This window comes from Leptidea sinapis, chromosome 15, assembly GCF_905404315.1.
Source record: "Leptidea sinapis chromosome 15, ilLepSina1.1, whole genome shotgun sequence".
In the NCBI taxonomy this organism is placed as follows: Eukaryota; Metazoa; Arthropoda; class Insecta; order Lepidoptera; family Pieridae; genus Leptidea; species Leptidea sinapis.
In genome coordinates, this window is record NC_066279.1 from 12,750,692 (window position 1) to 13,037,436 (window position 286,745).

A 286,745-nucleotide genomic window follows, 5' to 3' on the forward strand; every position below is an offset into this window, starting at 1 on the left:
TGTAGTTGATTGAAAAGGCGCCGCTATCCATACGTTTCTATACTACATGTAGATAAGATATGTCTCAATAAAGACCCTTTAATGAAAAGTTGTTTTAGCTATTCAAAATATGCAAGTAGTATATTATGTAGTAGTAGTAGACTGCCTGGTTCTAAAGTATCCTAAAACATGAGAAAGTTGTGGTTTTACACGAAGAAAACTGCTGTTGCTAGTTGAGCAGTGGGTAGCATTTAACAGACTTCAAAAAAGGTTTTTTTTTATGGAATAGGAGGACAAACGAGCGTACGGTTCACCTGGTGTTAAGTGATCACCGCCGCCCACATTCTCTTGCAACACCAGAAGAATCACAAGAGCATTGCCGGCCTTTAAAGAAGGTGTACGCGTGTTTTTTGTAGGTACCCATACCGTATCGTCCCGGAAACATCGCACAAGGCAGCTTCTCAATTCGACGCGTATATATATTTTGGTTCAGTTATGTTTCTTGCTTTTTTATCTGACCGTTTATTTATACATATACATATGTATATTAGAATGATTTTGTTTCAATTATTTGTATAGGTCTAAAAGTCAAACAAACGGGGTCGTAACATAACCCCAAAACTTCTTAAAATAACAAACTAGTAATAGTAGTGTGACCGATGCGCTTCCCTTCAGTAAACAAATGCAAAGAAGCAAAATTTAAAATTAACATTATTAACAGTGTTAATTACCAAATTTGCAGAAGCTCATTAATTACAATGGTTATCTTCTTGTTATTTCGTTCTAATGCTTAATTGGTTTCTAAATTTCTTAACATCTCTCACTTGCTACCAACTGGCGCAAATTCTCTTTCATTATCTCGTGTACGGGAAAGCTGAAAAAAAGTTAGCTTTTACATACTTGCGATGTAAATAACTATCAATTATCACTAGGTAACGATACTTTCGTGATAACGTGTAAATAGCACTAGTATGTAATTGTTTACGTTAATGTAAGCTGTTCACATTACACAAAATACAATATTGCTAATCATTGTTCTCTAGGCCTTTAAAAAATTTTAACAAAAAAACAACTGACTTCAAAAACACTATTCCAAAACAATTAATATAATATGCCACTATATTATTACTGTCTCCATACAAAATTTATATAAACCTGCCGCTGATACATTTTGACGTGACAGGAGAAACAAGCATACTACCACATTTTATAATATTAAGATTGAATGTGTGGATAGGGGAAAAGTCCTCAATTACTTGTGTAACTCTAAATAATACAAAAGATACACTTAAATTTTTAATATCAAATTTTAATTATAACCACTTATTTACATGCTACAGATTACACATTTTACATTTAAATTATATTATACACTGTTTAACAATCACTTAAAACTTTTATTACAAAAATAATTTAAACACGGCTTAGTGTCTAAGCCGTGTTTCAATTGTTTTGTTACACAGTGACCTAACAATAACGACATCTAAAATGGAGTTTATCTTTTTCTATAACAAAAGTGTTTATCTTGCGTTTAACTAAAACGTCGTCAAGCACACCATAAACTGAAGTGTACAGGACCAATTAATAGAGGAACGGAACGCAATTTTTGTCAACTGTCATCCTATAATCTAAATCATACTTAAGAAAATGATCTATCCTGTAGACAGACCTTAGGCAAGCTTCTAATCGTGTTTAAATTTAAGCCATGTCTAAAGATTGTTGAACGCTGAATAACAGAAAGACACAAACAGATTTGTAATAGAACTTATTGAAACAAGTGTTGAACACATGTTTAACTTTTGTAATAATACAGTAACTGCCTTATTAATAAACACAGTGTAAAGTTAGGTACTCAAAGTTTAAAACTTTTTGTCTTTATCTTACCTTTGTCACTACAGAACTACATGACAGGGAGAAGTACTTTTAAGCTTGTTGTAACTTTACACTGCGTTTATTAATAAGGGCGTAAGATCGTTAACCTTTAGATGAAACCCGTAGAAGAAAATAATTGAAGGATTATTGCTAAAGAGAAGATTCCATCTGCTCATGAAACAAACGAAGTCAGGGAGAAACGCTTATCTCAACAAAGGTAATTTACCACTTTGAGCCCAAAAATTGATGGAGCGGTTGAGTAAAATACAGCAACGAACGTAAGCGCATTGAGATTTCATTACAAACAGTAAGAAATTCTGCCACAGATAACCTTACTGTAAGCCGTTAAGGAGTTCCATTGATCATCTTATTCGACTACGACAATTACTTGAGCATAAAGACGTTACGGTAGGTGACTCAAATATCCGGATAGCATATATAAGATTCGGCCCAGTATCGTTAATTTCCTCCTAAGAATTGAAGAGTTCCGTTATTTTGTCATAAATCCCATAATCAGAACCTAAACAAGCTCATTAAAATACCCTTGAAGCACATCCTTTCCGATAAAAAAGACCCATCGATATCGCTTGGCGTGATATTGAGTTATTCGTCCATTTGTCGCGCACATACTCAGTGCAAATTTAGGACTTATATTTTTTCGTTTTTGGTTGTTTTCTGATTTTCTCAAGGATATCGGTGTCAGTACTGGACGAAATTTCTGACGAAGAGAGCTTACAAATAAAAAAGAATGATCAAAATCGATTCACCCAGTCGAGTTATGAGGTAACAAACATAAAAATAAAACTGCCGAATTGAGAACCTCCTTTTTGAAGTTGGTTAAAAAGGAGATACTTCCCTTGCACCGTTTTGATAGACGCGCTTGCTTTTTTTTCGCTCAAATGAGCGAGGCTCCTGCTCGCTACTTTCTAATGCCATTCTCGTTACATTGTCTCATTGATAAGTTCAAGATATAATATATAAATAAATAATTACAAATAAGTTACTGGCTATTATTTTGACTTTCCCTTTAAGGACAAGTCTCAAAGTTTTTCTTTTATATATATTTAGGTACAACAATGACGTTCTATATATACATATGGACATATCATTCGCAGTCTGATAGATGAAAACACACTTTTCTCCTTAGTCGTATGTCAACTGCGTGCCAATCACCAAGCCTGTGTGTGGTATAATAGAAAAGTGCTAAAATAATATGCATTAACAAATATACAGGGTGTCCCGTAATCAGTGGACCAACGGGATACCCGTGATAGGGGTGGTCATCATCTCTCGAAAACACCAAATTTTACTGTTCTAGGGCCAGTAGTTCAAAAGATATGATTTTTTAAGCATTATTTTGAAAATTCTACCCTTATCAACACAAAAGTTGAAAAAAAATATTTTTTATTTTTATTTTGCCCTGTTTCTTAACTTAAGGTGGCTGAGGAAACATGTGTCTTCACAATTAAATCCATTTTTGTGAATAAATATTGCCAAATTAAAAATTAAAAACCAAAACATGCGCAAATATCAAATAACTAAATTTGCAACGTGATGTTTGAAGCAAGCTAGTGCAAAAAAAATGTATGACAGCCTTGCGGACCATTATTTAAAAAACATCTGCAGTTCATACTGATTCCAAAAAGGTATAACAATATTACATTTTACAAAAAAAATAACTTAATAACCAATTTTAGACTCCAATTGCGAGAAACATTTAAGCGCTATCTATTCTGAGAATTATTTTGTTATCGAGAGAGAGATAACACAATATGCTATCTCTTTCTCGCTCAGGTACCTTTTTCGTTTACGGGGTCCTATTGGCCGACGCCTATGATCCCCACACCCTAATTTTTCAAATTATTCTTAGTTTCATCAGAGACTTGCTCATAGCTCGTAGCTGCACACGTGTTTTTTACTTCGCTACCATTACGACTCTTTTTTTTGGTGACTGACGCTTGAATTGGACCTTGTTTGTCTTTGTGATTTGGATACTGTTTGCCCGGATTTTATAAAATGCCTAATACCTATACTCCTCGTGAATATGCTGAGATGTATTTTATTTACGGTCTGTGTAATGCAAACGCTCGGCAAGCAGCCCGTACGTATCGTGAGCGCTATCCTAATCGCGACCGCTATCCGGATCATCGAATTTTTCTCCGTGTAAATAACGCGTATTTAGAAGGCAGAATTCCCGGAGCTGCAAACAACGTGGGAAGACCTAGAAGAGTCGATGAACTTCAAATACTGGCCGAAGTGACAGAAGAACCTTCTACGAGTGTTCGTCGTATTTCAAGACGTACTGGTATAGCAAAAACAACAGTACATCGCATTTTAAAAAGAAACAGTTTATACCCTTATCATATTCAACGAGTGCAGGCACTATTACCTGCTGATTATCAACGGAGGATAGATTTTTGTGCAGAGATGCTTCGCCGATGCCGACAAGATCCACTATTTTTCAATTCAATATTATGGAGCGATGAATCGTGTTTTAAAAGAGTTGGAGTGTTTAACATTCATAATTTACATGAATGGGCTGTTGTGAATCCACGTATTGTACGAGAAGATAGATTCCAGCACCAGTTTGGAGTCAATTTGTGGGCTGGAATCTTAGATGGTAAACTTATTGGTCCATTTGAGCTCCCACCGAGGCTTAATGGTGCTCGGTACTTGCAATTTTTAAGAAATGACTTAAGTAATTTATTAGCAAATGTACCACAGGAGGTATGTGAGAGGATGTGGTTACAGCATGATGGCGCACCCGCTCATTATTGCAGACAAGTGAGGGAATATTTAAACGAGTCTTACCCAAGTAGGTGGATTGGACGAGGAGGTACAATCCCATGGCCAGCTCGATCACCTGATCTTAATCCATTGGATTATTTTTTATGGGGATATTTTAAAGAATCCGTATATGAAACCGTTAACGATAACGAAAGACAGCTAAGACAAAAACTGAATGTGGTGAGTGAAAAAGTCAAAAATAATGAAAGGGCGTTAAAAAGTTTAAAAAGAAATTTTATAAGAAGATGCCGGCTATGCCTTAGAGTAAGAGGAAGACATTTCGAACATTTATTATAAGAAATAAATAAAAAAATTCTAACTATTTACTTTTGTTTTATTGTAAATTCCGCCAAGAAATTGCTATCTAATGTTGATTTAAAATAATTATTGTCTTTTATTGTTTCACAATAATGATTAATTATACCTTTTTGGAATCAGTATGAACTGCAGATGTTTTTTAAATAATGGTCCGCAAGGCTGTCATACATTTTTTTTGCACTAGCTTGCTTCAAACATCACGTTGCAAATTTAGTTATTTGATATTTGCGCATGTTTTGGTTTTTAATTTTTAATTTGGCAATATTTATTCACAAAAATGGATTTAATTGTGAAGACACATGTTTCCTCAGCCACCTTAAGTTAAGAAACAGGGCAAAATAAAAATAAAAAATATTTTTTTTCAACTTTTGTGTTGATAAGGGTAGAATTTTCAAAATAATGCTTAAAAAATCATATCTTTTGAACTACTGGCCCTAGAACAGTAAAATTTGGTGTTTTCGATAGATGATGACCACCCCTATCACGGGTATCCCGTTGGTCCACTGATTACGGGACACCCTGTATATAATTTTTCATTAAATATGGTATAATTATTCACATCCCTTTCTCAACCGCTTGTCAGAAAGAGGCAGATGAAAGGAAGCGGCCAGCACACAGTCAGAAATTAAAACTATAGAGTCGCTCTTTTTTAAAAGACCCAGAGCACAATGATTAGCAATTATTGTATTTTGTACACAAAAAGTCATTACCGGTGATTGTGAGCGGCTTACAAGATCGCGAACAGTTACAATCTAGTGCAATTTACAGGTATTACAGTATACAGACGTATCGTTTGATACTTGTTTTACACCGCAAATCTGTAGAAGGTAATCTTTTTCAGCTTTCCCGTGTACTACCTAGATAGTGAAAGAGAATTAGCGCCAGTTCGTAGCAAAAGAGAGGATGTGAGAACTTTACAAACCAAATAAGTGGAGTATCATTTGCTCGAATCATTTCCACGAGGCTGATTTATATTTCACCACTAAAGTTTTTTAAGAGTTTAAAAATTCATGTTCAAAAAGTATGATAAAACTTTGTTTTACATTAACAGTAGTTATTGAAATCTCTATCGAATGTTGATATATAGGTGTCACCGAAATCATACATAAAATTCATTAATTATATTTTTTCAAAAAAATCATAGCGGTAACTCTATTTAATTTGAATGAGTTTGCCTATGGTTTTGTAGCCAGTGCAATAAATAAAAAAAAACGAGTCATTTCTTATTAATTCATCATTCAATGGACAGTGACAGCAACATTACAATTTTGGCAAAGACGGAATACCATAAACAAAATACACTTTCTTTCGAACTGATAAACAATAATTTACTTAGCGATCAATCATGGGATATTACTTTGTATACCAACCGAACTTCGTTATTGTTAGATTAGTAAATTCCACTTGTCCAGCGTCCCAGGCGACACTATAAGGTCCTCTGATACCATGAAATAAAATATTACACAATTACAGGTTCTCACTGGTAGGTTTTGAATTATGTGGTACTAAATCAACGACCTGATTACAACTGTTACCACTTTCACTACCAGAATATTGTTTTTCAGTACTATGTAGTCTGCCATGTATCTTCAAATTACTAGATCGATTGAAGCTCTTATGACATATTTTACATGAATATGGTTTTTCACCAGTATGAATTATATTGTGTGTCTTCAAATCATTAGATCTATTGAAACTCTTACCACATATATTACACGAATACGGGTATTTACCAGTATGCTTATTATTATGTGTTTTCAAATCACCAGATTGATTGAAGCTCTTGCCACAGATTTTACAAACATACGGCTTCTCGCCGGTATGTATTCTACTGTGTATCTTCAAATTACCTACTTGAATGAAGCTCTTACCACAGACGCTACACGAATAGGGCTTTTCACCGCTATGTATTCTATAATGAATCTTCAAATTTTCAGATTGACGGAAACTCTTATCACAGACGTTACACGAATACGGCTTTTCGCCGGTATGTATTTTACTATGTTCGTTCAACTTATTAGATCGTTTAAAGCTCTTACCACAGACGTTACACGAAAATGGCTTTTCGCTGGTATGTATTTTATTATGTTTCTTCAAATGACAAGATCGACTGAAACTCATACCACATACATTACACGAATATGACTTTTTGCTGCTATGTATTCTACTTACGTGTATCTTCAAATTATCAGATCTATGGAAGCTTTTACCACAGATGTTACACGAATGCGGTTTTTCGCCGGTATGTATTTTACTGTGTCCCTTCAAATGATGAGATCGATTAAAGCTCTTACCACATACGTGACAGGAATACGGCTTTTCGCCGGTATGTATTCTAATGTGTGACTTCAAATGACAAAACTGATTGAAGCTCTTACCGCAGATGTTACAAGAATGTGTCTTTTCACCGCTATGTATTCTATTGTGTTTCTTTAAAGAATCAAATTCATCGAAACTCATACCACAGATGTTACATGAATGCGTCTTTTCACCTTCACCACTATGTATTGTATAATGTTTCTGCAAATTCACAGATCGAATGAAACTCTTATCACACACATTACACGAATAAGGCTTTTCAACTACAGTACGCGAATACGGCTTTTCAGCTGCATGTATTCTTTTGAGTGTATACAAAGTATTTATATTAGTTATTAATTTATGAGCTGGCACAGTCTGCTCTTTCATGGACATTTTTTTTATATTGTGTTTGCTGCATGCTTTTTTGCTATTGCCGATTGTATTGTTTTGTTCAATTTCATTCCATTCTTTAGTTTTTCTTTCCGGAATTGCTATAACTGTAAAAAATATATTAATGTTATTTTCAAAAACATATTTCAATTAATTTAATTTCAATTCAATTATTTTATCGAATTGGAGGAGAGACATGCAGATAAGCTCTTATGAAACGAAAAGTACTAACAGAGGCTTGAAATAATAAGGGCTGGCGCGCTGTCTTAAGGTTGTCAGAAAAATCTACTCCAACTTAAACGCGTTACGTTGGAGTAGATTTTTCTGATATTACAAAGGCCCGTGAAGCGAGCTACCGTTTTGCCTTATTTGTTCTCAGTGATGAGCGGTACAGTATCTTTCCTTGTATACGATAGGCAGCAGGAACAAGTCCGTCCGGGAAAGGATTTTCCTACTCTGGTTTTTTTCCTGGATAAAATTTCCCGCGTGGAAATTGTCTTTGCAGAATATGTTTTATTTATAAGAAATCTGTTTATTTGATTGAAGATTATTAAGTCCTTTCTATTAACATTCTGTTAATTCATAGACATTATTAAAAATAGTAGCCTTGAAATTATGTTGTATTAAAATTACAAGATTCAAAATTATCAAATTTCTTAACAGGTTATTCGGGTTCATTGGAATAATAATCATTTATTCAATGAATGACTGAATAGTTACAAATTTATCCTAATAGCAATATTCTATGCAATTTTTTTACTTCGTATCAACACAACATAACAGCATAATCTTACCATTATTATCATAATTGACATTATCCAAGTTCACTCCACGGTGGTTGTCTGATACATTGCTGTCCGATTTTCCTTGTGCCACTTTAACTATCCGCCAGTCAGATAGTCCTTCAAATTAAGATTATCAATGAATAACTGAAGACTTATTCATAATAGTCTGCTAACTTAAAGCATTGCTAATTCTCAAATTTCAAATTCAAATATATTTATTCAAAATAGGATGTGACATCACTTATTGAAAGTCAAAAAACTACCACCCATTCCAAAATGAATGCCTCAGACCTGAGAAGAATGGGCGCAACAAACTCAGCGGGCTTTTTTTTTCATCGAATAAATATGTTAACAAAGTAATATTGTACAATTAAACTTAATATTTAATAGCCTGAGGGCGGTTACTCCATTCCCAATCTGTGGTATTATTAAGAAAGTCATTTATGTTATAGTAACCTTTACCACACAAACGTTTTTTAACAATTCTTTTGAATAACGTAATACTTTTCTTTTGAACATTTTCTGGGATCTTGTTGTAAAAGCATATACATCGCCCCACAAAAGACTTACTAACTCGACTTAGCCGAGTAGTAGGCATCATAAGTTTATTTCTTTTCCTGGTGTTAACATTATGGTTATGACAGTTTCTGGCAAAGTCACTTATGTGCCTATGAACATACATTACATTATCAAGAATATATTGAGAAGCAACAGTCAAGATGTTAATTTCTTTGAATTTTGCTCTAAATGATTCTTTAGGACCTAGGTTATAAATAGCGCGAATAGCCCTCTTCTGCAGCACAAATATTGTATTAATATCGGCAGCGTTACCCCATAGCAATATACCATAGGACATAATACTATGGAAATAACTAAAGTATACTAGTCGCGCCGTATCTATGTCAGTTAACCGTCTAATTTTCTTAAACGCATATGCTGCAGAACTCTGTCTGTTCACCAATCCTTCAATATGGGTGCCCCATACTAATTTGGAATCTAGAGTTATACCAAGAAATATAGCAGATTCCACCGGTTCAATCACCTCTCCGTTTAACAAAACATTTGCATTTACATTTTGGACATTTGGTACGGTAAACTTAATGTATTTAGTTTTCTTGCTATTTAACAATAGGTTGTTAGCGCTAAACCAGTACACGATGTCAGATAAAATATCGTTCACTTCGTCATACATAGCTTAGTTTCTTTTCACTTTGAAAATCAGTGAAGTGTCGTTCGCAAACAATACTACCTTATGTTTTTTCTCTATAAGATTAGGAAGATCATTTATATAGATAAGGAAGAGGAACGGTCCAAGAATAGACCCTTATGGTACCCCCATACTGAGAGGAGTCCCAGGAGATCTCCTGCCATTCACGTCGACCCTCTGAATTCTATTGTTTAGATATGAAGTCAGAGGATCGAGCGCAGTTCCTTTTATGCCATAGTGGTATAGCTTCCTGACCAGTGTTGAATGTTGAACACAATCAAAAGCCTTAGATAAATCACAGAAGATGCCAAGTGCATTCTGCGATTCCTCCCAGGCATCAAAAATATTCTTGATTAGCTTAACACCTGCATCCGTTGTTGAATGTCCCCTAGTAAAGCCAAATTGTTTCAAATGAAGTAACTTATGAGAGTTAAAGTAAGTAAGCATTTGGCTTAAAATTATTTTTTCAAAAATTTTACTAAGGGTCGGCACAGGACCGGATGATAGTTATTCGGGTCAGAAGAGCATCACTCTGTCTTCTTCTATTGACCTACGTCAGAATGAGAAAAAACACTCCTTAGCGGCTGTTTTAAGTTAGCGGACCATCAAAAATATTAAAATGCCATATTACTAGAATAACAATAGTGAGAGTGGCCTAGTCTTTCTGAATAGGGCAAGCATAGATACAAGTCTGAAGTCAGTATACATACAATTGCACAAACGAAACAACAACTAAAGAATTTCTATATTTAATAATGAAATATATTTGGTGGATTTGGAATAAGCCGATTGGTTCACTTGCTTAGTGAAAGAAAAAAAATTTTATTAAAAAATAGTAATTATAAAAATCTACGAAACAATCCAAAAAAAAAAGTTGTTACAGAATTAAATTTAGTCAAGGTGTAACTTTCTATATTTAATTTTATTACACGAAATGGTATTTTAAATTAAAAAGAGATAAATAAAATGCACCCATACAACATAATTAAATACAATATATATGTACTATACTTCAAATTCTCAATCTTTCTTAAGGAATGTGTTTATTACGTCAGATTAAAATATTAGTGAAGTATTAACAATTGCTTTTTCCGAACAATATAAACTAATCTTGCTGTTTCACGTATACAATTGTATTGTCATTACCTGGTAACATATGCTCTACCACATCTGTGTACTCTTGTTTAATGAACAAACAATGTTGCATGTTGGCTGACTCCATATTTCTTTGGGATTCTGAAATTTAAGTCAGTAAATTATTTTCATAATAATGTTTACAATGCATTTTTCATAACTACAGAGGAAGTCAGAAAGTGTAAAAAATATTTGAGAAAATATTACATAATTGACTCAATGGATTTCTCGCATCTACCATTTTTTTTGCAAAAAACATTATGGATTTCGTCATAATTTTAATACTCTTGCAGCAACAATTGACTTAACGTAACAAAAATTAAACTTGGCATTGATCAAAAGAAAAGGTCATAAGAATATTTATTGACTTAAGAAAAGCGTTTGACACAGTAAGTCACGAAATCATTCTATCAAAATTAAAAAAAAAACATTTAAAATATTCAAATAGTATGTACATTTACGTCCACTGGTTTGTCATATCAGCAAAAATTTTAAAACACAAATATAATTTCAATTCAATGCATATTTTTAATGAAAATAAGGGAAGAGACGAGCAGGAACTTAATTTTTTTCTATTGTTATCATTAACTATGCCATATTACTATTACGCCAATAGTGAGAATATAGAATTGTACAAACAAAATTTATTAATAAATTAATGAAATTCATATTTTCAGTGGATATGGAATAAGCCGATGGGTTTTAACTTGCTTGGTGAAAGAAACAATAATTAAATAAATAAAAAAATAGTAATTACAACAACCTACGTTACACAAAACGAAAGTTAGAAAAGCGTTAATTTCATTCAAGGTGTAACTTTCTATGTTTAATTTTACTCAGGGGCTGTTTCACTATTATGTACAAGTAAAGTTACGAATAGGCTACTTGCTACTCATCTATCGAGTAAAGACATAATTTGCGTTTCACAATGTTTAATTAGTGTTATCTAGAAGATAAGCGCCATAGAAATTATAGGATGGATCTAGTAGCAAATATCATAGTTATCTGCCAGATACTGGATAGTAGCCTGACAGAGTGGCAACGACAATTATTTGACAAAATTATGTAAATTAATTTAATAGCCTACCATTGCGCCACTTGAGGCTCTCCTTAATAAGGTTGTGAAGGTTAGATGCTAAATAAAAGTTTATATATACCATTTCACTGGTGAGGGCAGCGTGTCATTCATATAAGTTCCTGTAGCCCCTAGCTAGGGCAGAGGGCATCCACAGGTTTTAAAAATTGTAAAAAGCAGTCACCCAGAAATACTCAAGCGCTTCAGATATTAACAGTGTATGCACCCACGTGTTACTGATAATGGAAAAATAGGAAAAACATAATCTTTTATGATGTTAAGTGAATCCTATTGTAGCTAGTCAAAGACTGACGATTTGGAAGTGACAAAAAGTTATGGCCGATTTTTGAAAATGCAAAAAAAACGTGAGACGTGAAATACTCAAGTGCGTCAGATTATTATAGAGACGGTTCATCTTAACGTCCTTGTCAGTCTGACCCATAATCTGACAATTATGTGGAGGAATTACCTTAACTAACTTTAAAACTCTGTGAGTTTCCCATTTCCTTGTCACACTCAAAATGTCAGATTATTGAAATGCACACTTTTGTGTATGTAATCAACTTACCTTCTGTCAATCTGACGCTCTTGAGTTTCTCCAACGATCGTTTTTTTGTTCTAATTTGATCGGCTGCGCTAGACGTTCGACCCTATATACAGGGCTCAGGTATGGTAAAGGTACTGCACAAGGTCCAAGTTTGCCCCTCTTATGTTATTCTGATGCGGTCGAATAAATCCCAAAATCCCCGCTTGAGCTGCCCTACTATGTTTGATAAATGTTACGACTGGACACTTATGAAAGGCTCATGACAATTGATTCGTTGACATTCCAAATTTCATTACACGACACTTTCGTCAAAACAATTATGTGATGATTGATTTCATTGTAAAAACAGTGGTGGAAGTGCTATTAAGCGATATACAAGAAACATTGTAAAATATGAAATAAAAATTGGAATTAAAAGCCAATAAGCTTGTGTTAAGTTTTTTTTACAAAACAGTTATTTTTTTAACATTTTCATTTCGCAAACGAAATTATTGAGTGCGAGGTTGCCAAACCGACCTGCTTATAAATCACTTAGTAAATAAACAAAGCAATGAAGTGATTGTGGAACGCAATCTGTTGTATTCGGAACTTTTATCAAGCCATTAATTTATCTAGCCTCTGAGAATTTGCTACTTTACTTGGACATTGTGAAAAAGCTCCTAAAATAAATAAGAATTTAAATTAACTAGAGATAAATTAAATGCACCAACACAACATAACTAAATACAATATATATGCTATACTTCAAATTCTAAATCTCTCTTAAGGAATGTGTTTATTACATCAGAGTTAAATGTTAGTGAAGTACTAAAAATTGCCTTTTCTGAACAATTATTATCTTATTAAACTAGTCTTGCTATTACCTGGTAACTCATGCTCTACCTCTTCGTATTCTTGTTTAATGAACGGGCCGAGTTGCGTGTTTTCTGCGTTCACATTACTTTGCGATTCTGAAAAAAAAAGCCAGTAAAAAATAATATTAATTTACATTTTTCATTATTGGATTCATTTTAGTTTTATAGAAACAATTCATAAAATTTTAATCTTGAATAATAAAGCAAAATAAATCTAATTTTAGTCCAACAATCGTTTGTTTTTGTATATTGTATTTATATATTGGAGTACTTCTAACTTGTAGTAATTGACGTAAATGACCAATAAGAATGATATCTATACCACCAAAGTTAATATTAGAACTTCCTGTTATCTGTTTTAAACGAGAATCGATTTGAGAAAGAAGTTCAGCACCAATCATACTGATTTCAACGACGATAAAAACTTTATTCTATCTAAACAATGCTCTGTATTGATGAGCTACTTCAACACTTAAAGTAGGAAGTTATTTTGACAGATATATTTTTAAAGCAGTATGTACAATTGTTCCATATTCAAGCACAAGCAATAGGAGAGTTATTTTCCCCTTTTAGTATTTGTCGCTTATTTTCATAAAAAAAAGAGTTACAATAACCATCGTTATCAGAAAATCGGTTATAAATTTCCATGCGTAGTTTTATAACAAAAGTTATACCGTATCCCTCTGGACCAGTAAAAATATTTGAAATGGATCGCGATTTGGAGTTAAACGATTTCAAACAACATGTAGTAGAGATTCTCTTTGCTTCTTGTTTGCCATTCTCATTAACTCACAAAATTCATGAGTAGGCATTAAATTTTCTCGTTTCTTAGCAATAGGACCAAGTTTTTTGAGCCATGTAAGCGAAGATCACTGTCGGAAATAGGATCGTCATATAAATCTTGAAATGGATAAGAATCCGGGATAATATTAGCAACATCTTGTATTTTATTATCTTCTTCTAACTGATAGGTAACTGATGATTTCTCTATCGTGCTCGTGATCGCATTTCGATCGAATTTACTCCATCTCGGAATATTTTCTGGAGGTCTACTCGCAAAATCGATAACGATACATTCGGAACGCTACGATAATACTCCGAATATATCGCAACTACCCTACTCTAACAAATTTTCGAATTCCTTATCGTTTATCGTTACCATAGACTAATATTTTGATTGTTTTACGATGTCAGTGTGAATGAAATATGTTTAAACCTAAACATTATCTGTGCTACGCCGCTGTTAACTGTCAAAAGTCAAAACATAGTTTAGGCGCTAAGGACCATGCCAGACTCTGCACCACCAATTTGGTATCATTAACACATAATGTAAATGTTAAAAAAAATATGTAATGAATATAATATGACCATTTAAAATTGAATAAATAATACAAAACTCGCGGATAATAAAATGTAAAAAAAAAGTAACTCAACCCTTCTCGTCGACTTCCTATTTCTCAGGCGGCCATTTGCTTTATTTCTACGCATAAACGATCAACAAAATGACTTAAATGACTTAGTAGTAAAAAAATCCTGTTGAATAGTAAATCACATATAATTATTTCAATAATATTTATTAAGTATGTATATTGTATGGCAAATATATCTATACAACTTGAAACGATATTAGCATCGACTGCCTAGAAGGTGTCCTTGAGATTATCGTAAAAGTGACGTTTGATTATTTGTGAAATTCGAATATTCGTCTCTGACATTTTCAACTAAGAGTAGGGTTAGGACCGATAATATCGAATAATGTTTCGTTCGTTCAATCATCGTTTCGACATTGAATACGATGTAACTAAGAGTAGGATTCGACACGACTAATGCCACGATTAATCGAATATCGATATTAGGAGTAGGCCCCCTGGTGTTAAAGTTTAAACGATGATCGTACTCCACATCTCACTTCAGACTAATTAATGCAGTGTAATAATATTTTTAGAAATAATAAACAGATACTTTATTTTATTTTTACAATAATTTAATATTATTTTCTTATGTAAAAGTATCACAGTTGTACAGTAAGTTTAATATGAGTAGTATTGTGGATTTCATTTTATAAATAATAGAGACATTTAGGTTAATAACGGACATCTGTAGTGTGGTTTAATTCGTATAAAATAACTAGCTGACCCAGCAAACGTTGTATTGCCGATATTAAAATCGCGATACAAAAGTAACTGTTGATCGTAGATGGGTGAAAATTTGATTTTGTATGTATTTTTTAATGCTGACTCATAATCAAACAAATTAAAAAAAAAAGGCAAAAAAATTAAAAAAAAAACCCTTAACATTTAGGGGGATGAAAAATAGATGTTGTCCGATTCTCAGAGCTACCCAATATGCACTCAAAATTTCATGAGAATCGGTCAAGCCGTTTCGGAGGAGTTCGGTCCCGCACACCGTGACACGAGAATTTTATATATTAGATTACCTTACGTGAAGAACATTTTATTGATGTGACCGGTAGTTGGTACTTGATCTGAACTACAAAAGTGTGGGGAAGTATTTTCAAGTATTGTGAACGTTATTTAACTAAATTATGAGGTATAATAAATAATATTTTGATTAATTGTATTTAATAACTTCTTTATTTCAATACTGTTCTTTCTACGAACGTAAAACAACATGAGGAATAATTTTGTTTTAAAGATATTTTATTTGTACCTCCAAAGATGTATAACTTCTTGTGTGTGTACATAAGTAGTACACAACTTTTTTGGTCTATTTGAGAGGATGAAACTCAACCAAATAGAAATGAATGAAAAACATAATCAAACCACCTAACACTATTATTAGTGTGGTATTGTTGGAGTGATATTTCAAATTATTTAAAAAATATATTAATATATTAACCCTCCGTGTATATACTATATTTTCCGAGAGACAGTGAGCACACTGGGTCTATTATGAACTATTATTAATTAACCAATGAAATTTGATTGAAATAGTGACCTGTAGTAAAACAAAAATGTTTCAAATTATTACTGAGATAAGAGAATAAATATTTACCGGAAGTAACTAGCTGAGGCGATGGTCCAGACGTCATTTGCGTATTAGAAGTTGATGGAGTGTAAGAAAGTTCAATCGCAGATAATTTACTTCCTTGAGCAAGTTGTTTTTTCCGCAACCTATACATCCGAGACCTTTCTGCGGAAGTTTTTGGAGTTGGTTTTATTTTTAGAGCTGCATCTCTTTTTCGCTTGCGATAATTTCTACATTTCTCTGCATTGTTTAAAGGCATCTTGGAGACTGAAAAATGTAATCGTTTTCTTTTAATTATTTTTCGCTCCGATTTCTGCGATTATTCGTTTAAGTTTATTCATGTATTCCAAATGTTTATTCAAATTTATTTTGATACTACAGTCATCTACTTTGTATGGGTCTACCTGACGATATTTTTTTTATTTAAAATTTTAAGATTACTTTAAGAAGGAAACATTTAAACATTTAATTTTGTTTAATATTTGGAAATAATTTAATTCTGACTTCAATAATTATTATTTGTATCTATTATTAACTTATTTGTACACTTATTACATATTAACACTTTGTGTACAGGGTAAGCCGATTGTTTTAATTTTTTTAACACGCACGAAATACCGAGTAAGACGATTGACTTAACGACGAAATCCACACGTTTTTATTTGGATTTTACTTTTTAGTTGCATAATATTTATAATATAATTATAATAGTATGATATATTTACACTATATATTGATATAAATTCGACTGAAATAGCGTCCATTCAAATTGAATTACGACTAATAATTAAGGACTTTGAAGAGTCGTTTCCCATGTCTGTTTTATATATAATATATATAAAAGCTTATCCTAATTCAAAATTTAAAATACTAGTAGCGCCCTCTTGTAACTTCTTTCTGAATTAGAACAAATTCAATAACAATGAATGTAGTTATAAAAGATTTTTGCCAAGTGATCTTTGAGTTTGCAGTGCCCAGAGAGAAAGCCTGTGAGGGTTTGTAATTGACTCCTGGTTAGGTCTATGCAAGGATTTACCTGCCTCCGATGTTTCTTAATTCTTCAATACGGATTAGGTATTATCCGACACCGCAGAAGGGTTTCTACTTTCTTGACTCGCTAATCAGTTATCTTATTACCCTTCATGTCATTATGTCGCGGTACCCACAACAGAGTGACTTTGTTACATTCGGATAATTTTACCCTGCACTCCACAACAGATTTGAAGTAATTGTGGAGGATACTTTGAAGGTAATTGTGCTTTAAGTGCCGCTTGACTATCTGATATTATTGCAATGTTCAATTGTAGGCACATGTCAATGGCATATAGCTCCGATTGAAATATGGTGGCGTCTTTGCCTAAAGCTTAATAGTGTTTGACTTTAGGTCCAAACACTCCAGCTCCGGTACCAGTTGGTTGTACAGAAATATTTCTTGGTGCATGTGATCAGTTCTGCTTTCCGATCCAAACAGAATTTTGGAAGGATTCTATCCTGTATTAGAAACAAGATATGCGAAGCCGAGTCCAAACTAACCAAGTCTTACCGGCTTGCACTAGCACTAATTTTGATACCGCTTTTCTTTACTCTTATTATCCTAGATATCTTTCCTTGCTGCTGACGCGCCTTTCCTTGCGCCTTCCATTCTAGCAGTATTTCGACAGTTATGGGCTTGAAGTTTAGTTTTTAATACGCTTTTATTTGCTTAGTATGTTAGTATGTAACAGAATCTTTGAATATGATTTTGACCCACTTCAAAACGTCAGATTAATTTGGCATACTTATTAAGGACCGATGACAATTCAATAAAAAAAATAAGTTTAAAAAAACTAAAAAAAAATACGCTTTTATAGAAAATATTATTATAAGATATTTGAGATAAAATATTGATATAAGAATGAATGATTTTATTGTAAAAAAAGGGTGGGGTGCTTTTCAGGATATGATCAAAATAACCCTTCTACTCATATCTGTTCATAAAATATTTATAACTATTGATACCATGCACCCCGCGCTTTTTTTTAAAATATAATATTTTTTTCTCACATCTCACATGTACGCCGGGACTTCCGGCTACAGTAGATATAGAGTTCACATTGTTTGCTAGTGTTTCTTTGTACATTCAAACTTATTATTCTGTGGTCTGACAGAGGGTTTGGGGGATACCATCCACCTTGTGATGTATTTGCAAAGGGTGGGAAATTCAAGGGTTAACTTTGTATATTTTAGGTTTAAATACATTTTTTTTTTATTATATACTATACTTCAAATTCCCTATCTTAAGGAATCTGTTTATTACGTCAGAGTAAAATGTTAGTGAATTACTAACAATTGCTTTTTCCGAACAATATAAACTAAACAATATGTAATGTTTTGAAAGTGATAGCCCTCTGACCTAACCGCTTTGCTGAGAGTTGAACAAAAAGCAAACAAAAAAAATCGTTCACAAAATTTTGTTTATCAAATTTTATTTGTGTATTAATCCTAGAAGTGAGGGTTATCTCTTTAAAAACATAACATATTGTTTAGATTTATAAGAGCGACATCTCAAGTCAATTTCCTAACATGCAAATATTGGGGTTGAGCAGGTTATCAACTGTAAAGTAGATCCTGTAGATGAAGCCACAACCTGAGAGTTGAACAAAAAGCAAACAGAATTTTATAACGAGGCGGAACTGGAACGGTTAGCTCAGTTGGTTAGAGCACCGGCACGGAACGCCGGAAGTCGTGGGTTCGAATCCCGCATCCTTCATAAAAATTTTGTTGCTCAAATTTTATTTGTGCAATATAAACTAGTCTTGCGGTATCAAGTACATAATTGTCAAGTAAATATTGTCATTACCTGGTAACTCATGCTCTACCACATCAATCTCCTCTTTGTATTCTTGTTTAATGAACGGCCCTAGTTGCATGTTGTCTGCCTCCACATTAGTTTGGGATTCTGAAATTTAAAATCCAGTAAATTATATTTTACTTAACACTTTATTGGATTCATTTTTGTGTCATAGTAAAATTTACGATGCATTTTTCATATCTACGGTGGAAGTGAGAAAATGTGAAAAATATTTGAGAAAATATTACACAATCGACAATTGTGTCTTTCTATTGTGTATTTCTCACATCTACCAATTTTCTTTGTAAAAAAAATAATATGGATTTCTTCGTACTTCTAGAACTCTTGCAGCATCAATCTACTTTGTAACAAAAAATAAACGTGATATTTATCAAAAGAATATATCATTTGGAATATTTATTGACATTTACATCCATTGGTGTGTCATCTCATCAATTCCATTAAAAGACAAATATAATTTCTCATTAATGCACTTTTTCTTATTGTTATCATTAGTTTTTCAGAAAAGGGAAGCTGAAATATTAATCTAAAGTTACTAACAATTGCTTGTTCATTGTAAATCAAAACAATAATTAAAGAATTTCATATCTTGCGTGGATTTGGAATAAGTCGATTGGTTCCACTTGCTTAGTGAAAGAAACAATAATTAAATTACAAAATAGTAATTACAACAAACTATGCAAAACTTCAAAATAAAAAGTTAGGGCAGATTTAATTTCATTCAAGGTGAAAGTTTCTATATTTTATTTTACTAAAGGAAATAATAATTTGAGTTAAAAAGAGAGATATTAAATGCACCCACACAACATACTTCTAATTCTCTATCTTTCTTAAGGAAAAATATTAGTGAATAAAGTGTTAGTGAAATACCTACTAACAATCGTTTTCTGTGAACAATATAAACTACTATTGCTGTATCACGTACATAAATAATTGTACTGTCAGTACCTGGTATTTCTCTCTTTTATGAAAATAAGGGACGTTCAGCTGATGGTAATTGATACGACAATGCAGGGCCGCTCAGGATTCTTGAAAAACCCAAAAATTCTAAGCGGCACTACAATAATTGCGCTCGTCACCTTGAGACATAAGATGTTAAGTCTCATTTGCCCAGTAATTTCACTAGCTACGGCGCCCTTCAGACCGAAACACAGTAATGTTTACACATTACTGCTTGAAGGAAGAAATAGGCGCCGTTGTGGTACCCATAATCTAACCGGCTTCCTGTGCAAAGGAGCCTCCCTTAATATATATTACATGGGGCACACTAAAAGTTTTGCACTTCTACTTAATCGGAAATATTTGAATGTCGAATGTTATATTTTTTGAAACGTTGCAACCTCCTTAGTAATAAAAAAACAAGTGGCGGGAAATCATTTGTCAATTGTTTTTATCACACATCAAAGTTCTATATGCACGCAACGAAAATGGAATTAAGTCGAAAAGATTTTAGAGCGATGATTTTTTATGATTTTAAAAGTTCTCTGTCTCTACGCAAGACTGTGCCGCTCTTCTTCAAAATGCTTTTGGGAGAAAAGCACCTTGCTTGAGCACCGTGAGGCGATGGTTTGCTGAATTTGGGAGGTCGAGTTTCTTTACATGGCGAATTTCGTGGAGGGCGGCCTTCAACTGACATCAACGAAAAACATGTGACTAAGCTGATAAGCGGCTAATTGAAGAAAACCCGCGGAGACAATTAGAGGACTATTGGGGATTGGTATGAGCCAAATTCAGAAAATTTTACATGAAGAATTGAAAGTTCGGAAACTTTGTTGTCGTTGGATCCCTCATGAACTGACAACGGAGCAGAATCGGGCTCGCGTGGAATGATGCACACAGATGCTAATGAAGTACGACCACGGATATTCTAATGCTGTTTATGACATTTTCACAGGAGGCTAAACATGGATTTATTGTTTTGAACCCGAAAAAAACACCAATCTTGTGAATGGGTGTTTGAAAATGAGAACAGGCCAACAAAAGTGAGGCAGGTGAGAAACGTTGGTAAAAAAATTATCGCATTTTTTTCTCCGCTACGGGTCCCATCTGTACAATTCCACTTGAAGATCAAAAGAGTGTTTTAAGCCGAGTGGTATTCTACGATTTGTTTACCCAGGGTGTTAAAGTTCGCGAAAGACGACCAACAAGCCGCGTTCTCCTGCATCATGACAACGCTTCTTCACACACGGCGAATAAAACTATAGACGGAAATGTAATTCGAGATCGAAAATGTAAACAAAGAAATGTCACTGTCAGAATGACAATTATCAAAATTTCTCTAGGTAGTCTAATCAAAAATGTAATTTCATTCAGAATACATAACACATAAATGTATTTTTTTTATTAATAATGCTCCAACTACAAAACCATCCTCACTGCCTATATGAGATATTATAAGACGCTTTCCTTTTAAAATTAAATTTGAAAACAAAAATTAGGAACGATGTGCGACTGTGTGACCTGTTTCGTGCGAGCGCTCTTCCACTGAGCCAACAGTTCGAATGACGTAAAGTTCATAAATTTCTTGTCTGTTCATAAATGTCTTTATTCAACTCTTATGTTGTGCCTTCATCTACAGGATCTACTTTACAGTTGATAACTTCCTTGCAATCTCTTAAAGACCAATACTCACGTTTAGGCCAGATTTTTTAGATATGCTTATTCATATCATAACCTTTTCAGACACAGGAATAGGAGCGCGTTGTCTCTTTTTCGGCGGTGACAGCATGTCCTGTTTGGTCGACGAACCCGGATCAGTATTCATGATTGGTTTTGATAAGACAACAACGAAAAAGAACAAAATAAGGAAAACTTAACAAAAAACAAAAACCTAACAACTACAACGGGAAAGCAAGAAGGAGTACATTCAATCACGACACTCGTCAGAAACCGAATGAACAAAAAAATATGGCGAGCAGTCATACCTGCCACTACGACCAAGATTTTTTGTAACATTATTTACGTTTTTCTTGTGTAGACGAGCCAAATGTTTAAAGCTTCTATCTTATTGCCAGTCTCAAGGCAAAGTTTGCACAAAAAAATAACATTTTAATTTTTGGGATATATTTTATGCTCTATTACAAAGAGAAAACGTTGTGCAATTAGCTTCATACGTATGTTAGTATGTAACGGAATCTTTGAACATGATTTTGACCCCCTTCAAAACGTCGGATTAACTCGAAGTTTGGCATTCTTATTAAGGACCGATGACAATTCAATATAACAAGAAAAAAAAATGAAAAATAAATAATTGTTTAAAAAAAACTAAAAAATACACTTTTATAGAAAATCCCACTAAAAAATAGAAAATAAATCTTAATAAATTGGAATTTAAAATAGTGCTTTTCAGGATATTATCAAAATAACCCTTCTACTCATATCTGTTCATAAAATATTTATAATTACTATTGATACCATGCACCTCGCGCCTTTTTTACAATAAAATAATTTTATCTTACACTATTTTTAATTCAAATTTATTTAGATTTATTTTCTATTTTTTAGTGGGATTTTCTATAAAAGCGTATTTTTTAGTTTTTTTTTAAACTATTTTTTTATGTATACTATACTTAAGTCATTTTTAGCTTCCGAAAAAGTACAACTCGTCACCCATCCTGCCCATAGACCCGACTTTTCCCTAAAATCAAAGATTTGATGAGAGGTTTCACTTTTACCAATTCCGAAGAGGCAGTGATAGCGTTCAATCAGCACTTAGAAAACATGCCTTCAAATCTGTGGTCCTCCTGTTTTAAAAAATGGTTCGATCGCATGAAACAATATTTAAAATGTAAAGGAGGGTATTTTGAAAAGCAATAAACATCATATTTTGGTTATAACATGTTGTTTTTAAAGTTACGCAAAACTTTTAGTATGACCTACGCATACTTCTTTCTTTGGAAAAATATTAAATCAATTGATAGTACTTCACTAACATCTCATATGTTAGTGAAGAACTAACAATTTATTTCTATGAACAATATAAACTAGTATTGTTGTTTCATGTACATAATTGTACTGTCAGTACCTGATAACTCATGCTCTACCACATCTATCTCCTCTTTGATTTCTAGTTTAATGAATAGGCCTCGTTGCATGTTGTGTGCCTCCACATTACTTTGGGATTCTGAAAGTTAAAAGTCAGTAAATTAATATTTTACTTTACACTTTATTGGATTCATTTTTGTTTCATAGTAAAATTTACAATTCATTTTTCATATCTATGGTGGAAGTGAGAAAGTGTGAAAAATATTTGAGAAAATCTTACATAATCGACACACTGTATTTCTCACATCTACCAATTTTCTTTGTAAAAAAAATAATATGGATTTCTTCGTACTTCTAAAACTCATGCAGCATCAATCTACTTAGAAACAAAAATTAAACTTGGCATTGATCAAAAGAAGTGCCCCGGGGCGTAAAAAGAATAGGGGAGTCCCAGGCCCATGGGTATAGTAAGAGCCGACTAAGGGCTTTTTAGAAGTGGGAGAGTCACGCTGCCGTCTTATGACGTCAGCACAATCGGGCCAGACTCGTCCGGGTTAATTACCACACTCGCACAGAATACTGTACAGTTTCCCATAGGTTAGTCCGGAGTCCATTACCGACGTAAACCACCACCTTCAAACGGCGCAGCCGGCCTTGTTTTTCCTTACGGAGACGCAGATATCTCGACCTAGCGATACGTCATATTTAACGTACCCCGGGTACAAAATTGAGCACAATTTTTTTGCCTCATGCCGGGGTATGTGTGTACGTTCGGGAGGATATCTGCTGTCGCCGTCTCGGCAAATTTGAGGGTAGGGACCTGTCTACTCTCTGGCTCCGCGTAGATTTAGAGGACCGAGTCCGCATCTATGCGTGTGTCTACAGGTCCCACAGTGGTAACGCAGAAACCGATCATCTCATGGGCTGCGTTCAAGCGGCAATTGACGGCATGCTTGCACAGATCCCCTCCACTGAAATCGTAGTCTTGGGTGATTTAAACGGGCACAATGCCGAATGGCTTGGATCACGTACCACAGACTACGCAGGGCGATCTGTCCATAATTTTGCATTGGTGTATGGTCTATCCCAATTGGTTGAGTCGTCAACGCGGCTCCCGGATGTGGATAGCCACATGCCGTACTAACTGGAATAATCTTCCATCTCCTATGTAAGTCACGATTCTTGGAACGACAAAAACTAGATCAGCTTTGGGAGCATTGGTGGTGAAAATATAGGTGTTCTCCAGTATTATAGATATATGTTTGTTGATATAGGTTTCTTTTAATAGTAGTATTAGTAATAGTAGTGTGAGTGTTTTGTGAAATAAATGTTTTTCTTTCTTTCTTCTTTCTTTCTAATTAGATCTTCTGCTGACTACACATCCGTCGGGATGGGTAACCATCGGGTTACCAGGTCTTTGTTACGAACTTGGGTTGCGGCGCTGGGCACAGAGGATCCGAACTGCAAAGTTCTTAAGAGGAAATATAACCGTGCCTCCAGATTTTTTAAGCGGAAAATCGCCCGTGCAAAATCGAAGCACGTCGTCAAAATTGGCGAGCAGTCCAGTTACCCGACCGGAACACGCAAGTTCTGGTCGTTGTCGAAAGCTGCTCTTGGTAACTTCAACCGTCCGTCCATGTCGCCGTTGCACATGAGGTTTGACACCCTGGCCCTTACGGCAACAGACAAAGCCGATCTTCTGTGCGCTTTTTTTGCCTCCAGCTCGACTCTTGACGACAACGGAAAAACAGCGCCGACCATCCCTCGGTGTCAGAGCTCTATGCCTGAAGTACAGTTCAGACATAAAACTGTTAGGCGAGCTCTGTTTTCGTTGGACGTCAGGAATTTCTCCAATCGTGCTTAGAACGTGTGCCCCTGATTTGACGCCGGAGCTAACGCGTTTATTCCGGCACTCTTATTCAAAGGGCGTAGTCCCTGACTCATGGAAGTCAGCCCTTGTCCATCCAATCCAAAAAAAAGGAGACAGTTCGGATCCGGCAAACTACAGGCCTATTGGTTTTACCTCTCTGCTCTCCAAAATAATGGAGAGCATAATCAACCGCCAGCTCTTGGTATGCCTAGAGGGTCACCAGTTGATCAACGACCGACAGTACGGCTTTCGCCATGGTCGGTCGGCAGGTGATCTTCTGGTATACCTAACACATAGATAGACGGCTATTGAATGCAAGGGAGAAGGCCTGGCAGTTAGCCTGGATATAGCGAAGGCCTTTGATCGTGTATGGCACAAGGCCTTCCACTCAAAACTTCCATCATTTGGGCCTTCCGAGAGCTTGTGCAAGTAGACCTCCAGCTTCCTCACTGGGTGTAGCATACAGGTCGTTGTAGACGGATATCGCTCGAACCCGAAGCCCGTGAATGCTGGAGTGCCCCAAGGCTGTGTGCTATCTCCCACGCTGTTTCTTCTGCATATCAATGATATGTTGGACAACTCCAACATACATTGCTATGATAGGAAATATATATAGGAAATAATAATTTGAATTAAAAAGAGATGTATTAAATGAACCCACACAACATACTTAAAATACTCTATCTTTCTTTAGGAAAAATTGAACTTTTACAAGAATTATCTAAGACTATTGTTAAATGCAACTTCACATATTCACTTGAACTATTATTATAATATATAATAACACCAATAACAATAGAACTATTCTAGTTTCTAGCTTATTATTACTAATAACTAGCCTGCTGCCTCAATAACAAAAACAATATTAATTACAGTCACAATATCTAAACAAATACTTAAGGCGCGTGTTAAGTACATATATTCTGGTACTAGCGCCATCTATTGGCAAACAATGTAGACATTCATAGTGCAGATATTGATTCTGCGCAATCTATCTCGAACAAAAATATTAGTGAATAAAATGTTAGTGAAGTAATTGATTTCTATGAACAATATGTCAGTACCTGGTAACTCATGCTCTACCACATCTATCTCCTCTTTGCATTCTTGTTTAATGAACGGGCCTTGTTGCATGTTGTCTGCCTCCACATTACTTTGGGATTCTGAAATTTAAAAGCCAGTAAATTATTATTTTTAACCGACTTCAAAAAGGAGGAGGTTATCAATTTGATCGATATTTTTTTTATGTATGTACACTGATTACTTTGAGATTTATGATCCGATTTACGAAAATCTGGCACGAGACTAATTTTGGCGAGACAACACGTCATGAGGATGCCTCATGTAGAGGCGAAACACATGTCGAATTGTTTTAAAAACAAATATTGGCGGAATTAACACTAAAGAAAACTTAAAACATTTGTATAATTATGGATTTCAGCAAAGTAACGCCTAATTCAATCAATTTTGAATAAATTGTCTTCTTAATTAATCAAAGGGAGAAAAGTTCCTGCGCACTAAGCAGTAAAGTGTCAAAAAGATCAACAAAAAAGAACATAACTTGAAATGTCATTATCACAAAGGATATGATAATATAGACGGACATATTGGTTGTCCAATGTCATTTATTATAGTTAGGTTCAGAAATTTAATTTGTGACAAAACTTAAGATTTATCAATCTACAGTAAAAATAATCTGCAGTTAATCTACCAACTATAGTTAGCTAAAATTAAGTTTATTTTTTACCTCCTGAGAAAGTTAGAATACTATAAAAATTCTAATTAGTTGTTCATTTTAAACTATTTTTCAATTTGATTTCTGAATGGCAGGGGACATATCAAAGGAAAAAGAAAATTGTTGTTTATATTTAATTCCGAGCATCTTCATATTTATTCACCTTTTAAACCTTCCCTGGAATTCCACAAATAATTCGACAAATCAATCAATCAATTAGGCAAATTGGTCCAGCCGGTCTCGAGTTTTAGAGACTAACGAACAGCAATTCATTTTTATATTTATAGATTAACCATCTGTACGTACGTGCATTTCCCTGACGTCGAGCATCAGCTTGCGCAGAAATTTCTCCAGCTCTGACTTCTGCCTGACGTGCTGCTTGCTGTCTAGCAATTCTTAAAGCTCTAGCTTTTCGAGTGCGTGGTGAAAGATCGGTTACGCGTTTGCGAGGCATACTTAATATTTACACTAAAATTATTAACAACTTACAACAAAATTAATTTAAACTAACTACGCTTTATGATAAATATAATAAACAAAGAAGTATGAAACTAAAGTACTAAACACAAAAATAATAATAACAAAACTTATAAATTAATTATTAAAGATTCACTTAGGAAGAGTCACAAAAAACTAAAAAATTAAGAAGTGAGATACTTCTAAATTACTAAAACAAATATTATTAGTAACCTATTTATTATTATACTCACTGATAGTAACAAAATGATAAACAATAATAATTTGTTATAGATCACAAAAGCCACAATGCGAACGAAGTTGTTGAGAAGTAGGTACCTAAGATAACAGTTTCAGTTTTAATAAAAACGTTCTCTGTGGTCAACAGTCAATACAGGCGGAGAATTCTGGCTAACATTTACCAAGCACCGGTTGCCTGATGTAAAGTGATCACAACCGAACGTACACTGCTGATGTGAGTCTGGTTTTTATGTTGCGTCCCGTTTCACCAATGTAGCTTTTGCCGCACTCGCATGGAATTCAGGAGTGTGAAGACACTCACCCGCAACAACCAGGAATCACACGAGAGTTGCAGGCCTTTAAGGAAGGTGTCCACATTTTTCTTGAATGTTTTTCATGTAGGATACTAGTTAAGTTCTGAATAAATTTAACAAGACTAAATTATTTATTAATACTCGTATAGCTTTACTCATGTTTAGACTAGTTTCGGACCATTCGGAGGTCCTTCATCAGGGTGAGTGTGGTGGGATCGCGATAACGTCCCACCTCTTACTGCGGACTTGGGCTCGTAGTGCGCGGCTGGACAGAGCAGGGGCGCGAGGTGCGCCAGTGGTGTTGACGAACACGGTATCGCTGACACTGTGTTGGTATCACTGACACTATTGGTCTCCACGGTAGTTGGTGGCAGAGGCTACCCCTTTTTTCTATTAAAATTATGTCACACATGAGACACAAAGTTTTTATTGCGAGCCAATACTTTCACCCTATCGAAGCTAATATAATGTGACGTGACGGAGCTTAGGGCGTGCTCTGCCACTGCCGAGGCGTTGCTGTCTAACTTACGTACACTGCTGATGTGAGTCTGGTTTTTATGTTGCGTCCCGTTTCACCAATGTAGCTTTTGCCACACTCGCATGGAATTTCGTAGGCGCCAGGGCTCTGCCGAGGGTCCCGATCTATAGGAGATCGTAGAAGACTACCAAACTGCGTCAGGAGGCGGAAAATTGTCCTAATCATACATATATCTAAAGCGTAATAGCTATCCAATTTGATCCGTTACCCCTCTCATGCATGGTAGATATGCCGGTACCCGCTCTACATGTTGAGGCCGCTGTTCGATGGTCGTGTTTGCCAGTCCATAACTGTGTCGTCAGTTGTAGCCATTGCCCTCCAACACTTGCCCTGTCCAGCTGCACACGAACCCAAGTCCGCATGGGCCTCCGAATGGTCCGAATATAATCGGTCTCGACACCGACAAAACGTGAGTAAAGCCGTATTAATAAATAATTTAATAATTACTCACGAAAATTTTAATAATTTAACTACCAAAACTAATAAAAATTCATTGACCTGTTTCCTTCTCTTCCATAGAGAATGGCCTCTTTTGGGTGATAGTTGCTTTCCTTTTGAATGCACAACACTACAGATTTCTATATGATAGCCATCTTGAACTCAATTAATATATCATTCCTGTGTGTTCAGCTCCCATATACATGCATGGTTTTAACAAGAAATTAATGAAGTGAGTACCATTGGTACATAAAAACACCATTAAATAATAATAATAATAATATCATTTATTTCAGGCTATTTGTGGCCAATATAATGTTACTAAAAATCTTATTCTAGGATTAGTTACTTTTAATTACTTTTATTTGTAGACTTTAATGTTTGAGGCCAATGTCTATTCATTATATTATCCAAGCTATTCACTGGTAAATAACATTTAAAACAATATTGGAACTTTCACTTATGCGGTCTCTATTGGAAAAAATCTTTTTTCTTATTACTGCATAAAAAACATTAACCCTGTACAGTGTAAACATTAAGGAAGCGCTACAGTAACGCGGCAGGTCCATAAACATTCTAAATGCGTTGTTATATTGAACTCTTAAGGTGTTCATGTCCTTGCGCTTATAATCAACCCAGAGAATGCTTGAATAAAAAGACTGACAGTATGAGGTAAACAGAAGCTTTTTAACATTTTTACTGCACTGCTTAAATCTTCTTATTCAATTTCGATCCGTTCAAATAAATAGGCGGGATATTATAACCTAGCGAAATACCATGTATTTCGCTCGGGAAAGGGCCCGAATTACTCATTTAGTTGTACAGTAACCCGTGTTCACCAGCAAATTTTTGACAGATATTTACCAGTCCTCTAAGACCCTAGATCGAGGGACTAAGAAGCACCATGTCATCTGCGTAACTAATTATGTTATTGACATTAAATCCACCAATATGACATCCATCATGGCCTGAAGTTCCTCTATCAATGCGTCGACGCACAGATTGAATAGGATTGGAGAAATCAGTCCGCCCTGCCTAACAGTTCAATGTGTATGTATTAGACTTTTGCCACTTAACAATATTCTTTTGGTGCTGATACCAATACTTTAAGACCCGAACAATACTGTGAGCTACACCTGTTCTATACAATGTGTCCCATAACTTACTATACACCACTCTATCATATGCTTTACTTAAATCTAGGAAACAAGCATACACTGACGTTTTTCTAGATTTGTTATAGCTAACACAACTCTTTAAAGCAAATATCGCAAGATCCGTGGACAACTTTTTCCTAAAACCCTCTTATGTAAATATTCTTTATTAAAGCTTTTCAAGAGTTGAAATCATGTGTTTAGGCCTTACAGAGTCTTTTTGGCACACGTGGGTGGGAGGGCACACACTTCAGAATCTTTGATTGTTTTGTGTTATCACAAACTCTATCCATGGGATAGAGTTTGTTCTAATTGCCTTAGAAGATTTTTTATTGTAATTTTGTAATAAAGAAGTTTTATTAATTTCATTTCATTTTATTTTTAACCGATTTCAAAAAAGAGGAGGTTCTCAATTCGATTGGTATTTTTTTTGTATGTACACTAATTACTCTGAGATTAATGGCATTATAAAATTTTTTACATAGTTTGGCCCAGTAGTATTCATTTTATAAACATTTTTTATGAATTTTTTTGTGTACATTGATGACGAGCACGGCAGTGTAATGGAGGTCCATGTGTTTCAATATGTTCCACGTTAATTTTAGGCGATAATCATCGTAGTTAATCTCGTGGTACCGGGGAATTCGGCGAGAATCGCGTGGTACGGGGCCTGTATATCGATACTTCGTACTGTGGGTAAGGTCGTTTAAGTTACTGGCGCGTTGATTTTAAGATTTGTGACGGCATCAATCAATCTTCGATTTTTTTAATCTACGATGAGTTGATGGTGGCTGAGAATATCGGCACCTAATATTGGCTTCGTAACGTCAGCTACAATAAACTTCCACTTGTATGGTCGGCGGAGGTTGATATCGAATTCTAATGTTGTCTCACCATATTATGTTGATATTGTTGTGTTGTTTACAGCGTATAATTAAATGGAAGGGGCGTTGCTTTCGGGCCTTGTTTTCCTAACAAAGCGCTAGTTTGATTAAAAACAAAAGCGTCGCCGTTCGTTTTTATAAACAAACCCAAACACTTCAAAAGCAATAAATTATGTTGTAACCCGAGCCCGTTGCGTCATGCGGTGACCTTGGCGTCGCTTGACACGATAGGCGCGACGCGCAACGCGCGGTGTGGCAGCTCGGCACTTCGGCTGTTAATAAGGGTATTGTGTATGATCTACCTGATTTGACGTCGGTGATTCTGGAACTGGTGCTGGTGTTGGTGGCTGGCTGGAGACGGCTGCTACCTCCTGGATTTGGTCCATTATCATGTCAGCAAGCAACGTTAGTTCTTCCAGGGTGAACTTCGCGCTGAATGAGGCGCTGACGGCGAGCACGGAGCGGACGTCGCCTGGCAGCAGCTTACTCCATATCATGCGGAGAATGGAGTCGGTTACCTTGTCCCTCACAAGGTTACGCATGCGTCGCAGTAGCTGTGAAGGCTTCTGGTCTCCAAGGTCCATCTCGGCGAGTAGCTTCTGGAACTTGCGGCTGTCGGATTCTACATACATCGATATGAGACGTTCCTTGATGGTTGAATATTGTTTGTCTCTCGGTATGTTAAATAGGTTGTCGGAGATTGGTTCGATGTCAGCCTTTTCTAATTGGACGGGCACCATCTGTGTCAGCTGGGCTGGGCTCCTCTTGAGGTCATCTGTGGTGGCTTCAAAGTAATAGAGGCATCAGCGATAAGTGAAGCTTTCTCTTGTGTAAAGTCAAAGTCACAGAATTTATTTGCATACACATCTTAAATATTATTCAGAAAGTAAATGTTGCAGGCATATTTCCATTTATCTTTGATGAGGATGAATTGAATACATGAATATAAGGTCGAAACATACCTGTTTAATGAGAATCTGTAATGTATCAGCTGTGACATAATTTCCTGACATGTAATATGCTAAAGGCCTCTTAATTTATTTTCTAATGGATGAAATCATACAACCATTTTCTACTTGTGAATCTTAATCAGCTTCCTCCCAACGATCCTGAGAACTTTTAATAAAATGATATCTAGAGATCATATATTTCTCGCAATTATATATTGTTAGCACCTTAGCTTAGAACGTAAGTAGGCCCAAGCGAAATGAAGCAGTTTCAATGTGGTCGTTTATGACCACATACGTTTCCTGCCGCGTCAGTGTCGGGAAATTTAATTGAAAAATCACTTATTGTGCAGTGAAAGGGTTTCACAAAGCGTCTTATAATAAAAAATTATAGAAAATCACATTTCACGCCTAAATAAATTTTACGCCCATTTCACAACTTTTAATTTAAGCTAATACATTCGTCAAAACAGCAAAATATTTTGTAAACAAAACAGACCCCATTAAAAAATATGTTGCCAGCTATGAATGTACTCGGGGTATATCCCCGAGTTCCTCCGCTGGAATAGTTTATTGTGTTTATTTGTAGATATTGATAGGATGGCTATAATGAACGACGCCACATGATGTAAGAAGTATTCTAAGTCAAATTCAAATAATCTTAATTGAATTAGGCTTAAACTAAGCGCTTTGAATAGTCACTATATAAATTTGTTTTAAATTACTGAATTTACCATATGTTTTGAAAAAGTTGAGCTCCTGAGAACATTAACGGCCACACTTTTGAACCGACTTCAAAAAAGGAGGAGGTTCTCAATACGTCGGTATGTTTTTGAAGTGAATCTTCTTTATCGGCGTATGAGAGAAACTTTATAGCAAATCGTCACGATTTTCAGTTACGCGCCATTTTTTTTATGGATGGATATTATAGATGGCCGCGCGCAAAATTATGATTTCAACAATATGGGTATCGAATCCGAGGTTCTCGAGGCAGAGAACGAAATTGGGGATCATTTTTGAAATACAAGATGGCCGCCGCGCAAATTTATGATGTCAGCAATATGGATATTGCGACACCATCCGTTTGATATTTTAAAAATTAATACAAAAAAAATTGGTAGGGTAACACAATTAAAAAAAGTCGTGGTAGGTTCTATCGGATTCTGCTATAGTTGGTATTCTCCTGCGAGATCCCGATCAGTCACGCTCGGTGATCTGGATGCGGTGATCTTCCAGCGCCAGGATGATAGGAATCGTTCGATGTGGAGCGACGTCCTCAGAACCACAAGCATCAAGGCAGGTTCAACGTCAGTGGTAACTTAGGACCTGGAATTGTAAACCAGTGATTGGCGGTCCATTCTTTTTTTTTACATTTCATTCCTTCTTTCGCGAGAATACGGAACTCGCAAGCATAACATAGCAATCGCAAAAATCGACAACTCGATGATTGTGTAGGTGACCTACCAATGATATTTAAAAGTATAGATAGGTTACCTAGACTAAATTCGATGATAAAAAATGAGTCACTTACGCACACATTAATCATTTAACATTTCAATAGCACACTACATTACGATTATATCTGAAAGAAGCATAGCATGATACAATTATCGCAAGGGAGAAAGAGATAAATCTAACTTGCTGATTGCGTCTTCGTTTAAGTTGAAACAACATAGAGTAATAATTTATCAGATATGACTTTTAACCCACTTTTACTTTCACCCGTACACAATGATTTATGTCTAAAATACGATTCACTCATGAGTTAATGTAATTAAAGCTATAAAGTAGTAAAACTCCATTGAACTTAGGTTAATTAGATAATGTGTCATTGATTTTATAGAAAAATTATTTCATATTGATTATAATATATAGCCACATTCATGATATCAATTATTTATACATAAAATAATAAATACAGAGACCAAAACAAATCCGAAAGGTACCTAGAGTAAGGGTCCCATTTTTATAATTTTACTAACTACGGCTCCCAAAAAGTTTTAAGTTTACAATTATTATTTTCTGTATCTTATATTATTGATGATTGTCTTTTTGTTGAGGATTTATTACAATAAGATAATAGGAGAAGAATAAAAGAAGTTTGATAGTTCAGCTACCTATATACGCACTTGTTTATTATTTCATTTCGTATTACATTTACTGCAACAACGCTTTTTTTTACATCATTTCCTAAAATATTCCAACTCGATCATCCCGAAACAGACAGCATCAATATTTCGCCATTTCTGTACGTTAATCTATGTCCGCACTCGAGACTCGAGTCACGTTGCGGCATTCGGCTTGACTCGGCTTGGCGGCGATTCTGTCAACAACAAACGCGTGCGTACCGTTTTCGTATCGAGTGAGTGACTACGACCCCATGCGCCAATTGACTAAATTTAGGCGATTGATTTTTGGCGCACTAGTGACATATCTACCTCTTTTAATATTATAGTATCATTGGTACCTACTTGGTGCATAGCGGCGAGATTGTCGACATGGCAAAGCAGAACGAAGTTTACATATTATTTTTAATGAAAAGCAAGCACTTTATTGCGATAATAAATTAAAACATTACTAATCTTCTTATTTAACAAAAACCTTGAGGTCAATAATAAGTTTACTTAGAAAACTGTAATTTAAGCGATTTCCTTTTTTATTTCTCAAACAATAAACAATGTTTATCGAATGTTCTACAGCTAAGTTACACTAAAATAAGACTTATGTGCTATTCCATACTCACCCTAGAGCGGGATTCATCCAACACACACTGTATAATTATTACGTAACTGTTAATTTTAGTAATTATTTATATTGAGCAACGCGTTAAAATCTATTTAAATCAATTTATGTCGACCGTTCGCGGAAACAGCTGTTAGCCTCTCTCACAGAGTACATTATTTATTATACGTGCCGCTTGCGCAGCCCAGACCCTAACACCGCGTCATATGCGTGCCTGCTCACTCATGAACCGTCTCGCTCTCACCGATTATTGATAAAACACCACTACCATATGCTGTAGTAACGTTCCGTTAAATATCGAATCCAAGGGAGGTGCAACTTCCCTACATTGATACATGAAAAAAAATTGCATTGAAAGTGCTGCCACCTATTCTATTAGGAACGCTTCATGCAAAACTTCACCACGCTGGCGATAATTTCACATACATGATAGATGGATAGATGGAGCTAGTGATAGCAAAAAACTCACTTAACTTACTTATTAAAGACTTGACTATCGTGTTATAATCAATGAATTGCTTTCCTTATTTAAAGGTGACTGCAGAACTTAATAAACGAATAATAATTTTTACCCACACAAAACAAACATCAATATGCATTCAATACGGTTTACAACAATAGTAAAAAGTAAAAACTATAAACATAATTAGCGCCATCTAGCGACGGTACGTGGGCGCCATGCAAAATTATCCCCTGTAAGTAAGCTGTTTATATTAAGTTTTATTTTGTTTAGTGCTTGTCAGTTGCTCGTTATAGTAAAAGTGTTCTGTTGTCAGTTGTCACCAGGGGGGTGCAACTTCCCTACATTGGCACATGATATAATTTTGCATTGAAAGTGCTGCCATCTATTCTATTAGGTACGCTGCAAATTCATCACGATTGCGATTATTTTACATACGTGATAAATGAATAGATGGAGTAAGTGTTAGCAAAAACACACTTAAGTTACTTATTAAAACAAGACTTGTCCATCATGTGGTAATCGAAGTAATAAACACCTTTCAGATTCCACAATCTCAAATAAAGAACATACTACAATGTTAATTGATATCTCAATACGCAATCAATACGGTCTACAACAAGGCTCATCAAACTTAGCCCCCCAAAAAAAAAAATTTTTTTCTATTTTTGAATTTTCAATATCGCATATCGTTAGTTCGTAGTTTGTTCTTAATTGTTCGCTATAAATAATTATTTGTTCTTTTGTTGTTTATTTAAAAACAATTAATTTAAAATGGGGGGAAACGCCTACTATTTGGTTCTGGCACTCGCCGGCCGCTGCCGCGGCACTTTACGCTCGGCTCGTGCGTTGTTTAAACTGTTCTAACATAACCTAACCTACCCAATTTTAATGAATTGCAATTTAAAAAAAAAATCGAGAACAAACAAATGTTTATAGAGAACAATCAAGAACAAATAGCGAACTAACGATGTAATAAAAAAAAAATAAAAAATAAAAAAAATCTGGGGGGCTAACTTTCTTGAGCTCTACAACAATAGAAAAAGTATAAACATAATGAGCGTTATCTAGCGACGGTAGTCGGTACCCGGTACCCTACGGGCGTAATAAAAATAAACGCCATCTCTTGGCCTGGGTACACACTACACTGATTTTTACTTAATAAAAATATCAGTGGCATATCTATCTCTGGTATTATCTATGGTTGTCACTGACTTAAAGCCCGGTACACACGCAACGACTTTAATCGACGGTGACTAGCTAGCGACTTATGATTTTTGTGTGTCTATTATAGCGATTTATCAGTATTCGTTTCGCAGTAGAAGGCAGTAGACGCAAAGAGTATAATAATATATAGGGGAAAGTAGATGTGTATACCGGTGTCTGTTATTAACTTTTTTTATTTGTGAACGTTTCTTTGTAATGTCCGAAGAAAGGCGTCGAATGTTACTAGCGCTAGCAGCCGTTTGCATATATGACATAGAGAGAGAAAAGAAAAATAGAAGATGACCAAGACCAAGATATTCGCATATAAATTTAATGGCCGAGCTAGCACTACAAGAACCGAATGATTTTAGAAACTATTTACGAATGGACTCTTGTACATATCAACAGTTGTTGTCTTTGTTGGAGCCAATGCTAACAAAACAAGATACGTGCATGAGAAAAGCGATAACAGCTCACGAACGATTATCAGCTACATTGCGATTTCTAGCAACCGGACAATCTTATGAGGATTTACAATACAGCGTTGCAATATCTAAGCAATCTCTAAGCAAGATAATTCCAGAAACATGTGATGCGATCATAGCTACATTGCAAGAAGAATATTTAAAGGTAGGTTTAAAGGTGCTTTTTAGTAAAACTAAACTTTTCTGTTACGTATTTACTATGTGCTAACAGTTATACATTATGGTTGAAAATTATTAAAATACATCGTAAGCTTTTGAGATGTTTTAGAATTGAGCAATTGGGTTTCTGCAATTTCTAGTGACTGATTGTTCGTCTCCTGAGGAACATGAACTAATTGACCACTCACAGGATCTATCAAAAGGCTTTGTGAATAAGTATCATCAGTTGAATTATGAGCACTTTGAACATTTTCATTTTGAGAAAGCAATTGTATATTAACATTATGATTTACATCAATACGACTTTGACGAGAGAGGGAATTCATTCGTGCTTCAAACAAAACGTCGTTAATTAATTTCTCCGCAAAAATTTGTTGATCATTTGGTAAACTCTTTAAAATACCATGCCCATGATTTTGCTGTATGTTCCCAGGGGTCTGTTGGAATAGGTTCGCTGAGATGAGCATTGATTTAACTAAGAATATCTTCTCTTGGTCTCTTCTTTTTATTATTATCACGAGATGCCGTAGTAGACACTGTTGAGGGTGCTGGTGATTGCGTTGACTCCGAAAATATATCAGAATCTACATCTTCATTTCTATTTATTACTAATTCCTCATCGACAGGTCCCTGAAATAAAATATAAATATAAATACCTATTTTTGTTCTAGTTTCCTGAAACTGAAGAAGAATGGTTAGACATAGCAAAAACATTTGAAGAAAGGTGGCAGTTTCCTCATTGCTCAGGAGCTATAGACGGGAAACATGTAAAAATTGTGCCACCAGCAAATAGTGGATCATACTACTTTAACTATAAAAAGGATTTCATCGTTGTATTAATTAAGTATTGTAATTACGAATTTATAATGGTAGATATAGGAATTAATGGCCGAATATCTGATGGTGGAGTTATTAATAGAAGTATATTTTATGAGAAACTAAACAAAGGATCCTTAAATATTCCTAGGGCAGCAAGGATAATGAATAGTGAAACTGTTTTGCCATACGTCTTCGTGGGGGATGATGCATTTTCTTTACGCCCAGATTTGATGAAACCTTACCCAGGTCCATACTTAAGTCCTCAACAAAGAATATTCAATTATAGACTATCAAGAGCCCGTCGCATTATTGAAAACGTTTTTGGTATTTTAGTCAATCGATTTCGAATATTCAAAACTTCAATCAATTTAGATGTGAAAACCATTGACAAAATAGTAATGGCAGCATGTATATTGCACAACTTTTTACGTCGAAATTGTAATCAATATATCCGAGTGGGTGTGGATACTGAAAATTTAGAAGATGGCAACATAAGCACAGGTTACAGAGCCAACAACGAATTGTTAGATTTACAAATAACGAATCAAGGTCAAAGTCAAACCATGGCTAGATATGTTCGAGATCAATATATGCAATATTTCAATAACGAGGGCAGTGTTTTGTGGCAAAACCGTTTCACTAATTTAAATAACTTTACATAATATTATTTGATAACAATATGAATAAATAAGTATAGTATACGAGTCCTAAAGCATAAATTGTATTTTTATTTCGCATCTTACCCGGTCTTTGTTTCCTATTTTAATGTTACTTAGTTATTGAACTTCTAGTCGTCTCTTGATCTTTCAAGAAGTTGAGTAAATCATAATACCATAATGATGGAGTAGGAATATCTTCCACGCCAAACATCCCTCATATTTTTAATTTTTTTTTATCACAAAATCTCGATCAGCGTTTGGCTCCACCTCCTTAAATTTTTCCACTAATATCTCATAGCTTTGTGACTTTAAATCTCTGTTTGAGTAATCTCTACTCTTAACCATCCATAATGAAGGTAATTCCCGGTATAATTCTATAAATTCAGTTACAAAAGCCCGAGAATATTTACGTAGGTCCGGCATTTTAAAATCGCTCACGTACGGCGTACACGTCCACACAGCAACGATGTCGCTGGCGACTGTTTGGCGACTGTCAACTTTTCAGATTTACAGCGATTCTATCACAGTACCGTTACAGTTCCGTATCCGTGCTACAGTGGTGCGTCAGTGCTTCAATTCACACATATCAGGCAAAGTACAGTTCTCTGCGGGTCTTCGTGCACGACGTTCCCTTCAGACTAGCGTTGACGTCGATTGTTTTGATGGCACTCTTCAATAACACAGAATTAGCTATCTATCATTGCTTTAGACGAAGAAGAAGAAGAAAATCGAGGAAAAAAAGAAAATGGGTACATGAATCATGGAAGTTAAGAGAATTTGAAGGAGAATTCGTGATATTATTAAAGCATTAATTAAAGACGAAAGAAAGTATTTTGAATATTTTAAAATGTCGGAAAGCTGTTTTAATATTCTTCTTCAGAAGCTGGGAAATAAATTAGTAAAGAAAGATACTCGTGAAGGAAGGCTATATCTCCTAGATAGCGGCTAGCAATTTGTCTAAGGTAGATAAACCAGATTTTATTAACTTTATTTTTAACTTTTTGGAGGTAGGCACAGTCGACAACATATCAGTGAACACATTTTTTGCAGTGCAGATGTATCCATCCACAGACAGGTATATTAAGGATAACTTTTTAATTAAAATTCTGAAAATATGTATTTAAATCAGTTTTATTACTTTGTATGTGGCACATAAACACATTATACTTTTAACACTTTGTTAAGTTCTAGAGCATTATCATTCGTTAACTGTATAGTTCATAACAAATTGCTGCACATCACTATGTTGAAGGTATGATTTTGTGGGATCTACTATATTAGCCAATCCAGTAGAGTCAAGAATAGATTGCGATGTGAGATTTGTATTTGTTGGTTCAGTTGCAATATCTCTTGGATATGATGGTACATTTTGCTCTGTCATCATCTTCATCTCATATTTTTGCACAGTAGTAAATATTTCAGTCTTAGCCAAATTTAAGTAATATTGATTCAAATTATTCAGTGGGGGTGCAATACCATTTAAAAAAGCATCAACTGGGTGCTCGACGCGTTCAGCTTTTTCTTGATTTTTTTGAAGAACATATTCCATTAATGAAGATGCTGAGGATGGTTTTGGTGTGCATTTTGTCGAACCTTTTCTCTTTCTTAAAGTAGATGGAGACGATAGTGATGGTGGTGATGGAGTGGATACATGGCTTGGTGATGGTGTGAGAGTGCGGACGCACTGTGGTGATGGAGTGGATACATGGCTTGGTGATGGTGTGGGAGTGCGGACGCACTGTGGTGATGGAGTGGATACGTAGCTTGATGATGGAATGGATGCTTCGTGACTAGCGACAATGGGTATATCAGGTGAAATGGATACGGTATTTCGAGTCTCGTTGGTTTCGGAGTCAGAATTTTCTTTTTCTGGTTCTACACTTTGTACTGTCGGTCGTTCATTGAAATATTTTTTCAAAAAATGTAATTGTTCATAGTACTTGTATAATTTAACATTGGTCTTCTTTTGTCCACTTTTAGTTTCCGTTTTCTTCAACGATTTTCGATAGTTGTCTTTTATGTTATTCCACCGTGTTTTGCATGTTGAACCTGCAATGAAAATAATATTATACATAGATTTATTTGTTCCAGGTATCTAACAACAGGGGATTCTCTGAAGACAATTACATTTAGTAACCGCTTCGGCCACAGCACAGCATATTCCATAGTTATGGAAACATGCAAGATAATTAAAGAAACTCTGATGAGTGAAATGCTACCTTTGCCTACAGAAGATAAATGGAAAATTATTGCCAATGACTTTAAATTGTTGTGGAATTTCCCTAACTGTGTCGGAGCACTGGATGGTAAGCACATAACAATTCAGGCTCCCTCGAACAGTGGATCTCTATATTTTAATTACAAGAAAACATTTTCAATTGTTTTGATGGCCCTTGTGGACGCGAACTGTAACTTTATTGCCGTTGATGTTGGGTCTTATGGCAAAAACAGTGATGGTGGCATTTTTGCAAATTCCAACCTAGGAAAAAGACTACAGCAAGGAACTTTAGGTATATCTGGAAATTCTCAGTTGCCAGGAACATCAATAGAAACACCACACGTGATTGTGGGAGATGAAGCATTTCCTCTCAAAACATATTTAATGCGACCTTATCCAGGGCAAAATTTGAATGACGACAAGCGCATTTTTAATTATCGTTTATCAAGAGCAAGAAGAATTGTTGAAAATACTTTCGGTATATTAACACAAAAGTTTAGAATATACAATAGACGGATCCAAGCTAACCCAGAAAATGTAGATAATATAGTACTCGCTACTTGTATTTTACATAACTTCATCAAATATTTCAATCCAACAACACATGCATCAGATTATGATGGTAATCAACCTCATACAAGCAGTTTACTGGAAACTGTGCAACCTCAAGGCGGAAATGCCACAGCGGGCGCATTTCACGTTAGAGAAGTATTCAAAAATTATTTTATTTCTGAGGCAGGATCAGTACCCTGGCAAGAAGATAAAATATGATTTGTACTTTGTCTATTAAACTTACTTACACTGTATTATTTTATTTTAAAACTAGCGGCGCATCTCGACTTCTCACATGCTGTATTTCAAATGCAACAACAATTTAATCTTTTTGCGTCGGATTACTATAAAATCCTATCTTTTAAAATCGGTCTAGTAGTTTGTAGGTTCAAACACATAGACAAAAATCTAATCTTTCCTCTTTAGAATAGCACTGTAGATAAGTAAATTTTGACTTACCGTCTACATTCATTTGTGTTCCTATTTTGTTCTACAAATTGTCTTTGTATTTTGTATCCATATACTTTGCAATTCGATCAACACCTCGTCCTCCATTTTGTTTTCGATACAGCGGCGTCAGTGATCCGTGATAAAATATCGTCGTCGCCGATCACGTCCGTGATGAGCTCAAGAAAGTTAGCCCCCCAGATTTTATTTTTATTGTTTATTTTTTTTTATTACATCGTTAGTTCGCCATTTGTTCTTGATTGTTCTCTATAAACATTTGTTTGTTTTCTCGATTTTTTTTTTTAAATTGCAATTCATTAAAATTGGGTAGGTTAGGTTATGTTAGAACAGTTTAAACAACGCACGAGCCGAGCGTAGCGTGCCGCGGCAGCGGACGGCGAGTGCCAGAACCAAATAGTAGGCGTTTCCCCCCATTTTTAATTAATTGTTTTTAAATAAACAACAATAGAACAAACAATTATTTATAGCGAACAATTAAGAACAAACTACGAACTAACGATATGCGATATTGAAAATTCAAAAATAGAAAAAAATTTTTTTTTGGGGGCCTAAGTTTGATGAGCCTCCGTGATGGCCGGTGCCGGCACTGACACTGACGGTGCTGAGACGACACTGACACTGACAAGTGTGAATACATCCATAGAGAATGTTTGAATGAATAATTATCACTGATGCGGTACTGTGCCGGAACTGTGGGTTCACTTATATGTGTGAATCGACCTTAAATCGCTGCTAATATTCACGTCCACACACAGATTTTGACATCGCCAGCGAGTCGCTATCGATTATAACTTAAAACCTATCAAGTAGCACATAATACTTATTAAAGTATTTTATTAATATTAAAGGTTTGCAGAGGTGTATTATATTAAATTTTTATTTATTGGATACATTACAGTTTTTGAAGTCGTTTTTTTATACGTAGTTTTTTTTATTATCATCAATTATAGTTATTAGTTAAAAAATCATAATTGAAGTAAGAGTAAGTATTTATTTTTAGTATAATTTGGAATATATTACAGTATAGATATACATAATCATGTAAATGATAACTGCTACCATAGTCGTGTTATCATCTTCTGAAATACTTTTCAATTTTAGGTTGCTCTTAGACAAAACCGAGATTTTTGTCTTAGTAGTTGGTTGTATCTGATCAAATTCAAAATGGACAGTCAACAGATTATTGAACTGGATATTAAGAAGGAAGCTGAAACAACAGATCATGAATTACCAGGTACAACATCACACACTATATTTAGCATAATTATTTCTATTTGTAACACTTTAAAAACTTATTTGAATTCTTTTATCAGAGGAGGTTAACAATCAAGTGGCATACCTTAAGGCAAGTGAAAATTGCCACCAGATATGTAATTGCTTGAAATTTCGAGACACAGTTGTCTTAAAGTATTGGATTGCCAATTAACCATATGTGTGGATTGATGCATCTACTATACTCAATAACTCTTGTGTTTTTACTTATTAATTTACTTTTTGTTTTACTTACTCATCTAAGGCATTTAGTATTTGATAAGATAAGATCATTTATTTGTAGTCATGGGTATACATAGATGTTTCAAATCACAGTAAAAGTTCTCCATTCCTTGCCCACATGCTGTGGCGTACAAATAGTAATTAATAACAAGTCAAACAAATATATATATACACAATGACAGTTAATTGATATACATATCAATAATTGAATATTTTGAAATTACATATAACAAGTGAAATTGGTAAAAAGAAATTAAATTAAGTAAAATGATATTTAAAAAAATGTTAATTGAGTGTTGTATCTGAGAAGAAGTCTTTTATGGAAATGTACGATTTTGTCACTAGCACATTAAATAGTTTCTTTTTAAAACACGTCAACTTAAGTTCTGTGATATGTGTAGGTATCTTGTTAAAGATTCTCGGCGCCATTTCAAGAACACTATTGTACATCGAAGCTGTGTTGCTGCTATGTAAATGTAATCTATTCTTGCTTCTCAAATTTATATTGTGGATTTCAGATGTTCTGACAAATGTGTCAGGGTTAGTTTTTACAAATAATGCTATTTCATATATAGTGAGGTCAAAGTAAGAATTTTAAGTTGGTTAAAGAATGGTTTACAACTATCCCTTATTTTAAGACTACACATTGACCGAATGCAGATCTTTTGGGCTTTAAAAATTATATCTTTTTCCCATGAGCTTCCCCAGAAAATTATGCCGTAACGTAAGTTGGATACAACAAATCTATGATACACTGTCAGAACAGTTTGTCTATTAGCAACATTTTGAAAGCTCATGAAGTGCGTACGAGAATTTACTTATCTTCTTACTATGTTCTATTGCATGTGCCTTCCAATTTAATTTACTGTCAATGTTAAGTCCTAAAAATTTTATTGTTTCGACACTTTCTATAACACAGTCAGTGATGTTTGAGTATTTTCGTTGTGTTACTTTGCATATACTATAATTGAAATTATTTGTAAACTGAATTGATAGGTATTAGAATTATTTTCATAAGAACTTGTAATCTGTTCTGAAAAGAGCAAGTAGCAGCCTTACATGACATATGTCAATTGTAATTAACCTATAATTTTTTTTTGATTTGTCTTGATGAATGATTTGCCTGTGATACAAACGAACCCACTTCCTACGTATGGGCCCGCCCATAATCTAAGTATAGTAGCGTTATAGACAAACCCTGTGTGAGAGTGAGATAACTATCTTTACACAAAAACCTAGGGGAATGAGACAGAATAGATGGACCATGAAACTGTTTTGAAATAATTTAGTGTCCATTAGTCTTCTGTCGAATTAGACCACATTTTAATTTTTTTATAGTAATTGTTGTGTGTTTTAACGGATAGTAAAAATATAATGATGTCATGTTTTGTGTTAGATTCTGTCGTTATCTACAACTACAATCTAAATACAGAAACATTTCACAGGTAAATACTGATTCTTCTAAACTGCTTTCATGGTGCTTATTTTTGTAGAACATATTAACTAAAATATTTTGTATTACTTTGTATATATACATAGTAAACACTTATTTTCTAAGATATTATCAATTAAGAAATTATGTTTAAGAAAATAAAATATTGTATTCATTAATATAACACCGTTTATCAATATTTGTCTTAGGGTCTCTTTTAGACAATTAAAAGCAAAATACACATCTCACTAACACATCTGTAAAACTAGTGCACATGAACTTTTAAATTTAGTCTTGCCGTAATGAGGAGAGTGTTTGTATATTAAGGTAGTATACTTAGTTTATTGGCCGGCCACACTATGCTCCTTGCGCTACACATGTCGCTTTTTTCTGCCCTACTCTACACGCGCATTTAATTGCCACGCTACGCACTTGTTCCGTTGACAAAATGGCACGGCGAGTATTGACGCCACACTATGTCTCTACCTCCATTCATCTCTACTTCCCATGCCACTCGTTGAGTGTATTGCAGGCCCAGTAGATATATAACATGCATAGTGAATAAAAGCGGCCAAGTGGGAGGCGGACTCGCCCATGAAGGATTCCGTAGAAGCAAATAACATAATATAAAAGTTCTTGTAGTTTGTTGTAACTTTATTCGATGTTTTAATAATAGTGTTTGTTTTTTTAAGTTTTAAGTTATTTAGAATTAAAATAAAAGCTACTTACTAGATCTCGTTACAAACCATCATATATTTTTTTTGTTTTATCATTCTCTTATTTTAGAAGTAACAAGGGGAAACACATTTTACCACTTTGGAAGTGTCTCTCGCGCAATGGTATGGGTTTGATGAAAAAAAAAATTAGAGTTTCAGTTCTAAGTATGGGGGACCCCCAAAATTTATTGTTTTTTTTTTCTATTTTGTATAAAAATCTTAAGGTGGTTTACAGAATACATCTGCTTACCAAGTTTCAAAAGTTTAGTTCTTATAGTTTCGGAAAAAAGTGCCAATGACATCCGGACCGACAGAAAGACATGACGAATCTATGAGGGTTCCGTTTTTTGCCATTTGGCTACGGAACTTTAAAAATGAGTCGAATAGAGATAAATGTACAATAATATTATATTTTACTGACTTTTAAATTTTAGAATCGAATGTGAATGCAGGCAACATGCAACATGGTCCGTTCATTAAACAAGAATACAAAGAGATGGGTGTCATAGAGCATGAGTTATCAGGTACTGACAATAAAATTATGTATGTGGCAAGACTAGTTTATATTGTTCAGAAAAAGCAATTTTTTGCATTTCATTAAAATTTGACTCTTATGTAATAAACACATTCCTTAAACAATAAATTCCTCCTCCTTTTTGAAGTCGGTTAAAAAGGATTTTAATTAGAAATAATAAAACACAAAAATAACATGTTTACCTTGTTGAATGAACAAACAAATTTGGTCCCTTCACCATTGTTACGTATCTCTTCCGCGGGTAATAGGTCACAACAGCCTACCAATCACAGCGCGTCATTTCATGGGACGAGGGTATAAAATAGCGGAGCTTCCGGCTCATTTGATTCAGTTTCGTGCCAGATTTTGGCGAGACAACACATCCTGAGGATGCCTCGTGTAGAGGCGAAACATGTGTCGAATTGTTTAAAGACAAATATTGGCGGAATTAAAACTAAAGAAAACTCAAATCATTTGGATGATTATGGATTTCCGCAAAGTAACGCCTACTTCAATAAATTTTCTTAAATCGGCAGGTATAGCCGAACAGGCGAAATTATACATCAAGTCGACCAAGCTTAAGTGTCTGGTAGTCCATAACGTTTGGTTCAATCAAGAGTGTAAACATCTAAAAGTCATCCCTAATTACATCAACATCCGATCTAATACACATTCACGCGCAAGCACTATAGCCGTAAATAAATGTAAACAAATATGGTTAAACGAAGAATGCCGATATTGGTTTTCAGTTCGAGACAATCTCAAGCTTCACTTGAGAGTGTTATACTCCGAATTGACATTCAAATAACATAATATCGAGTTTGACATTTTAGACAATAAAGCGCGGGAATTAGCCAATAGACTAGTACAAGAAAAATATCAAATACAGTCTAGGAAATTGGCACAGCTATTACGGGATAGTCAAAATAATAACTCCTATCACGATGACAAATCATGATCAAAAATCTTCAGTCAATCAAAAATTGGAGACGTCAAATACTTGATGATATTACGGACGTCGAAATACCTTAGTTGGCTTTTACGACGCCTCGGTAAGAATGAGGGAGGTCTATTCTACTCTGCCGGATACCCCACGGCGTTGATAATTTTAAGTTGCCATGTTAAGTTTTTAACTGCCACTCAGCAGATAGGTCTGCTGCAATTCTTCTTGTGTCACTGTAACTATGTTGTTACAGTGGCATAAGAAGAATTGGCGCTCCTGCCCTAATTAGTTCAGGTCGCTGTTAGTACTTTTAGTGTCACTAGACCTTATCGGCATGTCTTTCCTCCAATTCCATAAAATAATTGTGGACTGAAATATGTCTTTGAAAATAACAGTAATATATTTTTTACAGTGAATGCAAATCCGGAAAGAAGAACTAATGAATGGAATGAAATTGAACATAACAATACAATCAACAATAGCAAAGAAGCATGCAACAAAAACAATATAAAAACAATGTGCACGAAAGAGCATTTAGTTCATAAAACAATAACTAACAGGAAGAAAAAAGAGAAAACCAGTATAGTTTATTCTTGTTCTGTCTGCACTAAAACTTTTAGGTTCCAATCTGTATTACTGACCCATAAAAAAGTACATACTTGTGAAAATACTTTGGATACACACAATAGAATACATACAGACAAAAAGCCTTATTCATGTAACATCTGTAGTAAGAGCTTCATTCGATCTGTGAATTTGGAGAAACATTATAAAATACATGGCGTTGAAGGTGAAAACCGACTTTCATGTAAAATCTGTGGTAAGAGTTTCAGTGAATTTGGTTATTTAAAGCAACACAATAGAATACATAGCGGTGAAAAGCCACATTCGTGTAAAATCTGTGGTAAGAGTTTCGGTGAATTTCGTTATTTAAAAAGACACACTAAAATACATAGCGGTGAGAAGCCACATTCGTGTAACACCTGTGGTAAGAGTTTCAGTGAATTTGGTCATTTAAACAGACACACTAGAATACATACCGGCGAAAAGCCGTATTCGTGTCATGTTTGTGGTAAGAGCTTCAATAATATTTGTGATGTGAAGAGACACATTAGAATACATACCGGCGAAAAGCCGTATTCGTGTAACATCTGTGGTAAAAGCTTTCTTCTTTCTGAAAATTTGAGGAAACACAGTATAGTACATACAAATGAAAAGTCGTATTCGTGTAAAGTGTGTGGTAAAAGCTTCAATCGACCTTCTTATTTGAAGGAACATAATAGAATACATACCAACGAAAAGCGGCATTCGTGTTACGTCTGCGATAAGAGCTTCAATCGATTTATTCATTTGAAGGAACACAATAAAGTACATACCGGCGAAAAGCTGTATTCTTGCAATGTCTGTGATAAGACTTTTTATCGATCTGTTGATATGAAGAAACACATTAAAACACATACCGGTGAAAAGCCGCATTCGTGTAGCGTCTGTGGTAGGAGATTCAAACAATCTGGTAATTTGAATATACACAGTAGAATACATTCAGATGAGAGGCCGTATTCGTGTAACATCTGTGGTAAGAGTTTTAGAAGATCTAGTGATTTGAAGAAACACACCTTAATTCATACCGGTGAAAAACCGTATTCATGTAATATATGTCATAAGAGATTTAATCAATCGTATAAATTGAAGATACACGGTAGATTACATAGAACTGAAAAACAATATTCTGGTAGTGAAAGTGGTAACAGTGATCAAGTCGGTGATTTAGCACCAGATAATTCAAAACCTGTAATTGTGTGATATTTTATTTCATGATATTGGAGGACACTATTATAGTGTACGTAGTTCACACTTAAAGTTTTGCGTAACCTAAAAAAACAACATGTTATAACCAAAATATTATGTTTATTGCTTTTCTAAATACTTTCATTTACATTTCAAACATTTTTTCATGCGATCGAACTATTTTTTAAAACAGGAGGACCACAGATCTGAAGACCTCTTTGGAATTGATAAAAGTGAAACTTTTCATCTAATCCTTAATTTTGGGGAAAATACAGAAATCACAGGGTGTTAGTTCGGGTCTATGTGCAGGAGGGGTGACGAGTTGTACCTTTTTGGAACCTAAAAATGACTTAGTTTTGTTGGACGTGTGTGAAGAAGCGTTGTCATGATGTAAGAGAACGCGGCTTTTTGGTCGTCTTTTGCGAACTTTTTCTAACACCTTGGGTAAACAAATAGTAGGATACCACTAGGCATTATCACTCTTTTTTTATCTTCAAGTGGAATTGTGCTGATGGGACCCGTAGCTGAGAAAAAAATGCGGTCATTTTTACCAACGTTCGCCTGCCCCACTTTTGTTAACTTGATCTCATTTTCAAACATCCATTCACAATATTGCTGTTTTTTTTCGGGCTGAAAACAATAAATCCACGTTTCGTGTCCTATGACAATGTAATAAACAGCATTAAAAATGTCAGTGGTCCACGCGAGCCCGCTTCTGCTCCGCTGTCAGTTCATGAGGGATCCAACGGCAACAAAGTTTCCGATCTTTCAATTCTTCGTGTAAAATTTTCTGAATTTGGCTCATACTAATCCCGAATAGTCCTCTAATTGTCTCCGCGGGTTTTCTTCAATTAGCCACTTATCAGCTTAGCCACATTTTTTTCGTTGAAGTCAGTTGAAGGTCGCCCACGATATTCGCCATGTAAAGAAACCAGACCTCTCTCAAATTCCGCAAACCATCGCCTCACGGTGCTCAAGCAACATGCTTCTCCCCCAAAACCATTTTGAAGACGAGCGGCACAGTCTTGCGGAGATAGAACTTATAAAATCATAAAAAATCATCGCTCTAAAATCTTTTCAACTTAATTCCATTTTCGTTGCGTACATAGAACTTTGGTGTGTGATAAAAAACAATTGACAAATGATTGCCTATTGCTTTTTTTTATTTTTAAGAACGATGCAACATTTCAAAAAACATAACAGAAGTGCAAAACTTTTAGTGTGACCCATGTACCAATCACCTGGGACACTTGACAAGTGGCATTCACAATACGTGAAAGCGGTCACTAATAAATAAGGTCGGATTTTTCAACCCCTAAAAAAGTTTTCGCCTATCTACGTGCACCAAAAGGCAGGATTCCATTACCAGTGCCCTGAGTTCTATAAAGTTGACTGCTGCAGCCGAAATTCATATGTTGGACAAATGAAAAGAGCTATTTCTCAACCTATTAAGAAACACATCAGTGCAAAATAACGATAGTTAAAAATCTGCGATAGTTGAACACTTGCTGAAAGCCGGTACAAAATGGATCTGGATCGAGTTTCATAACCCATTGGTGATTCCTGCTGAATGTTTAAGACTAGCACGAGCATGGAATTTAGTGTCACTCTGCTGTACAAAATATACAATAAAAAGACCGGAATGAATGGATGTCGTTAGAACTTCTTCGCGTTCCGGGCTCTCTAAATCTTGAATGTCCCTTGAATACTGGGTGGTTAGCGCGCGATTATTTGGGTGCGATAGTGAATCTATGCGTATCGTATAGTTAAGGGATTTCAGTGAATTTATCTGAAAGTTATTGCAATAATCTATTAAAATAAGTACAAATTGTTTGATTTGTGGTTTTATTTTTACTCCAACCTTCCTTCCAAAAAAGTTTAAAAGCAGTTATATTATATAAACAAAAGTTTAAAAGCAGTTATATTTTAGAATAAACGAGGACTTTCAATGAAAACAATTAGTTTTATTTATAACTGCTTATGGTTTTATAATCAACTTTATATTATGTTCTTTCTTTTCACGAAACTAGAATTATTATGTTTTCCTCTTAGGTATTCATGCAGAAAGATACCGAAGTTCACAATGAACAGAAATTGCGTGTCTTAGTGACCGAACTTTCATATCCCTTTTATGAATAGATATTAATATCTAGATTTTATATCTATATACTGAACGATAGGAAATTTAATCTAGTGCACATTAAATAATAATACTTTAGCAATCTTTTAAAATCATATATCTTATGAAGCAAAATAACTTAATATTATTAATAACTTACTGTAATGTACGACGACGTCTGCCCACTCTAGACGAAGCTATCCCGCTCAACCTTACGTGTGGCGCGTGTAGGTTCCTTACATTTGGCTTGGCACCGACATCAAACGTATCAATAAATCATCAACAAGTAATAGTATTTTATTAATATTAAAGGTATTCATAAGAGGTGTATTCAATTAAATTTTTATTAATTTATTTTATACTTTTTAGTTTTTGATATCGGTCTTTTTAAACGTAGTTCTTTAACTGTAGTAGGTTTTTGTCTCGATTACATAAGGTAAACTATAATAATATTTCGTTGCTTTATTTTGTCATATATTAAATAGTCATTTTTTTAAGTAATAATTTGAGATATTCATGCAGAAAACACCGACGAAATTGACAATGAACTGAAATTGCCTGCGTTAGTGACCGAACTTTCATAACCTTTGTATGAATGGTTGTTTAGTATCTTGATTTTATATTTATACCTAGTCTTGCCATAAATACTGAAACAAAAAAAAAAAATATATTGCATATAACATTTATTACTTTTACAGTGTGTTAGTTTAATACATAAATATAAAACAATTTAAAATACAAAAAGCTTATTCGAAGTGGTCCCCATTGGATGCAATGCAGTCCTTTAAGTTGAGGCCACGCACTCTTTCCACGTAAAAATTCTTCACTGCCAATCTTAGGGATTGTTTTAGGGACTTCAAATTATCGTGGCGCTTAGAGCAAGCCGTACTCTCCAAAACTGACCATAAATCATAATCCAGCGGATTAAGATCGGGACTAGACGACGGCCAGTCTTCAGCTCTGATGAAGTCCGAAACGTTTGTTTCCAACCAAGACTGCGTGAACGAGCTTTATGACCCAGCGCCGAGTCTTGCTGGAAGGACCATTCTTGGTTATTGAACATGGTGTTTTTAAGGGACTTCACTGCCTTCTCAAGAATGGTATCTTGATATACTTGTGGCGATGTTTTAATAACTTTTTCACAAAAGTATAGCTCAGTAACTCCTTCATATCTAATACCCTACCAAACCATCACTGAAGTCGGATGGTGCCCACGTTGCACTCTGTCTGCTAATTGGGAAGCTTCCTTAGAGCTTTGAGCACAAATACGGTCATTTTGTTTGTTAAAATGTTGCTCAATTGCAAAAAAAAAATCTCATCCGTAAACAATGTTTTTCTCGCAAACAGAGAAGGGTCTCATGATACCTATTAATACTGGGCAGTACACAAACATTTTACTAATACCAAGCAATGGAGAATTTTTAAAATTGCATTTGGCTCCATACCAACTTTGAGTAATGCAATAACAGCGATTCAGTTCTGTTTATTTTCACTCCATTTTAAAATCGCAAAATACACACATCAAAAAAGTCTAAGCAACATGTACTAATTTAAATTTGGTTGGATGGTTTTTCACATTATAACGTTGTAGTTTATTTTTAAAATAATATTTTTAGGGCCTTAGTTATGTTGTAAAAATAACAGCTTTTGTCTTTATAAGTTCTTTTAATAACAGAAATTAACAATATTAGAATATACTAGATAGAAACTAAGGTACATATTAAGCAACTAAAAATTTTTTTAACAAAATGAAATTTCTAAACAAAATGAATTTATTGTGAAAGAATAGGATAATTTAATACAAAGTATGGCCTCTGCTATTCAGATCTTGTCGGCGACGATTATTCATTAATAATAAATAATAATCATTTATTCAACTAATAATATGTGGTACAAAATGTTTTTGTGCCCTACCCTCTGCGATAGGATGCGATAGGACCCTGAGTTGCAGAGGCTAGGTCCTTCCGAAAGGCTTATACATTATTAAACTATAAATTAGCAAACTCACTAAAAAGAGGTATGTGTGTGTGCGTATATGTGTATGTGAGCGTGTGTGTGTGTGTGATTTTTTTTCTTTAAGTCTTTGTTAGTATGTCAAACTGTGCACAAGATTAAATAAATGTTAGTAATTGAATATTAAGTTTTAATTTTAAGAACATTTTCTGTATCTTCGTATTGTAATACTACTAGCCATGATTTTAAAGATTTTGTTAACGAGAATTTATTTATTTTACTTATATTTTATTATATTTACTGAAGTAGTTGTAAGCGTATGCCGAATTAAATTCATATTGTGACTGAGCAAAGCCTGTTTTAGTGATTGGGGTACGAAATGTGTTTATTCTGTTATTATCATTAGAATTTATATTACTTTTTACATGAAATCTTGAAATTATTCCATAAATATATTGCTGACGGACACTAAGAAGTTAACTCTCTACATGTAATTGGTTGGTTGGGTACCTAAACGGCTTATTGAAAATTGTTTTTAGTAGAGTTCTGTGCGCTCGTTCTAACTGAAGCATAAACGTTTTGCCAGCTCCACCCCATGCACAAATGCAACAGGTCATGATTGGAACACAGAGAGATTTATACACCATCATAGTTGTCTCGACTGGGGCCACGTCTCTTAGGTTTTTAAATAATGGAATGAGACGTTTTATTTTATTTTTTGTATTATAAATGTGGGCCGTCCAATTAAGGTGTTCGTCTAGCGTAACACCAAGGTATTTTATGGTGTCCTCTTTGGCTAGGATGTTACATTTACAATAAGATCGATTGTTTTTCCGCTTACAAGGATATGTGTGTATTGGGAGAGTAAATTGTCCGTCAGGATTATTTCTGTTGGATATATTGAAGCACATATATTTAGTCTTATCGGTATTGACAGCTAACGATTTCACGTCATCCCACTGATTTCCATGAAATAAAACCACAGTATCATGGGCAAAGCAAACGATACGTCCTGACGTGGGAGAAATCTTACAAAGAGGGTTGATGTAAGCTAGGAATAGTGTAGGGCCCAAAACACTTCCCTGGGCAACTCCATAGTCAATGGTGATAAGATCACTAGTAAGATCGCCTATCTTAACACACTGCTGTCTTACATTAAGATAATTTTTGAACCAGTCCAAAGCTATTCCTCTAATTCCCAAATTGGAAAGTCTGTTGAGTAAGATAGGAATTGAGACTGTATCGAATGCTTTTTGCAGATCTAGGAAAACGCCTATGCATTTATTGCTACTATTTAGGGTACTAGTGATATATTTAGTAACCTCAAGTACTGCATCCAGAGTAGATTGATTTGACCGAAAACCAAATTGGTTTTGCGCAAGTAGCTTGTATTTTTCAAGAAACTTGGTTAATCTGATATTAACTAATTTTTCCAAGATCTTACTAAAAACACTCAGCAATGATATGGGTCTATAGTTTGAAGCAACTTTTCTGTCACCACTCTTATGAACCGGAATTACAACTGCCTGTTTGGATGGAGCTGGAGCACTTGCTGATTTAAGTTTGAGGATAATACATTTCACTTCGACAATATCAGTAGGGTATAGCATAAGAGATCCGAGAGGATTATTTGAGGCCATATCAGAGCAATCAATTTTGTGTTCGCCTAGTTTACTAATTATTGATGAGGCAAGGTTGTTACCAATATTAGTAAAGTATTTATTTACTTCTGCTAATGATTCTCTTGGGGTAGACTTAGTATTCAATAATTCAGTAGGGAGATCATTAGTAGTAGGTAAATTACAAATTTCTTTAATAGTATCCCAAGTACCTTTAGAGTTACCCGTGTTTTGTTCTAATTTTCCTCGTAAGTATTGCCGCTTAAGTGATTTCAACAGTGAGTTACAAATATTTCTATACCTAGTATAAGTTATCCTATTTAGATCGGATGGCGATTTTTTAGATACTTTGTACAGGCGATCTCTTTTCCTCGTACACTTGAGAATACTATACGTAATCCATGGTTTGATAGGTTTAAATTTCTTAGAGACAATTGATATTAGCGTATTATTCGAAATTAATTTTTGAAAATTTTTTACGAGATAGTTTGCAGTATAATAAGTATCGTTTGATTTATAAAAGCTTTCCAGGTCTAGTTTTCTTAAGCCTTCCTGCATGGCATCGTAGTCATATGTGTATTTAGTTTTGTATTTTAGCGAGTTATTAATTATTTTGTTGTTAAATTTAAGGTTTAATAGAATAGGAGCATGATCTGTAATAGTGGGTTCAAAGACAAATGTATGGGAATGTGTTATGTTCTTTATAGCAAAATGATCCAGGCAACGCATTTCTCTCGTAGGGCAATTGATTGCTGGTACGAGGGCGTTGAGAGCAAGAATATTTTGGTGTTCCTGGCTAAGTGCAGAGACTATCCGGAAGAAGGTCTAGATTCAGGTCACCCGTTAAAATAATTCGTTTATATTTAGCACTTTCTAAGAACATACTAAAATAATCTAAGAACGTCCATGGATTTTTGAAGGCCGCGGGGTCTATATATTGCTATAATATGAATATCATTGTATGAAATAACAAGACAGTTAGCCTCCGAAATTGAAGTCTCAAAAGATGCAAAGTTCAAGTAAGTGGCTATGTAAACAATAACTCCATCATTTTGATTATAGTTATTTTGTGTATGAGCACTTGAGTAGTCCGCGATAAGTGGGGGATTAATTACATGTTTTATCCAGCATTCTGTCAAAATAATAATAGTAATTGAATTAATGAGACTGTTTACTGTTGTCATCTTGCGGTATTCCCTCCCAATGGAATTGTAGCAAATCCTTCAGCTGTTGGGTTGTTGTCACTCCGTCCAAGTCCTTCAAAACACGTCTCTGGAGCAGCCGAGCAGGTCCCATGCGTGCTCGATGGGAGTTGAGGTCTGGCGATTGTGCAGGCCAGGGCAATACACGGTTGTTCTCCGTTGCCAAGTATTGGCTGGTTCGCCAAGCTGTATGTGAACGCGCATTGTCATGCATTAACGTAAAATCGGAGACAAAGGCTTGTGCAAATGGAAGGACATAAGGTCTGAAGAATATCCTCAACGTAATTTTCAGCGTTCATGTTTCCATTTACAAAAACGATCTCAGTTCGCTTGTTCTTCATAATACCCGCCCATACCATAACTGTTGAGCCGCCGCGCTGTATGGTTGAACTTCCTGAATGCACCTGGGCCTTTCAGTAATTCCGGGCCGACGGTACACTAGCACTCTTCTTGTATCAGGCCTAAACCCGAATCGCGACTCATCGGAAAACATAATTTTATCCCATTGTTCCTGGGTCCATGTTTTGCGTTCTCTACACCATTCATTTCGACGTGCGTGATTACCGTGACGTATCGGTGGGCACCTAATTGGGCGTCGAGCTCGTAGGTCGTACTCATGCAGTCGATTTCGCACAGTTTGGGGACTGACATCAACACCACTTGAATTTTGTAGCCTCAAACTTATCTCTCGAGCGGTTAACATCGGCTGGCGTCTTGCAGTCAGTTGTATGTACCGGTCTTGCCGAGTGGTTGTACTCCTTTTACGGCCTGAATGCTGTTCAGCGGGTTGCCTTGTATTATTGTAGCGCTGCCAAAGACGACAAATAACACTTGCCAAAATGCCGAGATACCTGAGATTGATTACTTCCCGCTTGCAACATCCCTACAGCTCTTTGCATTTCATTTGCCGTCGAATGACGTCGCTCCACGACGTCAAGAATATCTAACAATTCAATTTAGTCGCTAACTTTATTTAAATGGTTGGTAAAATTATAAAATCCAGACTAGCAATAAAAACGCACTTAAATTCAAATCATTTCCCTTTTATTAAATTTTATTAAAAAACTAAACATAATCGTATTTTTTTTTACAACCAGCGATTGGTCGACGATAACAAAAAAGTTTACATACCTATGCACTTTGAGTAAATAAATACTTAGAAATTAATTAATATAAATGGTAAATTTGTAATATCATGCATGTTGAATAGACTTTTTTGATGTGTGTATTGTACAATGTATTGGCGCCAAAGTGAGAAATCAGAAAACTCAATGAACATCATCAATCATATAAAAATGGCAGATTCCAAATTCATATGTAATATTTTGTTTATTTTTTATTGTTACAGTATTTATGGCCAGACTCACACCCATATTCTAAGTCGTAACCTCGAAAGTCCCTCGACTCGAACTCAGTCGAGGAGGCCTCAAGGAATGACATTCATAGCTGTCAGTTTGAGGAATTCATGAGGATCCTCGATCTGTGTGAGTCGAGGTAAAACTCATTAGTTACGTCATCGTTTCGAGGAATGCTAACCTTTGACGACGAATTGACGATTTTTTATCTGTGGCTTTCAACTTCTTGTGTCAAGTGATTAGTGAAGTGTCAAATGAAAGCGAACACATAAATAAACAAACTTTAACGCATTTTTTACGTAAATCGAATTCCTTAAATCCACTTGAAAACAAAACCCATGTTTTGCGCAAAAAATACTGTGATATTTGTGAAGTGGGTGGCTTGGAGAAGAAAATATTTTGTTCGCTTCGCAGTATATAAGTGAATTCAATCGTGTGTTGTTCTTATTGAGAAATTACTGGTTTAAAATGGCTGCAACTGGAAGACAGCTTTTCAATGAAGCCGAAAAGATTTGTCTGCAGGAGTTAGTATTCAAATACAAATTAAATTCCATAGCCACAACTATGGTGAGCGCAGTGGCTAAAAAAAATGCCTGGCTTCGCCTAACAGAGGAGTACAATGCCTTCTATGGCATTGTACTCCTACGAATTCAAAAGTAAGTACTTACTGTAGTTGAAAATATATTTTATTCCATTATATTCACTTAAGGCAAACTTTACGAAACACTTGAGCATTTATTTCTTTATCACTTTATTTTTAGAGGACTGAAGCTCAACTTAAAAAATGTTGGGACAATTTGAAAACCAGGCGTAAAAGTATGTTGGCCCTAGAGAAAAGGGAAAGGATGAGGACAGAGACAGATGTGGAGTTGGCAGATGTAATTGACAGTGATAACATACCTTGTAGTGCAGGTAAATAGCATTAAAGTACTTCTGGTACTTACTGCTTAAAGTTTATTGCCATTTGTGATTTTTTATGACTGTTTTTTTTGTTTGTCAGAAATCCAAATTGATGATGTGATGTTGTTAGATACATCATCTCAAGTACCAGCAGTTAGTGTTGAGGTTGAACATTTGTCAGAAAAAGGTAAAATAACCAACCTTTTTAAAATTATAAAAAATAATATTATGTTATTATATATTATCTATTGCAATGTCCGATTAATTACAGCTGGCAGGTAGCGAAACATCCTATGACGCGATTAAGATTATCCGATGGCGAGCGCGAGATTAATCATTATTAAAAGCGATATAATTACATAACGACTCCACCTATGGCTATATAAAAAATACATTCACATAGTGAAAAGTATAGAAAATCAATGTGTAAAATCATAAATTATGTTTTTGAACCCAAGTTATATATAAATAAAAGGTTAAAGCTCGAGATTATAGGTAGAAATGTTATAACATTTTCATTATATTAAGTTTTTATGTAAAATATTAGCGCACACATTAATACAACTTGATTATTATTGAAATAGACTATATAACCTATTTTTTGATATTAATATGTCATTACTTCGACTTACGGGATTGTTGCATTAAACTAAAATAAAGCACCCATTCTTAGTATATACCTACAATTTATCTGCGGAATGCACAAGTAAAACGTGAAATACTTTGTTGTCTCAATACATCCAGATTGTTGAATATTATAAACATTATATTTATGATATTTTGTCCCTATTACAAGCTTTTACATTATATTAATGATTTACTGTTAATTAATTGAATTACAATAAAAATTTGATATTTAAACCAAATCAAAAAAGTAGTATCGATCATACTATTATAACTTGTCGATTTAATGTCGTAAGAAGAATTTTATATGTAATTTGTAGATAAAATCGGAAACTAGATATCATGAGGATTAATTTCATATATAAAACAAATATAATACGTAATTAAAATATTACACTTACATGATACACAAAACAATAACAAAACACTTGACACTACAAAAACAAACAAAGACAAATCCCCCCGCAAAGCGATTTTCAATAAATTATTTCTTTTAATTTTTGCTTGGATACTTGATATTTAAAGATAAGCCTAAGTCTTAAAAAATCGTATTTGACAAGCTAATTCACTCATAATACAGATAATAGCACAAAATAAATACGCAAGTCGACTGGGCCACTCTGGTTGCCTGGACGTTTGACTGTCTAAAGAAAAAAGCCGCTCTAGTTGCCCGGACGTTTCAGTAGTTATGTTTATTGTTAAGTATTAATGTTACACATAATTTTACAGAAAACATTATAAACACTCCTCCACATTTGACAGAGTCCCGGGTGACTGATTATAGTGCAGCTCCATCACAAGGTAATTATAAAAATATTTTTTCAAAGTTTAAAATGAATGTACACTCAATTAAATTAAAAAAACGTTATACCTGAACACATTATAATAGGCAAAATAGTTGCCATAATCAACTGCTTAATTAATGTCTGACTGTTCATCACTGCTGTCTTTTCTTATTATTAGATGATGGGGATATAGACCCTCGACTTGCCATGCTGCTTAGATAACTTATTGCAACTCTTTACATTTATTATCAGTTGTTAGTGGTAGTGACTGGGTCGACAGTTTAACATGTTCTCTATTGATGGTATGGTCTAGAGAGACGGAGACCACAGGCCTATTGTTATTATTTAAAAAAAATGAAATAAATGTCTGAAATTGTTGTTTTACATTTACAATATAGGTCTTATTATATGATTTACATTTCAGGGTCAAGAAATATATGGACCAGAGTGATTCCAGAAGAATTTCATATGTTAGTATTAGGTTGTAAGTATATGTTTATTTGTGTAATAAAAAACTTTATTGCTAAGTATTTATTTATTTATACATCATCCATAAATTTAGTTGTAAACAGTATTTAACAAACTTATAAATAGAACAATAATAGTAAAGATTAATATTTAAATTTTCCTTAAAGTAATGTACAAAAAAATTAAGTAACATATAAAAAAAGTAAAGTATAAAAACATAATAAGATGTAGGTGTTAACTAAAATGTCTTGCTATAAATGCAGCCATTATAACACTACCTCGTGCTGTATCACCAGTGAGAGGGACTGGAACTACAGCAAGATTGGTTAAGGGTTCAATCATTTCTTGATTGGTCTCAATACTAATATTATGCAGCACAGCACATGCCACTATAATATTACATGTATTTGACAGATTATTTTGCAGTTTTCTATTCAAACATGCAAATTTTCTTTTCCATACACCATTAAACCTTTCTGTAATATTTCTAGTACTGATATGGGCCCTATTATATCTGAATTCAGGTTGTGATTGTGGATTATGGACTGGTGTATACATGTATGATGCCTGGGCATAACCACTATCACCAATCAGTAAACCTGCCATTTCCCCTTCTTCAAATCTCATATAACACCTGCTATTAGTAAATATTCTAGAGTCATGGACAGATCCAGGCCAGCGTGCTACGATATCATATATTTCCATCCGAGGGCCACATACTATTTGCACATTAATTGAAAACCAACCTTTACGATTGCGAAATACTTCGCCATTTTGTCGGTTTGGATTTATTATTGGAATATGGGTACAATCAATGCATCCAATAACCCCAGGAAATCCAGCAACATGATGAAATTGAATCTTCACATTAGCTCGCTCAGGGACGTCAGGAAATTTAATAAAGCGCCTTATTTTAAAAGCTAAAGTTTTCGATACATTGGCCACAATCCTTGAAACAACTGATTGACTTATTTGGTGCAAGTCGCCGCAAACAATCTGTGTAAATACCGATTAAAGTTAAAATGTATACCAACAAAGCTTTGTATTGCAAATTGCAATCTTATGAATGTAGACAAGTTATAAGAATACTTACTTGAAAGTTTCCAGTTGCGTAAAATCGTAAGGCTGCTAGCATTTGGATCACGGGTGGAATCGGCAATCCACGATTGCTGTCTCCGGTATTTTGGAACAGCAGGGGTAACAAAAAGCTTGCCACAATATTTTTGGTGAAGCGGAATCTTATTCGAAATTCATTTTCATCATAAATTTCCATCGGATTTTCTGCATCTCGTAAATATCGTCGCGATAAGTAGTCGTAAGGACTATCGTACATATATTCAATAAAACTTTCGAAAGACATTATAAAAAATTAATGAAATAAAATTTGTAACTAACAATCAGTTATAAACTTCCTCAAGGTAGATGGCGATCAACCTTACATTTGACAGTTGGTTCCTCGACTCAAACTCACCTCGAGTGAAGGTGTTTGAGGTAAGGACAAAAATGACAACTGTGAATATGAAAACTCCTCAGTGAGGTTGAGTCGAGTCGAGGAAATCATGAGTTTACGACTTAGAATATGGGTGTAAGTACCTATACTGAACGATAGGAAATTTAATCTTGTGTTTATGAAATAATAATACTTTAGAATTTAGATCATTTATAAACCCTATGAAGCAAAATGATGATTTTTATTCTTCATATTATTTTGTCGTGATGTTTCCTGTTTTAAAAATAATTCCTTAGAAATGGCAATGATAATTTTCTCAGTAATGTAATAATAATACTTGTATCTACATCAGAGAACAAAAACCTATAATTTATTTTAATACGCTTTTATTAGCTTTATACGTATGTTAGTCGCAAAATCTTTGAACATGATTTTAACCCCTTTCAAAATGTCGGATTAACTCGAAATTTGGCATAAGTACTTGGACTTATAAATATTTTATAAACCACCCCACGCTTTTTTTTACAATAAAATCATTTTTTCTTACATTACTTACTATTTATTTTCTATTTTTTTGTGAGATTTTCTATATAAGCTTAGCATTATTTATTTTTTGAATACTAATTGTACCGGCAGAAATCCTCGACCTTTAAGTGCGAGATCGCTTTGTGTTTGATATAAAATGTAACTAGGTATGCTATATTCGGACAAAAAACTACTTACTGAAATATATATTAACGCTAATTTTTCAAGAAAAGTTTACATATTTCAACATATTCCATAGTAAATTAATAAAGAATGTCCTGTCGACCTTAACGTCCCGTTCACACATGGTAGTCCGTTTTACTGGTACGTTTTTAACGGATAAATAACGTCATAAATTTGTGCCCTGGTCACACTTAGGCACCGTATAACGTTCAACGGATCCGTCATTACTGGATGCGATGTGTGAACAGAAAACTCGCAGTATACCGCCGCTATTCTACAAGGACGGAAGCTGTCGTGTTGTATTGGTACTACATAGGTCGCACTAAAAGTATCGGGAATGGAATATTTCCACTGTTCCTGTCATACTAAAATCTTTTTAATTGAAAACACCTTGGTTTTAAATATCGAATACTATTTATTTATTTGAAAAAAAAATCTCGGTCTAGTCACAAGGTCTTTTCAAACTTGTTTAGTCGTTGAGAAAATGGAATTGATTCGAGAAAATTCTAGAACGATGATTTATTATGACTTTCGAAGTGGTTTAACACAAAAACAGTGTGTTCACCGGATGATTTCTGCATGTGGTGATGAAGCCCCATCCAAAACCACAATTTATCGCTGGTTTGCTGAATTTCAACGTGGACGTGTCAAGCTCAGTGATGATCCCTGACAAGGTCGTCCAAAAACTGCAGTCACCAAAGTATGCGATCAAAAAGGAGGTTTGAATTTCTTTCAACAATTAGATAGCTTTTGTCGGAATCTTAGTAACATAGTTGATTGTAATTTATCACAGAAATTTCTTGTTGTTGGAGACTTCAACATGAGTGACATTTTATGGCTTCAGTCTGACGTTGGTTATGTACCTTCTATTCCTACGAATCCCCGAAAGCAAGAATTTGTTAATCACATGAACCATTGCAGCCTTAGGCAATATAATTTTCATAAAAATAATATAGGTGGCATTTTGGATTTAGTTTTCTGTAATGACTTCGTTTTGGTTGCGCCTTGCTCCGCCTGAGGATGCCCTGCACCCAAGCCTAATTATTCAACCCTTATTTATCGAACTATGTGCACTTGACACACCAAAACGCACTGCTTATTCTTACATACGAGGTGACTACGACAAAATATGTTTACATTTATCGCAAATTGACTGGGACAATAGCCTTGTTTTGGTAGTGTTGACGATGCGGTTAATTACTTTTATTCAATCCTTTATAAACTTAGAGAACAATTTATTCCGATGCGTACTACAAAGATAGGCCAGTATCCGTCATGGTATAATACTCCATTAATAAAAATGATAAAAGAAAAATTTAAGTACCTCAAGAAATTCAAAATTTATGGTAATAAATCAAACGAACACAACTTTAGACTACTTAGAAATAGAGTTAAAGCAGCTGAAGATAATTGCTATAAAGAGTACATACCAAAATGGAAAATAACATTGCTGCCAACCCTACGAAGTTTTGGTCTTATATGAAGAGTAAAAGGGTTAGTAGTGTATATCCTGCAACAATGACTTATTCTGGTACTAGCAGTGACACTGGTCCAGGAATCTGCGATCTATTCTCTTCATACTTTCGATCGACTTTTTTGGCTCCTGACACTCAACCTGACAATGTTTCGTCTTTTCCAAATTTACAAAATACGTCTTGCAGTATTTCCTCTATTGAAGTGTCTGCAGAGGAGGTTCGACGATTCTTGAATCATCTAGATCTCAGTAAGTCAGCTGGTCCCGACACCATACCAGCACTACTTCTAGTTAATTGCGCCAACGAACTGTTTAAGCCAGTGACAATACTCTTTCGTCGTTCCGTTACTGAGGGAATTATGCCAGCTATATGGAAATCAGCATTAATATCACCGATTCACAAGAAAGGTTCTAAGAATCAAATAGAAAACTACAGACCTATTAGTAAGTTATGTTTGTTAGCAAAAATCTTAGAGCGTATTGTGTACAACCAGCTATACAATAACATTAAATCAACGTTTATCCCTCAACAGCACGGTTTCTTGAGAGGAAGGTCAACTGTGACAAATCTAATTACTTTTAATGATCACTCAACATTTCATATGGATAAAGGTTCTCAGGTTGACACTGTCTATACTGACTACAGCAAGGCTTTTGACCGTTATGACCATAGTATACTACTGTCAAAATTATATTCTCTAGGCATCCATGGTGATTTGTATAGATGGTTTTCTTCCTACGTTTTAAATAGGTCTCAAGCGGTTGTTCTGAATGGTTATACGTCGACGTGGGTTAATATTCCGTCAGGCGTTCCTCAGGGATAATTGTTGGGACCCCTGCTATTTGTTATATTTATTAACGATATCAGCTCATGCTTTACGAATTCAGAGTTTTTATTATTTGCTGACGACATGAAAATCTTCAAGACTGTTAACAATCTTCATGATGCTTTACTTCTCCAAGATGACTTGAACAGGCTGGATAACTATTGTACACTCAACAAGTTAGATTTGAATGTCTCTAAATGCTTTTTTATAAACTTTTCTCGTAAACGAAACGTTTTTGAATATAACTATAAGATGAAAAATCAAAATTTAGCTGTTATAAAAAACATTAAAGATCTAGTTGTAAATTCATGACAATAAATTAATGTTCGATGACCATGTTAATGCTGTAGTAAATAGAGCCTATCAGGCTCTTGGATTTATAATCCGTGCTTCACAGAATTTTAAAAGAATGAAAACTATAAAAATTATCTATTTCGCCTACGTACGTAGTCATCTAGAGTACGGGTCTCAAATTTGGAATCCCTGTTATAAAATTTACTCAGACAACATCGAGAGAATCCAAAGGAAATTCACGCGTTACCTGTCATATAAATTTAATATACCAATGTCTGAATATCCACAGCGAAGCCTGATGTTCCATCTAGTTCCATTACATCAGAGGCGAAACATATCTGACATCGCGTTCTTACTGAAATTAGCCCAAAATAACATTGATAGTCCGGAGCTTCTTAGCAAAATTAATCTTAATGTTCCTACTCGTAGTCTTAGGAAACCGGCTTTGTTTGGCATCGATTCCAGCCACACTAACTACCGGAAAAATAGCTTTTTTCCTCGTTGCATGCGGCAGTTCAACAAGCTTAACCATGATGACCGTTTTGACCTCTTTACTTGTAGTCCTCGTGTAGCTAAGAATGTGCTTACCAAAGACAGTGTCGATGTAAGTCTAACATAAAAAAAAGAAAGCACTTAATCTCATATGTTAGAACCTATTTTGTGTTACAGTATTGTTTGTGTTATATATTAATCTGAGCTTAAGCAATTTAAAAACATATGTGGAAGCTTGTAATTAGCATTTATTAATCTATTTGTTGTGTAAAATTTGTAAAAATGGCTGTAAGTTTCCCAAATAAAAAAAAATAAATACATTTCGGAGTTGTGTCCTTTAGTAAGGAACGGAATAATATTCTTTAAAATGTAACAATATACCTTTTTTTTATATGAGAGGGGGCAAGAGGCTCACGGGATAGGGAGAGGTGAGGCAACCGCCCATGGACATCCGCAACAACAGGTGTGTCAAGAAATGCGTTGAGGGCCTTTAAGGTGAGAGTATGCTTTTTTCTTGAAGGTCCCTAAGTCGTATCTGTTCGGGAAGACCGCTGCCGGTAGTTGATTCCACAAAGTGGCTGTGCGAGGCAAGAAATTTCGAACAAAACGCGCGGTTTTGGAAAGCCAGACGTCTACGTGATGCGGATGGTACTTTGCACGTAATATCCGATGGTGTAATTCGGCCGCTGGAATCAACCCGAACAGCTCCTCTGAGCACTCCCCGTGATAAATGCGGTAGAAGATGCAGAGAGAACCCACATCTCTACGCAATGCTAGAGAATCAAGTCGATCGGAGATGACTTGATCGTCGATGATTCGAGCCGCTCTTCGTTGTATGCGGTTATAAAGTTGCAGGCGGTGGCTTTTAGTGCAGTACTGTCTCGCCTTACTGAGTACACCAAGCTCTTTAGAGGCCAGTTTGGCCTTCTCTTCCAAGTGACCACGGAACTGAACGTCGCTCGATATATTGACGCCAAGTATGCCAGTACAGGCTGTGGCAGTTAGAGGAGTGATCTCGAATCGACGGGATACGACAAAGGGAGACTTTTTAGTGGTGAACGCACAAACTTGTGTCTTCTTGGGGTTGAATTTGGAATTTTGTCGGCCCCATTCCGAGACTATACAAGGCATAGTCTCGATTTCAGACACAAGTTTGATCCGGTTCTCGTCGACGCTTTCCCGGGATATGTTGGCACGGCCGGTGGAGGAAGCATACTCTGTGCTGTCGTCTGCATAGCAATGAATATTGCTGATTTGCAGCATATCATTGATATGCAGAAGAAACAGCGTAGGGGATAGCACACAGCCTTGCGGGACACCAGCGTTTATGGGTTTTAAACTCACCGCCAACGCCTCTCCCTTCGACTCAACCGCTTGCGCCCATTTATGGGTGAGGTACGCAAGAAGATCACCAGCTGAGCGACCCTGACAGAAACCGTACTGGCAGTAGCTGATCAGCTAGTGCCCCTCTAGGTATCCCAAGAGCTGGCGGTTGATGATCGACTCCATTACTTTGGAGAAAATGGAGGTAATGGCAATGGGGGGGGGGGGGGGGCGGGGGTAGTTGGACGGATCTGAGCGTACACCTTTCTTAGGGATCGGTTGCCCTAAAGCCGCCTTCCATAATTTCGGGACTACGCCTGATGAGTAGGAAAAGGTAGAGCCGGAAAAGACGGGTAAGGACCGGCGCCAGTTCCGGAGCACATGTCCGCAGCACTATCGGGGGAATGCCATCGGGCCCGCTCGATTTGTGAATGTCCAAGGTGAGAAGCGCCTTAAGCACGGCACCATGCCGGATTTTTACCTCCGGCATATAAGAATCGCACCGCGGAATATGCGGTGGTGGTGCACCTTGGTCATCCATAGTCGAGTTGGATGCGAAGAGGGAGCCCAGGAGATCAGCTTTCTCTTTCGCGTCATGGGCCAGCGAGTCATCATCCCTGTGCAGTGGCGGTATGGCTGGCTGGCAGAAGTTTCCTTGGACAGCCTTGGCGAGCGACCAGAACGCACGAGTTCCCGAGGGAAAGCGTGCAAGTCTCTCGCCAATTCTGCCAATGTGCTTCGACTTCGCGTCAGCAATAACTCTTTTGAAGGACCTGGAGGCATGATTGAAGTGTTTTTTAAGTTCGCTGGAATTCGCATCATTAGATACCACCGCATTGACCCAAGCCTGATAGCACTCCTGCTTTCGGCGAGAGGCCATTTTGCAGGAGCGGTCAAACCATGGTTGGGACCTGCCACCGATAGGCACAGAGGAGGATGGAATGAAGAGTTCCATACCTTGCAGTACCACATCCTCCACGGGTAGGATGCAAAAAAGCACCGCATCTCGTCCCACTCTGCCACACGCGGCGACAGCCTAAGAAGCGGGGCCGTGATCGGCACGGTGTTCCGGATCAGGCAGTGGTCCAACGATCCCAGAGGAGGGTCAACGGAAACTGGGTAGACGTCCGGATGTGAGGTCAACAGAAAGTCCAACAGTGAAGGTGTATGATCTTGCACATCTGGGATTCGCGTTGGCGCAATAACCAGTTGCGTCAGACCAAATGCTAAGGCGAAGTCGTGAACAGATCTCCCTGCATGATCGGTGGTACGTGAGCCTAGCCATTCGGCGTGGTGGGCGTTAAAATCGCCAAGAAACACGATCTCTGCAGTGGGGATCTGCTCCAACACGGAATCTGTAGCCATTTGGATGTGTTCGAGGAGCCGGTCAGTCTCTGCGTTACCGCTATGGGACCTATACAGGCATGCGTAGATTCGCGGATGGTCATCGCAGTCTACACGCAGCCAGATGATGGATAGGTCCTGTCCTTCAAGAAAACTCAGGCGTCGAGAACAGACATCCTTCCTGACGTAAACGAACACGCCAGCCCGTGGTATAAAGGAGTGTTCCAAATTATACCCCGGGTAGGAAAGGTAAGATGAATCAGCCAGGGAGGATATCTATAATAATAATAATAATAAACTTTATTGGCAACATAATTACACTGCTAAAATTAGTCATAGTTTATAATATAATAACTTTAACAAACAAGTAATTTTAACTTAAAATATTAGATTAAAATTATAAGTTAACAAAATTATGAACTTAAACTATAAAAACCACTAAAAAATAATTAAAACAGACCTAGTAAAATTAAAATAAATAAAACAATTAGATTGAGGAGCAGTCCAATCACTTTAGTATTGCCAATCGGAGGCCCACTCAGTATTAGAGATGGAGAACACATTATATATTACAATATATTTTTACAACAGTATAACACATTATAAAATTTGCCACTAGACTGTTATAATATAAATTATTTCTATAGTGTTATAATTCGTTTGAAATTTAATTACAGCGCCATCTATGCACACGAGCGGAAAGTGGTGCGTTTCTTTAATGAAATTAAAATTTTGTAAATTTAATATTTTTAATAGATGGCACTTTTTCGTATTCGCCTTAGTAAGTGCTTAGTCTTCAAAGTAATGTGAACACTTCGTATATCACAATAAAAACTATTTTTACTTGCGACGAACAAATATAAAATTATAACACTGTTGTTTTAGATTGAAAAGTATTGTAAACACTCTCGCTATAAACATTAGAGCTATTTTTACTTGCGATGAGACGAAGATAAATAACATTTTGGATAAAACAACACTTTCATTCATTATATTTCCAATGAGAATCATTATTTGCGAGTTTTTAAATTGACAAACTGCTAGTTGTGTTTCGAAAATTATTATTATCACTTTTAAAGTAAAATGTTTGTAAAAACTATAGTATGAATTGTAAATTAAATGGATATGTGTATTATATAATACGTCTTCAGTTGTTTTTATTTTTTTATGTAAATAGACAAGTGTTAGTGTAAAAATAAAATTTGTGAATAGTGTAAATATACGTTTAGTTAATAGTTTCTTTAACTCATTAGTCGACAAGATTGTTCTGTGTAGGTACACAGGTAAAAAAAAGCTTTCTAAAAAGCACAACAAAAAATACCATCTACCTAGTACCTACTTAGTGTTAAAGAAATTATTCCTCTTCAAATATGTTATATTATAACACTAAATAACATCAAACCGCGACAACAACTATCATGGTAAATAATTTCGATAAAAATTTATAATATCTAATATATATTATAACAGTTTACAACAACAGTTAGAAAAATATAACACAACAGTATAATTCATTGAAAAATTATAACAGTTTAGCCCACCTCTGCTCAGTATACGTCGAGCCTTCAGAGACTCGACACTGATTTTCAGTAGGCACCGTGTTACGCAGCACGGACAGCGACTGCGGTATACAAATATTTCCTACATCTTAATTACAATTTAAATACATATTTCTACACTGAAAGCAAAATTTTATAACTATATTAGCAAAATAAATAATAAATTTTTATAACACAACTACAGTCATAGTTTATTATTGAAAAATTTAAAAATTCGCGGACACAGGTTATAAAGAGAATAGGTAAGAAGAAAGAAAAAATAAAAAATAAATTGGCAATAGACACGTTATTTGGCCATAACAAAAAGGTAATATTAATTTATTTTATTTTCAGAATAATTTTAAATAATAATAGTTGGTTTGTACAATATGTTTGCATGGGAAAAAATATTATAATATCAATTTGTAAAGATCCAGGGTGTTTCAAGTAATGCTACTTTATGTATTATAAATTGAAGTTACTGTTTTTCTAATACTTATGGGTTATTGATTGCTTAATTGTTTCTGAAATAAAAGAGTCTTATATTTTAATTTGAAACTCGAAGTTGTTTTCAGGTCACAGAGAGGAGGTGGCAAGTCATTCCAACATTTAGTGGCTGTAAACTTGAAACTACCCCGAAAAGCTGCACTCCTGTGTAACGGCATTTGTAATCTATACTTAGATGCTCTTGTGACGTATTCACTAGTATTATCTTTCAACCAATGTAATTTACTATAAAGATATAGCGGCACTTTATACTTTATTATATTGAAAAGAAGCGAAACAAAGTGTAAATGCATACGATAATCCATTTTTAAAATTCTATTTTTATTTAAATAAGGTGTTACGTGAGCACGCCGTGGAATGTCGAAGCAGTAGCGTGCACATGCGTTTTGCACACGTTGTATTAAATTCTTAGTATGTGCAAGTAAGCGTGGCCCTACTACTGTATCAGCATAATTAAACTTGGATAAGACCAGGGCTTCGCATAGCTTGATGCGCACTACCGGTAAAATAAAATCTCTTATGCGATAAAGAATCTTTAAACGATAAAAGCAATTCTGAGAAATATTTAGAACGTGTTTTTCGAAACGAAGCCTTTTATCCATTATGGGTTATAATAAATAAAAAAGATTGCGCGCCTCGGTAACTCGTTGTATACGCTCTCCCTTTATTTGTATGTCAGGGTCGTAGTGTGATATTGCCTTTATTTGTCGTTCGGTACCAAGTATCATGAATTTTGTTTTACTCGAATTTAAGAGTAGGCAATTCGATTCTGACCATCGTACGATACGTTCTAAGTCGTTATTTAGTTCTACCATAGCTGAACGTGTATTTTCTGGCTTAAATTAAATATATAATTGTATATCATCTGCGTATATATGATAATTGCAGTGTTTTATTTCCTTTATGATATCCGCAGTGTAAATAATAAATAAGATAGGGCCTAATATAGATCCTTGCGGAATACCTTTTTTAACCTCACTACACTCTGACCGATCGACGTTGCCGTTCTCATGTCTTACGTCTACTACTTGAGTGCGATCTTTCATATAACTTTCCAACCATAATAATGTTGCTGTAGAAAAACCATAATATGATAGCTTGGACAGAAGCAACGATACATTTAAACAGTCGAATTCCCTAGTATAGTCTAGAAGCACTAACATAGAACCCTCTCCTTTGTCCTGAGCAGTCAAAATATCATCAACTACGTTAATGAGAGCAGTCGCGGTACCTCTCTGTTTCCTAAACCCGGACTGCAGATCTGGTAAGATGTTATTTAATTCCAGATAAGTTCTCAGTTGTTCAGAAACGACTTTTTCTAATATTTTAGACAGGCATGGTAATATGCTGATAGGCCGTATGTCCTTAAGGTTATTCGGGTTATTTGTTTTTGGGATAGGCTTGATGATGGCCTGACGCCACTTGCTTGGAAAAGTACTAGTTAAAATTGACGTGTTCACTATTTTGGTTATTATTTGCAAGGTGTAATCTAGTGTAGCTAAGACCATTTCAAGTGAGATACCATCATGTCCAGTTGCGTTTGAGGTTAGTGATTTAATGTGCTTATGGATATCAAGCTCTGTGACAGTTTTCAAGCTGAAGGTGGAGTTCCTAAATTTGTGATTCTTGTAAAAGTTTATATATTTTTCAGTAACATTTTTATTACCAGGCACTTTAAGAAAATGGTTATTTATTAAATTTGGGTATTTTAAGTTATAAGGCAATATGAAATCACTCTTTTTACTATTAATGTTTAAATTATTTTTTATGTGTTGCCAAAGGAATTGAGGATTACGTATGTTTTTGTTCATATGTGTGTTATAGTATGCCTTTTTTTCATTTTTTATAGCAGTGTAAACCGTGTTTCGGAGACTTTTATAATAAGCTAAGTGGGCTTCAATGTTGGTCTTTTGGGCTCTAATAAATGCTTTATCTCGGAGTTTCATCATTAATTTTATATTATAAGTTATCCAAGGAAAACGTCTTTCTTTAATGCATACAGGTTTAAGTGGGGCCAATTTATCAAAAATGCGCAGTAATTCACTGTCAAATATATTGACCATATCATTTAAGTTTTCTCTTTGGTACATATATTCCCAGTTATACATATCTAAGGTTTTTCTTAATTCAGCTGGTTCAATATTTTTGATATTTCGGATATATATGTTTTTTGGGTGTATATTTACTTTATCGACATGTAATATACAAGACAAAAACGCATGATTACTTAAGTTACTGATATAATCTACTGATATACTATGAATGTTGGTATCTGTGCAGATTAAATCTAAAAGAGTTTGACTATGGCTCGTAAAATGAGTCGGCTCGCTTACAAATAGCTTCAATTTATACGATGTCAAAAAATCAGATAGCATATTAGTACTATTATTATTAATGTCTAACATATTAATATTAAAATCGCCAATTAGGATATAATAATCACACCAAGAGAATTCAGCCAGTGAAGCACATAAAGCGTCCAGAAAACATTGCACGTTCAGCCATGGGGGTCTGTAGGCTGTGCCTATTACTATTTTGTATTTCTTGGCTTTTATATACAGCCACATTTGCTCAACAATTGGGGAATAGGGATGCTTGCAGGCAATCCGTGCTTAATGTAGAAACCTACACCACCACCTCTTTCCCTTACCTCCCTTGGCCGCGGAATATGGCGTAATGAATATCCAGAGATATTTGGGGCGCGGCCTTCCTCCCCTGGTCTTAGCCAAGTTTCATTCATATCTAATATATCTATGCAATGTCTTTCAACTGCAACGATAAGTTCTTCATGGTTTGTGCCAAGTGATCCTGGATTTATAAAACCAATTTTTAAATGACGTCTTTGAGTAGCCATTTAAAAAAGATATGAACTTATACTTATATATATTAAAATCGTATATTTTAAAATAGCAATAATCAAATTTATATTTGTTAATTTTACTCTTAATACGTAATCTATGATCCTTGACACGAATTTAAACTGATGTTTTATCCAAACATTAATATTACCGCATTTATAATTTGTAGTTTGATGTTTAGGTAGATAAAAAACAACATAAATATAATAATAATAAGGCGCGTCACAATACACTAAATTTAAAACAATCTTGTTGCAATGGGAATACCTATTTACAGTGATACTATATAATATAAAATAAAGAAAAATATTTAAAATAGTGTTTTTACATATTAAAAACAAATTTATAACTAGCCAAAAACCCTGTGAAAATCGGTTTCATCTTTCAACCTGTACACCACTGAGTCTGTCCCTTTCCGGGCATAGATCTTCCCTTCCCGGGTCCAGACATATCTCCAATTGTGACGCCTTCCTTCTTCTCTGGCCTTAAAAATAGCTGTGTATTAGTTCTCGTCAGCCTTTCATTTATAAAAACGAGTTGACTCAACTTGTAGGTCAAGGCCAGAGGTATCGACACCTCGGTGCGTACGCGCTGCCCTCAGTAGTTCATCGCGAGGTGCGCGACGCGCCAGACGCACTATAATTGATCGAGGCTTCGCTCTTTCCCCGGTTGCAGTATTCAAAACCCTCGGACCCGCACGTTCTATATGTACTACATCGCGATCCTCGAGTGTTACACCGATCTTTGTGGCAATCACGCTTGCAATGTGACGGACGCTTTCGCCATTTCGTTCCGGTATCCCAGTGATCTCAATGTCGTTTAACAAGTTAGACTGTTCGCGATCTGTGTCTCGGTTAAAAAGAGCAGGGCCGGCTTCGCCGTCTCCAGGTGAAAGTGGACGGCATTTAAATTTGAGCGAAGCCCCCTGATGTTGCAAAAGTCCACAGCGAGTGTGGAGGAGGGTGGTTTGAGCCTCCTGCTCTGTTTGCCCCGAGTCACCGCAGATTTGCCCCCTCCAGAATACGCGGGGCAGCCTGGGCAACCACTGTTAGGTACAGGCCCTAATTGTGGACGCCCAGGGACGGATTCTCCAGGGCTGCATAGCCTGGTACCGTCCTGGAGTAGTCTCTTTTTAGTCTGTGCTGCCATTTGTATTTGAGAGAGGGGGGGTGTAGGCCTCCGGATACCCCACTCACCGGACGAAACACAGCAGGATAGCCGCTATTTCACGCCGGTTTCGAGTGGGGGAGTGGTATTTCTCCGGGCGTGCCGGCCCAATTCGGTTGTGTCCGTGAGGACCCAACATGGCACTACCACTCCTGCTATGGGTTCTGGGCTCTATACAATTTCTTGGCAACGGAGGGTTTTTTGTTTCTTTAATTACATACTTTTGTACCTCTACCACCAGAATAATCAATAAAAAATTTCAAATTCTTTATTTTGAAAAAGGAACACGTAAGTATTTTAAAAACTTATTTCGATTTTGCGCCGATTCACATATTTTTTCGTGTTCATTATCAAATTACAATACAACAGTTAGCCTGGATATAGAGAAGGCCTTTGATCGTGATATGGCACAAGGCGCTCCTCTCAAAACTTCCATCATTTGGGCTTCCCGAGGGCTTATGCAAGTGGATCTCCAGCTTCCTCACTTGGGCGCAGCATACAGGTCGTTGTCGACGGTTATTGCTCGAACCCAAAGCCCGTAAACGCTGGACTGCCCCAAGGCTGTGTGCTATCTCCCACGCTGTTGCTTCTGCATTTCAATGATATGTTGGACACCTCCAACATACATTGCTGTGCAGACGACAGCGCTGGTGATGCGGTATACACGGGCCATGCAGGTCTCTCTCGGGAAATCGTCGACCAGTGCCGGGAGAAACTTGTGTCTTCTATCGTGAAGTTCGCGGAATGGGGTAAATTGAACCTCGTCTAATTTAAGCCCCAGAAGACTCAAGTTTGTGCGTTTACCACTAAAAAACCCCATTTGTCGTATCACCGCTCTTCGACAACACTTCCCTTAAAGCCTCGCCTCGTATTGGAATACTGGGTCTCGAAATCTCGAGCGATTGCCAATCCCGTGGCCATCTGGAGGGCAAAGCTAAATTGGCTTCGAAAAAGCTGGGCGTCATTAATAGAGCACGGCAATACTTCAAGCCGGCCCACATTCTAGCACTCTAAAAAGCGCAGGTCCGGCCACACATGGAGTATTGGTGTCATCTCTGGTCTGGCGCACACCAGTATCAGCTCGATCCGTTTGACCGCGTGCAACGCAGAGCAGCTCGAATTGCGGGGACCCAGTGCTCTGTGAACGGCTGGATCACTTGGTGTTGCGTAGAGACGTCGCTTCATTGTGTGTCTTCTACCGCATTTATCACGGGGAGTGTTCCGAAGAGCTGTTTAACCTGATTCCTGCCGCCGAATTCTACCTTCGAACGACACGCCACAATTCAGGATATCCTCCCCACCATCTGGATATGTGGCGGTCCTCCACAGTCCGGTTTTCAAGCTTCCGAGTTTTCTTCAACGTACTACAAAGCTGTGGAATGAGTTTCCTTGTTGTTTCCGGGACGATACGACATGGGTACTTTCAAAAAAAGCGCGCACATTATTTATTTCATTAGCACAGATAATTTATGAATTTGCGCAATCTGCCATTTTAGTACGCCCTCTTGGGCGTAGTATTAGTTTCCGCACTTTGGGACTACGCCTGCGTATCTAGTTGGAGTACAGCGGAGATATTTATCTCCCCGCAACTAAGCGAAACAAGGAAAAAAAATAAATTGCACATTAATTTAGGTATATAAATTTTATTATATATATTATAATGTTTTATTAAATAACAATAAACAATTTTAATTATAATTATATTGCAAAATATTTAACGTTAGAATTTTGCTATAATTCATTACACATATTCTTAAGGTGTTATTGAAACTCATTTGCAAAATAACGGGCGGTTTTAATTTTTTCCGTCCCTTTAGAAAATACAATACCAAAAGAGGTTTTCATCATTTGAGAATTTTACTGGCACATATTTTATGAAGAGTTGTTGTGCATAAAAAATTTATTCCAAATTCAAATTTACGACATAGTCAAACTTTAACAAAAATTGCATTGCGTATCGTGGTGGAAATCGTTAATAGTTTGTATTAACTCTAAATCATTTTTAAATTAGTATTGTCGAATTGTCTTATTTCCTTGATATTTAAAGTCTTGATACTATTATTTAGTGGTCTCTTAATGATAACAGCGAGCAAAATTATAGCGTTACTTGAGGAAGGGTGTACTCAATGTTATGTGCCCCAGAGGCTAACTGTAAGTCGTTCGACTTTCCAGACGACTTGGCAAGAGACTGGTCCCGTCAGTAGAAGTCCTGGGTCTGGAAGAAAACCATGCCCAGAAGCTCGAGATGACTGCTTCCTGATAAACCAGGCATTGAGAAATTGCAAATCTTGTAGTCGACCTCAAAAAGACTAGAAGAAATGTGTGCAAAGCAGCTTATGAACTGTCAGGAACATCTGTTCCTGACAGCTAGTTACTACTACTACTAGTTACAGCTAGATAGCTGTTTAGACTCTTGGATCATTTTTTATTAATTCCATCGATCCAAAAGACTTTATTATACTATAATAGTACATTATTCTAATAGCAACTCGGCTAATGCTAGACCACATGTTACAATTTCTTTTAAAAATAGTACTAAATAGCATGTATACATAACCTATGCTAAATCATCTTAAATTGTCCTTCCGTAACAATTGTTTGAACTTGGCCTATAGTTAAACTATGTTTTTGTCAATCAATTGTAAATAACAATTTAGTGCTGCAAGTTCATTTGTAAGAATAAAAAAACGTGTCCATCTCGGGACGCCCAAAAGAATTGATACTTAACTCAAACTAATCTAAGTTGAACTATTTAATATTTAAGTTGTTTAAATTGAGAAAAGCTTAGGTAATTACTAAAATATTATGTATGATTATGTAAAGAAAGGTTATTTATTAATAAAATCTTTTATTGATAATAAAATATATTTCATTCTTAGTTACAATTCTTGAATATGTACATTAGAATTTTGTACATTATTAATTAATCCTATTAAAGTAAAAATTGGTTAGAGTGAGAGAGGAGGAGCCTGCCTACCGCCGCCGTATGCCTGAGAGAAAGGGAAGCCAAACAGACTGGCGCCGTAACGCGTTACGTTACGAAGCGGTTTACCCACCCATAAGAAGTTATTACAGCCTGTATTTAATTTATTTCAATCTTATTGGACGGACATCTCACCACATAGCTAGAATTTAGTTACTTATTAAAGTTCGTCTCCTTCTAGAGATATTTCATAACTTCAAAATTTTGTAAACAAAATTTATCTTACATCACTTAGCTATGTTGTTTTAAACTATAGTCGGAAATGTAATTCGAGATCAAAAATGTAAAGAAAGAAATGTCATTGTCAAAATGACAGTTCAGAGATTATCAACATTTTTCTAGGGTAGTTTAATAATAAATTTACACACATCAAAAAAGTCTAAGCAACATGTATTCATTTAAATTTTAGGATGGTTTTTCACATTATAACGTTGTATTTTATTTTTAAAATGATATTTTTAGGGTCCTATGATGTAAAAATAATAGCTGTTGTCTTTCAAATTCTTTTAATAAGAGAAATTAACAATATTAGAATATACTGCAGAACGATTTAAAAAAATTTATTGAATTAGGCGTTACTTTGCAGAAATCCATAATTATACAAATGATTTAAGTTTTCTTTAGTGTTAATTCCGCCAATATTTGTTTTTAAAACAATTCGACACGTGTTTCGCCTCTACACGAGGCATCCTCAGGACGTGTTGTCTCGCCAAAATCTGGCACGAGACTAATGCTGCAGAAACTAAGGTACATAAGCAACTAAACATTTTTTTAATAGAATGAAACTTCTAAAGAAAATGAATTTATTGTAAAAGAATAGGATAATTTAATACAAAGTATGGCCTCCTCTGCTATTCAGAACTTGTCGGCAACGATTATTCATTGAATTAATGAGACTGTTTATGTCATTTTGCGGTATTCGCTCCCAATGAAATTGTAGCAAATCCTTCAGCTGTTAGGTTGTTGTCACTCCGTCCAAGTCCACAAAACACGTCTCTGGAGCTGCTCGATGGGATTGAGGTCTGGCGATTGTGCAGGCTAGGGCAATACGGACGTTCTCCGTTGCCAAGTATTGAATGGTTCGCCGAGTTGTATGTGAACGCGCATTGTCATGCATTAACGTAAAATCGGAGCCAATGGTTTGTGCAAATGGATGGACATAAGATCTGAGAATATCCTCAACGAAATTTTCAGCGTTCATGTTTCCATTTACAAAAATGAGCTAAGTTCGCCTGTTCTTCATAATACCCGCCAATACCATAACTGTTGAGCCGCTGTATTCATGAACTTCCTGAATGCACCTGAGCCTTTCAGTAATTCTGGGCCGACGGTACACTCCCACTCTTCTTGTATCAGGCTTAAACCCGAATCGCGACTCATCGGCAAACATAATTTTACGATTTAAGAACTTTATTTCTCAGAAGAATATTACAATATTCACTTATAGAGAAAATATATTCTAATTACTATATAATATAATATAATATGCGAGCCGTGAGAATATAACAATATCTAAAATATATCGATTATTTTTTTCTTCTTTAACTATATATATTAACAGAGTAAGTAAAGTGGAAAAAAAAACAGTAAACACACACTAGATGAAACACTTAAAAAGAAATAACTACAAATTATAATCTAAAGAACATTCATAAATAAGTTACCTACACTACACTAATGAATATCAACTCAAGACACAATTCTGAATACAATAATACAAGAACTTTAGTGAATTACGCGATCGAGCGGCGCGATGCGCATGCGCAGACCGTCATTCGCAATTTGTAAATATTATAAAGCTTTGACTACACTGCAGCAACAATTATTCATCTACTTATTTTTAAACTGTAACAATTTTTTATTTATATTTTTAAATATTATATTTTTAAATGTTTTCTTTTAATATTTTTTTAAAAGTATTTAAGCTTTTGATTTCTTTAATGTCTTTGGGGAGGCTGTTGTAAAGTTTCGCCCCTTCAAACATGATATTCTTTTTTCCGTAATTAGTTCTAGGTGTTTTTATATAAATATTATTTGCTTGTCGAGTTATCCTTTTTTGTATTTGGAATGTTTTTGTAAATGTCACTTGGGAATGTATCTCTTTAGATAGAATTTTCCTAATAAGAACGCACGTTTTATACTTATAAGAGTTGAGAAATATTCATGATTTCGGTATCTTGGTAAATTTTTGCGGATGGTGTTAAGAAATTATATCGGAACAGTGATTTAATAATTTTATTTTGTGCAATCTGTAGCGGTTGTAAATTAGTCTTTGACGCAGTTCCCCAAACTTTAATTAAATAATCTAAGTGAGACTTGACCATAGAATTATAAATAGTGAAGTGCACTTGCCTTGGGAAGCATCGTGCAATGCTACGTACTGCACCAGTAAGTGATGTTAACTTTTTACGGATATATTCTATATGCGGTTTCCATGTGAGTTTGCTATCAAGTATCAGACCGAGATATTTTTCTTTATTTATTTTGTTTATTATTTCACCATTGATGGTTAAGTTATTATGGCTTCCAATTTTTTTGTTTTTTGCTGTGAATAATATGTAGTTTGTTTTAGATGTATTTAAAGTAAGTAAATTACATTGTAGCCAGGTGTGTAGTAGATCCAAATCATGTTGTGCTTGTTCTATTATTGTTGTTATAGTATTTCCAAAGTAAAATAGACTTGTATCATCAGCATACAGCGTGATATCTCCATTTAGGCCGATTTTATGTATGTCATTTATATAGACTAGAAATAATAATGGGCCGAGAATAGAGCCCTGAGGAACGCCACATGTGATGAGTTGGGGTAAACTCTCAACTCTATTAATTTTAACTATTTGATATCGGTTTGTCAGATATGATTTGAACATTTTAAATGCAGAACCAGAAACACCAATGTTTTTTAATTTTGTTAGCATGATTTCGTGGCTTACTGTGTCAAATGCTTTTTTTAAGTCAATGAATATTCCTAATGATATTTTCTTTTGATCAATGCCAAGTTTAATTTTTGTTACTAAGTCAATTGTTGCTGCAAGAGTATTAGAATTACAACGAAATCCATATTGTTTTTTGAAAAGAAAATTTGTAGATGTAAGAAATCCATTGAGTCGATTATGTAATATTTTCTCAAATATTTTTGATAAGATAGGAAGCACAGATATTGGACGGTAATTACTGGGATCCATTTTATCACCGGACTTGTAAATAGGAATCACTTTTGCTATTTTAAGGGAATCTGGAAATTTCCCTTCATTTAAGCATCTATTGATGCAGTGAGTTAGTTTTTCAGCTATAACGTCTTTGACACATTTAATCACTTTTGTACTCATGCCATCTATGCCAGTGCTAGTGTTTGTATCAAGGTTGTCAATAATTTTGACCACTTCTTCTGTAGTGGCAGGATTCAGATAAGATAGTCTAATTTTATATTCTTGTGCATTGTTTAGACTTTTTGTTGACTGTTTGACTCGATCAGTTTTCTGTTGATCCAATCTTTGCTCAGGGGATTCATGACTTTGGTCTTTATTTGTTTGTTTTCAGTAATAGCTTGCAACAGGATGGTTTCCAATAAAGAATATTCATTACTTAAGTTGGTGGTGATATTGGTCTTAACAGTTTTGTATAAGTTAGTAAAATCAATTGCTTCGTACTTTGTCCGTGAAGGCCGCTCAGGTGTGATTCTTTTTACCTCTAAATATATCTGCTTATGATCTGACATAGAGCTTTCTATGAGAGCCATATGGAAGGTGTTTTCTTTAAGACTTGTACATACGTGATCTAGTATAGTCTTGGAAGTTTTCGTAATTCGGGTACTGTGCTCTTTATCTGTTTTGTTAAGTATCCTCAAGGCATTCTCTTTTAGGACATGCTTATACTCTTTGATCATTTTTTCTTTGCTGAGCAAGTCTAAATTAAAATCTCCGAATACAATGATACGTTTTTTTTGGATAAATGGCTTGCGTATGTCTCTAGAAATTTTTGCACGTTTGATGCTGGTTGCTTATAAATAGCTCCTATGTCCATTGATAGTTTTTCTAGATGTATCCATAGGTAATGATTGCCACCTTCACACTGGCTATCCAAAAATTCATGTTTAAGATTTTTGTGGACATATATTGAAACTCCACCACCTCTTGACGATGTCCTGTAATTATAATGATGGGTGTAATTTGGTAGACTTAATCTTACTGCTTCATTCTCATCTTTAATCCATGTTTCTGTCAATGCATCTTAACTCATCAAGTTTGCCGTGTTTCGCAATACTTCGAATATTAGCATAAAGAATCGATATTGATTTTGTTGTAGTTGTAATATCTTTATAGTTATTTATTAGTTCATGTGTTATTTTAGTAGTACTATTTAATGTATTTTCTCTATAATTTAGTTTTTTGCCTTCTGTTCTATTATTTTCGGGGACCCTTTAATATACTTTATAATCAGGTTTTCTTCGCCTTTTTCTTGTCTATTTTTCAATTCTAATACAAGGTTTTTCATTTCTTTCTGTTGTTGTATAGTCTGGTCAGAGTAAATTCGAACACCATCTATTTTAATATTATTTTTATTACGCAATATAGCTATTGCTGTTTCTGATGTGGAAAAACATATTTTTAAAGGGCGTGCTTTAGTGGCATTATATTTTCCAAGCCTCTGTACTCTGACAGCTTTTGGGCAACCTGGGTATATGGTTTTTGTGATTTTTTCTATCTCCCGCCTATCATTTTCACGTCTTTCTTCAACATTTTCAAAAATTTTCCCAGGAATGCCTACTATAACAACATTTTTTTTCCTTTCAATGCGTTCATTAAGTTCGTACATTAAGTTATCATAAGTAGCTTGCGATGGAAATGTAGACGTTGATGATAAGTTAGTATTCATTTTAAGCTGGGCGAGGTCATTTTGGAGAGATTTAATGCTCCCTTTATTTATTGTTACAGTGTCTGATAACGCTACAATCTGTTCCTTAATATTTTTATTCTCAGCCATTAGTAAGTCCATTGTAGTGTTTACTTCTTGTAGTTTTTCTTTCATGGAAGATATATTCTCACTTATAGTGTTTATGGTTTCAGCCTGGTTTCTGCTGGATTCCAATAGTAGTTCCATGATATCGTTTTTAAATTGATCAAGTTGGTATGTAAAATCTCTTTCTGGTGTTTTCCTTTTTCGTGAGGAGACGCTGTCCGTGTCTGATTCCAATTCGCTAACGTTCGAGAGATCTGGTTGGGAATTACTGCTCCTTCCAGCTGATAAATTTTTTGTCTTAGTTGACTTTTTAGCAGGAGAACGGATGATATTCATTTTTGTTATGTAATCTTAAAAGACAGATTGTAATAATATGTATCGTCGGTATGTACGCACCCTTATACTTCACCAAGAAAACAGGTTTCGACTTCGAGTCACGCGTGCGCAACACACAAAACTGAGTTAACACTTCGAGTAATTAAAAATGCACTGTTTGTGAATAGTAGTTAGGTTTAAAGTTGGAAATAAGTAAAAAATAAATCTATGACTATATCGTTAAACACGTCCGTCCGCTCCGCTTGTTCGGCTCGATTCTCCCATGGGCATGTACTGTTCTGCGTTCTCTACTTTTACGTTTTCTATTTTAATTTTTGGCTGTATTTTACGCTATATTACAAAGAGAAAAAGTTGTGCAATATTTAATTATATGTATTTAGACTACACTTATAATTTTAAAATGATATTTTAACACGCACAATGGAAAAGGTTATTATTTGTTGCTGGCAACATCATTGTTTACATTTTTGATCTCGAATTATAATTCCGAGTATAGATGATGCATTTTTGAAGTCAATATAACTAAAGTATTTTATGTGCAACAATTATAGAAACATAACACTTAAAACATTATCATCGCCTTTCAGAATCTGTCATTTTTATATGATTGTTCATTGAGTTTTCTCGTTCTGGCGCCAATACATTGTACAATATTTTCCGATATTAAAATGGAGTGGGGATAGAAAAGAGAACCGAATCGCTGTGATTGATTAAACAAGTAGGTATGGAACCAAATGCAGTCTTTAAAACCCTCCATACGCTTGGTATTAGTAAAATGTTTGTGTACCAGGCTATTAATCGGTACAATGAGACCTCCTCTGTTTGTGACAGAAATGGACCTGGCTCTCCACATATTGTTCGTACGAAAACGATGGTCAAAGCAGTAAGGGAAAGAATTCGAAGAAATCCTGTCCGAAAGCAAAAGATTTTATCTCAGTAGATGAAGATAGCACCTAGAAACATGTCACGTATTTTAAAAGATGACTTAGGACTTGCAGCCTATAAGAGACATACTGGTCATTTCTTAGCTGATAATTTAAAATAGGAATAGGGTGGTAAAATCGAAACAACTACTGAAGGGGTCCACAAAGGGAGATCACAGAAAAAAATTATTTACGGATGAGGTTTTTTTTATTAATGATTTGATTCAGCAACATTTTAGCAAACAAAATGGCCGTATTTATTCTCAAAGCCTAGGGAAGCTTCCCAATTAGGCGACAGAGTGCAACGTGAGCACTATCCGAAGCTCGGTCTACGCAGTCTTCCCGATCTAAATCCGCTGGATTATGACTTATGGTCAGTTTTAGAGAGTACGGCTTGCTTTATACGCCATGATAATTTGGAGTCCCTAAAACAGTTCTTACGAATGGCAGTGGACAATAGAGTGCGTGATTCTAGTGCTTCTGGCCTCAGCAGTTATACTGTATTGTAGCCAATGGAGACCACTTCGAATAAGCTTTTTATATTTAAAATTGTTTTATATTTATGTATTAAACTAACACACTGTAAAAGTAATAAATGTTATTTGAAATATATATTTTTTCCTTTGTTTCAGTATTTATGGCAAGACTAGGTATATCTAAAACATAATCGCATGAACATATAATTATTTTTAGGTGTTTCTGCTTGGATGAAATGTTCGCAAACATATACAGATCACTATAAAAATATTATCAACCCTAGAAGGATTCTTCTAAAGTTAAACTTAACGATTAAGTACACTCTCTATTCCTCTTAATTAAAATACTACACGACTACGAATTTTCTCTGGTAGGTTCTGAACTATCTGGTACTAAATCGCAGACCTGATTACAACTGTTACCACTTTCACTATCAGAATATTGTTTTTCACTACTATGTATTTTACTGTGCATCTTTAAATTACCAGATCGATTGAAGCTCTTATGACATATATTACATGAATACGGCTTTTCACCGGTATGAATTATACTGTGTCTCTTCAAATCACCAGATCGTCTGAAACGCTTATCACAAGTATTACATGAATACGGCTTTTCACCGGTATGCTTATTATTGTGTTCTTTCAAATCACCAGATCGATTGAAGCTCTTACCACAGATTTCACACGAATATGGTTTATTTCCGGTATGAATTCTACTGTGTGTCTTCAAATTACCCGATTGATTGAAGCTCTTACCACAGACGTCACACGAATATGGCATTTCACCGCTATGTATTATATTGTGTTTCTTCAAATTACCAAATACATTGAAACTTTTACCACATACACTACATGAATATGGTTTTTCACCGCTATGTATTCTATTATGTTTCTTCAAATCTAGAGTTCGAGTGAAGGTTTTTTCACAGACGTTACATGAATATGGCCTGACACCAGTATGTACTTTATCATGTTCCTTCAAATGACTAGATTTTTTGAAGCTCTTACCACAGACGTTACATTTATGCGGTTTTCCGTTGGTATGTATATTATTGTGTTCTTTTAAGTGACTAGATCGATTGAAGCTTTTGCCACAGACGTCGCATGAATACATTTTTTCGTTGAAATGTATATTACTGCAATGTGCCTTCAAATCACCATGTCGATTGAACCTATTGCCACAGATTTTACACGAATACGGCTTTTCACCGGTATGTATTCTAATGTGTGTATTCAAATTACCTAATTGATTGAAGCTCTTACCACAGAAGTTACACGGATATGGCCTTTCACGTGTATGTACTCTATGATGTCTAAGTAATGCAGATTTACATACAAAAGTTTTATTACAGGCAGAACAAGATAAAGGTATATTTTTGCCGGTCTTCTTCTCAATATCACTCAGTTGCAATTCTTCAGTATTATTTACTACGCTATTATTGTCATCTTTAGCCAAAACCATGTTGTATTCTTTTTTTCCTAGTTGGGAAATTTGTTTGGTTTGTTCAATTTTAATCCACTCTTTATTTCTTTCCGTTTCCGGTTTTGTTTCGGCTGAAAAAAAAAAACTCAAATAAAAACTGTTTAAATTCATAATTTATTATGGAATAGGTGGAAAGACAAGCGAACGGGTAATAGTAGACAAGACATGTAGCGGGTAAGAGATCATTGTAACACCAGAGCTAATGACGGTGGTCAGCAAAAAGGCAAGTAGCATCATCTCAAGGTGATGGTGAACGTTTCTTGACAGTAAATACAGGATATGTTAGTTCTACATCCTAAAATGAAGGGTTGCAATCAGACCAAGATTGTGGATATATAAAAAAGATATGTATTAAACTTGTGATAGCTTGTATGAATAATATTAGCAGCTTAATATTATATTAAATTTATAAGGTAAATGTTATGCTATAATAATTGGTGCCAGAAATTCACAGCAAAAGTAAAAAATACAATAAACACTTTTCAAAAAGTGTACTGAATAGACGAAAAGTAGAAAATTATGATACATCAGAATAAGGCGCATAACCAAAGCAACTGATGCCTTGTGCTGTGCACAAAAAGTACAATGGAAATGTGCTGGCCATGTTGCAAGAATCCAAGGTCAAAGTTGAACTGAGAAAATCACAAATGGGGCGGTCCGCCATTTGTAATTTGATTGAAACGAAAAAGAGGCAGACTTATGAAAATATGGGAGGGCGAAATAAAGAAAATAGCCGGACCTTTTTGGATACAAAAAGCTCAGGATAGAGACATTTGGAGTTCTTTGAAGGAGGCCTTCACCCACTTAGGGGTTACTAACAAAAAATTATGTTAATTTAAATCGGCAGGACCTAAAAGGCTCTTTATTATAATTTTTTTTAATAATTAGTATATATGAGGTGTAATAGCAATAATGAATAAAAACTTAGACATAAACTCTAACGGCCGTTCTCAATATTCTATCACAGTAATTAGCTGTCAATAATCTGAAGCTGTCCCAATAGTCCTGATAAGTCATTCTTATCGCCTAATATATTGGGACGCGTGAATTGAAATTTCCATACAAACTTCTATCGCTGGTAAGCTATACGTCGTCCCATTGATAGACAGCGTGTACGGATACGGTGAGTTACCGTCGATAAGTTTATTGGGACAGAAAAGTCAACGATAGTTACGATTTTTATCTCAAGTAAGAGATAGAACATTGCATTGGGAACGGCCGTAAGACTATTAGTAGGAGAGTTCTTTTGGTATACCGGTTAGATGTGTAAGTATGGGTAGTCTGCAAGCGCTATTTCTGTTAAGGTTTGACGGCTACTGAGACTCAACATTTTATGACTCAAGGTGAAGAGTTATTAATGTGTTTATTATCATGTATATATTATCTGGTGATATATAAAAAATTCCAAATATGCAATTGATTGATGAGAATGAGCAGCCGCTCGGACGGAACCACAGAGGCGCAGGTTCGAGTCCCGCATCGCTCATAGATTTTGGGTACAAATTTAAGGTGATATATAATATAATGATAATGAAAATAGACAGGTATTTAACAATATATAAGCGCCCCTCAGTTGAAATGGGAAATAGTACATAAGATGTTCGCTAATTCGTCTAAATAAATGTTTGGTAATCCTCTAGCATCTTTTAATTATTAATAACGAAAGAGTAAAAAGTTTTAATTTTAATAAGTTATTACTATTAAGTTAGTGACCCTGCCTACTAAGCTACAGGTCCCGGGTTCGAATCACGAGAGGTAATATTATTTATATGATGGATATGAATGTTTGTTTCTGAGTCAAGTATATTCTATTAAATATATCGTTGTCTTGTGCCCATAGTACAGGCTATGCCTAGTTTGGGGCAAGATAATTTGTGTAACAGTGTGTCAATATTATTACCAGTGGGAGGCGCCTTTGCACAGGATTCCGGCTAAATTACTAATTTAGTAATGTGTAAGCATTATTGTGTTTCAGTCGGAACGGCGCCGTAGTTAGTAAAATTACTGGGCAAATGAGACATAACATGTTATGTCTCAAGCTGACGAGCGCAATTGTAGTGCCGCCGAATTTTTAGGGTTTTTCAGGATCCTGCATGCCACTGCATTGTAATGGGCAGGGCGTATCAATTACCATCAGCTGACTGTCCTGCTCGTCTCGTCCCTTATTTTCATTAAAAAAATATTATTATTACTACGAGGGGCACACTGAAATGATCGGGAATAGAATATTTTTGATTGAGTTACAATAAAACCTTTTTTAGAATATGAATACTGGCCTCTTAGAACCTTAATGAAATTCATACAATTAAAAAAAAGTTCAAAAACAAAAACTATGTTGGTTTAAAGTTGACACGTCTTTGACAGAAATGGAGCTCACGCGTGAACATTTTCGTGCCATAATTTATCACAATTTTCGTCGCGGCTTATCTCAAGATAAATGTCTCAGTGAAGTTGTTTCGATTTATGATGTTGAGGCACCGAGTCAAACGACAATATACCGCTGGTATGCCGAGTACCGACCCGCGGTCGTGTGTCGCTCAGCACTGTTTCTTCTGCAGGTCGACCAAGAACAGCGGTCACGCCTGAAAACATCGCAGCTGTGCGAACTATTGTATTAGTTGACCGTCATGTGACATACGAACAGATTCAGGCTGTTATCAGTATCAGAATGAATGCAATTCAGTCGATATTACATAATGAACTTTGTGTAAGAAAGCTAGTTTCCCGATGGGTACCCCACAATTTGTCCTAAGAGCAAAAGGCGGCTCGTGTAGATTGGTGGCGGAATACTCTGCAACGCTTCAGCGGAGGGAAGTCAAATGCCGTTTATAATATCGTCTCAAATGACGAATCATGGATTTATTCATACGAACCTGAAAGAAAACATCAGTCAGAAGATTGGGTCTTCGAAGACGAGGTCTAACCAACGAAAGTGGTTCGCTCCCGCAGCGTGTCAAAGAAAATTGTCGCTACGTTTGTCTCGAAAAAGGGGCATGTTGCTACAATTCCTTTACAGAATCGCAGAACGGTTACCGCTGAGTGGTATATCACGGTTTGTTTGTCAGTAATGATAGCCAAACTCCGAAAAAATAACCCGAAACGTCGCATCATCTTACATCACGAAAATGCGAGCTCCCATACGGCTCGGAATACAAATGATTTTTTGAAGCTGGAAAACGTTGAGCTGATGGGCCATCCTCCGTACAGTCCTGACCTGAGCCCAAACGATTTCTTTAGATTCGCTAGAATGAAAGATTTATTACGCGGTCAACGGTTTAAAGACCCCGAAGCAGCTGTGGAAGCGTACAAATCAGCCATTTTGTCAATGTCAACTTCAGACTGGAATTACTGTTTTAATGATTGGTTTGCACGAATGGAAAAGTGCATTAAGTTGAACGGAGAATACTTCAAAAAATAATAAAATACAAATTACCTATACTGTGCATGTGGTTTTTCTAATTCCCGATCATTTCAGTGTGCCCCTCGTAACAATAGTTTTATTTTGAATAAATTTGACTAGTGTAACTTGTTAAGTTGTACAAATGATTTAAGATTGTTTTTAAAACAATTCGACACGTGTTTCGCCTGTCTGAGTCTCGTGCCAGATTTTGGCAAGAGAACACGTCCTGAGGATGCCTCGTGTAGAGGCGAAACACGTGTCGAATTGTTTTAAAAACAAATATTGGCGGAATTAACACTAAAGAAAACTTAAATCATTTGTATAATTATGAATTTCCGCAAAGTAACGCCTAATTCAATAAATTTTGTTAAGTTGTATCATATACAAAATCGTATTGTAAGTACCTGGTAACTCATGCTCTACCACATCTATCTCCTCTTTGCATTCTTGTTTAATGAACTGGCCGTGTTGCATGTTGTCTGCCTCCAGATGTTGGTTTACATTACTTTGATCCTCTGCCGGAAAGAAGGATTGTTTAATTTAACTACAAGTAAAATACAATACAAAAATATAGGTCTACTAGCCGCCCCGACATACGTTGTTCTGCAGATAATAAAAAAAAATACTGTTTGATAGGAATTTGCCAATAATATTTCAAAACATCAAGAATTATTTCGTAAAAAATGCTCCCTCTTGCTATAATGAAATTGTCTCACAGCGGAACTGTCAAACAGTGCGTCACTAAATTCCCTCATAGAAAATATGTCCATACAAAACAAATATTGGAATTAAAAATAATTATGGGTCTCAAAATGAAATAAAAACTATCCTATCTCTCAAGTTGGACCAAACTGCACTCCATGAAGTGCTCCCCATTAAAATCCGTTCAATGGTTTAGGAGTCCATCGCGGACAAACAACATGTCACGTAATTTATATACCTATATTAAGATTGTGAAGCCCGGGCGGGCTTAGAACAAGGTGGTAAGTCTTTTTACTTCAAACCCGTTTTTAGTAACATGTGAAAAAATTTCTATAATTATAACTTAGGGATCAGCGCTTCTTTGGCAGTTTTAATTTGCTATCAGCGGTGGTATTAACGTAATTTTAAAATTGTTGACGTTAAGTTCCGAGTTCCTTTTTTTTTATGGAATAGGAGGACAAACGAGCGTACGGGTCACCTGGTGTTAAGTGATCACCGCCGCCCACATTCTCTTGCAACACCAGAGGAATCACAAGAGCGTTGCCGGCCTTTAAGGAAGGTGTACGCTCTTTTTTTGAAGGTACCGATGTCGTATCGTCCTGGAAACACCGCACAAGGAAGTTCATTCCACAGCTTAGTAGTACGTGGAAGAAAGCTTCTTGAAAACCGCACTGTGGAGAACCGCCACACATCCAGATGGTGGGGATGATATCCTAATTTGAAGCGTGTTGTGCGAAGGTGGAATTCGGGGGGCAGGAATTAGGTTAAACAGCTTTTCGGAACACTCCCCGTGATAAATGCGGTAGAAGACACACAATGAAGCGACGTCTCTACGCAATGCCAAGTGATCCAGCCACAGCCACAGCCACCAGCACTGGGTGCTTTGTGAAAGGAAACCCCGACAATTCGAGCTGCTGTGCGTTCCTATCCACATTTAGCTCTAGATTCGTACTCTACTATTATTACAAGATCCCACTGCTCAATTATGCAGGTTTTTTTTTGGTAAAAATAATTTTATATGAACACTCGCTGACCCAGCAAACGTCGTATTGACATATAACATATTAAAAAGAATCAATTATTAAAATTTTGACGTAATCGATTCTCAGACCTACCAAATATATCGTACTACAATTATTGTATTCGATTGCCATCTTGCAACCCTATATCGGTTTGGTGGATGGAACAGAATAATATAAAAATCGTGATACAAAAATAGTTGTATATCGTAGAAAGGCGAAAATTTAAATTTGTATGTTTTTATCAATGCTGTATCATAATAAAATAAAAAACAGGTCAAAGAATAAAAAAAAAATTGGGGTGGACAACATTTAGGGGGATTAAAAATAGATAGTAGCCGATTCTCAGACCTAATGAATATGCATTTAAAATTTGGTAAAAATCAGTAAAGCCGTTTCGGAGGATAAGGTAACTAACATTGTGGCACGAGAATTTTATATATAACATTGAACGAGTATGTAATGTATTAGCGATAGGTTGCCATTATAAAATTGGCTGCAATTACTTGCAATTTATTTAAGTATAATTACTTTTCTGATATAAATTGCAACTACATGTTTTAAAATAATAGATTTTTCGTCATTTTAAAGGATATAATGTAAAGAATTAAAAAAAAATGCTTGCCAGTTCTCAGTCAGTCGCAACATTAAAGTTGCCAGGTGGAAACAGGTACATAATAGGTGTTTATTTATATTAATCTGATTTTTTTTTAATTTTAATTGAAAATTGAAGCTTTATAGAATCATTTATGGATGTCATGGCAACCTCCACTTGCAGCCATTTTTTTTTAGCCAGAACTGGCAACCATGGATTATCGTAAACAGTTAATACTCGTACTAGTTCAATTGTTCCATTTTTTTAAACAAATTGTGTTTCATAATTGGGACGTAGTTTCTGAAAAACTTTCCAAGCCATGTGTGTATTCCATACATGTGGGTTGGGCTACTAAGTCATGATGTCATTTAAAGAGTGATCACGTGACCAGTTTTGTGTTCTTAACTCAATTTCGGCATAATTGTGGTTTGGAAGGTTTTTCTGGAATTACGTCCAATTATTGTATTGGGGCAAGCAAGGCTTTTGAACTTATTTCACTGCCACTGCTGCATATCAAAGTATTCTGATCAATGAACAAAGCAAACTAGTCTAGTTGTATCTCATGCATAATTGGACGTAATTCCAGAAAAACGTTCCAAACCACAATCATGTCGAAATTGAGTTATGAACAAAAAACTGGTCACGTGATTCATATTAACGGACTGACAAAAAGTTGCAGTTACAGTGACAGAAGCACTGTTTAAATGATATCATGATTTAGTCAAGCCACATGTATGCAATACACTAATATTTATTAAACTTTAAACACGAATTCCTTTAAATGTGATGTTTGTAGCTTGGAACGTTTTTTAGCAACTACATCGAATTGTTTAGTCATTATAACACTAGAAATAAGGGATTGCTTGTAACTAACTCTAGTAGGCTTCATAAGATACATAATAGCTTTAAGGGTAAATGTATACACTTCTATAATAAAGTCCCAGCCACTGTTCAGGCATTATTTATAAATAAATTTAAATGTTTTATAAAAAATGGCTCTGTCGTAAATCCTATTACTCCACTGCTGAATATCTAAATGATTGGGCAGCCTGGGACTAGATTGTGATTATTTTATAGCGATAGAAATGATGGTACAATATTGTATATTTTTATTGAAAAGAGCACAAAAAAAGAATGCTGTGAGAGTTTCTTGCGCCGCTTCTTATCTCTCAGAGCGCCATTTGTTTCCGAAGCGGTAGTAGTATCTAGTAGTTATTAGAAATGACATCAAAAAGAATTCTAAAGGAATCAATTTTGAGAAAATAAAAGCCTTGTATGCCTTTATTACCCGGTAGCTCATGCTCTAACTCATCTATCTCCTCTTTGTATTCTTGTTTGATGAACAGACAATTTTGCATGTTGTCTGCCTTCCCATGCTGGTTCACATTACTTTGATTCTCTGGCAGATTGAATGATTCTGCAATTAAAATTCAAGTTAAATATAATTTTACACTTATCCATATTGGATTCATGTTGTCATGATCTTCGTTGTATAGCCGAGTGGTTAGCAATCCTACCTACTAAGCTGGAGGTCCCGGGTTCGAATCCCGGTAGGTGCAAGCATTTATATGATGAATTTTGATGTTTGTTTCCAAGTCATGGATGTTTATATGTATGTTATGTGTATGTATATATGTATTTATGTATGTTTAAGTAAGTATATTGTATTAAATATATTGTTGTCTTGTAACCCATAACACAGGCTATATGCTTAATTTGGGGCAAGATAATTTGTGTAAAGGTATGTCAATAATATTATTATAAAAATCATTATATGATTTTTAGGAGGTATGGCGGAACGGAATAGAATACCTGTTCCTATGTGGTCTCATTATAATTAGAATAATACTTCAGTAACTATCCAAAAAAGCTTTTGTTAGGATAAAACAACTCTTCAATGCTAGGATACTTACCTATTATATTGAAGATATCAGAAATAATAATGATTCCAAGTTATCTTGAGTCTTCCTATAGAAAAATAAACCTACATACCTATTACCTGCCCTATCGAAATAGTTCAATCCTACCATATCCCTCCATATCAAATTGGATTCAGTACTGGCCATTCAACCATTGAATAATAAACATGCATTCCATAAAGTTCATCATCTAAGCATTAAATAAAAAGACAATTTCCAACTATAATTCCTATTCAACCTGGAAAATATAAAAACCTATAAAAGCTGGAATACCCAAATGCTCTGTAATGTGTTTCACATTCTTTCCTATCTATATAAAACAAAGTCATGTTAGTTACACCATTTACAATTCAAGAATGGCTTGACCAATTTTCATCATGCTTGATTATTTAGATTCCTATTAGTCCGGAATAGGATAATAAGTATTCAAATATCGAATAAAATATAATTAGTTACAGCAGGTATACCAGAGGCAAGCAACATTTTTTTTGTGCCACATTCAGTGATAAGACCCCCATATTTTACAGTGATGAAAACTCTTATACTGCTTCCCTGAACCTACAAAACTGGGAAGCTTCAAAACTAACAATGGTGCATAAGGGATAGTGCCAATATGAATAAAGAATAGGAATAATTAATTTAAATTGATTTTTATACATATGCATTGTCACTTAACTTTAAAAATCTTGAATTGCTACACTAGTTGGAGACTGTATCATGGGATCAAATAAAGAATGATATTTGATATTGATGATTGCCAATACTACTTTGAGATACTCTAAAAATAACATACAGTTTCTAATTTTACCTGGTATTTCCTGATCAGTTTCTTCAGGTTCCCTTTTAATTTCCACATAAATATACTGATTGTCCATCTTGAATATGATTATATCAATTTAGATACAATGTATTTACTGTTTATCAGGAGCCTTGAAATGGAAATGATAAAAAGTTGATGACAGAACTATGGTAGATTTTTTATGTATATACAATATACAGATTACAGATATTCCTCATTATAAATCCAAAGTAAACTTTAACAAATTACATCATTCATAATATTAACAATATTATTATTAAAACGAGTATATATCAACTATCAATGTATTATGATAATATTAAGTTTGGGAGTCCCTGTCCTAAGGACAAAGGTTTAAAAAAATATATAGTTTTTACAACTCTAGAAACAGAATCTGTGCAGTGGCAATATGGAACACTTACACTATCTCAATAGAGTAAGTGTTCTGTGAACACTATACACTTGAAATCTCGTTACTTTAGAGTAATATAGTGTTATGTGCTAAAATGATCCTGGAGAGATGGGTATCGTATCGTGCAAGTAGGTACTTACTTACTTATTCAGGAGTTCAATTTAAACTTTAAATGACTAAAAAAAATAAGAATATTCACAAAATACGTATTATAATATGTACGGCACAGAACACTATTATCTGGGACTTGGGAGTTTATCAGATAACTGTATAGTGTTTCTATTTACTTGTTTAGCAAAGAGGATGTAAGTCCTACTTAATAAGAGGCGGGATTTGTAACAATAATTGAAATTGAAAATTAGGGGGCATTGAGATGGCGCAGATGGGGCGTGGGTAGATTTAAAAATATAGTCTAAAAAGGCAAAAAAATACACGAAAATACCCTAGAAAAAAACATATTCTCAAAGTGGGCGGTGAGTAAAATAAGTTTGAGAAACTATGGCCTAGTGGATCTCTGTTTTTTTTTTACAAGATTATAGCCGTCATCTGTCAATCTATCAAATACTGTGCGTTTCATACAATCGAGTGAATCGCTTTTTTCTTAGAGAGTTGCGCTAGGCTGCTGTTTAGTAACTAGTCAATGAGAGGGTAAAATGTAGGGTAAAAGTAAGAGGCGGGACTCGATAGAGTAATTCCATCACTTCTGTGGGCTATGGCTAAGTAAAAATTGAAACTTAATTTGGTATTAATTATTTATTATTATTAATTTGACGTAATTTTGAAATAATAATTAATGCGAAGTAATATGCCGGCGAAGTATAATCCAGCTAAGTTTTAAAGCGAACAGTTGCATAAAATGTAGTAGATTTCGGTTATCTCCGTCTTTAACAGGATTATTGCCGTAATCTGTCAATCTATCAATGACTGCACGCTTCATACAATCGAGTGAATCACTTTTTTCATAGAGAGTTTCACTAGGCTGAAACCAACTACTAAATTTCAGTAGCACCAGGGCCTCACTCCCCGTGGAGGTAGGTAGGGTGTAGTTACCGAAATCGTAAGTAAGTGCGGCGGCAGAGTAATCAGTAAGGTAAAAGTGTTGTGTCAGTAAGCAACTGCCGGTGCCAATAATAGTGGTCACGATAGATGATTGATGTAAAATGTTAAGATACCAGGCCATAAACTTCAAAAAAAAAAATGACGTAAAATATTTTGCGAATTGCGATTTGCGAGTGACGTTTACAATAACACTACGATACGAGGTTATATTTTGCGGATGTAATTTATTATTTTTTTCGGTAAATACATACTTTATAGTGAATAAAAATGAAGATTTTCACTAACGATAACAATACGGCTACTCTTAAATTGCTCGTTGCAGCAAATCTAGCTGATAAAAAGATAGAACTAAAGAAAGCTTCTTTCGAAGGTAAGTTAAATGAAGAAATGCTCACAAAAACATCTCTTTCGTTAAATTTTAATAAATTTTTAAGTTTTTTATGTTGCAGTTGGAAATTGGTTTATTTCTTAATTTTAATATTTATATTGCATCATTATAATTTATAACCAATTTTTTTTATACATTTCAAAGCAACAACATTAATTAACACTCCAGAATTTTGAATAAAAATATTTAAATATAAATTCAGTAGCCTGAAAGGATTTAATAAGATATAATAAGTTGATCAAAGTTAAGGTACAGAAAAAAAGGTTTTTACAGATTTTAACTTTGTAGGTACTTAGATTTTTACACAGAATTTGTGTATACATTACTTATCGCTATCTAATTATTTTTTTATAGAAAAGAAGGACCAACAAACGTACAAACACCTGGTGTTGATTGATCACTGCCACCCACATTCTTAGTTAGATATTAGACATAAAAAGGCATAAAAGGCATTTATTTTCTCAAAATTGATTCCTTTAGAATTCTTTTTGATGTCATTTCTTATACTACTAGATACTACTACCGCTTCGGAAACAAATGGCGCTCTGAGAGAGAAGAAGCGGCGCAAGAAACTCTCCCAGCATTCTTTTTTCTGCGCTCTTTTCAATAAAAATATACAATATTGTACAGTCGCTATAAAATAATCACAATCTAGTCCCAGGCTGTCCGATCATTTAGATATTCAGCAGTGGAGTAATAGGATTTACGACAGAGCCATTTCTTTATAAAACATTTAAATTTATTTATAGATAATGCCTGAACAGTGGCTGGGACTTTATTGTAGAAGTGTATACATTTACCCTTAAAGCTATTATGTATCTTATGAAGCCTACTAGAATTAGTTACAAGCAATCCCTTATTTCTAGTGTTACAATAATGAAAATCACTATTAAGAGCAAAAAGGTGACGATTTTTGTGAACATATATTAAATTTTCATAAATGTACTGACAATAAACAGTCATAATATTTATTTCTTTAAATTTTTCTTTGAGAGACTGTCTATAAACAGTAGAACAGCTCTCTTTTGCAGTGCAAACACTATATCAATGTCAGCAGCATGACCCCATAGTAATATACCGTACGTCATGATGCTGTGAAAATAACTAAAGTACACTAATCTAGCAACATTCGTGTACTCTCTAATCTTTCTAACTGCATATGCCGCAGAGCTGAGTCTATCTGCTAGATGGGTAATATGTGGACCCCACTGAAGCTTTTTATCTAACGTGATACCCAAGAAGACCGTGGTGTCCACAAGTTCCAATCTCTGGTCATTTATAAGTACGTTGGTTTGTACCTCCGCTGTGTTTGGTGTAATGAACCGTAAACACTTTGTTTTTTTACTGTTTAAGTGCAGATTATTCGTCTCAAACCAACATACTATCTTTGAGAGTGCATTGCTTACCTCGTCATCAATATCCGCACGTCGCTTTACTTTAAAAATAAGTGAAGTATCATCAGCAAACAATACAATCTCATGGCTATCATCTACCACAAACGGTAGATCGTTTATATATATATAAGAAACAAGAAAGGACCGAGAATAGAACCCTGTGGAACACCTATTCCCACAGGTTTACCCGAAGACCATTTGCCATTTACATCGACTATCTGAACTCTTTCGCTTAAATATGATTTTAACAGATTTAGGGCTCTATTTTTCACTCCATAATGCTTTAGTTTTAGGAGTCAAGTTTCATGGTGGACGCAGTCAAATGCTTTTGACAAATCACAAAAAATGCCCAATGCATCCTGTGACTCTTCCCAGGCGTCAAAGATGTGCTCAATGAGTCTAGTACCCGCATTAATTGTTGATAAGCCCCTAGTGAAACCAAACTGATTTTTGTTCATTAATTTACAACAATGCATTTGTAGCTGTTGAAGCAAAAGTTTTTCAAAAATTTTACTAAAAACAGGCAGCACTGAAATAGGTCTGAAATTAGCAGGGTCAAAAGAACTGCCCGATTTAAACAAAGGTATAACTTTGCTGTATTTCATGAGGTCAGGGAACACACCCTCATCTATGCATTCATTAAATATTATTGCTAATTCAGGTGCTATAATGTCAAGTATGTATTTAACAATATTAGTCGAATGGCCCCATAGGTCTTTTGTATTTTGTATTTTGACAATTTTGCTGATTTGCGCTTTAACAGTATATCAGATCCAGAATATCTGAGTTTGAAGCATAGTTAAAGTTCATTGTATATCATTTTCGAACTGGTGCTCTCTGCCTCAAAATATCAGGGTAAAATCAATTTGATTTAGGGGCTTATTTCTCAGAAGAATTAACATTTAACTTACTGTGAAAAATTATCTTAATAGTAAAAAGTAAGTATTTTATGTATAAAGCAAACAAGTAGGAAAAGTAACAATAAAGTTCAGTAATATCTAATAGGTGGGCATTTCCTAATACTAACTCCTTTCCAACACAATAATAATATGGGAAAAAGTGCGTAGTCTCAACTAGTCACAAACCACTAGAACAATAAAGAAGACATCAGAGCAGAAAGAATGTTAACAGAACCAGATAGCGAGTCACAGACTGAATAAAGATATCTCTTTTATGCTTGAGTAAATATACTTTTAGTCTTGGATACACAGTTCTCATTGAGAATTTTAGAAGATTTCAATTCAGTTACCATATTCTCTGCTCCCTTTTAGACAATTTAATTCAGTTGATGAGGCTGTAAAACAACTTCTGTTAATCTGGTGTCAGGTAAAGGAATGGTTTTGTTAATGCAATTGCTTTGGCAGAAGTGAACCATGTTGGGGACCTAGGGTTCATCATCAACCACTAGTTATGTTTAACTCCCATATTAATGCAATTTTGTGTTACACAACTCCATTAAATTATTATGTGGAGAACTTTGGAATACTGAATGGTTGTTTGGAGACTTTTCAGAAGAGGTTTCTCTGGCATTTATCATAAAGCTGTAATCTATTAAAAATAATCTCTTATGAAAATGTTTTGTTTGACAGTATGTTTCTCTTCAAATTAGTAAATAATCTTAGTGATTCTTCTCATTTGCTATACAAACTTTTACACTTCCCGACCTCAGAATGCCTCTTGTTTTTTCATCTATTTTGCCTTTCATCTTTGTTATATTTTCTTCCTTTTCCAATGGATTTTATCCTACTGTATTTTTTTTTATTTAAAAAATTATTGTGTCTAGTGTATGTCCCAATTTGCTAACTAGTAGTGCCAAACACGGGAGTTCCGCCTAACTCGTCTCTTACCTACTAATTCCAACTCTCTGGTGGTAGGTGACATGGGCGTCTAATAGGCTATATATTCCTGACTAGATAATTTTTGACTTCCTAAGAGTTCTGTTGCCGAAGAGCTGGTAATTATTTGGATGTGTACAAAGCAAAAGATCCAGTTAGGATATCGAGTCAAGTCAGGGAAACTGTTATGTGAAACAAACAAATGGGACAGATAATATTTGCCGATTGAACGCCATGAACGGAAGGCAATGAGACACCTCTACATTATCACTATAGTAGACAAAAGTCTGAAAAGGAAGGATGTGTTCTAGGAAGATAGTTGAGACACTGGTCTCTTCGTCTTAACGTCATACTCACCCAACTCATCCACTTATCTTGAGACTGATTTCAGATCAAACTAAAAAAAATGTTCGTACCAGGGGTATATTAACTATGCTGTGTGACTAGATCTAGACACCTGCGTATCTGTATGTAATAACTAAATTTTTGTTGTGAAATAAGTTTAAGTTGGAATGGATTCCCCAGCGATAAGCATTACTGTGCCCTTCCTAGTATTTGACAGGTGGCCCGAGCGAGAATGCTCAGAGAGAGATTCTTAGAATCTAGCAGAGCTGTTACCCTGTTGGGGTAAAATGTTTTAAGGATCTCTGTCATATTGTGGTGATGGGCCCAGAACTTGTATGAGAACTGTAGTCTTGGCAATGTGACTCTCCAGCTTCGAAAAGCTGTAACTCGCCTCTTACAACACTATTGGGCTTGGGACTTCCATATTATTTTTACGATCCGGGTAAGCATAGGGCTATTATAGTATATGTATAATCCAATTATTGTTACTTACAGACAATTTTGCAGCACCAAAATCGCTTCCCATCCTGCAAGTTGATGAATTGACATTCTTCTCAAGTAATGCGGCTACACAGTACTTATTTCCTGTAGTTGGGTTGAGTGAGACTCGACAATGGTAATTATGCTGTTATTATTGATTATAGTAAAATGTATGTTTGTAATGATCATCCTTTTTCACCTAATCATAGGAGTAGGACACTCAGCATCTATTTACGCCTCAATCTGTTTTCCCACACAATAATACAACTATCAATTAAGTATGAGAAGTGGAAATACTTATCTGATGGTGAGTGATACACACTACAATGCAATCGGATATATGATAGGTATATAACTTTTTTATGGAAGAGGAAAAATCAGAGATAAGGTCACCTAATGGCTAGTGCCTCCATTTTTAAATATATTATTACATTGCCATACATGGACACCGAAAAGAACAATGATAAATGAACGGAATTTGTTTTAGAAACCGGTAGCAATATGGTAAAAAAGTCGAGTATTCAAAGTTAGTCGGTGCAGACATAATATTCTGATCAAGCTTTAGAGATGTACAAAAAAAATAAATACATCCCTGAAAACAAATACGGATACCCATTACAATGCTTTTGCTGACTATAGCAAGTCATTTGATTCCTTAGCCCATATGTGACATTTGGCACGGCATAAAAACCATGGCGTCGAAAAGTCAAAGTCAAAAAATCTTTATTCACTATAAAACTTTATAAGTTATTTAGTGCAAGTCAGGATGAAGTACAAAAGTTACAATAGCATTCAAATGAGTATAACAATATTCATTAACAAAATTTAGAACATTAATTCCAGCTGTCTTTATCATTCAAATAATCTTTCACATTATAATAGGCCTTAGATGTTAATTTATTTTTTACGATACATTTAAATTTTTTAATAGGTAATATTTTAAGTAATTTCATATGGGAGTTTATTATAAAATATAACACAATCCACTTTAAAAGATTTAGCAATTTTACGGAGCCTAGTAGATGGAATTGCAAGTTTATGTTTGTTTCGAGTATAGACACTGTGGACATCACTATTCTTTTTAAATTGGCTTATATTTTTATGAGCGTGTAAGAGGTTCTCGTATATGTACTGGCAGTGTACTGTCATAATATTTATTTCACTAAACTTTTCTCTCAATGAATCCCTTGAACGCATTTTATAGACTGCTCGAATTGAAAAAACTGCTCGACTGACTGACTGCTCGAATCGAAAACATTACATATGATTATTAAGAAAGGTATACAGCAACAGCTTAGCTAAGTTAAATTAAATTAGAATTATTGAAACTATAATTCGCAGTCCGGAGAGGTGTCCGCCAGGGTAACCACTGGCCCCAAATCTTTTCACATTGCACTGGAGGATTTGTTCTAGAAACTGGACTGGAATTACCTAGGGGTCACTATAGACGGTGAAAGGCTTCGCTACTTGAGATTCTCGTATGATTTAATGTTCACAGCAAACTACAACAAAATAATGACAAATAGGACAAAAATACCTATTCCAGTCGAAGGTATTTGTATTGTTCTTATGACTTATTACTAGCTCTGCGCAGTCCACAGACATACTGTAACTATTTTATCATTGATATTTGATGTGCTGGATTTATTAAATATAAATAATAAGCAATTTTAATAAATTGCGATTTTGTATTAATTTGCGAAATATGTAATTTTCAGTCTGCAAATACAGGAATGGGAAGCAACAAGGTTGCAACCTACTATAGCAAATGTGTTGTCGAGTAAAACTGTACCGGTCGACTTAAAGCAAGTCTTGCAGACGTTACTACAAACGATTGATTCAATGTTGGCTAAGCATAAATATATTTTAGGGGTAAGTGTTATTTTTACGTCTAAAGATCTGTGTCTATGTTTAATATAAGAGTGCCTAGATGCCCACGTAAACCTGTGAACTTATTTGAAAAACCTTCTCGCAGAACTATTTTGGGGATCAATTCACCTGTGTCGCGATTATGCAAAATTATAAACGATTATAAATGCTTAGACCCATTCAGTGATTCGTTGCCAAGGTTTCGCAAAAACGTAAATAATTTATGAGTATTCTTGATTTGTTTAATATGTTTATCTTGACTTGTTTAGTAGATTTTGTTAATTACTTAATTTCATTAGAATAGAATGGTTGTTTTATAACTTATACTTATTTTATGTAACTATTTCACACATAATTTAGCATGCGGTATTCACCTTAAAAGGTGGTCCATTAAGTAATAAGACCCTTGTAAATTAGCATAATAATTATAAATGTATTATTGTAATTACCACTGGTGAATCTAAATAAATAAATAAAAAAATAAAAATAAAAAATGAACATTTTAATGGCATATTTCTTACATTAGGGGCAAATAGGCTAGTGGCGTTCAGGAAATGTGTCTTGTGTCTTGAAGTTACTTAAGTTGTACTATTTTCTTTAACGCGAGTCTTACACATTCAATTATATTACAATTTAAAGAATTAAAACTCTTGCACTTATATACAGCTATATTTGATATATTTTTTTTTCGTAAAAGTTACTTATTTTTACTATTCCGAGGCTGTAACCTTTACGCAAAAAACCTAATGTAATAATACAGTTACAATTATTCTACAAGTTGGAGACTCCTTTGCACAGGAAGCCAGCTAGATTTGGGTACCACAACGGCGCCTATTTCTGCCGTGAAGCAGTAATGTGTAAACATTACTGTGTTTCGGTCTGAAGAGCGCCGTAGCCAGTGAAATTACTGGCAAATGAGACTTAACATCTTATGTCTCAAGGTGAAGAGCGCAATTGTAGTGCATCTCAGAATTTATGGGTTTTTCAAGAATCCTGAGCGGCACTGCATTGTAATGTCTCGTCCTTTATTTTCATAAAAAAAAAACTCGGACAGCGACCAGTCTCGGCCGGCGTACGGCGTGGCAATCAATAGTTTTGCCTCCCCAAGATTCTCTAGTATGTAGTTAAAGTACTGTTCTATTACTGTATTGTGCCAGAGGTTCCTTGAGACTTTCTTTTTCTATGAAAAAAATTCCAAAATACATTTATCAAAATATTTTTTTTACTACAGGATAAGCTTTCAGCTGCAGATATTTCAATATGGAGCACATTATATCCATTGAATTATAATGAAGAGCTGAGGAACAGTTACATGTCTGAATATTTGAATATAAAACGATGGACTGGTGAATTAAATAATGCCAAAGCTTTTACAGTAAGTGAAATGTGTCAACCCTATTTTTTATATACTTCTCAAAAGTAAACGAGTGCTGGTGGTACGGTATTGAACGCATTTTTGTTTCAATATTAACACGAGGAACAAACATAAACATGTTTTGCCTACTATTCGGTTTAATCGAGTTAGTAAGTCTTTTAATGGGCGACGTATATGCTTTTACAACATGATTCCAGAAAATGTACAAAACAATTGTGTTACAAAATTTAAATGAATTGTTAAAAATGTTTGTGTGAAAGGTTTTCTTAATGATACCACAGACTGGGAATGGAGCGAACTCCCTCAGGTTATTTAATAATAAATTTTATTGTATGATACTCCATATTACATTATATTGTTATTAAATTTAAAAAAATAAGCCCGCTAAGTTTCTTTCGCCCGTTCTACTCAGGTATGAGCAGGTGGTAGTTTTTTTGATGTTCAATAAGTTAAAAGATATGTTAGGGTTTAAAAATAAATTAATGAATAATTGTTGCAGCAGTGTACTCACGGCTTTATAATACTTACAAATTGCGAGTGACGGTCTGCGCATGCGCATTGCGCCGCTCGATCGCGTAATTCACTAAAGTTCTTGTATTATTGTATTCAATAGATTGTTTCTTTAGTTGATATTCATTAGTGTAGTGTAGGTAACGTAGTTATTTATGAATGTTCTTTAGATTATAATTTGTATAGTTATTTCTTTTTAAGTGTTTCATCTAGTGTTTGTTTACTGTTTTTTTCCACATTACTTTGTTAATATTTATAGTGAAACAAGAAAAGTAATCGATATATTATGGATATTTTTATATTCTCACGGCTCACATATTATATAGTAATTAGAATATATTATTTTCTTTATAAGTGAATATAGTAATATTCTTCTGAGAAATAAAGTTCTTAAATCGTAAAACACTTGAATTTGAATCAATTAGGATCACTCACAACTGCTGGTTGACTGTATATTTTTTTTTCAGGAAGCATTGAAACAGTGGCCTGGCTCTCAAAATGGTCCATTTGCGCAACTCTCAGCTCTTGGTATACCACAGATAAGCAGTATACCATCACCTGTTGGGTAAGTGATATTAGAAATAGAAATATATTTATTAATCATAGGAGTTAACATAACACATTGCAACAACACTTGGTAAACCTCATGAAGCTACATCAGTTCGTAAAGGGGCTGTCACATGGGGAGAAGAACTGATAAGAAACTCACAGCCCATGTTTTAAATCATATAACAGTTTAGCCTATTTAATATAATATAATAATAATAATATATTTTATTTGACACACACATGAAACATTACATTGCTACAAAAATAAGAATAAGAAAAAAAGAAAAATTATAACTAAAACTAACCTAGAACATATTTTACAAAGAATAAATAAATAACTTTACAAAGATATTACAATATTGCAGCTGTGTGGCAGTGTGTATTAAACGGGATGCTACTCAGGTTACCTGTGACAATTGTGGTGTCACAGCACTGATTTTCAGTAGCTCCCGTTTGACGCTTCACGTCGCGGTGCTGAGTAATAAATTATAAATATTTATCACAACATAATATTATATAATAAAAAAACAAAGAAAAGTCCAACCTAGTACTGTTAATGCCTATTATTTTTGACCAACCAGAGCTGAATCAATCTGACTCGCCATTACGTATTTCTTTATTTTTACTCGAAAGTTTGAAATTGTAGTGAGGTCACGTAATGGTGGAGGCAGGTTGTTCCAGCAGTACGCGCTATAACGAAAGCTACCTCTGAAGGCAGCTGTATGGTGTTTAGGCACGTCTAGCATCCAGTGTGATGCTCTGGTACTATAGGCCCTGTATTTATCTCCTAGCCAAGACAGTTTTTTATATAGGTAAGGAGGCATATGATATTTTACAACTCCAAAGAGTAAAACTGCAAAATGCGTGCGCCTACGACTTTCCATATTGGGAACTTTGGGCATCGTTTAGATATGGTGTTATGTGGGATCGTGATGGAATATTCCAGCAATAGCGAGCACACGCGTTTTGAATGCGCTGAATAGAATTTTGTGTACGAACAAGTATGCGATCGCCATAAACCGTATCAATTTTAGGTAGCCTGCGCAGGACACGACCAGAACCATGCACCATTATCCTCTATATTATAATCTACTATGCTATAGTAAACCTTCTTTGTCAAAATGAATTATTATTATTGTTAAATTGAATTACAAGATCTATGAGCTCTTAAGTATTAAATGGCACATACAGTTTATCCTTTCTTCCTGAATTGAATTAATTCAAATCTCAATTTTTTTTAATCATATTGTTATTATGTAAGCTCATTGTTTTTGCATCTACATATATAAAATATTTTAGCTAACGAACCGTTTTGTCCCTTTCTGTTAGGTTTATTTATTCACACATAAAGCTGGAATTGTTACGAATGTAAACGTTATTATTAATAACCCAATAAAATTAATTGTAAAGTATACACCAGATATGTATAAATCACTCGTTATTCTTTATTATTGGAGATACGTCCGGACACTTCGGCCGTGGAACCAATAATGACTCACCAGCGTTAGCAACTTGAAGTGGACTGACTATCGTACCAGGGGAGTAAAAATTATCGTGCATGGATCGAAATTATCGTATTTTTTAGGATAATGTCTATTATAGATAAATAAATCATATAAATTGTAATATTGATATTCATGCAAGTACTTCTTTCTTCACTTAATTTGAATAATTCCGTTTGTCAGAGCGAATACAGGCATATAATCATAATAATATAACGAAATAACTGCCAACTTATCTACACAAAAATATACGATACATATGAAGTGTGAACATAATCGAAATATCGAACTTATATTCTCTTGTTCGCATTGGTAGATGCTATACTAACCAATAAGAAAGCGTGTACAGCAGGCGCTGGATAAAGCTACAGTATCGGCAGTGGTGAAACTTAATAGAGCGGATCGTAAGGACCAATAGGAATAGAGAACTTGTATTTCCCGGTATTTTCCCAAGATTTTATTGGACAAAATAAAATCATGCTACTGCGATTTAGACTATCAACGCATGAGTGAAATAATATAAATTCTCAAATTTTGCATCATGATAGAAATTATCGTACAATCTGCGTACGATAATAATATGCTATCGTACATCGTACGTAGGCACAAAATTATCGTATGTGTACGATAATTATCGTACGGTTCCGAACGCTGTGACTCACTCAATATGGCCGCCCCTCGCTCTGCCAATTCTCCCCTCTACATATTTTGCAGTGATGACAGTCATGACGTTTCCGTTCAAAATAAATTACTTTCAACATTACAAATGGACAATGTTGACAATAGAAAAGTTAAATGAGATAATTGAGACCTTTCACGAATAAGAAGGTTAGTATTGTTTGTCTTCCCACTCAAAGATGTTGTGACAAGGATGTTTTAAATCAAAACGAAATTTATTTTTTCTTCTTCATAGTTGTATCCATCATGACGGTTGATCATGGTTGTTGGTTGGTAATCCAATCACGAATGCACGCCTTCCGTCATGTTCCTCACCTAGTGATCTCATGCCTTCAGTATTTCAAACATTGATTAACCTCTCCATAATTTCGTCTCCATTCCTCGTTATATACCTAATAAAAATTGTGTACAATCGTATCTTTAATTTGAGCTCCGAAGGTATTGACTGATTGGTGCGCCTTGCTGTCCATAGTATTATCTGTGTAGCTAGCACCACGTTTTACTGTTTAATTCTGCTTTTGATGGTCTTGTTTCGGCTCCATAGGTTAGACAAGGGCTCGCAAACGGCTCGTTTTTTGAAATTTCGGGAAATTCCATGGTTACGCATCTTCGTACACAGTTGCCAGTTATCATTGCGTTACAGCCCAGATATATTAATGTCTTGTGCGCTAACTTCATAACTGTGTACTACAGGGTGGTCTCATGTCATTGCCATATGGCAACGTGAGCAAACAGGAAGTTAAGACATCCACAGTGTCTATATTCTGAATTGTTAGAGCATCTGTTAGAACGCCGGCGCGATCCACAATCGCTAGCTATGTCTTGCTTTGATTGGTTCCAGTAAGAGTGTAAGACTAATACTAATACGGTCTAGACTAATACGGTATACACTAATACGGTCATGGTGCCTACTTGGCGGGTAACACAGCGACGCCTTTTTCTGTTGTGAACATTACAATGTATGCATTAGATTATTAGTGTTATGCTTAGATAGTGAGACTAAGCTAATGAGAATTACCTTTCTTATATCTCAAAGTGACTAGCCCAAATTGCGATAAGCCTCAAAATTGTTGGTCAATTAAGAATCTTGAGCGTCAATGCTTTGTAGTTATCAGGATGTATCGGAGTTATCATTAAGTATTTATAAAAAATACTATTCAAGTAAAGAACCCTAAAATTGTTGCATCAACGTATTGAAAATGTTTTTGAAGTTATACTTCTTTTGGCACGTTATGAAAAAAATATGAGAGTGAAATTTTTAAATGCGCGCGCATCACTGTAACACTGTGAAGTTGGTTCCTAAAAATTTCTGACGTTTGCGACATTCGTTATTTTTTTTGGTTTCTTCGTCCATTATTAGGACAGGCAAAGGGTGCAAGCCCATACAGCCGTATTCGTTATCTAAAAATTAATTGTCAAAGCCATCTTTGCAAGATTTTTACGATATAGCTCTTTCTACAAACGTAGAATAGCAGGACGAATAAATAATAATTTTAAGGATTTTTGCTTTGTTACGCCAAAGAAGTATAACTTCTTGCGTGCATACATAATTTTTTTTATATTTCAGAACCCCAGATGAAACTCAAGCGGTTGTAACTCAGGATGAGATTGAGTCGGCCAAACAGAACTGGATTAATGGTGTCGAGAATTTACAAAAACCGTTGAAACAGGAGAAAGTAGTGTAAGTATAAAGTGAAGTATGTGACGCAATATTGCTTCACTTTCTACAAATTTAAGTGAAAATATTTTAAGGGTCAATGACACAAGTGAAAAAGTTCTATACACAAATGTTAACCAACATATTTATAATTTTAATTCATATAAAATTACATATTTGGTTGTTATTATTTTATTTGCATGATTTATTTAATAATCTTATTGTTAAATTGTAATAATCTATTAAAATGTAAAATAGACTGTCAACACCAATGTGACATTGTCAGTTGAACACGAATACAGGCATTCAAGTTGTCGCACAGGGGTGGGACAGACGCCTTAGAGTGACGTTTTCAGAAGACTGTAGTGCCATCTGTTAGTTGGCCCGAAAATGAAAGCTTTGTCAGCTGTCACACGCCTTGAAACCTTTCAACTTCTTTCTTCTTTGTGTTACTTCCCACTGGTCATAAAATGGCAGCTATGTGTGTCTTGCGTTAGCGCATGTATGTAGCTCTCGTGTTCCATTTTGCATATTTACACTACTAAAACTATCCTTTATGATCTATGTTGTGACAAAATTAGATAAATAACTCCACGCGCAATTTCGACATGGTAAAAAATTGCTATACCTACATTAAAAAGTAGAGTTAGTTATTTAATTGCGTCACAACAAAATGAATTTTATAATTTGGAGCTTATATATAGTTATTTTCGGGGCCAATCTCCAGATGGCGCTAGTTTTCAAATAGACAGCTCATAGTGCGTAGAGAGGGCTCTCTTTTCCCTATATATTATTATACTCTTTGTTGTAGCACCAGTACGGGGTGGTGGATTAAAATTTTGTAATTTTTTTTATTACAATAATTTGTTACTAAATATTATCTTTAAAATACGAACTTTAATAATATTGTAAGGTTTGATCTAAAAACAGTGAACAGTGCTAATACATATAAGGACATAATATCAGCGATCCGATAGCGGAACGACATAAGTGTGCTTAGGGACAATATAAACACACTTTTCTCCTTACTCGTGTGTCAACCGTCGCTCTCCAAATGAAATCTGAACTGAATAAATGTTTTACATTGCTGCTCATTGACCAAGAATATTTTAAGCGACTCGAGTAAATGCGGCAATGTATGTGTAATTTGTGGCGTGCTCCATATATCAGTTTTGTTTGATACGACGTAATCCTATTATCCTATTAATATTATAAATGTGAAAGTTTGTATGACTGGATGTATGTTTGAACTTCTTTAACGCAAAAACTACTGAATGGGTTTTGATGAAACTTTACAATAATATAGCTTACACACCAGAATAGCACATAGGCTATTATTTGTAAAACTATCGCGTGAATTATACTTTATATGGCAAAACAATATTTGCCGGGTCAGCTAGTTTGTCTATATGTATAGAACGTCATTACTTATGTTAGCTTATATCACAGATGTCATGATACAAGTAACTCAAATGAATAAAACATTTTGTTAATAGCCCGGAAATCAGCACTTGTTTCCAAATTTATAACCATCCCAACACTTACATAAGTTTTTTCTTCTAGATTACCAATAAAAGGGCAAAAGAATATATTGATAACATCAGCACTACCGTACGTAAATAATATACCACATCTTGGGAACATTATTGGCTGTGTCCTCTCCGCTGACATATTCGCTCGGTAAGCTTATTTCAATATATATATTATGTCGGAGAATTAGAATATAAAAGTAATATGGCCTGTATGATTATATTCTACTCTGCGTATTGGGCTGAACTGATGGCGAACGTCATCTTTCAAAGTGTGTTTGAAGTTGTCACTGTGTACGTCACTGTCGGTGACGTGATTGAAGTTAGTTATTATTGTCCATCAGTAGAGCGCTCATGTAGAAGTCGCATTCGTCTTCAAGATAGCGCCCGCGCCGGTTGTGCGCACTGATCGACTTAAAACAAGATGGAGGATACCAACACCGTGACGCCCGATTTTAAATCCAAATAAATATCCGAGATATATATTTCAATTTATATACAGGGTGGTTTTTTTGAGAAGGGTGGTGATGGCCAAGACGGAAATTACGAGACTTAGAGAAAAGTCGTGAAAGGAGTCAGGCCCTCGATTTATAGGAAAACAATAACTGGACTTGGCGGTGATGGCCAAGTCGGAAACCCTTCTCAAACATCCACCCTGTATATATAAATTGATTGTCATTGCTAATAAAGTTTTCACATCTGCCGCGGTCTTAAGCACACACTCTATTTTTTTTATGATAACAAGTGTCAAAACGCCCAGCCCCAGTGTAGTGTCATTTGTGTATTAAATGCACATGTTTGATCTTCTACTCTTTTGCTTTGCCGCTTAATACGTGCAACTATGCCTCTCGCCGTCTAGTCGCTAAAAATGCTAGGGTTGTCACAAAAACTTGCTTTAAAATATTGAACTTTTTTTTAAGACAATATGAGATGAGCAGGACTTTCAGCTGATGGTAATTGATACGCAATGCTCACTGCAATGCAGTGCCGCTCAGGATTCTTGAAAAACCCGAAAATTCTGAGCGGTACCACAATTGCGCTCGTCACCTAGAGGAATAGGATGTTCAGTCTCATTTGCTCAGTAATTTAACTAGCTACGGCGCTCTTCAGACCGAAATACAATAATGCTTACAAATTTTTGCATCACGGCATTAAAAGGCGCCGTTGGGGCACTATCTATCTATATCTAATCTAGCCGGCATTCTGTGCAAAGGAGCCTCCCACTAGTAAATGCCCTAAGTAGTCTTTTAGGACACCCTTGGGCCTGGGACTTCCCTATTCTTTTTATGTCCAGGTAAAGCACCGGGCAAATGTTCTATTCTATTCTTAAATTGCAGGTACTGTCGTATGTGTGACTATAATACCTTGTATGTGTGCGGAACGGATGAGTACGGAACTGCTACGGAGACAAAAGTGAGTACATGCAGCTTTTCTCTTTATTTTTTTTATGACAGTAAGGGACGAGACGAGCAGGACGTTCAGCTCATGGTAATTTATATACGTCTTGTCCATTACAATGCAGAGCCGCTAGGGATTCTTGAAAAACCCAAAAGTTCTGAGCGGCACTACAATTGCGCTCGTCACCTTGAGACATAAGATGTTAAGTCTCATTTGCCCAGTAATTTCACTAGCTACGCCGCCCTTCAGACCGAAACATAATAATGCTTACAGATTACTACTTCACGGCAGGTATAGGTGACGTTGTGGTACCCATAATCTAGCGGGCATCCTGTGCAAAGGAGCCTCCTACTGGTATTTTTGTTTTAGTGTGCATGCGTATGCATGCTTATGCGTTGTTCAAAATGGAGGCTAATAGTGGATTGCTATTTTTTTCGACGTGTTTATAGCTGTCACAGTCTATCTTGATGTAGAAATTATCTAAGAAAATAGGCTTACATAACCCCTCGACTAGATTTTGCATGTCCTACAATAACTTAAACCCAATATACAGTAAACCATACTATATGTCCAATATTTGCTGACTCTCAAATGCATAAAGTTTATTGTTAACATCAACTAATAAATTAATCTACTGATATTTTTTATTGTATTCGATTCTAACATTCAACGTTTTGCATATTCTTGGTTAATTCTCAGGTATAACTTATGCCAATTTTAAATGTAAAGTGGTTTCAAGGACCTTTCTTCCGCGAACAACAAAGCTGTGGAATAAGCTTCCTTGTAAGGTGTTTCCGGAACGATACGACATGGGTCGATGGAATTACCTTCAAAAAATGTGCGTATACCTTCCTTAAAGGCCGGCAATGCTACTGCGATTCCTCTGGTGTTGCAAGAGAATGTGAGCGGCGGTGATTACTTACTATCAGATGACCCGTATGCACGTTTGTTCTCCTCTTCCATAAAAAATATGAAATGGCTGTAATATACATCACAAATTAGTTTGTAAATTTGCATACAATATTTTAAATATCAAATAATTCATAAAAAGTAAGAAAGAATACACTGTATAAATATTAATTATCCCATCTCCTTCTATAAACACCGACCATAATATAAAAGTCATAAAAGGCACTGAACACTTAATCATTGCGTGGCGTTGCATTCAAAGCGCGGTCTAGACACACCTGATCGAATACTCTGTCTAATAGACACGTAAGCAGAGTTTTGCTTCAATTTGACAATTTTTGAGCGTGATTGTGAGTCTAGTTTGTTTATTGTACGTCACTGAGAATATTTTACAAAGCAAGCTATTTATGAATACTCAAATGATTTTAGGCGTTAGAAGAAGGCTTGACCCCGCGGCAGATATGTGACAAATATTACGAGATCCACAACTCGGTGTATCGCTGGTTTAATATCGGTTTCGACTATTTTGGTCGCACCAGCACCCCAGAGCAGACACAGTGAGTAATCCAGACTTTTGCGTATTATAATATTGATTTTAATCCTAGAATTGACGAAAATTGAGAAAAAAATGACATTGATTTGACATGAAATAAGGTTAGGCTGTGGTGCCCACCTGACCGCTATCTGGTAAAAAGAAGCCTTCCAGTGGTAAAATCTGGACTCGTACTAATGCAGTAGCAATGGCTATAAATCCAAATTGTGTTCTGAGTTTTCTTAAGTGTAAATTCCTCTCAAATATGTCCTTGAGGCATCCTCAAGAGATGTTGACTCGCCAACTCGTGTGCCAAAAAACACATACCTGTATATTCAAGCAGTGGGATCTTAGGATATCAGTATCGAGTATTTAATTGAAACATTTGACAGGTCGCTATTTAGCTATTTAACATTTACTATAGCTTTAAATAGCGGACATTGGACGATTACGTTTAACAGTTAAAGTTATGACGTCTTCTATTGTCAAATAGCGCAACGTGTTTGTTATTGCTAATGTTAATTGATGCAACCCAGCCTTAATACATTATATGACAACACATTTAGTCCAGTGGTTAGTGACCCTGCTTACTGTCCCGGGTTCGAATCCCGGTAAATAACAGTTATATGGTGAAAATGGAATCATGGATGTTTAAGTAAGTATATCCTACTAGCTGACCCGACAGACGTTGTTCTGTTCATATTAAAAAAAACTCTTGCGAGTGGAATTTCGTAAAATCAGTTCTTAGCTGACCTCTACTCGGCGAAAGGAATATTCCTACCAAATTTCAAGACTCTACGCCTAATGGTTCCAGAGATATCGTGACGAGTGACTATATAAGTGGAAATCTCTTATATATACATAGATTTATAATTAAATAAAAAAAAAGTAAATGCGGCATTAGATATACATATAGATAAAGCAGTCGAAGTATTATGATGTGATTTGTGGCATGTTTCATATTTCGGCTTTGATTTTATACGACGTGATTGGATTTAAATATAAAGCGTAATTAATCTATTAATTAATTTTCCAGAATAGTACAAGAGCTATTTATGAAGTTGCACGACAATGGCTTCATAAGTCCGCAGTCCGTAGAGCAGCTGTTCTGTGAGAACTGCCAGAGGTTTCTGGCCGACAGGTTAGTTACTTTACAAAATTACTCATACAATCAACAGCGTCGAAAAAAACTCGGCGTGTACTTAAAACACTACATCACAAAAGTGAAAACAAGTGTTGTACAAGGCGAGTATTATAAATTAATAAAATTTACAACATATAAAGTTATAGTGGACTGTAATATTACTCTGATTAATTTTGCCCTTACAGTTCAAGATTTGCGATTTCCGGCCCTTCTGAAGAAGTCTTCACATGAAGTAATATTGAGGACTTCTTCTGGAGCTCTGCTCGGTGCGAAAATTGGAATAGCGCGTTTTCCCAGAATTGAGATAGAGATAGCCCCTTAAACGTAGTAAATTTTATTTAAGCCATTTCCGAGATAGTTAAAATATTATAGTTGATTGTCGGATACCCAGTTCTCTGTGAATGGCTAGATTGCTTAGCGTTGTGAAGAGACGTCGCTTCATAGTATTTCTAATGTTCCGAAGAGCTGTTTGACCTGATTCCGGCCGACGAATCTCAACTTCGGACGACACATCACGAATTAGGATATCATCCCCATTATCTGGATGTGTGGCGTTCCTCCTCAGTACGGAATATTCTTCCACGTAGGTACAACTATACAATGAGTTTCCCTGTGCGGTGTTTCCAGGACGATACGACATGTGTACCTCCAATAAAAGCGCGTACACCTTCCTTAAAGGCCAGCAACGCTCTTGTGATTCCTCTGCAGCAAGAGAATATGGGCGGCGGTGATCACTTAACACCAGGTGACCCGTACCCTAGTTTATCCTCCTCTTCCATAAAACAATCACAAGTATAACTCACACACACACACACACACACTCATGTCTTTTTTCCGTCGGGGTAGGCAGAAACAACAGAACGCCACTTGCTTCTATCCTTACCAAGCTCACGTGCTTCATCTCCTTTTTTTATTTATAATTTTTAATGAAAAAAAAAAGGGACGAGACGATCAGGACGTTCAGCTGATGGTTATTGATACGCCCTACCCATTACAATGGTTCAGGATTCTTGAAAAAACCCAATAATTCTGAGCGGCACTACAATTGCGCTCGTCACCTTGAGACAGAAGATGTTAAGTCTCATTAGCCCAATAATTTCACTAGCTACGGCGCCCTTCAGGCCGAAACACAGTAATGTTTACACATTTCTGCTTCACGGCAGAAATAGACGCCGTTGTGGTACCCAGAATCTAGCTGGCATCCTGTGCAAAGGAATCTCCCACTGGTATTACTCTATTCATACATGCTTCCAGGTGCTTCGGACCATTCCTTCTTTCAATACGTCCACAAATTGGTCGTCGAATGTTTACGAGATCTCCCGCGTCCGACCTATCGACACACACTTGCCTTATATATTTTAGTCATCCCTTAGTATAACCATAACACGTATAACTCGTTAAAGATTATTTATACTCTTTTCAGGTTTGTGGAAGGCACTTGTCCGTTTCCCACGTGTCGTTACGACAATGCACGCGGTGACCAATGTGACCAGTGCGGGAAGCTGATCAATGCGATCGAGCTGCTCGAGCCCCGGTGCAAAGTGTGCTCGCACAGACCCACTGTCCGGCCGTCTGAACAGCTCTTCATAGAGTTGGACCAGGTGAGAAAATATATATAATAAATAGAACAGTACCTTATCTTCATACTGGAGCGACCGAAACTAAGTTACTGACATAGTCCAAATAAAGGGGTAGTAAAGTCCTCGAATGGCGACCACGTACCGGAAGACGCAGTGTTGGTAGGCCCCCCACATGATGGACCGACGATCTGGTCAAGATCGCCCGTTATACGTTGGATGAGGGCAGCGACGGACCGATCGTCGTGAAAATCTTTGGGGGAGGCCTTTGTCCAGAACTGGACGTGTTCCGGCTGATGATGATGACTATGTCGAGATCGTAGAAATCTAAATATGGAGTGTATACTTTCTTTTAACAAAAAACGAATAATTATCAAGAAATCGTCCTGGAACCACTGGGAAGTTAGTCTATTCGACAGTTATTATTTCTGCCCTGTATGTGCTTCCCGGGGCATAAAAATAATAGGGAAATCGTAGGTTGGGCTGTAGTTGGACCGGTGGAAGGCTTCTTAGCAAGGATGCCATGATGATAGGTACCACAACGGGGCCTTTTTCTGCCGTGAAGCAGTTATGTCTAAGCATTATTGTGTTTCGCTCTGAAGGGCGTAGCTAGTGAAATTACTGGCCAAATGAGACTTTTCATCTTATGTCTCAAGGTGACGAGCGCAATTGTAGTGCCGCTCCGAAATTTTGGATTTTTCAGGAATCCTGAGCGGCACTGCATTGTAATGGGCAGAGCGTATCAATTACCATCAGCTGAACTTCCTGCTCGTCTAGTCCCTTATTGTCATAACAAAAATTCAATTTAAAGCTGATCTTTCTAGTGCTTTCCGTACCAGGTCGCGGCCTAGCTCCATAGTATACTGGAACAATTTTACTGGATGGGGATGCGCGGTAGCATCCACACTGCAGTTACTTTTTGTAGATCAACGTTTCCAAGTGTTACTCAGCAACATCCGACAGTTAAAAGTTATCTATTGTTAATATATGTTGCCGTGTTAGTATATGTTAAACAGACAACATTATCTAGCAATCGATAACTTTGTTAGATAATGTTAGTTGGAGAACATATGTCGTGCTACTTGAATGTTGCCGAAATGTTTGTGGCGGTACGGACGCGATGAATAACGATCAACAAATAGTGACAAGTACCCTCATTAGTTACAGATAGTTACCTAAATTAAATTTGAGATTTCGTTCCGTGCGAGTGCTCTTCCACTGAGCCAACCGTACGAGTGACGTATCGTTGATAAATCTTGTATGTCTTATTCAACTCTCATGTTGTGGCTTCATTTACAGGATCTACTTTACAGTTGATAACCTGCTCAACCTCAATGTTTACATATTAGGAGATTGACTTGAGATATCGCTCTTCCTACTAATAACTAATACTAACCATAATATAGTGGGAGGCTTTGCACAGATTGATTGCACCGGCTAGATTATGGGTACCACAACGGCTATTTATTCCGTGAAGCAGTAATGTGTAAATATTACTCTGTTTCGGTCTGAAGGGCGCCGTAGCTAGTAAAATTACTGGGCAAATGAGCCTTAACATCTTATGTCTCAAGGTGACGAGCGCAATTGTAGTGCCGTTCAGAATGTTTGGGCTTTTCAAGAATCCCGCGGCACTGCATTGTAATGGGCAGGGCGTATCAATAACCATCAGCTGAACGTCCTGCTCGTCTCGTCTCGAATTTTAATTAAAAAAAATATCTTCCCATTCTTGGCGTGCGTCCGTGCAGAATGGGATGTCGCTATGACAACTTCGTCGATGGATTGTGATCGTAATTGAATTAGCAGACGCCTCTGTTTATGACATATTATTCTCATATTATTCCGAATGCAACGGGCAACTACTAGTTCAAATCTAAAAAAAATAACAAATTGTTACAGATATTGTTACTGTGCTCCACAATAGTGACCTCCGGTGTGGATTCACGGTTAGAATACAATATTTTGTGATACATTTCAGTTGGAAGGGTCTGTTCGGACGTGGCTCCAAGGGGTGGAGGCTGGTTGGTCAGGAGGTGCACGAGCTGTCAGCCGGGCTTGGCTGAGAGATCGGCTCCGACCACGAGCTGTCACCAGGGACCTGCACTGGGGCGTGCCGGTGCCCTTGGAGAAGTACACCAAGAAGGTAGGAGGCTAACGGGACACCCACTTGATTCCACCTTCGCAGACACGCCACAAGTTAGGATATCATCCCCACCATCTGGATGTGTGGCGGTCCTCCACAGTGCGGTTTTCAAGGAGCTTTCTCCCTCGTACTACGAAGCTGTGGAATGAACTTCTTTGTGCGGTGTTTCCGGGACGATACGACATGGGTACCTTCAAAAAAAGCGCGTACACCTTCCTTAAAGGCCGACAACGCTCTTGTGATTCCTCTGGTGTTGCAAGATAATGTGGGCGGCGGTGATCACTTAACACCAGGTGACCCGTACGCTCGTTTGTCCTCCTATTCCTTAAAAAGAAAGACATTTTATCATATCATAGAGTTATAATCACTGACCTCTACTATATACCACTGGACTGGCATCTGTCAAAGTGCTTTTGTGCCTGTTTGATATTCGCCATTTTGGCGCTTTTGGCCATGTAGCGAGAGTCTGCGGTACTAAAACTAGTGATTTCAACCTAGTGGACAACATAGATGGTGGAAAACTTTATTTCTTCTTTTTATTACTTTATTTTGCAGTATAAATAACACGAAAAACGAACGGAATTAATTCAAAATGTAAAAATACTTCAGAGTATTGTACGTTCCTCTACAGCCAATTGTATTATAACGTCAAAATTTGCTGTCAAACATATGGAACAGCCTGTCCAGTGGTATTTATACGGGTCGGTGGTTATAATACATTCGCGAATTGACAAAGCTTGCGAATGTTCTCCAACGAATGGATATATAGAAAAGTAAAGCGAATACCTTGTTGCTGTAGCTAATTTGAGCCTTGTCGTGCAGGGCGCCAGATGGCGGAGAAGGTCGCCCATGGGATGAACCGACCAAATTAAGTCTGCTGTGGTTGGACCATCGCAACTAACATAACAACGATTTGCAGGTATTCTACGTGTGGTTCGATGCTCCGTTTGGCTACGTCAGCATAACGCAGTGCGCCACCAAGAACTACGAGAAGTGGTGGAAGCCGGATAAGGAGGTCGATGTGAGTAGCCAATACACTTTTAAAAAGATTAAAACGGGTGTTATTGTAACCGTTTTTAACATTCGATTTTTAAAAAATTCTATTATTATTATTTTTTTATTTCACAAAAAAATTAACTTTTACGCATGAACTTATGTTAAAATATTGTTGACAGTGACAGGTGGACAGAGTGGAGACGTCTCCCTAGCGTCGACATTTTTCCGCTCCGATATATATAAGAGATTTCCACGTATATAGTCACTCATTACGATATCTCTGGAACCATAAGGCGTAGAGACTTGAAATTTGGTAGAAATATTCCTTTCGCCGAGTAGAGATCAGCTAAGAACGGATTTAGACAAATTCCATCCGCAAGAGTTTTTTTTATAACAGAACAACGGCTGTCGGCTTCGCTAGTTTAATTCAAAAGTTAATTATTTAGAAGTTAGCTTGTTTTTGAATTTTTTTCGGGGGTATTAAAATTTGTCAATTGTTATAAAAAACCCGTTTTGATCTTGTTTCCTAGAATATTCTTACAATTACACGCGTTTTAAATATTTAAAAAGTGTTTTATTTTATATGTAACAATCGCTCTAATCAAAGTAAATATGTAAATGTTTGAAAAGAAATGGTAAAGATAAAATCAAGCCAAGACTTCTAAACTCATATATAGGTGTTCATATTATTGATTTTGGTTTTTCATAATTACGACGTTGTTTCTATTGGTTCCAGGTGAAACTGTATCAATTCATGGCGAAGGACAACGTTCCGTTCCACGCGATAATGTTTCCAGCGAGTGCGATCGGCATCAACGAAAATATCAAACTTGTCGACCACATATTTGCAACTGGTGTGTATAGTAATTAAATATATTGATTGGAGTTTAATATGTATGTTATATATACATATATGAATTATCATATACCTACACATTTTTTATGATAAGTAGAGACGAACGAGCAGGCCTTTCAGCTGATGGTAATTCATACGCCCTGCCCATTACAATGCAATGCCGCTCAGGATTCTTGAAAAACCCAAAAATTCTGATCGGTACTACAATTGCGCTTGTCACTTTGAGACATATATTTAGATATTTTAAGCCTCATTTGCTCAGTAATTTAGTGAAATTAAGTTAATTAAATTAATTAAGTAGCTAGTGCGCTACGGCGCCTTTCAGTCCGATACACAGAAATGCTTACACATTACTGCTTCACGGCAGTAATAGGCGTCGTTGTGGTGCCCATAATCTAGCCGGCATCCTCCGGAGCCTCTGTAGCATACCATTTGAGAAAAATTAAAAAAAATGTATTAAAACTAAAAAAAAGCATGAAAGCGGTACAATAGATCCGATATATGTAGAAGTGCAAGTGGTTTAAATATCAATTTACTAAAATTTACCATTTTGTTTGCAGAATACCTCAATTACGAAGACAGTAAATTTTCTAAGTCACGTGGCGTTGGTGTTTTTGGTACTGATGCGCAGGTAAATGTTTAATTATTACTATAATTACTTACATACTTGATTTGCAATGATAATAGATTTTTTCCTCGCTGTCTTACCGATTCAAGGTAAGCTGGAGCAATTCAGTGATCCTCTAACTAAATTGCTTTTCAATTCCATTGTTTGAAATTCCCATTAAACAACTCTTATGCACGGACTAGTAAAAAAAGAAGGACTCCGCGCCGTGATATTAACAAGTGAAGCACCTTTATGCTAGTGTGTGTGCGGTTACGGGGTATACCAGTTACACAAATTTTTTCTCCCTTAAATAATCATATATCTACAAATACTTTTATATTATTGTTTTTACACTTTTTCACAACGCACGACGGCATTTTTAAAATATTTTATTGCGACGCAAACTGATCTGTCACAGACGATAGCGAATCTCATAATGACGGCCGATCGGCTTGTATTAGTGTAAGTGTATGCGTGGGGCTATGTATTTGCACGTTTACCGGCTTGTTTTGGTGCCTCAATGTTATGTAAGGTGACACGGAGTCTAATCTTTTTACTCGTCCGTGGTCTTATATTATAAAAGGTAGATCTTAGATCATTTATATGTCTAGATAGACTATGACAGCTCGGAAAACCTCGAACAATTGGGGTTAACAGTTAACCTCTATTTTGAGCAATGTACGAACACTAACACAAAGAGACATACAAATCGCGAGTGTAAGACGTAGCATGTGACGCACACTAAATTAATAAACCTGGCCTGTTTTCATCGGTTGTCTTGCAGCAAGAAGCGTGTCGCGTATAGCGCGTAGACATAAACAGATAATGTAGCGACGTTGCTAGGTAACGCGAAGCCCCCACAATTCGAACAGTTCTGCATTTCTAAGGGTATTTGCTTCGACCTGATATTGGGGTGCACCAGAGATGTGACGAAGTGAAGTAAAGTTATTCAAAATTTAAAACTTTTTCGTCCTTACAAATAAACTTGGTATAAAGTTATAACTGATGATAAACAAAGAAAATGCAAAATGTTTACAATATCGTTGACAACACTGTCAATACAATTATAATTCTGAAGTTTTCCTAATGACAAGCTGCCATGCAAATAAACGCGGGAAACGTTATACGTCCGAACAAACCATTCGTAAGCAAAATGTCTATTTGTAAACATTTTACATATTCTTGGTTTATGCTTAGTTATAACTCTATGCCAATTTTATTTGTAAGGCTGTTTGTCTTTATCTTACCTTTGTGACTACAGAATTACATGACAGGGTGAAGTAATTCTAAACTTGGACTTTGGAGTAACTTTACTGCGTTTATTAATAAGGCAGCATATATGGCCGGCACTACGTCGTGTAGATCTCTAGAACGGGCGCCGGCTTTTAGAATTGCCTTGCTTTATGCAGCAATTATTATTTTAGTGCAGCAATGAGGTGAAAACAACACTATTTAAAACTTATTGCCTGTGTATGTACACCTGCCAACTGTGGTGTAATTATTCAAACAAGACCTTAAGTTCACTAAGGCCCAGAACACACGGTGAAACGCAAATGCAACGAAACTGCAACTACTAGTTACTTTTGAGTTTCTGCCATAGATTCCGTTGAGAGACCACACATGACGCGACCAGTTTGAAACGCGTTGTAAATCAGTCGCATTGAAACCGGCGTGCAGGAAACTCGCGTTGCGTTTCATTCATTTTAGGTCTTGGCGTCTTTTTTACAAAATGGCTGACGACGAACAAAACAACATTAAACTTGTGTTAGAAGTGCAAAAATATCCTTGCTTGCACACTATGAAGCTACTCTCGCAAGACTGAGACTGATAAAGCATTCTATCAGATTCTTGTAATTCTTTGGCAGCGACAAACATACGACAGTTGATATTCTTCTCAATGTAGGGATGTATCCACATAGTTCTTCTTTTGCGCCTTCTTCTTGTCGAAGATACAAATAAATAACCACAATTTCTTCGTCACTTGAAGAACTCATTATGCACACGTATTTCTCAACGAAAACCGAAATGATTGTGGTTGCAGCGTGTGTGGAAAATGGTTGAAACTGGTTTCAAATCAATAATTTCAAAAGGGTTTTGTTGCATTTGCGTTTCACCGTGTGTTCTGGGCCTAAGAGTGCAATATAATGATTCCTATCGATCTCTTATGAAACTTCCAAGTGCTGCAAGTATGTTTGCGAGAGCGAGAGTGCCCGACTCGCAATAATTCGCACAAGAATTGCTTCTTTTTGGGATCGAATGAGACGCTCCACCAACGGAATTCTGATGACTGTCTCTAACAATGTATATAATAACGATATTTTCAAAAGATGGATGGACATCCATCTTAATAAAAATAGAAAATAAGTTATTTAATATAAGTAATTTGTAATTTATTTAATTTAATCTTTTTGTATGGTTAGTTAATTGGATTTAGTTGTAATTTTGATTTTAATTTGTATTTTCTATGGGTTATGCCTGAAATAAATGATTATTATTATTTATTTACGACCCCCAGTTTCATCAAAACCATCGAGTGCCTTCTACCACATTTATCACTTTTATATTTAAGTTATAAAATTATTGTTTTCTCGAAAAGTGAATTTGTAAATTCTTATGAGAAAACACAACGGCGCCTATTTCTGCCGTGAAGCAGTAATGTGTTAACATTAGTGTCTTTCTGTCTGAAGGGCGCCGTAGTTAGTGAAATTACTGGGCAAATAAGACTTAACATCTTATGTCTCAAGGTGACGAGCGCAATTGTAGTGCCGCTCAGAATTTTTGGGTTTTGCTAGAATCCTGAGCGGCACTGCATTGTAGTGGGTAGGGTGTATAAATTATCATCAGCTGAACGTCCTGCTCGTCTCGTCCCTTTTTTTCATATAAAAATTGTTTAAACGTATTAAGTAATTAAATTTTAACTTTAACAGGAGACGGGAATACCCTCAGACGTATGGCGGTTCTACCTGGCGAGTATTCGACCGGAGACTTCAGATTCTAGTTTCAATTGGACTGAACTTTGTACAAGGTAATTGAACCATTACTTTATGTAACTTTTCAGCTCCTATACTTCATATACAGCCATGATCACTTATATAAGTTTATAGTTGAGTTATTGAAAAAGATTATTATACTCTATGGCCTAAACAAGCATTGTTTACCGTACCATAAAGTCGCCAAAAAAGCACAGTTATTTTAGTGCCACAGACAACTAAATTTAGTTTAGATATGGTAGGTTCATAGAAATATTAGCTAATACTCAGTTACTATACTCATATTATTAGATTAAACATTTTAATGACAACTTATTAAAAAAAACTTGTTAATATAATTTGCCAAGATGCTGCAAGGTATATTCTGTAATTTTGACATTCCCGCGTTGGCTTTATGGATTTTGCTTTGCCATTTCTTGAAGTAAAAATAAAACCCTCAACGGATAAGGACCTATGTATTTAGTTCATTTCCCGCCTTTTTAAGCGCCAACTCGAGCCGTCACCCGAGCCTGTTGCCCCTGTACCCCGTCTTATATGAAAAAATTGTAAAATAAATTTACAAAATTGGACGCAAACAATTGTTTTAATGATATTCACAGCAATTAAATAGCAATCATCGCGAGAGATGCTTTGCCGACCGTTAATTCGGTTAATTCGGTTCGGAGAAACAGCATCCGGTGATTGGTTCCATAAAGTGGCTATGCGAGGCAAGAAGCTACTCGCGAAACACACACACCTCATTGTCTTCTGAATGGTAACTTAAGTGTGTAAATAAGTATTTGTATGCTTTTTATGTCGTGGTCGCTAACTATGCGCCCGATGAGAAAGCTCATGGTCGATTGCAATGGAGTGAATTTACCAGTGGGAGGCTCCTTTGCACAGGAAGCCGGCTAGATTATGGGTACCACAACGGCCTCTTTTTCTGCCGTGAAGCAGTAATATGTAAGCATAACTGTGTTTCGGTCTGAAGGGCGCCGTAGCTAGTGAAATTACTGGGCAAATGAGGCTTAACATCTTATGTCTCAATGTGACGAGCGCAATTGTAGTGCCGCTCAGAATTTTTGGGTTTTTTGAGAATCCTGAGCGGCACTGCATTGTAATGGGCATGGCGTATCAAATACCATCAGCTAATGTCCTGCTCGTCTCGTCCCTTATTATCATAAAAAAAAAATGGAGAGGGCTATGCTCGGAGTTTCCCTGCGAGATCGAATTAGAAATGAGGTGATCCGTAAGAGATTCAAAGTCACCGTCATAGCCCAAAGATTTCCCAACCAAAGTAGCCGCGGGCAGGGTACATAGTTTGACGGACAGATGGCCGCTGGGGCAGAAAAGTCGCCGAATTGCGACCACGTACTGGAAGACGTAGTGTTGGTAGGCCTTCACAAGATAGACCGACGATCTGGTCAAGATCGCCGGAGTACTTTGGATGAGGGCAGCGCAGGACGGATCGTCATGGCGATCTTAGGGGGAGGCCTTTGTCCAGCCATGGATGTCTTGCAGCTGAAATGATGATGAAATAATTTTTATATTTTTTTCTGTTTTTATACTGCCTTTCCGTACTTCAGTGACGTATTCGGATTCACAGTAATAATATTATGTATATTACAGGAATAACTCTGAGCTGCTGAACAATCTGGGTAACTTCTGTCATCGCTCGCTGAGTTTCTGTGCCAACACGTTCAAGGGGAAACTGCCCGAGGCGACCCTCACCCACAACGATTATGAACTGATCTCGCTCGTCAACAGAGAAGTTGTTGGTGAGTTTGTACAGTGAGCAAATAAAGTGTCTTATATTTTTCGTGCAAATTTTATGTTGGGAACACTTTTATTTTGCGGGTTTTCAATGAAATTGTACTGATGACCCGTTAGAGTAAGTATCGCTCGATTTTTTTTGGCACCAAGAGAATGTGAACCGCGGTCATTGAAGAAAATCTGCGGAAGGCAACGCCAAATTGGCTTTGAAGAAGCTGTGTGTCCTTAATAGAGCACGGCAATACTTCAAGCCGGCCCACATTCTAGCGCTCTACAAAGCGCAGGTCCGGCCACACATGGACTATTGCTGTCATCTCTGGTCTGGCGCACCCCAGTATCAGCTCGATCCATTTGACCGCGTGCAACGCAGAGCTGCTCGAATTGTTGGGGACCCAGTGAATGGCTATATAAGTTGGTGTTTCGTAGAGACGTCGCCTCACTGTGTGTCTTCTACCGCATTTATCACGGGGAGTGTTCCAAAAAGCCACCTGACTCCTGCCGCCGACTTCCACCTTCGCACGACACGCCACAAATTAGGATATCATCTCTACGATCTGGATCTGTGGCGGTTCTGCTCAGTGCGGTTTTCAAGGAGCTTTCTTCCACGTACAACAAAGCTGTGGAATTAGCGTCCATGTACGGTGTTTCCAAAACGATATGACACAGGTACCTTCAAAAAAAAGCGCGTACACTTATCTAAAAGGCCGGCAACGCTCCTGTGATTCCTCTGATGTTACAAGAGAATGTGGGCGGGCAGTGATCACTTAACATCACATGACCAGTACTAGTTTGTCCTCGTCTTATATAAAAAAAATATTATCTTAAGAACACCTTTTTTTAATTTGGTCGTTTTTTGGATTTTTATGCGGATCGCCAAATTGTCATGGGAGTATCATTTCAAGTGTCGGAAGAAAAAAATCTGAGCAGCGGAAAATAGTCCAATTTAATAAAATATTTTCTCACACTCAAAGCGAGCTTCTGCAAAGTATCTGAATCACAATCCATACTCATTTACACATACAATAAGTGTTATATCATTGGCTCTCATTACAGTTAAATTACAATGTCACCAAAACCAGTCCGTTAAATTGTAAGAACTTAAGTCGATTGACAATCTAGGGTTTTGTTTATAATATCACTAGTGAAATTGTAATGTCACGGCTTTGACAATATACCTACGACTTATATACCAGGCAGTTATTCCGTAACTATAACAAATATAAAAAAACTTTAAAGTAATATGCGTTACCTAATCAGTAAAATATAATTAGTAACTTTTTAAAAATCAAACGAGTACTATTCAAAATTTTGATATTAAACACTTCCCATACATGTAGTGTAGGATTAGTAGAACGGTCATTGTATCGCACAACAAGGGTGTAGCTTCGAATACAAAATTTTGTGTTTACTATGATATAAAAATTTATCAAATTAAATATAGTTTTATTACTTTGTTAGTTTAATAAACAGTAGTTTACCAGTAGGTTACTTTGCACAGGATGCCGGCTAGATGTAATGTGTAAGCATTCTTTGTTTCGGTCTGAAGGGCACCGTAGCTAGTGAAATTACTGGGCAAACGAGACTTAACATCTTATGTCTCAAGGTGAAAGCGCAGTTGTAGTGCCGATCAGATTTTTTGGGTCTTTCAAGAATCCTGAGCGGCACTGCATTGTAACGGGCAGGGCGTATCAATTACCATCAGCTGAACGGCCGGCTCGTCTCGTCCCTTATTTTCATAAAAAAAAAACAATTGTGAGCTAAAATAACATTTTAAAACAAGGAAACTAAAACCTTTCTACAAAGCTCATACTTAATGTATGGGAGTATGTTTTATCAAAATTTTCGATACTTCTTGTTTGATTTAAAAAAAAATGTATTGATGTCATTTTTTTTTGATATCTGTAATAAATAGTTAGGGAATAACTTAACGATTATAGTCTGTATAGATGAAATTTTAACATGAACTATTTTGGGTCTAAGGTTATCAGTAACCAGTTGATCTCTCACATCCGCTTACAGCCTACGTTCAGCATATGGAGAAGGGTCGTCTCCGAGAAGCGCTACGTCACGTGCTCAGCGTATCCCGACTGGGAAACCAACACATGCAGACTGAGCAGCCCTGGGTGCTTCTCAAAGGCTCCGACGGGGACAAGTGAGACAAGACTTTTATTTTGAATTTATTTGTCATAATATTACAATTTCAGTATATACAAAACTAGGCCACATCCGAAAAACCACATAGGGTACAATTATTGTTAATGATTAGTTAAGTATACGTCACACAACTATTTGTGATATTTTTATAGTGATATCACTTCTGGGATTAATTACACAAATAAAATTTGAAATTTTATGAACGATGCGGGACTCGAACCCGTCAAGAAACTCGAAGCCACAACCTGAGAGTTGAACAAAGCATACAAGATTTTATCAACCATACGTCACTCGGACGATTGGCTCAGTTGGAAGAGCACTTTCAAATTCAAATATTTTTATTCAAAATAGGATTTAAAATCACTCATTGAACGTCAAAATCTACCACCCATTCAAAAGAGACTGCCTCAGACTTGAGAAGAATGGGCGCAAGAAACTCAGCGGGCTTTTTTTTTTAATATAAAATATGGATTACAATGTAATATCGTACAATAAACATTTATAGTTAAAGAGCCTGAGGGTGTTCGCTAGTCCGTGGTGTCATTAAGAAAATCGTTTATGCTATAATAACCTTTCCCACACAAACGTTTTTTAACAATTCTTTTAAATTTCGTAACACATTTGTTTTGTACATTTTCTGGGATCATATTGTAGAAGCATATACATCGCCCAACAAAAGACTTACTAACTCGACCCAACCGAGTAGTAGGCACAACAAGTTTATGTTTGTTCCTCGTGTTAACATTATGAATGTCACAGTTTCTAGAAAATTCCTCAATGTGCTTATGAACATACAAAACATTATCAAAAATGTATTGAGAAGCAACAGTCAAAATGTTTATTTCTTTAAATTTTTCTCTCAATGATTCTTTAGGACCTAGGTTATAAATCGCGCGAATAGCCCTCTTCTGCAGCACAAATATAGTATTAATATCGGCCGCACTGCCCCATAACAATATACCATAGGACATAATACTATGAAAATAACTAAAGTATACTAATCTCGCCGTATCTATGTCAGTTAACCGTCTAATTTTCTTAACCGCATATGCTGCAGAACTAAGCCTATTCGCCAATCCTTCAATATGGGGGCCCCACTGCAATTTGTAATCAAGAGTAATGCCAAGAAATATAGCAGATTCCACTGGTTTTACCACCTCTCCATTTAATAAAATATTCGCATCTACATTTTTGACATTTGGCGCGGTGAATTTAATATATTTGGTTTTATGATTATTTAACAATAAGTTATTGGCGCTAAACTCGCACGCAACGCAGGAGGTCGCGGGTTCGAGTCCCGCATCGTTCATAAAATTTTGATTTCAAATTTTATTTGTGTAATACGTCACAACTTAACATATTAACTAAGTTAAAAACAGTGAAACTTTGTTAGTCTTAAAAAGAATAAGAACTTAGTAGGTACATTAATATATGTCACAGTAGCTGCTATAGTTTTTTTTTAAATAGGTAATCCTTTATAATCTATCATTATCTAATGTTTAGAGTTATCAGATTTTGCCGCTCAATGAAGGGCAGCTCATTTAGCAAGCGAGGTATTAGGTAATCGGTGGTTCATTCGCCGTACATGATGCAAGCTTGGAGAATCGACAACCGGTTCCGAGTTTTCCTTAACCGATGTTAACATTATATGACTCGTACGCCAGTTTATGGAAGAGGAGATCTTCCATAAAAATTTTTGGCAGTTTGTAAAGTCGGCTTACATTTTTATACGATCGTGTATATGAGGCATAATAATTTTTATTTCCTCCTGAGCTTTAAATCCTCTATTAAAGATTCTTAAACAGTAGATTATTGCCAACATTAAAACACCCAATGTCCTAATAACCATTACATCAATACAAACCAGTGTTGTAATGAAATTCAGTACAACATTATATCATCCATTTTCATAATAACGCTCCTTTGGATGATATTATGGTTAGTAGGACTGGCTTTTTTAATGTTAGCAGTAAGCCAACTGTTTCAGAATCTATACTATAATATTATAAAGCTGCAGTGTTTGTTTGTTTGTTTGAACGCGCTAATCTCTGGTACTACTGGTCCGATTTGAATGATTCTTTCAGTGTAGTAGTTGTAGTAGTTGTAACATAACCTATTATTACTGTACTCGCCGAGAGATGCTACTTTGTTTTATTAATCAAAGAACAAGATGCGTCACAAGCCGAACACTAAGGCCAATCATGCCTTTTCTATCGCTTGTTCCAAGCTCGGCTCAAGCCGAACGTGACGCTTTTTCGTGCGTGCAGCCGGTGTTCATTGACTTATAAGACGGTATCATTTTCTAACTGCTGTAGTAGTACTGTAGCAAGTCTACTAAACTACAGTTTAACTTCAATTATTGGCGTTATTTATTAGTAAAAAGGTTAAAAAAGGTCGAGCAAACGTCGAACCTGAAGTTCACAGACTTTACACCAAATAAGACTTCGATGGTTTGTTATTGTGAAAATCGATTTTAATTTTTTTTATAAAAACTTTAGTAAATATCCATATATATAGTCTATGACGCTGTGAATGCCATAGAATATATTACCCCGTGGCTTTCTACTGGTAACAGAAATTTCAAATCGGTTCAGTAGATGCAGAGATTACAACCTCACAAACTTTCTTTATAATAATATTAGTATACAAATAAAATTTGAATAGGTTACTGTATTAGTATAGGTTACTGTAAAAACATTAACTCAACAAATGATATTTATACGAAATTTACGATGGTAATAAATCTACTACAAAATGAGTAATAGAGAAAAAATAAACAACAGTTTTGAAGGTAGGTTCCATTGACGTTACTATAAACAAATAGACTCATAATCGGCTGATAAAATGTCGTCAAGAATGTCTAGGCCGGCGTTGAAATTAACGACAGACAACATTAAAACATTTGTACAAATTAAAACCTTATTTCGTGGCAGTAATGTTCAAATTATATTGTATACGCTCGGAAAAAAGCTCATTGATGGTGGTGCGAAATGTTTCATTTCGTAGGCGATGTATTTTATTTTCGCAAAATGAAAACGTCAAGTTGTTACACAATTTTGTTAATTTAAAAAGACACTTACATGAAAAATGAAACTCCGTCGTTTTATAAGTTGGGACATGCTGTTATTTGGACAGTTTCTCACCGAACACTTTTTCATTGCGTGGCGTTGTATTCAAAGCGCGGTCAAAACCCAACTGAACAAAAACACTGCCTTATAGACGCGTAGACAGAGTTTTGCTTCAGACAATTTTTGAGCGTGATTGTGAGTCTAGTTGTTTATTGTACTTCATTGATAGACCCCTGAGTATAGAGTTTTTGTGTCACAGGATTCGCGGCGCTACGGCCATAAGTTTGTGCTGTCAATTAGCAGCGTTATTGTGTGCGCTGATATCACCGTACATGCCCGACACGAGCCGGAAATTGAAAGAACAACTCAACTTGAAGCAAGATCTGAGGATAAATCCTATGTAAGTTAAGTAAGGGTATTTACCGCAAATCAACGTCTAGAATGATCCTATTTTGCCTATTTCTATATCGCACTCATGATTATCTCGCCCGCGTTAGCGCGACAGTATGTTGTTTTAGAATTCTTAAATCTGAAATGTTACAATATTATTAGTTTTTTATTCTGTTTTTATTTACCCCAAGAGCACCGAATTAACTTACATATTATGAATACGAAACTCCAAAACTGTATTATATGGTAAACGTTTAATTCAGTTGATATTTCCCAGTAATCCGTCGCTCATACAGTACATCCCTGCTGGACACGTGATCGGAAAACCGGAGCCGCTGTTCGCCAAGATAGAGCCGGAACTGGCGGACAAGATGAGAGCCAAGTTCGCTGGCACGCAGAGCGAGAGAGAGATAAGGGTGAGTGCATATTATATAAATGTAAATTATAAACTTGCTGCTTTAAATTAAGGCGTTTAATTGATAAAGCAATTTAAAAAAGAGAGCAGTGTTCATATCAAATGTCTCATTGAATTTGCGCTCCTTGAAAAGTGTTCTACCGCCATCTTGCAAAAAAAAATTGTACAGATGGCAAAATTTAGAGTGAGTAATGACTATAAATCTAATTTTATTATTCATTTCTGTCTTATCTGAAATATTAAATTCCCTATATCTCTTTTATTTGATTGTTGAATTAGTTTAGTCTGTATCGAAAAATCTCTGCATAAGTAGCCTTAACTAATCATACATGACTTACAGAACGCTAACGATTCGAAGACAAAGTCACCGGGCGTCGCTGAAATTGAAAAGGCAATCGCCGAACAAGTAAGTTTAATTAAAATTAAAACATTTTGCTAAACATACAATTCATTTAAGTTAAGGCGTAAAATTTATCGTATCTGAGTTTCAGGCTATATTGGTTATATTTGTATAGTGCCGGACGGGGCACACACTTCGGGATGTAGGCAAATGGAGTAAATACATCACAGACTATATAAGAAATCTATTCAGAAAACGGGGAGAAGGCAAGATATAGGTTTTTTGTGACAGTAAGGGACGAGACGACATTACAATGCAGTGCCCCTCAGGATTCTTGAAAAACCCGAAAACTTTAAGCGGAACTACAATTGCGCTCGTCACCTTGAGACATAAGATGTTAAGTCTCATTTGCCCAGTAATTTCACTAGCTACGGCGCCCTTCAGACCGAAATACAATAATGCTTACACATTACTGTTTCACGACAGAAATAGGCGCCGTTGTGGTACCCATAATCTAGCCGGCATCCTGTGCAAAGGAGGATAGCTAAAGATAGGGTGAAAGAAGTTGAAAGATGCCTTTGATCTTCTAGTTAAATATTTAACCAATACACCCTCTTTCTATTTAAGGGTGAAAAAGTGCGACAACTAAAGGCGTCGACTAAGGACAAGTCGGTCTGGCAACCGGAAGTGAACAAACTGTTGGAGCTTAAGAAGCAACTGGCGGGTGCGCAGGCGCAGACCGGAAGTGTAGGTGACGTCACCGCTCTGGAAAAAGCGATTGCTGAACAGGTCAGCATAGGGTTGTTAATAAAATAAAAGTAACCTTTATTCTGCATATTCAAATATTTTTATTCAAAATAGGCTTTAAAATCACTAAATTTACACTTATCTAACCTACCTTTTTCTGTGGTTAGTAGGCATCTTTGGCAAATATTTTTTCTAAATAAATTATATGAAACGCCGTGGGTTTCTTAAAGTTTTACTAGGTATATAGCGTAAGCTAAAATTTGGTTATAGGACAACGAAACAAAATTAACTTGAACTCTAGGTATATATTGATTTAGTTTTTTAAGGTAGGCATTGCCTAATTGACTATATGGAATGCAGGCCCTGGTAATATCATAAAATAAAATTTATTAAAATAGCTTGAGCGGGAATTGAGCCTCCGCTCAATTCCCAGTCTTTAGTATCATTGAGAAAGTCATTTATGTTATAGTAACCTTTACCACACACATATTTTTAACTATTCTTTTGAATTTCGTAACACAATTGTATTGAACATTTTCTGGGCAAGATAAACTAATACTAATTAAAGGCCTCCCTCAACTCCTTCCAATGAGTCCTGTCCCATGTTACTCGTCGCCAGTAGGGTCCCGTTGTATTCTTTATTTTGTCTTCACGCCTATAAACTTGTCTACCTCTACTTCTCGTTTATCAGTTTGTAACCATTTTGCTCCACTTTTCATCCTTATTTCTTATCATATGACCTGGTTATTTCCATTTGAATTGGTCTTTTCTTTTAGCATATCAATGCTGATCAAATGTGTTTTGATACAAGATTCTAGACACCTCCTGAATTGTCCATAACTACTGGCTTGTCCATTGTTGTTCCAAGACTTAATTCTAGAAAGGGTACATAACCTTGGGGCTTCAATTGCTTGCTGCCGCGGCTATAGACATATTTTATAGCAGTATAAGTAAATATCTTAGATATTCTATACGTGGATATATTTCACTTGACACATATCTTTTATCACTACCACCTAATTTCAACTTTCCACCCTACGCCACAAAGTTAATTATATAATTCCCACCATCTGGATGTGTGGCGTTCCCCCACAGTGCGACGTACAACCAAACTGTACCATCTTTTATATAAAATTCTCGTGTGACAATGTTAGTTACCTTACTCCTCCGAAACGGCTTTACTGATTTTTACCAAATTTTATATGCATATTCAGTAGGTCTGAGAATCGACTACTATGTATTTTCATCCCCCAAAATGTTAAGGGTAGTCCAACCCATTTTTTTTTAATTTTTTGACTTTTTTTTAATTTTATCTTATGATTCAGCAGTGAAAAATACATACATTTTAAATTTTCGCCCTTCTATGATCTACAACTATTTTTGTATCACGATTTTTATATTATTCTGTTCCATCCACCAAACCGATATAGGGTTGCACGATGGCAATCGAATACAATAATTGTAGTACGATATATTTGGTAGGTCTGAGAAACGGGTGCATCAAAATTTTAATAATTGTTTTTTTTAATATGTTATAGGGCAATACGACGTTTGCTGGGTTAGCTAGTTAAATCTATAATTTATTTTAAGGGTGGGAAAGTGCGTCAACTAAAGGCGTCGACTAAGGACAAGGCGGTCTGGCAACCGGAAGTGAACAAACTGTTGGAGCTTAAGAAGCAACTGGCGGGTGCGCAGGCGCAGACCGGAAGTGCTGTCAAACCTCCAACCGCAAATAATGTGAAACAGGAGACGAGAAACGCGGACGTTATAGAGGACCTTACGAAAGCAATCGCGGAACAAGTAAGACGGCTATATTGTGATTTGATTATTAGTGTATCTATGTTTATTTATGTACGATGCGGGACTCGAAGCCGTGCCTCTTGGGTTCCGTCCGAGCGCTGTAACCAACTGAGCCAACCGTCCGAGTGATGCATTGGTCGTAAATCTTGGCATGTCTTGTTCAAATCTCAGGTTGTGTTAATCATACAAATTTAATTTTTGTGTTTATTTATTTGCTAGTGGACCCGACGCGACTTTTTGCTGTGGATTTGCAAATGAACTTGGAAGCGAGAATACCGCAAGACGTTGCTTATCACGCATACTAAAATAATAATCTGCCTGTTTTTATCCGTTGCCGAGACTATCTAGACGTACAAAAAAATCTAAGTCTTGCAACCCATAGCACAGGCTTTGCCTAGTTTAGGGCAAGATAATTTGTGTAAAAATGCATTAATATTATTTTATTCTTATTTACGTTTAACAATTTTTTTTTAATTTAGAAATTTATTGAATTAAGTGTTATTTTGCGGAAATCCATAATTATCAATAATTCGAGACGATTAAATAAAAATATAAGCGGTATTTACACTCGAGATAACTCAAAAAATCTGGATCTTTTGAATTTCTTTTGTGGTTTTTCTGGGGTTTCGTAATGTTGTGAAGAGTGGAATGGTTCCAAAAACAAAAACTGCATGCGCCAAAATGTTTTTAACAACGCATTTTCCACTAACTGATGTGTCCGAATTGATTTCTTTTTAGGGTGAAAAAGTTCGTAAGCTGAAAGCGTCGACGAAAGACAAGTCAGTTTGGCAACCGGAAGTGGACAAGTTGTTAGATCTCAAAAAGATAATGGCTACGGCGCAACTGGCAACACCGGCGCCGAGCGATAGCGTTGCCAGTCTTGAAAAAGCTGTCGCTGAACAGGTAATGTTAATATCCACTCTGTTTGTGGCATCACTCCGCCATTTCAAAACATTGTTTAACATTTTATGTGAGAACGTTATTGACGTACAACAATAAACAACTAGACTCACAGTCTCGCTCAAAAATTGTCTGAAGTAGAACTGCCAAATCAGTTGTGTTTCGACCGCGCTTTGAATTCAACGCCACGCAATGACAAAGTGTTCACTGAAAAACCGTCCAAATGACAGCATATCCAAACTTAAAAAGAATGGAGTGTCGTATTTCTGGTAAGTGCTGCTTTAAATTAACAATATTATGTAACTAACTTGACGTTTTTAATAATTTTGCAAAATAATTACATTTCAATTGCTAAAACAAAATGTTTTTGTCTCGTGTTCGCGGCCGATCTTCTTAAGAGCGTATACAATAATAGACTGAAGATTACTGCCACGAAATCAGCTAATTTGAATGAATGATTTAATGTTATCTGTATATGTTAATGTATACATATATACAACGCCGCTCGGACATTTTGACGACCTTTTAATAGGCGATTAGAAGCCTAGTTGTTTATAGTACGTCAATGGACAACGTGGGTAGTTAGTAACGTTCATAATTTATAACGCTATTCCAGAGAAAAAATTACGGAAGTCTACTAATAACTACTAAGTATAACTATTATTATACAACAATATAAATTAATTTTTGAAGTGAAACCTTCTTTAGCATCGTTGTGATTTGAAAGTATGAAACGAAAAAGCGCGACAGTATTTAGACAGACACAAAAATGAGATTTAACGTGGGAGAAAATGAGATAGGAAGCATTATATAGTCTTTTGGTACCAGGTGATCATAGTTGAAAAAGAGATTGTCTTAAGTGAGTAATTCTCACGTCATGCGCACGACGTATTACTACATGGACACCAGGAGAACATAAATATGGTAGCGATGATAGTAATGTCGTTCATAGCTGTTGAAATCATGTATCATCCTAGCAACATGTACCAGGAATTCATGTGAAGTTTAGAGGTGCATGCACAATGCAGGTTTCACTTCTGACATGTGTACTTTGTACGGACACAATTCTTTTTTATTTAAAAACTTGCAAGCAGTACCTAAGTAACAGAACGACTAGTATTGTAAAGAAGTTCTTATTTTGACTGTGTGGCTAGTTTTGTATGAACGTAATGTTTTAATATTTTCGCAGGGCGAGAAAGTCCGACAGTTAAAGGCTTCTACGAAAGACAAATCAGTGTGGCAACCGGAAGTAAATGTATTACTCGATCTCAAGAAACGTCTCGCCCAAGCTCAAGCTAATAAGTAATTCAATGCGTCCATAGCTGGCTAAAACTGGTTCTAGAAAAATCGCTGATAAATATTTAATAGCAAATTAAATTTGTAACCTACATTTATGATCGAAGCGGGGCTCAAACCCGCGCCTTTCGGATTCCGTCCGAGTGCTCTTAATAACTGTGCCAACCGTCGGAATGACGCATCGATCGTAAACCTTGGTATGTTTTGTTCAAGTCTCAATTGTTTGGATTTGAAAGAGCGACATCTTAAGTCAATTTTCTAATAGGCAATTATTGGGGATGAGCAGGTATCAAAGTAGATCCTGTAGATGGAGCCACAACCGGTGAGTTGAACAAGACATACCAAGATATACAATCCATGCGTCACTCGAACGGTTGGCTCAGTTGGTAAGAGCGCTCAGACGGAACCCGGAGAGGTCGTGGTTTCAAGTCCCGCATAGCTCAAAAATATTGGTTACAAATTTAATTAGTATAATTAATCTTAGAATTGAGGGATGTCATTTTATAAATCGCAAATTGTTTGTTTTTAAAAGCAAGTTCTCTCGAAAACAATTTCAAATATTTGAACAATTAAATGTTCATCCTATGACATGCATGCAGGACATGCAAAACACGCTGCATTTGCTGCTACATTTTGCTTGGCTATTTCTCAATGTATGTAGTTCAAAAAATTGTAAACATTCTTTGTGCAATGAATTTGAACTGTATCAAGTATTTCTATAAATGTGTTCATATAATATTATTATTTATTCTAAGGACAAGGTATCAATAAATAGTTTTGTAAATCTGTACTTTATTTACTAACCTCATCCATTTACGGCCGTTCCCAATATACTATCTACAGATAGAGACAAATTACTACCTTCTACTGTAAATAATCTGAAGCTGTCCCAATATACCCGGTAAGTCATTCTTATATTGGGACGCGTGAATTGCAATTTCCATACAAACTTCTATCGCTGGTAAGCTATACGTCGTCACATTGACAGACAATGTGTATGGATAAGATGTGTTACCGTCGATAAGTTTATTGGGACAGAAAAGTCAACGATAGTTACGATTTTTATCTCAAGTAAGAGATAGACTGAATATTGGGAACGGCCGATAAAATGTGAAAATCGTTATCCATTCTATCATAGACTTACGGCCGTTCCCAATATTCAGTCTATCTCTTACTTGAGATAAAAATCGTAACTATCGTTGACTTTTATTTTTTATTTTTTTACGGAATAGCAGGACAAACGAGCGTACGGGTCACCTGGTGTTAAGTGATCACCGCCGCCCACATTCTCTTGCAACACCAGAGGAATCACAAGAGCGTTGCCGGCCTTTAAGGAAGGTGTACGCGCTTTTTTTGAAAGTACCCATGTCCTATCGTCCCGGAAATACCGCACAAGGAAGCTCATTCCACAGCTTCGTAGTACGAGACAGAAAGCTACTTGAAAACCGCACTGTGGAGGACCGCCACACATCCAGATGGTGGGGATGATAACCTAACTTGTGGCGTGTCGTGCGAAGGTGGAATTCGGCGGCAGGAATCAGGTTGAACAGCTCTTCGGTACACTCCCCGTGATAAATGCGGTAGAAGACACACAATGAAGCGACGTCTCTACGCAACGCCAAGTGATCCAGCCGTTCACACAGTACTGGGTCCCCGACAATTCGAGCTGCTCTGCGTTGCACGCGGTCAAATGGATCGAGCTGATACTGGGGTGCGCCAGACCAGATATGACAGCAATACTCCATGTGTGGCCGGACCTGCGCTTTGTAGAGCGCTAGAATGTGGGCCGGCTTGAAGTATTGCCGTGCTCTATTGATGACGCCCAGCTTCTTCGAAGCCAATTTGGCTTTGCTCTCCAGATGGCCACGGAATTGGCAATCGCTCGAGATTTCGAGACCCAGTATTCCGATACTACTTTTTTTTTATGGGATAGGAGGACAAACGAGCGTACGGGTCACCTGGTGTTAAGTGATCACCGCCGCCCACACTCTCCTGCAACACCAGAGGAATCACAAGAGCGTTGCCGGCCTTTAAGGAAGGTGTACGCGCTTTTCTTGAAGGTACCCATGTCGTATCGTCCCGGAAACACCGCACAAGGAAGCTCATTCCACAGCTTCGTGGTACGAGGAAGAAAGCTCCTTGAAAACCGCACTGTGGAGGACCGCCACACATCCAGATGGTGGGGATGATATCGTAACTTGTGGCGTGTCGCGCGAATGTGAAATTCGGCAGCAGGAATCAGGTTGAACAGCTCTTCGGAACACTCCCCGTGATAAATGCGGTAGAAGACACACAATGATGCGACGTCTCTACGCAACGCCAAGTGATCCAGCCGTTCACACAGTACTGGGTCCCCGACAATTCGAGCTGCTCTGCGTTGCACGCGGTCAAATGGATCGAGCTGATACTGGGGTGCGCCAGACCAGAGATGACAGCAATACTCCATGTGAGGCCGGACCTGCGCTTTGTAGAGAGCTAGAATGTGGGCCGGCTTGAAGTATTGCCGTGCTCTATTTATGACGCCCAGTTTCTTTGAAGCCAGTTTGGCTTTGCTCTCCAGAAGACCACGGAATTGGCATTTGCTCGAGATTTCGAGACCCAGTATTCCGATACTAGGCGAGGCTTTAAGGGAAGTGTTCTCGAAGAGCGGTGATACGGCAAATGGGGTTTTTTTAGTGGTAAACGCGCAAACTTGAGTCTTCTGGGGGTTAAATTGGACAAGGTTCAATTTACCCCATTCCGCGACCTTCTCGAGAGATGACTCGATAGAAGACACAAGTATCTCCCGGCACTGGTCGACGTTTTCCCGAGAGAGACCTGCATGGCCCGTGTATATGGCATCACCAGTGCTGTCGTCTGCATAGCAATGTATGTTGGAGGTGTCCAACATATCATTGATATGCAGAAGAAACAAACAAATTTCTGTTCCAATAAACTTATCAATGATAACTCACCTTGAAAAGAAATACAAAAAACAAATGAAAAAATCCTCCTAATTGCGAATTTGACTATAGAAAAGTTAATTCATCTTCTTGTACCCCCTAGTGCTAATAATAATGTTTAGTCTGTTATTATTTATATCTCTGTGATACAGATAGACAACGTAAAGTGATACTATTAAAAAAATACGGGAGAATCTGGGCGGTTCTAATCATCTTGATGATAGTGAACTGAATACATCTACAACCTTTGTCTGTACTATTGACTCTATACTCTTTTCTTACGGCATAAGATGTCAGTTGTCAAACTGAATGACACAATACCGAATGTCATTTGTGAATTTGTGTTGTGAATTTATAAATATGAAGCTAACGAAGTTAATGGGAATTGAGATCTTGATAAAGTATGTAAATAATAAATAATAATAAGAATTGAGATATGACCTGACATTTGATAAGTGTTTACTATTTATAATCTGCGGAATTTTAAATGAAGTAGTAACGTTTGTGAGACATTTAAGTTAATAATTAAAATAATACTATGTGGGGTCGTACTGCAGAAATTATTTATTATACTATAAACAAATAGTAATTAGCGTGTTTTCATTATGAATGCAGCACACGAAGCTCTAGCCTATCCTGAAAACTTCTGCAGGATCTGCCTTTGCATTGCGCCCAAACAAATATCTTTATTTGCAGAGATAGATGGTGAAACAAATTTATGCGACATATTATCAACTTTAGTCGATTCTAACGTTACTTTATCACATAATTACCCACAGCAAATTTGCAGTGAATGCCATATAACATTGTGTAAAGCTTTTGAATTAAAGCAGAAATATGTTTGGTCTGAAAAACAATTACAGGACGCATTAGATAATTTAGAATCTGAAGATAAAGCTGCAAATTCTGTATTGTATGAATGTAATTACAAAGATAAGGACTTTATAGTGCCAAATATTTTAGAATCTAAATTAGAATGTAATAAAGAACAAAAGACTGATATAACTCACTTAATTAAATTTGAAGCCGAAAATGATCGCAGCGAGTCTTGTCATTCAGATGGTGAGTATTCAAATGACAAATCGCAGTATGAACATAACATAAATTTGGAAAATAAGGACATATGTAAAAGTAATGTACCAGCAGAAGTTAAAAATGAAGCTGTTTCAAAAATTGTGTGTCCTAAATGTGAAATAGAATTGCCTTCACTACAGTCACTCTCAATACATATGAAACAGCACATAGAAAACACAAGTAAAAGTAAGTTAGAAAAATTTACATTTCAGTGTTCAATGTGTATGAGAAGGTTCACAAACAAATTGTCACTCCTACGACACATAAAGAAACATGAAGAGACTTCCCAAGTCAAATTTCTGTGTGACACATGCAAACGTGAGTTTCAGCATCAAGCTCATCTGGACAATCATATATTAAAAGTCCATACCGGAGATAAGGGATACAATTGTAATTTTTGTGAGAAAAAGTTCAGAACTCTAAAAGCATTGAATGTTCATGAAGATGGTCATAAAATTGAAAAGAAATACCAATGCCATATGTGTAATAAGTCTTTTATAATGTTGTCATCTCTTAACGACCATATAAGAACCCACACAGGTGAAAAGCCTCATCTGTGTTTTACTTGCGGCAAAGGATTCTCTCAGAAAAATAATTTAGATCAACATATAAGGAGGCATCTTGGCATGAAACCGTTCAAATGTGAAAATTGTGATAAAAGGTATGTAGTAATAATGGTCTGAGGCCTTCCATACTTCTTTCGCTTCCTCCTAATCCTTTATTTTCTGATACATACTCACCGATTATAGTGATCTTCTAATCTCTAAGCAAATTCTTGTTATCTGAGCCGTAGTAACCCAAATGTGAGCCCAGGTTCTATAAAACTAGGGGTTAAAGTAAATCCGTACTCACAGTGATCAATGTCAGCCCAATTCTCTATATCAGCTTAAAGAGAATGGTTGGGATGTAGAGAGCATTTGCGACCACCATTTTTCATGTAAAAGGGATGGGATTAGAGGATGGCGTGCTAATGATTATTTACATAAAGGTATGACAAGTGCTCTTTTTAGCTTCTTTTTTCCTCAAAGTAGGGATTTTCTTCAGATTATTTGTTAGTATTATTGTAATATCATTGAATACATAATAATAATTGTAAGGGCAAATGTGTACACCTTTATTTTTATAAAGGTTCCAGTGTATAGTCATACATAAATTAATTATATACTTGTACTTATAGACATTGGTATTCCATACTACATCTCTAAATAAAATTCTGCAGTAAATATACTTTAGTTTGTACCAAAATTGTCGGGATTCGAAACGTGCCTCTCATGGCTGATAACAAATTGTTCAGGTTTGAAAGAGCAATAAGAATAATAATAATAATATCGAGGCATAAAATACAAATTCAGTAGAACTCTCCAAATATCAGCTTTTTTGTACAAATTTTACCTGAACTTTGGCCGTTCATAATGTAACTCATAAATTGTAAAAGTAAAGAAAATGCGATAGAAACCTCACGCAGAAGTGGAGATTCTTTATGAAAAAATATTTATTTCACAAATTTTTAATGATTACTCAAAAACACGTATTTTCTAAAAGAAGTTTTATGTAATTTCTGCATCTGATATCGGTTTCGCTGTTGCCAATAGGCGGTATGCGTTGGATAAAACATCATGTTCTTTTAAAATGTTAAAGGCAAATTTTTGTCTAATTTGAAAATTTGTTACAGTTTTGTATCTAAAGGCGAATTAGTTGCCCATAACCGCAAACACAGCGGGGCACATCCGTTTATATGCGACGACTGTGGCAGCGGGTTTACTACCTCGAGCTCTCTGGTGAAACATCGACGAATTCATACCGGAGAACGGCCTTACAGCTGTGATATGTGCCCGATGAAATTCGCCACTTCCGGCACTTTGAAGAACCACCGCAGAACTCATACAGGAGAGAAACCTTTCCAGTGTTCGTACTGTGAAAAAGCATTTGTGCAACGGCAAGATTTAGTGTCTCATATCAGATGTCATACAGGAGAGAGACCGTTTGTTTGTACTCAGTGTGGACAGGCCTTTAGAAAGGGTTCGGCATTGAAAGTGCATTTGAAATTACACGGGAAAGACGCTTTACGTATAAATCAGTATTAATTTGTATTAAAATCAGTATAATTAATTAATTATTTTTTATTAAGTCAAGTTTATTTGATATTATTATACAAAATATAATGATTTGCAATTGTACTTTAGTTTTTATTATTATCGCACTGTTTTCTCGCGATCGAGAGTACTTGATGTGGCAACAAGGCAACACAAGTTTCATCACGCGTTTCTTTCGGCAGATCAGTCAAATCATGAGGCACCCATTTTTAATTTTTTTTTTCATTTGACGCACATGAGTCAATATTGTTGGTAAGGTAACGTTAAACCATGCCGCCAATAATTCCTGGGTAGTTTGGCTTGAATCGGCTTCCACCATCTCTTTCAGTTCATTGTTATTCTCCTGTGTGACGAACCACGTGGAAGACGGCCCGTCTTCCACGTGGTTCGTTCTTCAAATCAAAAATTCCATCACGAAAGCGTTTAACCCAAAATCGTTGTGCGTTCCTTAGCAGTCCGCTCTTCAAACGCAACATTGATATTGCGAGCTGTTTCTGCCGCGTTCGTTTCGCGTCGGAACTCGTATTCATAAATTACTCGAGTTTTCGAAGTATCTGTGAAATCCTGAAAGTGAATAATCGAATGTTGCACATTTTTTAAAAGAAGAACTACATAGGTACCGTGTGAAAAAGGTTTCACTCAAAAATCTCAAACCATGAAGGTTCTATGTATATGTAAAAAAAATACTCCAAGCTCTTTAAGGTAGTTTGTCATGAAACGAAGACACGTTTCAGATCAAATTAAAAACAGTACCTAATAATAACATGCAAACGAATTTGATAAATTCTTCTCCGAAATCTTAACTATCACGATCAAAGACCTCTTCATCAAAAGCAGCAGGATATGCTTATATTGCACATACCAGTATGTTCCACTGATTGAAATTTAAGTAAGTTAAAGGTAGCGATACGTACTAAAAATAGAGGAATACATACTAAAAATCTAAAATCTTCAAGTCAATTAACCTATAGGGCAATTCTACTTATATGTAAAAAACATACTTGCCATTCTACCACCTGAATTAGTAATAATATGTGTTCCTTACTCACCCCCATCTTTGCATGCGTTAAATATCATGACCTTATGAAATTCAGCAAAGATATACCTTTGTTTAAATCGGGCATTCCTTTTGACCCTGCTAATTTGAGGCCTTTTCAGTGCTGCCTGTTTTAGTAACATATTTCTTTTGCTTCAGCAGCTGCAAATATATTTTTGTAAATTATTAAACAATAATCAATTCACTAGGGGCGTTTCCTGGAAAGAGTCACAGGATGCATTAGGCATTTTTATGAGTTGTCAAAAGCATTAGACTGAGTCCATTGTCGATATGCACACCTGGGAAGAGTCAAAGGAGTACTTAGGCATTTTGTGTGATTTGTCCAAAGAATTTGACTGCGTCCACCATGAAACTTTACTCCTAATAACTATTATGGTGTATAAAATACAGCCCTAATTCTGTTAAAATCATATTTAAGCGAAATAGTTCAGGTAGTCGATGTAAAGGCAAACGGTCTTCGGGTAAACATGTAGGAAAAGGTGTTACGCAGGGTTCTATTCTCGGTCCTTTCTTGTTTCTTTTAAATACATATAAAGAATTAACTTCTATTTAGATAACAATGACTGTTTACAATATTATATATTTTATTAAAAAGAGTTTTAAGTGACATCAAAGAGGATACTAAATGAATATATTTTGACAAAATAAATTCCTTTTTATGCCTTTTATGAAGCGACGTATCTTCGCAACATAAAACTGAAAGAGAAGCGTGGAAGCAAAACAAAGAGAATTGTCCCCCTCCTTACCTATTCTGTGGAGGGCAATCTTTTGCATAATATACACGAACTTCTTACTCAACTTTAGGGTTTGGGGGCTTTAGCAAAGAATTAGCAGCAAGATTAGTTGACAATGCGCGAGAGACTCTTCACTGAAAAAGCCTGTCGAAGACAACATGGTGTTGTGTATTTGACTTGATACTAACATATTCAGTCAGCACATTCGATCATTGTTGAAAGACAAATTTCTAAGAACCATATTTAAAGAAAGAAAAAAGTTTTTGTCACTGCCTACTGACCATAGCCGCGTGACGTCACATCATGGGCGAACCGTAAATAATACAAATCGGAACAGAAAAAATAAATTCTTTATTCAATATCAATAAAAATCCAATTTAATCAGATTAACATAAAACGAACGTTTGATAATAATAAAATATTATATAATTATTATTATGACAGTAATTTTTCACCTTCTATTGAGATCTTATAAAAATACATCACAAGTTATATTGCCAGATATTGGTCAAAAACAACTTAAAATGTCACTGTTTATTTGAGTATTATATACCGATAGCGTTGTAAAATAATCGTAAAAATATATTATTAACTGGCAACATTCGACAAGAAAAACCGGTGAATTCTCCATATAAAAATTTTTCTAAAAAACTTTAAAATCTACTAATTACTACTATTTACAATACACTGTTCACATGAGGTATAATCGATTCAAATTTTGTACTTTTAAATTTCTGATACACTTTAGTTATTTTTTATGTGCTTAAAAAATTCAAATATAAAATGATAATTGTCTAAATTTACGTATTTTAATTAACCAATGAAGTTGAAAAATCCAACAACAACTTTGAATTTTTCATTTAACCGCATTTTTTAATTATTTACACTACGATATATATATATATATATATATATATATATATATATATATATTAAATATTTAAATAACTATTAACAAAATTATAACGATTGGCACAATGTCAGTTGTTGAACATTTAACAAATTAGTCAAAGTATTGAAAATAACACATGTGCTATAAATTGCGTTACGAACTTATATCTATGGATATATAAATCAAACGCAGATGTACTATCCAGATACAATTTAAAAATTTTAACCAGATTTTTCATAAATGTAAGCAAAAACACATACTTGGTCTTTTAAAAATGGTTCAATATTTTAACTATTTCGATAAAAGCTCAAAATCTTTGACTAGGTATATTTTTCCGAAATGTTTTCCGTCAAAATAGCATTGACCTAGGCTAAAGGTACGAAAAACCGCAGTCCCTTTAGGGAAATAAATCTAAGTACTAAAAACAACGCGAAACATAGACAGTAACTAATTGCCCGCAAGCTATTATAATACTAAAAAAATATTATTCCTGCAAAAATGCGGAATTGAAACATAAAACTAAAAAAACTCAAGCTATACGATTACAAAAATAATATCTTTACGATCACATATCGAAATCCAAATACCTGTATATGTTATAAAACAATTAACAAAAAAATTCGCCATCTAAAACAAAATTGCCATCAATAAAATTATGTCACAAAAATATTTTTTCTGTACCCTAACACAACCACCTCGAACTTTGCACCTTAGAGGACCACTACGAGGGTAAAATAAAAACTAAGCGGTAACGATAAAATGGCACATTTGGCGCGAAATCTGACACTTGACATTGACACATCCAAACAATGCCATAGAGTATAATATTTATAACTGCGCAGCGTGATTTTTTCTTTTGTTCACTTGGCACTGGCCTTTTCGAGAAAATCCATTTTCAACCTTAGCTCAATAAGAAACAGCTGCTTTTGAAGCGAGAATATTTCTTCTTTCTGCCGTAGTTCCATATTTAGTATTTTCATTTTTGCTTCGTGCTCCCATATGGCGTGTTGCCGTTTAGCTGTAAAATACAATCTTTCCTCCTCCGTTGCGTTGCCACATTCATTCTTTAAATGTTCGTCAGACTTTTCGCTATTATCTTGATTTTTACGTCTGTCATCGTCCAAATGGCTTAAATTGAGCGGTGTGTTTGACATCTCATTAAGCTTTTGGAGGAAGTTGTGTTGGATTCTTGCCTGTTCTATCGCTAGGGGGTTGGCTAAGAGGGGTACATGTGTTGGGATAAGGGGGTTATGGGGGTTGGGAAGGGCTTTGAGGGGGGGCGTAGGAGAGGACTGGGGGATAATTTGGACGTGGGGCTCGAGTACATTCGGCATTGTGTCGTCGCTGTCGTTAGTTATCGAGAGGCGGCCATTGGACATCTGCGTGAGGAAATAAAAAAATAATTTAAAAAATATACCATACATTTGATGTTAAAAGAGTACAGACAATTAATTGGCTTCTGGTAAGCATGATCTTCCCAAAATTACCGAAATCAAAAATTTATTGAAATACTTTATATTATGTAAGGTTACACTTGTCTTATGTTATAAAAGCCAAAACTTTATTTATTTATGCATTAATAATAAATATGTATATATATTTAAAATGCTCATAGTTAATGATGGTTTTTTTTATGAAAGAGGAGAACGGGCAATACGAACGAACAAACATATCAATAGTGGGGGTGATGAAATGTGATCACCGCGTCACACTTTCGTGTGACACAAGAGTAGTATCAAGTAGTATCAAGGTCGGACTGCATTAGACGCTCGACGGTACCTATCGCATAACAACTACAGCAAGCGGCAGCTCGCGTCATTTATATTATTAACATTATGAGATGAGCGATAGTGACGAGGATTTGGTCTTTTTTCGTGGTTGTGTGCAGAAGAACTAATTATGGAAGAGAAATAAGAAAGATAAAATGGATTGCTGCCATACAGAGGTCAAGCTATCAAGAAGACGAATATCACTATTTGTTTCCTCACTTTCTTAATGACTGCACGATCTTACATTTACTTCAGAATGTCGAAGACAAAATTCTATACACTTGAGCATTTTAACAATTTATTACGACTACTGAAGCAACGTGCTGTGTCGCACTGAGCGTCGTGGCGCTGCGCGTAAAATATTCTCTCGGTGGGAACTATGCCGCGACGCTCATTAACGCACAGTCCAGCACCGCTCTAGTGGGACATGCATCATACAAAATTATTGAAATACTATTTCGAAGCTTTGTGCCGCGCAGTGCAGTGCTGCGCGCAGTGCCGCTGTAATGCGGTCCGGCCTTTAACTTAAAAAATTAAAGCTATTTAAAATGTCACCACACACACACACATAATCATTTTTTTTATTTCAGTTTTGCGTTTCCATCTGCAAGAAAAATTGCTCCAGTCACGCCACGCCACATACGACTTGAAAGGACCAATTTTGATTTGTCAGTGTGTGCGTTAGCTAGTAGTTTAATATTCATAACACTAAGTAGCTAATGCCATAAGTAGCTGACTGTTTACGAATTGTCAATCTAAATCGGTTACAGTAACAATAGATTCGCTTACCTTTTCTATCTTTCTGTAACTCCCTAAGAGAAGTTCTTCTCTCTCACACGCTTTGTTTGTCTGTAGGATGCTGTAAGTCATAAATAAGTATTGTACTAACTTGTGTCATAACACTCACGTTTACTGGCAAGCAGTCATCGTCCTTCACACTGTGAGCTCCCTCAGCGCTCGTCGTGGCATCATTCTCCTCGCCTGCAAACAAGTTATGTAAGTAGGGCGTTCCCTTCACCAAAGTATGGCAAGGAAATGACGTCAGGATCGTGAATGGGCGCTGCTTGTTAAGTCCGACGAGCCTGTCGTCGACTCTGCTTTTTATTACACATCTTTTAAATAAATAAATAAATCTTTATAGACGTACAAAAAGATCGTCAAGTGTTGTAGTGGCAGTGTTGTGTATGCGAAATAATTAAAAAAAATCCAGCTAGTTACATAATTTTGTTTATTTCACGACACTGCAACCTTTCCAAATTTGGATATGCTGTTATTTGGAAAAAAATATACTGAACACTGTCATTGCGTGGCGTTGTTTTTGAAGCGCGGTCGAAACCCAACTGAACGAAAACTAATAGACGCGTATGCAGTGTTTTGCTTTAGACAATTTTTGAGCGTGATTGTGAGTTTATTATTGTAAGTCAGGATTCGCTGAAGAATAAATCGAAAAAAGAAACTTCGAAATGGGAAGTAACTTTAGATTGGATTCATGGCAATTGATATATTTGTTTTTAACAACTTTTAACATCCAAATATTTTTAAAGCGTAGGACTTACCTTTGACATCTAGAGGGTGTATATTCTGCCAGAGCATGCCATCCAGGATACCAGGTGCATCTGCATTGGACTGCTGAAATAAATTGCCTTATTAAAAGATGTCACAAAACCACCAGTGGGCTTCTTAGCACAGGCTGACAATGTATTTAAGGTACTTAATTGAATAGGGATTAATGTTGTATTGCTAAAAATCGCTTTCTAAATAAGCCATAATTTCTCATGTTAAGGATAAAAAATGGTCATTGTGGGTTTTCTCTAATGGATAGACATATAATACCATCACGAACTTTTTTGTAGACATTTTGAAGGAGTACAATACTGTAGTACATTATTCTGATCTTATTTGATTAATCGCAAAAAAATATATTTATTTACGACATTACATCAGAAACTCTCTCTTCTTCTCTGTTTTTTTTTATGCAAAAGGAGGACAAACGAGCGTACGGGTCACCTGGTGTTAAGTAATCACCGCCGCCCACATTCTCTTGCAAGTGCAGAGGGATCACAGGAGCGTTGCCGGCCCTTAAAGAAGGCGTACGCGCTTTTTTATGAGGGTATCCATGTCGTATCGTCCCGGAAACACCGCACAAGGAAGTTCATTCCACAGCTTTGTAGTACGTGGAAGAAAGCTCCTTGAAAACCGCATTGTGGAGGACCGCCACACATCCAGATGGTGGGGATGATATCCTAACTTGTGGCGTTCACTACTGTATTATGAATGTATTATACATATAAACATACCTCTTGAATCACTCTATCCATTAAAATCCGTATCAGAATGCATTGTGTAGTTTTAAATACACAATATAGTTTTAAAAATAGTGCGGAGGGTAGTTTCAAATCTTTTTGGCGTACTAATTATTATTACTTCTTTTGTAACGGGCATAGTAACTCGATCGGTACGTTAATTGTATAAGTGCAATTGTTTTTCTAGTGAATCATTGCAGGTACCTAGTTTTAGTATATTTTTCTCGTAATGTTTTATGTGATTTATTAGTCTATGTAAATGTTAATAACTGGGTAATGCATTGATTAGTAGTAAGGCCATTAAGGATACCCAAGTAAGAATAAAATATATAGTAATTGTAATAATGTGTATATAAAATATATACATTGGGACAGACAACGGGAAGCAACTTTATTTTATTCTATGTAGTGATGGTGTTGTCGTATCAAGGTACCTTGATAACCTGTGTGTCGTGCGCGCGCATCTTGCACTTCTTCTTGTAGTTCTCGTACCACATCTTCACCTGCGCAGGAGTTCGTGGTCGGTCGCCGCCGCAACGCTTGTTCACCTCTTCGCAAATCGTCGACCACACCAACTGAAACGCGTCCAAGTTAAAGTTGATACTAGTAAAAGTACTAATATGGGACTAAATGAAAAGGTAGATAGATAGAAATATATTTATTTACCACAGGGTGTGAGTAGTGACAATAACATATTGCAACAACACTCGGTCAACGTAATACTATATATACATCAGTTTCGTAAAGGGGCTTTGAATTGGGGAGAAGAACTGATAAGAAAGTCCCAGCCCATCTTTTAAATCATATAACAACATAGCCTACTTTACATAATATTATTCAATTTTAGGTGGCCTGCGCAGAACCAGACGAGAACAATGCATCAATATCCTCTATAATTTATATTATCTACAATAATATAGTAAGCCTTCTTTGTCAGAGAAGCTTTAATATATTTCTTAAATTTGTGCTCAGTGAGTCCTAGTATAATGTCTGGTATTTTATTGTTAAATTGAATACCAAGACCTATACAAGAACCCTTAACTCTAGCTAATTTATTAAACGGCAAAAACGCAGCGCAGTGGAGGTCTTTCGGCTGAAATGACAACATTCCTTCAAAAAAGCCCATCTTAAAGGCACACAATTGTTGATAAAAGTTAACCGCACCGAACACAGTACATCATTTTACAGTAAATAATCTACTACACCCAAGCAATTTGGTTTTACCACGGGAAAGTCAACCATGGGTCCTGGAATGGCACTTGTTAAACGTGTGTTTGACTTTTGGGAGGTCTCCCATGATGGCATGGCTATTTTCTGCCACCATTCAAAGGGTTTTAATTACGCGGACTTTAGTATCCACCCTTTTACTTAAGCAAGCTTATGTTTTATGGTGTTTGCGAAAATTCTTTAAAATTATTATAATTATATGAATTCTTACTTAAAGAGTTGTAAACAGTATGTAGACATTTACACAGTATGTAGGCGTGCCACAGGGTTCAATCCTTGGCTCATTTCTCTTTTAAATATATATAAACGATCTTCCATTTTAAAAGATGGGCTGGGAGTTTCTTACCAGTTCATCTCCCCATCTCAAAGCCACTTAACGAACTACTGTAAGTTCATGAAGTTTACCAATTGTTTTTGCAAAAAGTTATTTTATTGTCACTCCCCCTATGGTAAGTATATTTCTATTTTTAAATTTAAATTTTCACACACTGACAAAATCCAGCTTGGTGGGGCCTGACACTGGCATTGGTTTGGCAATATATATATATATATATATAGTCTCAATAGTCTGATTATTTATAGCATCGAACTACTGTTAGCCTAAAAATCATGTCGTCTACCCAACATATCCGTAACCAGAAATAATACCAAGTAAATATACCTAATCACCGATAAGGCGCCAAGGTCAAGTTAACGGAATTTATGATTACTATATAATTATCGATCAATTTAACCGTTCCTACAAATAGATTGTCTAACGTAATCTTAGATTGTGTTCGGTTAAGATAGTGTACTGTATACTTTGTATTAAGTAGGTATTAATGTTTTTAGTAAGAGAAGCATACGAAAATCCGTTTTGCAAGAATATAACCAAAACTACATTGCCGCGTTCATAGTCCTTCTCTCTATTATACTCGCAGTATTTGACGTCCATTCCACTTCTGCACGCTTATGTAAATTATCTTAGATCATTTTATGTCTAGAGAGACGAGCTGTGAAGAAAACGTCGAAGAAATTGAGTTCAGAATTAACCTCTATCATTACCTCTCAACTAACACAAATCGCGAGTGTAAGACGTAGCTTGTTACGCACACTAAACTAATATACATGGACTTTTTATGACTCTATCTACACGTAAAAAATATATAATAAGTACAGTACTATCGGTTGATGTGAAATTACATCGCCTAGCATGTCTTCTCCCTATTTTAATCGTTAATTATAAGTAATATCATAGTATTTGGTTTTTCCATAGATATAAGATAAATTTCTGTAATTAATCTACATAGTTAAGATAGCCTTAGCTATACTTACAGCCTCGCAAGTATGGGAATTGTCGCCTAAACAGGAACCTCAGTGCGGTCGGTATTAGTAACGAAAAAACTTGCAGATTTTGCCTTGAGGCTGATGAAACGCCTCTTCATCTCCTCTCCACCATCCTTGGTGACTACACCCTGCTCCCAGGTGCTGTTTGTAATATTCGTGTCAAGAAGATACTGCGACACGTAATTCTTTTTTTTATGAAAATAAGGAACGAGACGATCAGGACGTTCAGCTGATGGTAATTGATACGACCTGCCCATTACAATGCAGTCCGCTCAGAATTAATAAAAAACCTCAAAAATTCTGAGCGGCAACTACGCTCGTCATCTTGAGACATAAGATGATAAGTCTCATTTACTCTGTAATTTCACTAGCTACAGTGCCCTTCAGACCGAAACACAGTAATGCTTATACATTACTTCTTCACGGAAAAATAGGCGCCGTTGTGGTACCCATAATCTAGCCGACATCCTGTGCAGAGGAGCGTCCCACTGGTAAAACTGGTAAATGCGGCAACAATAGTTCAATTGTGGACGCGGTAAAACTGGGACACATTAGGACTACACAAATAGCCACCCTCTTCAAATAAATGAAATAGCCTATATATATATTAAAAGCCTATATATATCTGTCTGAAAACGACATTTTGAAAAAGATCAAGAATCTAGATTTGAACAAAAGCCCTGGACCAGATGGGATACCCTCATTTTTCATTAAATTTTGTGGTAAAGAACTTACACTGCCTTTGATGATGTTATATTCAATAAATCTCTAGTCACTGGGTGCTTTCCGGAGTTGTGGAAAATAGCTAATGTAATTCCCATATTTAAAGCAGGTACAAAAACTGAATGTAGTAATTATCGCCCAATATGTATACTGAATTGTTTTGCCAAGATATTTGAGAGTATTGTTTATGATCATATTTACTTCTTATTTAAACCATTAATCTCTTCACAACAACATGGTTTTGTTAAAAACAAATCAAGTGTCACAAATTTAATAGGATATTCAGATTTTATAGTGACCTGTCTTGACAATAAGAAGCAAGTTGATGTGGTTTATACCGATTGCCAGAAGGCGTTCGATAAAGTGAATCATCGATTACTTTTCCAGAAACTAGAGAAGTATGGAGTTCATGGGGATTTATTAAGATGGGTGATATCATATGTTACCAATAGATCTCAAATAGTGCTGTTAATGATTTTTATTCGAAGTACCATCGGGAGTACCTCAGGGATCACACCTTGGTCCATTGCTCTTTGTCGTTTTTATTAATGAAATCATATCAGTATTAAAAAATAAGTGCCTCCTTTATGCAGACGATTTAAAAATCTTTTACGAAGTGAATAGTAATTTAAACTCAGTTAAACTGTGGTGTGAAGAAAATGCAATGTTTTTAAATGTGATTAAATGTTTTGTGCGTACTTTCACTAAAAAGCGCAATCACGTTAAATTTGACTACACTATCAATAATTACAAACTTTCAACTAAAACTAATGCTAAAGACCTTGGAATAACTTTTAATACATCCTTGTCATTTAATTTACATATAAATAACATTATTGCGAAAGCTAATCAGATGATGGCTTTTATTTTCAGAATTACAAAAGGGTTCAAGAATCCTTTAAGCCTTATGTATCTTTACACATGTCTTATTCTCATTGTCTTAGAATATGGTTCTCCTTACCAAAACACTTACGCTGACACCATCGAGTCTGTCCAAAGACGATTCCTGCGAAGACTTTAATTTAAATTTAACAGAAAACTTGTCAATTTCTCTTATGAAGATAAACTTAAATTTCAAACTTGATCCTCTATGCTTGCGTCGTATGCTGCTTGACACGATGCTACTTCATAAAATAGTTAATAATCAAACGGATACTTCATTATAAAATCCCTAAACGTACAGTTTGAACCAAGAACATATTTAAAGATAATCGTAGCCGTACTAACCTAGCATATCACTCCTGCATCAATCGTATTTGTCGCCAATTTAATACAGTTTCTCAAAATAATCATCAACTCAATTTATTTAATTCCACATCAACCTGCTTTCGTCATAATGTCATTGACTCCCTGCGTAAGGGAGCTAAATTGTAGAAATTACTATTATTTTTGTTACACTACTTTAAATCATCTGTATGTGTCTAAATCTTTTGTACATGCCAGTTATTGATATTTTTGCTATGTGTCTTTTCGTTTTAAGTCTCCTTGTTAAATTTTTTACATTTGTGCATTAATATTGTTGGTTTGTCGAATTAAGTGAAATAAAATATATAAATAGCCTATATAGCTCAATAAGTTCAAAGTGCCTACGTATTGCTTGAAATGAATAGAGATTAGAAGATTTACTTTAGAATGAATTTACATTAATCTGGTTCTGGAACCTTAACGGGGTTCCTCTCCGTCCATTGCAAGCGGAATGTGCACGTGGCTAGAATGGATTTCAGTGAATCGAACCTGGGAAGATTCTGCTGTGAAGCCAATGAAGACTCCAAATTAGGGCTTCCAATCCCGCGGCCTGTATTCAATCTCGGCATTTGCGGGACTACGAATTTTCAATCCCGCGGGATCTCGGTATTTGCGGGATGTGCATATTTTCAATATGCGGGATATTGAAAATATGCACATTTTAATAAATAAATTATACTGTTTTTTATCACAAAAAAAACAATAATAAATTCTGAATAAAAAAAAAACAAAACAAATCGTTTTCAAAAAAAAAACAACGCAAAATCAACCAAAAAAAAACACATTTTAAACTGATAAATTATTACTTAATTATTAAGTTTTTCAGCTTTTAATATTAATTAAAAATGTTTGCGAAGGAAATACAACATTTCCAAACTGTCGTCTGCCAAACTACTGCGTATTTTACTCTATTGCCTGGCCAGAAAATGCCCTTTCTGCTTCCACACTTGTGGAATGCCTTTTAAGGGCTTGTACGTGAATGAATCTTTCATGCTTTTTTTCAGTCCAGCAAATCCCGCACCCGTAATCCCGCAATACTGAGATCTCGGTATTGCGGGATTGGAAGCCCTACTCCAAATACATCCTACTGGAATGAGAGGCATTGTCAGGGCGGGGTGTTTTAAAGTACCTTCACAAAGAACGTGCCCTGCCTAAACCCTCTGAGGATCCAACGCCTCTTAAAAGTAATAGGTCTTGAGGATGTAATTTAAACTTCGGCAAAGTAAACATGTTCTCTAGCTAGTAGCCTCGACTTCCATATCTCATTCTTAGGTAGGGAACAGAGGGCAGGTGCGCTAGCGCAAGCAGGGGGCACAATAGATCGTAGGATTTAAGTGTTTTGCGACCCCAAATCATAGTAAAAAATAATTTATTATTCTTTGGTAAAACCATAATATAATGCAAATGCATAGTGTAGTGCTAATCGCTAGCGAACCAAATGTATAAATAAATAGAGTGTGTGCTTAAGACCGCACGGCATAAGTGAAAACTTCATTGACAAGAAATGACGACAATTATTACATAGTAACTGAATATTCTACTACAACGGCGAAAAGCAGTGGGCATCTTTCTCGCTCGGGTACACTTGGCGGTCCCGAGCTCACCCAATCGAGCCTTTCACCTCAGAGCGTTACGAATCACCTATAAAAAATGTGCGTGCGGTGCGCTAAAAGAAGAATTCACTTCGTTAAATATTTCGGCAGCCCGGGGTGCTCACCTGTTTGCTCCTGTTGGTAGCGTTATTGGAGCGGCCCTGACGCAGCACGTCTCTGTGCCTGGCGATCAGCTCCAGAACAGTTCGCTTCTCCAGCTCGGTGAAGTTCTTGGATCGTTCCTTGTGCCCGCGACGCGACCGTATCGCGGCGACCCCACTCCTCGTCGACATAGCCAACCTGGAATACAGATAGCGATGAACTTTTTAGCAGTCATAATGTATACATCAGTTACGGCGTTAAGCTACATTTAGCGCGCGTTTTGAATGCAGTCGGGGCCTGAGCAAAGAGTATTATAATATATAGGGAAAAGAGAGCGCGCTGCGCATTATGAGCTGTCTATTTGAAAACTAGCGCCATCTGGAGATTGGCCCCGAAAATAACTATATATAAGCTCCAATTACAAAATTCATTTTATTGTGACGCAATTAAATAACTAACTCTACTTTTTAATGTAGGTATTGCAATTTTTTACCATGTTGAAATTGCGCGTAGAGTTAGTTATTTAATTTTGTCACAACATAGAACATAAAGGATAGATTTAGTAGTGTAAATATGCAAAATGGAACACGAGAGCTACATACATACGCAAACGCTAGAAGTAACCGCCATTTCATGACCAGTGAGCAGTAACACAAATAAAGAAAAGTTAAACGTTTCAAAGCGAGTGACAGCTGACAAGGCTTTCATTTTCGAGCCAACTAACAGATGGCACTATACTCTTCTGAAAACGTCACTTTAAGGCGTCTGTCCCATCCCTGGGCCTGAGTTAAAGAGCGGGATCCCCCCGCTGTCCGCACGCCTCGCCTCGCGCGCCTGCAGTGTAGTGCTGTGCCGTAGTTGTCGCTTACTGTGTCATTGCATTTATACTAAAGTTGCGAACCGGTTTTATTTTTTTGATTTTGATATTGACTGATCCGAGTCCATCAGGTTCCGTTCCAAAAAGGCATTTTTAAGGCATGTATGTTGAAGAATGGCAGAACAGAAATTATAAGTAAAAATGGTTAACTTGAAAAATTATAATAATAATAATAATAATAATTTGTTGCAAAAAAAAATACAATTTTGCTTAAAATTACCCTCGACCCCCAAACTAGGACAGCCCGTGACATGGGGGTCAGTCTCTTCCCAGTTGTGCAATGTAAAATGTCAAATAACAAACATCAACATATTTTAAGGTCTAACAATGGAAGTTATGCAACAAATTATGAACACAGACACTATTTTATATATAATTTAGGGCGTGTATTGGAAGTTTGTGGGTGTATGTGTATGTGTGTGTGTGTGTGTGTGTGTGTGAGTATGTGTTTAGCTTTTTATTTTTCAAATGCTATACCTGGTTTAAGTAGTGGTTATCGAATAAGATTTTCAGTAGCTTCGTAATTTAGGTTTCTTAACATGTTCTTGAGTTTATGTCTAAGTTCATATATATTACAATGAATAATTTTAAGTTTTGTATTAATATTTTTGAAAAGATATCGTCCCAAATAGTTATATTGGCGTTGTGCAAATGAACTTTTTGTTCGGGGAATGTGTATTACAGGTCGACGTCGTCCAGTGGTGGAATTCGGTGCATCCGATGGTAACGTGTAACGCTTCTGTCTATATACAGCTGACGTACCGTAAGAAGTTCAGTGATTTTGTATAGTTCCTCAGTAGAGAATCTACGAGGTTTACCGAGCAACACCTTTATGATAGCTCTTTGCGCTCTTTCTACCTCAATAAGGTGTGAGGAGGCTGCTCCACCCCATGCAGATATGCAATAGATCAGTAGGGATTGACATAGTGCTTTATAAACCTGTATTATCAATTTGGTGTCAGCAACGTCACGGAGGTTTAATTGTTTAAATTTTGAAGATCTACGCCTCGAACATATGTCAATCTGGTATTTGACATCATAGGCATGGCGATATTCTAATAAGCCTTAGCAATGTGGAAATAGATCTATCTGTAATGATACATTGCTCCCAGTGATGTAGTTCACCACAATTTTTGTAACTGGATCCTGAACATACTTAAATATGACAAAACAGTCAATCATTAAAATAAAAGAAAAACATAGCGACTGTTAAAAATGATAGAATAACGTTTATACTGCGATATATAATGGCATAAAAGATCTTTATATCTCATTGACGTACAACGCCTATTAGGCAGAGTTTTTGTTCAGTTGGGTTTCGACCGCGCTTTAAATACAACACCACGCAATGACAGTGTTCAGTGAAAAACTATCCAAATAACATCATATTCAAACTTAAAAATGATGGAGTGTCGTAATTCAGGTAAGTGCTCCTTTAATTTAACAAAATTATGTAACTAACTTGACGTTTTTAATCATTTTGACAAATAATTACATTTCAAATGATATTGCCTAGTGTTCGCGACCGAGCTTCTAATGAGCCTCAATAGACTTTGAACATACTGGGCACGAAATAAGGTGTAAATTTAAATAAATGTTTCAATGTTATATTTATAATTAAGTTAATGTTTACGTATATACAACGCCGCTCGGACATTTTTTGACGACCTTTTAATAGGCGATTGGAAATCTAGTTGTTTATATCATATGTCTCGAAGTGACAAGCGCAATAATTGTGATGCTGTTAAGAATTTTGTGTTTATTATTATTAAAAACAATTTATTGAAAGTAGGTATATACAATACACTTTTCCACGTCATAAATACAATAGAATAATTTAATACATTATCGTAAAAATATAAAATATAAATGTAATCGATGGTATTGTACATATAATACCTGTTACCTATCATCTATTCATTTTGTTTTGACACTAAATTACAATTAGTGTTTCAAATAATTTTGCCATTTAAATATTCTTCTATCTTATAATACGCATTTTGTGATAGTATGCGCTTAATAACAAACTTAAACTTATTTTCCTTAAGACTTATAATATTTTCAGGTAATTTATTATAAAATTTAATACATAGGCCCAGTGTTTTATACTTTTCTGGAAAAACAAGGAGTTTTCTCATAAAATAAAGTCGATTCGAATGAAGCTTTCACTGATGTACTGGTGACAAGCTTCCTGCAAAATATTTTTTTTTTTTTATTATGACCCGCTAAGATTTGTCTTCAATCAATTCGACACGGACGAAATAGAAGACAAAAGAACACGACGGAAAAGAAATAGAGGAAGACAAATAATCTGATGGAAAAATGATTTAAAAAAGGTGGTTCCTGGAGAAGAATTGCGATGGATGGTAGATCTGGAAGGATTTGGAAGAGGCCTATGTCGGAAGACAAGCGGACAATGAAGAAATAAGCGAGTATAAAAGAACTGTCGTGTTAATGCAATGTATTGTTTGCAAATAAAGCTTTCAATCATTCATTCATTCAAATTCGATACGTGTTTCGCCTCTACACGAGACATCCTCAGGAGGTGTTGACTCACCAAATGCTGTATGCACGAGCCCCTAAGAAAACTCACAAAAATTTGATATTATGGATTTCCGCAAAATAACGCCTAATTAAATAAATCTTATTAGAATATAAACAAGTTAAATGAAATAATACGTGATATCCTCAGGATTTCTATTTTTCACAGCTGCCACAGTCTACCTAGACGTAAGTTTATTGTTAGTAATTCCAAAACAGTATAATCGATTCTGATCAGATCTTCGATAGGACCGGGTAAGGAGACAAGTAAAAATACAACGTTTGCAGGGTTAGCTAGTATTTCTATAAAAAAAGCTCGCTGAGTTTCTTGCGCCCATTCTTCTCAGGTCTGAGGCAGTCTATTTTGAATGGGTAGTAGTTTTTGACGTTCAATAAGTGATTTTGAATCCTATTTTGAATATAAAATATTTGAATTTGAATTACCACGTAAATGGTATAAATATCTTATATCTTTAAACGAGCAATTCTTGTATATATATATATATATATAATTTGAATCTAGGAAACGGCTCCAACGATTTTAATGAAATTTAGTATACCGGAAGTTTCGGGGGCGAGAAATCGATCTAGCAATACGATCTCGATATCGAGATCTAGCAACTGCTACAATATTAGAATACAATGGTAAATTTCGCCACTATATACCAGACTATAATAGTTGGGCGAACCGGAAAGTAGAAGACCCCTGTTCGAGAATCAAGATATTCTATTAGTTTGTTTTTTGTAAAATTTTGTACATTCTTAAAAAGCCGAGCAAAGCTCGGTCGACCGGATATTATATATATAAATACGCAATGGTATCAGCAGGCCCGCTAGTATAACTAATAAAAATCCTTGTTAATACCATTACGCCAAGGTTGTTAATGAATTTAAAAATATATAAAAACTTTCCCGACAAACGTCGACAGTAAAAAATAGATTATTATGGCATATTAAACTCAGTATAACTAGAGCCTTGAGACGACCAGTCTTAGTGAACCTGTTGAGCCGGCTGGTAATTTAGAAATGCGTTCGAAGTCTAGATATCATGTTCTAAAATAAATTATTCAGTCTATCGATTGATCAAGCAATGCTATTGAGAGATCTTCAGGGTTTTAAAAGGCGCTGTAGTAGATGTTATGCAGGGAATTTATTGAGAAATTATATAACATAACCTAGTACCATTGAAGTAATAGAAGTTTAAGAAAATAAACTACTAGACTCAAAATCACGCTCAAAAATTGTCCGAAGTAAAACTCTGCGTACGCGTCTATTAGGCAGAGTTTTGGTTGATTCGTGTTTCGACCGCGCTTTGAATACAACGCCACGCAATGACAAAGTTAACTTAAACTTAAAAAGTATGGAGTGTCGTATTTCTTGTAAGTGCCCCTTGAAATGAACAAAATTATGTGACTAACTTTTTAATCGTTATGCTAAATAAATATATTTAAGTTGCTTAAACAAAATGTCGTTGCCTTGTGTTCGCGTCCGAGCTTTTAATGGGCGTATACAATAGACTTTGAACATTACTGATTTCCGCCAAAAAAAACCTAATTCATTAAATTAACATTTATTTTCAACAAACTCTCCTTATATTTTTAGTTCAGCTTGCTGATCTCGTCTATAAAAAAGGCAGAAAACACAAAATGTAGTAACAGTCTACATATAGGTTAAGCTGATATAAAACGTGGCAAGGACAAATGTTTCAGAACAAAACAAAGGCACCATAGATGAATGAAGCCGCGCCCTACTACTAAATAATAATAATATAATATTGACTTACTCTTACAAAAATTATCTTGCCCCAAAATAGGCATAGCCTGTACTGTGAGTGCAAGACAACGATATATTTTATACAATATACTTACTAGCACATACGTAAATACAAATAAACATCCATGAGTCGGAAACAAACATTCATATTCATCATATAAATGATTGTACCTACCGGTATTCGAACCCGGGACCTCTAGCTCAGTAGGCAGGGTCACTAACCACTGAGCTATAGGGTTCGTCGAAAGCCCATGGGTTATTTGTAATTACTACAGGATTAAACCAACGCGTTAAAACGGACCTGTTATAGTTAATAAATCACCTTCTGTAGAATATAGTATATGTAGAATATATTGTAATATGATCCCAGAAAATGTACAAACAAATGTGTTACGAAATTTAAAAGAATTGTTAAAAAACGAAAGGTTACTTTTGTAAAGTATAAACGATTTTCTGAATGACACCACGGACTGGGAATAAAGCGAACACCCTCAGGCTCTTTAAGTATAAATGTTTATTGCACGATATCACATTGTAATCCATATTTTTATATTTAAAAAAAAAACCCGCTGAGTTTCTTGCGCCCATTCTTCTCAGGTCTGAGGCAGACTCTTTTGAATTGGAGGTTGTTTTTGACGTTCAATAAGTGATTTTGAATCCTATTTTGAATAAAAATATTTGAATTGTATTTGTTGGATGCGATTACTAATTATGACAGTTATCACGACCATCATGTTCACAAAGCATCCATACACAAACAATGCATTCAAGCTCAAAAGGTTCATGCATCTAATATACGATAATTAATATTTATACAGTTTATTTTTTATTACTTCCTATGAAATATTTGATACTTAAAACGCTTTTAACTTTGAACACGATTCATATAATGGATGGCAGCATATTATAAACTAATATACGATATATTACAGTCACTGTAAAAAATGTATTGATTGAAAAGAGTGGCCGTTGAGCTTCTGTATTTTCTTCTCACGAGCTCTACTTTTTCCAAACATATAGTAAATTCAGTAATTTAAAAGAAATATTTATAGTGACGATTCAAAAGCGCTTAGTTTGCAAGCCAAATTGAATAAAGTTTATTTGACTTTGGACTACGGAACCCTAGAATTAATAAAAATAGTAACTCATCTTAATCAATTGGTAAACTAGAACTTCAGTTTCGCCGCGTATGAATATTTATATGACATATAAAGGTCAGTTCAAACAAGCCAGGTTCGCTACGTTTCGGCATAGATTAATTAATGCTTAGGCTGTGCGCACACGACGCTCGAAATAAACGCCGTTAAACGTCCGTTTTAATTCTATAGAATTATAATATAAGAACTAACTTTAAGCCGAGTCTTCGTCCACGTGAAGTTCGGTAATAGATTTTTGGGCAACTCACGATATAATATCTACAATTCTATATTGAACTCTTGACGCGTGTGCAGCATTTCATTATGATCAACCAATCATTAAATATGATTTGTTAAGGCGCAAAGTTGTAACAAACAAACAACTCGATGTTATATTTACGATATTAGTTAAGTTTTATTTATCTCACCCACCACTGTCAACTAAAAAATTACTATTACTAGAAATACAACCATCAGGTTAAAATCTACCTGACCACTTTTCCAAGTATAATTATATGTATGTATTCATACTCAGAAGTGTTCAGAAATAATGCCATTGAGAGTAGAAACCTATTCTATCAACCAGTAATCTGGTTTGGATTCTACACCCAAGATAGGATGCGTGCATGTGTGTTATTTTCTTCACTTTTCGAGCTTATCCTATCTTGGGTGTAGTAGTGTATGTGTATACAAGTAAGAGGCTTCTTTGCACGGGATGCCGGCTAGGTTATGGGTACATCTATTTTTGCCATGAAGCAGTAATGTGTAAGTATTATTGTGTTTCGGTCTGAAGGGCGCCGTAGCTAGTGAGATTACTGGACAAATGAGTTTTTACATCTTATGTCTCAAGGTGACGAGGAAAGAAAAACATGGGGAAAGAAATCCATACGGTAAGAGATTCATCGAATTTGTCACGAAAACAATTATTATGTATGTATAATAAACAGCATATAAAAAACAATAAAAGAATAGATATGGCGATCCCCAAACGGCCAACAATATACTGAGATTTTAGGTCTACAAACCGCCCGGATTTTATTTAAAATTAGATGGTGACCCGTACGCTCGTTTGTCCTCCTATTCCATAAAAAAAAAAAAAAAAAAAAAAAAAACAAATGGAATACAGTAATAAAAAATATGTTTAATAATAATAATAATAATAATAATAAATAATTTGTAATTTTGTATAATAATTAATTTGTTTTAGTTTGTATGATGTATAGATTATTAAAAGTCTGAATAAAAGGCTTACGGAAGTTATATTTCTTTTGGCGCAGTAGGGCGAAATTATCACATATAAATTTTGTAATTCATGCGCACACAGTCACGCAAATTCGACACCCTGACGTTAGCTGGTCAACTACACCAATTGTATCATAATTCAGTTATCAAGCCTCTTGGAACTCATATGTCTACTGAACCACAGCCAATGGACGTGAATTAAATTAATTTAAATACATAATTTGAATTTAAATTTATAATATAAGTTTTAAAATAAAAATAAAAATCTCTCCAATTGTATAAAAAATAATTGGATGATTTTTACTAATACGTTATTTAACTAAATTATACGGTATATAGTAGATTTTACAACGAGTGCACAAAACGAACCATTTTTATCCGAGACTTAGCATAGTAATGTCGAGGATAAAATGGTTTTTAACAATTTTACCAAATTTGAAGAAATTGATAAACGCACCAAATAACAAGACCTCTTTCCCGCCGCTTATTTTTAATCTTATGACATTGATATTAGGCTTGGGCTCCAGACCTATATAGCCTACTATTAAATTTTAGATTTATTTATTTATTTCACACACATAGCAACTATCATTACAGGTATTACCTAATGAGACAGTTACAAACAAACAAGAATAACAAACACAGCAAACAACAATCAAATCAAACTAAAACTAATAATACAATCAAACTACATTACATTACAAATAATATATCACACCAGAAATAGAAAAAACTTAAACATACTACTATTTACCATAACATACTACATATAACAATACCCTTGTGAGTTCACTCCACGTACACTCAAAAATGTCCACTTTGTTGTGGAGTTCATTTATATGGCGAAGGGCTCTCGTTAAAGGCGACTTTGCCAACACATTTGTTCTCGCCATCGGAATGGATAGTAGTGGCTGATGGAGGCACCTTCTCACGTACCGGTCCGGCACACGGAGACTCAAGCAGCACAGAACTCCCGGGTTGTGCTCCTTCCCGCGCAACAACTTCACCACATACACTGCTAGAAAAAAATACCTACGGACGCTCAACTCAGTATACCCAACCATACCCAGCACAAACAGTGTCGGATACATAAGTGGGTAAAATGGGTATACTCCAAAAACTTGGAATAGGAGGACAAACGAGCGTACGGGTCACCTGGTGTTAAGTGATCACCGCCGCCCACATTCTCTTGCAACACCAGAGGAATCACAAGAGCGTTGCCGGCCATTAAGGAAGGTGTACGCGCTTTTTTTGAAGGTACCCATGTCGTATCGTCCCCGAAACACCGCACAAGGAAGCTCATTCCACAGCTTTGTAGTACGAGGGAGAAAGCTTCTTGAAAACCGCACTGTGGAGGACCGCCACACATCCAGATGGTGGGGATGATATCCTAACTTGTGGCGTGTCGTGCGATGGTGAAATTCGGCGGCAGGAATCAGGTTAAACAGCTCTTCGGAACACTCCCCGTGATAAATGCGGTAGAAGACACACAATGAAGCGACGTCTCTACGCAACGCCAAGTGATCCAGCCGTTCACAGAGCACTGAGTCCCCGACAATTCGAGCTGCTCTACGTTGCACGCGGTCAAATGGATCGAGCAGATACTGGGGTGCACCAGACCAGAGATGACAGCAATACTCCATGTGTGGCCGGACCTGCGCTTTGTAGAGCGCTAGAATGTGGGCCGGCTTGAAGTATTGCCGTGCTCTATTGATGACGCCCAGCTTCTTCGAAGCCAATTTGGCTTTGCCCTCCAGATGGCCACGGAATTGGCAATCGCTCGAGATTTCGAGACCCAGTATTCCGATACTAGGCGCGGCTTTAAGAGAAGTGCAAAAAGGCCTATAGAAATTTAGGGTTTGTTTTGAGACACTCTAAAGAGTTCACTAATATCACAACCGTCAAGGTACTTTATAATGCACTGGTAAGGAGTCGTCTGGAGTACAACTCGGCGATATGGGGCCCTTATGAGGACAAGTACAGGTTGATGTTAGAGCGTGTCCAAAACAAATTCGTTAGGCACCTATACTTCAAGTTTTTGGAGTATACCCATTTTACCCACTTATGTATCCGACACTGTTTGTGCTGGGTATGGTTGGGTATACTGAGTTGAGCGTCCGTAGGTATTTTTTTCTAGCAGTGTATGTGGTGAAGTTGTTGCGCGGGAAGGAGCACAACCCGGGAGTTCTGTGCTGCTTGAGTCTCCGTGTGCCGGACCGCGGTTTTAATTATATGCTCTCTAAACATCAAGTCCGATGTAAACAAGACACCCAGATCCTGTATCTGCTTCACGCGCTGCACTGTATCCGTGCCTATCTTGTAGTTATACAATATAGGTTTACTGGCTCGGGTAAAACTTAAGACACGACACTTAGCAGGATTGAAGTTCAATTTATTCTCCCTGCTCCAGTCTATCAATTTTGAGATAGATTTATATAGATTTTGTAATATATATATTTCTGTAATTAATTAAATAACCTATCGTATTTTAATTTTAATATCTTTTATGTCTTAAAAAACACATGAGGCATATAAATTAAAGTAAATATTATAAAATAACAAATTCTATCTCTGAACTTTTTATTGTGTTTGGCTGTATGGCTCATTTTCTTTGCCTTAATATAGATACATTTATGAGTAGATAGGTTAATGCACTTGTGCACAAAAATCGATTTTGTGCAGCCTATATCGTGCACAAATGAGCAATTTCAGAGCATGAGAAGTGAAAATAATATTTTCATTGGTTGTATTTAATACCTTCTTTATTACAATATTGTTTTTACTACAAACTAGCTCGAGGAATATTTTTTTTAGGATTTTTGTTTTATTATGCCAAAACAGAATAACTTATTGCGTGCGTACATATAAGTAAACACACACTTATTTATTTATTGTTTACTTTAAAACTTTAGGAAAGTTTGCTTTTTTATTTTGGGGAAAAGAAACATTAGATTTATATATCTATACGCACATAAACCAATGCGTCTTAAAACAAGCACCGTACGAAGGCGGCCTACTATGCACTCAATAATTTATTTAATGACCGCGGCATTTTTTAAGTTAACAAGCTCTTTGATATAGTAAACGACCACATTAGCTTGATCTTTGAATGTATTGACCTTGTTACGTTTAGGCATTTGTGACAATTACATAAAATTTGACATAAAATTCATCTCGGAACCTCCTTTCAATCCCAAGCTCGATCACGTCGTGGCTTTGCTTTGAGCCTAATTTATGTCCGTTAATTTCCAATAAAAAATTAAGTTTATATTTTACCGGCCAAATTAGACCGATTTTAGGATGAACTTATTTTTCCTAGGCTAATTCAGATCATTTATTTTATTTATTTGTTGTAACGAAATACTAAAAGGAAAGTTACAAACAAAAAAAAGGAATTTTAAAGAATAATTGAATTAATTATACAATTACAATGCTCTCCGCGTACCTTAGTAGTTCACAAACTAGGGAAGTCCACCTATCTTTGAACGGGTCTCGTTGACCATTCTTCTCCAAGAGCGTGTCAAAAGATGCCAATGAACGCGGTATAGGTGACATGGCTCGGACAACGATGCGATGAAGCATGACCACGAAATCATCCCTTAGGCGATAGGATAAACCGGTACAGACTAGTTTCACCAATCCAATTTTGTACAAACCCGTTTAGACTAGGCTGAACTAGTTTAGCGTAACTTGAATAAGTATACCTCAGGATAAACTGGTTTCCCCTAGTCTATACTAGTTCAGCCTTGTCTTAAATCTGGGATAAAAAATACCAGAAAAACAATATAGACTGCTCTCGATATCTCTGAAGTCATCCGCGACTTGAAATTTGGTACGTATATTCCTTTCATCGAGTAGACGTCAGCGGCCGAAAGAACGCTTTTACCTACAAGGGCGTTGCGACGCGTTAATACATAATAAAATATGGATCATTCAGAAATAGGTTTTTATTTGGTTTAGTAATAAATTAATTACAGTTTTCTTTTATTATTACAGTATTCAATACACAAAAAAAAAAAAAAAATGGAGAACGGGTTAGCAATGGATACTCATACAACTTAGCCCGCACATTTGATAGTAAATTGTTGTATCTCCCATATTATATTTGGAAAAAGTAGAGCTCGTGAGAAGAACATACAAGAACTCAACGTCCACTCTTTTAATTGAAAATAGAGTATTTTACAATGGCTGTAATATACATAGAAAATTACTTTGTAAGGTGCTGCATCCAATTTATAAGTCGTGTTCAAAGATAGAAGCGTTTTAAATATCAAATGTTTCATAAAATAGTAATAAAGAAAAAACTCTAACCCTTTATTCATAATGGTCCGCTAACTTTAAACAGCCGCTAAGGAGTGTTTTTTCTCATTCTGACTTAGGTCAATAGAAGAAGACAGAGTGAGAATTAGCAATGCTTTAAGTTAGTAGACTATTATGAATAAAGGCTTAGAGTTTATTCTTTAAAAATTTGTAAAAATATAAATTATCGTATATTGGATTCATCAATCTTTAGAGCTTGAATTCATTGTTTGTGTAAGGATGCTTCGTGAACATGATGGTCGTGATTATTGTCATTATATTAATAATCGCATCCAACAAATACAATGATTTATTAACTATAACAGGTCGATCTGGCACCACAAGCAGCACCTGTTCACGAGTTATCGCATGGATCAACCATCGTTTCCTTAGTACTTATTTGAGTGAAGGAGACGACCCGGCACGCGACGCCGCCGCAATGCCATTTTAGTAAGCATGACGAACCGCGTTATTATAGCATACACATGATCCCCCTTATTCATAATAGTCTGCTAACTTAAAGCATTGCTAATTCTCACTCTGTCTTCTTCTATTGACCTCAGTCAGAATGAGAAAAAACACTCCTTAGCGGCTGTTTAAAGTTAGCCGACCATTATGAGTAAGGTAAGGTGATAACTACAAAATTACAAATATAATGCTCAAAAAGCAAGCCCACTAAACGATTATATTTAATGCAATTACATTAGTAACATTTTATGTAAACCAAAAGAATATATTATTGTATTCATGTTACATTCATAAGATTTTATTACAAACAGAATATGAAGAATTATTATATATTACCAGTGGGAGGCTCCTTTGCAGAGGAAGCCGGCTAGATTAAGGTTACCACAACGGGGCCTATTTCTGCCGTGAAGCAGTTATGTGTAAACATTACTGTGTTTCGGTCTGAAGGGCGCCGTAGCTAGTGAAATTACTGGGCAAATGAGACTTAACATCTTATGTCTCAAGGTGACGAGCGCAAGAGTAGTGCCACTCAGAATTTTTGGGTTTTTCTAGAATCCTGAGCGGGACTGCATTGTAATGGGTAGGGCGTATCAATTAACATGAAGCTGAGCTGAACGTGCTGCTCGTCTCGTCCCTTATTTTCATTAAAAAATAACATTAAAAAAAAGGTGGAAATTACTGGGCAAATGAGACTTGACATATTGTTTCAAGGTGACGAGCGCAGCTGTAGTGCCGCTCAGAATTTTTGGGTTTTTCTAGAATCCTGAGCGGGACTGCATTGTAATGGGCAGGGCGTATCAATTACCATCAGCTGAACGTCCCGCTCGTATTATCTTTAAAAAAAAAGGTGGACCAGGAGCATCTATTTTCCATACTTCTTTATCCTCTATATTATTTCATTGCATAGTAGGCTTTTTGGATAAGGTAAATAATATTGTGAGCCAGTTGGTATGTGAAAGTTTTTTATTTCCTGCAATAGATCTACATCTTACGTTTCATAATCGAAGGAACTCAGTTGAATACAACTGAGTCCTATAATAATAGGAAAGAAACACTGTTGTCAGCCTTTTAAAGTACTTAAATACAAAGGAACTAATTCCAAGCGTGGCTGACTGTTTACGACTTGTCAATCAAAATCGGTTACAGCAACAATAGATTCGCTTTCCTTTTCTATCATGCTGTGTCTCTGTTATAGATGTTCTACTCCCTTGCACGCTTTGTTCGTCTATAATCTATACGCTAGTTAGGGTACCGTAGCGTAGATGGTCACTTCTGTCTTTCTGTCCGTCCGGATGTCACAGCCACTTTTTCCGAAACAATAAGAACTATACAACTAAAACTTGGTACGTAGATGTATTCTGTAAACCGCATTAAGATTTTCACACAAAAAATAGAAAAAAAACAATGAATTTTGGGAGTTCCCCATACACAAATAAAATTTGAAAAACAAAATTTTATGAACGATGCGGGACTCGAACCCGCGTTCCGTGCCGGTGCTCTAACCAACTGAGCCAACCGTTCGAGTACCGCCTCGTTATAAAATTCTGTTTGCTTTGTTCAACTCTCGGGTCGTGGGTTCGAGTCCCGCATCGTTCATAAAATTATGTTTTTCAAATTTTATTTTTGTATTAATCCAAGAAGTGAGGGTTATCACTTTAAAAAAACATAACATATTGTTTAGTTCCCCATACTTAGAATTGAAAGTCAAAATTTTTTTCATCAAACTCATGAATGATATTGAGGTTTCTAATATCATTTTTTTCTAAACTGAATAGGTTGCGCGAGAGACACTTCCAAAGTGGAAAAATGTGTGTAACCGGAGGGTTACACACATTTTACCAGTTACAGGAGTGTAACTTATAAAATAAGAGAATGATAAAACTAGAAAAAATATATGATGTACACTTCCACATGCAAACTTCCACCGAAAATGGTTTGAACGAGATCTAGTAAGGAGTTTTTTTTAATACGTAATAAATCGTACTATCAATAACGTAATTGAAAAAAAAAATACACTATTATTAAAGCATCGATCAAAGTTACAACTAACTACAAGAACTTTTATATTATGTTACTTGCTGCTACGGAACTCTTCATGGGCGGGTCCGACTCGCACTTGGCCGCTTTTTTATTGTAAGGCTATGGTCTTACGGCCGTTCCCAATATACTATCTACAGATAGAGATAAATTACTACCTACTACTGTCAGTAATTAGCTTTCAATAATCTTAAGCTGTCCCAATATACCCGATAAGTCATTCTTATCGCCTCATATTGGGACGCGTGAATTGCAATTTCCATACAAACTTCTATCGCTGGTAAGCTATACGTCGTCCCATTGACAGACAGCGTGTACGGATAAGGTGAGTAACAGTCGATAAGGTTGCTGGGACAGAAAAGTCATTGATAGTTACGATTTTTATCTCAAGTAGGCCACAACCGGAGATAGACTGAATATTGGCTACGGCCTATAAGCCTAGTTGAATAATATTATATTATGATACATGGCCGTTTTTTTATTGTAAGACTATGGTCTTACGGCCGTTCCCAATATACTATCTACAGATAGAGATAAATTACTACCTTCTACTGTCAGTAATTAGCTTTCAATAATCTTAAGCTGTCCCAATATACCCGATAAGTCATTCTTATCGCCTCATATTGGGACGCGTGAATTGCAATTTCTATACAAACTTCTATCGTTGGTAAGCTATACGTCGTCCATTTGGCAGACAGCGTGTACGGATAAGGTTGCTGGGACAGAAAAGTCAATGATAGTTACGATTTTTATCTCAAGTAGGCCACAACCGGAGATAGACTGAATATTGGGAACGGCCTATAAGCCTAGTTGAATAATATTATATTATGATACAAGTGAGCTAAGTTGTTCGTTATACGCGAGGCTGTGGGTTGCAGTAATCGAAACTTTTTTTTTTTTTTTGGATTTTATGGTCTCGGTAAATCTGCCGAGTATCTAGTAAGTAGCTCACGAGTTTCATTTAATTCATTTCATTTCACTTTTTCAACACGCTTTCGAGGAAAAAAAAAAGTAACGATTATTGCATTTAATTAATATAACAATTGATGAATGTGCAATATTCAAAATGATATTGGATTGTTTTCGATGGCAATTTCACAGTTTGTGTTACATTGGTACCAATTGTTCATCTTCTGTACTAAAACATGACATTTTTACACGTATTCTTTTTTTCTTTATGAAAATAAGGGACGAGACGAGCAGGACGTTCAGCTGATGGTAATTGATACGCCCTGCCCATTACAAAGCAATGCCACTTAGGGTTGTTGAAAAACCCAAAATTTTACACTACAATTGCGCTCGTCACCTTGAAGATATTAAGTCTCACTTGCCCAGTAATTTCACTAGCTACGGCGCCCTTCAGACTGAAACACAGTATTCTTTACACATTACTGCTTCACGGCAGAAAAAGGCGCCGTTATTGTATATCTAGCGGGCTTCCTGTGCAAAGGAGCCTCCCACTGGTAAAACCAACGGTATTTACCACACAGCAACAAATGCGAAACAAACAAAATATGAAAATGGCGCGCAATTTTTTTTTTCTTGAACGCGACAAACGTAATGTGATTGATTACATACAGCCATCCAGCCTACTTCAAAAATAAAAAATTAGTGATAAAATGCATATATTTTACAACAAATTATTGTGAATTATAAATAATTTGACAGTAATAAATGTGTTTTCGTTTTAACATTTATTTATTACGAAAATGTAAATGGATTTTCAGCGGCTTGAAACCTCTTTGTTGTTACAAAAAAAACTTTATTATCCGGTTAAATTGAAAATGCTCTGTTTACCATAAAATTTGCAACTAGATACTAACTTAACTTTGTAGCGATAATCCTATTATAGCTTATGCACTAGTGTGTAATATTATTATGCACATGTGTGTCATAGTTCGGTTGATGGCCCTAAGAACGATCTAATAAGGCTCACTTTACGAGCAACTGTGTTTCAAGAATTTTATATTTGACTCCGAGCTTCAAGTGATAAATTGATTTAATACAAATAAACTACTTTGTATACGAATTCGGTTAAGCTGATTCTTGCAAACAAGATTTGACCAACGAATCTCGAAAACCAGTTACCATTAAAACAAGCGAACTGTCCTGTTTCCAAATTGGTATCGAATAAAAAATATACCATTTGCATACATGAGCGACGTCCGCTCCAAATGATATTGCATATGCAATAGATAGATATATGGTAATAATATTTAAACATCTATTATTGAATTTAATTACTGTGATAAACTCTTATATCTAATATATAAAATTCTCATGTCGCGGTGTTTGTAGTTAAACTCCTTCGAAACGGCTTGTTTCTTGAATTTTATCTCATGAAATTTTGAGTGCATATTGGGTAGGTTTGAGAATCGGACAACATCTATTTTTCATCTCCCTAAATGTTAAGGGTGGTCCACGCCAATTTTTTTTTAATTTTTTTTTACATTATTTTTTTAATTTATTCGGTTATGAGTCAGCATTAAAAAATACATACAACCTCAAATTTTCACCCATCTACGATCAACAGTTACTTTTGAATCGCGATTTTAATATCGGCAATACAACGTTTGCTGGGTCAGCTAGTATGATATATATTTCATACCTTAGATAATTTATACGTCTAGAAAGAGTCTCTTGCTGCTAGACAACGGATGAAAACAGGCCAGGTTTATTACGTTAGTGTGCGTGACGAGTTACGGCGTACACTCGCGATTTGTATGTCACTTTGTGTTAGTTTGCGTGTTTGCGTGCATTGATCAAAATAGAGTTTAACTGTAATGATACGGCATGGCATTTATTTTTCCAAAATTGATTCCTTTAGAATTCTTTTTGATGTCATTTCTAATATACTAGATACTACTATCGCTTCGGAAACAAATGGCGCTCTGAGAGGGATGAAGCGGTGCAAGAAACTCTCCCAGCATTCTTTTTTTTTGCGCTCTTTTCAATAAAAATATACAATATTGTACAGTAATTTCTTTCGCTATAAAATCATATCATCATAATCTAGTCCCAGACTGTCCGATCACTTAGATATTCAGCTGTGGAGTAATAGGATTTAGAACAGAGCCATTTTTTTATAAAACATTTAAATTTATTTATAGATAATGCCTGAACAGTGGTTGGGACTTTATTATAAAAGTGTATACATTTCCCCTTAAAACTATTATGTATTTTATGAAGCCTACTAGAACTAGTTACAAGCAATCCCTTATTTCTAGTGTTATAAAGAAAATCACTATTAAGAGCATAAAAGTGACGATTTTTGTGAACGTATATTAAATTTTCATAAATGTACTGACAATGTACAGTCATAATATTTATTTCTTTAAATTTTTCTTTGAGAGACTGTCTATAACCAAGCTGATATATATAGCACGAACAGCTCTCTTTTGCAGAGCAAACACTATATCAATCATGGGTAGCTTTTATCCAAAAGACCGGCAACACTGCTGTATTTCCAAGAGAATGTTAGCGGCGGTAATCATTTAACATCAGGTGCGCTCGTATGTCCTCCTTTTCCAAAAGAAATATCACTTTGAACAACATTTGTCAGCCTCTCCCTTTTTGTTGGTTGGCTAAAGATATGAGTGGTCTAGCGCTATCGTTATGAAAAACGACATCTTCACCTTCTTGCTCTAAATTTCTTTGCAATACAATGCACACTGCATTGCATTTCACATGAACGCTTAAGGATGGAAAAAATGAACGCGCGCACAGTTCCTAGAATACTTACCTGTTACAAAAAGATCTTGAACATTTTTTATGCTCCACAAACAGAATTACTGTCTACCTGCAAGAGACCATCGTCTCCAGGCCCCTATGAAATTTACGGCGATGGGGTGTGAGTGGTAGAGCCATGTTGCGTCTTAAGGGACACAACCGAATTAGTCTTTCACGCCTGGAGAAATACCAATGTCTCGCTAGAAACCGACGTGAAACTTTGCCGATGTGTTTTTTGTTCGGTCTGTGGGCTCTCCGGAGAAAATAGACTACTCCAGGACAGTCGTACTATGTTGTCCAGGAGAATCCGGCCCTGCGCGTCCACAATTAGGACCTGTACCAAATTGCAAGCAAGAGCAGGAGGCTTCACTCTAAATTCCGTCTACTTCCACCTAAAGTGGGACCTAGGGACCTTCAAGAAAAGAGCAAAAAGAGCACCTTAAAGGCTGGCAACGCATCTCTTGGTCCCTGGGTGTTGCGGATGTCCATGAGCCTCCCACCACTCCCCATCCCGTGAGACTCTTCTCCGTTTGCCTCCTCGTGTATAAAAAAAGGGCTCTCTTTTCTGGGATAGTAAAGGAGTGGTCATGGTTAAATGTCCCGACCATGGATCTACTGTTACAAATAAAAAATTGCATTACGAATTTCGTGAGAAACGACAAATGAATCTAGCAAAAATTGTTTTGTTCCAAAAAGATAATGTCCAGACTCAAGGTTCCGCCGTTGCTATGATTTCAATTCAAGAAGCTGTCTTGGAAATACTTGACCATCCATATTTACCCGGCCTAGCACCCTGTGGCTTCTATCCAAGGTTGAAAGAGTATTTGGAGGGACAGAGATTCGAAGAAGTACAGGAGTTTTTAGGTCTGCAGGATGATGAATGAGTTTTTAAAGTTTAAGAAACACATATTCCACTTTTTTTTTACACAATTTGACAGTAAAAGGTATATCCTATTAATATTATAAATGTGAAAGTTTGTATGTCTGGATGTATGTTTGAACTTCTTTAACGCAAAAACTACTGAATGGATTTTGATGAAACTTTACAATAATATAGCTTACACACGAGAATAACACATAGGCTATTATTTATAAAACTATCGCGTGAATTATCCTTTTATGGCAAAACAACGTTTGCCGGGTCAGCTAGTAACAAATATATATAATATCATCCTGACATTGATATTATGATAGTGATTTTCTAGATTATTCTGGATAAAATATACTAGTTCTGAAACTAGCAATATGGAGTGAGTTTATATTATGTTTTTCTTTTTTCTTTCACATCCTCCCCGAAATTGCGCCGGTTTAAAATCACTAATCTTTATTTTGTTACATAATATTTATTTAGTTACTTGACTCTTGACATTAGAACGACATTCCGACCGCAAAAGTTACCAAAAAAGAATCTGCTTAAAGGTTTCCTTATATTTGAATACATTTATTTTATTTTATACTTGATTAGGTCTTAGGTTATATTTACATATGAGGGCGTTCAATAAAAGCGAATATGCGTATGTTGCCAGCTACTTTAATAGAAACAAATTAATTTTTTTGAAAAAGCCTCTTTATTATTACACTAGTTGAGATTACCAGTGAGAGGCAACTTTGCACAGGGTGTTGGCTAGATTATAGGTACCACAAATGCGACTTTTTTTGCCGTGAAGCAGTTATGTGTAAGCATTATTGTGTTACGGTCTGAAACACCGTAGCTAGTGACATTACTGGACAAACGAGACTTAACATCTTATGTCTCAAGATGACGAGCGCAATTATAGTGCCGCTCAAAAATTTTGGGTTTTTCAAGAACACTGAGCGGCAATGGATTGTAATGGTCAGGGCGTATAAATTACTACCAGCTGAACGTCCTGCTCGTCTCGTCTCTTATAAAACATGCATGGAGCATCTGGCAGAAAAACCGCTATAGATGTGGTGCTGGAAACGACTGTTGCCAATATGTTGGACAGCACTTCGCATCAAACAAAGACTGTTTAGTTGCATAGACTAAGAATAATTATAATAGATGGACACATGATACGGAAGGAACTCTCTATAGTGCAATTAGTAGTGCAGCGAACCACGCGGTCAGTCACCTACATGCTGCACCCCTATCAGGAGTTCATACAGCTCATTGGCAGACCAAAGAGCGTCTAAATAATACAATACCGCTTGCATGCAATGCCATAATTAGGACGTATTTTGACAGTTACTTTACAAAAAGTTTGACAGTGACAAAGACTAGCTGTCTACCTGTTCTATCGTTTTGATCACGCCATTATATTCACATAACTATTTTGTGTCAAAAATATTTAGAAGTTGTTTTGTTAGTTTACATCGTTGGTTATAGAAATTTATGCTAGATTTTTTACATTAAAACAAACATAACTAAGCATTTGGAAACAAGTTCTATAAAATCCAGGATACTCAACGGTTCAGCACAATAATAAAATCTAAATTAATAATGTAGCAATTAAAAACTAGTTTAAATGTTTTACAAGATGGACTCGCAAGCAAGTTAGATAGTTGATCTGACTTAAATGTGTAAACTTTACGTGATTTGGCTTTATAGATTGATGCTATTAAAGAATTAATACTAGTAACAGAAAAAAATAGATAAGAGAATATTCATTAATCATCTTAGCCCAATTTATGATAAAGAAGTTTGTATTTTTCTACGTATATGTTTGTAACGAATGAACTCAAAAACTACATACCTATTTGTCCGATTAAAAAAAATATTTCCTATATTATCACTGACTAACGTGGTCTATTTTCATTTATGAAAGAGGAACGCAAACATTAGTGGTCATCTGATGGTATGTGATCACCAGGAGCTATATTGTGTTGTAACACCAGAGGAATCACATTTTTTTTATGGAATAGGAGGACAAACGAGTGTACGGGGCACCTGTTGTTAAGTGATCACCGCCGCCCACAATCTCTTGCAACACCAGAGGAATCACAGGAGCGTTGCCGGCCTTTAAAGAAGGTGTACGCGCTTTTTTTGAAGGTACCCATGTCGTATCGTCCCGGAAACACCGCACAAGGAAGTTCATTCCACAGCTTTGTAGTACGTGGAAGAAAGCTCCTTGAAAACCGCACTGTGGAGGACCGCCACACATCCAGATGGTGGGGATGATATCCTAACTTGTGGCGTGTCGTGCGAAGGTGGAATTCGGCGGCAGGAATCAGGTTGAACAGCTCTTCGGAACACTCCTCGTGATAAATGCGGTAGAAGACACACAATGAAGCGACGTCTCTACGCAACGCCAAGTGATCCACATGAATTCGAAAACCGAAAACACATTGATACGTAGCGGGTAAGGATCGAACCAGAGGCTCCGCGATGAGAGTTCTCAACGGTTCTACCTACCTACCAAACTAACCTCATTATTAAGCCAACGATAATTCGCTATATTTTATTTAAAACTTAGAGATCCCTATGTAAGCTTCAATAACTTAAAAATACTTAAAGCTATTACTTTTTAAACAATTCTTTCTAAAAATTATGTTGTACCTTAACAGTATATCTACAGTTATAGAAACAGTACTGCCAAAGTAAAATTATAAAGGAAAGGAAATAAGAATAGAGAGAAAGAGGGATGCGCCAAGGAGAAACATTATCACCCAAGCTGTCAACGACAATGTAAATAATGCAAACTTAACAACAAACAGTAAACCAGAACAAATATTAATAAATAGAAATACAAGATATTGATAAAATTGAGTATGTCCAGAAATACACTTTGCTTTCTCCAGAGACCAAACCTCCAAATAAACTCGTCAAAACAAAATATGGCCCACCATCATCTATTTAGAATTTTTGTTTGAAAATATCTCAAGAGGCAATGATTCGCTAAATAGAGCATTTGGTTGTGTTGTTGACTTGAACGTTTGTTTCATGGGGGTAGATAAAAAAGTGAAGTGCATGAAAAAACACAAAATTACACAAATTTTGTCCCTTGACTTTTTTAGTCAAGCTTATACGTTTTGTTATAAGAGGTTGCTTCTTAGACTGTTTTACTCGATTTCTGCATTAATCGCGTGTACTGTGGCTAGTTCACAACGTCATATGGACCTGGGAATCGCAGCAAGAGTAGTAGCTCTGCTTCAGGAGGGAGAGTCCCAGAGATCAGTAGCAATACGTGTCGGTGTGTCGCGAAGAGCTATTAGAAACGTATCAAAAACGAAACAAGAGTTCCTAACTGCTCATGAAGATCGGTATATCACTCTAACTGCACGTCGGGAGCGTACTGTAACCGCCCGGGACTTAGAATCCCGACTGCGCCAATCGCCTGGTACACAAGTAAGAGATCAAACTATATGTAACATACTTCACGAAGATGGCCAAACGTTCCAGGGTATGTGCTGTTCGACTTAAACTTACACGGGCTCATCGTGCAGCACGTTTAAGGTTCGCTCGCGAGCATTTAAACGAATGGAAGATCAAGTTTTATAGCGATGATAAACGAATACGCGTATGGCGAAAACAAGGCGAACGTTTTAAAAGAACCATGCGTTATGTTAAGTGTTATGGTTTGGGGTGGAATCAGCTTCCTAGGCAAAACAGAGCTAGTAATTCTGGATGAGGGTACTGTTAATGCTGCCAATTACGTCGAGCATGTAATCCAGTCTCATGTCATTCCATTTGCACAAAGAGTAGGTGCTGGTTTTATTTTTATGCAGGATAATGCACGACCCTATACGGCTCGTGTTACGCAAAGAGCACTTTCAGATGCCAATATTCGGTTATGCCATGGCCTGCACTGAGCCCTGATCTCTTTCCAATTGAACATTTATGAAATCAGTTGAAAAGAAGCCTGAAAGAAAACCATAGCCAGTCGACAGGAGCTCATAAATGCTTTGAAAATGTGTTGGGAACGCATACCAACACAAAATTTGACACAACTAATCGAGAGCGTGCCAGATAGGCTCATGGAGCGTATACGGAGTAGAGGAGGCCCTACTCGCTACTAACTACCGCATTGATTTAGCAACAGCAATGGATAAATATTGTTAAGTTTAATTTTTTTCATTAGTAATTTTCTTGTAGTTTTCATGAAAATGCGTTTTGTGTTTTTTTTTCTATTAAAGTAAATAATTTTGATTACTGATTGAGTTTAAATAATTTCTTAATACCTTACCTAAACAGACCTCCACAATAAAAACAGATAAACATTAATACTTTATGCTGACAGCCTAAAAACAAGGTGGGCCCTATTTTGTTTTGACGAGTTTATAACAAAACTAGAAAAGGGAACGCTTGCAAGCAGTACTGGGCATTGATATTACTAATAAAAATAAACAAATAGGTATGGCCATCAACACTTTGTTACACATCTGTTCTCCCGGTGATAAGTTTTGGATCCCTCACTAAAAACAATAAGAAACTGAAAGTCTGCCAAAGATCGATGGATGAAAGTAGGCAGATATTGAAATTATCAGATAAACTACAAATTACACACGGTTTGTCAGAAAAACAACTTAAATTATTAACATGTCAAAGAACAAATGGACAGGAGTAGGAATGAACAGTGGACAAGACACACATCAAGAGGAGACGAAATAGAGCAAAAGTGCCGAATCGCGCAAGTGGAGATGGGAAGACGATAATATAAAAAAAGGTGCAGACAACTTATTATTGAGCATAGCTTACGAAATAGGCGACTAGAAAAAGTTGAAAGAGGACATTTATACTTGATTTATACATAAAAAGTAATGGGTATACCGACAATTTTCAGTAACTGGACATCTATTACTGTGCGCCTGTTTTCATGAAAACCCTGGTAAAATCACTGCGAGTTGGTCGATTTCACACACAACCAATAAATATCCTCGTAGGTGTGTGTAAGTTTCCTCACGATATTTTCCTTCACTTTGAGAGTATCGTGCAATTAACGTGCATGTGAATTCAGAAAACACGTCTACGTGAAGTTACACTAAGGCTTGGTTGCATCATTTATTAGCTGTTATAGTTAAGGTTTAAATCAAATTTAACGTTAACAGTAACCCTGACTTTAAAATAGACTGCGAAATGTATTACACCATCGTATTCCTTGGCATAGTTAAAGATAAAGTTAAAAAGAGTAATATCAAGTCAATATCGAATCTTTATTTAAAACTTATATGACACGTAGCTATTTAGCTATTTAACATTTACAATAGCTTTAACCGAGAAGATTTGACGGTTACGGTTAGCAGTTAAAGTTATGACGTTACATAAAAATTGTGAAATGGTGCAACTATATTTTTGCTAAACTGGTACTCAAGTTTGCAATTGCTAAAGTTAATTTACCCAGCCTTAGAAAAATATGTAAAAATAATGAATTTATAAAATTATAATTATAAATGATTTATGATAAGTAATAAGTATAAAAGTAACAACGGGGCCCTTCGTGAGTACCACTCGCACTTATCCAAATTTTTTATTTAATCGTAAAAACATCTGGTTAAAAATTACCATAATGATAGCAGTGCAAAGCGATTAGAAAGGATTCTCACAGTATATTAATTAGCGAAATGTCGTATGTGTTATTTTGCGTCAAGTCCTTATCATTATCATAAATTATTCTTATATCTCTTGTTTAACGGTCGTTCTAATCAAGTGATAAGTTATGTTAAACGGAGATTAATATAAAAGTATCTACAAGTTGCTAAATTATATATTTAAGGGGGGGGGGGGGGGTCCACACCAGACATACAAGCGTGCGAGAGAGACATCTCTAACGGAGATGTGTATTGTTTTTTTTACCCATTACAATGCAGTGCCGCTCAGGAATCTTGAAAAACCCAAAAATTCTGAGCGGCACTACAATTGTGCTCGTTACCTTGAGACAGAAGATGTTAAGTAACATTTGCCCAGTTATTTCACTAGCTACGGCGCTCTTCAAACCGAAACACAGTAATGATTACACATTACTCCTTCACGGCAGAAATAGGCACCGTTGTGGTACCCATAATATAGCCGGCTCCCGAGCCGTATCGGTTAATGTAGTTGTTTTTTTACGGTCTTAATAAAAGGCTAAATTATTGTATTTTCTTTGATGAACGCGAATGTTACACATTTCAATATGCAATTTCATAAGAACATTAGCGGATTCCTCAATAACTGTGATAATCATAATGTTAACACCAGGAATAAGTATAAACTAGTTATGCTTACTACTAGGTTAAGTCGAGTTAGTAAGTCCTTTGCAAGACGATGTATGTTTTACGAAATTTAAGAGTTCTTAAAAATACGTTTATATATAGGTAAAGGTATAATGACATTCTTAATGATAATACAGATTGGGAATGGAGCGACCGCCTACAGGTTGTAAAAAAAATAAATTTGATGCCAACGAAAAAAAAACGAAGCTCGCTGAGTTTCTTGCGCCCGGTCTTCTCAGGTCTGAGGCATAAATTTTCGAAGTTCAATAATTGATTTAAAATCCTTGTTTGAATAAAGTTCTTAACTAAGCCCTAGGCCAGCATTAAGTCTTAAGTTAGGACTATGTATTTATGTAACACAATATTCAAAACCAACGTTTGATTGACTTAAATTAACTTTGAACGTTATCAAAGACCGATGGCATCACAATGTATTTATAATTATAACTATGGTATTTTTTCTTCGGAACTAAATTTTTTATTACAACCCGGTCAAGCTAACTCGGGACCTGAGTCGAGAAGCGACCATTCTCCCTCTCCGCTTTCCCCACCCCGTAGTCGTCCTGTTAGTAGGATATATAATAAAATAATGTTTTTATATGAATTTGTCAATAATATATCATAACATCAAAAATTACTTCGTAAAATATGCACCCTGCTGTCGTAATGAAATTGTTTCACAGCAGAACTGTCAAACCGTGCGTCAATAAATTCTCTCATAGAAATTAAGTATGGACACATCAAAGGAAAAACAAATTTGTTGTTTTTATTTAATTCCGAGCATTTTCCTAATTAGTCACCTTTTAAACCCACTCTGGACTTCCACAAATAATTCAAGACCTAAATTTACGAAATCGGTCCAGCCGTTCTTGAGTTTTAGCGAGACTAACGAACAGCAATTCATTTATATATATATAGATTATTAAGCTCTAAAGCTGTTAAGCTCGTTTTCTTACATTTTATTCCAGCATCTGAACATAACGTAATTAATAATAATTACTACATATTTTTAGTTGTAATTACGAAATATAATATTTCGTTATACAGTTCGTTACTATTGCAGGGAAGAAAATGAACTATTAATTTTTAAGAACATAAAATTAAGGGATATTTTATTAAATTTATTTGGTGAATTTGTAACATATTGTACGCGTACCATGAAAGTTTCGACTTTACGCCCGGTAGTCCAATATAACTCAAAAATTGTGGACATTAAAAAATTGTTTTAAACAAAAGTTGTAGCTTTTATGCTCAGTACAGGACAGTGACTTTAAGCCTTCCAAAAAAAAAATCATTCGAAAAATTGGTGCGTGGTTAAATTCTATATTTACTTTCAACTTGATTTAAACCACTTTAGTTGATTTTTAAATGAAAGTTTAGATGAAATAACAGGGACGGAAGATTTATGAACGATGCGGGTATCGAACGTAAATAAATTGTAATAAAACGTAAATCTTGATATGTCTTGTTCAACTCTCGGGTTGTGGCTCCATCTACAGGATTTACTTTGTAGTTGATAACCTGCTTTGTTGGTAAGAGCGCTCGGACGGAACCCCAGAGGCGCGGTTTCGAGTCTCGCATTGTTTAAATTTTGGTTACAAATTAAATATTCATAATTGATCCCAGAAGTGAAGAATATCATTTAAAAATAAAAAATTGTTTAGCTACCAATATTGTTATCACACCTTCAATTATAATCCATTGATAATAAAAATAATTAAAAAGAATAGTATTGTTTTAATGATGGAGTGATTTAGAAAGAAAGCCGAATAAATATAGCATTCCTCACTTCACAGTTTGGTTGTCCATTTGTTGTTCTGTTGCAGTCCGTATTTGCACATTTCTATTATATAGCAGACATGGAAAATATACTGTGTTGCCAGCAGGAACTGAACCTGTGACCTGTTGGTCAATAGGCAGGCAGATGCTTAGACTGAATTTATTATTTAAATAAACTTAAACTTTGGGTACAACATGATCCAACTACACAGGGACAGAATACGCAAAATTTAAGATGTTGTCACCAGCCACTGTCTCTTATACACACATCTATTTATCATAGGTGTGACAGACAGCCATTTATGCAGGTTCGCTGCACGGAGGCAGAACACATGCTTACAGAATGTGGAAGTATGAATGAACAACAGGCACAAATTCCCCGACCTCCAGCATAGCTCCCTGGTGTCTGTAGCAATAGGAAAAGGCTGCTATAGTTCTGGGATGTTCTGGGCTAGTTGGAGTAAGATGACAAACAGACAGACACAATGGCCTAATCAAGTGGCTAAGTGCAAAACAGTCAAACTAATTAGAATAGGGGTTTCTTATTAGTTTGACTGTTTATTGTCTATACAATAGTGGAAATTGTTGGAGGAGGCATTCACCAAGTGTTAGGCACACCAGAAAAAGAGATATTTTTTAGTTTGAAAGATAGTTCTTTAGTTTCATTGATTAAGTGTATGTAATCATTTTATTGTTTTGGACTTAAAGGGCATTTAAAAAAATACTGGAAATGCAAATATGTTTATAAATTAATTAAATTTTATGTAAATATTTAGTATATCTATATGCCTAATATATAAAATAAAATAATTATTAATTACAACATATCTTGAATTGACAAATTTAAAACATCCTGCAAATCAATATTATTACCTAATATTCAATTATTGATATAGAATGGAAAGAGAAACAGGAGACAGAAGTCACAATAGAAAAAATAATTAATAAATAAATTACTTTTTTTTAGTTAGGTTTTTATAATAATAAAAACAAAACATTAAACACATATTAATTCATATGACATTATCCAAGTTAAAAATTTACATTAATTATCTATGTATTATTACAAAACCAATTTTTAGAAAGGACTTTGCCAGAATATTAAAAATCTAAAATTGGAGCTGTTCAATTAAGACATATTTATATAATATGAGATAATTGTCATAGTAGGTGTTTGTTTAAACAGCAAGTAAAAAAAATATAAGGAAATGAATAATATCAATTTAGCTATATTTAAAAAAATACTGGAAAAGAATATATTTTTTTTAATAATTCCAATCACAATTAAACTTTCAATAAAACATTTGATCTAAGATTTGATAAGTTAATTGAAAATTACATTAATAATAAAAACAAAGGCAAAAGAAACAAAAGATTTAAGATAATAATATGCAAAGATAATGGATATGATGTGATAAAATATTTTTTATAAAATACAACAAAAATAGACTAACCTTTAGAACAACAGCTTCTAATTTACAACTTATTTGTTTAAAAATCCAACTAGTATTCAAAAAAATGATAATACACATTAATTTTCTTCATCGAATGATAAACAATACGACGGTTAAGGCGATAAGTTTAGCGCCAATCGAAGGTTTAAATATTGTTCTAATTGAGATAACGGAAAATAATATTTTCTGATAACTCTGACTGGCTGTTATACGCAAAGTGTCACCCGACGAAAAAATATGCACACACTCGGCGTTTTGTTATAAAATTATACACGGCATAGCGTCAAATTACGCGTCTGTCGCCTTTAGTTAAAAGGTTAACAGGCAATTGACTACAGTTTTTCTTAATCAGTTAAAAATAAGGACATCTAACGCTGTTGTTACATGAATCAAATTACTTACCGATGCTAGCGAAACGCATTCCACCGTTCTTGTGATGCGTGGGCTCGTATTTTCATCTTATTCACGTAATAGCATAGCACTTCACAAATATCTAATATTTTGTATCGAAATGCAACTTATAAAAAATAATGATCACAGTTTAATTTTGATCTGTCAAAGTTGACTTTTCTCCGGTGGCCGCTTGCCAATAAGACATAGACAAATCTAATATCTATTTCACTTACAAGCAAAGTATTAGAACAGGTGACAAGGATGAACGCTATTACTCGCTAGATGGCGATAAATTTATATTAAAACTTCTGTCAAAACAAAAGTTAGGTACGTAAACTACTGAACACTAGATAGCGTTAGTAGTATATTGATTCATTTGTTTACTTTATATAATACAAATAACAAAAAAAAAACGAAAAAATAACAGTTTGTTTTTTTCTTACTTTTCTTGTTTTATAATAGTTACATGTTTGAAGTCTGTATTTGTTATTCTTATTTATACACTTTTAGTTAGGTACCTACTTATTTCGGCAATTGATTTATGGAAAATCAAGTCCACACACAGACACATTTTCTCACACACATTGACACAGTCAGGAGAAACATAATATATATACATACCATATAGGCACGCATTTAAAAGAAAAAATATTAGGACACTTCATTATCATTACATTAATGAAACTTCAATATACGTTCACAAAACTTCATCTTTTTGCTTAAAATAGTAATATTGTTATAACACTAGAGATAAATAAGGACTTGTTTATATAGCAAATGTCTAAGTTTACATAATATAATCCAAGGCGCTAGATGGCGTTGCCTACAAATAAATTTAAATGTTTTAAAAATAATACATAGTATAATATTGACACACTTTTTACACAAATTGTCTTGCCCCAAATTAGGCATATAATATAGCCTTTGTTATGGGTTGCAAGACAACAATATATTTAATACAATATACTTACTTAAACATACATAAATACATTAAAACATCCATGACTCGGAAACAAACATCCATATTCATCATATAAATGCTTGCACATACCGGGATTCGAAACCCGGGACCTCTAGCTTAGTAGGTAGGATCGCTAACCACTCGGCTATACAGGTCGTCAAAATGACTATTTTGTAAATCTTACTACTCAACAGCGGAATATTTTAAGCTGAAAAGGTCGATTTCGACTCATTGGGGTCGCAATAAGCAAAATAGATTTTGGGATCCAATCAGTTCCAGTAAAAATCGACCCCTTTTTATACACATAATATTATTATTTGAAACTTATATTGTCCAGCAATTTGGCAAGCAGACATATTATGTCTGCAAAAGACTACTAATTTTTAAAGTAATTAAATTTAAGGCTAGGGAATAGGGCTTTTAGGTGTCAGTTCATTTTGGAAAAGTGGGCTCTTATCTTTTAGTTTGGGAATCCCTGATCTTTGCAATTGGGTCTTAGCCTGGGTCTAGTTAATGATTAGTTTATACTTATAGCTATAACATAGTACAATATTGTAAAATTCATATTTTTAAATCACAAAAAAGAATACTGGGATTGCATTTTGTACCATTTCTACACTCTGATTTAATTGACGTCAAAAAGTTTTCGAAAAGAATCAATTTCGAGTAAATAAATACATTATAGAGTATTGGGCCACGGCAGTGTTGATCTTCTATTCCATAAAAAATATTTCTTTTAGCTTAAAAATCCTATAAACGAGACCAGATATAAATTGGAACACACACTTTCGTCATACTAAAAATGTAGTACGACGAAAATGTGTCGTAAAAGCATAGTAAAGCAAGTTAAATAGCAAAATCTAAATAGTTTGGGTTATTTGACTCCAAATTATCATGGCGTTTAGAGCATACCATACTCTCTAAAACTGACCAGTTAATCTTCAGCTCAGATGAAGTCAAAAAAGTCCATTACCAGTCACCCTTGTGTGGGTTGCGTTTTAGACCCGGTGCAGAGACTTGTTGAAAGTAGCATTTTTGTTCAAGAAAACATGGTAGTCTCAATAGGCTAAATAGTCTTCTGATGAAACGTATCTTGGTACACCCGTGCCGATGTTATGTCACATTTTTCACAAAAATATGCCCAGTGACCCCTTGATAGCTAACACCTCACCAACATCACTGAAGATGTATAATACCTTATACCCCCGTTACCACCTAATTTCAATTTAAATTGCAATTTCGATTGTAAAATCCCTATACGCACAGCTTATAACCTAACTTACTACTCCTGCATCAATCGCATTTGTCGCCAATTTAATACACTTACTACAAAATAATCAGTCGTAATGTCATAATCAGACTCCCTGCGTAAGGGAGCTAAAATGTAGAAATTACTATAATTTTGATTACACTACAATAATTTGACATTTTTCATATGTGCCTTTTAGTTGTAAGTCTCCTTGTTGATACTTTTACGTTTCTGTATGAATATTGTTGGTTTGTTAAATAAAATAAAAAATAAATAAATCTCGTAGGTCGTCATCGCTAGTAACAACTAAGATATAGAAAAACCTCCTTATGTTTCGGTTAAGAAGGTGTTTTAATTTTCAGCTCGATCCATTTTAAATGATTACTTGCGAGCTCAAAGGAATAATAATCATCTTTTATAATACCTAGCAGATAATAATATGGTTCTAATTGTTCAATTCATTTCCCGAGATAAAATTTTAGCAGGTTTTATTCATGGTTGTATGCTATTCCTCGCTAGATAGCGAACAAAACTAAACGTCAATCTCGAAATATTCTTAGATAACTACTTTACACTAGATGGCGCTAGTAGTATATTATATAATTAATGAATATATTGGAAAAAAAAACGAAAAATAAGAATTTAGTGATTTAATCATAAACTTAGAATATAAACGGTGATCACTTAACACCAGGTGACCCGTACGCTCGTTTGTCCTCCTATTCCATAAAAAAAAAATACAAAATTAAAAAAAATAAAGCGTGACTGATTTTGATTCGTTAATGTGTTAACTATGTGTGGTAAGCTTGTTAAACTTTTGTTTTAATATTCAAAATAGTAAAGAGCTTATTTCAAGCGTGGCTGACCGTTTACGTCAAACAAAATTGGTTACAGTGCCTAACCAAAGATTCGGTTTCTTTATCTATCTTGCTGTATCTTCGTTAGAGGTATTCTTTCCTCTTGTAAGCTTTGTCTGTCTATTCGTTAGTATATTATATATTATAAGACATAAGTCTATGGCAATAATATCATAGTTAATTGAAATGTTAGATTACGAGCATGAAAAACTGCATTGTAATGGGCAGGGCGTATCAATTACAAGCTGAACTTCCTGCTTGTTATTTTCATAAAAAAAATTATGCATGCGCTATGCCTATATCAGTTAAGGCGAGTTCTGCTCTTGTGATATAAATACTCGTTTTTAATAGAATTGGCAACTTTTATTTTAACTGTTCATGTAACACCAAGATGTATCATACTCGACTTTAAATATGAGATACAAAGTCGAGATTCCCGTGTAGATTGTACTCTGGTAGGTGTTTATAAGCTCCGATTGCACCATTGAAGTAGAACGCGATAAGAAAAATTTGAACGAAGCTTACGCCTGTATACGTGTTTACAGGTTCAATTCGGATTTCACCAAAACAAAATAAACGCAGTTATAGTCTAAACGCGTTTAAATGTTGATCACCGAATTTTGGTCGTTCAACATATTTTATCGCGTTCAATATTACTAAGTATTTACATTCTCTTTGGTGTTCAAGAGCTGTGTTTGTCGTTATCGTAATAGAAACATATAAACTTTTTTGGTCACTGAATTTAGCCCCACTTGATTTTTTTGCGCACGCGTCGGAATAAATGTCACCATCATAATAATATTATTTTTTGTATCTCCATTCTGTGTAAGAAATGCTTTTTTTCAGACATCATTCAACTTTTACCAATTTGAAAGATGAATTATTTTTATTCATTATTCAGAATTCTGGGTCTCAAAATCTCGAGCGATTGCCAATTCCGCGGCCATCTGGAGAGCAAAGCCAAATTGGCTTCGAAGAAACTGGGCGTCATATAGAGCACGGCAATACTTTAAGCCGGCCCACATTCTAGCGCTGTACAAAGCGCAGGTCCGGCCACATGTGGAGTATTGCTGTCATCTCTGGTCTGGCGCACCCCAGTATCAGCTCGATCCATTTGATGGCGTGCAACGCAGAGCAGCTCGAATTCTCGGGGACCCAGTGCTCTGTGAACTGCTGGATCACTTGGGTTTGCGTAGAGACATCGCTTCATTGTGTGTCCTCTACCGCATTTATCACGGGGAGTGCTCCGAAGAGCTGTTTCACCTGATTCCTGCCGCCGAATTCCACCTTCGCACGACATGCCACATGTAAGTATATCATCCCCATCATCTGGATGTGTGGCGGTCCTCCACAGTGCGGTTTTTAAGGAGCATTCTTCCACGTACTACGAGGCTGTGGAATGTACTCCCTTGTGCGGTGTTTCCGGTACGATACGAAACGGGTACCTTAAAAAAAAGCGTGTACACCTTCCTTAAAGGCCGGCAACGCGCCTGTGATTCCTCTGGTGTAGCAAGAGAAAGTGGGCGGCGGTGATCACTTAACACCAGGTGACCCGTACGCTCGTTTGTACTCCTTTTCCATAAAATAATAGATAATTATGTATAGTATTTCAATTAAACTATATACTCTATTTTATCTACATTGTAAAGTATAAGCTGTAATTTCTGAATAATTAATTAATTTTTAACGTTGATTGATTACAATAAGTAAATATTATTTTAAGGAGCAAAAGTGTAAATATATGAAGTGTGCCAAGCCAACATAAGGATCAAAAGATGTTTAATTAGTTAAAAATACCTAAAAGACGAACAAACAATATTTATTTTCGAACAATAAATAACTAACGAAGAACTGATAATTAAAAATAAAAAAGTTAAAAAAATCCAAAAAATAAATTCATGTGGGGTTAATTTCAGTGACTTAAAAATTTTGATTTTGTTCTTCTGACACTTTTGATACATTCTATTGTTTATGACATGTTAACTCAGTTTACGTCGAAACGCTCAAAATGTATTGGTGAAATCGCTTTATAGTCTTAAATCGAGATCGAGACTGGCATTTGAACTCGTTTACCTATGAATAATACTTTTAAAAAAACTAACAAACACGCAAAAAAGCACAAAATTCTCTTCGGTATTCGAAAATTTCTTAATGTTAGATAAATCGGTTAAAGATAATGGTTTAAATTTAAAATTAACGCCAATTCCTACCTTATCGACTTTAGATGAACTTTATATACTTAAATTAACAAAAAAAATATTTTTCAAATTGAAAAATGGAATAATTTTATCAATTAATGTATTGTCATCGGTCCTCGATAAATCTATGAAGTTTGAACGAAAATTGGCCGCTTAAACTGGGTTAAAATCACCTCCAAATGAGTCGGTTACAAACAAATATACATACAGGTGAGGCTTATAAAAAGCGTGTAAAAACGGAGAGTATTTAAACTCAGTTTGAAGTCTCATTGGGGAAGTCGGGGCTATATTAAGCGGTAGCTTGTTGAAGAAAACTTCTTCAGGCGTGACTTGGGGGTAACTCAGAATATTTATCTGACGGATGTAACGTTAGTACTTCCGTCAGATAAATATTCCTACTTTCCTACAGAAAAAAATTCAATTGAAACATTTTTACCACTATAATTTATTGGTTTAAAAAATTGTTTCAAATTGCCCAGTAATATTTTCTGAAAATCTCCAAGTGTATTTGTTCATTTATGACTACTTTGTAATAATAATAAATAATAGTTCTCAGTCTGACGTTTGCGTCATTTCTTCGTCTGTCGGACAGGCAAATGGTCCGAGTCCATAGAGCCATATTCGTTAATATTCAATAACAACGTTATATTGATATGTGTGATATAAATAATATAATTATTTTTATTTAATTATTTAATTAATGTAAGTATATATTTAATGGTATAAATTAAATCTTCTTGCCTTTCAACTTTTTAAGAATATTTGTTATATACTGGATGTCCTAGAATAGGTGTGACAAACAAGGGCAATCGAAAAAACATATTTTATCTATGAGCTTTCAGATAAGCAAAAAAGTATATATATGTATCTGTTAATTATTCCTTAAGTTTTACTTCAATGGCGCGTAAAGATTACACGCACTCACTTTTTTAAAACTACTGCACTGAAAAAATAATAAGACTTAATATAATATGAGTACTAGTATTATGTATACTATATAAAAATGAATTGCTGTTCATTAGTCTCGCTAAAACTCGATGACGGCTGGACCGATTTGGCTAATTTTGGTCTTGAATTATTTGTGGAAGTCCAGGGAAGGTTTAAAAGGTGAATAAATAGGAAAATGCTGCTAAATTAAATAAAAAAAAACAAATTTGTTTTTCCGTTGATGTGTCCATACATAATTTCTATGAGAGAATTTATTGACGCACGGTTTGACAGTTCTGCTGTGAAACACTTTCATTATAACAACAGGGTGCATATTTGACGAAGTAATTTTTGATGTTATGATATATTATTGACAAATTCATATAAAAACATTATTTTATTTATTATGTACAGAACAACGTCTGTCGGGTCAGCTAGTCAATTATTTATAATTGTGTATAAATTATTCTGGCAAATTATGTTCTGACTGATCGCGGTTCCTTAGGCTGATTACACACATGATAAGCGAGACGTCAAACGACAAGCATATTAACACATACAACATTATTGGACGGAGATCTTTAATAATTTCTGGAATTGTCTTTTTTGTTAAGGGCAGTAAAGGTCTTATTTTGGAAACTTTCCACGATTCTGGGAATTTGTTATTTTCTATTTAGCTGTTAATAATAAAGGTAATAATCCCCAAAGTCTGTGGCATTGTAAGAATTAGCATATTTAATGATATACCATCACATCGAACTGCAAATTTATAAATATTTTACTGTGTGGCCTTCGCCTTAATGACTTTAATTTGGCGTTATAGGTCTAACCATGTTAAATGAAGTGTTAGAGAAAACTGACTTCGAAAATGATAAAAGCAGTTCGTAAGTTATCCAAATTATTTGAGTTTTCTTTAGTGTTAATTCCGCCAATATTTGTCTTTAAACAATTCGACACGTGTTTCGCCTCTACACGAGGCAACCTCAGGACATATTGAGTCGCCAAAATCTGGCACGAAACGGAATTAACACTAAAGAAAATTCAAATAATTTGGATAATTATGGATTTCCGCAAAGTAACGCCTACTTCAATAAAAAAGTTCGTAGGTTATATACGTTTTGTAAAAGGGTAAATAGTACACGATTTGCTAAGGGCAACATGTCCTACCGATTGTTCGTGCTCTCATGTCATTGGTTACCTATTCCTTATTTATTCAATATCACGAATAGACAATATAGAGGATCCATTGCCAAACGTGTTTTATGCTAAACGGCCAATGATACCATCATAATTGTCTACGACTCGCTCAGTTCCAATTTCAAAATGTAGATCGTGGACAAAAAATGAATTGAGAAGCTAATCAATTTTTTTTAAGGTAAAGGCCTGTGTATACATTTTTATATTTACATAATATAAATATCAACATAGTAAATAAGTTCCTTAGTAGTATGTTATATCAATTTTTTTGGATAGTATAAAAAACTAAATTTAATCATTTGGCGGTTACCAGGTCACTTTTTAAAGTTATTTTAAATTAAACAGCAAATATTTTATTGACAAATTACTATATTGTGATAATTCCACCAACCAATATTTGCTATAATATTTCTCTCAACGAGTAATGCAAAATAAATTTATTTTTATGTCAGTATCTTGTTAACTGAGTGTATATATGTAGACAATTAAACAAATAATTTACGAACGATAGAAACTTATGTACAGTCACAATAATCCAATTACGTAAGTTTGTTTTGATAATATTTAGTGTATGAGCATAATACTAAAACTAAAGACCGTTGTTGATTACTTAAAAATCTTTAGAACAGAAACAATTCCGAATCTGATGGTAAAAAATAAGGTCAAATAAAAAACTGCGTTGACTGTTGTTATTGTTTTGTTTATGAATAAAATTTTCCATTCGGCTCCATTCCGTTCCATGTTCCACAACCAAACAACCTAAGACGATCGTACAAATTGGTTCGATGACGCAGCACGACCGCCAAATAACATTATTTACATAATGTTTTGTCACTTTCTACTCTATTATTTATTAGTCTTTGTTTTTTACATAGATAACATCGAATCTTTGCCGCGTTTGTTTGGTAATTTGGCGCGATTGTCTATGGTGCGGTGCATTGTTTTTTTCTGCTTGTCATTGCATAATAAGATTAAGGTCGAACGTAAATTGTGATTTGTGCATAATTATTAACCAATTGAATTCTTATTCACATATTGTAAGAGATACTATTCCGTTCATGTTACAATAGTATCCTTGAAAATCCATCGACACCGCAACATTATTCAGTCACCTACTTACTATCAACGACAATATAATAGATAAAATGTTAATCACATATTTACTAACAAAGCATCCAAAATAAGTTTCCCGCTCAGCAATGACAGCCCGACACAGAAATTTTGTACACATGAACGAAAGGGGTGCTGATAATAAAAAATACAAAATAATAGTTACAGCTAAGCAGTTTGCTTGGTTTTTGCCGCAAGGTCGCGGTAATGGTGTAAATGAAATTGGTAGGTTACCTTTTTTAGGGTCCGTAGCCAAATGGCAGAAAACGGAACCCTGAGGGATTCGTCATGTCTGTCTGTCTGTCTGTCCGTCCGTATATCACCGCCACTTTTTTCCGAAACTCTAAAAAATATACTGTTAAAACTTGGTAAATAGATGTAGGTATTCTGTGAACCGCATTAAGATTTTCACATCAAAATAGAAAGATAATAAATTATGGGGGTTGAAGTGAAACTCGTAATTTTTATATATCTATAGATAGGTCTTCAAAAATGATATTAAAGTTTTCGCGAGAGACACTTCCAAAGTGGTAAAATATTCCCCCGTAACTTCTAAAATAAGAGAACGATAAAACTTAAAAAAATATATGATGTACATTACCATGCAAACTTCCACCGAAAATTGGTTTGAACGAGATCGTTTGGCGCCGTATCTAGGGAAATTATTGGGCAAATGAAACTTGACATCTTGTGGCTCAGCGTGACAAGCGCAGTAGTGCCGCTCAGAATTTTTAGTTTTTTCAATAATCTTAAGCGGCACTGCATTGTAATGGGTAGGGAGTACCAATTACCATCATCTGAACGTCCTGCTCGTCTCGTCCCTTATTTTATTAAAAAAATCTAGTAAGTAGTTTTTTTAATACGTAATAAATCGTAAACCGCAATTTACCTCTCATTCAATCAACTCAAATATTATTATTATTATTAAAGAACTTCTATATTATGTTCCTTACTGCTACGGAACCCTTCATGGGCCAGTCCGACTCGCATTTTGCCGCCTTTTTTAGACCTTCTCTAAGAATTCGTCAAAGATTGCGAGGGAAGCAATAGCTGGTCCATGCGTTATGCTCGGGGGTTCCGCTTTGGAATTTGGATTCTGTCATCGAGAACTACTATTTTGGTACCTAATAAAAAGTTTAGTTTAGGTATTTCATTCTAATTTATTCATCATTCGTAACTCTTTTGGGGTTTTTATGATTTATTCACTCATTTTCCTTACATTACTCTCAGTTAATTTGTGTGATTATTTTCTTGTATAGCTTTGTATCTTATATAGTGTATAAAATATATTGTGTAAAACGCCGAAGCTCTAAATATTCATTTATAAGAGTACTTTTTTGCCACTTTTTACAATTAAAGCTCTACTTAGTAGGCATTAGATTTTGTCTGAAGTTGCAATAGAGAGTAGACTGCCGTGATCACTTAGGAAACATAAGGTGAAAAATTTAACTAAACATACCCTGACCGGAGCGAAGCATACATTAAAATTTCATCAATATTCATTTAAGTTACATGAGATTATATAAGTAATGATTATTCCAACCTCACCGACTATAACATTATTTTTGACATGCCGCCCATGAACATCCAACTTCAGGGATCAAGAGATGCGTTGCCGGTCTTTAAATTGGGACTATGCTCAATCTTGAAGGTCTCCAACGGCCGTTCCCAATATACTGTTTACAAATAGAGATAAATTACTACCTTCTACTGTCAGTAATTAGCTGTCAATAATCTGAAGCTGTCCCAATATACCCGAAGAGTCATTCTTATCGCCTTACATTGGGACGCGTGAATTGCAATTTTCAAACAAACTTCTATCGCTGGTAAGCTACACGTCGTCCCTGTGACAGACAGCGTGTACGGATAAGGTGAGTTACCGTCGATAAAGTTATTACAGAAAAGTCAACGATAGTTACGATTTTTATCTCAAGTAAGAGATATACTGAATATTGAGAAATCCCGTAAGTCGTATCGGTTCGGAAAACTGCAGCCCGTAATTAATTCCACAATTTAAGTGTGCGAGGCAAGAAGATCTTCGCAAAACACTCGGTTGTTGCCAGACGTCAACATGACGTGAGTGGTATTTTACATTTTGACAAAATCCAGTGGTGGAATTTGGCTGCTGTTGTAAGCCCGAATAATTCCTCTGAGCACTCCCCGATATATATGCGGTAGAAGATGCAGAGAGAACCCATATCTTTACCCAACGCCAAAGAATCAAGCCGATCGGAAATGACTTCTTATGGTTAGCGATCCTACCTACTAAGCTAGAGGTCCCGGGTTCGAATCCCGGTAGGTGCAAGCATTTATATGATGAATATAGATGTTTGTTTCCGAGTCAAGAATGTTTTAATGTATTTATGTATATTTATATGAATATATGTATGTTTAAGTATGTATATTGTATTAAATATATCATTGTCTTGCAACCCATAACACAGGCTATATAATATTATGCTTAACTTAGGGCAAGATAATTTGTGTAAAAAGTGTGTCAAATATTATTAATATTATTATATTGTAGGTAATAGTCGAAGTACTGACTGTGTAAATAGCCACAGCCACGCTATTTTAATTAGTGACGGCTAATACATAACTTAAATACTGATTAGCAAGTCTTTATGGGACAAAACACCACAGCCTTATTATGTTTATCTAGAATTACCCTTACTTTCGTATTTTAAGTAAGTCTAGAAATTTCTAGACCTGAAATTTCTTTCCAACTAATCAAGTTGTTCCACACAAACCTTGCAACCCTTTTTCACCCTCTTAGGGAATTAATTTTCAAAAATCTTTTCTATAACTATATACCTAACTACGTCACATAAGGAATATTTGCACAAAATTTAATGGTTTTTGACCCAGCATTTCAGCTAATTGATCAGTCAATCAGTTTCTTCTCTCATATGATTGAGCTGTTACCCGCGGCTTCGCTCGTGCAACTTCTTTGACCTTTCTTCATAGGTACTATATTAAATCTCTAAGGTGCTCTCACATTGCTATTTACAAATATATTTTAGCAAACATTTAATCACTTCTAAACATAATTGTTACTTAACAAATTGTACATGTATAACAATTACATAAATCTATTTAAATAAAACACCTTTAAAGGATTAAAGCGCGTGTAATTGTCTTGAAACGTTGGGTTAACTAAAATAAAAATGTAACTTTTACGCAAACATTAACCCCCTTATTCATAATGGTCCGCTAACTTAAAACAGCCGCTAAGGAGTGTTTTTTCTCATTCTGACTTAAGTCAATAAAAGAAGACAGAGTAAGAATTAGCAATGCTTTAAGTTAGCAGACTATATTATAAATAAGGGGGTTAATGTAAATCCGTTACAATTACACGCGTTTTAATCCTTTAAAAGTGTTTTATTTAAATGTGTAACACTCGCGTTAATCAAAGAAAATACTACATAAATCTATCTATGCAATTTTATTACTTTTGCGAGTACCAATAACAAATGAACACAAAAGTTTTAGTTGTTGCTGTAACAATTAACTCCTACATACTTATTATTACTAATAATTATAACTTAGTATTCAAATATACTAACCTAAAATTAAATAAAATTTCAAGTTGATTATTTATCCTTTAAGTTATTTAACACTAAAATAATTATTAAATTAAAAAAATACAACCGTAAACCATTTAAATTCCTCTAAACTTTTTGAAAATATGTCTAAAATATGTCTTGTTTAAATACTAATTTTGGCAGAATTAACACTAAAGAACACCGAAAACATTTATATAATTATGGATTTCCGCAAAGAAACACCTACTTCAATAAATTTTCTTGAGTCTCGTGCCAGAGTTTGGCGAGTCAACATCTCCTGAGGATGCCTCGTGTAGAGGCGAAACACGTGTCGAATTGTTTAAATACAAATATTGGCGGAATTATCACTAAAGAAAACTCAAAACATTTGGATAATATGTCTAAGTTCTCTATTTTTCTATTCATCTCATTGTATCGCCTAAGCAGTCGTAACTAAAATAAAGCTATAAAAATTCAATACAGCATTATGAATTACAAATAGGTTGCGCGAAATATTGATAATCATTAGAACAATACAATGGATAGTCGTGATCAATGGCCAAATTACATCTTAGAATTATTACAAATTCGTAACTGACTGGATGTTTTTGGTCACGTAGATACAAATAATTAGGTACCTACTGGCTGCTTTTGATATTTTATCTCTTAATCTATTTATTAATATAAGGGAAGTCCACCAACATTTTGTGGGGCGATGTATATGCTTTTACAACAAGATCCCCAAAAATGTTCAATACAAATGTGTTACGAAATTCAAAAGAATTGTTAAAAACGTTTTTGTGGTAAAGATTACTATAACATAAATTACTTTTAGATACCACAGATTGGGAATGGACTAATGGAGCGTTCGTCGCCAGGCAATATAAATTATAAATTTGATTGTATCGTTATATTACTTATTTAAAATAAAAGAAGCCCGCTGAGTGTCATGCACCCGTTCTTCTTAGGTCTGCGGCATTCACTTCCGATTTCATATCCTATTTTGAATAAAAATATTTCAATTTGAATTTGAATTTTATAGGTAAATACACTAATAAGATAAAATATGGAAAGTCTTAGAAGTAGATACGTGCTTTACAAGCACAGGCAACATGAAGGAAAAAAAAATGTTCTTAATTAGAAATTAATGATAGTTACTGTGATTCTTAAATTTTTGCCTGGGCTCCTGGACTATCGATGTTTTTATATCATTCCGCAAAATCTCTCCAAGATAAGAAAACAAATATGATCAGATCGCTTCAACAATATATCGACTATAGTATATTCACCAGTGGGAGGCTTTTTTGCACAGGATGCCGGCTAGATTATGGGTACCACAACTTCTTCGATTCTGCCGGCAGTAATGTGTAAACATTACTGTGTTTCGGTCTGAAGGTGTGATGAAATTACTGGGCAAATGAGACTTAAAATCTTATGTCTCAAGCTGATGAGCGCATTTGTAGTGCCGCTCAGAATTTTTGGGTTTTTCAAGAATCTTGAACTGTATTGTAACGGGCAAGGCGTATCATTTACTATCAGCTGAACGTTTTGGGCGTCTCGTCCCTTATTTTTATAAAAAAAGACCACAGGAAAATTGAATGTTGTCACATCCAACTGAAGTAATAGATAGTTCTGGACCTTTTACGATCTCCCGCAAAAGACTTATGTTCATGGCTTTAATAATTATTCTTGATCCTATTGTTGAAGGAAACTTATTGTAGATCCTATTGTTAAAGGAAAGAATCGATGAGTAATCAAATTATAACGAAACAGGTGGACAAAGCAGTTAGTTAGCCATAAAAACTGATCGTTTCCGATCGGCGCGGCTTTGCATGTTAATCAGTCACACTGCACGTATTCATAAAGATATTATTGTTATGACTAATTCTTTAATCATTGCATTTAAATTATTGCCTGTTTACTAAATTATATCCCTTGACACAAATTTGAATCGTATCTTTAGTAATGATCATGTTTTTATTACATCTATTCGGAAAGAGTTACTTTATTCTTCGTGAACAGGAACTAAAATAGCCTTTTAATCCCTAGGGAATAAAAGTGATTTGAGTCTTTATGTTGTTAGTGAAAGTTCTGAGCACCAAAGAGATCGATCATGAACATAGGACATAGCATGGACAATAATTATCTATGGCAGTATGATAAAGTCAGGGCGTGAGGTAGATTAAAAAAAAATAAAAATCCACTCGTAACATTGTGCCTTCGTCCATAGATGTTTACTTAAATACATAAGCAATTTAATGACTTTTATAACATCTTAAAATTTTAACTCTGCTACCATAGCGGTCGATGTGTCTTCTAATGAAAGGCATAAAAACTATTTATTTTCTCAATATTGATTCCTTTAGAATTATTTTTGATGAGGATGGCGCTCTGAGCTCGAAAAAGGGGCACAAGAAACTCTCCCAGCGTTTTTTTTGCGCTTTTTAATAATATATACAAAATTGTACTGTCATTTCTATTTCTATAAAATAATCATAATCTAGTCCCAGGCTGTCCGATCCCTTAGATATTCAGCTGTGGAGTAGTAGGATTTACGACAGAGCCATTTTTTAATAAAACATTTAAATTTATTTATTGATAATGCCTGAACTTTATTATAAAAGTGTGTACATTTACCCTTAAAGCTATTATGTATCTTATGAAGCCTTCTAGAATAAGATACCAGTGGGAGGCTATGTTTGCACAGGATGCCAGCTAGATTATGGATAGGTTCCACACCGGCGCCTATTTTTGCCGTGCGCAGTAATATGTAAGCATTACTGTGTTTCATTACAATATATTCAAAAATTAATTGATTTTTCATCATTATAATAATAATAATCAGTATCACAACACAACACCTTTACATCAATCAACAATACATAAAAAAAAATTGATAATAACATCTAATGTGATGCTAGTTTTGCACACCGTAACAAAGCGACGATGTGACGTCATCGACGTCAGAGTCCATCCATCCAGAGTGTAACCGTTCAAAATCATTTTTATTTTTTTATTCTCAATATATTCTATATACCTACGTGTAGACTGTACTGGCTTGGTTTTTCGCATTAAGCTGATTTAACTTTTTATCTAATATATATTTTACGAATCCCGTCCTCTCGTCTTCAGATTGCTCTCCAGTTAGTAGAATGACTGGGCTAACCTTTAGCAACATTTTCATCCGCATTCGTTCTATAAATATGTGCAATCAATCTTATTTCATCCAACCTCAGCTCTACAAAAGCAAACCAATTAAAATTAGCTACTTATAATATATGACATTCTATGCATAATAAATCGAAAAGCATGAGTAATAATACAATAGAAATTATTATTGAAATCAATTAGACCAATTTATACCGGTACCAATTAATCAATAGATCTATTGTTATGACAAATTAGTTTAGTGACATTGTTCCCAAGATGGCGACATTACAAAATGGCTGACAATTAAATGTCAACTGCGCACGTTGAATTAATAAAATTGAGATTATCAAATACAAAACTGATTCAATGCTTTTTTACATAAATTGAAATATAAATATGGTAATTCTCCAGGTAAGCTGAGGAAATTACAAGCATTTTGTGCCGCTACCAAAACCAACATAATATGATACTATCAGTTATTCAAATAGAATCTTTAGGACTGATTTCACTGTTGAAGTAAAACGCGATTAGAAGTACACTTTGAAAGAGGTTTATGCCTGTCAACGAGTTTACTGGTTACATTCGCAGTTCGCCACAAGATAAGATATCATCCCCACCCTCTGGATGTGTGGCGGTCCTCCACCGTGCGCTTTTCAAAGGGCTTTCTTTCACGTACAAAGCTATGGAATGAGCTTCCTTGTCCGGTGTTTCCGGGATGATACGACATGGGTACCTTCACAAAAAGGGCATACACCTTTCTTAAAGGCCGGCTACGCTCCTGTGATTTCTCTGGTGTTGCAAGAGAATGTGGCCGGCGGTGATCACTTAACACCAGGTGACCCGTAGGTAGGTACGCTCGTTTGTCCTCCTTTTTCCAAACAAAAAGCTCATTAACACAAACCAAACCTTATTTTAGACGTTAACCATAATCATTATTGATCGCATTGAACAGCTGTCACTGTCCTACTACACTGCTATTTTATCACTTTTTCACGAGAACTACAGGAAGGAATTAACTTTCACTAATTACTCTTCAATCTGAGAATTATAAAAGAACAAAAGTATTTTATATCAATTTAAATGTACCAAATTTCATGGACGAAGCAGGACTCGAACCCGCGCCTCTCGGGTTCCATCCGAGTGCTCTTACCACTTGAGGGAGGCGATGGCATGTCCATGCGTCTTGCTCGTGAACGAGCGCTACTTGTGGTGGGTGGATAATAATCCTGTCACCGGGAAGTCTGTTTCATGTTTTTCTATTTATTTTATTATTATTTTTTTAATTAAAGTTATAGTATATGACGAGGACCAGAACCTCTGTATTGTTTTTAAAAAGTGTGACGTCATTACTGTTGACTTCACAATTGCTATCTTGCTGAAGATCACTCATTGGTTCTTTTAAAGAAAACTACACAAGTAGGTATTTTATTACTTTCGTTTATTCAACGGGCAGCGTTACGACGCCCCAGATAGGTCCTCAATGTCGGAGATCTGAGGGTACTGCACTTTTCACTTAATCGAAATCCAAGATGGCGCCTATGTAATTTACCAACTTCTCTTCATGGGTGTCATTATCATGGTTTTCGGGGTCAACAATAATGAATATCGGGTCAAAATCGAAATCCAAGATGTCGCCTATGAAATTTACTAACTTCTCTTCATGGGTCTCATTTTCATGGTTTTCGGGGTCAACAATAACGATTTTCGGGTCAAAATCGAATTTCAAGATGGCGACTATGAAATTTACCAATTTCTCATCATGGGTGTGTCATTGTCATGGTTTTTGGGGTCAAAAATAACGAATATCGGTTCAAAATCGAAATCCATGATGGCGCCTATGAAATCTACAAAATTGTCTTCATGGGTATAACACTCAATAATATTACATCGCCAAAATTAGAATTCATTCATAAACGTAAATTATATTACAAAAGGTCTGTCTAACAATATCTCACATGCTAACTTAATTCTTCATTCCCTAAATATAGAAATATTTACGTTTCGACTTTTCACCCACAATATTTACAAAACACATTCCGTTACCAATCTTATTAAAAAATCTCAAAATTTTATTTTGAAAGACCTATCTATGTAGGGTACATGCAAAAAAAATTTCATCCCCTTTTTAACCACAAGATGCTCTACCCTTCTTAACAATTATTTCCACCAAGTTATGTCAAGAAGAGTTATTTCAATAGATATTGTAATTATAAGGTATAAGCTATTACATAAATATAACGTATATCTTCCTTAATCCCGCATTATTTTCAAAAGACCAAAAGAAATGTTATGTATCAAACCTGAATCTAACTTTCGAAGACCTATCCAAGGATACCCCACAAGGTAAGTCTCCAGTATTTTTTTCAACTCCACTTTAAGAGGAGTTGTCCTTTGGGGGGAAGCTACGTCCAAAGCACCAGACAAGACAAAAAAATGGCGTGCGTACAATGTACACATCTCAGAAGTGAAACTTATATGTGAAAACCAATTTTTAAATGTCGTTTATATTAATAATTATCCTAATGTGTTCTCTAAACCAATTGATTTTTGTCAATATTAGAAGTTATTAGATGTTTTACTAATTATTATTTCTCATTAAACTACACGATACAAAGCTAGTAGTGAAGTTGTTTTACTTCATAGCGGTACCATCTGCTTCATGCTACATTCGAATTTTCTCACTCTATCTCAATCAGACTCAATCTCCTTCCCCTCTTTTTGGATAAAAACGTCCTTCATTTTCGTGACACTTTATTCCGTTTCATCCGTAAACATTTTGCCCTCATGCGGGAAAAAGTGTTTCACTATTAAAAAATGATCCCAAATTCGTTCTCTGCACCCTCAAGAACCTCGGATACGATACCCATATTGTTGAAAACATAATTTTGCGCGGCGGCCATCTTGGATTTCAATAATGATCCCAAAATCGTTCTCTGCACCCTCGAGAACCTTGGATACGATACCCATATTGTTGAAATCATAATTTTGCGCGGCGGCCATCTTGGATTTCAAAATCATTCTCTGCACCCTCGATAACCTCGGATACGATACCCATATTGTAGAAATCATAATTTTGCGCGGCGGCCATCTTGGATTTCAAAAATGATCCCAAAATCGATCTCTCCACCCTCGATAACCTCGGATACGATACCCATATTGCTGAAATCATAATGTTTGGCGGCGGCCATCTCGGATTTAAAAAAAAACTGCGTTTACTGCACACGACGTTATGCGACAGAATTGTCATCTAAAGTTCTGATATTTAACTACTAAACGAATACATAATCCAATTATCAAAAATACATAGGTATTAAAAAAAAACAAAATTCAAACTTGCTAAATTATCAAATTCATTTGATTCCCGCAATTAACTTTAAGTACGTGTATGTGTTTGAGCGGTATCAGTGTAGTGGTGCGATTCGATACCTCTCTGTTTTGAGAACGCGTCCTTAAGTGATATCCCTTACTTTTGGGATTAAATATACAAATGTTTATTGTACCAAAATTCATGGACGATGCGGGATTCAAACCCCGTCCTCTCGGGTTTCGTAGCACGGTCTGTAAGTTGGTAAGAGCGCTAGAAAGGGACCTCGGGACCTCCTGCGCGGATTTTTTTTATTGAAGTGAAAATTTTATCAAACTAATTCTTGCTTTGGATAATAATCGTGTTTGTGGTATCTACCTGTGGATATTTGGAATTAGATAAAGCAGTTCTTTGCTCCTTACTTTAATTTCATTTTTAACCGACTTCAAAAAAGGAGGAGGTTCTCAATTTGACGGTTTTCTGTTTTTATGTTTGTCGCCTCAGAACTTTCCACTAGGTGAAACGATTTTGATGATTCTTTTTTTATTTGAAAGCTTTTGCTTCCCATGTGGTCCAATTCCCAGTTCCATGAGACCACCACATAAGCCTTAAGTTTGCATTAATTATGTGCGACAAATGGACGAAAAACTCAATATCACGCCAATCGATTCAATGATAGTTATGAGAGTTTGGTCAGGTTCTGATTATCACGGCCCTGCCCTCGCATCTCGCCTCGTTACGTCGCGCGTGCAACACAAGCACATCTCACCTATAACTATATATCTATAAACCTATCTTGTCTGACACCGACTCCAAAAATAACAATAATTGTAAGTACATTATATTGTCGTAATAATTGGATTGACTGTTATGTAGTCTAATATTTTTCATTTCACTTCTTAGGAGAATTCTAAAACTAAGTTGATAACTAATAAATTTATATTTATTTGTTATATATTATGCATATATTTCACATATTTATCCATGTAGCATATTAACGGCCGTTCCCATTATTCAGTCTATCCCTTACTTGCCACCACAACTTAGAATTATAAAAAATATAAATCAGTTTAAGGGTAGATAAATACAAAATGGCATTGTTAAAAAAACAACGAAGCTGAAAATTTCAATTAGTGTGTATGGAAAGAAATTCCCTTAAATAAATATTTTTCATGATTTAACCATAACATTTGCAACTCGTTTCATACTACATTTAAACTGACACATTGACACACACTCATATACATACAACACACACACTCACAAATACACTCATAATTTACACAGAGGTTGATACATTTAGAAAAAGTTTAGATTACTCTTTACTATGTATCCCAATTTACACCTTAGGGAGATGGGAATGGCTGAAAACCAGCGCTGCATTAAAATATTATTTCAAGCAGCATAAGCTGAGCCTTACTCCCTTTTGTCTTAATGTATGTTTGTAATAAGCTGATATTGTATACTTATATTAAGTTCAAGGCAATAAATTTTATTATTATTATTGTTATTACTTGAGATAAAAATCGTAACTATCGTTGATTCTTCTGTCCCAATAAACTTATCCACGGTAACTCACCTTATTCGTACACGCTGTCTGTCAATGGGACGACGTATAGCTTACCAGCGATAGAAGTTTGCATGGAAATTTCAATTCTCGCGCGCCAATATAAGGCGATAAGAATGACTTATCGAGTATATTGGGACAGCTTCAGATTATTGACAGATAATTACTGACAGTAGAAGGTAGTAATTTATCTCTATCTGTAGATAGTATATTGGGAACGGCCATCAATCTTTAAATATTAGTCAGGGATAAATTTATTTTTATTTTACTTATTAATTCGTCTAGTATATAAATATTATTAGATATATATATTACATATATTAGATAGACAGCATTTGTACGATACTTTGATAAGGCAAGAACTTATATTCTCTATGGAAAAGAATATTTTATTGATCCTCTTATAACCGTGGTTCTGATATATATTTTAAAACACGATATAAATACCTTATAATATATTAATTAGTTGCCAGTATCCGTGATCCATAAACAATAGATGAGGCATCACATTATCATAATAAAGAGATTTGTTCACACGGCCAGGAGGGTGCCGGACGCACTCACTTGAAGCTGGTACAGATAGCAGAAAAATTAATATGGTCCTACTCGAATACATTTAAAATATTTTCTTCAATAAAGCTTGGCTACGGTAGAAGTCTTATAGCCTTATTCCTCCAGCCTTATACCACCACACACCTGGGATTTTAATATCATTTACACGGTCATCTACTTTTTCGTTAAGATTTTTAAGGCTTATAATGTGTCTAGCTTTAATAATTTAAAATTTTATTTCTGTATGAGTTACTCTTTGAGATACATTTTTGACGAGTTTGAAAGTTTTGTTATGATATTATTTAACTACAAGTACAGGGAAAAACTAGATTATTTTTGTAATTATTGAACTGCTACAAATTTCGTAATTAACAAAAAAGATATGATATTTTGTATATATGCATTTTTTTATGTGAAGTGAAGTGCACTAGTCACCATCTAGTACTATCAATATATAGCTTCGAATAAATAAATAATATTAATTCAAAGACCCTTTCCGTATCCTCTGACCGTACTAACACACAGCCCACATAACTCTGTCAAATATTGAATCTATTAGCGAATGGTATTTAGGTAAGTACATGTTTGTTTTTTTAAATTTTCATTGCATATACTTGTTGACAGACTATGGGTGGGCTTAGGCACAATTTTACAGTCTTATTTATTAAATTGTAGTGGTTGTTAATAACTAACAGTGACCTACGCTAATTCCAGTAAATGCCGTCTCGTAAGACTAGCGTATTTACAATCTGACAGACAGCAAGTTAAAATTGACAAGAGTTTCAGAAAGAGGATGTAAATATTTCGTTATAAGAGACGGCACTGCGTGTGCAGTGAGATTTGATATATGTTTGAAATAGTAATTATATTAGGCGACGAAGTATAATCCGGCTAAGTTTGAAAGAGAACAGTTGCTTATAACGTACGGCATATAGGCTATCTCCGTTTTTTACAAGATTATAGCCGTCATCTGTCAAGCTATCAATGACTGCAAGTTTTATACAATCGAGTGAATCGCTTTTCACTTAGAGTTTTGCTAGACTCCCTATACTTCGTTTTCTTGGAAAGCATGATGTAGTTGTTACGCCATTTCGTGCCACTAATTACAAAGCTTCATTAGGAATTTAAATAACCATTAATCGTAATATTAAGGTTAAAAGTAGTACAAATTATACCAATGAAATATTCTCAATGTCAGTAATAAAACCATAACTGCCTAGAAATTTTTTTCGGTATCTGAACTTTGCTGGAAATTCGTATACATTTGCTTACTTTATGCAAATGAGGTACCATAACCACTACTATCTACAAATATGTCAGGTTAAGGCATTTGATAGACGATCAATCGGAAATGACAATTATTAACGTTTTAATTCTACCGACAATCGTGCAGTGACGCATGATCGACAATTATATTATTACTGGTGCATTCAAATGCACGTCGCATAGCACCTTTATGGTGCCGACATACGCACATTGCATTCAGTGTTGCCACAATTATAAATTGGGTCCTCTATGCTTTATGGATTTTAAAAAGACCAAACTAAACTGGCTTTTTGTTAAATCATTTGCGGTGAAATTAATGTAAAATATTAATAAGCAATAAATAACAAATCACAAATAAATATAATATTCACCAGATTTCAGAAAATCCTGTGGGATTTTGCTATTTATCAAAGTCAAAATGAGATTTTATTTCATGCCATCGAGAAGAAACTCATCGCAACTCATTTAATTCATTAAATATTTACAGCTTCCGCAGCTTACGAAACACATTTTTATAATTTATGTAAGGTGATCTAAAAAAAGTTCCCAAAGTATGGTCCTACTCGAATAATAAGTTGATTTAAAGTGGAAAATCATCAAAATTGTTTTTATCTCCTTATTCAATCCTTCTTCTCTTCTTGGGGTACATTTGGTAAATGTCTGGGCTAGTTAAGACTTACTAACTTATGCCTTGAAAGTAACGAGCATAATTATCATATCTATAGGCTATAACCGTTTTTAAATAAGAATGACAGTTTCTTAATTCAAAAGTCACATGTAGTTCCAATTTCAAATATCTCCTAATCAGTATGAGCGATGTTGCCAGTACCAAAAATACCGCGAAGCTTTATCATTCATACAAAATCACCGGCTTTATTGATAGAAATGCGCTTTGACGGACCGACGGACAATTCCAATTATTATATTAGCATAACAATTACTTGGTAGCCATTTTAAGTAGACCAGCTTGCGTTGACCCATCGATGTTGAGTGATGTTGCTGTTTGATTTAAAACTAGGCATTATATGGTTGGCTATAAATTCTTATTTTTAATTTAAAAAAGAATTGTTTAATCAGTTACTAAGCATACATATCAGAAAAATATATACATGATCAAAAATATTCCACAAAAATAGCAAATCATTGACAAATTGCATTAAATTGAGTACACTTACAATAACCGCTACAATTCCTACACCAATCCGCATCATTAATATTTAGTAATGTGTCAATTATTTTATGCACTATTTAAAAATATATAATTGTTATAGTTGTATATGTCATAATTCTTTTTATGTTCCAGTATTAAAAAAAACTGACTGCGAAACTATTTTACATCTTCTTCTTTGTGTACTGAATTAATGAAAGTCATGCTTGTTCTTATACTCATTTTATTTGCGTTGCTTCCGCCATAAATCACCAGCTACATTATGGGTACCACAACGGCGTCTATTTCTACTAGTGAAGCAGTAATGTCTCTTCGGTCTGAGGGGCTCCGTAGCTATTGAAATTACTGGGCAAATGAGACTTACGTCTCAATGTGACGAGCGCAATTGTACGAGTTGTTGTTGTTACGAGTGCTCAGTAGATTTGGGTTTTCCAAGAATCCAGAGCAGCGCTGCATTTAATGGCCAGGGTGTATCAATAGCATCAGCAAAACGTCCTGCTCATCTCGTCCCTTGTTGTCGAAAAAAATCAGCGAGTACCTCCCAGGATATTTTGCATACACAAACCTTTTTTTGTTAATTAAAAACTAGTGATGTTTGTGATAAAGGTAGTCTGATCCAGTGGCATGGCATTAGTCTCAAAGCGTAACCAGCTCGCAGTCATGTGATGGCACTTGATACCGCCTTGTAAGGACAACTGTAAGGACAATTGTAACGCATAAAATAATTACCTAAAGCGTAACTTAGCTAAAATATTTGCGACGTATGACTGAAATAAATATTTTAATGCCTTGTTAGGGTTAGAGTTTTGCAAGAAACCGTTCATTCAAGTCATCTTGTATAACATACGGTAATCGACCGGACATTTTAGTAGTCATTTTATACAACGCCTTATTTGCCACGAGATTGCAACACGATAAGTGTTCTTAACGTTAGATAGCAAGAAGTAGCATTATAATATGTCATTATTTGCAATATTAGTTGCCAAAATAATCAAATAAATTTATAATAATAAATAAAAATAATTTATAATACTAAATAGATAATATAAATAAATAAATTTATGTGCCCTGTGCGGTACAACTACACCAGCACTAACTTAACTATGTTTATCGGAGTTATCTATTATTATCGGGTTATATTGCCCTTTATAATATGTGTGTTTTTTGGTCAATGTTTCATTTCAATCGGTCTAATGGTTCTCGACTTTTAGGTGAATATACATACGTACACATACATTCTCTTTTATACTATGTATAGGTTATTTAATTAAGATACTTAAAATAATAAAGTATCCTGGAAATAACAATTGAGTGATCTCTTGCAATTATTCTTATAATTCTATTAAATCAAGGATCGTAAAATAATTTTATTTGAAAATTAAAATTATGTAATTTAATAGTTTTAATTATGTAATTTAAACATTTAACTTATTTAATTTAAAAAATTCAAATTATTTAATTAATAGGTTTGACTACTTATCATAAACTACTTGACTAACCTATAGTATTTACTTGATATCATGAAATTGTATTTGCTTATATTGTATGAGTTATGTGCCCCTGACGACGCCTACAATAATATTGTATAGTGTGCATATAACCTAAACTTTTTTTTTTTTTAACGAGGAGGAAATACTTTTACGTACTACCCCCGTGCACTATGTGGCACAGGGAGTGTGGGACTCAACCACTTAGACCATCTTCTACATAGCTAGAAGTTGGCCAAGTTTGGTAATACCCACTAAAACCTCCTCGAAAGCAGAGAGTTCCCCTTTTTGAGAGGTTCTCCGGGATCTTTGCAGGGCATTTCACCGGAGAACCTCGGGGAAGAGGCCATCAGTGGCCCTCTACTGGCTGTTAGGGGCTGGGGTTGAGAGGTCTTCTTGGACCCCTCTCCCCCTCCTGCCCCGCCCTGCTGCCCTCTGAAGGGCAACTGATGCCCTCTCTCTGTTTCTTTCGGCTTCCTCCTTCTGTAGTATTACGTGCTCGCAGAAGGAGGAAGCCGCCTTCCAGGACTCCTCGCTGTCCAGCATGCTCTTGACCATGCCAGGCAGCGAGAGGTCCTGGCCGATCACTGTCCTCAGGTCTTAACGCTTCGTTTCCCACGCGACGCAATCCCGGAGGGTGATATAACCTAACCTAACCTGACCTAACCTAACCTAACCTAACCTATAGTATTTACTTGATATCATGAAATTGTATTTGCTTATATTGTATGAGTTATGTGCCCCTGACGACGCCTACAATAATATTGTATAGTGTGCATATTACATATTGTTCATTTTAAGTGGTTTTTCCTGTAATGCATATCATTTAATTTAAAGTAGTAACTGAATATAATTGTTACCTCTTATTTCATTAGTAAGGACCTGTCGGTGCGTCAGTGAAACTTGAATTTGTCCACTACATTATTCATTCCGATATTCAGATATCGTTTCAATATGATATAGGTAAGTAGATGGATAACAGACCAATAATAAGCTGTTTGTGTAATCCTGATTTTTTCGAGAAGAGGAAAATACATTTACGTATTTAGACCCCGAAACGGGGCTCATATGTCGGGCTCGGTGTAAACACCACCTACAGACTAAAAACCTCCTCTGTGCTATGAGCTGTCAGCCCTAAAGGCTTATACAGCGAATCAGGGCGGGTGCTTTGGAGGCCTAAAATGTAGCTCTCAGGCGCGGGGCGTCGCGGAAGGAGACTCGAATCTCTCACCTAGGCTGGATGGAAAGAAGATCACTAACGATCTAATATATCTGGTAGTCCAATGGACTCTAGGTTTGAAGAGACTTCCCACTCGCCGGCGAGTACGGTAAAATATGTATATTTAATTTGATAAACGTAATATAATGCCTTAATTTATTTACGGTATGTGTGGATTGATGCATCTACAGCACTCATAGCTCTTGTGTTTTTAATTATTAACTTACTTTTTTTTTATTTACTCGTGTAAGCCATTTAGTATTTGAAGTTTGAGTATTTTTGTTGCATCACTTTGCAATTGTAATTAAAATGATTTGTAAATTACATTTAAAATAATAACTTGTAATACCTAATCTGTTTTGAAAAGAGCAACCTTAGAGTTTCTTAATCGTTCTTCTCTAAGAAAATCTGCCTTCCAAATGAGCTGAATGAAAAAAAAGTGTGTGCGTGTAATCCTTACGCGCGATTGAAGTAAAACTTACTAATAATTAACTTTAGGAATAATTAACAGACGCATTGATATATTAAATTAAATTTACATTAAATAAAACCGTGTTACCAACTCACGTATTTCTGAAGAGCTAGGAGCATTGTTACATTTTGACGTGACAACGAAAAAACATGACTCATGCGGCGTTACCTCGCTCTGAGGCGTTCCATGTAAGGCTTGAAGTGCAAGCGAGAGCGCGGAACGAGCGACAAAGAAGCACAATTGGCCTTTCCGTTCGGCAGCGTTCGACATCAGAATAACACAGATTGTAAGAAATTAAATATTACACATGTTTAAAAGTTGTAAAACAATTGCTCAACGCACATTTATACTTGTAAAAACTATTAAATTGTAAAAAAAATTGACATAATTGTATTTATGCGTACAAATAAATCTAACTTGATCAATTTCATTGTGATTTCCAATTACCTCCTTCTCTATATACATACAAATCTATTAAACAAATGAAATTAAAATTTTCTTTTGAAAAATGCTACCATTCCATCAGTATTTTCTTAAGTCGTTGTCACGTTCAGTTAGTTATCGTCAGTAAACCGACTTTACAGACAACCAATTTTTTGCTAATTTTTTTCTCGGAAAAGCTGCCGATATAACTTCATCTTTTGAGCGCGCCTAAAGAAGTTTTCAAGTGTAATGTAATTTACCTATGAAATAAAATATTTTTGATTTGATGTGGGTGTAGGTGTGAATGACAACCATTACAGGATGAGGACTATCTCGTGGGGATTCTAGCAAACTGTATTACTTGTATTATATTAAGTTGCAGGCTGCTGGCCATCGCCAAAGTAACGAGTGCCAGCGGTTTGGTGTACAGAATTCTTGTTAAGAGGACCATTAGCTCCTAAATAAATTTCCTATGGGAAGAGGAGAACAAAAGAACTACCCACTCTTTTCCCAATATAGCAGGGATTTTCGTAAATAAAAAGCAAAGTACCTACTAATAAATATTAATACATATAAATATTAAACATTCTAATAATTATTCTCCGCAATATTCGTAAAATAATTAAATTTAATTACATATAGAATTCTTCTCAACGTTGCACGCCATCTTGTGGACGATAGCAGAATTATTAAAACAAAAGTTGCTATCTTGTAAGACCAGATAAATAAATACCTGTATTTGTATGTTAACCTTGTGTTAGTGTGCTTGCATTGCTCAAAATAGACGATAACAGTGTTAACTGTCAAATTTTTTTTTGACGTTTTCACAGCTGTCACTGTTAATCTAGACGTTTATGTAAATGATCTAAGGATTCAAGCATCATATTGTATCAATGGTCAGTTTTTAAGATATTGAATTTTAAACGGCTTGGAAAGAGTTTAAGCCTCTCCCTTCTTAAGAACTACGGCTACTTTGGACAACTTTAAATGGTATCGAATAAAATCTCATACAAGTAACAACTCCTATTTGTGTATTCAAACCATATGTATTCTAAAAAGCATTAGTATAATTCTGACGTAACCAATAAACCAATCAATTTAGCCATTATAAATTCTGGATGCAACACAAAGCAGGTAGCGATGCACGTACTCTATGTTGTCAATGGTACTGTGCTCTTTTGTTTATGCCGCGTTTTTATCGTACATGGTATTATAACTTTTTAATTTCTTTTGTTGCGCCGACATTTTATTGTTTTGAAACTGTTTTTTTATTTATTATTTGATATATGAATACTGATAATTATCATGTTTTGTAACCATAAGCATCATAATTTTTTTATGCGGCAGAAGAGATACATGTCATATTATATCAGCTTGGTCTTTTAGGGAAAAATTTAAGGAAGTAAAGTCAAAGGCAAATAAACTTTATTCAATTAGGCTTAAATAAAGCGCTTTTGAATCGTCACTATAAATACTTCTATTAAATTACTGAATCTGCCATATGTTCGGAAAAAGTAGAGATCCTGAGAAGAACACGCAAGAAACTCAACATCCACTCTTTTCAATCAATAGAGTATTTTACAATGGCTGAAATATACAAAAAAAATAGTTTGTAATACGCTGCATCCAATATATGAATTGTGTTAGTAAAATGCGTTTTAAATAGCAAATATTTCATAAATTGTAATAAAAGAATATGTACATTGTAAAAATATAAATTATCTTATATTAGATGCATCAATCTTTAGAGCTTGAATTCATTGTTTGTGTAAGGATGCTTCGTAAGCATGATGGTCGTTATTACAGTCATAATTAGTAATCGCATCCAACAAATCCACTGATTTCTTAACGAACCACAAGCAGCACCCGTTCAAGAGTTGACGCATGGACCATTCATCGTTCCCTTCGCACATATTTGAGGGAAGGAGACGACCTGGCACACAACGCCATTTAAGTGTGCAAGACGAACCCTATCTATCCATTTATTATGACTCTAATGTAATGAGTTAATTCTCAGTAGGTATATGTGTGGAAATGTAATATAGATATACAAACCCTATGTTCATAAATCGGCACAATTTTCCTCAAAGTGATATTCATCAATAAAATAAAAACCATTTGTCGTATCACCGCTCCTTCGACAACATTCTCCTTAATGCCTCAACTTATGTCGAAATACTGGGTCTCGAAATATCTAGCGATTGCCAATTCAATTTGGGTCCTGTAAAACAGGAGAGCACTTCAATACTTCACGCCAGTCCACATTGTAGCGCTCTACATAGCGCAGGTCCGAGCGAGTACTGTTTTCATATCTGATCTGGCGCACCCAAGTTTCAGCTTAAAAGATTGGACAGCGAGCAAAGCAGAGATGATCTGATCTGATCACTTGGCGTTGCGTGGAGACTTTGCTTCATTGTGTGTCTTTTACCACATTTTTCACGGAGTATTTCACCTGATACCTGCTGCTTCTACCTTCGCACGACACGCCACAAATTAGGACATTTATGTTATAGCAATAACAATGATAGTACAATGTTGTAGTTTTAATTAAAAAGAGCGCAAAAAAAAAATGCTGAGAGAATGTCTAACGCCGCTTTTTCTCTCTCAGAGCGCCATTTGTTTCCGAAGCGGCAGTAGTATTAGAATTGAAAATAAATGTGTTACTAGTTTTTAATTATTTTTCTCTAACCTCTGTAACTCAATTTTACTTGTATTATTCTGTGTGTTTTTGTTAATAATAACGTTTTCATTCATTCATTCATTCAGTTAGAGACCTTCAAGTCAGTAACCTTATAATAAAGACGGAGTTTATCTTTTACTATTTCAAAACAGTGTTTAGCTTAGCTAAAACGTCGTTAGGCACAACATAAAGTGAAGTGAATTGGAACAGTTAAAAGAACGGAAGGCAATTTTTGTCAGCTGTCATCTATCTGTCATCATATACCTATAGATAATCTGGTGAAAATCGCTGAAATAGGTTAGATGAGGGCAGAGTAGGACCGATTGTCGTGGAGATCTTTGGGTGAGGCCTTTGTCCAGCAGTGGGCATCATCCAGCTGATGTTTTTTATTTAAATTTTTTTTAGGGACGAGATGAGCTGGACGTTCAGCTGATGGTAATTTATAAGCCCTGCCCATTACAATGCAGTGCAACTGCGCTTGTCACCTTGAGACATAAGATGTTAAGTCTCATTTGCCCAGTAATTTCACTAGATACGGCTCCCTTCATACCGAAACACAGTAATGCTTACACATTACTGCTTGTTGTGGTACCCATAATCTAGCCGGCATGCTGTGCAAAGGAGCCTTCTAATGGTGATTTATCGCGAAAAGACAAATAAATATGAGGATAAGTGCAAGCATGACTTTCATCAATTTAATACATAAAGAAGAAGCTGTAAAATAGTTACGCGATCGTATACAGTCAGTTTTTTTATACTGGATACTTATACTTAAGTGATGATGATGATAAAAATACTTGTCGATTATATAAATCTCAAAGCCATTCTCAAACGTATGCTAACAATTTCAACCCACGTAGACATTGGCGCCTGTTTACAAGATTCAACACCAAAAAACAAATTCCGGCGGATTATTAAAAAAGAACAATAGATTCGTTATGTTAAAATAGGCGCCACAGATTATTTTAGAAAACAATAACTCTGTAATCTATGCGCTCATGTTAAAAATACGAAATCGTGTGCATTTATAAAAGCTTTAACCAGTGGCACACATTTGAATAGAATACTAGCATTTATGATTGCGGAAATTAACTAAATTAAATTAACATGCACGTACCTCAGAATAAAGAGAGTTACAGAAGTTTCGATTATCTACAACTTTTAGGTTCAAATTCATCAATATTGGTGTCATTATACAAGAATAACTATGCCAGATATAAAATTATTCGCGGCATTTACTTTCAGAATAACATTACGTTTCACTACTTTGTAAAGACAGAAATTAACTCCTAGTAATAACTATAACTATTCTTTGATAAGTGAAAATGTAGACAGGTTAAATAGGCTTGTCATTGTCTCTGTACTGTGCAGCATTACAGGAAATTTTTAATTTAGACGTCACTAAGAACTTGTGTCAATGTCTCAACTGCTATTTTCTCAAACAAATTAAAATCCTTTTCATCATAGTTGTAAAAATGCTTATCTAAACTATTCTTTATTCTCTAAACCACCTCTTAAAATAATGCATTTTTAATAATATTATCTCTCAACTGCATTTCAATGCGCACCATTATAAATCAATAGTCACTCTGTGCGCTTAGCTGACATAAAAATTTGACACCATTTCGATTTTACCTGAAGAATAAGCCAGTTATTGAACGTAGTGTTTAAATTCTCTTTGCCAGTTATTCCTTAAAAATTGGTGGTATTAGAGTTATGTAGTTACACTCGTATAACTTTATTGTTCTCAGGATGTGTAGTTGGTCAAATGAAGACATGGTTATCTGAGAATTAATGATAGTTTATCCTAGGGATAAGACATATTCCACTTTGGTGAAATCCGACCTTAAAGAAATAACTACTTTATATACCGTGCATATATGATTCATTCTAAATAGTATTCTCACGAATAACGCTATATGCCAAGTTTATTTCTAAGGTCAAATGCGTCTTTCTAAAATTCAGTATATCTAACTGTGAACACTATTCCTCAACTTACAACAATACCAATATTTTAACTAAACTACTGTTTTTTTATAGGTATAACATAGTACGGCGGTAATAATGAAGAACCGTCTTTGAAGGATGATTTAAGGAATGTTATAAATTAGAATAGTTGAATAACAGAGAATAATTGTTGTAGAGCATGAACAAAGTTTTAACATTTCGATGAATATTAACCCCTATATTATTTTACTTTGGGGCCTGTCATACAGCAAGGGTGTTCAAACATTGAATTTTATGCGTTCATCGTTTTCTAGGGATGTGCTATACAAAAATTTATTAACGATGTATTTTTACAGTATAAATCCATGAGAATGCTTAATTTTTAAAAATAATAATATTTTTAATCACAATTGGCCTTTTTAATCACTTATTGAAAATTAGAATATACTGTCTATACTTCAGAACTCGGCTTTTTTGCTTATTAATAGGTTTTGACGTTTTTTTGAATGAAAATACTAAATTTATATCTATTACGCTTTAAAGATTGATTATTAACTTAATATTATTAACTTGATTGATTATTTACTTAAGATTGATTAACTTAATATTATTAAGAGTTGAACAAAGCAAAACAAGATTTTATAACGAGGCGTTACTCGAACGGTTAGCTCAGTTGGTTAGAGCACGGAACGCCGGAGGTCGTGGGTTCGAGTCCCGCATCGTTCATAAAATTTTGTTTTTTAAATTTTATTTGAGAACTTAATATTATGTTTTTTAAGTATGAGGCTTCTTGCTAAATTCCTGTCTCAACCCTACTCACAACACACTTCTCCTATCAATCTTATATGATTAATTAATGTCTCATATGACATCCCATTACACACTATTGTGTTAGAAAATATATACTGTTTATTATTGAAAACTGTAAAATCAATAAGATTTGTTTTTATGAAAATATGTCAATGCACCCCACTTGATTGGTTATGTAAGTATATAACTACATCGGGTATTATCATTTCTATCGATATCGACGAAATGTTCGTCACGCCACTATCGTACATTTGCATTCCGTATTATAAATTTAACATGGAAATGGAATTAACCACTTGTTACATTTTATGATTAAGTAAAGCTGATACGCTTCACTTAGATAATCGTGAATATATATAAATCAAATGGACTATTATTGAAATGTGAAATTTTTCTTATACGACTATTTCGTCGTCCATCTGTGTCTGTGTGTAAGACAAACTCAGTAAACCGTGGAAGTACTGGGGATAAATTAATAGGAAATACACCTGCAGTTCACTTGAAGCCTTATAGATTACGTTTCTTATTCAAAATATACCACCGTAAAAAGCGTAATGTAAGTTAAAACTAAACATAATTATTATAAGATTCGCCGTAGTCTAGTAAAAAAGACTTCAATACGTGTTTCGCCAATTACGTCATTTTCACGAGGCATCTTCAGGAGCTGTGCGTTCTCTCGTTCGCTCGTTCAAAAGACTCGCAAATTGTATACTAAGCGAAAGCGGAATTAACACTAAAATTGCTAAATTTAAAAAGAGGATTTGGAAGTTATTCCATTTCAAATATAAACAGAATTTTCTTGATCGATAACTAAATTAACCAACCCAAGTAGTAAAACTCCGCTGTCAATTTACCCGCCTCTCTGTCAGCGGGTATCGGTATTATATAATAAATCTATTAGTACAATACATTTTAACAAAATGTACCAAAATATATCCAAAATAGTAGCCATGCCAATTAAGCAAAAACTTTAAAAAAGGATCTACTCGGTAAGTACAAATTGTTATTTTTTTTAATAACAAATGAACGTACGGGTCGGATCACCTGATGTGACGCAACACCAGAGGAATCACAGGAGCGTTGCTGGCATTTTAGAAAAGTGAAGGTACGCGTTTTTTTGATGGTACCCTTGACGTATCGTCCTGGAAACACCGCGCAAGGAAGCTCCTTCCAAAGTTTGGATGTACATGGAATTATGAAGATGGTGGGGAAGGAAGTAGGAATGATATTATTTGTGGTGTGTCATGGAAGGTGGAATTCGGCGGCAGGAATCAGGTCAAACAGTTCTCCGGAACACTTTCCGTGATAAATGCGGTAGAAGACACATAATAAAGCGAGGTCTCTACGCTTCATGAGTGGTAGTTCCATGTTGCATCCTAGGGGATCTCCCACAAACCGACGTGATATAGGGCTTCATCGAAAAGCCCTTTTATAAATTGTAGGATGATAAGAACACTTCGAGTCAATCTTCAACATAACGTTTCGATATAACACTAATACCATAAGATGCAGCATGTTTAGGAGAAGGGTTATAATTAGTGGTGATTACTTAACCGTAACTTGTATATTTTGACTTAGATATACCTATATATTCGCAATACAAATAATTCAGTCAGTGATATTTCATTACATATTACATTATGACAATTCATACAATAAGCAGGTTCTTAATTTATATGGCAAAACATCGTTTACGGGTCAGCGACAACATAAATAGATTTACCTCCATGATATAATTACATAGCAAACAATTAAAAAATAAAAATATTAGTTCCATTATCCTATTAATCCAGGCAACCATTAATACCTTACAGAAGCCAACTTTAATTGTTATAAATACTGTCGCAATTGCCAACAAAAGAGCATTGTTATTGCATTAAAGGATCACTTACTAATTTTATCGCGCCCTAATCTATGGGCGACGTTGCTCCGCCCATAGATTTGTGTTTTTTTTCGTGTGGCTGTGAAAAGGACCTCGCCATAACAGCCACAGTTGCGTTTATTTTCGATTTTATGATAGGATCCTTGCGGTCTTATCTGTAGCTGAGAATAAGCGGCACGCATCCAAAAGGCTATGAACTTGTTTAATTTTTTATATACCTACTTAGTGTGTGAGTGTAAATATCCATTATCAAAATTTTTGAGTGATTTAGGCCTCCATACATGCTGATGAATGAGAATTCGGGTAAAGTTGCAAAGTCTGGCAAAATATAGAGCGTTTTACGGTTTTTTTTTTCATATTTTCTGCAATCAAAAGTATTCTTTTCATATTTTAGTTACCACCAACCTATAAGATGTTTCATTTTTAGAGTACGATATGTACAATAATCTATCAGTCTGAGCAAAATTTACCAAAACAATAATTATTATATATCCAACAACAATTATGTATACGTTTTATCAATGAATAGTAAATATGATTATAGAACAAAAATTATACATGTATTATTTTATGTATTTCTTACTATACCGATATCGACATACTTTTTTTAAAAAACTTGATAAAATAAAACAATAACAATTTTTTCTGAGACGTTTTAATTTCAATTTTGTACCTATGTTAATAACGCGTGTGTAATTTCAAATCATCAAATCAGTTCAAATCAAAATTACACTCGCGTAAAATGTATATAATAATTGGCGAAATTAATTAACGATATATTCAACATTTTGCATATTATTGATTTATTCTCAAGTATAACTTTATTCTAAGTTTATGTGTAATGCCGTATGTTTATTTACTAGTAAAGTTAGGTCTACTCCTGTGGTTAGCAGAGTTTTCCGTTATTCTATGTATTTATTATTATAAGTTAAGTATTTATTATTCCGTAGATCTGGCACGTACTTTTGTCAAAGAATAAGTTTGGCAATTCACAGAGGCAGCATTGCCAGCTTCTTGGACACTTTATCTGCAGATTGCGATCTTAATGCGGTTTATTATTTACAGTTTCTCAGTTTCATTTTTCTTGTATAGTTAGATAATAGTTTAATTCATTCTAGTATTAGTTTTATTTATTGAAAACTGATAATTCAGATCGTAATACTTTTATAATATAGAAGTGAATACCAATTTCAACTTGTTGTAAAGTCAAATCAAATCAAAATCACTTTATTTATGTAGGTAGGTCAAGAAATGACACTTATGAAGATCAAGTTTTCTTTTTTTTGTAAATTTACAGCCACTTCGCAAAAGGTTGAGCTATAGTGAGAAGTAGCAAGAAACTCAATGCCACTCTTTTAAATCAACATTTACAGCTTCATCGTTTTACAAATCATTTCAATTACAATGTGTGTAAAGTGACGCAATCCTTACACAAGTAAGTCAAAAAAAGTAAATGTAAATTAATACGTGAAACCTAGACTTATTGAGTACAGTAGATGCATCAATCAACACATACAGTAAATAGATAAAGGTATTCTGTGAGCATTTTATAAGCGATTATAAAAAAATATAATAACGTTAATTTGAGCATCATGAAGCAGAGTTTCAGAGGATCATTCTGTCACCACAAGTAGCGCCCGTTCACGAAGTTCTAAGTATTTATTTAAATTTCATGTTCTAAGTTTTTATTTAAAATTTATGTGAATATCTTTTAAGAACCGTTATAACGTGAGGGAACCAAGGAACCCTAATAGAGTATCGATTTAACAATACGACACATCACACCTAACTAGCTCTGTCACCCGACTCCGCCCACAGATTAATTGTGTACTGAACCATTAAATGCACATCTGCTGGTTTGTTGCAGATTTTATTGTTAATCGCGCCCTTAACAACAGTTAATGTGCAAGTGAGCCCGTGGGCTAAGTGATATACGTCTGCCTATCGAGCGCCGGATCGTGTGTTCAATTATAAAGTTTTGTAGGGTTAACCGATTCATTGTGGGTCTTCTATCTCCCATCTATCAAGGGAAGTGTTCTGAAGAGCTGTTTCACCTGATTCTTGCCGCCACCTTCGCAAGACACGTTACAAATTTCACACGTCACACGTTTCTGTGATCCCTCTAGTGTTGCAAGAGAATGTGGTCGACAGTCATCACTTGACACCAAGTGATTCTAACTCTCGTTTGTCCTCCTTTTCCATAAAAAAAATGCTATATTACACTGAATTTTATTGGTACCAGGAGAGCATATGTCAAAGTCAAATAAACTTTATTCCAATAGGCTTATACTAAACGGTTTTGTACAGTCATAATAAACATTTAAATTACTGAATCTACCTTAAGTTCAGAAAAAGTACAGCTCGTGAGAAGAACATAAAAGAAACTCAACGGCCACTCTTTTCAATCAAATAGAGTATTTTACAATGGCTGAAATATACATAACAGATTAATTTGTAAGGTGCTGCATCAAGTACATGAATCATGTTCACAGTTAAAAGCGTTTTAAATTACAAATATTTCATAAATAGTAATAAATAATAAATTGTAAAAATATAAATTATTTTCTAATGGATTCATCAGTCTTTAAAGCTTGTTTGTGTAAGGATGCTTCGTGAACATGATGGTCGTGATTACTGTCATTATATTAATAATCGCATCCAACAAATACAATGATTTATTAACTATAACAGGTCGACCTGGCACCACAAGCAGCACCCGTTCACGAATGATGAACCATGTTACAACATACGCAAGAATCTTAAGATGAAGAATTATATATACAACTAGACAAGACAGGTGTTGTTCTGTAGATAATAAAAAAAATGTTTTATAGGAATTTGCCAATAATATTTCAAAACATCAAGAATTATTTCGTAAAAAATGCTCCATGTTGTTATAATGAAATTGTTTCACAGTGGAACCGTCAAACCGTGCGTCACTAAATTTTCTCATAGAAAATATGTCCATACAAAACAAATATTATAATAAAAATAATTATGGGTCCTAAATCGAAATAAAAACTATCCTATCTAATCTATCCAAGTTGGACTAAACTGCACTCCATGAAGTAATCCCATTAAAATCTGTTCAATAGTTTGGGTATCATCGCGGACAAACAACGTGACACTAAATTTATATATATTATGATATTAAGATATAAGATAGACCAGGAACATTTATTTTCAATACATATTTATCCTCTATAATATTTTAATCAAACACTTTATAAAGAACTAGCTGACCCGACAGACGTTGTTCTGTTAATAATAAAAAAAACTCCTAGGGGTGGAATTTGGTAAAATCCGTTCTAAGCTGTCTTCTACTCGGCGAAAGGAATATTCTTACCAAATTTCAAGTCTCTACGCCTTATGGTTCCAGAGATATCGTGACGAGTGACTATACACGTGGAAATCTTTTATATATAAAATATGGATATAGATTAAAACGCGTGTAATTGATACAGTTGATACACGGACGAGTAAAAAAAGGAGGACTCCGCGCCGTGATATTAGCAAGTGAAGCACCGTAATGCTAGTGTGTGTGCGGCTACGGGGGATACTAGTAGGTACACAATTTTTTCTCCCTTAAATAATCATATATGGCCACAAATACTTATATAGTATCGTTTTTACACTTTTTCACAACGCACGACGGTATTTTTAAAATATTTTATTGAGACAGCAACTCATCTGTCACAGACGATGACAATTCTCATAATGGCCGCGTATCGGCCTGTAGTAGTGTAAGTGTGTACGTGGGGCTATGTATTTACACGGCTTGTTTTGGTGCTACACTGTTATGTAAGGTGACACGGAGTCCTTATGTTTCTGCTAGTCCGTGTGTTGATACTGTTTTTACATTATATTTTGCGTTTAAACCTTTTTAATTGTTTAATCTAATCTTTTTAACGCGTTCTCTTTTACAACCTCTATAATCTATTCCTTAACCGTATAGTAGGCTTATTGAATGTGGTGTATCTTTATATTATTTTTGAATTTAAAAGTTAAACATAATAAATTATTTGGAAGTTTATTAATGAACTGACACATACAAAACAGTTTTGTATGTTACGGAATCGCGCTTTTGAAATATGATATTAAGTATTTATATTTTTGTATGGATGGTACGTACTTATATCTTTATTTTGAATGTATTCGTGCTATAATAAGCTATTTAATTATTATAAAATTAATTAATTATTATAAATGAGTTGACAACTCATTTATAATGCATTTGTAAGAATACTTATGTGTTTAATGTGATTTCTGATCGATTCTTTACAATTCAGTTTATAAATTAATATTGTTTAAATATTAGCTGCTTTCCCCCAAAGGAAAATTCCGATATAATGCTTGGAAATAACTGAAATAATCAATCTAGTTGTGCTAAAATCAGTAAGATTTTTAATTCTTCTGATAGCGAAAGTAGCGGTACTGAGTTTATTTAAGATTGCCTCATTGCCTAAGTGATCTGCTTGAAGAGGAAAAGTCTTACTTTAAAATAATATAAAAACTAAGACATAGGCTTAGAATATATTAACGTATAGACTATCTGATCGCTCGATAATGAGTGACTGACTGTCAATGTGTGCTAGTTTTAATATTATAAATACTAAGGAGCTACTACGAAGCGTGGCTGACTGTTTACGACTTGTCAATCAAAATTGGTCATAGTTACAACAGATTCGCTTACCTTTTCTATATTGATGTATCTCCGCTAGAGATGTTTTTCTCTCACGCACTTTGTTTGTCTAGTTATCTATACGCTAGTTTTATTGTAAGTCTTTCTTTATATACTTCATTGGTACCAGGTGCACATAAATATTATAGTGGTGATAGTAATGTTATTCATAATAATGATGGGAACCACGTGTCATACTAATGTCGTGTACCAGGACTTCATAATTAGTACAGAGGCATAGGTGTAGATAACGCAGGCATTGTCGTAAAGTGCGGCAACGAATACTGCGCCCGTAGGCGTACTCGAGCCAGTCTAGTGTGGTCTCGTGGCGAACAATGTGTAACGTTGACGTGCCACATGTTCTGTCAAACTTTGCTAATAATTGAAAGTAAAATGCTGGGTTGCGTAGTAAAACATTGTAAAAATAATACTACAAGAAGAAAAAATCCACTGGGATCACATTTACCAGTGGGAAGCTCGTTTGCACAGGATGCCGGCTAGATTATGGGTACCACAACGGCGCCTATTTCTGCCATGAAGCAGTAGTGTGTGCGCATTATTGTATTTCGGTCTGAAGGGCGCCGTAGCTAGTGAAATTACTGGGCAAATGAGACTTAACATCTTATTTCTCAAGGTGACGAGCGCAGTTGTAGTGCCCCTCAGAATTTTTGGGTTTTTCAAGAACTCTGAGCGTCACTGCATTGTAATGGGCAGGGCGTTACAACTACCATCAGCTGAACATCCTGCTCGTCTTGTCCTTTAGTGTCATAAAAAAAATCATCACCTAAATATTTTGTATTTTATTTATTTCAATGTTAAATAACGCCCATAGAGTGCCAAGATGCCACGCACATAAGCATCTTTACAAATAGCCAATACAACTACAATATAAAAATTGCCGCAGTAAAAAAGCTATTGTTATTAGATAGTGCGATATCTAGTTGTAGCGCAGCGGAGATCAATCCTTAATCTAATCTATATGCCTAGTTTCTTTACAAAGTTTCTTCTTCTTCTTCTTAGGCGTTACACTCTAGTCAGAGTGGTCGTGGTCGTCACGTCGAGGTTAGTGGCTTGTTTCACAATGCGACGCCACTCGTCGCGAACTGCCGCTCTTCTCGTGCATTCATGCAGAGTACCGTCGACAACTTGCCTCACTTGGTCCGTCCACCTCATCGGGGACCTGCCTCTTGGTCTAGTGCCCTCGACTTTACCCTGCACTATTAAGCGTTCTATGGAGTCGTTTCCACGTCGCGATACATGCCCGAAGAAAGTGAGAATGCGAGCTTGTACGGTAGTGGACAGTCTCTGTTTGATGCCGAGCTCCCGAAGAATGGACTCATTGGTTCGGAATTCGGCCAAAGTTTACAGAGGCTCAGATGTGTAGAGCGAGAGATTAGATCTTACCATTGTTCCACAAGTCCATCAACATCCGGAAATCAATATCCGGAGCTATGAAAGCGTCGTTACAAAATGTTAATACCTCATTTATTTCTTTTATTTTCTTTTTCTATTTTCTTATTTATTTTGCTTCTATCCTTATTTTTAACCGACTTCAAAAAGGAGGAGGTTCTCAATTAGATCGGTATTTTTTTTTGTATGTACATCGATTACGCTGAGATTTATGATCCGATTTACGTAATTCTTCTTTAATTCAATGCGGAACAAATACAGATATGGCCTAGTAGTTTTTATGAACATTTTTATGAAAATTTTTGTTTACGTGGATGATGTAATTGTTTTGATTTCAAGTTGAATATATATTATTAATGAATATATCTAATATATAAAATTCTCACGCGGTGTTTGTAGTTAAACTCCTTCGAAACGGCTTGACCGATTCTCATGAAATTTTGAGTGCATATTGGGTAGGTCTGAGGATCGGACAACATCTATTTTTAATCCCCCTAAGTGTGGTCCACGCCAAATTTTTATTTTGAATTTTTTTTTAAATTTGTTTGATTATGAGTCAGCATTAAAAAATACATACAACTTCAAATTTTCACCCATCTATGATCAACAGTTACTTTTGTATCGCTATTTTAATATCGGCAATACAACGTTTGTTGGGACAGCTAGTATTTATATAATAATAGTATTTTGTTAATATTAAAGTTAAAGGTTTGCATAAGATGTGTATTAAATTAAATTTTTATTAAGTTATTTTATACTTTTCAGTTTTTGAATTCAGTTTTTTTAAACGTAGTTTTTTGCTCATCTTTCATCACTGTCCGAATTTATTTTAATGGTTTATATATTATTTATGTATTATTTTACTGATTTTCGAATTAGCTATAGAAGCCTTGATTATGACATTCAGACACTTGAAGACAACCGATTTTATCATGACGTATCATAACTATTGGAGTAACTATCTAAGGAATTTGATGGCATGGTAGCACTATTAGGCAATCTCATTGCTGATCAGCGATGTCTTCCAGGTAAACGTTAAAAGAGATTTTATTAAAGACTTGTTTTGCCACATTGATTAAGAAAACTGAAAAAATACTCCTTGAAGACCGTAGACTACGGCGAATCCGACGCGTTCCGGAGTTTAATAGTATTCTTTAAAAATATGAACGGTTCGTAGTAAAGCAATGTAAAGGCGACTGTAGTTTTTTACTTTAAAATAAAACCAGTGGACTTCAGATCGCATCAGAATCAGTTCACTAAAAGAAAAATGTTTTCTGCTTTTTCGTTTCTTTTTTTTTAGTTCAATTTATTTTCTCTATTTAACTTAGTTAAAATATTAGCTATGCAGTGTTAGCTGGTTACAAAAGAGTAAAACAAGAAATTATATATCACCCATTTTTACATTTATTTAACCTTAATTATTACGTAATACAATAGGCATGATTAATCCGAAAAATATCTACACAAATTACAAAACTTAGATTAAGGATTGGTCTCCGCTGCGCTCCTACTAGATAACGCAGGCATAGTCGCATAGTGCGGCAACTAATACTACGCCAAAGTGGGCGTAATCGAGCCAGTCTTGTACAATCGGTGACGTTGACGTGCCACATGTTCTGATAAACTTTTATAATTATTGAAAATAAAATGCCGGGTTGAGTAGTACAACTTTGTAAAAATAATACTACAAGAAATAAGCAAGACACTGTAATCACAATAGGTATATCATCTGTAAGTATTTTGTATTTTATTAATTTCAATGTAAAATAACACGAAACGTATGTTACAAAATTTGAAAGATGCCATTGAGTGTCAAGTTGCCACGCACACAAGCATCTAATAGTTGCCGTAACAAAAAGGCCATTAATATAATATATAGTTCTTAGGTAGTGTGGTACCTAGTTAGAGCGCAGCGGAGACCAATCCTTAATCTAAGTTACAAACCTTATAACTTATAAGACTTCAACTATGACTATTCTGATCGAAATGTCTCAAATTGACAGTCTGATTTAGTGTTGCCAGCCTCGATACGCTCCCGTCAAAAACGGAGCTGCGACTCAATGAATTAAAAACCGGCTGACGGTTTTCTGATACTTTTGAAGCGCTCAAGAAAGCTGACGTCTGTGATTGGAGTAGGCTTCCTGGCAATGGCTGTGTTCTGTCCAACCGGTATTGTTTCTCCATCTGATGGTGCTGTGTTCGAACTGCAAACCGGTTGACGTGCACCGGTATTGGGACGACGATTTTTGTGCCGGTGGCTTTTCCGCTAGAATGACTGCCCGACGCTAAGCCTGCTTTGACCCGTTTCCATTTTGCACGACGGTTTTGGAACCATATTTTGACCTGTAAAATAAGAACAGTTTAAGACCAAAATAGTCCACAGAAAGAATCTTTCATTTGGCCTATTTTCTCTTCCAAAGTTCATTGGTAAGACTTTTTCTTAGTAATTCTATGGCTTTATGAAACCCCGTTGTCACTGCAAATTTTTTTCACAAAATAACATACTTATATATAAGCATAAGAAAAAATAACAAATTTATATATTACTTATTCATAAAATATCTCATTGTTATTAAATTAAGTATTCTCATTGGAGACTTATACATACATCTAACCTCATAATAATATTGTAAGCAACATCTGTTTGTAATAATCTCTTGATTACTGCGTTATTAGAGTCTTCTTTTCTTTCTTGTAATGTAACACTTATATATTAACCCGAGGACATTGTCGTTGGTTATGCACTTAGTACTAATTATGTTATTTCTTCCTCTAATGTAATCATCTAGTGTGTAATTATTTTGTGTCCCAAATAAAATAAAATAAAAAATAAAAATAAAATAAAATTCATTTTTCAGGTGTGGGGTTCGAACCTACGCTACCACTTGGGCCGCCTTGACTACTCGGCCAACCTGACTTCATAGATGTTGAAAATAATGATGCTAACCTAACCTAACGTCACCGATGAAAATATGTATAAATTCCGTATTCAATTTTTAGACTCCTACCTAAATGAAATCTACGCAAGCAATGTCTGTGCAGGACGGCCACATATTCAGATGGTGGGGATGATATCCTAATTTGTGGCGTGTCGTGTGACGGTGGATTTGGCAGCAGGAATCAGGTGAAACAGCTCTTCGGAACACTCCCCGTGATTAATACGGTAGAAGACACACCATGATGCGACATCTCTACGCAACGCCAAGAGATCCAGCGTTCATAGAGCAGTCAAATGGATCGAGCTGATACTGGCGTGCGCCAGACCAGAGATCACAACAATACTCTCTCTACTCCATATGACTTGGCCAGACCTGCGCGTTCTAGAGCGCTAGAATGTGGGCTGGCTTGGAGTATTGCTGTGTTCTATTTATGACGCCCAGCTTCTTCGAAGCCAATTTGGCTTTGCCCTCCAGATGGCCGCGGAATTGGCAATCGCTCCAGATTTCGAGACCCAGTATACCGATACTAGGCGAGGCTTTAAGGTTTAATAATATCCTAATGATGCTTGTTTTGTACACCGTTACAAAGCGACGATCGTTCTAATCTTATAGAAAAAAAATATAAGGTAGTATTGTTTGCAGACGACACTTCACTGATATTCAAAGTGAAAAGAAACCAAGATATTTATGACGAAGTGAACGATATTCTATATAACATCGTGTACTGGTTTAGCGCTAATAACCTAATGTTAAACAGCAAGAAACAATTTAAATTAAAGAGCCTGAGGGTGTTCGCCCCATTCCCAGTCTGAGGTATCATTAAGAAAATCGTATATGTTATAGTAACCTTAACCACACAAACGTTTTTTAAACAATTCTTTTAAATTCCGTAACACATTTGTTTTCAACATTTGGGATGATGGTGTAAAAGCGGTATACATCGCCCAATAAAAGACTAAGTAACTCGACCAAGTAGTAAGCATAACAAGTTTATGTTTGTTCCTCGTGTGAAGATTATAATTGTCATAGTTTCTAGCAAATTCCCATACAGAACATTACTGGCATGTATTAACGCCTTCATATGAAAATTCAGATAAAGAAAACTCCTCTTTATTTACATGTGTGATAAAAGCAATAATCGAATAATAATAGTAATATTGTAAACATAATGTTACCTGAACCTCACTCAGTTTGAGTGCGGAAGCAATCTGGGATCTCTCAGTTAGGCTCAGGTACTTCTTGGCATGGAACTCTCTTTCTAACTCTAGCAGCTGCTCCGACGTGAAGGCTGTTCGTCTTCTTCTGGCTTTGTTTTCTCTTGGCTGGTCTGGGTCGTCTTCTGAATCGTTTCCTGGAAGAATTAAATGAAATTGTTTTTACTGAAGAAGAAAAAATAAACTTAAGATATAGATAAACAAGAAAAATATAAAAACACTGAAATGTTTCTACTATATTCGATCGAATGAATGGTCCCAACTCAGCATGTTTGCTGGTTTGAAAACCAACGCTGGTCTTCTGTTGGACCATTTGGCCGTTGCAACTATATATGTAACAATATTCAATAATAATTCCTAAGAAAAAAGTATATTTCATTACGAGAGCGGAACGCCTGTCATTGCAAAGAGTTCCGACAAATGTCTACCCGAGCCGAGGCGCAGCCGAAGGTGAGGGTTGACAGTCGGAACAAGTTGCAATGACGGTTCCGCACGTGTACTGAACAACTATTTTTAATACAGTTGCGAAAAAATGAACCAATTTAATAGAATAATAAAAACACAATAAACTCAACTAACTAAAAATTTATTTCTTAATAAAGTTATTAGTATTAATAATTTATTTCTTATAAAAGTTATTTGAGCAAATGTATTAAAAAAATATTTTTTTAAATGAAAATAAGGGAAGATATGAACAGGACGTTCAGCTGATAGTAATTTATACGCCATGCCTATTACAATGCAGTGCCACTCAGGGTTCTTGAAAAACCTTAAATTCTGAGCGGCACTACAATTGCGCTCGTCACCTTGAGACATAAGATGTTAAGTTTAATTTGCCTAGTAATTTCACTAGCTACGGCGCCCTTCAGACCGAAACACAATAATGCTTACACATTACTGATTCATGACAGAAAAAGGCACGGCGGTATTCGTCTTATATTCGTGGTTTCATTTTTCGACGCCATGTTTCTTAAATTTGTTATATGAACTTATATCTCCTTTCTTATTAAGTAATTTCATGTCATCTCAGTAGGTTTTCGGCTGTAAAGGTGGTTGCAAAGCGGCATTACACGCACGACGTACTTTTAGGAGACGAACTCTGATGTCTTGCTTAAATTAGATGTAGAAAATGCTCTTAACTCTGTTGATAAGGGAGTTCTTCTGATAGAAGTTCAATAATTCAATTCCTTCGATCTATCATTATATTTGGAAAATATGTCGTTCTCAGTGAGTTTTACATCTTTGGGCCGTTTAATTCCGTTACTCTCTGCCCGTAGGATCCAGAGGTGCGGAGAATGTACAAACTACTATCTACGCGCCTCAATAGAGCTACAGGTAACTTCTAATAACTTGCAGATATTTCAGGCAACGGACCAGCCTAGCTATACAACGCGAGGATGCTGCGAGTATTCTTGGTACACTTCCCCGTAATGATAGTTTAATTTAATGTAATCATAGTATTGTAAATATAGTTATAACATTTGTTTTGGTTAAATTAATAATAAGATTTTTATCTATCTTGAAATTTGGTAGGAATATTCCTTTCGCCGAGTAGAGATCAGCTATAAATGGATATGACAAAATAAATAATACATAAATACTTTATTTTTTACCTGCTAGTTCGTGCTACGGGATACTAAGTTTTAACCAATTGTGCGACAATTCTTAAAATAAATTCGCTCATTAAATAATTACTAATATTATAATAGTTAATAATCTTATGAATTATATTTTCTTTGTTGCTTTAATATAAAATTGATACTATTTTCATGAATATAAATTGTAGGACAAATTATTATGTACTACGTTAGTATTATTAGTGAAATATATTTATAAACCTAGAGCTAACTGTATCCAGTGTTTCTGGAAGGAACAGTCAGCTCTAGCAGCAATCATCTTTAGGATGCTGTTGCTGCTAACACGAAGACGCTGCAACATGGAAACCGCTTTTTAGCGCATTATGGCATGGAAAACAGATGCCTCAGCAAACATTCCAGAAGAGCTGCAACGCCAGGGTAGCCCCAACAGGCTTCTAAACGCATTATTATATGTGACACGTAGAACGCTATAAGCCCCGCGCGAATATGACACCCACAAGCCGCCTGAGTAAAAAGACTGGCAGAGTATGCTTTGAATAATAACGCTTTAACATTATTTGTGCTTGGATCAAACCTGCGGGCGAGCATATTACTCCTCACTGACAGCGCTCTACGCTCCCGCTCTATGTCATAGTCATGTCTTAAGTCATTCGAAATGATGTGACCTAAGTATTTGAACTTATCAACAATCTTTAGCTTTTTATTTGCGAAAAATAAGCAAAGATAATTACGAGACTTGTATTTTGCAGATCGAAATATAATAATAACTTCACTCTTTGATGAGTTATATTAATTATAAAAAATGAGGCGTACGAGTTCATTAGGCAATGATATTATACAGGTATTCACGTAACATGCACAACCGTGTCGAAAACACAGGCCCTAACTCACTAAATAAAATGAAAAATGATGATTCGTAGTTGCTTAGTTAAAGTCAGTTAAAATAAAGATCATTTCAGTCTGAGATAGACCACTAATGAAATACTAGGGTAAATAAAAAATCTCGTCACATCAATTGATCCATAAAAGACGTCCAAGTTTAGCCACGTCAGCGCCCCGCCCACTTGCTGTTGCCCTTCGGCTGCGTATTTAATGGATTCGAGCTGATGACACTTTTTGTTATTGCCCTATTTTTATGTGAAATTGCGAGGGTCCGTTATTGGTAGCAATTACCCTAGATAATACTTATGTGGGAACAATGAAATAGAATAAAAATTCTAAGAGTCACAACCAATGTCTATTAAATCTAAGAACCATGTCCATCACTTCAGCTTTCAAACCGAAAAAATCCGCATGGGACTGGGTTCAATTGTTTTGGTTTTGTAAAAACCTTCGTTTGCAATTGTACTGGGCTTATAACGAGGTCAGTGGGAGGATTTTTATTAAACTTTCCATAGACGATACAAACCTAACTGTCAAATTGGAGATTCATATTTTAATCCTATAGAAATGTTACATTTCAATGCTGCCAGTATGGCACCCTACAAGATCTGGTCGACATCACCGAAATACGTTGGATGAGGGTCGTGGAGATCTTTTCCAGCAATGGATGTTTTCCGGCTGATATGATGAATGATTATGAGTGTGACAGTTGAAGAACAAATGTAGAACGGTGGAAATTCGCGGTTCACGTAATATTTGGAGTTAATTTGAGAGACAGCAAATTGGTGATAAAAACCATTGACGTTCTATACATATAGACAATGCACCTCATACAAAATCAAATATATCATATATGTGCCATATTTCATATATGGCACATGCCACAAATGACACCATAATAACCTTCGACTGCTATGTCTATACATTTCTGCGTTTACTCAGTTGCTTAAAATATTATTGGTCAATAGGCAGCAATGTAAACACTATTTCAGTTTCAGCTGCGTATTTTGAATTTAGAACCCGATTGTCCCATTCTGACAAGCGGGTCATGTCTGGGGACTTGTCAATAATATTGTATCATATTTAAAGAAGAAATATTCGTTTTATTAAATTACTTCCGCATTTTGCACATCAATCCTATATAAATAAAATTACCTTACCGATGTTAACTCACACCATCTTTTTTTTGAGTCGTTAATGTATTATTTAAGCACTCTTTATAGCACACTTAGGCTTGTTGATTGACACACAGCTGACTTACGACTAAGGAGAACAGTGTGCTTACATTGTCTTTAAGCACACTTTTGCCGTTCCGTTATCAGAATGCGAATGATATGTCCATATGTATAGAACGACATTGATAAAAACTAATACCTATTACAACACTACCTTATCAACCTGAATATTTAACTCCAAAATTGTATCGCCTCCTAATCATCAGCTCCGTACCCTAAGGTTATCCAAGATGGCGAATTCCAAGATGGCCGCCATGCAGCTTTAATTATTAACTTAACAAAAGTGCTGGTGCTGTTATTCTTGAACGGTGGAATATATATTTTAGTGTGCTATTTATTCTGTAATTACTGTCCGAGCATGTCTATACTTCAAACTGCAGAATGTGTTGCATCATCGTATTCCTTGGCATAGTTAAGTTAAAAAGTGACATATCATAGTACCTACTAGATCCCACTGCTCGATTCTACAAGTATGTGTTTTTTTTTTGATTAAGCTAAAATTAACTGGCCATTTTTTAACTGGCAACCATGATTTTTCAATTTTGTATTAAAAAAAAAGGTGACTGTTATAAATAATAATAACGTTCAGCTGATGGTAATTGATACGCCCTGCCCATTACAATAAAGTGCCGCTCATGATCATTGAGAAAACCCAAAAAATTCTGAATACTACAACTGCGCTCGTCACCTTGAGACATAAGATGTTAAGTCTCCTTTGCCCAGTAATTTCCCTTGCTACGGCGACCGAAACACAGTAATGCTTACACATTACTGCTTCACGGCAGAAATAGGCGCCGCTTTGGTACCCATAATCTAGCCGGCATTCTGTGCAAAGGAGCCTCCCACTGCTACTTACTACTTAGAGACTACTAATTCCTCAAGTTTTATTGCAATTAATAAACTAAAATAAAATAAACAATAATAGGTATAGGTTCTGTTCACACCTAAAAAACCTAATGCTGCGGCTGACTTAGAGCTGGAAACCATATTTTTTAGCTATCAAGAAAATATCAAATGTTTATTTGAAACTTTTTACAGGTCGCTATTTATCATTAACAATAGCTTTAGCCGGCAAAATTGGATGGTTACGACATCATCTAAAAATTGTCAAATAGTGCAACACATTTTTTGCTTAATCAATACTTTAACATGATTGTTATTGCAAAAATAAATTGATAAAACCCAGCTTTAGTTTTCCGTTAAAATACTGAAGGCGCCGTTCAAATATATACACAAAATATTTAAATTATATGTGCAGGAACTTAATCCAAAAATAAATTTCGTAGAAACAAAGGCTAAAGTGCCAAAAATGGCACCAAATAAATTTAGTATTCTTGTTTGCAATGTGCAATTTCCATGAAGTAACATAAAGCAATCCCTTAGCAAATAAATACGTTTATTTCGTATTACCGCCTCGATTGACAGTTATCGAAAGCGCCAAATGAATTGTAAAATACATCTCGGAATAATAATCGAGGCAAAAATAAACCTTATTTCAAGGGCATACGGTACATGATAAGGTTGACAACGTCAATCATAATTTTGTAAACGCATAAAGTTCCCGCCAGCACGCGCGTTCTGAATTTAAAATTCGAACAAATAGCGTTTCGTAGAGCGGCGAAGTTAAATCGTTCGTGAATCGTTAACAACTATGGTTATCGGTATATCGGTTTTCGATTCGGACAATACTAATGTGAGACCACAGACTTAGTAAGTTGTAGATAAAGTTTTATGTTTTATTTTTTTATTAACACTACACTTAATAATAATTGCTTTAAAGATTTGAATAATGCATTTTATTTTATTTATTAAACGGTTTCACTGTTCATTCGATTATTTCCTTTAACAACTTACTATGTTTATTACTCCGTTTCAAGTTTTTTCTACGAATATTTACTTTACATTTTTGGAGCCTATATACCTTTTTTGCCCCGTTATGGAAAGATTGTCAGACTGATTTTTATCTCTTGGAACTAGTTTCATAATATTTTCATTGGTTGTATTTTTTAATACCTTCTTCATTACAATAATATTCTTTCTACAAACGTAAAATAGCACGAGGAATATATTTTTAAGGATTTCTGTTTTGTTACGCCAAAGAAGAAGAGGTAAGTGTGTGAATAAAATATATTAACCTCGTGATCGATAATTTATTCAATATTTGGTTACATCTTGAATAAATTATCGAGCAAAGCTAGATAAAGCTGTTTTATATGTTGTTTATTTACTAAAGTGAAATCTTTATTATATAGGCATCTATCAGTGCTCTTTCAACTGAGCCAACCGTTCGCGTGACGTAAAGTTCATGAATCTTGTATGGTTTGTTCAACTCTCAGGTTGTGGTTTGGTTGTTGGGTGTCATTTTATTTTTGTCTTCTATTTAATTTTTTTTTGAAATTTAAAAATTTATAATTTGTTTTTTTATTTATTTTGGTTATAATGCTGATATCAATGTTATTTTGTGAAAAAAAAAGTTTCACTTGCATCGTGGTTTCATAGAACCACACATTTACTTTTTTAATGAAACTTGTGTCAAGCTCAATAGCACTTTTATCTTGAAACACAAATTGAACAACTTGAAATTTAGATAATTTATACGTCTCTATAAGAGTTTCTTGCTGTTAGACAAGCTACGTCTAACGGCCGTTCTCAATATACTATCTGCAGATAGAGATAAATTACTACCTTCTGCTGTCAGTAATTAGCTGTCAATAATCTGAAGCTGTCCCAATATACCCGATAAGACATTCTTATCGCCCTAAATTGGGACGCGTGAATTTCAATTTCCATACAAACTTCTATGCTGGTAAGCTGTACGTACTTCTATTGACCCACAGCGTGTACGGATAAGGTGAGTTACCGTCGATAAGTTTATTGGGACAGAAAAGTCAACGATAGTTACGATTTTTATCTCAAGTAGGCCACAACCGGAGATAGACTGAATATTGGGAACAGCCGTTACACTCCCGATTTGTATGACAGTTTGTGTGCATGTAATTGATCAAAATAGAAGTTATTTCTAAAATATTTTTTTTTCGGTTTTCACAAATGTATGTGACTGGGGAATTATATGAATAAATATATGTTGAGAATTATTAATTCATCCAAATAATATGAATGAAATTCATAATGGATTCGTTATGGATAAATGTCTTGTACTTGTAAAAATATAAGGGAAAAAACCTAAAAAATTATTAAATAAGATGTATGAAAATAATGAAATAAAAATAAAAGTAGATCCTTTATTATTTTTATTTTGATTAATTAAAATTTTAAATCATTCTAAGGTGACGAACAAAATACTATAATTAAATGTATAGATAGATATACAAAAATACACAGTTGTATCTTATTTTTTATGAATAATAATTAATTGAGAAAGTGTCACTTTAGATAAAAAAAATCGGTACGACGCGGACGGTTATCAACACACGGGCGTCCAGAAAAAAATATTTTTAATCTTATTATTTAGGTACTAAGTATGTTAAACAGAATAATTGTATTGAAATATATTTTACTAGTAGACCCGACAGAGAATTTTCTGTACCTATATAATAAATAAAACTGTTTTTTTTATATGTATTTGATAATAATATTTCTAATATCAACAATTATTTCGTAAAATATGTTCCCTGTTGTTACAATGAAATTGTTTCACAGCAGAACTGTCAAACCGGGCGTCAATAAATTATCTCATAGAAAATATGTCCATACAAGACAAATATTGGAAATAAAGATAATTATGGGTCCCAAATCGAAATAAAAACTATCCTATATCTCAGACTGAACTAAACTGCACTCCATGAAGTAATCCCCATAAAATCCGTTCATTAGTTTAGGAGTTCACTGGGAACAAATATCAGGACACTGGATCTATATATATAAAGATGTATTTGATAGATATACAAAAATAAAAATACACAGTCATATCTTAGTTTTTTATAAATAATAATTAATCGACAGCGAATTGAATGCTCATTCTATTGGTATTGTTATAAATAGCTATAGCTCATCTACGTGAATATCAAGTTTTTCGCAAATCCCGCGGAAACCACGGATTTATCCGGGACAAAATAAAGCCTATGTCCTTTCACAAGCTCTAGGCTATCGCTGTACTTCATCAAATTCGGTTCAGTAGCTCCGGTGTAAAAGCGTAACAAACAAACTTACATTCACAAAATAATATTAGTAGGGATGTACCTGACATAATATTTGATTTGATATAAGTGCACTCATATTAACCTGTTTAACTTATTTTTTTGACATGTCGAGAGTTACTGTAGGGCAATACCTCACGCTTCACTTGTGAGGCATGCAAAACGAATGTGCTTTAGACCACACGACCGAACTTATACATAGATACATACGAAACTTACACTTACATACATACTCTTTAAGAAAAAACGATGCACTCGATTGTATGAAACGTACTGTGATTGATAGATTGACAGATGACGGCTATAATCTTGTAAAAAACGGTGATAGCCGAAATCCACTACGTTTTAAGCAACTATTCGCTTTCAAACTTAGCCGGATTATACTTCGGCGCCACAATATTGTTATTGTATTTCAAACTTATGTCAAATCACTGCACGTTTCATACTAAACCAAATTTAAATTTTTACTTATGCAGCCTCTCATTACGTAGTATTTACATCCTCTTTGATAATATAATTAACTGGCATAAACGCGGCTCACTTAGTTTCTTCTTAGTATACTTATTTTTTTTTCATGGTATTGTCACAGAATAAGTATAGTCTATGTCCTAAGGTATTTCATTATTATGGGGCAATGCAGCTGATATTGATACCACCTTTACCAGACGAGGTGTTACAAGAACCGCAGTTTTTTTAGAAGAAGAGGACTAACTATTGTATGTTAGTTGATCACTGCACCCCCGATTCTCTTGCATTACCAGAGAAATCACAGGAGCGTTATTAACATTTCAGAATAGTATACGCACCCTGAAGGTACATGTTGAATCGTCCTGGAAACACAATGCGAGGAAATTTATTCTACAGTTTGCTCGGACGTGGCAGAAACTTCACTGAAAACCGCACTGTAGATGAACTCCACAGACCCAGCTGTTGGTGAGAATAGTTCATAGCACAGCCCCAGGATGCTGGCCATGTACAAGACTAGAGATGAGGACAATACTCTATATGTGACCAGTACAGTGGCTAAGGTATATACTGCCACCTGGTTAAAGATACATGTTGGAGGCATCCAATAATTCACTGCCAAGCCCCAGCTATACATGTATCCATCTTTGAGCTGTTTTACCTGATTCCTGCCGATTCCACCTTCGCACGACACGCCACAAATTAGGATATCATCCCCACCATCTGGATATGTGGCAGTTTTCCACTGTGCGCTTTTCAAGGAGCTTTCTTCCACGTACTACAAAGCTGTGGAATGAGTTGATTCCTTGATGGACTTGCGGATGATTCCTTGTGCGGTGTTTTCGGGACGATACGCGTACCTTAAAGGCCGAAAACGCTCCTCCTGTGATTCCTCTGGTGTTGCAAGAGAATGTGGGCAGTGGTGACCACTTAACACCAGGTACCCGTACGCTCGTTTGTCCTCTTTTTTCCATAAATAAAATGCATTCTAGATGTTCTTCAACTGATCAATCATGGTGACAGCCGTTGGTTTTGTCAGCCGTTGATAAACTGGGGACCCTCTGGGACTGGGGCGAATTAACACCGCAATTATGCTCTCCGTGGTGTTGTACAGTTAAGGTTAAACAAGTCAGCATTTTAGGGATTGGATGGTAAAGTGCAGCCTATTATCGCGAGGAGAGAAGAGGCTTTAGGAGTCGAATCTGCGGCAAAAAGAGTACCTAGGAGATTGGCCTTCTGCTTTTCTGTATGTCAAGGAGTAATTCTCCATGTTCATTGGCGGCTGGCTGAAGTTACGTGGGTACAACGCCCAGAACTTGCGTGTTCCGTACGGGCGATTTGAAAGCTGCTCGTCGATTTTGACGGCGTGTATAAATTTCGCTCTTACCTGGAGGGACGCTTACATTTATAGAGAGAGTTTTACCTGGTAGTTCGAATAATTTGTGTTTAAGGCCACAATCTAGGTTGAATACGGACACTGTTTGCATTCAGCTGCTGCTTGAACTAATCCATTTTACCGGGGCTGTGATCTGCCACCAATCGACACTAAAGAGCTTGGTATGAAAATAAAATCAGAACAAATTTGTTATGTTTTAAAAGTGTTTTTAATTTTTTTAAATAACTCTCACTTCTGGGATTAATACACAAATAAAATTTGAAATCAAAATTGTATGAACGATGCGGAACTCGAACCCACGACATCTCACGTTCCGTGCGAGTGCTCTTCCAACTGAGCTAACCGTTCGAGTGACGGTGAATGGTCATAAAATCTTGTATGCTTTGTTCAACTCTCAGTTTGTGGCTTCATCACAGGATCTACTTTACAGTTGACAACCTGCTCAACCCCAGTATTTGCATATTAGGAAATAGACTTGAAAATCTAAACAATTTGTAATGTTTTTAAAGTGGTAACCGTCACTTCTAGGATTAATACACAAATAAAATTTGTGTAAATATAATCAGTTGCTAACTACTTTTTGTCTCTCTTTATTGAGTTTCACAGTATAGGCTAGATTAAAACGCATAGTATCACGCGAGTTGAATGCAGTCGGAGCCTGGAGCAAAGAGCGGGAGGATCTATCTCCGCTGCCCGTGCGCTTCGCCTTGGGCACCTACAGTGTAGTGCTGTGCCGTAGTTATAACCGACTTCAAAAAGGAGGATCAATTCGATCGGTATTTTTTTTATGTATGTACATCTTTATGATATGATCGTTATGATTTATGATCCGATTTACGTAATTTTTTAGTTTTGTAATGGCATCGACTTAAAACCTATCGATAGGTAGCACATATAAATAATAGCATTTTATTAATAGGTACTAAAGGTAAAGGTGTATTAAATAAAATTTTTAGTTATTTGATACCTTTCAGTTTTATAAGTCGGTTTTCTTAAACGTAGTTTTTGATTTTCATAATGACTGAAGCGAGTCCATCAGGTTTCTTTTAAAAAAAAGTTTTTATTCGTCGCCAAATACGAGAATGGCGAAAAATGATTTACAAATGTGCGTTAACGAAAGGCAGAGTAAAAATTTGAGATTTAATTAGTGTAAAATTGTAAACTTAAAGCATTGTTTAAATTTATCGACACTCTCATGATTATGGTCATCAATTATAATTAGGTCACAGCAGTGGGAGGCTCCTTTGCACAGGATGCCGGCTAGATAATGGGTAGGTACCACAACGGCGCCTATTTCTGCCGTGAAGCAGTAATGTGTAAGCATTACTGTGTTTCGGTCTGAAGAGAGCCGTAGCTAGTGAAATTACTGAGCAAATGAGACTTAACAACATATGTGACGAGCGCAGTTGTAGTGCCGCTCAGAATTTTTGGGTCTTTCGAGAATCCTGAGCGGCACTGCATTGTAATGGGCAGGGCGTATCAATTACCATCAGCTGAACGTCCGGCTCGCCTCGTCACTTATTTTCATAAAAAAAAACTTTCGCATTCCTGAACTCTGCATTCAACTCGCGTGTTAAATGTAGTACTTAGTACAGTTTACGCGCGATAATGAGATCAATAATTCCGGCAATATCGAATTTAGATCAATATGTCAAATACAGAAGCTGTAAATATTAATATAATAGAGTGGAAATGAGTTTCTTGCGAGATCTTGTCAGTGTTTCGTGAAGTGATGATAAGTGGCAAAATACCTATACCTAAAATTTTGACATTCATGTGTTACTTTTCGACCTTAGTGAATAAATGATATTTTAACTTGATGTGATTCAATTTATTTAATAATAATTACAATTTTCTTCTAATCTGATAAATACCTACTTTTAATATTATATTATATTCTGTGAAATTAAAAATAAATCACCGGATTAATGTACCTACATCGACTGCATGAAAAAGAAAATGTTTAAAAATGGAATGCACGTTCGATTCGATTTAAAGTTCTCACACCGAGTATGAATATATTTGTTGAATATCCAAATAGCTGCCAGATTCTAGAGCAATTTCTGCTTTTCTAATCAGATGAAATTTTAATCGAGATTTTATTTATTTTCTAAAATTTACTGATACATCTTATTGTTAATATGATAACTAAACACACAATAAACAAACTTCACAATTTACATAATATCATTAACACACACCCATTCACCCAACACTCAAGGCATTAAATAAATTCCAAATAATATTATGTCCTGTACTGTTTTATGTTTTTACTATCAATTAACGATTAAGAGGACCTTATGGGATAATCAACAAAAATTGTTATTTTTTTTTAAACTCAAACAAAAATTTACTTCTATGAAGTACTTATGAAAAAAATATTTTATTTTCAGAATTAGATAATATTACGTTAAACAAAGAAGTATTTTAAAATTTACAGTAATTTTTCATGGTGAAAAAATTGAGATTTTATTTTAATTTTTTATGTCCAGCTTAATACTGGATAACTATTTTGCAATAAAATTTACGACTTGGTATAGGGACTTTAACTGTCTAAACTAAAGTTTAAAAAAAAGCTGCGCTCGATTGCTCAGTACCGCGCGCTCCTCTTTAGGTAATAAACGAAATTGCATTTATGTTTTGCCATATGAATCCTATTTAAAAATTCCTTTCTGTATCTGGAGAAAGGTAAATTTATTGAAGTAGGCGTTACTTTGCGGAAATCTACAGACAATTATTATCCAAATGTTTTTAGTTTTCCTTAGTGTTAATTACACCAATATTTGTCTTAAAACAATTCGACACGTGTTTCACCTCTACACGAGGCATCCTTAGGATATGTTGACTCGCCAAACTCTGGCACGAGAACGAAATATGAAATGGAATATTATAGTTTTTACTTGTTGTTAGGCTTAGTTATTCTGAAATGCATAATTATTCTGAAATAAACAAAAGTATTGTTAAAAAACCTGTATAGTTCTTTTTTTGTATATATTACAAGCCTAGGGAAACTCTCTAAGAAAATAGCGCTTTACTTGATTGTGTGCTGTGTTTGATAGAATGACAGATGACGGCTCTAATCTTGTAAAAAACGGAGATAGCCGAAATCCACTACGTTTCAAGCAAGTGATCGCTTTCGAACTTAGCCAGATTATACTTGGTCGCCAGAACATTGTAATTTTATTATTTCAAACGTATGTCAAATCATTGCACGTTTCATACTAAACTAAATTTCAATTTTTACTTAGATAGTCTTATTACGTAGTATTTACATCCTCTTTGATAATACAATTAACTGGCATAGACACGGCTCACCTAATTTACATTATTTTTTAAATTTTAAAAACCTCAGATTATTAACTATTGCCTTCCAATACGTAATAATATGTTTGATAAATTGTCATGCGCATTAGCACATTTTCAAGAAATTGTTATAAACATAATAAGCATACAGCAGCAAACATAATACATAATAAACAAAAATATATTTTTTTTCTATGTTATTGTGTGTTATGTCTTTTTGTTGTTTCCTATGTAACATGACCCTACAAAACTACATGACAGAGAGAAGTAAATTTAAGCTCAGGGTAATTTTACACTGCGCTTATTAATAAGACAGGTTATGCCTACAACACGGTTTAGACTTTAGCCTTTAAGTCTTTTGTTTGGCGATTTACATGCTTATACAATAATCCTAATTCTTATAGTAAAAGATCAGATAAGGATTCTTGAAATTTTGAGCGGCATCGTAGGCAATAGAGTTCGCCACGTTAAGGTAAGATGTTAAGCCTCATTTGCCTAGAAAATTCACGGCACGCTTTAAACCAAAATAGAATAATCATCATCATCATCAGCCGGAAGACGTCCACTGCTGGACAAAGGCCTACTCCAAATATCTCCACAGTTAACTGTCCTGCACTGCCCTCATCCAACGTATTCCGGCGATCTTAACCCGATCGTCGCGAGTGACCGACGACGACCGACGAATCGGTCTATCTAGTGGGGGACAAGCCAACACTGCGTATGCTGGTACAATAAAATAATGTTTACTCATCATCAACTGGTGTAAAGATGATAAAATAAAATGAGAAATATTCTTTTGACAAAAAATTTTTAAAAGCACACAGTGTTATATCTCATACGATGGTATTACATTTTGGAGCGAAACAGTGCTACACAAATTGGAAGAACCGTTAAATGCAAAATTAAAATAGTTATTAGCGACTACTTAAACTAAATCATCGATTATGACAAAGGCTGCCCTTTGCCCCTTCGTAACATGACAGCTGTCATCCGTGTGACATTCCCGCCAAAACGCTCCAAATGCGTTCACAAATTTCACGGTGCAGATGCGATTCTAGTGGCGTGACGCTTCTAGTTATTGTCAACAAGGCGTCACTAATTGTGAATTTACGATTTTTTGTTAGTCGTTGTTCTGTGTAAATGTCAAAGCTCCTAGTCAAATATTGAAGAAATCCTACAGTTAAATAAAAATTTATATAAGGTTTATATTGGAACTTCAGTATCAAGACCAAAGACTACATAAAACCTTATACGTCAAGATGAAGTCTCTTGCTGCTAGACAACCGATAAAAACAGACCAGGTTATACTTTAGTGTGTGTGACAAGCTACGTCTTACACTCGCGATTTGTATGCCACTTTGTGTTACATTGCTCAAAATAGAGGTTAACAGGCAACCTCAATTTTCGACAAATTTCGACAAACTGTCACAGTCTCTCTAGACGTATAAATTATGTAAGCATTAAACCTGAACAATTCACGATTTAATCTATTGTATCTAACAGAAGATTAACTCACTCCGAAGATACAGTTTTCACTTGTTTCAGGGTTTATTTTTGACGTCACTGCAAAACCGTTGTTTAATTTTCTTAGATTACACAAAAATTCATGTTAAACTGAAAATGTTCACTCCCGTCAATACATCGCTGCATCCGATGGAGCTTTTGCCCCCCTTGACGGCGGCCTTTTTAAACGCAACCATAGCTGCCTGGGCGTCCTAATGTTTTCCTCGAAGTTTTTCTCCTACTTTTGGGGATAAATAAATATTGCAAGGTCGAAGCTGCAGCAATACGGCGGGTAATCCAAGTACTCCACATGTAACGTCGCCAAATAGTCAATCGTTCGCCTGTCGGTCTTCGACGAGGCGTTGTTGTGATGAAGAAGGATCCTACTGCGAGGTCGTTTCTCCCGATTTTTTTCAAAGACAAGTAGCAAATAATTGTTAGTGTAGCACACTGTAGTAACTGTTTTTCGATCCTGTAAAGCATTTATTACGTCCTTCCAAAGAAAGGGGCCACCATATTTTTTCCCAAGCTTCGACCTCTCTTTACTTTAGTTGGACACTCCTCGGAAGGAAACACCCACTGAACATACTCTCTTTTGGTTTCCGGATCATAATAGTATTTTTTTTTATGGAAAAGGAGGACAAACGGATTCCGTTACATTTTACGATCACGTGATGTTAAGTGAAGCGTTGCCAGCCTTTAAGGAAGGTGTACGCGCTCTTTTTGAATGTATGTATGTACACTGTCATGACGTATCGTCCAGCAAACACCGCAAAGGGAAGCTCATTCCACAGCTTTTTGTACTTGGAAGAAAGTCCCTTGAAAACCGCACTGTGGAGGACCGCCACACATCCAGATGGTGAGTATGATATCCTAATTTAAGTCGTCTCGTGTGAAGGTGGAATTCGGCGGCAGGAATTAGGTCAAACAGCTCTTCGGAATACTACCCATGATAAATGCGGTAGACAGGTAATACAGCTTTCGTCACCCATAAGCAAATCAAACGAAGGATTTTGTAGACTTCCGTTAAATTTCTAAACCATCCCCACGGCACCAATCAACACGGTTGGGCCTCGGTCATATTATAAGTAAGTATCCACCAGGCACAAAGCTTTCTGGCTTCTAAATGTTCAAGGAGGAGTTTGTGCACTTGACTCATACCGATGCCTAAGCTTGTCCAAATCTGCCGAAAGGTCAGTATTTTATCAGTCTCTATTATACGCCGAACAACACTTATGTTATCTTCAGTCGTCGCCGTAGAAGGACTACTCCCTCACGCAGATCATATGAATAGATGATATTAGTGTGACCACGTTTAAACTCATTAAACCAGTTGAAAACAGTGGCACGAGTTGGGGCTTCATTGTTAAAGGCAAATCGAAGTCTAATATGTAAGTGTTACTGTAAGTTTTCTACTCATTAACAATTAATGTTACAATTCTGAATCATACACGAAGTCATCACTAATGGTGTAAAAACTTTCTTTCTTGAGCCAATCGTATTGCTTAAGTTTAAAGAAAATATATATCATGAGAAGGTACACGTAATAATAATTACTATATGTTTGAAGAGTTATAAGTGACCTTTCAGTAAGCAGTACGCAAGCTGCAGTACTTTGGTCACATAATGCGTAATGATAAATACGACCTGCTCCAACTCATCATGCAAGGAAAAATCCAGGGAAAGCGTCCTCCTGGATGAAGGCGTACTTCATGGCTTAAGAATCTCCGGACATGGTTCAACCTTAGCACAGGATCCCTGTTCCGAGCTGCTGTGTCAAAAATAAAAATAGCACTAATGATAGCCGACCTTCGGTAGGAGATGGCACCTCAAGAAGAAGAAGTGACCTTTTCTTAATTCTTTTGAAGCTTTGTTAAAACTTATAACTAATTTATACTTTCAACTAATTATAGTTCGGCAATTTTAACTAAATGATCATACGATCATTGGACCAGTGGTTGAATCATTGTGATTGCGAAGCCGAAACACCGCGAGGTCGAGGAACCGAATCTCAGTCGTGAAATATTTTTTCAGTTTATTATGAATAAAAGTTGATTTTTCTGAGAGAATAAATATAATAGTTTTGAAGTGTTACATTTTTATGTAATATAAATTGTCCTTTTTGTGTACGATAGCGCAATAAATGAATATTGTATTTAACGACATAAAGGCTAGTACTTTTTTTACTGATAAATAGAGCCAGTCGTGCGGAATTATTCCCTAACCATTCCAAAACATTCTTAAATGCACAACGTTAATGTTTAAGTTTTCACTTCTGCCGGCACTCCCGGAGTGCAACCCTTACTTTTTTTATTTATACAATTTTGCTTCTATATAGCGCAACATGGAACAGGGGTCGAATTCCTGTGCAAGTATGTGAATCTTAACCTAGGTCTTTTATAATTTTTTTTTACTAGCTGACCCGGCAAACGTTGTTTTTTTATACGAATGCCATCAAAACATAACTTGTAAAGCAACTAAGCCTCGCAACTGAATTCTCCTACCGTTAAAAGTTGTGAGATCCATGTTATATCAAGTCTGTAAATTTACTTAGTCCCTATGCCTTAAGTTATTAGTCAATTAGCTCACCTAACAACATCTTATAGTGACAATATCAATATTGAACATATGTTTTAAGAAAATAGATTGACATGGTCTTTGATGCGTGCCCGAAAATCTGACAAGTCACCGATCGTTGCGATCACTATGACGACTATAGACAATGATCGAAACTAGAAGCGAATAAGCCCTCCACACGATCATGTAATCGCCGATTATAAATAGGCCCCATAATAAATCCCTACGGCGTTTGACTCAAAGCATAATAAGCCTACAAGTACTATTTTGGTCAACTTTTTCAGTATGATCCAGGTGTCAGTTTCATGTAACATGTAGATTTTAAAAATTTAATTTAGTCCTTGAGATATTTGCATAAAATCTTCCCCTTTGTTTTTTATTAATTGTTTATTACTTTTGAAATTATTACGAGCAGTATTTTTAAAAAACATCCGCATGTTTTTATGTATCATTGCATAGGTACCAATATCAGCTCGTAGGATTTGACTGCGTGGAACGGATGGCCCGTGATTAGAGAGTACACGAATGTTGCTAACGCTAGATTAGTGTACTTCAGTTATTTTCACAGCATCATGACGTACGGTATTTTGCTGTGGGGTCATGCTACTAACATTGATATAGTGTTTGCACTGCAAAAGAGAGCTGTTCGTGCTATATATATCAGCCTGGTTATAGACAGTCTCTCAAAGAAAAAATTTAATGAAATAAATATTATAACTGTTCATTGTCAGTATATTTATGAAAATTTAATATACGTTCACAAAAATCGTCAACTTTTTGCTCTTAATAGTGATTATATTAGATACAAGCAATCCCTTATTTCTAGTGTTATTATATTCCATTATAATAACACTAGAAATAAGGGATTGCTTGTGACTATTTCTAGTAGGCTTCATAAGATACAATAGCTGTGAGGTAAATGTATAGACTTTTATTATAAAGTCCCAAAGTGGGAGAGTTTTTTTACGCCGCTTTTTTCTCTCTCAGAGCACCATTTATTTCCGAAGCGGTAGTAGTATTATAAATGACGTCAAAAATAATTCTAAAGGAATCAATTTTGAGCAAATTAATGCCTTTTAATAGCCAAACTTCTCGATCACTTGGCGTTGCATAGACACATCACTTGTCTTATTGAATTTATCACAGGTAGTTTAACTGAGTCTTGCCGTTGAATAACAGCATCGAATGCCACATCATAAGCTTAAACACCATCCTCACCAGAAGGTGATCATCCAGAAGGATAATATATGTTTTATTCATCCACACCTCCAAATTCAAAGTCAGAGTCAAAGTCACTAAACTATATTCAATTAGACTTAAATTAAGCGCTTTGGAATCGACACTATAAATATTTCTTTAAGTTACTGAATCTACCATATATTCGGAAAAAGTAAAGCTCGTGGGGATAACATACAAAAAACTCAATGGCCCTTTCTTTTCAATCAAATTAGATTCTAAGGTTTCCAATATATGAATCATGTTTAAATAATTACAAAAATTTCATAAAAAATAACCGTATAAATATAAATTATCGTATATTGATTGGACCAACCTTTAGAGCTTGAATTCATTGTTTGAGGGATGCTTCGTGAACATGATGGTAGTTTTTACTGTCATAATTAGAAATAGCATCCAACAAATACAATGATTTATTAACCAAACCAGGTCCACCTGGTACCTACCACAAGCAACACTTTGTTTTAAAGGATTTTTTTTTCTTTCCAGGTTAATACGACATAGGTACTTTAAAAAAGCGAGTGCGCTCTTATGCGGTCAGTGACGTTCCTGTAATTAGGTACTCTGGTTTTACAGAAGAGCATGGGAGGCGGTGATAAGTCGCGATCACGTCAAAATCGGTCCTGCCGTATCGTAGATAAGCCAGAAAATATTTTTCTATTTTTAATGTTAAGATATTTACAGTGGGATGCTCCTTTACACAGGATGCCGGCTAGATTTTGGGTAGGTACCACAACGGCCCCTATTTCTGCCGTGAAGCAGTAATGTGTAAGCATTATTATGTTTCGGTCTGAAAGGCGCCGTAGCTAGTGAAATTACTGGGCAAATGTGACTTATGTCTCAAGGTGACGAGCGCAGTTGGGCTATTCAAGAAATTTGAGCGACACTGCATTGTAATGGGCAGGGCGTCAATTACCATCAGAGGAACATCCCGCTTGTTTCGTCCCTTATTGTCATAAAAAAATAATAAAGACAATTACCTAAAGCACCTGTGGCGAGACGGGGCAAAATAATATTAATTTATTTGAAATTCTCAACTCGTCAGTGTTTTTTGTGACGAGTTCGGAACGATCCTATAGTATACTATAATTATACATTAAGTTTTAATTTATTTTATAATTATAATATGTATGATAGTCTTAAAATTTTGACCGGTAGTAGGTATATATTCAATAAACGTATTATGTTACAATTATGTAATATAATATAAACTCATCCCTTTTATATGCGGCATTAAATTATATTATTTCATCAATTGTGAACCAACCTTGCGTATTTTCCTCCACTCCGTCACTCTCTTCACTCCCAACACTCACAGGACTGTCTCTCTTGTCTTCTTCTTTATCTCTTCCCCGTATTTGTCCTTCCCCAAACACTCTACTCAACCACGGTTCGGTATAACCAAGTAACAGTGGAAAGTTACTCTGATGCAAAAATGGCCCATTCAAATAATATCGCATACGATTCAAATCACTCTGGTTCTCATCATCAGAATTCTTCGAATCGGCATTCTCGATATCAATCTCAGGCGATTTCCGATCACCAATTAAAGATTCTATAGAAAACGGCTTTGGCTGTTTACGTTTCGTCTCAGACTCAATTTTATCCATTGTTTATAAAAAATATAATTGTCTCTGGTTTTTGACACTTTCACGCGCGCGCGTAATTTGATTTAGGAACGATGCGTCCGTTCAACGCGACGTCGTAGTCTTGTACTCACTATTACGACGGCTATCGTTGTAGACACGCCCAAATACGGGGTGTAGCTGTAGTAATTTTATTTTATTAATGTTCATCTGTCTGTCAGACGAACATAAGCTTTATTGCCATCGTATTAACGTTTTATTATTAAAGATATATTAATGTGTTTGTTTTTACTCAAAATGAACTTTGTGCCGCGCACATAATGTTTCTTTTACAATCTGCAGTTGTCCTAATTGTTTTGATATTCAATTCACACGAGGATCAATCTTAATCCCTACAAAATAAGACTTACTTGATTTCGCTTGAATGTCGAGTTAGGTTCTTTTAAACTTTGGCATGCAATGATTGGGATCTGTTTCAAGTAGTGTGTGATAGAGATAGTATGAGATAAGCTTCGAGTGAGAAAGAGACGCAAGGACAAATTTTGTGGAGTGTACACTGGTAATTGGTAGTGATCATGTTTTGCCAGTGTCAGCACTTTGTCCATTTTGTGCTGCGTTTATAGTTTTTTAGACATAAAACTATATTTTATCTACTTTTATTGATGCTGATATTACTAATTTTTGTGACAATTCGAGAAATCGCGGAAATATACTTCTTATAGTAATCTGTGCGCTGCAGTTTCATCAATTCATCTTTAAATTAATGTTATATTGGCATTAGAAGTTCAGTTAGAAACTTCTTTTATTGTTCACTGGTCTTAAAAAAAGACCATTTGTTTTTTAATTGGTTCTAAAATAGGAGGAGATTATCAAATTTGTACCTATTTTAGAATTGCATCTTATGATCTTGATAATGATATTAAAAGGAAATTCGCTCGATCTTCTTATTTTCTGTTTAAATAATAGAATTCAGAAGGTCGACGTGAATGGCAGGAGATCCCCTAGAGTCCTCTCAGTATAGGCCACTTCAAGGGCCTATTCTTGGACCGTTCCTCTTCCTAACATTATAGAAAAAATATAAGGTTGTACTTGTTTGCGGATGACACTTCACTGATATTCAAAGTGAAAAGAAACCAAGTTATGTATGATGATATTCTTTCTGACATCGTGTATTGGTTTAGCGCTAATAACCTTATAAAAATATTTGAATTTAAATTTAAACCAGCGTGGTTAAGAAAATTTTTCAAAGGACATGATCCGAAATCGAATGAAGCCCAGGACAGGTCTTTGTATCAGTATAAAAGAATCTGAAAACTATTATTGAAATCTACGATTTTACTTTTATTTAAGTGCTATTAGTATTCAAAAATGCAATGTTTTTTATTTAACGTTTGATTATTTATATGTCTAGATAGAGCCTCTTTTTATGTTAGGCAATTCATGACAAAAGGCCAGGTTTAATACTTATGTACGCATAGCACTCGCGATTTGTTAGTCACTTTGTTCTAGTGTCCGTTGCAGAAAATAGAGATTAACAGTGCGCCGCAATTTTCTATCTGGACGTATAAATTATCTAAGTAGAAACCATTATGTAATTGACAATTACATTTTGCTATCAAGCATTTATTTAGTTTTATCATTAATTTATTTTATTTTTAGCAAGAAATTCTCTGAATTGTTCGCTTTTTGGTGCATAGATCTGTTGTGAAATGGATCATCTTCTTTTATGGATAAGTACCTATAATATAGCATTTTTTGTAGTTATAATAAATCTAGCAGTTCTATACAAACAGTCTTAGACACGACTAGATTAAGAATAAAAATTGCAAATATGTTTTATTCATAAAAGTGTATCAATGTAGGAATTTTGTCGGTGAAAGGGGGGTATTCCTTGTTTTCCACTGCAACCGGCTTGCCCAGCGATTTGTGAATAGAATTGTGAATTGTATGATATCACATAATGCTATCTTTGAAGATATACTTCTTTTGGCGCGTTTGGGAAAAATTATCAAACGCAAACCGGCACGCAAATTCGACACCCTGACGTTAGCTGGTCCACTAGACCATTTGTATCATACTTCAGCTACCAAGCCTCTTGTAACGCATATGTGTACTGAACTACAATCAATAGACGAGAATTAAACAAATTTCAATTTATACCGAGTAAGGTAGGGTAGGGTGGGGCAAAATGGTCCAATTTCACTTTTAGCAATTATATTGCGAAAACCAAATGTACTACATCACAACAAACACCTCATATGAAACAAATAATTATCGAACTATGTTTGGCTCAATTATTGGTAAATAATGATGAACCATCATCATTATAGAAATATATATTTTTACTGTTTTTCTAGACATTGTCATCTGTCTCTTTTTGCCCCATAGTAAAAAGGGACAGAAAGGAGGCAAAAAGGTCCAATATTTCATTCTTTATTTTAAAGGGTTTCATGAAATAATAACTACAAATGATTTAATGGAAATCAAAAGTATATTTGTTTTTCAAAAAATAACAAATACGGTTATCATTATTATAGAAAAAAATATATTCTCTTCATTGAAGTATAATTAAATTTATTTAGTCCTAATCAAATAACAATATATTTTTTGGAAAATAATGAAGTTTTATTGATAATTCCTAACTATCTTAACACTTTGATTAGTAAACAGTCTCAGTTCAAGAACAAAATTAAACAAATCAGCACTTAACATTTTAGAATATTAAACATAGATATTTAAACTCTACCTGGACCTTTTTACCCCAACCAAGTTATCAACCAGTATTTGTGGAAGACATACAGTCTTACTTAAAAATGACAATACACTTTAAAAAAAAACTTTAAATAACGTAAATTTAAAAACTATCTTCAGGGATCGTTAACTTGAAAACAGTACTACTACTAATATCAAAAACGAAAAAAAATACTTACGTTAAAATTTGGACACACGATCGTGTATCTCCCGCAATCGACGTCGCCCGATGGTTGGCGATAGCTTGTTACTCCTCCCGCGACTACTTCTTTACATTCTTATCGTTAGCGACAACGATGCATCACTTGTTTTTGAGATATTTGTGGTGGACCTTTTTACCCGCGGACCTTTAAGCCCCGCCCTACCCTATAGGTATTTGTTTTAAAATAAACTAAATATTTCTCTCTGATTGGATAAAAATAATTTTATGATATTTAATTACGCGTTATTAATAATATTCTTATTGTTTGTATTTAATACCTTCTTTATTACAGTATTGTTTTCAGCAAACGTAAAATAGCACGAGGAATTTTTTTTTATGGAATATTTTTTCTTACGCCTAAGAAGTATAACTTCTTGAGTGTGTATGTAAGTACACGCACTTTTGTTCTGCTAAATATGATAGTACTAGTAAATAATATTATATCAGTTTTGTTTTTGACCATTATAATAGCGATGTATGTAGTGAAGTGATAGAGTATCACGAATGGCCGTTTGACATATATTCTATTTCCTATATGGTTTCCCCTTCGGTTATATTGCGAAAACTACTGAACCGATCGAAATAATACTTATACCATAAGATGCAGCGTGTTTCGGAGAAGGTTTTAGCATATGATATGTTGGTGATTACTTATCCGGAACTTATATTTTTTTGACTTAGAAATAACTTTATATTCGCAATACAAATAATTCAGTCAATGACATTTCATTATATCATAACATGACAATTAATACAAGAAACAACATCTATAGCACAATATAGTAAAGAACAGTAGGTGCTTGAAATAAAACCATTTTTAAAGGATTAAAACGCGGGTAACTATGTTTTTATATTACATTTTTGTGTAAAAGTTTTTTTTTTCCACCCGACGTTTCAAGACCTTTCCAGATCTCGTTTTCAGGGGGACTGCAGATGAAGTGAGTCAAAGATAGTATGTCATAGTTATCATTATGAAGATTAGCGCCATTTATTGCCTCGGAGATGGTTTTTGGCAAAATTTACAGACAGTTTCCTCTTCTTTTTTGGTATGTGTAGTCATGGGTTTTAATTTAGAAAATATTGGATCCCAGGTGTTAGACAATTTTAGATCGTCTTCTATATTGAAATTCGGGTGTCAATAGAATAGATTTCTCCCAACACTGGTACGTGAAGAAATTCAAATTAAAAAACGCAAAATAATATAAAATCTAATGTAAAAACACTGTTACAATAACACGCGTTTTAATTCTTTAAAAGTGCTTTATTTAAATATGTAACACTCGCGTAAATCGAATAAAATACTACAGTACTTTAAGAGCGCCCGAAATGACGCACGCACACATACACGGCCGCTAAGCAATCTTGGGAAGACAAAACTAATTGAGTGCCACGCCGTACGCTGCCGAGACTGTTCGCTGTCCGAGTTAAATTACCCGCGCTGTACTATCCACGTCGTCAATATTTAAGTATAATATTATGTATGTACCTATCAACCCTAACGTATCGCTCAGACGTAGGTTTAAATTTCAAGGAGACAGCTGAGTTACGCTACTGTTGTATTACTGTATTGTGTCTGTGGGGTCAGCTATTTATATCTATCTATACAACCAAAAACAGATATTACACTTCAATTAAAATAAACAGCGTGCGAGTAATATCGAAGTGCAAGCGCGGCATCTAGTCGGCCATTATCATTAGAGAGCAATTTGTCCCCCCTCCCACTCTCTCAAATCCCTACCCTTCTTAAATTGATTGTGGCTGTTTCTTAGACCGACAAATGACAGTAATTACCAAGTCTGACTATAAGTTCTGTTAGAATTAAAAATGCATTTATTGAAGATTCATAGCGTTTTGGCGCGTTAGGGAAAAATTATGATAGTGACTTTTTACGATGCTTGCGAATTAAGTTGTTGAGCCAAGGTTTTTTTTATGAAAATAAGGGACAAGACGAGCAGATCGTTCAGCTGATGGTAATTGAGACGCCCTGCCCATTACAATGCAGTGCCGCTCAGGATTCTTGAAAAACCCCAAGAATTCTGAGTGGCAGTACAATTGCGATCGTCATCTTGAGACATTAGATGTACCTAGTAATTTCACTAGCTATTGCACCGATCGAAACACAATAATATTTACACATAACTGCTTCACGGCAGAAAAAGGCGCACTAGATTATGGGTATCACCATAATCTAGCCGGCATCCTGTGTATAAAGGAGTCTACCACTATTACAATATTGTTCTTACTATCAATGTAAAATAGCACGAGGAATAAAAATTACGATAGCTGGCCGAGTCGTACTGGCTTGATCCGATATCAGCTCATTGAAAATATGTACTTCGATGATTTTAAATAATTTATTTATTTGATGTATAACATAGTTTGTTTTGTTACGCCAAAAAAGTATAACTTCTTCCGTACGTGTATAAAATTTACACATACATTATTTTACGAAAATTTAGAAATATATATCTATTTATTTATTATTTATCCGAGATCTGGCACCTTTGCCAAAGAATAAGTTTGGCATTTAAAAGAGGCAACGTTGCCAGCTTCTTGGGTTCTTTCTCACCTGTTTATTATTTAAAATTTTGCAGTTGCAGCTGCATTTTCATTGTATTCGTTTTTTAACCGACTTCAAAAAGGACGAGGTTCTCAATTATTACGCTGAGTTTTATGATCCGATTTACGTAATTCTTCTTTAGTTCGATGCGGAATAGATGCCATTTGGACCCATATATTTTTTACATAGTTTGGCCCAGTAGTTTTCATTTTATGAACATTTATTATTAAAATTTTTGTCTACGTGAATGATATGATTGTTTTATTGTGTACAGATTTTTTTAGGAATTTTCGTTTGTTAGTTGTATATTATTATAATTATCTGGCACTAAAAAGTAAAAAAACGCTACGTTTAAAAAAACCAATTTCAAAAACTGAACGAAAATTTTTAGCTATTTCTAAAATAACTAAAAATTTAATTTAATACACCTCTTATGCAAACCTTTACCCTTAATATTATTCAAATTCAAATTCAAAATTCAAATTAGTAATAATAATAATTAGTAAGTTTATAATATTTAGTTTTATTTTGTTTAGCGCTTTAACTATAGGGATTGATTTAGTATATATCTTGTAGGTACATAGATAATTTATACGTCTAGATAGAGCCTCTTACTGTTCGGCAACGCATGACAACTGGCCAGGTTTGCCTTAGTGTGCATGACAGCTGCGTCATACACTCGCGATACGTCAGTCACTTTGTTTGAGTATGTGTGCGTTTAGCATACTAATACTAACTTACCACACAAACGTTTTTTAACAATTATTTTGAATAACGTAACACTTTTATGCATTTTATGGGATCCTGTTGTAAAACCATATACATCGCCCCACAAAAGACTTGCTAACTCGACTTAGCCGAATAGTACGCATTATAAGCTTTTGTCTTTTCCTGGTGTTAACATTATGGTTATGACAGTTTCTGGCAAATTCACTTATGTGCCTATGAACATACATTACATTATCAAGAATATATTGTGAAGCATCAGTCAAGATGATAATTTCTATGAATTTCGCTCTCTTTAGGACCTAGGTTATAAATAGCGCGAATAGCCCACTTCTGCAGCACAAATATTGTATTAATATCGGCAGCGTTGCCCCACACCAATATACCATAGGACATAATACTATGGAATTAACTAATATATACAAGTTGCGCCGTATCTATGTCAGTTAATTGTCTAATCTTTTTAACCGCGTATGCTGCAGAACATAGTCTGTTTGCTAATCCTTCAATATGGAGGCCCATTGTAATTTGGAATCCAGAGTAATGCCGAGAAATTTAGCAGATTCCGCCGGTTTTTTCTTCTAATACTTTATTTTAGGGCGAAGGCCGACCGTTCTTACCTCTCTTCATGATCAAAAAGGATGTAAATACTACGTAATAAGAAGTGAGATTACTAAGAAAAAATTGAAATTTAGTTTTGTTAAAACAATGAAGTTCTAAACCTCATTGAGTTAAAAAGTGATTGTATGAAACTTGTATCAAACGTGCTTTGAGTGATTTGACATAAGTTTGAAATAGTAATTATAATACTATGGCGACGACGTATAATCCGGCTAAGTTTGAAAGGGAACTTCTGAAGACTTTCCAAATTACGGCTGCGTTCTGAATTATTATTTGATAGCTTTGAAATACAATGGGTAATAACGAACGCAACGTTATCGATTTTTCTTATAGTGTAATAATTAAAATTGCATCTTGAATACTAATTGAAGTATAATCACTTTTTTCGGAAATTTAAATGATGATTCATAAGCATACCGAGCTTCTGGAGAAAATACTTTTTTATGCTAACGCAATGATATGGTTTGGTATAGAGTGGGAGACACCCGTGGCCGCAATTAAACTCCTTAATTGGGTCTATTTTGCGTGCAGATTTGATTGGTTACTATAACCAGCCCAGCTCGTTGCAGAAATTCAGAACCTTCCTGTCACAAACCCAGATTTTTCGGAGTGCCTTCATATTTTCGACGAATTTCACCCGTTCAAATTCAATTATTTTTATTCAAAATAGTATGTGACATCACTTATTGAAAGTCAAAAACTACTACCGATTCCAAAATGAATGTCTCAGACCTGAGAAGAACGGGCGCAGCAACCTCAGCGGGCTTTTAATCTTCATCGAAAAAAGCATGTTTACAAAGTATTATTGTACAGTTAAGTCTGAGGGCGATCGCTCCACTCCCAATCTGTGGTAACATTAAGAAAGTTATTTACGTTATAGTAACCTTTACCACACACCTTTAACGTTTTTTAACAATTCTTGTTGTTTCTTAACTCCTTTACATATCTTCAAGCAGAGAGCACTTACACCAGTCTTTTACTCCAATTGTGAATAGGTGCTTGTTTAGTGGTATTTGCCCTGTTATGCCCATCGCATGTAGGTACATAATTTTCCTCGTGTTATACGAAAATTATGCGTGAGTGACGCAGTTGTAACGAAGTTCCTTTACTAGTTAGTATATTACTATTGATAAACGTATTAAATGATTAATTAAAAAAATAAAAAAAAATAAACTAGGTACTGGGCATCTAAGAGCGATTAAAAAAGCAATTGTGGGTATTTATGAAACCACGAACCACGAAAAAAAAAAAAAATATTATGCCTTACTTATTCCTCTCACAAAAACACGCTCCACACACCGGAGCCTGTATACTGTACCTACTTAATAATTTAGAAAGGGTCAATACAAGGCTCGCCAAAATAAATTTAATTAAACCTTGGTAATTTGTTATTTTTTTTTCAAAGTGATCACCCTCACTTCTGGGATTTATTGCACAAATTAAATTTGAAAACCAAATTTATGAACGATACGGGAATCGAACCCCAGACGTCTTGCGTTCCGTGAGAGTGCTTTTCCACTGAGCCAACAGTTCGAGTGACGTCTCAAGTCTATTTCCTAAGATATTTGGGTTGAGCAGGTTATTTACTGTAAAGTAGATCCTGTAGATGAAGCCACGGCCTGAGAGTTGAATAGGACATAATATCAAGATATTTAATGAACGTGACGTCACTCGAACGGTCAGCTCAGCTTAAGAGCGCTCGAACGGAACGTGAGAGGACGCGGGTCCGAGTCCCGCATCGTTCATAAATTTTGTTTTCAAATTTAATTTGTGTAAACCTTGGTAGATAACTACAAGACTTACTGCAAATTTAAGTGCTACTTTCCTCAATATTTATAATATTAATTCACATTTAGCTTGCTCGTAATACGTAGGTACGATATAAAGGAAATTGAGCAGTAGGTACTGGTGAAAGGGCGGGAACGGCTTGTGAAGGTCGCTCAAAAACCAATGTATACAATGAGTTTGGTGTTACAAGTATGATAAATAATTAAAGAATACTAAAATATTGTGATGAGACTAGATGCTATGGAATGGTAGGGGCTCCTGTTTCCGCAATTAGACCACTAGCATGGGTCCATTTTGCGTGCAGTAATGGCCAGTTACTCCAACCAGCCCAGCTCCTTCCAGAAGTTCAGAACATTCCTGGGGTGTTCGCAGACTTCCTGGAGCGACCTAGTTCGTTAGTCTCGCTAAAACTCGAGAACGGCTGGACCGATTTGGCTAATTTTGGTCTTGAATTATTTGTGGAAGTGCAGGGAAGGTTTTAAAGGAATAAATATGAAAGTGTTCGGAATTAAAAAAAAACAACCATTTTGTTTTTCCTTTGATGTGTCCCCCGTCGTTTGACAGTTCTGCTGTGAAACAATTTCATTGCAACAACAGAGTGCATATTTTACGAAATAATTCTTGATGTTATTATTGGCAAATATTATTGGCAAATTAATAAAAAACATTATTTTATTTATTATATACAGAACAGGTAGCTACTGTATAAATAAAATAACTACTGTATAAAGTAATAAGGTAGCTACTGAAAATCAGTGTTGGGTGATACCCAACTAATATGCTGAGTAGCAAACCTTTTTGGGACATAACACTGCAAATACCACCTTATTATGTTGATATAGAATAAGCCTTACTTTAGTTTTTTAATGTATGTTAGTTTTACTTAGATTAGGTATATTATAGTAATTTTTAAGATAAGTTTTTTCATGTTATTTGTTATTAAATTTTGTAAATGTTCTCGTGTATTTGTAGTGTTTGTTCCAAATAAAGATATACTTACTTACTTACTTAACAACGTCTGTCGGTTTAACTAGTACTCAATAAAAATACGACACATCACCTTCTAGCAAAGCTCTCATTCATTTCTTTTTTGTCTCTTTGGATATTATATTGTCTTTTTATGAAAAATAATAAGCTCCAGGCACCAGTTCTATTCTCGTGACAAAACGAGAATAGGATCGAAGCGATCTGATGTCAGAAAGTTAAATTTCATAACACTAATTGTCGGTTCAGTTCCGATTGTATTGAAGTTACGTTCCGATTTAGGGAAATTGTGCGATGCGTATGCTCGTAACAACAATTTGACGACCCATGTAGCCGAATGGTTAGTGACTATGAGAATATGGATTTTTTTTATGGAATAGGAGGACAAACGAGCGTACGGGTCACCTGTTGTTAAGTGATCACCGCCGCCCACAATCTCTTACAATACCAGAGGAATCACAGGAGCGTTGCCGGCCTTTAATGGATGTTTGTTTCCGAGTCATGGATGCTTATATGTATTTTTGTATGTTTAAGTAAGTATATTGTATTAAATATATCGTTGTCTTGTACCCATAGTACAGGCTATGCCTAGTTTGGGGCAAGATAATTTGCATAAAACGTGTGTCAATATTATTATTATTATTATAAATAAAGAACGTCAATTATTGGGAGATGCGTATCCTGGTAGTCCCCATGCGAGGACTTTACTGCCCTAACGGTCATCTGTCCGTCGAAATATGTGCCCTACCCACTGCAACTTCAGTTTCGCAATCATTTGGGCTATGTCGGTGACTTTGGTTATAATATAGCTTCTTGCGAATAAATTCTAAGGATGTGTCACAGAGTACTTGTGTGAGAAGTTGTCCAACATAAGCTGGGCTAAAAAATTGCTTTTTACTCCAGGGGTTTCTCAGGGAAAAAGGGGGAACAGAAGAGCTCGGGTGGTAGAAAAATAGCCCGGTACCTATACAATAAAACTAATGATCATTAATTAACGACATATCTATAGTGAAAAGTATATAATTTATTATATAATTTATAGGTTTATGATGGAGTCTCTTGCTGCTAGACAAACCATGAAAACAGGCCAAGTTTATTACTTTAGTGTACATGACAAGCTACGACTTACACTCGCGATTTAAGTGTCACTTTGTGTTAATGTGCGTGCATTGCTCACAATAGAGGCTAACAATCAACCTCAACCTTTTTTGACGTTGAACAGCTGTCACAGTCTATCTAGACGTATAATTAATACCTAATCTAAGATAAGATACTAAGGTATGCTGAATAATTTTGAGCATATTACATTTAGTATTATATAAGTTCCGTCAGGGTTGCGTGCGGATTAATAAGAGATATAGGTAGAAAATAGGCATAAAATAAAATGTCATCATATCAAAGAACATTTATTGTGTTGATACAAAACACCAAGATAACATAATAAATAGAAAAAATTAACTACATTTTCTATAGACTCATTAAATAAACAAATACTTTAAGTCGCACGCGTAATTTACTTAACAAAACGCATTCACAGTCGTTAATCCCGGAATCGTTTCGAACCATTACCGAACCCCGCATAAATCCCCTATAACTGAATATTATTCATAACAACGTTAATATGACCGTAAAATTAAATAAACATCCTGTATCTTCGAAATTAAATCGACCCGTGCTATCTCTTTCAGTCCGTAACATAAACAACGCGATAAACAGAGATAGATATACATCTCATATTGCGTCTGTGGTTTCAGTTTGGTGAATAATGTCATACGTCACGCCCCGCAATCAAGAAGCTTAAATCTGGTTGGTCGTTGTTAATAGGGCGCGAAGTTGTCGAATGCTTTTTTTTTAATTTTCTTTCATTAGCGATGACTGTGCTCTATTCAGCCAGCGTTCCCGAGACGCTTCTGATTTCCCTGTGCTGCCATCCTCAAATAATCTAGTTATAATATTTAATGGTCCCGAGTTGATGATGTTTATATATTATTCATGAACTTAATTGACCCCAAGTCAAAGCACGTATCTAATTCAATTATATTGCCATATTTGTGTTATGTTCGTGTGAATGTTATTTTTAGATTTACGTGTTGCATTTATTAATTTATCTACACCTATGCTTTACATCCTCTATAAAAGATTCTGAAACAGTAAGCTTATTGCCAACATCAAAACACCCAATGTTGTAATAACCATTACGTCATCCAAAAGTGTGTTGTAATGTTGTACTGAATTTCATAACAACACTCCTATGTTTTTTTTTATACCTTCATGCGCAAAGAGTTTCAACAGACAGCCACATTCTTATTGCTCGATGCGTGGTATCTGTATGAATTTCAAAAAATGGAACACCCACTACCAGAACGTCCCGCGCCGTAAAAAAAAGTAGGTTATTCGAATCCCCGAATAATTTTTCTTCGATATTTTTATTGTTTTGTTTACAAAAAATGAGTGAATTTTAAATTATTGCGCTATACAAAATGTAAATTACTACTAAAATAAATAATTGTTTCATTAATACTTACTTTATTTGTATATAATCAGTAATGAATGATATTAGGTTACAACTAGGACTGGGTGTTTTAATGTTAGCAGTAAGCTAACAGTTTCAGAATCTTTTAGAGGATTCAAATTCTGGGTGTAGATAAAGTCTTGTATGCAACTATTGATAATTAGGTATTAAAACACTCATGTGATACTATTAGGTATCACACTCGGCTTTGCCTCGTGAGATAAATACACATACGTGTTTTAATACCCCTTATTACACAACAATTGCATAAATAACTATTAATTCACTAGATATTATTACTATTATTAACACATATTCCAATTTATACGTTATACCTACCTAGGTATGTTATAATTTTGGTGAAGAATGGATTACTTACCAATTTATTCTACCTATAGATGGTTAATTATAAATTAATAATTAATAATTAATGGAATTTCCTCACTACTGAGATTGAAAATAACAAAATTATATAGCTTTCCTTAATTATGTATGTGCATATCTACATCAGCTGCAGAAGTGGAACAAAAAGATCACAAAATGGTAACCCTAGGAATTGCATAAGAAAAAGGGGAATACCCCGGCAAAAGTGGGAGGATGCCCTGGCCAAATTCGCAGGAGCAACCTGATATATATTATATAATATATAGATATTATAATAAATTGTGATTGAAAATAAGTATTATTAAGTACAAATTTGTACCAGAATTTTTGAAGGATACGGGATCGGAACCCGCGTCCCTTGGGATTACACCTCCAACGGGTAACCCAACGAGTGTAACTGCTAAGGGGCTATCCATAAACTATGTCACGCGAATATCATGATCTTTGGCCCCTCCATCCTTGTTACAAACGGTTTGCTATAACGTCACAGATTTAAGAATAATTTTAAATCTGGAATTTGTTGAATTATGGCAGCAGTTTTAAGATTAAAAACTTATTTGCATTCTACCTAATTATTTTTTCCAAAATAGGTCGAATATCGTAGGTATTATAATCTAGACTAGCTGACCCGGCAAATGTTGTTTTGCCATATAAATATTTTTTACAGTAAAAGCGTTTCTTGGACATTGCAACATTACTTTATTTTTCTAAAATAGAAGAATTTTTCTAAAACAATGTAAAATTGTAAAAAAATATTATTGTACCGTATATATATTCATATACATGTAGTAAAAATCGGTTATTTCAATATTACAAACAGACACTCCAATTTTATTTATATCTATAGATAATGAATACGTCTAGATAAGAGTCTCTTGATGTTAGACAACCGATAAAAACAGGCCAATTATACTTTAGTGTGCGTGACAAGCTACGTCTTACACGCGATTTGTATGACACTTTGTGTTAGTGTGTGTGAATTGCTCTACGTAGAAGTTAGTTCTAAACACATTTTTTTTCGAAGTTTTCACAGCTGTCCAGTCTATCTAGACGTATAAATGATCTAAGACATATAATAAAATCGTAACATACTCAAAATAAATCGTACTTCGAATATTTTTTAAACAATACTTGTGCCGTACTGAATAATAAAAATACGGAATCAGTAACAGTCCAATTAATTTATAGAGTTCTTATCAGAATGTCTGTAGATATGTATGTCCGGGCAAAATGCAAAACGACTGAACAGATTGAATTCTTATTATTATGTTGGTCGCGAAAAAATAAAGGTATGCTATATTATTATTTCGCTAGATGCAGGCATAGCTTTATGTTGCTTTATAGCTTCCACGCGAACAAAGTCGGAGCAACAGCTTAAATATATTTTTTCTATTCCTCTACTTATTTTTATTTATACAGCCATGACATATAAGTACATACTTCATTGAGTCTTTGAAGCAGTCTATACTCTATGGCAATAAACGCATCGTTGACCGTACTTTAATGTCGCCAAAAGAGCACAATTGTTTGTATGCCTAACTTAGGTATATTAGATACATAGAAATACTAGGCGATACGTAGTACAGACTATATTACATACATAATATTGTTATGTTGCCCAGTCACGGCAGCGTACGACGTGCCACTCAATTGTTTTTTTTTATGGAAAAGGAGGACAAACGAGCGTACGGGTCACCTGGTGTTAAGTGATCACAACCGCCCATATTCTCTTGCAACACCAGAGGAATCACAGTAGCGTTGCCGGCCTTTATGGAAGGTGTACGCGCTTTTTTTGAATGTACCCTTGTCGTATCGTCCCGGCAACACAGCACAAGGAAGCTCAGTCCACAGCTTTGTAGTACGTGGAAGAAAGCTCCTTGAAAAGCACTGTGAAAGACCGCCACACATCCAGATGTCGGAGATGATATCCTAATTTGTGGCGTGTCGTGCGAAAGTGGAATTCAGCGGCAGGAATCAGGTGAAACAGCTCTTCGGAACACTCCCCGTGATTGTCTCCCCAAGATTGCTTGGCGGCCGTGTAAATCGAGTGCGTGCGTCGATTGTTCGTCGTTAAAGTACTCTTCTATTACTGTTCTGTGATGTTACAGTTCGTTAACCCCCTCCACCCGCTCATAGAATCACGGAATATACGGCTGACCCCTAAAGTCAGCTCTCCCTTCGAAAGTATTGTTATAATTCTCATCAAACACCGAGTCCATTGAATCAATTGATTTGATTTGAAATCCAGCTAATATACACTGGCCTTCAAAAGTAAGTATCACACTTTTAAAATTGGGATAACGTTTTAAGTTCACAAGATATACTTTCGAAATAAAAAGGACTCCAAAGAGAATTTAATTTTGTACATAAAAACTTAATAGTCGGTTACCTTCTTTTAAGAATTGGCTGAAAAAAAAAACTTCAAAATCAAAACCATTCCTTTTTCAAAGTGGAAGTTTCCGAATTACAATTTTACCATTCACATTTTTCTTTCTGTTTTAAATTTTTTTCAAGATCGATGGGTCTGGTTTTAAAAATTTATGCTAAAAAGCACATAACATTTATTTATCATGCCTCTTTCAGTTGAAGAATGTGCTAGGATCATGGCTTTTCTGGAACTAGGCATCAGTATGCGTCGCACTGCAAGAATGGTGGGTGTGACGGTACGTACGGTCCAGAAGGTAAAGCGAAGGTACGAAGAGACTGGACACCATCTGAGGAGAACTTGTAATGGCAGACCCAGGTGTACCAGTGCCCGAGAAGATCGTTATATTATTTCCACTGTGTTAAGAAATCGCCACCAAAATGCAGTTGAAGTCCAGCAACAGCTACTTCAGACCCGGAGGGACTACATTAGTGACAGTACAGTGAGAAGAAGACTTGCTGAAGCAAATTTGAAACCCCGAAGACCAGCGAGTGGCCCAAAACTCGAGAGACAGCATCGAGTAGCGAGACTGCGATACGCCCGTGAACACATGCAGTGGGATGAATAAGAATGGTCAAGAATTTTGTTTGCAGATGAGTCTCGATTCTCCCTTTACACTTCTGATGAAAGGCGAAGTGTTTACAGGCGACCTGGTGAGCGATACCTTCAAGCCTGCATCTCAGAAAGAGTTTAATATGGTGGAGGCAGGGTACATGTATGGGCTGGCATATCTTCAGAAGGTCGCACAGAGCTAGTAGCCATAGAAAATGGCACCCTCACTGGGCAAAGATATGCTCAAGAGATTCTCAATGAGTATGCAGGGCCGTATTTAGCAAATATGGGGTGATGGATCGATGCTGATGCATGATAATGCCCGGCCACACACGGCTCATATCGTATAAGAGTATATTCAGAAGGTCGGTATCAGCGTGATGGCTTGGCCATCAAGAAGTCCTGATCTCAACCCGATTGAACACGCCTGGGATGAGCTTGGGAGGCTAGTCAGAAATCGCAGACCACCACCTACTACCCTCAGGGCACTAAAGCAGGCCCTGGTAGAATAATGGGAGAATATTCCCCAACATCGGCTCCGAAACCTAGTGTTCAGTATGCCAAACCGGCTCGAAGCTGCAATCAGAGCTCGAGGAGGCAATACCAGTTATTAAAAATTACACTAAACTAAAAATGTCTATTTTCATTGTTTTATCTTTTTAAAGTTAAAAATGTTACTAATGTACAATTTTAGTTTCTAAGAATTAAAGCCTATAAAATTTGCAACAAAACGTTTTTAATCTTAAATCTCTACCTTCTATAGTTAAGAAAAAAAAATAATTTGAAAAGTGCGATACTTACTTTTGCAGGCCAGTGTGTTATTTTGTTTGTGCGTTATAAAGTGCGAATTAAAAGTCGACAATAGGTAACATTTCAAACAATTTTTATGGACTTCCCGAGTTCAATAAGAACTATTATAACATCTAGAAAACTTAGGGCCGCTCTACACATTTGTTTTCCGATCGGAAATACGAATAGGAACTCCCTAGGACCACACGAGCGAATTTTGTGGCGAATTTAATCGAACTGAATGTAATCAGTGAGATGATTGATCCCTTTCGAGGCTAGCAATAAATCGATTGAAGATTTACAAATTAAATGTATCAGAATAGGTTCCTAGTTATTTTTTGGAGTGAAAACTTTCTTTAGCCGCGTTGAGCACTTTTTGGTAGGGGAAAATCTTATGGCTTCGTGTCACTGACACGATAAAAAATAATTGGAAAAATAAATATAAATATATGTAATTTACCTATACACTTTTTAGACGATTGAAATCTCGTGAGTTTGCTTCACCGAAATGCTTATAGCAGTATATCTGTTGCTGTACAGCTGACGCATTGTGTTACATTAGTGCTGTGTATATCTTATAAGTGAAATTGAATGGATTTAGTGAAACCTTCAATGTGTATATACCTGCTGTGCATTGTTGAAATGAAATTGGTGGTGTTTTTGTTTGACTAATATATTATTAAGTTAGTTTTAAAAATAAATTGAAATTAATAATTTAATGACATTATACATTTATTCAAAAAAAAACAAATCTTATAACTATATTTACAATACTATGACTACATTAAATTAAAACTATCATTACGTGGAAGCGTACCAAGAATACTGACAGCATTTCCGCGTTGGATAGCAAGGCTGATCCGTTGACCGAAATAGCTGCCAGCGCTTGGGATTCCAGTAGCCTTATTGAGGCGCGAAGATAGTATTTTGAACATTCTCCGTGCCTCTGGGCCCCACGGGCCAAGTGTCTCGACACCAAACGGTACAAAGATGAATGACTCATTGAGACCAACATATTTGCGACGCTTGCTGTCTTCGGCAGTCGAAGCAGCAGCCCCAGCACCAACTGACGTAACTTGGACATGAGAAGGAGCCAGAGTGTCGACGCAGTCGTGTCCTTCACCAGCGCCCTTCCCCGTGCCCAAGCCAATAGGGTCATTCCATCAGGACGCTTGCCATCGCGGTGGGTCACCATTTGGCTCTAAATTTGAATAATTTGTGTTAAACATTATGAAATTTCAAATATTAAAAGTTCTAAGTTTTCACTTCTATCGCCAGGCTACAACTGCCAATTTTTTTATCAGAATCGGAATCCCGAACTCAAAATTGCTTAATAAGGTTAGGAATTATTTTCGTCTAGATAGAAGAAATAAATGTGTGCGGCTGACATTACCTACAGTTAATTCACACGGTTAGAGTTTAATTCAATATATCGTAAACAAATAAGTATACTGAATTCGAAAAGCTGTCGAATTTCATTCAATAACAGAGCTGAATCTTGGTTGAAGAGACAAGCGTTAAAGTGTCAATCTTTAGTTGAATCGATTCTTATCGCTTCTATTTGACTGGAAATTTGTTCACACAGTTCAAAACAAAGTGAGCTCATCGTACCTACATTTAGCTATGTGGTGGAAATACTAGTTCAAGCCAGTTTAAGTTCTGTTCAGGCTTACCATAGTTTGCTCCTTAAAACGTGCCTGTAAAGTAAATATTTATCTAATTTCTTTGTATAAATCAAGGAATGCAAAATAAAAACATATCTGTGTTTATATGTCCTAAAAGAGGGTGAATTACAAATCTCCCTACAACTTAATGCATCCATTACAAATTTGCATACACAACATCAGAATCACATCACTAGGCCGACATTCCGAATTCAAAACCTCCCTCGTATCGAATGAAGCTGTCCAACACTACTTTAAGCTTCTACTAACAAACACAATATGTGTTTGAATTAATCTATTTCCTATAAGCTCTATTCCAAAGTTATAAAGTTGAAAATAATATAGCAAGCTAAGTTTAGATACTTGCTTCACTTTGTCATATTATTTGTCCGGATTTATTAAAATGAGCTTTACTGCAACATGTGATGGGTTATATTAGTAAAGCACACAAACGGAACGGTTTGTAGAAAATCATTTAGTTACGCTTATCATTTTCGCGCCCTTGATTTTGAGAATGGAACTTGACTTTTGACGTTTGTGACAGCTTGGCGTAAGGGGACCGAAGTGTTATTATGCCATTTTTTAGTATATATCCTTTTTAATATTTGGTTAAATAGTAATGTGATTCTATATCGATTCGATTCGATTAAAATCAAATAAAAAATAATTAATAAAATAAGTAAAAAAACAACACATGAATGTTAAATTTATAAACGAAACAATTTACCACCCTGCGGAAAGGTCACTTCACCGCCTCTTGCCGAGCTCCAAGCAGGTTATGTCCTTTGCCTGGGGGTCAAGCGAACCCCGTTCTCGTGGTAATAATAGTCCCACACGTCATGGCAAATTCTGCACAGACTTGAGTATTCTAGGCATTTAATTGAAATAAATTAAATTTACCCCATTCCCCCTAACCTTAAAAGAGGTCTCAATGGAAAGGCAAGATGAGGTAGATGTCGCAAAATTCTCCAGAGGTCCCTGGAGGCAAAAGCATGCACCAACATAACAATAGGTAGGTACATGTTCGACTCAAAAAGTCGACTTCAAAACGCGAAGGAAATTCTCATTTCGACTGTATGCTCTGTTATATCAAAACGGCAGTTTTCGGATTGATTTGAAAAAAAAAGAAATACATTCAAAGGTTATATATTTCCAGATCAATCTCATTGTAAAAAAATTTTTAACAAAAAAACAACCGCCTTCATAAACACTATTCCAAAACAATAGATATAATGTGCACTAAAAAGCATAAAAATAGAATAAAATAGACCTGAAAATAAAACAGACCTGTTTAAAAATAGACCTGAGTATTGAATATGTCAGTAATTGAGGGAACTCGTCCAATTTAATATCGTTCTTTTTAACCGACTTCCAAAAAGGAGGAGGTTCTCAATTCGTCGGTATGTTCCTTTTTTTATGTTTGTTACCTCAAAACTTTCGACTGGGTGAACCGATTTTGATAATTCTTTTTTTATTTGAAAGCTTCCCGTGTGGTCCCATTGTAATTTGGTCCAGATCTGACGATGGCATCCATGAGAAAACCATAAAAGTCTTAAATTTTGCTATACATATACGTATAGCAAAGTGGATGATAAATTTACGAATAACTAAATATCGCGCCAACCGATTTCGACAATTATTTTTTTATTGGAAAGAATATACTTCAAAGATACTTTGGTGAGAGTTTGGTTAGGTTCTGATTACGGAATCCATGACAAAGTAACGGAACTCTTCAATTCTTAGGAGCAAATTAACGATACTCGGCAGAATCTTTTTTATGCTGTCGTTATAAACATATACTAGCTGACCCGGCAAACGTTGTTTTGCCATATAAAGCATAATTCACGCGATAGTTTTATAAGTAATAAAATATTGCCTATATTATAGCCTGTACATCATTTTGTTCTATTGTCAATAGTTTTTGCAGCGCACGCAAAAATAGGTTTTCGATTTTACACCTTGTGTTACAAAATAGCAATTTTATTACGGATCCCTAATTTTGAAAAAAAAAACATAGCCTTCCTCGATAAATGGACTACCCAACACTGAAAGAATCATTCAAATCGGACCAGTAGTACCAGAGATTAGCGGGTTCAAACAAACAAACAAACAAACACTGCAGCTTTATAATATTATAGTATAGATTACGTTCATTGCTGCATTGAAAAATTAAGTATATCTACACATATTTAGACAAATTGTTAGTTAGGGTACTTCAGATTCACTAAAAATCAAAAAAATAACAAAAAAACAACCGACTTCAAAAACACTATTCCAAAACAATAGCTGATATAATATGCACTAAAAAGTACAAAAATAATTGCGTATTTTTATTCAATCTAATTCTAGTTACAATTATTGTAATTTTTGAAGTCGGGAGGAGGCGAGAGGCGAGACCGGGTCGCGGAGGAAGGACACCGATTCCAAAAATGACAATAATCGTAACTAGAATTAGATGAATTAATAAGATTGTATAAAAATACGCAATTATTTTTGTACTTTTTAGTGCATATGATCTATTGAAATAGTGTTTTTGAAGTCGGTTGTTTTTTGTTAATTTTTTATTTTATTTTAAATGACCATATGGGACGAATCGCGCAGGACGTTCAGCTGTTGGTAATTGATATCCCTTACCCATTACAATGCAGTAGGTACCGCTCATTATTCTTGTACTACAATTGCGCTGGTCCGATTGAGACATAAGATGTTAAATCTCATTTTCCCAGTACTTTCACTAGCTACGGCGGCCTTTTGACCGAAACACATTAATGCTTAGACATTACTGGTTCACGGCAAAAAAAGGCGCCGTTGTGGTACCCATAATCTAGCCAGCATCCTGGACAAAGAAGCCTCCTACTGGTAAATGCCCTAAGTCGCCTCATACGACACCCACATTTTATGCCCCGGGGAAGCACAGGGGAAAATGATTAGGAAACATATATTATAGGATTATAATAAGGAAACCAAACAAATCAAGAAATAACCAAAAAAACTGAAATTTTTAAATGGTGTTTCACAATAAAACGTTTTTTAAGTCTTCCAAATACGCAACCCGAGAATTGAAGAAATATATCATGATTTACGAGTGATGCGTCATTTGAACGGTTGGCTCAGTCAGAAAGAGCACATACATTATTATGTATGTGCACACACATTATTATTACTATGTTATTACATAGTTACACTGCAGGACATGAGTCAAAATTTATAATATAAAAAAGGAACTTTTTAACTTCAACATAACGTGGAACAATAATAAAGAATATTTAATACAGACCTAGAAAAATTTAAAAAGAAAAATGAGAACAATAACATTGAAGAGCACTGCAGTCACTTTAGTGTTACCAATCGAAGGCCTACTCAGTATACGTCGAGCCGTCTGAGCGTCGACACTGATTCTCAGTGGGTAAAATTCTCGTGTCCCGGTATTTGTTACCAAACTCCTGCGAAACGGCTGAACCGATTTGTGTGCATATCTGGTAGGTCTGAAAATCGGCCAACATCTACTTTTCACACCCCTAAATGATAAGGGTGACCCAGTCCTAAATATATTTATTTTATTTTATTATAATTCAACATTGATAAATACATATAACTTCAAATTTTCTTAACTTATGGCTCGAGGTGACTCTTGTATTGCCGCTCAAAAAATTTTGTGTTTACAAGAATCCTGAGCGGCACTGCAGTTTAATGGGCAGGCCATGTAACGTCTGCAATACCATCAACTGAACGGCCTGCTCATTTCATTCCTTAATTTCATAATAAAAAATAGACTTACAATGTACTAGCGTATAGACAAACAGCTGGTCAGAGAGAAGATCATCTATAACGTAGATACAGCGAGATAGAAAAGGTAAGCGAATCTATTGTTACCGTCAACGATCGAAATTGACAAGTCAAACAGAGTGTTACACATTTAAATAAAATACCTGCTAAATGATTAAAATGCGTGTTAATATAACTGCGTTTTAATAAAAATGCAACTTTTACGCAAAAACTTATGTAAAAACACAGTTACAATACAAACAACACGCGTTTTAATCTCATAAAAGTTTTTGATGTGAAACATCTATAGCCGCACGTAAAACCGATTTCTGGCGTGGCGTCGCATGCCGTGGCGACGCGTCGCCTTGTCACAGTAATACCGTCCTCAGAGGCAACATCGAATATAACTATTACCGAAGTCACTGATTAAACGAATTAAAAAATTAAAATTATATTATTAATTAATGATTAAAAAATTAAACGAACGATTACCGAAGTCACGATTTGAAATAAATTCGTAAATTTTTGTATTTAATGAAAATAAATGTTTATTCAATAAATAGTCATCGTTATCTGGAAAAAAATCGTTATATTTTATTTTATCATTATGACATATTTAGTTCATATCACAATATGTTCTTTTCTGCTTATTACTTTTACAAAATAATGTCAATGTTTTACATCTGCCAGGCGTCCCGTGACAGCTCACATTTTTTTTATTTAAGGCGTATTTTTTCATGAAAGTAAAGGATGAGCAGGACGTTCAGCTGATGGTAATAAATACGCCCTGCCCATTATAATGCAGTGCCACTCAGGATTCTTGAAAAACCCAAAAATTCTGAGCGGCGCTACAACAGCGCTCGTCACCTTGAGAGATGTCAGTAAGCTTCTTAGTAATTTGGTCACCCATAATTTCGGGTTGACAGGATTAGATAACTAACATCAAACTTCTCCGATTTATAAAGAATTTGATTTAAAAAGAAGATACTGAACTGTATTGTCTCTGCCTATTTACAAACAAAGAGTATCTACTCAAGAAACTAATCTCCTTCTACGACACGATAAAACTGACGACACTTTTATGTTTTCATTGATTAAATTTTGGCGGGCTGTCAAGATAAGTGCGGAAGGGGCGTGGTTTCCGGCCGCTACGTTCCGTTCCACGCAAATTGACGCGATCCATTACACATTGTTGCTTCTTGAGGGGCGACGGAAATATTTGTGGAGATATATTTGTTAGGATTAATATCTTGCGTGCAGTTACATATTTATTATATTTGCAATTTGTTTTGTTCCGACAATTTTTTTTTTCAATTGCATAAAACATTTTTTTCTACTCCTCTTTACTACTTTTAGCTGTCATTTATACAACCACGATCAATAATATAATTACATACTTTATGGAGTCTTAGAAAAAGTCTATTCTCGTTGGCCCAAAAAAAAATTGTTTACCGTACTTATTATTATAGTAGCCTACCTTTTTCTGTGGCATTATTATAATATTTTTTCCAAGTAAATTGCATGAAGCGCAGGCGATTGGAACAGGCAGTCTATAAGACTGCTTATCAAAGGTTTTTACTAGGTAGTTAGCGTAAAGTAAAGTTACTGGGTGGGTGTTCAATAGAAATTTGGTTATAGAATAATGGATCTAAATTAACTTGAATACAGACAGAATGACCAGTTTAGAAATCGTTAGACTCATTAAACTCGATTTCTGATGAAAGAATCAAATATTATTCTCAAGGAATCCTCAAGCATATACATAATATACAAATGGTGATCAACTCTTGAATTACCCACTTTGTTCGGTCAACAATATCAAAAAAACCGAAACCCAGACTTGTGGCTGCCCTGATCTTATATACAAACTATGTAATAATATGTCGTACCTATACACCCTATCTCATCCCGATTTACTCCGTGCTGTGATTTTTCAGATCAAATCAAATCAAAATCAGTTTATTCACGTAGGTCACTGAAATGACATTTATGAATGTCATAAAAAAATATATATTTCTTATTGAATCTACCGCTCTTCGTAAAGGGTTGAGCTAATGATAAGAAGTAGCAAGAAACTCATTGCCACTCTTTTATATCAAGATTTACATTTAAGTACGTCGATTTACAAATCATTTCAAATTACAATATAATATGTAAAATGTAAAATGATGCAACAGACACACACAAACGACAAATAGTCAATGTCTTACACGAGTAAGTCAAAAAAGTAAATGTAAATTAATACAAGAGTTATTGAGTACAGTAGCAGCATGTTGCCTAGTGAAATTACTGGGCAAATGTGGCTTAACATCTTATGTCTGAAGGTGACGAGCGCAATTGTAGTGCCGCTCAGAATTTTTGGGTTTTTTGAGAATCCTGAGCGGCACTGCATTGTAATGGGCATGGCGTATCATTTACCATCAGCTGAACGTCCTGCTCGTCTCGTCCCTTATTATCATAAAAAAAAAAACATCCACATGCACCATAACTAAATAAAGGTAAGGATTCTTTATACACATATTGCCGTCCCTAGTGACCCCAAAAGCAATGTAAATTGGAATGTTTTTTTCAAAACGCAAGAAATGAATAAAATCAGTTCTAAAAACACTAAGCAATATTAATATTGCTTCTTGAACGTACACTTAATCGTAAAAAAAAGTGTGTGTGTACTTATGTATGTACGCAAGAAGTTATACTTCTTTGGCCTATCGAAGCAAAAATCATTAAAATGATATCTTCCTCGTGCTATGCTACGATTTTAGGAAGAGAATTTTGTAAAAATCTTGCAAAGATTGACAATTTTTTATTATTTTATTATTATTATTTTTTATTTATTTATTTATGATTCTGGACAGTCAAATTTATTATGTAATATATCATAAAGGAGTAACATATCAATTACATCTCTTCTATCTTCCAAGGTTTCGATTTTATGATAATTACAGGCTTCTTTGTAGTCTATAGGAATGAATTGAGATTTAAAATTCAATTTTTTTATAAATATCTTTTGTATTTTTTCAAGGCGGTCAATATAACATTGATATGTAGGCCTCCAGATAGGACTTGCGAATTCAAGGATCCTTCGCGCGTAAGCATAATATAGCACTTTTAGGCACAAGATGTCATTGAAAGGTTCGCAAGTGCGAAGAATAAACCCTAGATTTTTATAAGTCTTCTGTGTTATTATTTCGATGTGGTTATTATGGGTTAGTTTGCTATCATGGATCACACCTAAATCCCTTATTTGAGTAATTTTTGGAATAATTTCGTTATTTAAAGTATAATCAAATTTTATGTTATTATGCTTTCGTGAAAATGTAATAATTTGACATTTAGCAATATTAACTGTTATTTTATTTATTTTATAATATTGTGACAGTCTATTTAAGTCATCTTGTAACATAAAGCAATCGTCTATTTGTGAAATATTTTTATAAATCTTTTTGTCGTCAGCATACAGCAAGAAGTTTGAACTAGCAAAACAATTACTGATGTCATATAAATATATATTGTATAACAAAGGACCCAGGTGCGATCCCTGAGGTACACCAGAAGTCACCTCAACAAAGTCTGATCTAAAACCACCGAGGACGACGGCCTGACAGCGATTTCTTATATACGATTCTGTCCATCTAAGAAGGTTCCCTCTGATTCCAACTGCGTAAAGCTTCTTTAATAGTATACTGTGGTTGACTCTATCAAAAGCCTTTTCAAAATCTGTGTATATTACATCTATTTGTGATCTATCATTCATATCGCACTTAACGGTATGAGTGAACTCAAGCAAGTTAGTAAGGACACTACGAGATTTAATAAAACCGTGTTGGTTAATAGGGATGCATTGTAGGCAATTTCTATAAATATGATCATATACAATTTTTTCTAACATTTTACCAAATATATTCAAAATGGAGATACCTCTATAGTTACTAATATTTGTTTTTGATTCCTTTTTATGTATTGGTACTATTCGGGCTTCCTTCCAACATCTAGGGAAGGTCCCTTCATTAATGGAGCGCTTAAAGAGTGTTAGTAGCGGAGGTAATAGGCCCGATTCACATTTCTTTATAAAAATAGCTGGTATATCGTCAGTACCGGCGCCCTTCCGGATATCCAATTTACTGAACAACCTCCTAAGTATTCTTTCATCGATCTCAATTGTGTGAAGATTTTCGGACATATTTGATTCCTCGTTCAGGGTCTCATCATTTAGGTCACTAGGCTGGAATACACTTTGAAAGTATTCATTAAATGCATTGCAGATATCATGTCCATTCGTAAGTAAACTACTTCCGTAGTACATGTTGTGAGGAATACCAGAATCAGTGCGTTTATTTTTAATAAATTTCCAGAATTCTTTAGGCGAAGTTTTGATATTACTCTGACAACGATTCATATATTTTGTATATGATTCGATTTGCAACCTCTTTACTCGGGCTCTCAGCAAGGAGAACATCGCATAGTCTCCTGGATTTTTAAACTTTTTCCACCTAGTGTGAACTTTGTACTTCTCTTTTATTGAATTAATTAGAGCTGGAGTATACCATTTCGGGTATTGATGACGTGAGGAGATTTTTATAACAGGTATATGAGATTCTATGAGCGAATGAATAATTCTGTAAAAATTATCCACGGCATCTTCAACGGAGCCATTTAGGATGTCGGACCAGTTTGTATTTTTTAATTTTAAATTTATCGTCTCATAGTCACCCTTAAAAAATTTCTTTATAACGCAAAAATGTGGTTGTAGGGCTTTCATAAAAAGGTCTTTTACGACGATAACCAGGGGACTATGAAAGTGGTCAATATTTACAAGTGAATCGCTACATATTTTACACTGTAAGTAAATATTTGATAAGGCAAGATCAAGAATGTTACCACAGCTATTTTTGTTGAAATTATATTGTTTTAATCCCATCAGATTGTAAGTATTTAGTAAACTCAATGCCGATTCTAATAATTCTGAGTTACAGTATTTTGTAATGCTGTAACTATTATCATTACCATACCATGAAATGAAAGAAAAATTAAAATCTCCTATTATGAGAAAATTATCATTCGAATGTTTATCGTAAAATGATATTAGGGTCTCATTAAAGTTACGTAATAAATTATTCGCATCCGAGTTAGGGTGGATGTATGCCGCTATAATATGTAAATCCTTGTCACTACGTAGCGAGCGATTGCTTAAATATATACCCTTCGGATTAGTTAGCCATATACATTCTACTTGCTCGCAGTTTGAGTCCTGTGAAATAAACGCAGCAAGTAATTTCTTAATACATATCAAAACGCCCCCGCCCCTTCTCTTGTGTTTCCTGTCAAATCTGAATACATCATAACGACTGTCACATATTTCCGTGTTTAAAATTCCATCACATAGCCAACTTTCTGTTAAAATTATTATGTCATAATTGCTTGTTTCTATATTATTATAAAGTGAGTGTAATTTCGTGCGTAACCCGCGAGTATTTTGATAATAAATTTTGAGATTATTTAAATCCATCATAAAGAAACCTAATTATTATGAAGTAAAAATATTTAAAATATAAGGAAATGTCAAAAAGAACACGGTTACGCAATATAATGTAAATACAATTACATAATTTCTAATATAAAAATTTGTTGCAATAAAAAGCAATTGATAACTTATTAAATGCATAACGTGGCTAAAAACAATAACAGATAAGAGGGTAGATATAAAATCATTTACTAAAAATTGTACGGCAGTGATGTGAGTACTGAGTGTCAGAGGTTTTAAACAATTTAAGTTTTTGTTTCTTAAGATTAATAATAATGTGTAAGTGTGAATTAATATAATTAGTTTGATTTTTTTTTAGTGGTAAAAGTGTGTGTGATGAATATGTGTGTATGTGATGAATATACGTATTTCTGGTACAATGAACTCTAATAATAAAAAATGGTAACTGAGCATTAAACCTGCGAAGTGTCTAAAAAATCGTTCAATTCCTCTTCTGACCTGATCGCCTTGGGTGGACATTTTTCATTGCGACGTAAATAAATTACGCAGTTCTTCACCCAAACAAATTTGATATTACGTTCCTTAGCTCTTAGTTTGCACTTATTAAGGAGCATCTTATTAGAAACTGTGAGGTGTTCGTTGATGAAGATTTTCATGGAATTGTCATCAAAGCCAAGATCACGTGAGGTTATCCCTTTTTGTTTATTATGCTTTTTGAAGTTAGCTAGGAGTTCATCTATACCTCTCTTATCCTTAAGTTTAGCCACAATTTTCCTTGGGTGTCCTTGTTTCTGACGAATTGAGTGAACTCTTGTTATAAATTCAATGTCGTCTCTTCTAAGGTCGGAACCAATAGCCGTAGCTAAGAGAAGAAGTAATTCAACCAAATTTTCTTTCGATTTCTCCGGTATGCCAACTAACTCAATATTTAAGAAGCGGGATTTTTGCTGCTCGCGTTTGTTTTCTAAATCAAATGCAGCAATATTTTTTTTGAAGATTAGAGATAGCAGCATCTTTCTTCGCAAGTTCAGTATCATAACTTTTTAATCTATTCTCGACGTTGAGAATCTGTGACTTAACCCGGTCGAGTTCTTGACTTAGAGATTCAACAACAGAGAGTTTTGTATCAATATCTGCCAGCCTCGCGTTAATATCTTCAATTACACTCGTATTTATCTTTGAGGTTAGTTCGTACATTTCATTGCGTAATTTTTCGACATGTTCTGGGAGTGAAGTGAGAGGGGACAGCATATTCTCAATTCTGGTTAGTTGCACTTGGTATGAAGCGTCCTCCGGAATTAGATTCTTGGAAGCAGAGCTCGTTTGGATAGGACTCTTTCTACATTCAGGACAAATCCACGAGCCCTGTCTTTCAAATCCCAGTCTCCGCCACCCAACTTCCGATAAGCTAACACAGTGGAAGTGATAGGTTAATCGGCAACCCGAACACGAGGCCCCATCCAGAACTTTTTCATTGCAACGCTTGCATAAATCTTCCATGCCGAAGGTTGTCAACGCCGGTGCTCAGGAATGTATTGATACGGAACTGGTTATTAATCGTGTCACTTTGTACTGCAGTAGGCAGCGGTATGCGTAGAAATAGAAGTCACCACAACACAGAAAACTATAACACTCAATAAGATTTCTATACTATTATTATATCAAAGAAATGTCAGCACTACTTAAAAAACTATAACGTTAAGACTTAATAAAAACCTACTAATACTATTACTATATACAAAAGTAAAATATTGTTTGACGAACACGTCTTTGTCACATCGAGTTCGGATCGAGACAATTAATTATTAAATAATGAATACGGCTGTATTGTTTTGAACCCTATGCCTGTCCTAATAATGGACGAAGAAAAAAAAATAACGAATGACGCAAACGTCAGAAAAATATAGGAACCAACTTCACCCTGTTACTTTTTTCTTTCATGCCACCTAGAACTAACTTTACGATGTAGAATTCATGTGTCGGTGTGCGCGCGCATCGTAAAAATTCACTCTCATCATTTTTCTCCATCGCGCCAAAAGAAGTATAACTTCAAAAACAAATATCTCTTCAGAAACGACTTGTTCGCGACTATTTTTATTTTTCTATTTCAAATAATTTGAGACTGTGGCTTACTTCAGATTATTTCAGTGTTACTCTTTTATAATAATAGAAATTCTACTACCTATTACGTCTGTCATAATTTGGTAGTTTTCGCTAAGTTTGCAACTCAGCAAAATTGTGTACAAAGTTATTCCTGATTTTATCCCTAGTCACCCCCGCATCCCTTTTCACCCCATTTTACGGTACTACTACTGATCTGCAGAGCTATTCTACTAAAATACTACAACTGTACTACAACGCGACGCCTGTCAAAAAGTTAAAATTTGACGCATCGGTATTTCACTATACAGGCCTGCTGCAGTTATTTTGCAGGCTAGCGAAACTCTCTAAGTAAAAAGCGATTCACTCGTTTGTATGAAACGTGCAGACGTTAAAAGACTGACAGATGACGGCTATAATCTTGTAAAAAAAATAGAAATCCGAAATCCACTACGTTATAAGCAACCGTTCGCTTTCAAACTTAGCCGGATTATACTTCGTGGCCAATAGCGATACTGTAATTACTACCTACTGTATCAGACTTATGTCAAATGACTGCACGTTTCATACTAAACTAAATTTCAATTTTTACTTAGGCAGCCTCTCATTACGTAGTATTTACATCCTCTTTGTTATATTGCAAGAATGCTGCGGTAAGTGAAGAGCTATTTCACTAATAAAAGAGCAACACCACGTTTACTACAAAAGAATAATTTTGATATTTGAATAATAAGCATAAGCAGTTTTTGTGCAGTAATGAAGTAGATCGTAAGCCATATTTTGCACTATAATTTTGGGTTTCAAGTCAAATCGATACTTCAAAGTATTAATATTTGGATTGATACCATAGGCCGTTGCCAATAGACAATAGTTTTTTTTTTAATTATTTCTATATCAATTATAATCACTTTACGCATTTTAATTTCTCACGATTTCCTTGAAAAATCTATAGCATGGATCCTTTATATTTAAAGAGATATTGTTGGGTTCTCAAACAACTGAGAAATAATATAAAGAGGTAGGCATAACAAGTATTATTTTAGTTTCTGCTAGAACAGATACATAGGTACATAGGTTGTTTTTTTTTTTCTGAGAGGAGGAAATACTGTTACGTATTTACTACGTAATATGTCGGACTCGAGTGTCACCCCATACCGACTAAAACCTCCTCTGTGCTGTTAGCAGCTCTGGCTTTCACAGCGAAGTACGACGTGGGCCGTGGAGGCCGCAAAGACTACGCAACAACAGTCGCGGGGCGTCTCCTAAGGAGACTCGAACCTCAGACCGGCTGTGTGCTTGTGGGAAGGAGAGGAGGTACATAGGTATATAATAATAATAATTTTATTTCCCAAACAATAAGTTAATTAATAATAGTATTACAAGTTAAAAATATGTTTCTAAATTATATTATTAGTTATATACATACAATACAGGAAGCAAGGACAGCTAAACTAGTATGAAGTGTGTTTCAACTGTCAGTGACTTCTCGGTACCAGACATAATTACCTACATAGTCAAATCAAATTATCAAAATCAGATAAAATAAAATAAATATACTGTCTAAATACAAAAGTGATATTAAATAAAAGTATAACTTCTAAGAATGTGTGTGTGTGTGTGTTTTTTTTTTCCCTCAGGGAAAAATACTTTTACGTATCATAAGATCAAGATCGTATTGATCTCGTATGTCGGGCTCGGTTTGAAGGCCAATACCGACTAAAAAACCGCCTCTTCTTCTATTTCCTTAGCCCCCATGGAATCGCCGCAAGGCATTTCTTCACGGGGGTAGAATCTAGCTTTTGCTATTTCCAACTAAAAACTATAAATTTACTACAGTGGCTTTTCTTGCCCTCTCTAACCTACGCAGTCTTTTAGTATTACTGCCGCGTATGCACTAGTTGCATCCCATGCTACTTCAGAAGTAAGCATTACGCTGATAAGGTTATCAGGTGTAATGTTTGTACCTACTGTCTTCTCCCATTTGTCCCAAGCGGTTATGTATCGATGGCATTTAAAAAATAGATGATTCGCGTCTTCGATTGCGTCTGTGCAGTTTGGGCAATCTGGGGAGTCCTCGTGTTTAAATCTGTGGAGGTACTGTCTGTAACATCCGTGGCCAGAGATCATCTGGGTCAGGTAGTAGTTAACCTCCCCATGCTTGCGGTTAACCCATGGCGCAATTTCGGGTATCAGGCGGTAGGTCCAACGTCCCTTACTTGAAGTACTCCAGCGTTCTTGCCATCGTTGCAAACTCTTCTGTTTTTGTTTTCTTTTGAGTTCAGCTGGCAACATTGAGGTTTCCGTCTTCCTGTGATGAAACATCGCTCTACGTTCTTCAGCCAGTATGTCTGGGGGTAGGGTTCCAGCTATGACAAATGCAGCTTCGCCCGAGACTGTACGGAAAGCGCTCACTACGCGGAGAGCACTCAGTCTGTAAACTGGTGTGACTTTGCGTTGTACCTCTTGCTTTGCTAGTGCTTCTAACCAGGTGGCTACTCCGTACATGAGTATTGACGTAACTACCGATGCAAGAACCCTTCTTCTTTTTTGTTTTGGACCACCTACATTTGGCATGAGCCTGGCTAGCTTTGGTACCACGGCAGACGCTTTGTCTGCAGCATACTCGGCCTGCTTCTTAAAATTAAGGCGTCTATGATCAACCCGAGGTATCGTATGAAAGGTTGAGAGGTGATCTCGTAGTTTCCTAATTTTAACGATATTGTTTCTATTCTTTTTCTACTGGTGATGAGGACGGCTTCAGTTTTGCGCTCTGCGAGCTTAAGGCCTACTTGGTCCATCCATTTACGCACTACACCAAAGGTCTCATCAATGTTGACAAATGACAAATACTATCTTTGACTCACTTCATTTGCAGTCGCCCCAGTTCCCTATATGCTATTATACTCTTTGGGACTCAAAGGAAAACCTGACCCTGAAAACGAGATCTGGAAAGCTCTTAAAACGTCGGCTTCGCTAAAATAAAAATGTAACTTTTACGCAAACATCTAATGTAAAACCGTTACAATTACACGCGTTTTAATCCTTTAAAAGTGTTTTATTTAAATATATGAAAATTGTCAGTGTATTAATAAATCTGTATCCCTATAAAACACATATTGTTATTGAAGTATAATTACATAGGATAGTAGGGTTGAACCCTAATGCTTAAGCATTTTACGAAACCTCAAATTAGCAGCTAATTAGATTTAAAACGGAAGTGACCATAGAGATATTAATAATTGATATAATAATGCAGGGCACTTTAGTTTAAACTTCCCAAAACGGAGAATAACAGTGCTTTTGAAATCTTTTTTATAGACTTACATAATATTGTAACATTGGAAATAAGGGATTGCTTGTAACTAATTCTAGTAGGCTTCATAAGATACATAATAGCTTTAAGGGTAAATGCACTTTTATAATGAAGTCCCTGCCACTGTTCAGGCGACAGGACAGGAGACAGCCTGCCACTAGATTACGATTATTTTATAGCAATAGCAATGACAGTACAATATTGTATATTTGATTAAAAAGAGCGCAAAAAATGAACGCTGGGAGAGTTTCTTGCGCCGCTTCTTCCCTCCCAGCGCCTGTATAGAGTATTTAGTAAGTAGTTGCAATTTTGAGAAAATAAATGCCTTTTATGCCTTTACATTATAAAAGGGTATTGAATATAAACAAACAAAACATACGAGAGAGAAGAATATCTTTAACAGAAATTCAGCAAGATAGAAAAGGAAAGCGAATCTTTTGTCACTTTGACCGATTTTGATTGATAAGTCGTAAACAATCAGCCAAGCTTCGCATTAGCTCCTTAATATTTTGAATAATAAAACAATTATCGGGCTGTCCGGTCGTCTACACGGTTGTATATTCTAAATCTAGGGTAATAATAACTCTATAGTAGTAGATGCAACAGAGCTGTACTTATATAAATTAAATTTGTTTCAAAAAATTTATGAACGATACGTGACTAGAACCCGCGACCTCTCGGGTTCCCTCCGAGCGCTCTAGAAATGAAATTAGATTTTATTCGCAAAAAACATTGTCGTTAAGATGTTAAAACATAATAATCCAATATGTTTCGTCAATTGACATGCAAAATATGTTATAGAGTTGTCTAAGTACCAACACAATACTGGTATACTGAAACATGTCGGCTTTCACAATTCTATCATTGATAAGATGTAAAAAATTTAATAATTCATTTAGTACCTATCTATTTATAATATCAACAAATTTAAAGTGATAAAAGTACATAATTAACATATAAATTTACTTAGTTCATAATAATAATTCATTTTGCATTCAAAAATGAATTGAAACTACAGAAGCACTCATTTATTAACCTTTGATGCAGTCTTCTTTTAAAAACCTTGAAAGGTAAATCTTTCAGTTCATTACCAACGTATTCCCACTTTCCAACTGAACCAACCGTTCGAGTTGGTTACAAATTTAATTTGTATATTTAATCCCAGAAATGAGGGATATCACTTTGAAAATAATAAATTGTTTACAGCTGTAATTGTAGGATGTCCATAATGGCTCATTTCATGTTTCTTAATTCTAGATTAGAATACTTTTTTGGAAAAAATACCGATATGTAATGGAACGGATTGATCGATCAGGTTTTTAATTGATAGCTGTATTTTAAGTGTTTAATTTATAAGAAAATATCAAAACTGTGTGTCTTGTACAGCATTTATCACGAGAGTGTTCCGAAGAGCTGTTTAAAGTGATTCCTGCCGCCGAATTCCACCTTCGCACGACACGCCACAAGTAAGGATATCATCCCCACCATCTGGATGTGTGGCGGTCCTCCACAGTGCAGTTTTTGAGGAGCTTTCTTCCACGTACTACAACGCTGTGGAAGAAGAAGAGCTTCCTTGTACGGTGTTTCCGGGATGATACGAAATGGGTACCTTTAAAAAAAGCGCGTACACCTTCCTTAAAAGCCGGCAACGCTCTTGTGATTCCTCTGGTGTTGCAAGAGAATGTGGGCGGCGGTGATCACTGAACACCAGGTGACCCGTACGCTCGTTTGTCCTGCTATTCCATAAAAAAAAACATTTAATCGTCCTTCTTAAATTATTAATTAAGTTAAATTTCCTCAATGTATACTTATTTCTTTCAAATTAAGCAGGCAAATGTCGACGATATAGTGGGAAATAGAAATGTCTATAAATTCCAAACTCTATCAATCAATTCCAAATATTGCGTGGGTTACAAACTACAAACCTATCATTACGTATATTGGACGAGTTTCAATTAATTGAACTTTTTATTACAATATCATCAATCATTTTTGTGTTTTTTCAAATAAATTATATAAAAATGTAAAACCAATATTATTCGTTTCAAATGTATTCAATAAAATATTTGCTAATAATTGTACAATTTTTTTTTAAATGAAGGGTTTATTATCGAACTAATAATCTGTGGTCAAACAATTATCAAAAAGTCTTTTGAAGAATCGACAATTATATCCTCTGTGATTTCTATATATTGTATAGATACCTATAGTTTAACAATATTAGAATAATTTTATGTCTCCTTATCAAAACTTTATCGATGAAATATATATAATAAAAAATGTAAATAGGAGTTTAATATATGTTTTTATAAATTAAAATTGTACTTATACAACATCCCTTCAATGGTACGTTATTTGGGTCATATGCAATAGTATGGTGATGTTTAAGTTTTAATAAATAAATAAAAAAAAAGAAAAAGACTTCCCTACGAAATAAAAATATTATTTTTCAATTTCTTTTCTTAGACAACCCTAAATTTAAAGAGACTGCCAGTTTTAGGCGGGGCCTTTGTTTATAAACAGAATGAGGTCACCTACCTATGGACTTAAACATAAACAATAATCTATGATTAAGGAGTATGCACACTACATGAAATGTGGCTTGTGTCTATGTTATTATTCATTCATTTTTTACTTCCTGTTATTGAAACAAATAAACAAAATAAGAAATTACATAACATTACACAGTTTCACGTCTGTATTCCTGAAGGGTTAGAGGTGTATTTTTTCCACCCACGTTTCACTATGTTTAATTCCCACGTAATAGGGGGCGAGCTACATTTCTGAACTATGGGCTGCTAGTGAGAAATTTCCTACGAAAAACTCAATAACTGCCCCATTCCATACCCAGGCCGGGTACAAACCCGGTCCGGGAATGGAGTACATATTATTAATACGAGGATGGTCAAAGATATCCATATTTGACAAAAAAAATCCGTGAAGAACAATTTCTTAATAGGAGTCTATTAGATTTATCTTTATTGGATAAAACATTTTTGAATTAAAATGTCAAGACTCATTTGCCCAGTAATAAGGACAGCTACAGTGCCATTCAGACCAAACCATAATAATGCTTACACATTTTTGCTTCACGGCAGAAAAAGGTGCCGTTGTGGTACCCATAATCTACAATTACAAATTTGGAATTATTTTCAATGTAACTTGAAGAAAACTTCAAATAATTCTACATTGAAGTGCTTATGTAATAACTTATCAAAAATGTGAACTCATTTAATTTCAAACATAATAAACAAATCTTGAATTAAAAATGGTGCAGTGTGTAGGGTGCCTTTAGAATAGAAATTTACACACACACAGAGCAATAAATATCGTGTTTCAAAGCACAATTCAAAGAGTATTAACGCAGACAGGCCGATCTTTTCAACCTAACACATGTAAAAACACAGTTACAATTACACTAGTTTTTATCTTTTAAACGTGTTTTATTTAAATTTGTAACACTCGCGGAAATCAGAGTAAATACTAACATAACATAGTTTCATAATAAGATTAGAATTAAAAAAATCTTAATTGGGTAATACATAACTACAGTAAATACAAATTTAGAAGTATTTTCAATGTCAGCTAAAGCAAATGCACATACAAAATAACTTTGTCTTCATGGCAAAATGAGAACACAAATTGCTTCACAGCTGCAATGAATCGTAGGCATTTTACTATTATCTGATATTATGTCACATCTACGTTTTTCATCTGTTTAAGGTCAAAGAGAGTTCAAAAAAACAGCTGATTAGGGTTGAGGGAATCATAGTTTTTGCGAAAACTTAGCACTTTAAATATTGTATTAAAATATAATGCTAATTCATTTCTGACTTCACATAGTCATTAGAGATGACCTAAGGAATGTCTGGTTCAAAGCATAGTATACCCATTTAGTTTCACCTTGTATAGTAAATGGAACTATTTTTATTTGTTTGATCATGTCTTGCAGCTTGTGCTTATGGCCTCGTTGCCAATGCTCTAAGTAAAAAAAAATCGCAGCAATAAATTTAATGCCAGAAAAGTTTCCATATATCCTAGCAAGTAGCATACAGTATACTGAATCTACTAGGGAACTAGACTTAAATAGTAACATGCCTAAAAAATGAGAAACATTTAAAATTCAAAAGTTATTATTTATTTATTTCCATATAAATCAAATTGTTAATTTTCTTTTTCGTATTCTACAAAGTATACAATGGGTTTGTGATAACTAAATTAAGAAATAACAATAAGTATGTTTTTTATAAAGTTGTATGTTATAATGTTTTAATCTTTATAATATTTTTTCAATACTTATATAATATTAGAACGATAAACCACGAACTGCACACACTTACCTCACAATGTAAGCCAAATAATTATTAAAACTATTATTACGAACCAATAATAACTATTAAATTCATAATCACATATATTATTATATATTAATTGATTATTCTAAACATAGCGACACACCGGCGAAAAGCAGCTGAATGTATCTTTCTCGCTCGGGTACACTCGGCGGTCCCGAGCTCACCCGATCGAGCCTTTTATCATTTCACCTTAGATTGTGACGGCTTAGCCTAATCTACTACTTAAGAATAAATAGTAGCAAAAAAACCAAAAAAATACGCTTATTATAGAAAACCAAACTAAAAAATAGAAATAAAATGAATAAAAATTCCTGCCTAATAGACGATAGATGAAAATTATTAACAAAAATCCTATTTTGCAAATTGAAAAATGGATTAATTTTATCAAATAAATGTGTTGTCATCGGTCCTCGATAAATCTACAAAATTTGAACGAAATCTGGCCGTTTAAAGTCGGTCAAAATCGCGCCGTAACTAATGAAATTACTGGGAAAATGAGACCTAACATCTTATGTCTCAAGGTGACAAGCGCAGTTGTAGTGCCGCTAAGAGTTTTTGCGGTTTTTCCAAGAATCCTGAGCGGGACTGCATTGTAATGGGCAGGGCGTATCAATTACCATCAGCTGAACGTCCTGCACCTCTCGTCCCTTATTTTCATAGTCAGTTACAAACAAACATACATACAGGTGAAGCTAATAAAAAGCGTGTAAAAATGTGTGTGAGGTGTGCCAAAAAGTTTTCACTTCAAAAAACTTTACGTCAAAAAATAGCGAATTCCTAGCGACTTGTAATAAAATATACCCTCCTATTTGATTGTATAGCTAATAAGCTGTTCAAACATTTGCACAAACAAGGGCGGCCATATCAATATTAATTCGATAATGACAAATAAATTACAGACTATAACACGTTGCTTTGTTATAAATTGACAAATTATACATTACGAAACAAATTGTGATCGGTTTGTAGTAATTATTGTTGATGGTAAGTTGAGTTGAGTGGGTTTTACGAAGGGTTTATTATGAGACTGTTTTTACTCTTGGATCTTGTTTTAATCACAAAAATCGTCACCTTTTTGCTCTTATTAGTGATTTTCATTATTATAACACTAGAAATAAGGGATTGCTTGTAACTAATTCTGGTAGGCTTCATAAGATACATAATAGCTTTAAGGGTAAATGTATACACTTCTATAATAAAGTCCCAGCCACTGTTCAGGCATTATCTATAAATAAATTTAAATGTTTTATAAAAAAATGGCTCTGTCGTAAATCCTATTACTCCACTGCTGAATATCTATATGATCGGACAGCCTGGGACTACATTGTGATTATTTTATAGCGATAGAAATGAATGTACGATATTGTATATTTTTATTGAAAAGAGCGCAAAAAAAGAATGCTGGGAATTTTTCTTGCGCCCCTTCTTCTCTCTCAGAGCGCCTTTTGTTTCCGAAGCGGTAGTAGTATCTAGTAGTTATTAGAAATGACATCAAAAAGAATTCTAAAGGAATCAATTTTGAGAAAATAAATGCCTTTTATGCCTTTTAACACATTCATTTTATTGAAATGAAAACTTCTTTAGCCACGTTAGCCACTTTTTGGTAGGGGAAAATCTTTTGGGTTTGCATCACCGACGTGCTCAAGACTGGCACAAAATATAAATATATATAGTGAGACTTTTTAAACGGGTGAAATCTCGTGAGTTCGCGTCACCGTAATGCTTAAAGCAGTATATCTGTAGCTATACAGCTGACGTATTGTGCAACATTAGTTCTGTGTATATCTTATAAGTGAAATTGAATGGATTTAGTGAAAAATTCATGTGTATATACCTACTATGCATCATTGAAATCAACTAGTGCTTTTGTTTGACTAATAAGTTAAAATTATGAAATTTCAAATTTTAATCCTTAATGTTCTAAGTTTTCACTTCTATCTACAGTCTCTGCCAATATTTAATTTATTCGACATGATTTTTTTTTGTTTTAATAAAAATAATTAAGTCTATCATAATTTACCTATTACAAATTGGATGCTGACATTTGAACGGCATATAGATCATAGATTAATAATGTATTAGCTTAAGGACACACAGCGTACGAGAGAGAAGAATATCTCTAACAGAGATATGGCAAGAAAGAAAAGGAAAGTGAATCTATTGTTACTGTAACGTTACGTCGCTCATTTTGTTGCGTCGTTACTGTTTGCAGTTGCAGTTTTAGTCGAGGGAGCCGTTGGCTGGTCCATGCGTCATGCTCGTCAACGGCCTACCTGTGGTAGCTGGATGATCCTGTTACCAGAAACTCTGCTTCATCTTTTTAAAACTAAAGTTATTATATTTTTTATAATCTTTACTCACTTCTAATTTACATTTCCTTTATTGAATTACTCGTGTAATGCATTGAGTCTTTGACGTATAACAATTTTTGTTGCATCACTTTACATATATTGTAATTGAAATGATTTGTAAAACGATGAAGCTGTAAGTAAATGTTGATGTAAAAGAGTGCTATTATTAGTATTACCTTTAGGTACATGTCGTGATATTTATTTATTTATTAGGAAGCCAACGTGCATACAACTATCTTAATCTATAGATACATTTAAAAATTATTTTATAATGTTGTATACTCCACTTACAGGCTAACTCGACATGCTTAATAGTATTTTATACATCCTTTGTTAAACTAAAACTATTGAAAACAATTTTTGATAAAAAAATTTACAAATTAAAGCCACAAGCAAAAGGCTGATAAAAAACAAAAAACTATGTTCTTACTTAATAACCAAGAAAAAACTAAAGAATAAAACAATAACTACGAACAATGACTGACCATCTTGCAGTACTTTCATAATTTTCGTGCTATTACTGCTTTCTTTTTGAAGTTTTATTTGTTACGTTATGTTGTTAATAGTTCTGTACTCTCTGTTGTTTTGTGTCGCAATAATAGTACTGCCAGAAAAATAAATACTTGTTTACACAACCCAGATTCTTTTATTGATTTTTCATCAGTATACTAATACTAATTAGCATCACAACACACCACCTTTACATCAATCTATAATGGAGAATATATAGATCGTTGTTTATTAATTACTAATAATAAAATCCTTGTGATGCTTGTTTTGCATAGCGTAACAAAACGACGATGTGACGTCAT

The 286,745-nt window shown here is 35.3% G+C and overlaps 7 protein-coding genes and 1 long non-coding RNA gene across 22 annotated transcripts; 4 read left to right on the plus strand and 4 right to left on the minus strand.

The window, feature by feature from the left end:
• Window positions 1-6,166: 6,166 nt before the first annotated feature.
• Window positions 6,167-93,625, minus strand: LOC126968306 (zinc finger protein 883-like). 10 transcript variants are annotated; one of them, XM_050813227.1, is made up of 11 exons: window positions 93,607-93,625; window positions 92,917-93,037; window positions 91,478-91,606; window positions 88,278-88,388; window positions 23,113-23,211; window positions 19,077-19,175; window positions 16,265-16,504; window positions 13,259-13,345; window positions 10,786-10,875; window positions 8,442-8,549; window positions 6,167-7,754 (listed from the first exon to the last, which is right to left on the minus strand). In XM_050813227.1, the coding sequence occupies exons 2-11, from the start codon at window positions 92,981-92,983 to the stop codon at window positions 6,424-6,426; spliced, it is 2,361 nt and encodes a 786-aa protein (XP_050669184.1). In that variant the 5' UTR covers window positions 92,984-93,037; window positions 93,607-93,625; the 3' UTR covers window positions 6,167-6,423. The 10 variants fall into 10 exon arrangements, with proteins under 10 accessions (XP_050669184.1, XP_050669181.1, XP_050669183.1 ...); XM_050813224.1 differs by lacking the exon at window positions 93,607-93,625 and adding an exon at window positions 93,464-93,586; XM_050813226.1 differs by lacking the exon at window positions 93,607-93,625 and adding an exon at window positions 93,460-93,586.
• On the plus strand, window positions 42,252-50,139 carry LOC126968317 (zinc finger protein OZF-like). 3 transcript variants are annotated; one of them, XM_050813265.1, is made up of 4 exons: window positions 42,252-42,398; window positions 42,518-42,650; window positions 45,493-45,582; window positions 46,928-50,139. In XM_050813265.1, the coding sequence occupies exons 2-4, from the start codon at window positions 42,581-42,583 to the stop codon at window positions 48,316-48,318; spliced, it is 1,551 nt and encodes a 516-aa protein (XP_050669222.1). In that variant the 5' UTR covers window positions 42,252-42,398; window positions 42,518-42,580; the 3' UTR covers window positions 48,319-50,139. The 3 variants fall into 3 exon arrangements, with proteins under 3 accessions (XP_050669222.1, XP_050669224.1, XP_050669223.1); XM_050813266.1 differs by having other exon boundaries at window positions 42,256-42,392; XM_050813267.1 differs by lacking the exon at window positions 45,493-45,582.
• On the plus strand, window positions 57,407-59,354 carry LOC126968362 (uncharacterized). Its single transcript, XR_007730188.1, has 4 exons — window positions 57,407-57,463; window positions 57,552-57,638; window positions 58,805-58,876; window positions 59,285-59,354. It is a non-coding gene; the product is annotated as an uncharacterized LOC126968362 (long non-coding RNA).
• LOC126968337 (putative nuclease HARBI1) lies at window positions 59,520-60,701 on the minus strand. Its single transcript, XM_050813311.1, has 2 exons — window positions 60,422-60,701; window positions 59,520-60,324 (listed from the first exon to the last, which is right to left on the minus strand). Exons 1-2 carry the CDS (start codon window positions 60,686-60,688, stop codon window positions 59,563-59,565), a joined length of 1,029 nt encoding a protein of 342 aa, XP_050669268.1. The 5' UTR covers window positions 60,689-60,701; the 3' UTR covers window positions 59,520-59,562.
• Window positions 93,626-94,562: 937 nt separating the features above from the next.
• Window positions 94,563-135,286, plus strand: LOC126968300 (methionine--tRNA ligase, cytoplasmic). Of its 2 annotated transcripts, XM_050813212.1 has the most exons (25): window positions 94,563-94,748; window positions 98,836-98,956; window positions 100,539-100,692; window positions 101,921-102,064; window positions 103,042-103,139; window positions 106,871-106,984; window positions 108,524-108,640; window positions 109,827-109,902; window positions 111,226-111,353; window positions 112,365-112,469; window positions 113,896-114,073; window positions 116,025-116,189; window positions 117,109-117,210; window positions 117,922-118,039; window positions 118,602-118,672; window positions 121,576-121,673; window positions 123,247-123,395; window positions 125,410-125,542; window positions 128,872-129,012; window positions 129,280-129,418; window positions 129,758-129,823; window positions 130,385-130,546; window positions 132,095-132,304; window positions 133,043-133,207; window positions 134,394-135,286. In XM_050813212.1, exons 1-25 carry the CDS (start codon window positions 94,646-94,648, stop codon window positions 134,508-134,510), a joined length of 3,174 nt encoding a protein of 1,057 aa, XP_050669169.1. In that variant the 5' UTR covers window positions 94,563-94,645; the 3' UTR covers window positions 134,511-135,286. The 2 variants fall into 2 exon arrangements, with proteins under 2 accessions (XP_050669169.1, XP_050669170.1); XM_050813213.1 differs by lacking the exon at window positions 130,385-130,546.
• Window positions 135,287-137,781: 2,495 nt separating this feature from the next.
• LOC126968321 (zinc finger protein OZF-like) lies at window positions 137,782-140,691 on the plus strand. The gene is made up of 2 exons (XM_050813272.1): window positions 137,782-139,177; window positions 140,189-140,691. The coding sequence occupies exons 1-2, from the start codon at window positions 138,048-138,050 to the stop codon at window positions 140,598-140,600; spliced, it is 1,542 nt and encodes a 513-aa protein (XP_050669229.1). The 5' UTR covers window positions 137,782-138,047; the 3' UTR covers window positions 140,601-140,691.
• Window positions 140,692-143,305: 2,614 nt separating this feature from the next.
• On the minus strand, window positions 143,306-182,634 carry LOC126968339 (uncharacterized). Of its 3 annotated transcripts, none has more exons than XM_050813315.1 (6): window positions 182,466-182,634; window positions 153,603-153,777; window positions 147,799-147,939; window positions 146,618-146,687; window positions 145,951-146,042; window positions 143,306-144,671 (listed from the first exon to the last, which is right to left on the minus strand). In XM_050813315.1, the coding sequence occupies exons 2-6, from the start codon at window positions 153,768-153,770 to the stop codon at window positions 144,153-144,155; spliced, it is 990 nt and encodes a 329-aa protein (XP_050669272.1). In that variant the 5' UTR covers window positions 153,771-153,777; window positions 182,466-182,634; the 3' UTR covers window positions 143,306-144,152. The 3 variants fall into 3 exon arrangements, with proteins under 3 accessions (XP_050669272.1, XP_050669273.1, XP_050669271.1); XM_050813316.1 differs by having other exon boundaries at window positions 145,969-146,042; window positions 146,618-146,690; XM_050813314.1 differs by having other exon boundaries at window positions 146,618-146,690.
• A 41,265-nt stretch (window positions 182,635-223,899) lies between these two features.
• On the minus strand, window positions 223,900-246,718 carry LOC126968346 (homeobox protein GBX-2-like). The gene is made up of 3 exons (XM_050813329.1): window positions 246,291-246,718; window positions 226,633-226,808; window positions 223,900-224,861 (listed from the first exon to the last, which is right to left on the minus strand). The coding sequence occupies exons 1-3, from the start codon at window positions 246,631-246,633 to the stop codon at window positions 224,481-224,483; spliced, it is 900 nt and encodes a 299-aa protein (XP_050669286.1). The 5' UTR covers window positions 246,634-246,718; the 3' UTR covers window positions 223,900-224,480.
• Window positions 246,719-286,745: the final 40,027 nt, after the last annotated feature.

Bases quoted from the DNA above. Each gene is read 5' to 3' on its own strand.
- LOC126968317 (XM_050813265.1), top strand. From the start codon at position 42,581: ATGGACAGTCAACAGATTATTGAACTGGATATTAAGAAGGAAGCTGAA. The intron at 42,651-45,492 runs GTACAACATCAC...TTTAAATTTTAG, and splicing joins AACAGATCATGAATTACCAG to AATCGAATGTGAATGCAGGC. The intron at 45,583-46,927 runs GTACTGACAATA...TATTTTTTACAG, and splicing joins CATAGAGCATGAGTTATCAG to TGAATGCAAATCCGGAAAGA.
- LOC126968337 (XM_050813311.1), bottom strand. From the start codon at position 60,688: ATGTCTTTCGAAAGTTTTATTGAATATATGTACGATAGTCCTTACGAC. The intron at 60,325-60,421 runs GTAAGTATTCTT...GTATTTACACAG, and splicing joins ACGCAACTGGAAACTTTCAA to ATTGTTTGCGGCGACTTGCA.
- LOC126968346 (XM_050813329.1), bottom strand. From the start codon at position 246,633: ATGGATAAAATTGAGTCTGAGACGAAACGTAAACAGCCAAAGCCGTTT. The intron at 226,809-246,290 runs GTTGGTTCACAA...TAATTCTTCCAG, and splicing joins AGTGGAGGAAAATACGCAAG to GAAACGATTCAGAAGACGAC. The intron at 224,862-226,632 runs GTAACATTATGT...CTTATTTTACAG, and splicing joins TCAAACTGAGTGAGGTTCAG to GTCAAAATATGGTTCCAAAA.
- LOC126968321 (XM_050813272.1), top strand. From the start codon at position 138,048: ATGAATGCAGCACACGAAGCTCTAGCCTATCCTGAAAACTTCTGCAGG. The intron at 139,178-140,188 runs GTATGTAGTAAT...AATTTGTTACAG, and splicing joins TGTGAAAATTGTGATAAAAG to TTTTGTATCTAAAGGCGAAT.
- LOC126968306 (XM_050813227.1), bottom strand. From the start codon at position 92,983: ATGGACAATCAGTATATTTATGTGGAAATTAAAAGGGAACCTGAAGAA. The intron at 23,212-88,277 runs GTACTTACAATA...TTTAACTTTCAG, and splicing joins GGTAGAGCATGAGTTACCAG to AATCCCAAAGTAATGTGGAG. The intron at 8,550-10,785 runs GTAATGACAATA...CTTAATTTGAAG, and splicing joins GGTAGAGCATATGTTACCAG to GACTATCTGACTGGCGGATA.
- LOC126968339 (XM_050813314.1), bottom strand. From the start codon at position 153,770: ATGTCGACGAGGAGTGGGGTCGCCGCGATACGGTCGCGTCGCGGGCAC. The intron at 147,940-153,602 runs GTGAGCACCCCG...GACGCGTTTCAG, and splicing joins CTACCAACAGGAGCAAACAG to TTGGTGTGGTCGACGATTTG. The intron at 146,691-147,798 runs GTACCTTGATAC...AATTTATTTCAG, and splicing joins ACGACACACAGGTTATCAAG to CAGTCCAATGCAGATGCACC.
- LOC126968300 (XM_050813212.1), top strand. From the start codon at position 94,646: ATGAAGATTTTCACTAACGATAACAATACGGCTACTCTTAAATTGCTC. The intron at 112,470-113,895 runs GTTAGTTACTTT...TACTCTTTTCAG, and splicing joins CAGAGGTTTCTGGCCGACAG to GTTTGTGGAAGGCACTTGTC. The intron at 130,547-132,094 runs GTCAGCATAGGG...ATTTATTTTAAG, and splicing joins AAAAAGCGATTGCTGAACAG to GGTGGGAAAGTGCGTCAACT.